This window comes from Malus domestica, chromosome 04 (genome assembly GCF_042453785.1).
Source record: "Malus domestica chromosome 04, GDT2T_hap1".
NCBI lineage: Eukaryota > Viridiplantae > Streptophyta > Magnoliopsida > Rosales > Rosaceae > Malus > Malus domestica.
In genome coordinates, this window is record NC_091664.1 from 3,141,638 (window position 1) to 3,429,995 (window position 288,358).

Sequence of the window (288,358 nt, forward strand, 5' to 3'; positions counted from 1 at the left end):
GGGCAGTTTTGTTTTCCGAATATATATATATACTTGACGTTTCCCAGAAATTGAATTGAAATGAAAATATGTTTAAAATGAAATGCATATGAGTTATGTGGAAAAACGGGAAGTGAAATACCATGCATAGAATTGATATGAAAAGTATATAGAAATGTGAGTTGAAATGCCATGCATGAATTAATATATGATGCATATGTATGAATTGGTGCGGTGGACGCACAAGTAAGAATTGATTTATGATGCATATGTATGAATTGGTGCGGTGGACGCACAAGTAAGAATTGATTTATGATGCATATGTATGAAATGGTGCGGTGGACGCACAGGTGAGTATTTAATTACTGTTATGATGATGATGATATATATTGAGCTCAAATCCTGCACCATGGTTTAGTGCTTATAGTATTCACCGCATCGCACGCTCGCCTTGGATCCAAGTAGATGCTAGTCGTACAGTCCACGCGGAGTGGGTACGACAGACCAGTCGCGAGAGTGTTAGTGAGATTCCGACTGGTGGGTGACCTTAGATTATGTGCACAGATGATTTATGAGAAGCACTAGAGCGTAACTTGTGTGCAGAAGGCCGGACGGGTCACAGAGGTGACTCCGGTAGAGTGATAATGATAGATTTTGAGCTCTAGGTTCAACCGTACAGGGCTATTAGAGGGCCTACGGTTGATTACTTTCTTGCACCTGATATGATTATGTTGATGCATTCATACCTTATTACTGTTGAGATGATGTGGCATGGCATAATTAATATGAGAAATGTTGAGATGACATGGTATGGCATGATTGATAAAGAGATAATGTTGAGATAGTAAAAATGAAGTTTTGAGAATATATATGTATATTTATATTTTACATTTCTGGGAAAGTATACAGGTTTTACGGAGAGGGGTTACAACGTTTTGAGAAATGTTTGGATTTGGAAAAGAATTGTTTTACTGACCCACTCAATTTTGGTTTTGCGCCCCTCCAGGTTCAGGAATCACAAAGGTGTGGTGACTACGAGGAATTCGACGGTGTTCTGACAGATTGGACAAAATTAGGACTCACCTTCGGGTGTATCAATTTAAATTGTATCTTAAAGCTTCCGTACTGTGCAAATGGTTACGTCACTCTCACGTGACGGCCAGCATGCCCTCCTTCGGGACGGGGTGTGTCAGTTGGTATCAGAGCATGGTTGCAATCTTGGACATCTTGAGAAGTTTATAGTGAATTCTGTCAGAACTACACCGCCTCGTAGCAAACCACGTAGTTAGAGGAATTTAGTCTCCCTGATTTAGCGGTTTGGGGGAAACTATTATTATGGTGATTCAGTATATTATCAAAATGGACATTTTAAGACGGGTTATGAGTTGAATTTGAATCACCTTATGAAATGATGAACCTGAGGGAGCGAAGTAACGGTTTAACCATTTGGAAAAGATGTTTCAGATTATGCAAGTCAAAGGAATCTTCCTTCTGACAGGTGGGTCGAGACGACTACCTGGTTTTGGGTATGAAATTGTATCCTGGTGGAAACAGGAATGTTAATTGTTGTCACCAGAGGAATCAGCCGATTTAAAATTTTTTAAGGAAAAGTTTATCCCTCCGGCATTTATCGATGGTAGTAAGCAAGAGTTTGCAAATGTGAATCAAGGAAGTTGACGATAAAGTTAATGATTCGTCATATCAAGGATATAGAAAGATTCAGAGCTTCGAAAGAAGTGAAGCTAGAGTTAATTCTTCCAGCTGAGGTTTTAATGTCGCTGGTCAGAGTAAAAGTGATGGATATACTGGTAATCCCAGATATTTGAGACAAGGTGTCTCGAGTAAAGGAAATGTACTTTGTGCAGCAGGTACAAAATTAACACTTTGGGAAATGTGAAATTAATGAATGTGTTTATGTGAACAGAAGGGACACAGAGTTGTGAATCGTCCCTAGAATCAGTTGTACCCAACAATTTTCTATGACATCGTAGTGTCGATTCAGCAAGTTTATGAACTTAGTAGTTTGGTCGGATTGACCGTGGGTACAGAGAGATTTGATGAGTTATATGTTCAGCCGTACAGACCACGAGAGGTGGATTTGACTGACACATGAGAAATTGGTGAGTTATAGGCTCGGCCGTACCGACCACGCGGAGTGGATCTGGCCGACGCATTATTGAGATAATTGTTGAATCAGCCGTACAAGTCATTCTAGTTGACTCCGGTTGATATATATATATATATATATATTTTATTATGATTGTTATTACCTTGAGAGTAGTAAATAAATGTAGTTGAGATGAGTGTATGTATATTTTGCATTGAGTGACAAAATAGTAATGTTATATCTTTGAGAGTGGTTGCCTACTTATCGAGACAACGATGATTTATCAGTATTGCGGGCTGCAGACCGTAATATTAATAACTCATTCGTGGATTCGTTAAGCAAGCAACCCGGTAGATTATTTTATGTTAGTATTGTACTTATTTGGAATGCTTAATAATAATAAAATATATATTGTATCAGTTAATTCTGTTCCATTAGATTGGTTGGTTATAATTGTGACAAGACGAAATGTTATGGGAAACCAGTACTTTCCATCGATCTGGATGAACAGAGATTACTTTTGTAAGTATGCAAAGTGGATTGAGTCAGGCCGTTATTTATGCTGTGAGAGCAAAGAGATTGTTTTCGAAAAGCTGTCAAAAATACTTAGCTCATGTGGTGCTAAATGATGTTGTTTGGAGTAGTGTGAATAATGTCGAAAGGGTTAGACTTTTCTTGATGTCTTCTCTGAAAGTATACCTGGATTGTCTTCAGGCAGAGATATGAGGTTCATTATTGATTTGTTGCCAGGTATAAATTTATATTGGAGATTGGTTCATGATGAGTTAAGGGAATTGGAAATTCAGTTGAAAGAATTGGTTGATAAAAGTTTTATTCAACCTAGTACAACACTGTTGAGGAGCACCAGTTTGTTGGTGAGAAAGAAAATGGACTTTAAAGACTATTCCTTGATTATAGATAATGGAGTCGGGTAACGATTGAGAACCGTTATCCATGGTGATGTACTGATGTTTATTTAACCAGCTCAAAAGTAATTGCGAAGATTCAAAGATTGAATTGAGATCTGGTTACTACCAATTGAATATTATAAGTGACGTTGATCATAAGATGGTTTTCTGGACTTGTTATAGTTTTTATGAAGTTTGGTGATGCTATATGGATACTCATGCTGTTTTATGAGTTGATGGATGAAGTATTCCAATAATGCCTTGATAGATTGATATCATTTTCATTGAAGATATTCTGGCATATTCTGAGCCAGAGTAGAGCATGTAAACGTATTAAGTCGGTGGAACAAAGATTGGAAGAATGTCGGTTGTATGCTAAGTGTAGCAAATGCTAAAGTTAGATGAATCAGGTGGCATTCTAAGATTTGTTATATATTCTTAAGGTATTCAAGTGAATCCTTAAAAGGTAACAGAAATTAAAATTTGGAACAACCACGAGTCGTAATTGAGATTTGGAATTTCTTAGCTTACCAGGCTATCTTGGATGGTTGTGAAAGATTTTTCAGTCATTGCTTTGTCATTGACGAGACTGTTGAGAAAAGAGGTTAGGTATGAGTGGGAAGGAATTGTAAGCAAAGGATTCAACAACTGAAGTATTTCCTCACTCATGCACGTATTTTGGTATTCCCAGAGAATAGTGGTAATCATAAATTTTTAGTGATGTTTCTTGAATGGTATTGGAGGCATGTTGATGCAAATGTTAGGGTGATTGCATACGTTTCACGATAAAAGGAACCTCATGAGATGAATTACCCTACGGGTGACTTGGAAGTCATGATTACCATTCTTGCTGTGAAGTTATGAAGGCATTATATTTGATAAGAATGCAAGATTTTACAAATCAAAAGAGTCTTCAATATCCATTACTTGGAAGGATTTTGATATGAGGCAACAAGGGTGGATTGAATTACTTAGTGATTATGATTGTACGATCAGGGCGATCGTGAATTGTTGTAACTGAAGCACTTGATACGAAGACTGCAGTAAGAATTAATATCTGGTACGCTTGCCATGGTTATCTTCTTGTGGATTGGAAACCAACTAAAGTAAAGTTAAGAATGAGTACATGATTCGTGAATCAAATGATATGTGGATACAAGAAAACAAAAAGTATGTGCCTAATGCTGAGGATTTGAAGCAAGCAAATATTGGACGAAGTTCACTGTTCAACTTCTGCAATATTCCAAAAGTAATAAGATTTATCATACCATTCGACAGTTTTATTTGGTCAGCAGATTGAGGCAGAAAGAGATAAACCTTTGGATTGAGATAACTATTTTCTGTTTCGCAGTGGAAATGGAAAGATATTACTTTGGATTATGTGTACAAGTTTCCTTGTACATAGGATGGTTATGATCGAATTTGAAGTGATAGTTGATCAATGTACCAAGTTAGTACAATTACTCCAGTGCTGAGTAATAACTTTTTCCCAGACAGGGCAACGGTACTTAATGTATTTTGTGTTCGATGCGTTGTCACTAAGTGACAGAGTCGTCTCATGGAATTATGGTGCAACTATTGAGAATTAAATTGGATTCGACTTGATAAGGAACCAAGGACGACTTTGGATTGGAAAAAGAAGGTCCTAAGAATTAAAACAGGGTAAGTGGTAAAAGTTTTGTGAAGAAATTATTCGGTGGAAGAAATTACGTGGGAGAAAGAGAATCGGATGAGAGAGATTTACCCGAGGCTATTGTATGAGTATGGTTGATTTAGTTGGTTGCTGGAATTTCAGGGACGAAATTCTATAAGGAGGGAAGATTGTCACAGCCCGTCCCGGGATTTTTCATTCCGAGGACGTGAAATTTCAAAAATGACCTTAAACGAGATTAAGGTGTGTAAAGAGATGACATTTGTTTTATTTAAAGTTCCTAAACTATGGTTAATTTGTGTTAGGGACTAAAACTAGGTTGTAATGTTGTGTTTGGGTTAAGGTGGGATCCTCATACCTCAAAGCACTCCCTAAAACCCGTAACCTTTCCTTCTCTCTCTTCTTCTTCCATTTCAGATCTCTCTCTCTCACCCTCTCGAACACACGGCAACCACCAAGACCACCACAAAAACACCCTAAACTTCCACCAACGACGGATTTAAGAGTGCCATCGTACTCCTGAAGACCATACGATCACGATGATACCCATTTCAAGTAAGTTTCACTTCGAAAACCCTAGTTTCTAAAGTTACCGTGAATGTGTACTGTTCATGAGCTTTGAATTGGTTGTGTTTTAGGCCAAACCAAGCTCATAGTGAGCTTTAGGAAGTCCCAAGGAAGCTCGGAGTGCTTCGTTGGAAGTTTTTGGACGTAAAAACACGGAGATCGACAAGTTCAAAGTTTGGCCGGAGCTTTCGAGGCATTTTCCGGCGAATCCCCGGCGATTTAGGAGTTGAGGTAGGTATCAATCTCTTCGTCTCGTCAAGTACTACAACTTTCCTTTTTGTTTCACTCAATTTCGTTGAGTATTGAAGAAGTTATACTCATTTGAAAAATACCCAGTTTCCGGCGACCTCCGAGGCTTTCGAGGCAGTTTCCGGCCAAACCACGGCGAACTAGGTGTTGTGCAAGGTACCATTCTCTTTGTCTCTTCAAGGGCTACAACTTTCGTTTTTGAATCACTTGATTTCGTTGAGAAATGACAAAGTTATGGCAATTTGAAAAACTGCCCGGAAAACGGCCGCCGGAAAAACCAGTCCGGCGACCCAAGGAAGAAGAAGGTGCTACAGTAAAAATAAAAAATAAAAATAAAATTATTTTAAAAATATGTCGACGTCCGTGACGTCGAGTAGATCACTGTGGTATATTCATATACCTAAATTGAACACCGTATGAGAAAGTTATTGAAGATTGTTGGTTAGGTGTTCAAATAACGTTTTATAGTTTTCACATTTAGGTGAAAATGTGAATTGATGATCTGACCGTTGGATCATCACCAAACTTTGATACGTTATAATACGTAATATTTGAGGATTATTGGAACTTACGGATTGGGAATCCGAGTTACGGATCTTCCGGAATTGGAATTGTAAGTCCATAATATAAAATGTTAACCGTCACTTAGTTTTGGAAATTGACGGAGATCCGACCGTTGGATGGTAATGAAATTTTAGGATGTTGTCCTAGAGGTATAATGTGGACCTCTGGAAGTTATGGATTTAAAATCTGAGGGGTGGATCTTCCGGATCAATCTACGTAGTGACGTATTTTATATAAGTTATATATTCTATCGATATGAATTCTGAGGTTGGAATTGATTATTGTTTTAGGCGCCGATCGTCATGACGCCTTGGCGTATTGTGCTAGGGAGTTGTTGGATGAACTCCAGGTGAGTGGGCAGTTTTGTTTTCCGAATATATATATATACTTGACGTTTCCCAGAAATTGAATTGAAATGAAAATATGTTTAAAATGAAATGCATATGAGTTATGTGGAAAAACGGGAAGTGAAATACCATGCATAGAATTGATATGAAAAGTATATAGAAATGTGAGTTGAAATGCCATGCATGAATTAATATATGATGCATATGTATGAATTGGTGCGGTGGACGCACAAGTAAGAATTGATTTATGATGCATATGTATGAATTGGTGCGGTGGACGCACAAGTAAGAATTGATTTATGATGCATATGTATGAAATGGTGCGGTGGACGCACAGGTGAGTATTTAATTACTGTTATGATGATGATGATATATATTGAGCTCAAATCCTGCACCATGGTTTAGTGCTTATAGTATTCACCGCATCGCACGCTCGCCTTGGATCCAAGTAGATGCTAGTCGTACAGTCCACGCGGAGTGGGTACGACAGACCAGTCGCGAGAGTGTTAGTGAGATTCCGACTGGTGGGTGACCTTAGATTATGTGCACAGATGATTTATGAGAAGCACTAGAGCGTAACTTGTGTGCAGAAGGCCGGACGGGTCACAGAGGTGACTCCGGTAGAGTGATAATGATAGATTTTGAGCTCTAGGTTCAACCGTACAGGGCTATTAGAGGGCCTACGGTTGATTACTTTCTTGCACCTGATATGATTATGTTGATGCATTCATACCTTATTACTGTTGAGATGATGTGGCATGGCATAATTAATATGAGAAATGTTGAGATGACATGGTATGGCATGATTGATAAAGAGATAATGTTGAGATAGTAAAAATGAAGTTTTGAGAATATATATGTATATTTATATTTTACATTTCTGGGAAAGTATACAGGTTTTACGGAGAGGGGTTACAACGTTTTGAGAAATGTTTGGATTTGGAAAAGAATTGTTTTACTGACCCACTCAATTTTGGTTTTGCGCCCCTCCAGGTTCAGGAATCACAAAGGTGTGGTGACTACGAGGAATTCGACGGTGTTCTGACAGATTGGACAAAATTAGGACTCACCTTCGGGTGTATCAATTTAAATTGTATCTTAAAGCTTCCGTACTGTGCAAATGGTTACGTCACTCTCACGTGACGGCCAGCATGCCCTCCTTCGGGACGGGGTGTGTCAAATATACCATATGTAATTTTTCTATTATTGATTAAATATACAATGTCACGTGACGGTATACACATGGGTACAAACACAAATAAAACTTTAAAAAATATGGGCGCAAAAAGAAACTAATATATGGGTACAAATTAAAAATGAAAAAAAAATTGATACAAATTAAAAATAGGTACAAACTAAAAATAAAAATATATGATAAAATTTTTAGCCATAAATATAAATATACTAATTGTAACATTTTTAACACTAAAGGAATATATTTAAAAATAAAAATATTTTATTATTCAAATAATTAATGATGTTATTAATACCCAAGAACCTTGATCAAAAATTGAAAATGAATAAGATTTTAATCAATGGAATAGCAAAAAAAAGGATATAAACCTAATTTCTCCAAAAAACAATATATCCTACAAAACAGTCGCAAACAACTATTTGTGACTGTAACACAACATATTAAAATTTTGTAATGTACATGTACTTGTATTTCAAGGAGCTATTATTGCCACTTTAATTCTTATGCAAAATCATCATACAGTAATCCCTGCTTGTAGAAAAAAAACAAAAGCAAAAAAGTGTGTGATTCGAATGTCGCCAACAAATTCCCTATTTGAAATCTAAATCTAAAATCATTGAACTTATAATACCGCGTAACCATCATACTTCGAGGATAGTATACTATATACACACTTATTTTTTTATGTCTTATGCATCCTTTTTAATTTTTGGCCATTGATCTTCTTCAATTTATTCGATCTGACGGTTAGAAATTGAGAAGAGTGTGTGAGAAGTAAAAATGAGCGTGAATAACACTACCCTACTTAAAAATTACTTGGAGAAGGCCAGCCTGGCAGATGCTAAGGATGATCTCATGGGTCTTATAATTTTATTTTGCAAACTAACAAAAAGAAAAAGACAGGATGAAGATATATGTTCTTTGTAGTAAAGTTTGCCGCATACAGAGTTCGGCTGGCTTAGTGGAAATTTCGCTTCCACTTTGGGCAAAAAGTTTGGTTAGCTTTCCTAATCAACTATGATCAAGAAATCAGAGATTATACTATATTAGGGCATTTGGAAGATGCAAATTTGAGATGCAAAAAATACATTTACATCTCACTTTACATTTTTAAGAGATGTATAATTTAGTTCTATTCTAATGAGAGAGATGAAAATTTGGGATTCCATTTATCTTTCTCTCTTTAACTACGAAGCTCACATCCAAAAGATGTTAAAAAATATGTAAATTTTCATTTTATTTACATCTTTTGGCCAATATTGGTGTTTTACAGATCTCTCGTTGGAGATCAAAGCATATAAACGTCCATTTCAAAGCATTTTGCACCTTTCATTGGAGATGCTCTTATATATTAATTAGAAATCAATATTGTCATAAGAAGATTTTGCCAGTGCTAAAACCTTAAAGCAAGCGTTATAAGAGGTGGATTATTTATTTTGGTGTAACTATTTTTTTTCTTCTGCAGCTTAATCTGATAGTAGCGACATAAACGTACGTAGTGATTAAGAAACCTTGGTAGCTAGCTAGCTAACAGCCTGTGCCAACTTGCTTAATTAGAATTAAAATCTTCTTAATCTGGTTATGGTTATATATAATCATGACTAGAGAAATTTGTACGTAGGCAGTAATCAAAACCTACTCCACTCCACTTGCATGGAAGAATTAAATACTGAAAACCCTAAATATTAATTAAATAAATATAACGAAAAAAATGCATGCAAGTTTTAGTTCCTTAGTTCGTAACAAACTGATCAAGTACTAGCTAGTGATAAATTAATACGCAAATTATATTATTAATTAACTTCATTGTTCACTTTCCATCATTTGGTTACATGCACAAATTAAATTGGTATGTATATATGTGTAGGGACCCAAATACTAGACAAGGTTCTTTCTAAACAATATATTAGGAATTAGTGATCAATAATGGTGACAATAATCACATCTAGAGTATACAGCTACCAAAGTCAACTTTATTTTGCTGAAGAATACGCAATTTCAAATCGAAAACTTGAATAAACTACAACGTAATTTTAAATGGTTTCACTGTTAATTGCATTAAGACATTTTTATAATAAAACTCAACATCGATGGAACTGTGCAATTAGTGAAGTTGGACAATATCGATTTGATTGTATTGTAGTGTGCCAGGCTGCACAGGTAATTAAGTTGAAACCAAATTGATTTAATTATTAGTCAGCCTCTAACCGAACACTGAAATGAAAGCTTTTACATATTCCCCTAACAAGTCATAAGGTGACACGAAACTAAAGGCCCTATATATTGTATTATTGTGTATATATAAGTAACCAAGCTAACTGGTAACATGCGTACAAATCTCTCTAGATTCTCTAATACCTCTCTTTTAAGCATGTTTACAATACTGAGTTCCTCCAATGGAGAAGATAGAAGCAAAACTCACACTTTCTTTCTAACCATGTCCTTGATCATAGAAATCTCACTACTATCAGCAGAAGCTAATCAGGCTTCTTCACCATCCCATTTCTCCAAATTCTCCAGAGTAGGACCATCCAAAGTAGCCAACAATATTGTATCTTTTTGCAAACATACCCCTCACCAAGCAGCTTGTGAATCCATTTTCATCTCCAAAACAAGTAATAGTACTACAATTACTAAACCACCCCCTCAAACCCTTGAAGGCCTCTTTGTCCACTCAGTCGACTTCAGCATTATAAAGGCTCGTTTGGCTTCCGCTCTTACCTATAATCTTACCATTTCCCATCGTCAAACCTCTCATCAAACACACTCGCTTGGAGGCATCAACGACTGCCTCGAGCTGCTCGAGGACAGTATCGATTTACTCGATAATGTCATACTCAAATACGACAGTACCAAAAGCGCCTATGGCCACACTGACGACGATATCCAAAGTTGGCTCAGTGCTGCTCTTACCAATCAAGAAACTTGTCTAGACAGCCTTGAGAGTGATAAGTCTGTGGTAGACAAGGGCGCTATGGAGACTTCAGCTCAAAATATGAACCAATTCATAAGTAACTCCCTGTCACTTTTCATGCTCACTAGTAGGTCACCAAAGCAGGCCCAAAACAAAAACCCTAGTAACATTGTCGGTGGCCGGAGGCTGTTGTCGGATGATTTTCCGAGTTGGGTGTCCGGCGCTGAGAGAAAGCTTCTAGAAGCTTCTGTGGGTGACTTAGAAGCACATACTGTGGTGGCTTTGGATGGGAGTGGTACGCACAAGAGTATCGGTGAAGCACTTGGGTTGGTGGCCTCATTGGCTGAGAGTGGAGGAGGTGGCAGATCTGTAATTCATGTAAAAGCTGGGACTTATCATGAATATATTAAAATACCAACGAAGCAGAAGAACGTTATGTTAATTGGTGATGGTTTGGGGACGACGATTATTGTCGGCGATAGGAACTCTGATGATGGTTGGACCACTTTCCAGTCTGCCACAGTTGGTAAGAACATATCAAATTTCCCTCTTTTTTAGGTTTTTTTTTGCTTCTAATTAATAAGAGAATTTCCTCTTCTTTATTTATTTATTTAAAATATATGGCTTTTTTATTTTGTCAAATTATAAAATATGTAAACTACCTGTTAACAAAAAAAATTTTATTATAAAAAATGGTGAAAAGATAATTTGGTTCTATATCAAAAAATAAAATCATAACAAGTAATGTGTGGTTCAAGTTCAAAACTTTCCCCTCTTTAATTATTGTGATCTTTTTGAACTTCCTTAATAATAATAACTTTTGTAAAAAAAAAAATCAAAACTGTTAGAGAAAAACTAATATTTAGTGACTGGTTCTATTCTCACTCACCAAAATTATTTACAAAACTTAGTTTTAAAAGAAAATTATTATGATTTTATACTCGTTGAAAGATAATATTAAAAATAAAATTATAAAGAAAAAATTATAGGGTTTGCTACCACTCATCTTATTAGAACCTTTCTTTGACAATTCAGATTAACTGGTCTGTCCGTGAGGATTTTTCATTGTGACAGGAACACGGGTGGTACACCACGTGTTTTTATGCAAGTGGTGGGAAATTTTATTTTTTAAGTTATTAACTTTTTAACACATATATCTCACTATTTGTATAGTGACACGTGATGTACCATTCCATGTGCCGATCACACTTAAAAATCTCTCGTTTGCGAGGGAGCAACGGTCTCAATCGTAGCTCCCACATTACAGTGGGAGACCAATCAATGTTAGTTAGTCAGCTAAAATATTACATCTAATCATTTTCTTTATCATCATTTATAAATTACATTTGCAAAAAATCATTCAATTTGATATCATTTAGTTATCCATATGTGTGTAAACTAATCAATGATTTTGATAACAAGTAGCATCGTTGTGATGAACTGTCAATTTGTTTGATGCATATGAACAATTTCGATTATGAAGTCTGTACGTCAAATATACATTAATCATAAATGGAGGATGAGAAGATTCTCTATGGAGGAAAAACAAGCATTATTATCCATAAAAAAAAAAGAAAAGGGTAAAAGACTGTTTACTACCCTCATGTTTCGTGGTTTTCAACATTTAGTACATCAAATTTTTTTCATCCCAGAGTCATACCTAAAGTGTAAATTTTGGTACAGTCTCATACATCCGTTAGTCAAACTATTAAGTCTCCCGTTAATTGTGACATGACGTCCATGTGGATAATGACTGGGCGTCACGTGTCATCCACATGGAAATTAAAAATAAATTATTTATTAAATAAATAAATATAATTATATATATATTTAAAAAAAAAACCTTCATCTTCCCCGCACCCTTACCCTCTCCCTCCCTTCTTCTTCTTCTTCCTCTGGGTTGCAAATTCAATTTTTTGTTTTTGTTTTTTTTTTCCTTCTTCTTCTTCTTCTTCCTCTTCCTCCTTCTTCTTCCTCCTCCTTTTTTCTGGGTTGCAGATTCGTTTTGTTTTTTTTTGTTTTTTGTTTTCCTTCTTCTTCATCCTCCTCCTTCTTCTGGGTTGCAGATTCATTTTTTTCTTTTCCTTCTTCTTCTTCTTCTTCTGGGTTGCAGATTCGGCTTTTTGGGTTTTTTCCTTCTTCTTCTTCTTCATCCTCCTTCTTCTGGGTTGCAGACTCATTTTTTGTTTTTTTTTCCTTCTTCTTCTTGTTCCTCCTTCTTCTAGTTTGCAGATTCGGCTTTTTGTTTTTTTTTGTTCTTCCTCCTTCTTCTGGGTTGGCGGCGGGGGGGGGGGGGGGAGGGATGGTTTTTTTTAATTAATTATTTTAATATTTTTAATGACACATGGTGCCCAGTCATTGTCCACATGGGCGCCACGTCATCACTAAACGGGAGAATTAATCGTTGGACTACCGGATGTATGAGACTGTCCCAAAATTAACACTTTAGGTATGACTCTGGGACGAAAAAAACTTGATGTACTAAATGTTGAAAACCACGAAACATGAGGGTAGTAAACAATCTTTTACCCAAAAAAAAAAGACAAGAAAATATAAAAAGGGCAGTTCATCACATGTCTATACACTAACATCAACATCAACATCAAATAGAAAAGAAATGAAATCACAAAAAGGAATGGTTGGTTCTATTAAAATTCTTTCTTTTCTTGCTTAAATCCACCACCTTCCTTCGATATCCATTTTCCTAAATTATAATGTTAGACGTGATGCTCATAAGGATGATCAAGGTTTTAATTTCGTGTTTCGTATTTTTTTTGGCAAATAGAGTTGGAAGGAAAATTTTCTCTTACCTAATAAAAATTGCATGTCCTCATGGCACATAACATAAGAACAACCCTGTTTTCAGCTGCTATGGGAGACGGATTTATAGCTCGTGACATAACATTTATGAACAGCGCCGATCCATCAAAGCACCAAGCAGTTGCCCTTCTGGTCGGCGCGGATAAGTCAGTGATTTTTAGATGCTCCGTCATTGGCTACCAAGACACCCTCTACACTCATTCCAAGCGCCAGTTCTACAGAGACACCCAAATCTACGGAACAGTTGATTTCATATTTGGAAACTCAGCAGCAGTTTTCCAAAATTGCAACATTTACGCAAGAAAACCCTTTTCGACCGGTCTCAAAAACTTTGTCACAGCACAAGGCAGAACTAGCCCGGATCAGAACACTGGAATTTCGATTCACAACTGCAAAATTTCGGCTGCTTCGGACCTTGCTCCGGTGAAATCCAAGTACGAGACGTATCTTGGGAGGCCATGGATGCAGTATTCAAGAACAGTTATCATGCAGTCTTACTTGGATGACTCAATCAGTAAGGCTGGTTGGTCACCTTGGTCAGGTGGGTTTGCTTTAAATACATTGTATTATGGTGAGTATTCAAATTATGGGCCTGGGGCTTCAACTTCGGGTCGGGTCCAGTGGCCAGGGTATCATGCATCACTTACACCGGTTGCTGCACAAGCCTTCACTGTTAGTGGTTTCATCTCTGGGAACCTTTGGTTGCCTTCCACTGGGGTTTCTTTTGATCCGGGACTCATTAAATGATTGCAATAGCGGTTTTCGCACTCTCAATTTAGCTTCTGACACTTCGGTTGTGATTGTAAAACTTTAGGACTCTCAGGTTTCCAGCTCAGAATTTGCATACCCATCAACTGATAGGTTGCAAGTATTTATAATAATCTTGATATTACATCAGGGGTTTATCATCCCTATTTACACGGCAATTTTTGAATTTGAATAATACAACATCTGTGAAAACAAACTTTAAAACATTTAAAATAATCTAGACCTATCAGAGTTATCCTTGGATAAGGACTGCATTCCTAGATAACAGACTTTAGAGTTTAAACATGAGCTGAATTCTTGATAACTCTGACTTGGTCTAATAGTGATGTGAACGTACAAAGTATATAACATACTCAATTTAAATGCGAGAAGCTAAACTAAGAGTGCCAAAATCACTACCTTTTGAAGGCATTGTGCATTTGTATAAAGTTGTATTTGTGTTTGGTTAGATGTGATCTAAAACCAAAGGGCTTATGTGATCGCAGGCCTATTGTAGTTATGTTGAGTGATCTTAGTGTTTTGGGCATTCGATCCCCTTGAAACAAGCAATAGTTGTGTTACTATACTTTAAGTTTAAAAATCCAGTTGAATAGATTAGTGACTTATGTAACTTGTGTTGCTTTTGGTGAATGCAAATTCACTTACGAATAACAACGGTCTTCATTCTTATAAATTTTACAATTAGAACTGTTACATAATAGGAGTCTAAATTGTGGGTGCAAAGAAATTTCTCAATAACCAAAATGACAATTTCCTCAATGTTGTGAAATCTTTAGATAAATGTCTTATATTTACAGTACGAGTAAGTACAAATATATGTGTGTTATGTAATATGAATCCTCCACTAATCACCATTTATCAATCTTAATCTAGAGTTTACAAATAAATTAGTGGTGTCTAGGGACCAATAATTCCATAAACAAAACTACAAACAATCCAATAAACAATTTGTAATATATATTGATGCTAACCTAGTTTTTAATACAAAAAAAAAAAAAAAAATCACATAACAAGTATAAACTTAAAGATTTGACTCCCCCGGTTTATATTATAAACGGCAATTAGAACTGTTACATAATAGGAGTCCAAATTGTGGGTGCAAAAAAAAAATCTCAATAACTGAAACGACAATTTCCTCAATGTTGTGAAATCTTTAGATAAACATCTTATATTTTCGGTACGAGTAATATAGATATATGTGTGTTGTGATTAATGAATCCTCCACTAATCACCATTTGTCAATCTTAATCTAGAGTTGATAAATAAATTAGTGGTGACTAGGGACCAATAATTCCATAAACAAAACTACTAATATATAACATACTCAATTTAAATGCGAGAAGCTAAACTGAGAGTGCCAAAATCACTACCTTTTGAAGGCGTTGTGCATTTGTATAAAGTTGTATTTGTGTTTGGTTAGATGTGATTTGAAACCAAAGGGCTTATGTGATCGCAAGCCTATTGTAGTTATGTTGTGTGATCTTAGTGTTTTGGGCCTTCGATCCCCTGAAACAAGCAATAGTTGTGTTACTATTCTTTAAGTTTAAAAATCCAGTTGAATAGATTAGTGGCTTATGTAACTTGTGTTGCTTTTGGTGAATGCAAATTCACTTACGAATAACAATGGTCTTCATCGTATAAATTTTACAATTAGAACTGTTACATAATAGGAGTCTAAATTGTGGGTGCAAAGAAATTTCTCAATAACCAAAATGACAATTTCCTCAATGTTGTGAAATCTTTAGATAAATGTCTTATATTTACGGTATGAGTAAGTACATTTATATGTGTGTTGTGATTAATGAATCCTCCACTAATCACCATTTGTCAATCTTAATCTAGAGTTTACAAATAAATTAGTGTTGACTAGGGACCAATAATTCCATAAACAAAACTACAAACAATCCAATAAACAATTTGTAATATATATTGATGCTAACCTAGTTTTTAATACAAAAAAATAAAATAAAATAAAATAAAATAAAATCACATAAAAAATATAAACTTAAAGATTTGATTCCACCGGCGTATATTATAAACGACAATTAGAACTGTTAGATAATAGGAGTCTAAATTGTGGGTGCAAAAAAATTTCTCAATATCTGAAACGATAATTTCCTCAATGTTGTAAAATCTTTAGATAAACATCTTATATTTTCGGTATGAGTAAGTATAGATATATGTGTGTTGTGATTAATGAATCCTCCACTAATCACCATTTGTCAATCTTAATCTAGAGTTTATAAATAAATTAGTGGTGACTAGGGACCAATAATTCCATAAACAAAACTACAAAGTATATAACATACTCAATTTAAATGCAATAAGCTAAACTGAGAGTGCCAAAATCACTACCTTTTGAAGGCGTTGTGCATTTGTATAAAGTTGTATTTGTGTTTGGTTAGATGTGATCTGAAACCAAAGGGCTTATGTGATCACAGGCCTATTGTAGTTATGTTGTGTGATCTTAGTGTTTTGAGCCTTCGATCCCCTTGAAACAAGCAATAGTTGTATTACTATTCTTTAAGTTTAAAAATCCAATTGAATAGATTAGTGGCTTATGTAACTTGTGTTGCTTTTGGTGAATGCAAATTCACTTACGAGTAACAACGGTCTTCCTCGTATAAATTTTACAATTAGAAATGTTACATAATAGGAGTCTAAATTGTGGGTGCAAAGAAATTTCTAGACCTAACATTCGTGTCGTTTTCATGTCATACCTGATATCTTAACGGGTCGTGTCGTGTAACACCCGTTAAAATAAACGGGTAAAATGACCCGACCTGAAATCAACCTGATAATATTAACAGGTAATATGACCCGACCTGTTACCCATTAAGGAAAATATATTTTAAACCAATAAATAATCAAATGAAAAACATAATACTAAATAAGTATATACATACCATATTGTCACATCCAAAACATAAAAACGCAATTTTCTTTTAAGTATATTTTTGCTTACCTAAATTGATCAAATGGTAAAATTGGAAAATATTAGAATAGAGAAGGGGTTTTTTCGTCCAAAAAAGTTTTTATAATATAAGTGAAATAGAATCCAAAGGTACATATTTACTCTCATTTATCTTACGGCTGTTATTTAAGTAAAGTCTTTAATAGTTTTTTAATTAATGTAGAAGTGTAAAAAATATATAAACACTTGTAATGACAAGCTTTACAACTTTAATGAAAAGCTTAACTTTGAAATTCGCCACAATAATCATATAAATCATAGATCGAAATTTAATCGTTGATTGTTGTTTACATTTACGCTTCATTGTTCTCATCAAATTTTGATTTTGAAAACATGATCTATTGGAGGATGCAGGAAGATGAATGGTTTGGATCGTTGATATTATATTCAGAGTTTTATGGTTAGTGAAAATATTGCTTGATGTTTATAAAGTTTCTACAAACTATATGACATCGACTCATATTTCAATTAACCGTAAATATCGAAACATGATATCAAATATCTGAACTATTCATATTCTTACATCTGCTAGATGATCATGTTTTCAAAAAAGAAAATTTAAAAATGAAATTCAGTAAGAAGAATAAAGCATAAATGACAATCGACAATTAAATATAAATTTAAGGTTTATGGATTATAGTGTTGGATTTCGAAGCTGACCCCTTCATGAAAGTTGTAAAGCTTGTCACTATGAGTGATTGTATATTTTTTTTTTACATTTTTTACACTTGTACAATAATTATTCTTGATTTTATTAATTTTGCCCTCGAATAAAAAACATTATTCATGAGGGTTTGGAGGATTTTAAAAATCTAAACGATAATGTAAGTGTAACCATTATCTACTCGTGGAGGAATAATGATGAATCACGAGTATTTATATATTTTTTCACATTTTTCATACTTGTATGTATGTCTTCTTAGTTCTCACCTACACAAATACTATACTAGTTTATTTTAATTTTGGACAACAACATGTTAAGTAAAATTTATCCTAGTAATGATAATAAGGAACTCTCATAATTAAAATAAATAATGACAAAAACTTTTTTTTTTTTTAAACTTATATCGAATAATAATACAAAACTATATATTTAATATAGAATATATTGTATATATTAATATGGCTATTGTATTTTATAATAAATCTTTTAGTAATTAAACTTTAAAATGATCAGCATAATTTTTTCCTTAATGGGTCGAAATGGGTTACCCACGTGTTACCCTCGTGTATACCCGTTAAGAGCGCGTTATTCGGGTCACCCGATAATGACCCGATTAGTTATCGCGTTGACCCGAAACCCGTTATTTTCGTGCCGTGTCAGAAACTGCTAGGTCTAGAAATTTCTCAATAACCAAAATGACAATTTCCTCAATGTTGTGAAATCTTTAGATAAATGTCTTATATTTATGGTACGAGTAAGTATATATATTTGTGTTGTAATTAATGAATCCTCCACTAATCACCATTTGTCAATCTTAATATAGAGTTTACAAATAAATTAGTGGTGACTAGGGACCAATAATTCCATAAACAAAACTACAAACAATCCAATAAACAATTTGTAATATATATTAATGCTAACCTAGTTTTTAATACAAAAAAAAAATCACATAAAAAATATAAACTTAAAGATATGACTCCCCCAACGCATATTATAAATGGCAATTACAACTGTTACATAATAGGAGTCCAAATTGTGGGTGCAAAAAAAATTCTCAATAACCGAAACGACAATTTCCTCAATGTTGTGAAATCTTTAGATAAATATCTTATATTTTCGGTACGAGTAAGTATAGATATATGTGTGTTGTGATTAATGAATCATCCACTAATCACCATTTGTCAATCTTAATCTAGAGTTTATAAATAAGTTAGTGGTGACTAAGGACAAATAATTCCATAAACAAAACTACAAAGTATATAACATACTCAATTTAAATGCGAGAAGCTAAACTGAGAGTGCCAAAATCACTACCTTTTGAAGGCGTTGTGCATTTGTATAAAGTTGTATTTGTGTTTGGTTAGATGTGATGTGATTTGAAACCAAAAGGCTTATTTGATCGCAGACCTATTGTAGGTATGTTGTGTGATCTTAGGGTTTTGGGCCTTCGATCCCCTTGAAACAAGCAATAGAATTGTGTTACTATTCTTTAAGTTTAAAAATCCAGTTGAATAGATTAGTAGCTTATGTAACTTGTGTCTCTTTTGGTGAATGCAAATTCACTTACGAATAACAACGGTCTTCATCGTATAAATTTTACAATTAGAATTGTTACATAATAAGAGTCTGAATTGTGGGTGCAAAGAAATTTCTCAATAGCCAAAACGACAATTTCCTCAATGTTGTGAAATCTTTATTTAAATGTCTTATATTTACGGTACGAGTAAGTACATATATATGTGTGTTGTGATTAATGAATCTCCACTAATCACCATTTGTCATTCTTAATCTAGAGTTTACAAATAAATTAATGGTGATTAGGGACCAATAATTCCATAAACAATTTGTAATATATATTGATTGATGCTAACTTAGTTTTTAATACAAAAAAAAAAATCACATAAAAAATATAAACTTAAAGATTTGATTCCGCCGGTGTATATTATAAACGACAATTAGAGCTGTTAAATAATAGGAGTCTAAATTGTGGGTGCAAAAAAATTTCTCAAGAACTGAAACGACAATTTCCTTAATGTTGTGAAATCTTTAGATAAATGTCTTATATTTTCAATATGAATAAGTACATATATAAGTGTGTTGTGATTAATGAATCCTCCACTAATCACCATTTGTCAATCTTAATCTAAAGTTTATAAATTAATTTGTGGTTACTAGGGACCAATAATTCCATAAACAAAACTACAAACAATCCAATAAACAATTTGCATAGTTGATGAGGACCTAGTTTTTAATACAAAAAATAAATAAAATCACATAAAAATATAAACTTAAAGATTTTATTCCGCCGGCATATATTATAAACGACAATACTTGAGTCCTGATTGATAGAACGTGGCACCATAAAAGGGGGACACGTGTCTTTTTAACTCTCCAAATACCTAACCAACCTTGCATTCTTTGTTTTGATATCAACCAGAAAGAAAAAAACTGAAAACTTCCTGTCAAAAAGGGAAAAAAGAGGAAGAAAGGAAGGTAAGGATGGAAAGCCAAGACCAAGAGCACATTGTGATGCTGCCATTCATGGCTCAAGGCCATCTAATATCATTCCTGCAACTGGCAAGAAATCTCCAACAGAGAAAAAGCTTGATCACTGTCACCGTCGCAAGCACCGCACTCAACTTCCAATACCTCCACACAACGATCGCCTCCAACTCAAGCTCTCAATCTGACTCCAACATCCGTTTGGCTAAGCTCTCATTCTGCAGCACAGACCACGGCTTGCCCCCGTACGGCGAGAACACGGAGAACTTGCCTCTCAGCAAAATAGGAAACCTAGGCGCTGCATCAACGAGTCTTGAATCTCCTACTCACCGCTTTATCTCTGATATCATCGAAAAAGAAGGTCGCCCGCCGCTCTGTATTATCTCTGATATGTACTTTGGATGGGGCTGCTAATCTTGCAAACAGCTTTGGAACTGCGCTTGTGACTTTCACCACAGGTGGTGCCTATGGCACTGCAGCTTTTGTGTCTATTTGGCTTAACCTCCCACACCGTTCTATAGCTTCGGATGAGTTCCCGGTGCTGGGGTTTCATGAGAGTTACCGCTTCCATATCTCTCAGCTGAATCCATACTTAAGAGCTGCAGATGGTACTGACTTCGGATCAAGAAATTTTTAACCTCAGCTTTCGCTTTCTACGAAATCTTTTGGTTGGTTGTGTAGTACTGTTGAGGAGATTGAGCCATTTGGATTTAAGATCTTGAGGAACTACTTGGGGTGTCCTGTATGGTCCATCGGACCACTTCTTCCTTTAGAAGCACTCAACAAATCATCTACGTTGGCCTCAAGTGTTTCTAGGAAAATTTTCTCTTACCTAATAAAAATTGCATTTCCTCATGGCACATAGTAACATGCAAACAACCTGTTTTCAGCTGCTATGGGAGACGGATTTATAGCTTGTGACATAACGTTTGAGAATAATGCCGGTCCATCAAAGCACCAAGCGGTTACCCTCCGAGTCGGCGTTGACAAGTCAGTGATTTTTCGATGCTCCATGGTCGGCTACCAAGACACCCTCTACACTCTCTCCAAGCGCCAGTTCTACAGAGACACCCAAATCTACGGAACAGTTGATTTCATATTTGGAAACTCAGCAGCAGTTTTCTAGAACTGCAACATTTACGCAAGAAAATGCGCTTCGACCGGTCTTAAAAACTTTGTCACAGCACAAGGTAGAACCAGCCCATATCAGAACACTGGAATTTCGATTCATAACTGCAAAATTTCGGCTGCTTCAGACCTTGCTCTGGTGAAATCCAAGTATGAGACGTATCTTGGGAGGCCATGGAAGCAGTACTCAAGAATAGTTATCATTGTTGGGGCTTAAAAAGACTTCACTACTTTGGAGTTGTTTATCTCACAAAGGAGAATGTAATGCAGCGGAATTGATAGGCAAGAGAAAGAAAGAATACTCAAAGTATTACATAAGATTTTTATTCACTCACAAACTTAGCACAAGAGGAAACACTCAAACACTCTTAGAAGCTTTGTTGCTTCTTCTCACTTCTCACTACTTGCTCTCTTGGTTGTTTCAAATGGTGTGGATGCCTTCTCCTTTTATAGGCATGGATGGAACCTTGGAGAAGCATGGAAACATCATGCTAGAGATATCTAGATAATTCCACTACCTTTCTAAGCTAGAATTATCTACACTAATCTTGTATGTTGGTGGAATCCTCACCATTCTTCTAAACTCTTCCACCAACTTGAACTTTGCTAGAATTCTCTAGCATGTGCATGGATCTTTCTTTGTGCATGGGCTAGATCCATTATCTTTGGGCCAAGACAAGATTACAATTTCACATCCCCCCTTAATCTTGTCTTGTGACGCGGATTGAGTTCCTCAGTCTGATAAAGTCTTCTTGTTTGAGTGGCTTAGTGAATATGTCTGCAATTTGGTCTTGAGACTTCACGTATTCCACTTGTACATCCTTTCTTGCAATACACTCTCTTATGTAATGATAACGGGTATCTATGTGTTTGCTCCTGTTATGGAATACTGGATTCTTTGCTAGAGCTATTGCAGACTTGTTGTTGACATAGATCTCTGTTGGCTCTTATTGTGGCATGCTTAATTCTTTCAGCAAGTTTCTCAGCCAGATTGCATGATAGACACATGAGGTAGCAGATACGTATTCAGCTTCGCAGGTAGAGAGAGAGTGACAATCGGTTGCTTCTTTGACATCCATGTGAATGCAGTGTCTCCCATGAAGAACACAAATCCAGCAGTGCTTTTTCTATCGTCGGAATCTCCTGCCCAATCACTGTCTCTATATCCAGCAAGTTTGTAGTTATCAGAACTTGAATATAATAAGCCAAAGTTAACAGTACCTTTAAGATATCAAAGAATTCTTTTGGCGGTCTTCAAATGTGTAGTTGTGGGATTCTCCATGTAGCGACTGACTAATCCGATTGCATAGAGAATATCTGGTCTTGTGCAAGTCAAGTAGCGCAAGCTTCCAACTAAACTCTTGAAAAATGTTGGATCTACACTTTCTCCTTCGTCATGCTTGGTTAGTTTGACTCCGTACTCCACTGGCGTGCTTATGGGCTTGCAATTGTCCATTTTGAACTTTTTCAGTATCTCCTTTGTGTAGCTTTCTTGGGAGATGAAAATGCCTTATTCGTTCTGCTTAACTTCAATGCCTAGGTAGTATGCCATTAACCCGACGTCGGTCATCTCGAATTCTTTGGTCATCATTCTCGTGAACTCTTCATACATGCTTGGATTACTTTTGGTGAATATTAGATCATCCACATATAATCACACAATCAGAATATCTTCATCTTTGACTTTGACGTAGAGAGCATGTTCATGAGGGAACTTGATGAAGTTATTTTCTTGGAAGTACTTATCAAGCGACTATTCCATGCTCATGGTGCTTGTTTTAACCCATAGAAGGCTTTCTTCAACTTCAGAACTTTATCTTCATGCTCTGCTGAATGTAGACTTCTTCTTCAAGGACTCTATTTAGGAAAACGGACTTCACATCCATTTGTTGAATCTTCCATTTGTTTTGAGCTGCCAAAGAAATTAGTAATCGTATAGTTTCCAACCGAGCAACGGGTGCAAATACCTCATCATAGTTGATTCTGGCTTTTTGACTATAGCCCTTCGCTACTAATCTCGCCTTGTATCTTTCGACCTCTCCGTTGGCAGTTTTCTTTGTCTTGTACACCCACTTGACTACGATGGCTTTGTGTCATTTCGGAAGAATAACAAGTTCCCATGTATCATTTTTCTGAATTGCTTCGATGTCTTCGTCCATTGCTTTACTCCATTTAGTATCTTGCACTGCTTTTTGGAAGTCGACTGGTTCACAATCAGCAAAGAGACAGAAAATTGTAGGATTATCATGTCTTTCAGCTACCTCATAAAGATCTCGTATACTTCTTGTGCGTGGTACTTCTTTTTCATTTAAACTCCTACTTGACGATGCTGATGCTGGTGAATTGCCATGATTGGTTGATATTGGTGAAGTAGGTGGAGTAGTGGATTCTTGTTGAACCTCTCTTACTTGCTCCACCATCCCTTGCTCATTCTTTTCTTCAAACTGAGGAAAGATCAGATCACACCTACATGAGAGCCAAAATCCCATTCTCATTCTTCATCGAACGTCACGTCTCGACTGATCACTGTCTTCCCATTGTTTGGATTATACAGCTTATAGCCTTTTGAATTTGAGTCATAGCCAATGAAGATGAACTTCTCACTTTTGTCATCGAGTTTGGTTATCCTCTCGTCTGGTACATGTCCATGGGCTATGCTTCCAAAAACTCTTAGATGAGAGATACCTGGTTTTCTTCCACTCCATGCTTCTTGCAGAGTCTTTCCCCACACACTTCTTGTTGGTGACCTATTGGATAGGTAGACAACACATGATATAGCTTCTGCCCACAACTCCTTAGGCAATCTCTTACTTTTGAGCATGTTTCGAGCCATGTTGAGGATGGTTCGATTTTTTCTTTCTGCCACAACATTTTGTTGAGGGGATATTGGAATTATCAAAGGTCAACGTATTCCATTTGCTTCACATAATTCTTGAAATTCCTTCGAAGTGAATTATCCTCCTCGATCAGATCTCATGGCTTTGATCTTGCAACCACTTTCTTTTTCTACAGCGGCTTTGAACTTCTTAAATGCTCCAAAGGCCTCTGATTTCTGCTTTAAGAAATATACCCAGGTTTTCCTTGAAAAATCATCAATGAAGAAAAGGAAATAATTATTTTTACCCAAAGAGCTTGGTTTTATTGGACCGCACACATCGGTGTGAATAAGCTTGAGTGTCTTCTGGGCTTTTATGGTCGACTCCTTTGGAAAGCTTTTCCTGAACTGTTTCCCAAGTAAATATCTTTCACAAACTTGATCAGGGCGACTGATGCACGGTAAGCCTTTCAGAATCTCCTTCTTGGATAATAACTCTAGTCCCCCAAAGTTAAGATGCACAAAACAAAGATACCAAAGCTAGGATGTGCCTTTGTAACATGTTTTGAGGCACTTTGCAACATCATTTTGAATATTCATAGGAAACATCTTATTCTTTGACATTTTCACCTTGGCAATTAATCTTCCTTTGTCATCTCTACGAAAAAGGCTATAATTTTTCATATGAATATTATAACCTTTTTTTAAGAGTTGACCCAAGCTCAAAATGTTGCTTTTCATATTGGGCACGTAGTAGACATTAGAAATTAATTGGTGACCGCCATATTTCAGGGGAAGGATGTTACTTTTTCCTTTTACGGGTATTTTGGATTTGTCTCCAAAAGAAACGTTGCCATTCACCGATTCATTAAGCTCTACGAACATGCTTCTTCTGCACATGTGGTTGTTGGCGCCGGTGTCAAGGTACCATGTATAGTCTTGGTCTCCATCATTGTTTTTGTATGCTAGTAACACAATGCCATTCTCTTCTTTCGTTTCTTTCACATAATTGACCTTCTCATCAAGCCTGTTGCTTGGAGCTCTACATTCCCAAGCATAATGCCTAAACTTTTGACAATTGTAGCATTGAACTTGAGATTTTTCATACCTCAAGTTTGAGAGTCCTCTTCCATGACCTTTTGTTGAGCTTTCTCCTCTTTCATAGTTAATATGGTTGTTGAAGTTCCAACCACGTCCACGTCCATGTCCACGTCTGCGTTCTCGACCATGACTTCCTCCATACTGGCTTCTCTCGTTGTCGAAGCTTTCTTCTTTCTTCTTTGGTTGGACATGCATCTTGAGGAGCTGCTCTTCATTCCCTTGCCTCTTCTTATGTTTCTCTTCATATGCTTGTAACGAACCCATTAATTACTCTATACTAATTTCTTCCAAGTTTTTAGTTTCTTCAATCGTCACGACAATGTGCTCAAACTTGGGGTCCAATGAGCGTAGTATCTTCTCAATAATTCTAACATCTTTTAACTTTTCACCGTTTCTTTTTAATTGATTGGAAACGGCTAAGACTCTTGAGAAATAATCAGAGATTGATTCAGACCCTTTCATTTGTAGAGATTCGAACTCACATCTTAATACTTGAAGACGAACCTTTTTCACTTGTTTGGCTCATTTGTAAGAGGTTTGAAGCTTCTCCCATGCTTGCTTGGCAAAGGTTGCACTTGAGACCTTCTCAAAGCCATTGTCATCTAATGCTTGGTAGATAAGGTAGAGAGCCTTCTTGTCTCTCTTTCTTGAATCTTTCAAACTCTCCTTCTGGGGTTGGGACATAATAGCTTCATCGTCTGGCTTAGTGAAGCCTTTCTCCACGACTTCTCATACATCGTGTGCTCCCAAAAAGGCCTTCATTTTGATACTCCAATTATCGAAGTTGTTGTTGTCGAGCACTGGAACTTGGAAGCCTGCTATAGCGTTGCTAGCCATAGCTCTGATGCCACTTTGTTGGGGCTTAAAAAGACTTCACTACTTTGGAGTAGTTTATCTTACAAAGGAGAATGTAACGCAGCGGAATTGATAGGCAAGAGAAAGAAAGAATACTCAAAGTATTACACAAGATTTTTATTCGTTCACAAACTTAGTACAAGAGGAAACACTCAAACACTCAAAGAAGTTTTGTTGCTTCTTCTCACTTCTCACTACTTGCTCTCTTGGTTGTTTCAAATGGTGTGGATGCCTTCTTCTTTTATAGGCATGGATGGAACCTTGGAAAAGCATGGAAGCATCATGCTAGAGATATCTGGATAATTCCACTACCTTCCTAAGCTAGAATTATCTACACTAATCTTGTAGGTTGGTGGAATCCTTACCATTCTTCTAAACTCTTCCACCAACTTGAACTTTGCTAGAATTTTCTAGCATGTGCATGGATCTTTCTTTGTGCATGGGCTGGATTCATTATCTTTGGGCCAAGACAAGATTACAATTCAACAATCATGCAATCTTACTTGGATGACACAATTAGTAGGGCTCGTTGGTCACTTTGGTTAGGTGGGTTTGCTCTAAACACATTGTATTATGGTGAGTATTCGAATTATGAGTCTGGGGCTTCAACTTCGGGTCGGGTCCGGTGGTCGGGGTATCATGCATCACTTACACCGGTTGCTGCACAAGCTTTCACTGTTAGTGGTTTCATCTCTAGCAACCTTTGGTTGCCTTCCACTGGGGTTTCTTTTGATTCGGGACTCATTAAATGATTGCAATAGCGGTTTTCGCACTCTCAGTTTAGCTTCGGACACTTCGGTTGTGATGTGAACGTACAAAGTATATAACATACTCAATTTAAATGTGAGAAGCTAATCTAAGAGTGCCAAAATTACTACCTTTTGAAGGCGTTGTGCATTTGTATAAAGTTGTATTTGTGTTTGGTTAGATGTGATCTGAAACCAAAGGGCTTATGTGATCGCATGCCTATTGTAGTTATGTTGTGTGATCTTAGTGTTTTGGGCCTTTGATCCTCTTGAAACAAGCAATAGTTGTGTTACTATTCTTTAAGTTTAAAAATCCAGTTGAATAGATTAGTGGCTTATGTAACTTATGTTGCTTTTGGTGAATGCAAATTCACTTACGAACAACAACGGTCTTCATCGTATAAATATTACAATTAGAACTGTTACATAATAGGAGTCTAAATTGTGGGTGCAAAGAAATTTCTCAATAACCAAAACGACAATTTCCTCAATGTTGTGAAATCTTTAGATAAATGTCTTATATTTACGGTATGAGTAAGTACAGATATATGTGTGTTGTGATTAATGAATCCTCCACTAATCACCATTTGTCAATCTTAATCTAGAGTTTACAAATAAATTAATGGTGACTAGGGACCAATAATTCCATAAACAAAACAACAAACAATCCAATAAACAATTTGTAATATATATTGATGCTAACCTGGTTTTTAATACAAAAAAAAAAAAAATCACATAAAAAATATAAACTTAAAGATTTGACATCCCCGACGTATACTATAAATGGCAATTAGAACTGTTACATAATAGGAGTCTAAATTGTGGGTGCAAAAAAATTTCTCTATAACCGAAATGACAATTTCCTCAATGTTGTGAAATCTTTAGATAAATATCTTATATTTTCGGCACGAGTAAGTATAGATATATGTGTGTTGTGATTAATGAATCCTCCACTAATCACCATTTGTCAATCTTAATCTAGAGTTTATAAATAAATTAGTGGTGACTAGGGACCAATAATTCCATAAACAAAACTACAAAGTATAAAACATACTCAATTTAAATGCGAGAAGCTAAACTAAGAGTGCCAAAATCACTACCTTTTGAAGGCGTTGTGCATCCCTTTGTATAAAGTTGTATTTGTGTTAGGTTAGATGTGATCTAAAACCAAAAGGCTTATGTGATCGCAGGCCTATTGTAGTTATGTTGTGTGATCTTAGTGTTTTGGGTCTTCGATCCCCTTGAAACAAGCAAGAGTTGTGTTACTATTCTGTAAGTTTAAAAATCTAGTTGAATAGAATAGTGGCTTATGTAACTTGTGTCGCTTTTGGTGAATGCAAATTCATTTACGAATAACAACGGTCTTCATTGTATAAATTTTACAATTAGAATTGTTACATAATAGGAGTCTAAATTATGGGTGCAAAAATTTCGCAATAACCAAAACGACAATTTCCTCAATGTTGTGAAATCTTTAGATTAATGTCTTATATTTACGGTACGAATAAGTACAGGTATATGTGTGTTGTGATTAATGAATCCTCCACTAATCACCATTTGTCAATCTTAATCTAGAGTTTACAAATAAATTAGTGGTGACTAGGGACCAATAATTCCATAAACAAAACTACAAACAATCAAATGAACAATTTGTAATATATATTGACGCTAACCTAGTTTTTAATGCCAAAAAAAACTACAAACAATCAAATAAACAATACTATTTAATGACGATAGTGAGAAAAATAATTTAAAGCTGTATAATCACGTCCAAGTCACTTTGCCAACAAGGGCATAAATGTCAATTTACATACTCGGAGAGAAATTACATAGAAAATTAGGGACGGGTCTTCACACTAATCACCATTTGTCAATCTTAATCTAGAGTTTATAAATAAATTAGTGGTGACTAGGGACCAATAATTCCATTAACAAAACTACAAACAATCCAATAAACAATTTGCATAGTTGATGATGACCTAGGTTTTTTTTTAGTACATCGATATTTTTACATTAAGGGAAGGGGAGTTCGGTTAAACCACACAATGAGTCCTCCACTAATCACCACTAATCACCATTTGTAATATATATTGACGCTAACCTACTTTTTAATGCCAAAAAAAAAAACTACAAACAATCAAATAAACAATACTATTTAATGACGATAGCGAGAAAAATAATTTAAAGCTGCATAATCACGTTCATGTCACTTTGCCAACAAGGGCATAAATGTCAATTTACATACTCGGAGAGAAATTACATAGAAAATTAGGGACGGGTCGTCACACTAATCACCATTTGTCAATCTTAATCTAGAGTTTATAAATAAATTAGTGGTGACTAGGGACCAATAATTCCATTAACAAAACTACAAACAATCCAATAAACAATTTTCATAGTTGATGATGACCTAGTTTGTTTGTTTTTTTTGAGTACATCGATATTTTTACACTAAGGGAAGGGGAGTTCGGCTAAGCCACACAATGAGTAGCCTAATTTGGTATCAAATTCGCTGTCCACTGGATTCGAACCTAAGACCTCTCACTTACCAGACCATAGTAAAGAGTGACATGACCTAGTTTTTAATACAAAAAAATAAATAAAATCACATAAAAATATAAACTTAAAGATTTGATTCCGCCGACGTATATTATAAACGAAAATACTTGAGTCCTGTCCTGATTGATCAGAACGTGGCACCATAAAAGGGAGACACGTGTCTTTTTAACTCTCCAAATTCCTAACCAACCTTGCATTTTTTGTTTTTTTTTTTTGAAAACCATTCTTTGTTTTGATATCAACCAGAAAAAAAAAACTGTTGTAAAATCGACAGTGTGTGCAGTGGAATAAATAAACAAGACACAAAATTTACAAGGTTCCTCTATAGTCAGTGTGACTGGAGTATGTCATCGGGGCAGCAGTGGTGCTTTCATTATAATTTAGAATAATAGGAGTACAAAGATAACTCTCTCTATTATCTCCTTTCCTCTTCCTCTCTTTTTCTCTTTTCCTCTCTTTTTCTCTCTTCCTTTCTTCCTTCCTATCTCTCCCGTGAGTCTCTCACCTTCATCTACTATCTCTTTGTTATGTTCTATAAGACTTGCTTTTATAGAAGCAAATCATAAGCAGCATAGTGAAAGGCAAATGAGTGGGTTAGTGGCCAGCCATCCATTCACCTTTACAACACTCCTCCTTGGATGGCCACAAGTCTTCGATTGACTCGTTAAAATCTTGATCTGTTTTGGATGCTCCCCCTGATGAATATCTCCCCCTGATTTCAAATCATTTATGCTGATCGTTGATCATTCTGCTTCAGTCTCTTAGCGAGAAGAGTTGCCGAAAGAGATGCTTTACTTGTTAACTTTCCACAAGCTTGTTCTTGAACTGGGTTGGAGGGCCTTCTGCTAGACTTACCCCAAAGGTCTGAATTTACTCCTTTTATCTAGAGCAGATTTTGATTCAAGGGTGGTGGACACTTGATCTTGAATCGGACTTGTGATTTCTTCAAGGGCTTCGAGGTTTGATCTTGAATGAAATTGGACCATAAAGAGCTTCACGTGGCAAGTGATCTTCGGTTTAGACGAGGATGAATCAACACGTGTTTGTTGCGCTTGTCTCCACATACTTCAAGGTAACATTTTCACTTGCCTTTCTTGCTCTCCTTGCTTAAGTAGTATTTTCCCTGGTTTTCCCCTATGCATGTGTAGGATATTCTACTACAGTATTTACCCTCTGATGCAGGAGTGGAATGCAACCTTTGCATTTGGATGGTTTAACACTTTTTGGTGACTGGAGACCCAGCTCCAACAGTTGAAGATGACTACTCGAGAGCTAGGTAAGCAATCAGGAAAGGTTCCAGGCAGTCGGATCCTTACTGGGAGTTTGAGTGGAGGTTTCGACATATTGCTTTCTTTATCCTTGTTTTTGCAGGTAAGAACAAGAACAAAAGAAAGAACAGAGAGATTGCATGATATGAGGTACTCTTACTCTCGTCCCTGAAGATATGAGATACTCTTGCTCTGGTGTGACTTGTTTGAAGAGGTATTCTAGGAGAGGAAGAAAACTGAGTATTTCGAGATGCTTTGTTGAAAATGCATTCTCGGAGATAAGGAAGAGTTAGGTATTCTTGCAGGTCTGCCTTGTTATGGAGAATAGAGATCGACATATATAGAAATTTTTCAATAGCAGGTAGTGGTGCTGTACTTTTACTCTTGTCAGCAACTGTGGTGTAATTAGAACAGTAAGATTTACACATTTTCAACTTTGTCAGAGAGCTTTGACAAAGTTGCACGCGATATCCAAAAAAGCTGAGATTGCGTCTGAAAAATGCCAACGAACTTTATTCAAGAAATTATGGCTTTTGAAATTCAGAGAGCCGTGCCGCTTCGATCTTTGAACAAGTGGCTCTGTTGCCTCTTCTTTTATAGAGACATCAATTATGTTTAAGAGTATGCTCAGAAAGTTGTTGCCTGAGAAATTTCCCCCTTCTTGCACTTCTGAAATTTTATTTGACCTCTTTTTTCCTTCATCATTTTTGAAAATGACTTGCCCATCTAACATTTGCTTAGATTTGAGTCTTAGGAGTGATACAGATGAGCAGCATTAGGATAACATATGGCTCTCGTCCTTCTTATCTTCTAATGGTCCTCTTACAGTTGGGGATTCTGTGATGAAGAATAACATAACCGCTACTGTGGTAGCTAGGAATTTTCTCACTCCAAAGGATAACATGATCCTTTCAAAATGGTTTGATGAGTCGGCCGTTCAAGATTCTTTGGCCCTTAGTGTTCAGTGTGCGGGCTCTGTATCCAATATAAGGCAACGCCTACTTGCTCAAACTCGCCAAGTTGAATCATTGATGGCTGAGGTGGCAAGTCTTAAACAAGAGATTAGAGGGCTCAAGCACGAGAATAGAGTGTTACACGTGCTTGCAAATAATTACTCTATGAGCATGAAAAGAAAGCTAGATCAGCTGCAAGAATCTGAAAGTCGGATTCAAAGTGATCACCAGAGGTTCGTTGCTAGATTTCGAAAGCAACTGATGCCTTCCCTTTCTGGTGTTTTGCTAAGTACTGGGGTACCACATGATCAATCTCCAGTGCCTCCCCCTTCTGGGGTACTTCCGAGTACTGAGGCTTCACATGAGCAACCTTTGTGAAAGCTCCATCCTGTTTGTTTGTTTTAACTCATGTGTATATACATATCTGTAATTTCTCGGAGATATTAATAGATATGCTTTATTGCATTCAATGTATCATGTCAAATACAATAAAGCATATACTTCACCAAGATAAATGATCATTCTTAGTGTCGACATCATTTGAGTATTCAACTCATAATCTTAAATTCATATGATTCTTTAATATCATAAACATCATGGATAAGATTCGTGTTGGCATATTTTTCGATCTGCAGCTCTAGACAATATTTCTCTCAACACTTTATAATCTTTCTAGACTATTCAGGAGTTTCAATTCAATTCTTCAGGAGTTCTAATTTAATATCATCAACTTCTTGCAAGAGATTTTAGTATGTTGCAACAACATCATAATAATAGTACTCACTAAGGCAATTTATAACATCCATTGGTATTGAGTACATATTTTATGCTTTACCTTTCGGGGGCTTACTTCAAGAAATTTGAATCCTTCATGGATTTTCTACACTTCATGACACATTTTCCTTTGGAATTTATACAGAGCAATTTGCTTCCATGTATACATGAGGGATTTACTTGTGGAGATATGATGTGGGTGACTCACAACCCTTCGTATATAATTCTCTATTCATATGAACTTGTTTACTAGAGTATAATTTCACGTTTCAATACCTTGTATCATATCATGTGAGTGTATTTCACTGTATTACAAATGCCCAATGTAACCTCCTTGGTTCAACATCTTTTGGCTATTTGTATTATATTCAAATATATAGGTCCATTTTTCCACGTTCGTACAAAATTATAATGGAATTGCCTTTCTCCATTTTGACCAATAATTTTGTTGACAAAAAAGAACAAGACTCAATATCAACATAGCTCATTGATGAATTTAGTAGCTACTTGTAAAAACCAAAATTACCATTGGTTATCATCAATCCGTGATCCCATATTCTCATGTGCATGCGCATGCATAAAAGCTTTTTATTTCTTTGGATATCCATTGCCTCTTCAAGGGCATTACACTATCTCTTTCAGGATAGTCGTAATTTAGAGAATGCGAATCATAACCTCTTTTAGAGCATTATAGAGCTTGGATTTTAATCTCCACTTCCGGGAGTTGAGTCATTGGAACCTATATGTCTATCATGCTCCATGCATGAGACATCAACATTCCCATGTCTGCGAATTGTCCTTTCTGGGACGTATATCCATGCGGCGACTGTCATGCTTCTGGCATGCAACAGTTATGCTTCGGGAATGCAATAGTTTAGTAGTGCCATATTCTTCATCTTTCGAATGAATGAACCTTTTGAATCTAAGGGTCTGCCACGCTTTAGGCGTGCAACAGATAAATCATTTACTGCCATATTATTTTGTCTAACATGGACATCAATTCTTGTAGGCACATTTGCAACAAGTGTATATGATTTCATCACTTTTGTTGCATCATTCAATTATTCTTCATTTTCTCATTGATTGCTTCGTGAATCATAAGACAAATTCTCTTTGCTCTTTTGGAACGGTCTTTTCTTGTCATTCTTCTGGAATGATATTTTCTCATTGTTCTTCTGGAACAATGTTATTTTCTCCCCCTAATGGCAGGAAAACTGTCTTATCAAAATCATAGTCCGCAAATCATACGGTAAATATATCCCTAGTCAAGGGTTCCAAATGTTGAATGATAGATGGTGGATTGAATTCAACATAAATTACCAGTTTGTATTGATGCCTTATTTTAGTACGTTGTGGCAGTCTTACAGGCACATAGATAACACAACCAAAAACTCGTAAATGTTAATGTTTGGTTGGTGCCCAAACACGAGTTGTACTGAGAAATATTGATGGTTGGCAACTGGCCTCAACCAAACTTAATAATGAATTATGTAAAATGACTTGTCCCTATGTCAAAACTGGCAATTTCGTTTTCATGGGCAGAGCGCGGGTAATCAATTTCATCCGCTTAATAAATGCTTCTGGTAAACCATTTTGAGTATGGACATAAGGAACTTCTGGTCCTTATTAAATAGTCTGTAGACTGAGACTCTTATGACTTTTATTACAATTAAGTTGAAGCACTGCGACATTTCAAACTTACGGTACTCATCAAGGAATTTCATGTCCTGATCTTCGGGATCAAGGGACTTCATGCCTGATCTTTTTGTATGATGGAACTTCGGGTTCAATCATTTTATATGATGAGGATCAAGAAACTACAGGTTCTGATCTGATCAAGGAACTTCAGGTCCAGTATGTACTTATCGTAACAAAAATAAGTATATTAAATAAATTAAAGCAATAGGCAGTAATTCCAGCCATAGTAAATAAATTACATTTAAGTAAATAAAGCTTGTGACAAGGGCTTTAATTCAGCAACATTCACATAAATCAAAACTTAAAGCAGTAGGCGGTAAAACCGTCCATGATAAATAAATTGCTTTAAAGTAAATAAAACTTGTGACAAGGGCTTTGATTCACCACCATTCTCATAAATATCAAAACTTTAAAGCAAAGGGTAATAATTCTACCCACTGTAAATAAATTGCTTTAAATAAATAGAACTTGTGACATGGGTTTTAAACCAACACCATGCACATAAATATGCCAAAACAGAAAATGCAATGATTAAGTCCTCATCTTTTGTTTTTGCTTTTTTTTTTCTTGGTCTGCCACTTCTTTTGTTTGATTCCTTTTATTTTTATTTTTATTTCACAGTTTTGAAGTCATTTTGGTTACTCAGTAAATAATAGTAATAATAAGTTCCAATTGGTGTTCCTCCTCCGTGAGTTTCGAAAAAGTCGAAACGGTTCCCATAAGTTTTGGAGTCAAGAGTGTTTGCAACTTATGATAAGATCAAGCCGTTAGATTGAGCTCAAATTTTAGTATGAAATGGATAAGAGGATACCGAACAACTTTCATGAAGAAACAATTTCGATTTGAGCTACAGAAATGGAGTTGTGGTACTCATAAGGTGGCTGTCCAGTTTTCTGCGGAAATTGGAAACTGGTTTGGTATTTCAGACATCTGCGACGATCGCACCGTTTAAGTTTTCTGAAATTTAGATATGTTGTAGATACTGAGTGGACGAACAACTTTCAAGAAGAACGTATTTCAATCCGAGGTCCGCAAGTTGGAGTTCTGAGGCTGTTTACATGGTTGTCAAATTCTCTACGAATTTTGAGTCTGTACTCTTTTGCTTCTGCAAAGAATGATATACAGTCATGCAACATGTATATATATATATATATATATATTTGCTTTAGGAAAATCAGTAGTACAAAGATTTTAAGATGAATTGAAAAAATTTTCTTATCTGTGATATTCTAGCTGAAGGAGATGAACAGGATTTGTGGCTCTATGCTTTTCACTGACATGAGAGTTTCTCGTGCTGATAACGTGTTGTAAAATCGACAGTGTGTGCAGTGGAATAAATAAACAAAACACAAAATTTACGAGGTTCCTCTACAGTCAGTGTGACTGGAGTACGTTCTCGGAGCAGCAGTGGTGCTTTCATTATAATTTGGAATAATAGGTGTGCAAAGATAACTCTTTATTATCTCCTCTCCTCTTCCTCTCTTTTTCTCTCTTCCTTTCTTCCTTCCTATCTCTCCCGTGAGTCTCTCACCTTCATCTACTATCTCTTTGTTGTGTTCTATAAGATTTGCTTGTATAGAAGCAAATCACAAGCAGCATAGTGAAAGGCAAATAAGTGGGTTAGTGGTCAGCCATCCATTCACCTTTACAACAAAAACCGAAAACTTCCTGTCAAATACAAAAAGACAAAAAAAGGGGAAGAAAAGAAGGTAGGGATGGAGAGACGTGACCAAGAGCACATTGTGATGCTGCCATTCCTGGCTCAGGGCCATCTCATACCATTCCTGCAACTTGCAAGAAATCTCCAACAGAGAAAAAGCTTCATCACAATCACCGTCGCAAGCACCGCCCTCAACATCCAATACCTCCGCACAACGATCGCCTCCAACTCAAGCTCTCAATCTGACTCCAACATCCGTTTGGCTGAGCTCTCATTCTGCAGCACAGACCACGGCTTGCCCCCGAACGGCGAGAACACGGAGAACTTGCCTCTCAGCAAAATAGGAAACCTAGGTGCTGCATCAACTAGTCTTGAAGCTCCTGCTCACCTCCTTATCTCGGATATCATCGAAAAAGAAGGCCGCCCGCCGCTTTGTATTATCTCTGATATGTACTTTGGATGGGCTGCTAATCTTGCAAACAGCTTTGGAACTGCGCACGTGACTTTCACCACAGGTGGTGCCTATGGCACTGCAGCTTTGGTGTCTACTTGGCTTAATCTCCCACACCGTTCTACAGCTTCGGATGAGTTTCCGGTGCCGGGGTTTCCTGAGAGTTACCGCTTCCATATCTCTCAGCTGAATCCATATTTAAGAGCTGCAGATGGTACCGACTTCGGATCAAGAATTTTTCAACCTCAGCTTTCGCTTTCTACGAAATCCTTTGGTTGGTTGTGTAGTACTGTTGAGGAGATTGAGCCAGTTGGATTGAAGATCTTGAGGAACTACCTGGGGCGTCCTGTATGGTCCATCGGACCTCTTCTTCCTTTAGAAGCACTCAACAAATCATCTACGTTGCGCTTAAGTGTTTCGAGGCAACGCGCCGGAAAAGAGTTCGGCATACCTCCTGAAGCATGCCTCGAATGGCTTGACTCACAAGGGTCGGATTCGGTTGTTTACGTCTCATTTGGTTCTCAAAACAGTATTAGTTCAAACCAGTTGATGGAATTAGCTCTTGGGTTGGAAGAAAGTGGAAGGCCTTTTATTTGGGTAATAAGGCCTCCGGTTGGATATGACATGAAGGGTGAGTTCCGAGCAGAGTGGTTGCCCGAGGGGTTCGAAGATCGAATGAGTAGAGGAAAACAAGGGTTGGTGGTGCACAATTGGGCACCCCAGTTGGAGATACTGTCACACAAGTCGACGGGTGTGTTTGTTAGCCACTGCGGATGGAATTCAGTGATGGAGAGCTTAAGCCAGGGGGTGCCAATGATAGGGTGGCCGTTGGCGTCCGAGCAGGCATTTAACTCGAAGATGTTGGCGGAGGAGATGGGCGTGAGCGTCGAACTTACAAGGGGAGCACAGAGTGTTGTTGTTGGAAAGGAGGTGAAGAGACTGATAGATTTGGTAATGGAGAAAAGTGGCAAAGGAGGAGAACTGAGGAAAAAAGTTGGTGATATTGGGGAGCAGATCAGAGCAGCAGTGAGGGATGAGGCAGAAGACAAGGGATCGTTTGTTTCGGCAATGGATGATTTTCTTGGCACCATTTTAGCAACTAGAAGAAAAAATGAGCACAAATAAGTTATGTAGCTCCTAAACCCTAAAGTGAAGGTTTCTTAGAGCATGTTACTTGACAAAAATAAATGGGTATGAAAATTATTTCACTTACTCACACTTGTAATCTGCGGATAAAAATTACTCTCAAGGGATAACGGGCTGATCTACACCAAGAGCTCACAGTGACCGGAAGATTTGGCACCTTGATGTCAGCTCTTCGCCACCTGGGGCTATAGTATGTTCCAAGGGTTGGGCTGTTTGCCCATTAAAGCGGTACATGAGCTGATTTCAGAACATCGATCCATAGAGCATTAGAAGTGTGAATTTCCTCTTGTATGCCGTAATCAAATGCCTAACAGGAATAAGATAACGTACCTTGTCGAAATAAAAAATAAAGCAAGAATTTGCCATATACTGATGAAACTTGGCACTCAAATTTAGTTGTCCATAACAGATATACGAGAACAAAACGGTTCATATATTACATATAACAAATTACACAGACGACGCATTTCGACGTTGGAAACGAATGGATTTCAAAACCCAGAAAGCAAATAACTTAAGTATGGCAACAAATCAATCAACAGTTTACACATTCTCACATATATGCATCTTCACGCGCGAAATTCCAAATAATCTATTAACATCTAGCTCCGACTCCTTTTTATTAATACTTCCAACTTGTAGAGAAGAAGATGGGTTTCGATTTTCCTTTTGAATTTCTAAGCTGATGGGAGAAGAAGATGTGCTTTGATAGGGCAGGCAACCTAACACGATATAGATCTCAAGAAGATGCAGTAACAGCAGGCTGGATTGGGTTAAATGCAACCTGCTCGGCACAAGTTAACACTTCATGAGGCCCTGCCTCGTCTCGACCGACACCCATAAGGTCCAGGTAGTACTGGTAATGTGAAACGATGCTGTTCATGGCATCAATGTCACCCTTGCCACAAACTGATTCCCCATAAAGAATATTCATTGTAGTGCCAAATCCAGGAAACCGCTTACTCAAGGTATCGTTCTTGGTAGGCTTCCAGTCTCCAACAAATGCTTGGTGGGCCGAGGGTTGTGACTTCTTGATAGGGGTCATCCACCTCCATACTGCAGCTTGGAAAGCAAGAGTAGCGTTCTGCTCAATGTATTCTGGATGGTTCAACAGATCCACCTTCAAAGCGTCTCCAGCTGCACCGTAATTGTAGTTCCTAGATGGTAGAACCAATGTTAAATTAGTAACATTGTCTATTCAAAGAACTCAAACTACAACCTCACGTATCTTCTAGAACTTCAGATGTCACGAGATTTGAGGAAAAAACATAAATGTGACAATAGCTAGACTATGAAACAAACTGACAGACAACAACAAAGGCTTATCCCACTAAGCGGCGTCTGCTGTATGAAGACAAATATGTCTGACGACTCTGACCGCAAAACAACTCCATCTAGTTTCCGCCACAAGTAAATTACTAGCTTGCAGTATGTATCATCTAATTTGTGAACTTGCTAAGATGGCATTATACGAGTAGACCAACGAATTAATCTCATCTAACGATAGCTCGCTCTACTTTACAACACAACTGACATCATCTTTGGTTAATTTATTTGGTAAACGAAAGCTCGGACAAATGAATATTATGAAAGGAAATCGACATAAACCAATGATAAAATAGATGGAATACAAACCAGTAGATAGGCAAAGCACCACGGCCATAGTATTCAGCTCCAGGGCTGCAGGGATATATGTACTTGTAATAGTCATCACAGTATGACTGCATGGGACTCATTTCCCTGTTGTAGCAAAGCCCCCAAGCGTATGGTCCTCCGGTGGCCACACCGTAACCGCCTGGAACAATCATGCCCATCGCCGTCAACAACCACAAGAACACCGGTATACATATATCCTTTTCGTCACTGTATTGATGGTCAAAATCTATTTTTGGTCACTGCGTTTTTAATTTAGCCAATTCGGTCGCTGTGTTTTACAAAATTTATGAAATCCAAGTTTTTTCCCTCAAAATCGACATTGTTCATAAACCCAATTCACTAAAACTCAACAAATCTCAATCAAACATTACTAATTATAAAAACAAGAGCTACCCAAAATAGCAATTCTATGCACAAACAAGAGTGGTGACTTCCAAGAGGTTTTGCTGCCGACATGTCCAAGAAAGGCGGCGATCTCCTTCATCTGCATAAGCTTCCCACCCGTGGTCCCAAACCCAAGAGGCTCGAAAAGCGCGGCGGCGGTGATAAACGCCTGGTAATCCCAAAACCCAACGGCATGCGCCACCGGCGTGTTTCTCTTGGAGAACAGATTCTCAAACTGGTAAGTCTGGAAGTAATCGGAGATGGTGAGATTGCAAAAGTACTTTGACCACCCTTTACACTTCCACCCTTTGTCGCACAGCTTCTTCCCCCTCACAATCTTCACTTTCGCGACGGTGGACGAGTAATCGCCGTCGCTGCTGGCACACAGGACAACACTCAGCGCCACCACCGCCACCAATGCAGCAGCGGAGATCTTCATGGTTGGATGCGGAAGAACAATTACATGATATTCAACTTAGGATTTAACATCTCTTTGAAGATGCTCTTATAGATTTTAAACTTAAAAGCACTATTTTCTTAAGCATTTGAAGTACAGCAAAAAATAATCACAAGGCGATATGTGAATTTTTGGTAAAAATAATAAAGTTATCCCTAAGACATACGGGTTGTCCTCTGCATGAGCAGTGGTCAATCATTCTTTACTAAAGCAAAGAGTGTCCAAAAAAGATAATCAGTTCCAAATTATCTCATCCATCCTCATCTTAGGTAATTACTCCATAACCTATAAATTATTCTATATAAATGGAGATTAATTGGCTAATTAATGGATTAAATTCTAATTAATCCATTAATCACCAATTAAATCACCCATTTTCACACAAAAAACCTCTAAGGGCTGGCCACATCCATTCCCTATATATTTGACCCTATTTTTTCTAAAAAAGGAGGTCTACAGTCTTTCAAAACTCCCAAAAACTCTCCAAACACTTTTCTCTCTAAATTATAACTTTTGTATCAGAGGTTCTTTCGCCAAAGCCCCCCTTTCATCGTGGGCACGTGAGGCTCTTGGCCTTGACCAACGGTGTTGATTGTTTTATAGGTGCAATTTTGTCAAAAAAGGAGAAGGTGAAAATTTGCATCCACAAATTGGTGTTTTCATTGATAGCTGAGATTCACACTCGTAGAAGACTCTTGGCCTTGACCAAAGGTGTTGATTGTTTCGTACGTTCTTATTATTAGAATTTTTTATTTGCAAATATTCTTTGATAAAATGTAAAAGAGAAATACAATGGCTAGAAATTTAGAAAATTCCACAATTGAAAATTCCAATATTCAAGAAATGGGACTGCGGCGATCCACGAGACTAAATGTGATCTTAGGGGAGCGGCACCGCCACCACAAGGCTCAACCATGGCAACCACCGCGGTGGCCACCGCGGCAATCATCCACGACGAGGTTTATGGCTCCACCACCACGGCCCGAGCCATGTCACTCCATGCTCAACGCGAGCCCAATGCGTTGCCAAGCCAAGCCTAAGCCTCGCATTCGCGAGCATCACGCGCTGAGCAGCCTACTCTAGCGGCTCAACTTGCTCTCGTGGCCCAGCCTACCCTCGCGGCCCAACCTGCTCTAGCAGCCCAGCCTGCTCCCACTGCCTAACTGATCGGATCATATTTATATATATTTTTACTTCGAATTCACTCGTCTTTTCTTAAGTTAGTTCCTTATATTTTGAGCTATTTACGTTATTTTTGTGTTTATTGGATTTGTTTATGCAAAGAAAATAAAAATGGCACAAATGAGTTTTAAATAATAAATTCATCGAAAATTGCTTTAGTCGTTCTCATTTTGTCATGGGTTATTGGTAGAATTATGTCACGGATTATAGGTCATGGAAGTTAGGCTAAATTTATTAGGTTTGCATTAGAAATTATATGGCATTAGAAATTATATGATATATCTAAAATTGAAGTGTTTTGCAGTTGGTGAGTAAAGAAAAGAAACATAAAGAAGCTGCCTTTGCAGCTGGAACAAATGGAAAAAAAAGGGATCCAAGAGACAGCAAAACGTGAAAGAATAAAATAAGGGAAGCTGCCTTTGGGCAGTGGAAAAATAAGAAGAAAAAGGAGAATCCAAGGCATGAGACACGGGGGAATAATAGTGGAACAAAAAGAATGGCAGAAAATAAGAGGAAGTGGACAGAGTTAGGTGAGGACTGTGCGAGAATAAAAGAAGTCAGACGAACGAGTGAAAATGGGGGTCTGGGAGCGGGAGAAAGGGGCTGCCCTTTGGGCAGCTCGCAGAGACGCAGGAAGGAGAGAAGGTCAGCAGGAACGCAAGGCAATGTGACACGGGGGGAAGCTGCCATTTGGCAGCGTGAACTGAAGAGAAGGACTGACAGCAGCAGGCAGGTGGAAGGCTGACGGGGCAAGTGAGGCGCGGGAGGTCAGGAAGAAGGAGAGGATGTGCAGGAGAGAGGAGAGACACGGGCAGCGGTAGTGAGAGAAGTGAGGCAGTGCAGTCCAGGTGATAAACAGAAAGCAAGTCAGCGAGGGAGAGGGCAAGCATGGGCACGAATGCAGCAGATCCTCTTTCGGTTTAATCTTTCCAAACTTCTATTTTATTTCTGTTTCAATAATGTGTAATTAAACTTATTTTGACTAGAGGTTAATTCAAAGCCATGAATATATTTGTAATATGAATTGATTACCTTCAGTTGTGATTTCTGAGTTGTGATTTAATTTGCTTAACTGCTTGATAGATAACTTATTTTTGTATGTCGATTAAGGATGCATACTTAATTTACATGCATGAATTTGATGCTAGAATATAAGTGAATTTCACCTAATCGTTATGAACTTATATTCACAAGTAGTAAAGGTTGCTAGTCACAATCACGTTAAGTAAATTCTTGGCATAAGTTTCATGCAAATCATAGTAACGAGTGCCTCGTCAATGCTTATGTTTTTCATAGAACTTAATGATTCTTGCTTGTATCTCTATTATGCAATTCATGTAGGGAACTTGTAGGGAATGTTTTGGGTTGTCGTATGCAATCATCCAACCCAATAACTTGTGGAAAAACTGAGGGTTAAAAAAGTGCTGTTCACAGTTAATCTGGAGTATTGAAATTCACAATTTATTGAAAGAACAACTGAAAATCAATTTAGGTTGCTTATGTGTCATGTGTGGAGAAGAACCCTCTAGCTAGTCCGTCATTTATCATTTTACCTTAATTTTATGTTTTTGTCAATTCTGTAATTTAATTAAGTTTAATTTACTTTTCATCAAAACCAAACACCCATCCATTATTAAATTATATTATTTAGTTAGTTTTCTTTATTGTTAGTCTTTTAATTTAATTTCCGTCCATTTCAGTTCCTAGTGTCTAATTTGATTATTTTCATTATTTTGAGTCATTTTAAGTGTGTTTCGAGTTATTAGAGTTTTTAGCCTAGTTTTGTGTCCTTGAGTCTTATTTAATATTTTTAATAGATTAGCAATCCCTCCTAATCCCCGGCCTAGAACGATACCCTACTTACATCCATACTACAATTGTAAAAAAGAGGGTTTAATTTGTGTGTCAAGTAATTTTGCGCATCACTAACCTGCTCCCGCAGCCCTGCCTGCTCCAATGATTTCCCAAGCAGCCCAAGTCGGCTCGAGAATATCTCGACCATCCGGAGCAACCATCGAGCCTAGGGTATTTTTACCATATTTCTCCACAGATTTGACATTTCCCAACTCAAATCTCATGCCTGGAGTCTACCATACTTCTACTGCTCAAGGAGGCATATTCCTTCCAAGATCTTCTAATCTAAATGGCGAACAACACTTGTCTTGACAAGTCATAGAGTTGATGAGTGCCCTTGCACAACAGACGACCTTCGTGAATCAACTTTTGCAACGCACCGAGATCTAACGTGCCCCGGACGAGTTATCCTGAGGTAGGATAAGGGCAGACGATCCTTTCCAGCAGCATTCCAACAAGCAGCCACTCAACCAGCCATGAGCCGAACATTCAGGCAGTGTACATTCCCGATTAGGCCTCCGAGATAGCGTATACTCATGTCTTAGAGCGCGGAGGAGCGTGCACTCTCGACTAGGCCCGAGGATAAGTATACACTCACGGTTGGGGCCACACTCTGATAATCAACATGAGTAACCTTCCAGGCAAAGCATTCATTTCCGGCTAGGCCCGCAATGAGTATCATCCACATCACATCGGAGCAGGAAGCATAGCGGACAGAAAGAAGCAGTCACTCAATCCGGCTCAAGTTCAACCAGCAGCCTGTGAGTTACACACTCGCCTACTAGGAACATACCACACCTACCGACTAGCCGAACATATAGAAGAGTAGCTTAGACCAGCATATCACGATTGAGGGCAATCGAGAGCTTTGCCACCCTAACAAAGGAAAATTCAAGAAGAAGTAAAACATCTCCTGACCAAGCGATTGTGTAATTTCTCGTGCCAACTAAGCCTCAAAAGGGCACAAGATGAAGCACCTAATGATGGCGCAATAATTTAGGGAGCAACTCACTGCGTTTACACCCTTACGTGGGTTCCACAAGCAGTTCGAAGTCTCAAGCAGTTCACCAAACAAAACCTTGCAACCTGATGATTATTTCAGTTGTCCAATAGTCCAGCTTTCCTCAGCTACACTCATGACAACGACTTCCATGCTCTCCAGTGCAAGAGGATAAACTAATTGCTCTCTAGTGCGAGAGGGTAAACCAATTCCCTAACACCCAAAAGGGTTTGCTCTCCAGTGCGAGAGGATAAACTATTTGCTCTCCAATACGAGAGGGTAAACTAATTGCTCTTAAGTGCGAGAGGGTAAACCAATTCCCCGACACCCCTATGGGTTTGCTCTCCAGTGCAAGAGGATAAACTAATTGCTCTCCAGTGCGAGATGGTAAACTAATTTCTCTCCAGTGCGAGATGGTAAATTAAATCCCTGACACCCATCTGGGTAAGCTTTCTAGTGCGAAAAGGCCACATAGTTTAAAAGATCAAATGCTTGAAGATCAACTAAGCAACAAATGGTTAAGGGGCAGCAACCACTTTTACACTTAACAGTTCACTCATCTGACATTTCATCTTGAGCAACTCTGATCTTGGCAGCTTCATCCTTGACTGCTCCATCTATGGCAGTTGAAAATCAAACTCAAGTAATTTCCTCATTTTCAGCAGACAGCCTAAATAATTGCCTATTCCACGCCACTTCCTCGGCCCATGCTGAACCAATCCTTGGCTTCAATCAAGCCGAGCTACTCAAGCAATGTTCCTTTCCACATCACCTTCTTGGCCCATGCCAAGCCGACTCCTGGCCCTTGTCAGCCGACGTGCCGTACCACCCCGACGACTACCCCGTGGCAGCACCACCCAAGAAAAAGACAAGAAGAAATTAAGTTTTTATTACATTGGTACGGCACGGAGAAGACGAAGAAAGTAATGAAAGACGGTCCTTTGCACAAGTAAAATGTAGGAGATTGCTAGAGGAGGGGGAACAAATATCCTCTAAGCTCTCTCTCTCTCTCTTGTAGGGTAGAATAAATCACTCTCCAAAATTGATTTAATAACCCACTTAAGGTGGACTTAAATAGGCTTTGAGAGAAATTTATTTCCCTTTCCTAGAATGATCTAATTTCATAGGGAATCTACATCAAAACAGGAAGCAATCCTAAGTTTCCTAGAGCAAGAAAATCTCTACACCTACTACCCTTTCCAATGAGTAGCCCAGTAGGTATGGGGCATTTGTGGAGCAAAAAATAATCACAAGGCGACACGTCGATTTTTGATGAAAATGACAAAGTTACCCCTGAGACACACCGGTTATCCTACGCGCGAGCAATAGACAATCATTCTTTAATCAAGCCAAGAGTGTCCAAAAAAGGTAACCAATTCCAAATTATCTTATCCATCCTCATCTTAGGTAATGACTTCATAACCTACAAATTATTCCATACAAATAGAGATTAATTGGCTAATTAATGGATTAAATTCTAATTAATCCATTAATCACCAATTAAATCACCCATTTTCACACAAAAAACCTCTAAGGGTCGGCCACCTCCATTCCCTATATATATGACCATATTTTTTTCTAAAAAAGGAGGTCCACACTCTTGCAAAACTCCCAAAAACTCTCCAAATACGTTTCTCTCTAAATTATAACTTTTGTAATCGAGGTTCTTCAGCCAAAGCCCCCCCAATTCATCGTGGGTGCGTAAGGCTCTTGGCCTTGACCATAGGTGTTGATTGTTTTGTAGGTGCAATTTTGTCAAAGAAAGAGAAGGTGAAAATTTGCATCCACATTTGATATCCTTCGTTTTTCTAAAAACAACTTAATTTAAGAACGAGTATCATTTTTTTTAGAAGAGTTCCTCTCCAAATCTCTTTCACCAAGGTCACCGGATCAAGTGATCTGGGCCTTTCAAATTTCATCCAACGGCTAAAAATTATTACACCTTTTAAGGGGTCAAAACAGGTGGACTGCTGGATGAAATTTGAAATGGCCGAATCACTTGATCTTGTGACCTTGGTGGAAGAGATCTAGAGATGATCTCTTCTCTTTTTTTTAGATCAAGAAGGGGGATCTTTAAGATTTCTGAACTCCACTTGAACAATTAATTATACATAAATTCAAGGGCAAAAGACTGTTTACTATCCTCATGTTTCATGGTTTTCAACATTTAGTATATTAAGTTTTTTTCGTCCTAGAGTCACACCTAAAGTCTAAATTTTGGGACAGTCTTATACATCCGTTAGTCAAACTGTTAGGTCTCCCGTTAACTGTGACGTGACGCCCATGTGGACAATGACTGGGCGCCACGTGTCACTCACATGGCAATTAAAAAGAAATTATTTATAAAATAAATAAATATATATATAGTAAAAAAAAATCTTCATCCCCAGATTCGGAGGAAGAAGAAGAAGAAGAAGGATAAGGAAGAAGAAGGAAGAAGGAGGAAGGAAGAAGGAGAAAGAGGAAGAAGAAAAAAAAAACCGAAATCTCTAACCCAAATTCGGAGGAGAAGAAGAAGAACAATAAGGAGAAGGAAGAAGGAGGAAGAAGAAAAAAAAATCGAAATCTGCAACCCGGATTCGGAGGAGGAAGAAGAATAAGAAGATGGAGGAAGGAGGAAAAAAAAACTGCAGATTCGGAGGAGGAAGAAGAAGAAGAAGAAGAAGAAGAAGAAGAAGAAGAAGAAGAAGAAGGAAGGAGGAGAAGAAGAAGAAAAAAAAAAACCGAATCTGCAACCCAGATTCGTAGGAAGGAGGAGGAAGAAGAAAAAAAATACCGAATTTGCAACCCAGAATTTGCAACCCAGTTCGTCTCCCCTCCCCCCCTTCCCCACCCAAAACCCAACCCCTTGCAACCCAGAAGAAGAAGAATGAGGAGGAAGAAGAAGAAGGAAAAAAAATGTGGATGACACGTGGCGCCCAATCATTGTCCACATGGGCGCCATGTCACAATTAACGGCATGTATAAGACTGTTCCAAAATGTACACTTTAGGTATGACTCTGGGACAAAAAAAACCTTGATGTACTAAATGTTGAAAACCATAAAATATGAGGGTAGTAAATAGTCATTTTCTCTAAATTCAAATTTAAATCTCTTTGTCATTTTAATCCAAGTGGCTTTGAGAAGTAGGGGTGGGCACTTGGAACCGAAAACCGAAACCGAAACACGAATCGAATCGGACCGCACCGAATGGTTTGGTTTTGCGGTTTTGAAATGGTTTTGGTTTCAAAACCAAACCGCGGCAAAGAAAACGGTTTGGTTTCGGTTTTGGGTTTTCAAAACCGCACCGAAACTGAAACCGCACCATATATTAAATATTATGTTTTAAGATCAAAATAATGTTGTCTCTCTGTTTTAAATTAGTTTATTGTATCATCTTAGTATAAATTCTATTGTCAAAGACTTACCAGATCAATGCTTGATCTTCTTCACAATGTCATGAAAACCCCTATCAAAGTTTACCTCCTGCACAACGCATAATCTTTGTATTGATCAGTATTACGCAATACAATCTGCACAACCTCTAGCTCATGTCATGCCCCCTGACATATCCATGGTGACAGCCTAACTGCCTCATTCTTTGCAATCCTTTGGAATTCGGATCACACCATATTCTAAGTTCATCATTCGAGTGTAGTCCTTGATCATCGCATGGCTTCAATAATTCTGATAGCATTCTTGGCTTCAAAGGCACCATAAAATGCTAGACTAGTAGCCACCAGAAAGAGTAGCTAGTGGCCCACTTAATGATTTCATAGCAGCTTAATATTTGTAATGTGTTTAAGGTAGATGATTAACTTGCTATCCCGGGATTGCACGCTGCGTATGTAGTCTTTCATAAGAACATATTGTAATACTACGGAAACAAACTCACACTTTTCAGAATAGCATAGGGAAATTGCATGGAGCATTGTTTTGCCACTGTTTTTTGCTGCAGTTTTGCTGCATTGTTGTTGCTGTTTTTGCTACATTGTTGTTGCTACATGTTCATTAATTAATATATGAGGAAAATAAGACTGTTTTATGCATAAATAGGTATATATTTTAAATTGTACATTTTTTTTCTCAAAAACCAAACCGAAACCGTTTGAAACCGCACTGAACCGAACCAAACGGTTTGGTTTCATTTCGGTTTTGGCTTCAAAACCGCACCGAACCGCACCGCAAAAAGTTTCGGTTTCGGTTGCGGGTTTACTTGAAACCGCACCGAACCACACCGCGCCCACCCCTATTGAGAAGTGTGTGGATTCGATCCCATGATGATTCCTTCCAAAACATAAAAGTAAAGAGAGTTTTTTTTGGAAAACAAGTAAAGAGAGTTTTGTCTAGTTGTTCATCTGATTTGATTTCTCTTGTCCCTTTTTCCCTTTTTAAGTTTTTCCAAGGCCCCATATACATATTTCAATACATATAACAACCATTCGACTTCTGACGCATGTATACCTCGAACCATTTTGGCATGGAAATGACATAGGATATAGTCCCATATATTGCATTATTAGGTTAAGCAGAATCACCAAACCATATTTATATGAACTTTTAACAACCATCGCTTCAATCTTAAAGAGGGATTGGATTAGCCTAAACAGAATGTGTTTTGTAGTGGCACCTTAATTATATACTAGCCTTCATGCACGTGCTCACGCGCATGCATAAGATATTTTTTGAATCACGGCGTTACGCGTGACTTACACATTTTAAATGTATTTAAATGCGTGAATTGACAAAAGGAAAGTCAAATATTTGAAGTAAATGAATAATTTTAGATCATGCTAGAAAAAGCCCCTTACAAACCAATCAAAGCAGCTAAATTCACATAATAAAATTGGTCTTTCAATTTCCATCTACATTCTATTGAATTTACATTAAGAATAGAGAAAATAATATTTAATAAATAACTGATTGAATCACATTATTGGTAGCCCATCCCCCTCCCCCTTAGTGTAGATAATATCATTTGTTAAAAAAAATCATTTGACAACTAATTTAATCACATTATTACGCGCGTGCGAATTTTTTTTTATAATCGACATTACACGCCTATTAAGATGTTTTGAACGTGTTTAAAAATAGAGAAAATAATATTTAATGAACAACTGATTTAATTACATTATTACTAGCCTATTGTGAGGTACTAATTAAAAAAAATGTACAAAAGAATTAATTATTAGGGTAAAAGACTGTTTACTATCCTCATGTTTCGTGGTTTTCAACATTTAGTATGTTGATGCACAAAACCGGAGGTCTTGGAACAACGTAAATCCAACTGTGAATATGCAAGTAATGTAAATAACACAAGATGTAGCGTGGTGCACCCCAAGGTTTGGGCTACGTCCACACTGATTGTATTTATCTGAGAAGTGAGGGAGAGAGTGTGAGAGCTTTGCTCTAGTAGGAGAGACTTAAGGAATGGCCTCCAGAAAATGGCCTCCCCTAATTGTGAGGGTGAGGGGTCCTTTTATAGAATAAGGACTCCTCACTTATTACATATTTGCCTCTTCCTTTATCACATAATTACATTTAAGTCCCCTGAGTATTTATACGAGGTCTAAATACGAGGCCTTAAATATGGTATAAACAGTAGTCCCTCAAGTCTTCAGTCAAGAGAGTCTTTTGGCTGGAGACTTGAAATTCAGTCCATGTGTGGGCCGAAGTAACCAGATGTTGTCTTAAACTGATGCTTGATATGTGACGGTGCTCAATCTGAAATGATGCTCAACTAGAAATAGCACACGCTGCGAGGCTGCTCGGCTCGTGGCTTATGTTGTCTTGGTTTGCTCGGCTTGTGGAGCTTGAAGGTGAGGGAGTCCCTTTTATAGAATAAGGGCTCACTCCTTAATACATGGACGATGGGCTAGAGTTGATGCTTGCGGCGATGCTCTCTAATGATGGTGAGGGAGTCCCTTTTATAGAATAAGGGCTCGCTCCTCAATACATGAATAATGGGCTAGAGTTCCCCAAGTATTTTTCATGAGGCCTAGTTGAGGCCCAATATATGGTGTATGGTGTAGTCCCCAAAGTCTTCGGTCAATAGAGTCTTTTGGCTGGAGACTTCAAATTGAATCCATGTATGGGCCTAAGTGGCGGTTGTTTGGAGGTGGTATTTGTATACCCTGCACTGAAACTTTGTAAGTGAAGCTTTGCAAGTGAAGCTTTAAAGCTGGAGCTCTATAAAATGAAGCTTTGAAGCTGGAGCTCTGTAAAATGAAGCTTTGAAGCTGGAGCTCTGTAAAATGAAGCTTTGAAGCTGGAACTTTTGTAAATGAAGCTTTTGAAGATAGAGCTACGTAAATGAAGCTTTTGAAGCTGATTGACATGAGTGATGCTCATGAATGTTTATGTTGATTAACATGAGTGATGCTCATGGATGTTGTCATGAGTGATGCTCATGAATGTTAACATGAGTGATGCTCATGAATGTTTATGTATGAATGACATGAGTAATGCTCATGTATAATTTGGAGTACTGGGCGTACTTTTGATCACCTGGTTGGTGGCATGAATGAGAGTACGGGTTGTACATTTCATCACCTGGTTGGTGGCATGAATGGCTAGTTGCCAAATGATATTAGAGTACGGGTTGTACATTTCATTACCTAGTTGGTGGCATGAATGGCTAGTTGCCAAATGATTTTAGAGTACGGGTTGTACTTTTCATCACCTGGTTGGTGGTAATAGCGACAGGTTGCCGAATAATTTTGGAGCATTGGGCGTACTTTTGATCACCTGGTTGGTGATAATAGAGGGCCTGACTTTTTTGGGTCTATGGGCATTCGCCACCACATGACATTGCAACCCATTATTTTGGGCTTGCGGTTTTTTTATTTTTTATTTTTTATTTTTTATTATTATTTTTTTAAGGTTACCCTCTGATGGGGTTTATACAGATATTTCCGAAAGATAAGGAAAATAAATTTACACCATTCAGAAACAAGAAAAGTAAATCACATCATTCTGGTAGGATGTTTATTCCTTGCTTTTGCAATGTCCCCATGTGCCTCCCTTTTGGTTTCTCTTTATTTCTGCCATTCCATTTATGCTTTCCTTTTTTTGCTGCATGGTCATGTCCCCCACAGCACCATTTTTTAGTGAAAAAGAATTCCTGTGACTCATAATTGATACCACCTCCATCTATATCCCAGAGGTGTAGGTTAGGCCCAAACGTTTCCCCCTTTCTATGTCCCCGATAAAGTAGTCCCCCATGTGCTTTCGAGGAGAGCCTCTCGTTTTCTTTTCTGTTGTCTGAAATATTCTTTTTTCTGCTGTCTGAAATCTTCAATCCCATCTCATAGCTTTCAATGGACCGGTCCACCTGACCCAGCATTGAACACGTGTCCCCGAGCTGCATGTGTCCAGAGAACGCAGCGAGCGCGCCATCCACCGCGTTTTGGAAATCGGGGCGGGTTCGGAGTCGTCGATATCCTGGTCGTCGTCGAAGCCACGGGAGGAGTCGGCGACCTTTTCGGTCCTCGATTTGATGAAGAACTTGTTCACCGCCAGTTTGATTATCAGAGTGAAGCATGAGTCGGGGAAACACGTCATGTTGCAGACGGCTTTGATGATTGACTCAGCCGAGTTGGAGGGTGACTCGGTGGTGGACTCGTGGATGCGGGCAGTCAGCAAGATAACGTGGCATTGCTCTCGAGTCAGCACTTGGAATTGTGGATGGGGGACTATGAGATCCCAAACGAGCTAAGAGATAAATCTTTCGAGACTTATTTATGACCTTTGTGGATGCAGCAACGAGCTTAACTGGTAGAATTGCCCTTCCCCATTAAGCCAAAAAACAACAGGCTTGGAGTGAGGGTCCTCGGCAGCCTCGATAAACCAGTAGGAGAAAGCTCTCCCAGAATCTTCATTGACAGGGACGTACCCAAAAGGTTGAAGCTCTGTCCCGGGAGCTCGGCAACTCTGTCCAGGTTCTACTGGGCGATTGGATCGGCGGGAGGAGCTGAAGAGATCTACCGACGTCTAGGCCCACTTGTTGCACAAAAGATCTGCCAGCGTCGGCGCCGTTTCGAGTATGGGTTATCTATTTTAACCCGGGTAGCTCGTCCAGATCCGATTTGAGCGATTCTAAAAGAAAGTATGAGAGAAGCGGATAAGCGATTTGGTGCCAGAGAGTGTACAGGTCGATGGAGGTGCTGGAGGGAGTGCATAGGTCGATGAAGGTGCTGGAGGTTGCAGTCGGATTAGCTTCCATTGAGAGAGACAGAGAGACTATGAATCTGCAAGAAGGAGTCTGCTTTTTTACGAGTTGGTGTTGGCAGTGGTGTTGACGATGTTGTTTTGATGAGTCGTTGGCGTTGTGGGATCTAGAACGAGAGGAAGAGCTATTGCAGGTAATGCGGAGAGGTTTGAGCGCACGACACCATTTTGATGGTCTGATGAACCCTATTCGAACCGTGAAGACCACGCGGTGCAAAGAGGAAAAAGAAGGTGATCTGTCAGCTGACAGATGGCAGCTCAGCGATCTGTCACGTGGAGTTGAGGTCCTGCTCCGAGCATTATTCCAAACCAAAATATCAACCTCTGAGAGAGAGAGGAGAAAGTGCTTCCTTGGTCAAGCTGTCGGCCCTTTCGATTTGGATTTATGCGGTCCTCCCTCCTCTTCCTGTCTTTCACGTTCACGAGCTCGGCTCCAAGAACCTTTTTCGATCAAATTTCCTTCTGAAAGTATTATCTACTCCAGCAGAAAGATAAGTTGCAGAGAGGGATAGAGATTTCTGGAATCCAATGTTGGATGCTATTGGAAGTAGTGCAGAATGTGTGTGTCTCTGCTTGTGGGTGGTTTCTGCAGATTTTCGGTAGAGGTTGTGGTGAGGTTTCACGGTGGAGGTAAAAAAATGAAAGAAAACCGACATAGTTTTTTGTGTCGATTCCCACAGACGGCGCCAAATGTTGATGCACAAAACCGGAGGTCTTGGAACAACGTAAATCCGACCGTGAATCTACAAGTAATGTAAATAACACAAGATGTATCGTGGTGCACCCAAGGTTTGGGCTACGTCTACACTGATTGTATTTATCTGAGAAGTGAGGGAGAGAGTGTGAGAGCTTTGCTCTAGTAGGAGAGACTTAAGGAATGACCTCCAGAAAATGGCCTCCCCTAATTGTGAGGGTGAGGGGTCATTTTATAGAATAAGGACTCCTCACTTATTACATATTTGCCCCTTCCTTTATCACATAATTACATTTAAGTCCCATGAGTATTTATACGAGGTCTAAATACGAGGCCCTAAATATGGTATAAACATAGTACATCAAGTTTTTTTTCGTCTCAGACTCATACTTAAAGTGTAATTTTGGGACAGTCTCATACATTCGTTAGTCAAACTGTTAAGTCTCCCGTTAACTGTGATGTGGCGCCCATGTGGACAATGACTGGGCGCCACGTGTCATCCACGTGGAAATTAAAAATAAATTATTTATAAAATAAATAAATAACATATATATATAAACCTTCATCTTCCCTAGATTTGGAGGAAGAAGAAGAAGAAGAAGGGGAAGGAAGAAGGAGGAAGGATGAAGAAGGAGAAAGAAGAAGAAGAAAAAAAAAAGTTGCAGATTCGGAGGAAGAAGAAGGAAGAAGAAGGAGGAAGAAGAAGAAAAGAAAAGAAAAGAAAAAAAAACCGAATCTGCAACCCAGATTCGGAGGAAGAAGAAGAAGAAGAGGAAGGAAGAAGGAGGAAAGAGAAGGAAGAAGGAGGAAGAAGAAAACAAAAAAAAAACTTCATCTTCCCCAGATTCGGAGGAAGAAGAAGAAGAAGGGGGAGGAAGAAGAAAGAGGAAGAAGAAGAAGAAGAAGAAAGGGGAGGAAGAAGAAGGAGGAAGAAGAAGAATAAGAAAAAAAAAACCAAATTTGCAACCCAGATTCGGAGGAAGAAGAAGAAGAGGAGGAAGGAAGGAAGAAGGAGCAAGGAGGAAGGAGAAGGAAGAAGGAGGAAGAAGAAAAAAAAAACTTCATCTTCCCCAATTTCGGAGGAAGAAGAAGAAGGAGAATGAAGAAGAAGGAAGAAGGAGAAGAAGAGGAAAGAAGGAGGAAGGAAGAAGGTGAAGGAAAAAAAAAAGGTTGCAGATTCGGAGGAAGAAGAAGAAGAATAAGAATAAGAAGAAGAAGAAGAAGAAGAAGAAGGAAGAAGAAGTAAGAAGAAGATAAAAAAAACTTTATCTTCCCCAGATTTGGAGGAAGAGGAAGAAGAAGAAGAAGAAGAAGAAGGAAGAAGGAGAAGAATGGGAAGGAAGGAGGAAGGAAGAAGGAAAATAATGAGGAAGAAGATAAGAAAAAAAAAGTTGCAGCTTCGGAGGAAGAAGAAGAAGAAGAAGAAGAAGAAGAAGAAAGAAGGAGGAAGAAGAAGAAAAAAACAAAAAAAACAAAACTATGGATGACACGTGGCGTCCAGTTATTGTCCACATTGGCGCCACTTCACAATTAACAGCAAATTTAATAGTTTGACTAACGGATGAATGAGACTGTCCCAAAATTTACACTTTATGTATGACTCTGAGACGAAAAAAACTTGATGTACTAAATGTTGAAAACCACGAAACATGAGGGTAGTAAACAGTCTTTTACCCTAATTATTAAAACATACTGTTAAAATGACTAAAATACCCCTGTATTATTTGGTGCATTATTTTGAGTTGCTTTTGAAATTTTTTGAATTGGGGGCATTTTTATTCATATTTTTGGTGATGCTTGTGATCCCAAAATGAGTAGTTGGCTTTATATATAAACATACATATATATATATATATATTTTTTTAAAATGCTAAGGAGACTCTCTTGAAGTGGACTTTCTATAGATTCTCTGTCACATAATTTAACATTAATTTCCATGACAACATTATAAAATATTGTGCAAAAAAATGAGGTTACGGAGAATTCATAGGGAGTCCTAAACATAATATGTTCCGTAGTGCACTTTATATGTACTTTTTCCTCAATTATTTGTTCTCTTTTAAGCTGTTATGATGCTAACCTTCCATCTATCATGCCATCCATATATTTATGCTTTTGGATTGAATCATCTTTTCTTTTCTCTTCTCAAGTCAATTTTCTAATAGCTGTATTTGCAATGAGTTGACATCTACAGGCTGATCGGTTTAAGGATATAGATGAGTTAAGGGTGTTGATATCATACTATTTATTTCTAATAAAGCATTGTTTTCGGCTGACAATAACGCTAGGAAGATATATTTAAGCTGATTGTGATACCTAGTTGTAAGCTTACTTGTGGAAATTAGGATTCTCTCCTCTCCTCTTTTCATCCCCTTTCGTTCTCTTCTCTCACATTTTCAATTTTTTCTTTCTCTTTCTATAAAAAAATTAATATAAGATATTAATGTAGCTTAACCGTGACCATTCAAATGGGAGGAGAGGAAAAAAAAGATGGAAGAGAATCCTACTCGTACTTGTGGTGGCATAACTTTATTGTAAGTGAATTATCTTGTTTTAAACGTACGTAGTTTTGTAATATACTATCATAACCTCCGTGATCTAGTGATAGTTACCGGAAGGAAGTCATGTCATGTGTATGTGATGAAGGTATAAATATTTGTTGCGAGTTCGATATTGGGTTTTGGCTAGCTTGTTTACTAAATTATTAATTAGTTATTATGGATTACTTACTTTTAAGGAAACACATTATTAGAGTCTTTTTTTTTATCCAATAATATATTTATATTAAAGGAAAATTAATGAAAAGTTCAAAAAAACTTTAGTTTTAATGAAAAATGACAAATAAATGTGTAGTGAATAGTATTAGGAACAAGTAAAAATATGGTTTTTCATTAAAAGTGAACAATACCAGGAGTGTTTCATTAAAACTCCTTTATATTAATGGGTGGGGATTTTGAGCTAGACCGTAAAGTGGGCATGTCATAATACTTTGGCATCGAACTCGTCATCCACCGACGTTAAACCTAAACCTCCTTATATGTAGAGAAAAAAAAACTATTTGACCATAGACTACTAAATGCATTTTCAAAGTTTTAAAACACAGAGGGCTTAAAATCTTACAAAATGATGTACAATATTCGTATGCATGACGTTTAACCATCATATATGCATGGGTTTGGGATGCAACGAAAGTAACAACCTTAATTTTTTTCATGCAAATATATTTTCCTTTGCGACGTACATGTATGCGCAATTATTACCAGATGAAGCAATTTTAGAACGACTTTTAGCCTGGAAATTATGGGATTTATATTCTGAGGGCACAAGAATAATATTGCTCTTTATTTAATAAATTAATTTTCTGGTGTTTGTAGTATACTGTTTAAAGTCTAAAGAACACAGGCAACCACACTTTAGGGTCAGCAAGTGATTGTTAATCAATCAGAAGAACAATTAGATTATTAAGATGAGATAGATATAAAATATATATGCCAAAAATATATCACCTCATTTGGAAGCGTGGCTCTTCCTTTTGAGTGCAACTTTGCACCAAACATATACATTTAAGTTTCTTCTTCTTCTTCTTTCTTCCAAAAAAAAACATATACATTTAAGAAGAATTATGTTAAGGCTGATATAGAAGAAGCTGCTTGCATCTCCTTTTCCCATTATTATTGGATGAAATATATATATATATATAGGACTTAATTATTGTTCAGGAGTGATTTGATACACAATAATAGTGTAGTATTGATTAGTAATTACTTAACCAGCAAGACAGCAAGCAAGGAGTCTTATATGTCTGCAGGTACATTACATACCAACACGATCCTCTCCGAATCCTTTTGGTAAGGATCTTGAAGATTCGTGAATCGTGTTCGTTCATCGTACATCATGCAGTCAGTTTTATAATTGTTATGAAAAACATTTAAGCTTGAAGCCACTTACTTTTTTTCATAATTTTTCTGTCCTTATTCTCTCCCATCCCTATTGTTATCTTAGTCTTATTGTTAATTTCACTCCATTTTATTATCCGTGTTATTTACTCTCTAGTTGTATCTTCACTTGGATTAAATATCCTTGAAACAAATTACGTATGAGAGGAATGTGTGACAGTGATTTAATTCGACGAATGGGAATATTTAGATTTATAATGTGAATTCAGATTTAGAAATGAGAATGTTTATACATTTCATTGTAGCTAGTAAAATATGTTACTTCCACATTTTAATTTATAGCTTTTGTTTGCATGGCTCCTGCACTTAAGTTTTTTACTATCAGTTTTTTATACTTATTAATGTTGTGTTGGCAGAAGCTGCAAAGGAGGAAGAACCAAAAGATAACGACGAAATGGATGGTTTCCAAACTGATGATGATGATGAATATGGGATGGATCTGACAAGGAAATGGGACTTGATGCCGAGGATGGTGATGAAGTTGATAGCGTTGAACTTCAAAAGTTAGCTGCACAGGTGTGCCCTGTTTTCTTATTAGAATTTTTTTTAGAGAGAATACTTGTTATTCTATGGTGGTCATCTTTTATGATCTTTTTAGAGTAACGGTGAAGTTAAACATGCTGTGTAGTGTTGTCACATTATCCTGGTTTGTGATGCCTAATATTGACTGAACAATTCACCTTTCTAACTCATCCCAAAATTTGAATTTCATTTCCCCTTTTTTTTTTAAGATACTAAAATTACATCACAACAAGTTAGTCAGGCTTTCAGGTGATTCTCGATGCTTGATGTTTGTTCAAGTTCAATTTCTTTAAATTATTTTAGTTCTTGTGAGGTGTGCTGTGAAAGGCCAGCCTGGTGCTTGTCCAAGTACTAAGTCAATAAAGATGCCTAACAGTCCTATAGGACCCTTATGCATGCAATTTAATGACACGCTTGGTCCCCTGCATCCCTTGAGAGATTGTCGCGAGTTTTTTTATTTTCTGTTCAATTGATTGTATTTTCTTTTACTGCATGTTTTCACATTATTCTTTCCCGTGTTATCTGTTGAATAACTTTTAAATTTATGGCATTTTTGACATGTTTCCTTATTTCCTCTGCGTTGCTCGTGAAGCCATGCAAGCATCAGATCCGTTGAGAGTTCACAGCCTTATGCAGACTCTGGACTTCCAGCATCAGGCTCTTGCAAATGGCGTTGCACAGCATGCTGAACAGAGGAGAGCAGAGATTGAAAAAGAGAAGATGGAGAAGGCAGCAGCTGCCACAGCTTCATGATTTTGCTTCTCCCGTTGTGGCTTCAATTTTGCCTTGCTCTTCTTTGCCTCTTCCATCCATGTAGTAACGGGAATATAGAGAAACAAAGTCGTTGACGGTCCATTCAGAGTATTTGGTTGCTTTGGTGGTCGCAGTTGTCGGTTAGTCTCAAGGACTTATCATTTTGAAGTACTTGGGGCGGTTGTCTGATGAGTTCCAACAATATGCAAAATTTTGGGGAACTCTGGAGCTGGTACGTCAATTCTGGGTTTGGCTTTTAGTCATTGTCCGGTGAGGCAGGCCATTCTGTGGTAGGATACGCCTTTCTCCACCGGTTTGTGTTGTCCTTTTCTTGTTTCTTCTTTTTACGTTCAGGAGTCTCCTGTGGTTTAGGCATACCATTTATTCAGGTTGAGATTCTCTTCTACAGAGTATTGTTGATTCGAAACCTTATGCAAGAACTGTAACTTTGTCTTTATTTTTGTTTGTTTATTTGATCACCATAGTACCTACATTGGTGAATGCTTCATGCAATCGAGGCTGGAAACATATCGAAAATTGAAATTGTGTTTTAGACGTTACTTGCATTGCTGCTTGAATATTGTGAGCGGGTTTGTAGAAGAATCACTTTCAATTGTGGGTTTTCATATTTAATGCGTTGAATCACATCCGACGCAGACATTGAAAAAGGAGCAATTGAATTCGTAGTATAAGTAGATCAATTTAAGAAAAGAACAAGTTAATTAGAATAATAATAATAATATGAAAGCAACACTCACCTAATTGAAGACGTTGAATGGTCTGTTAAAAGAATGGAGATGGGTTTATGGTGGCAGGTGGACTCCTTTGTCATAACTTTTTGGAGACTGGATCATTAATTTTGCAATTCATGTGGGTGATGGAGAAGTGCTTGAAGCAAAGCTACGTTGGACATTGTTAGGATGGTTAGGAAGCACATCCTAATTCCTAAGATGGATTACCAATGCATCTCAGAGTGGGTGTATATAATTGGAATTTTAATGGATTATAAGAGTTTAAAAACATAAGGTCTCATGTTCGATTCTCGTCAAAGACGAATTTGAATCATATTATTGCTAGTACATTGGAAGGCTTAGTCCACTCACTATCTCTTAGTATAGATACTATCGTTTGTTCACAAAAAAAAAATTGTATTCAAACAAAATTTTAAAGGAGTTTATAACGGCCATTTGGTAACGTTTTATAAAAGGACTTTTGAAGAACTGCTTTGTAAAACTAGCAACACACACAAAATATTGATTTTTATGGTTTGAGAATCATCTAGTTGTTTAATTCGAGAATGATTTTTTTTAGAATGAAAACATTGTAAACTCATCTGGTATCAATATATAAAATGTTAAAATAAATAATGTAAATTCGTGTTTGGTAGTAATTGTGGAGACATAATAACCACATCCAGTAGAAGATGGACATGTGGACAATATGCTCAATATGTGCTCTTACCAACAAGGACCTTCAGAACTACTAGCTGGCAGGACTGTGGATATTGGCTTGCATCATTGAGGATTGCCTAGTATGCTCTGCAGTCTCCCCTCCTAGCTGCCTGTCACATCCAGACCCAGGCTCCACCACATCCCGGGCTCGACTCCGTCGTAGCACAATATTATTTGCTTTCGGCCCCGACCACGCCTTCACGGCTTTATTTCTGGAAACTCACACGATAACTTCCCATTAGATTACCCATCCTGGGAATGCTCTCGTGCGAACCCGCTTAACTTCGGAGTTCCGTTGGAACCCGAAACCAGTGAGTTTCCAAAAGGCCTCGTGTTAGGTAGAGATGAGAATATACATATAAGGCTTGCAGGATCCATTCCCCTAGGCGATATGGGATGATACAATTCACCCCCCTTAGGGGTCTGACGTCCTCGTCTGCACACTTCCGACCAGGGATTGGCTTTGATACCAAATTGTCTCATCCCGACCTAGGCCCCCATCACATCCCGGACCCGACTCCGCCGTAGCACGATATTGTCCGCTTTGGGCCCCGACCATGCCCTCACGGTTTTGTTTCTAGGAACTCATACGAGAACTTCCCAGTGGGTTACCCATCCTGGGATTGGTCTTACATGAACTCGCTTAACTTCATAGTTCCGATAGAACCCAAAACTAGTGAGTTCTCAAAAGGCCTTGTGCTAGGTAAAGATGAAAATATACATATAAGGCTTACAGGATCCAATCCCTTGGGGGATGTGGGATGTTACACTGCTTGCTAGGATTTTTCCCTATAAATAGGCAGGTCAAATAGAGGAAACCGTAATTGCCACTTACTATTAAGAACTCTCTCAAGTTCTCTTTTCTATCCACTACTTTTTGACTTAGGCATGAGATGCCCTTCGATACACCCCCACTTAGATACCCACGTGGACCTAAAAATCAAGGCATGCTAGCCATCATCTAGAGGGTTACGAAGCCATAATATATAAGTGATGTGTAAAAGTACAGATACATTGAAACCAAAGTCTAACTAAAAGTGTGCACGGTAGGATGAACCCTTATTACAAAACATGCAGTGTCAGAGCAGAGATAAAGTGTAACACAATTAAAGAATATTCTTATTTGGATAGGATGCATATTTGTCAAAGTAACATAAGATAACTTTTTACATAATCGGAAGTAGATGTCAGCAAGTACCAATGATCCTCATCTACACCAGAATACAACTAATAAGTCCTAGAGGGCGCAAAACAGAAAATATGAGTGAGCAAAAATATAAAGATTTTCTAAAACCTTTGTTTCTTCGAATATAGTAACCCCTCACACCCTATCCACTATTATACTGATCACATGCTAGATTTTGATATAGTGGACTTTTTAGTTAGTGTGGATCGTTCGTGTTTAGCCTTTTAGGTGTTTTAACAGTTATGTTGAGATTCGTATCTTGTACATTTCTCTAATTTATTTTTGAAATTGTTTTAATGAATATCACTATTTTTTTTAAACAAATCCACATGAGAAAATTAAATTTAATAAGAGAAATGCTAAGGAGACTCTCAAAGGAGAAATTCTCTCCTTTCAAAGTGAGACTCTCCATAGGCTTTCCATCACCTCATACTTTTGGCAAAATGTTTTATAATGTTGGCACGAGAATTGTGCCAAAAACACGAGGTGACGGAGAGTCAAAAGTGAAAGAGTCTCCTTAGCATTTATAATTTGAACATATAACATTTTCCAATAAAGTAGAGATTAAATGGCATTATACCAAATAATTATTGGCAAGTCCTTAGCGCATCTCCAATAGAGATGTCAAAAGATAAATGTTAAATGTTAATTTGATGGCTGATGTGACAATGTCAGATTTTCTATTTTTCTAACCGATATGTTTATTTGTTATAAATGATATTTGTAGGATCCATTTTAAAAAGAAATCAATTAAAATAAATTTTTAAGATCTATAATTTGTGCATTAATGGGTTCAAAACAATAAAATAATTAAAAATTATTTGACATCACAGTTTCTTATAGTCAAATTTGACATATGAAAACTCATATGTCAATTCACATGATTGACATATCGGTTGGAGCATGCTTTTATCTTCAAATTTGATTACATAGCATTCAACTTAGGATTTGACATCTCCTTTGGAGATGGTCTTATAGATTTTAAACTTAAGCACTCTTTTCTTAAGCATTTCACATCCTTCGTTTTTCTAAAAAAAAACTTAATTTAAGAACGAGTATCATTTTTTTTAGAAGAGATCCTCTCCGGATCTCTTCCACCAAGGTCACCGGATCAAGTGATCCGGGCCTTTCAAATTTCATCCAACAACTAAAAATTATTAGACCTTTTAAGGGGTCAAAACAGGTGAACGGTTGGATGAAATTTGAAAGGGCCGAATCACTTGATCTGGTAACCTTGGTGAAAGAGATCCGGATATGATCTCTTCTCTTGTTTTTTTTTGAGATCAAGGAGGGGGATCTTTAAGATTTCTGAACTCCACTTGAACAATTAATTATACATAAATTCAAATTTAAATCTCTCTGTCATTTTAATCCAAGTAGCTTTGAGAAGTGTGTGGATTCGACCCCATGATGATTCTTTCCAAAACATAAAAGTAAAGAGAGTTTTTTTTTTTTTGGAAAACAAGTAAAGAGAGTTTTGTCTAGTTGTTCATCTGATTTGATTATCTTGTCCCTTGGTTCCTTTTTAAGTTTTTCCAAGGCCCCATATACGTATTTCAATACATATAACAACCATTCGACTTCTGACGCATGTATACCTCGAACCCTTTTGGCATGGAAATGACATAGGATATAGTCCCATATATTGCATTATTAGGTTAAGCAGAATCACCAAACCATATTTATATGAACTTTTAATAACCATCGCTTCAATCTTAAAGAGGGATTGGATTAGCCTAACAGAATGTGTTTTGTAGTGGCACCTTAATTATACACTAGCCTTTATGCACGCACTCACGTGCATGCAGAAGACATTTTTTGAATCACGGCGTGTTACATGAGACTTACACATTTTAAATGTATTTATATGAGTGAATTGACAAAAGAAAAGTCAAATATTTGAGGTAAATGAATAATCTTAGATTATGCTTGAAAAAACCCCTCACAAACCAATTAACGCAGCTGAATTCACATAATAAAATTGGTCTTTTAATTTCCATCTATATTCTATTGAATTTACATTAAGAATAGAGAAAATAATATTTAATAAACAATTGATTGAATAACATTATTGGTAACTCATTATGAGGCTATGCCCATCTCCCTACCCCATAGTGTAGATAATATCGTTTGTTAAAAATAAAAAACAATCATTTGACAACTAATTTAATCACATTATTATGTGCGTGCGAATTTTTTTTATATAATCAGCATTAAACGCCTCTTAAGATGTTTTGAATGTGTTTAAAAATAGAGAAAATAATATTTAATGAACAACTGATTTAATCATAATATTGCTAGCCTATTGTGAGGTACTAATTTTAAAAAAAAATTGTACAAAAAGAATTAATTATTAAAAAATACTGTTAAAATGACTAAAATACCCCTGCATTATTTGGTGCATTATTTTGGGCTGCTTTTGAATTTTTTTTGTTTTGGGGGCATTTTTGTCCAAAACTTTTTGGTGAAGCTTGTGACCCCAAAATTATAAAGATATATATTTTTGAAAAATGCTAAACAGACTCTCTCGAAGTGGGACTCTATGGATTCTCTGTCACACAATTTAACATTAATTTCCGTGTTAACATTATAAAATATTTTGCAAAAAAATGAGGTAACGGGGAATCCGTAGGGAGTCCTAAACGGACAAGGATTGTCTGCCCTCCTATTTTGTGTGGTCACTGTTAAGCCATGTTAACATTTTATATTGTTTTTTTATAGAGATAATAAGACAAAAATGAATAGTAATACAAAATGTTGACGTGGCTTAACTGTGACCACACAAACAGGAAGACACAAAAGGACACGGAAAGTGAGAGGGCAGATAATCCTTATCCGTCCTAAACATAATATGTTCCGTAGTGCACTTTATATATACTTTTTCCTCAATTATTTGTTCTCTTTTAAGCTGTTAATTGTGATGCTACCCTTCCATCTATCATGCCATCCATATATTTATGCTTTTGGATTGAATCATCTTTTCTTTTCTCTTCTCAAGTCAATTTTCTAATAGCTGTATTTGCAATGAGTTGACATCTACTGACTGATTGGTTTAAGGATATAGATGAGTTCGGATAAGGGTGTTGATATTATACTATTTATTTCTAACAAAGCATTGTTTTCGGCTGACAATAACGCTCGAAAGATAGATTTAAGCTGAGTGTGATGCCTAGTTGTAAGCTTACTTGTGGAGATTAGGATTCTCTAATCTCCTCTTTTCATCCCTTTTTATTCATTTCTTTCATATTTTTTATTTTGTTTTTTTTTTCTATAAAAAATTAATATAAGATGTTAATGTAGCTTAACCGTGACCATTCAAATGGGAGGGAGGGAAGGGGAGGAAAAAAAAGATGGGAGATAATCCTACTCCTACTTGTGGTGGCATAACTTTATTGTAAGTGAATTATCTTGTTTTAAACGTACGTAGTTTTGTAAATATACTATCATAACCTCCGTGATCTAGTGATAGTTACCGGAAGTCTCAAGTCATGTCATGTGTATGTGAGGAAGGTATAAATATTTGTTGCCAGTTCGGTATTGAGTTTTGGCTAGCTTGTTTACTAGATTATTAATTAGTTATTATGGATTACTTACTTTTAAGGAAACACATTATTAGAGTCTTTTTTTTAATCCAATAATATATTTATATTAAAGGAAAACTAAAGAAAAGTTCAAAAAAACTTTAATTTTAATGAAAAATGACAAATAAAGGTGTAGTAAATAGTAACAGAGAAAGGTAAAAATGTGATTTTTTGTTAAAAGTGAATAATACCGAAAGTGTTTCGTTAAAACTCCCTTATATTAATGGGTTGAGATTTTGGGCTAGACCGTGAAGTGGGCATGTCATCATACTTTAGCATCGACACCGACGTTAAACCAAAACCTCCTTATATGTAGAGAAAAATACTATTTGACCATAGACTACCTAATACATTTTCAAAGTTTTAAAACACAGAGGGCTTAAAATCTTACAAAATGATGTACAATATTCGTATGCATGACGTTTAACCATCATATATGCATGGGTTTGGGATGCAACGAAAGTAACAACCTTAATTTTTTACATGCAAATATATTTTCCTTTTCGACGTACATGCATGCACAATTATTACCAGATGAAGCTATTTTAGAACGACCTTTAGCCTGGAAATGATGGGATTTATATTCTGAGGGCACAAGAATAATATTGCTCTTTATTTAATAAATTAATTTTCTGGTGTTTGTAGTATACTGTTTAAAGTCTTAAGAACACAGGCAACAACACTTTATGGTCAGCAAGTGATTGTTAATCAATCAGAAGAACAATTAGATTATTAAGATGAGATAGATATAAAATATATATGCCAAAAATATATCACCTCATTTGGAAGGGTGGCTCTTCCTTTTGAGTGCAACTTTGCACCAAACATATAAATTTAAGTTTCTTCTTCTTCTTTCTTCCAAAAAAAAAAAAATATCATATACGTTGAAGAAGAATTATGTTAAGGCTGATATAGAAGAAGCTGCTTGCATCTCCTTTTCCCATTATTATTGGATGAAATATATATATATATATATATATATATATATTTATAGGACTTAATTATTGTTCAGGGGTGATTTGATACACAATAATAGTGTAGTATTGATCAGTAATTACTTAACCAGCAAGACAGCAAGCAAGGAGTCTTATATGTCAGCAGGTACATTACATACCAACAGGATCCTCTCCGGATCCTTTTGGTGAGGATCTTGAAGATTCGTGAATCGTACATCGTGCGGTCAGTTTTTGTCAAGTACTGTTTATGTTTATTTTTAAATAAAAATATTTAAAATGATTTCTGACTACACGATATATGATAAATGGGCATGATTCACGGATTCTCGAAATCCTCACAAAGAGGATCCGGCGAAGATCCAGACTCCATTACATATACCAAACAATAATCACATCAGGCCTTGATTTGATAAATTGAACTTTCGAGAAAGACTAAGGGGTGGTTTGGGAGTGAGGTGCTTAAAAAAAAAACACTTATGAAAAAGCTGTGAGGGTTTTAGGTGTTGGGTAAACTGAAAAAAAAAAAAAAAGGCTTATTTTGGAAGCTGCTGTGAGAATAAGCTGAAATCAAAGGAAAAAGCTGAAGCTGCTATTTGCAGCTTTGGAAAACTGGTTTTTTTTCAAAGCACACGGAGCTACAGTGCTCCTTTAATGAAAAAACCCACTATCAGACTGCTTTTTTTTTTTCCAAAAGCACTTTTACAAAAAAGTTTACCAAAAACTCTGCTGATTTATTTCACAGCCGCTTATTCTCATAGCAGCTTTTTTTCAAAGCACAACAATACTAAACCAGCCCTAAATAGACTTTTTTTAAAATACAATTCTCTCAAAGTTGGGCTTTTTATGAATTTACTCTCATTTTACAGTTTAACGTCAATTTTCGTACTAATCTTATAAAACATTATGTAAAAAATACGAGATGACAGAAAGTAACATTTCTCTTGAACTTGCCCTGTCTAAGCTCTGTCATTTAGGAAATTTAGCTGACGTAGTCACATTTGAAGTCCTCGCCACGAGGCAATTATATAGACTTCCAAGTAGGGATGATAATTGGTCGAAGAGGTGATAGGTATGCCATTTTTAGCTCTGCCTCTGGGATTATAATTCTCTCCTCGCCTTTTTTCATCCATTTCTATCTTTTCCTTTCATATTCTTTTATTTTGTCTTCTTTTTGTTATAAAAAATTAATATAAGATGTTGAAGTGGCTTGACCATGACCGTTAAAATAAGAGGGAAAGAAAATTGAGGGGACAAAATGGAAGAGAATCCTACTCCCTGCCTCTGAGTATATAGGAGAAATAGGGTTTTGTTAGAGAGTATGTACGTAGATTGACTTGTCATTTGTCTCTCTTATGAGAGCTTAATTGAAATCGTTCAAAATTTTAAAAGTAACTTGAAATTGAATATAGATTATAAAAGCACGTTTTGGTGCTCGATTTGTTCTCCATAAAGGATGAGGATTCTCTTCGAATTCTTTTTGTGAGGATTTTAGATATTTTTGTATTCTAACTGTTCATCATATATCGTGCGATCCGTTTTCGTTAGGTATTATTTATGTTTAATTTTAAATAATTTCTAACCACACGATGTACGCTTAATGGCTAAGATGTGAAGATTCTTAGGATCCTCACAATTTGGATCCGGATGGGATCCAATTCCTTCCATAAAGCTCTTTCAAATTATGATGAGTGTTTGGATCTTTTTTGTGAGGATCCTAGGAATCTCAAATAGTGTCCATTCATCGTACATCATGCGACTAGTTTTCGTCAGGTGCTATTCATATTTAATTTTAAATAAAAGTATTTAAAATAATTTCTGATCGCACGATATACGATGAACGGACACAATTTGAAGATTTCCAAATCCTCACAAAGATAATCCAAAAAGAATCCTCATTTATGATGAGCTTGTAAAAAACCATATATCGTACAAAAGAGTCGCAAACAACTATTTGTGACTGTAACACAACATATTAAAATTTTGTATTGTACATGTACTTGTATTTCAAGGAGCTATTATTGCCACTTTATGCAAAATCATCATATAGTAATCCTTGCTTGTAGAAAAAAAAAAGCAAAAAAGTGTATGATAACTATATTGGAATGTTGCCAACAATTTACCTATTTGAAATCTAAATCTAAAATCATTGAACTTATAATACCGTGTAACCACATACTTAGAGGATATTATACTATTCACACATCCATTTTACCTTTCATGCACTCTTATTAATTTTTTGCCATTGATCTTCTTCAATTCATTTGATCTGACGGCTAAAAATTAAGAAGAGTGTGTGAGAAGTAAATAAGTGTAGATAGCACAACCCTACTTAAAAATTACTGAGAAGGCCAACCTAGCAGATGCTAAAGATGATCTTATGGGTCTTATAATTTTATTTTGGAAACTAAAAAAAGAAAAAGAAAAGATGAAGATATACGTTCTCTGTATTGAAGTTTGCCGCATACAGAGTTTGACTGGCTTAGTGGAAATTTCGCTTCCAATTTGGGCAAAAAGTTTGGCTAGCTTTCCCAATCAACTACAACAACAACAACAACAAAGCCTTTTCCCACTAAGTGGGGTCGGCTATATGAATCCTAGAACGCCATTGCGCTCGGTTTTGTGTCATGTCCTCCGTTAGATCCAAGTACTCTAAGTCTTTTCTTAGGGTCTCTTCCAAAGTTTTCCTAGGTCTTCCTCTACCCCTTCGGCCCCGAACCTCTGTTCCATAGTCACATCTTCGAACCGGAGCGTCAGTAGGCCTTCTTTGCACATGTCCAAACCACCGTAACCGATTTTCTCTCATCTTTCCTTCAACTTCGGCTACTCCTACTTTACCTCGGATATCCTCATTCACAATCTTCTCATTTCTCGTGTGCCCACACATCCCACGAAGCATCCTTATCTCCGCTACACCCATTTTGTGTACGTGTTGATGCTTCACCGCCCAACATTCTGTGCCATACAACATCGCTGGCCTTATTGCCGTCCTATAAAATTTTCCCTTGAGCTTCAGTGACCTACGACGGTCACACAACACGCCGGATGCACTCTTACACTTCATCCATCCATCTTGTATTCTATGGTTGAGATCTCCATCTAATTCTCCGTTCTCTTGCAAGATAGATCCTAGGTAGCGAAAACGGTCGCTTTTTGTGATCGTCGCTAGATTGCTCCGGTCATTAGTGTGGATAAGTATATAAATGGATAGAGATAGGAAAGCAAACACCAAATGTACGTGGTTCACCCATATTGGCTACGTTCACGAAATAGAGGAGTTCTCATTAATTGTGAAGGGTTTACACAAGTACATAGGTTCAAGCTCTCTTTTAGTGAGTACAAGTGAATGATTTAGTACAAATGACATTAGGAAATATTGTGGGGGAATGATCTCGTAATCACGAAACTTCTAAGTTCCGGAGTGTGGTATCGTCTTGACTTGCCTTATCTGTCTCGTAGGTAGATGTGGCATCTTCTCTGGAAGTACTCTTCCTCCATCCAGGGATGGTATCTTTAACTGGTAGAGATGCACAAGGTAATGTATCAATTTCACTTGAAGCTTACTTGTAGTTTCAGGCTTGGTCAAGCGCGATACAAACCATGTAGTAGGAGTCCTCCAAGTCGCCGAGCTAGGGGATCTGCTGAAAGAGGTGACAACCAAGGTAAGCAATCAGAGCTCCAAGCAATTAGTCCCAGATCAGAACTTTGATTTCGAGTTCCGGCTGATTGTTCACATTCTCCCTATCTTGCAGGCAGCATGAAGGATAAAGAGAAGAAAAATGAGAAGAGATGATATGGGATACTTTTACTTTTGAAGAAGTAACTTTCCACAGGCTTATTCTTGAACTGGGCAGGAGGGTTTTCTGGTTTCCTCTAGAGTATAAGGCCGACTGAAGAATTTGAGGGTCAAAAGAAGTCCATCAAATCTATAGTACGTTCGACCCTGCTGATATGGGATACTTTTGCTTTTGACAGAGTAGTGGATGTATCGGCACGTGTGCTGTTACGCTTGTCTCCACATGCTTCCTTGTATCCTTCTCACTTGCCCTATATGTTCCTCAGGCAGATGCGGTATCTTCCCTCGAAGCATAAAATGTTGAAGATGAGTACTCGAGAGCAATGCCAGGTAAGTAATCAAGTAAGGGGTTCCAGGCAGTCAGTTCCTGACTGGAAGCTTGATTCCAAGTGCTGACTGATTGCTCTCTTTCTCCTTGTCTTGCAGGTAAGAACAAGGCCAAAGGAAAAGACAAGGAAAAAACATGATATGGGATACTCTTGCTTTTAACCCTGATGATATGAGATATTCTTGCTCTAGTATAGCTTGTTTGCAGAGGTATTATCGGGGGGAAAGAAAGCTGAATATTTCGAGTGCCCTCTCAGATATGAGGAAGGGTTGAGCATTTTTGCAGGTCTGCCTGTCTGTTGGGGATGGAGGTCAACATATATAGGAGTCTCCCTAACAACAAGTAGTAATGCTATTCCTTTACCCTGCTTGGTCATAACACGGTAGTGGGAGCTGCCAGCTTCACATATTTTAACTCTGTCAGAGCACTTTGAAAAAGTGGTCTGTGGTATCTGGAAAGCTGATGTTGCGTGTAAAGATTACAGACAAGCTTTATCCAAGGAGATCCGGCTCTTGAAGTTAGGAAAGTGGTGCCTCTTCGGTTTTCGAACAAGCAATCATGTCGGAGATCTGGCTCTCGAGATTCGGAGAACGATGCCTTTTCGATTTTTGAGAAAGCAATCCTGCTAGGGGTCTAGCTCTCGAGATTCGGAGAGCGGTGTCTCTTCGATTTTTGAGAAAGTAATCATGTTGGGAGTCTGGCTCTCGAGATTCGGAGGGCGGTGCCTCTTCGATTTTGGAGCAAGCAATCTTGTTGGGAGTGTTTTCTCGAATGTGAGAAAAGGTTGGGCATGTTTGCTAGTCTATCATGCCACGAAGCACAGAGGTTGACACACAGGGACTTTCCAATTATCCAGCAGTGGTACTGTTCCTTTACCCTTGTGGGTAATAATATGGTAGCTAGACCTTCAAAATTTATGTGTCTAAACTTTGTTAGTGCTGTTTCTTTGCTATTCTTTTACCCTTCTTAGTCAGAGCGATGTAGTGGGAGCTGCAAGCTTCACGTGTCTCAACTTTGTCAGAGAACTTTGGCAAAGTTATCTGTGGTACCCATGAGCTAATGTTGCGTGTGGGAAGTGGGTGATTGAACAGTAAGATTCATGTGCTTTCTACTTTACCAGAAATCTTTGACATAATGCCTATAATTTTCGCAAAGCTGACAGGTGCTGACAAGGCTGGAAAAGTAGGTGCCTCTTCGATTTCAGAGATCGGCCCTCGTGGTCTCTGAGCAGCCCAGCTTTTGAGAAAGCAAGCGCCTCTTCGATTTCTGAGATCGGCCTTCGTGGTCTTTGAGCAGCCCAACTTTTGAGAAAGCAAACGTCTCGTGGTCTCTGAGCAGCCCAGCTTTTGAGAAAGCAAACGCCTCTTCGATTTCTGAAGCTCCGTCGAGTGCAGATTTTTATAGAGGCTGGCATTAAGTTCCAAAGCACACTTGAATCTCCACCAGTAGAAGCTCCATTCTTGCACTTCTAAGAACTTGATTTGTCCGACCTCTTCTCTCTTCAACACCTTTGAAAATGTATGGCCCCTCCGACCGTCGTTTTGACTTGAACCTTGTTGAAGAGGCAGCCACGCTTCTCCAGACAACATATGGCGCCCATCATTCGTCTCCCCTACTGGTGCTCTTACCGTTGGGGATTCCGTGATGAAGAATGATATGACCGCTGCGGTAGTGGCCAGGAACCTTCTCACTCCCAAAGATAACAGACTACTTTCCAAACGGTCTGATGAGTTGGCTGTTAAGGATTCTCTGGCTCTCAGTGTTCAGTGTGCAGGTTCTGTGTCTAACATGGCCCAACGCCTATTTGCTCGAACCCGCCAAGTTGAATCATTGGCGGCTGAAGTGATGAGTCTCAAACAGGAGATTAGAGGGCTCAAGCATGAGAATAAACAGTTGCACCGGCTCGCACATGACTATGCTACAAACATGAAGAGGAAGCTTGACCAGATGAAGGAATCTGATGGTCAGGTTTTACTTGATCATCAGAGGTTTGTGGGTTTGTTCCAAAGGCATTTATTGCCTTCGTCTTCTGGGGCTGTACCGCGTAATGAAGCTCCAAATGATCAACCTCTGCTGCCTCCTCCTTCTAGGGTTCTGTCCAGTACTGAGGCTCCAAATGATCCCCCTCCAGTGCCTGCTCTTTCTAGGGCTCTACCGACTGCTGAGACTTCTCCTAAGCAACCTTTGTGAAGGCTCCCTCTTGTTTGTTTATTTTGACTCATGTATATGTACATATTTATGACTTATCGGGGATATAAATAAACAGCGTTCCTTCATTTCAACGTATTGTGTTAAATACACTAAAGCCTTCTTCGCTAAGTTCTCTGAATTTTCTTTTGTTGAAGCTTGTATGTTGAAGCTTTGTGAGTGGAGCATGTAGGTTGAGGTAGTATTCCCTTAATTTCCCGAGTGAGGAAAACTTCTCGGTTGGAGACTTGGAAAATCCAAGTCACTGAGTGGGATCGGCTATATGAATCTTTGAACGCCATTGTGCTCGGTCCTGTGTCATGTCCTCCGTTAGATCCAAGTACTCTAAGTCTTTTCTTAGAGTCTCTTCCAAAGTTTTCCTAGGTCTTCCTCTACCCCTTCGGCCCTGAACCTCTGTCCCATAGTCGCATCTTCTAATCGGAGCGTCAGTAGGCCTTCTTTGCACATGTCCAAACCACCGTAACCGATTTTCTCTCATCTTTCCTTCAATTTCGGCTACTCCTACTTTACCCCGGATATCCTCATTCCTAATCTTATCCTTTCTTGTGTGCCCACACATCCAACGAAGCATCCTCATCTCCGCTACACCCATTTTGTGTACGTGTTGATGCTTCACCGCCCAACATTCTGTGCCATACAGCATCGCCGGCCTTATTGCCGTCCTATAAAATTTTCCCTTGAGCTTCAGTGGCATACGGCGGTCACACAACACGCCGGATGCACTCTTCCACATCATCCATCCAACTTGTATTCTATGGTTGAGATCTCCATCTAATTCTCCGTTCTTTTGCAAGATAGATCCTAGGTAACGAAAACGATCGCTCTTTGGTATTTATTGATCTCCGATCCTCACCCCTAACTCGTTTTGGCCTCCATTTGCACTGAACTTGCACTCCATATATTCTGTCTTTGATCGGCTTAGGCGAAGACCTTTAGATTCCAACACTTCTCTCCAAAGGTTAAGCTTTGCATTTACCCCTTCCTGAGTTTCATCTATCAACACTATATCGTCTGCGAAAACATACACCAAGGAATATCATCTTGAATATGTCCTGTTAACTCATCCATTACCAACGCAAAAAGGTAAGGACTTAAGGATGAGCCTTGATGTAATCCTACAGTTATGGGAAAGCTTTCGGTTTGTCCTTCATGAGTTCTTACGGCAGTCTTTGCTCCTTCATACATATCCTTTATAGCTTGGATATATGCTACTCGTACTCATTTCTTCTCTAAAATCCTCCAAAGAATGTCTCTTGGGACCCTATCATACGCTTTTTCCAAATCTATAAAGACCATGTGTAAATCCTTTTTCCCATCTCTATATCTTTCCATCAATCTTCGTAAGAGATAGATTGCCTCCATGGTTGAGCGCCCTGGCATGAACCCGAATTGGTTGTCCGAAACCCGTGTCTCTTGCCTCAATCTATGCTCAATGACTCTCTTCCAGAGCTTCATTGTATGACTCATTAGCTTAATACCCCTATAGTTCATGCAATTTTGTACGTCGCCCTTATTCTTGTAGATAGGCACCAAAGTGCTCGTTCGCCACTCATTTGGCATCTTCTTCGTTTTCAAAATCCTATTGAAAAGGTCAGTGAGCCATGTTATACCTGTCTCTCCCAAAACTTTCCACACTTCGATTGGTATATCGTCTGGGCCTACTGCTTTTCTATGCTTCATCTTCTTCAAAGCTACAACCATTTCTTCCTTCCGGATTCGACGATAAAAAGAGTAGTTTCTACACTCTTCTGAGTTACTCAACTCCCCTAAAGAAGCACTCATTTCATGCCCTTCATTGAAAAGATTATGAAAATAACCTCTTCATCTATCTTTAACCGCGTTCTCTGTAGCAAGAACCTTTCTATCCTCATCCTTGATGCACCTCACTTGGTTTAGGTCTCTTGTCTTCTTTTCCCTTGCTCTAGCTAGTTTATAGATATCCAACTCTCCTTCTTTGGTATCTAGTCGCTTATACATATCGTCATAAGCCGCTAACTTAGCTTCTCTCACAGCTTTCTTCGCATCTTGCTTCGCTTTTCTATACCTTTCACCATTTTCATCGGTCTTATTCTTGTATAAGGCTTTACAACATTCCTTCTTAGCCTTCACCTTTGTTTGTACCTCCTCATTCCACCACCAAGATTCCTTTTGGTGTGGGGCAAAGCCCTTGGACTCTCCTAATACCTCTTTTGCTACTTTTCGGATACAACTAGCCATGGAATCCCACATTTGGCTAGCTTCCCCCTCTCTATCCCACACACACTGGGTGATTACTTTCTCTTTGAAAATGACTTGTTTTTCTTCTTTTAGATTCCACCATCTAGTCCTTGGGCACTTCCAAGTCTTGTTCTTTTTTCTCACTCTTTTGATATGTACATCCATCACCAACAAGCGATGTTGATTAGCCACGCTCTCTCCTGGTATAACTTTGCAATCCTTACAAGTTATACGATCCCCTTTTCTCATTAGAAGAAAATTTATTTGTGTTTTTGACGACCCACTCTTGTAGGTGATCACATGTTCTTCTCTCTTCTTAAAGAAGGTGTTGGCTAAGAAGAGATCATATGCCATTGCAAAATCCAAGATAGCTTCCCCATCCTCGTTTCTCTCCCCAAAACCATGGCCACCATGAAAACCTCCATAGTTGTCTGTCTCCCTGCCCACGTGTCCATTTAAATCTCCTCCTATAAATAACTTCTCCGTCTGAGCAATTCCTTGCACCAAGTCTCCAAGGTCTTCCCAAAATTTCTCCTTCGAACTCATATCCAACCCTACTTGAGGTGCGTACGCATTAATCACATTGATAAGTTCTTGTCCTATTACAATCTTGATTGCCATGATTCTATCTCCTACCCTCTTGACATCTACAACATCTTGTGTCAAGGTCTTGTCCACGATGATGCCAACACCGTTTCTCGTTCTATTTGTGCCCGAGTACCAAAGTTTAAACCCTGAGTTTTCTAGATCCTTTGCCTTAAGACCAACCCACTTAGTTTCTTGTGGCACATAATATTTATCCTTCTCCTCACCATAACTTCCACTACTTCCATAGATTTTCCCGTTAAGGTTCCTATATTCCACGTTCCTAAACGCATTCTACTCTCCTGAACTCTACCCTTCTGTCCTAGCTTTTTCAACCTCCCCCATCCAATGGAATCAAAGTACTTCTTTTGTGTGTCCCGTGTAAAGTTGATAGGTGCATATGCTCCCAAACAACTTTGAGTGGAGTCGTTCGAAAAGAAGTTTCTATGGCCCCCTTGCTAATTTAACACTGCATCCGGGTGCCTATAGAGATACAGCGACCCTTGCTCACTTATCACTGTGCTCGGGCCACACAGCGCGCCACTTACGGGTGACGCCCTAGCTTTAGCGCGATTTCGTTCTGAATTCATTTTCATAAGGATTCGACGTAACTGTGGAGTGCCGGCTATCGACTACCTGACGCCCTCCCCCTCCTCCTTTACTCGGGCTTGGGACCGGCAATGTAAGATAAACTTACATAGGCGGAGTTCTTTCCCAATCAACTATGACCAAGAAATAAGAGATTCTATTATATTAGGGCATCTCGACTGGAAGATGCAAATTTGAGATGTAAAAGATATACATTTACATCTCATTTTACATTTTTAGGAGATGTATAATTTAGTTCTAGTCTAATGAGAGATATGCAAATTTGGAATCCCTTTCTCTCTTTAACTACGGAGTTCACATCCAAAAGATGTTAAAAATATGTAAATTTTCATTTTATTTACATCTTCTGGCCAATATTGGTGTTTTATACATATCTCCCATTGGAAATCAAAACATATAAACGTCCATTTCAAAGCATTTTGAACCTTTCATTGGAGATGCTCTTATATATTAATTAGAAATCAATATTGTCATAAGAAGATTCTGCCAGTGCTAAAACCTTAAAGCAAGCGTTAAGAGGTGAATTATCTATTTTGGTGTAACTAATTTTTCTTCTGCAGCTTAATCTGATATTAACGACATAATCGTACGTAGTGATTAGCATGTTGGAATTTATTAGGTTTATTTAGGAAATTAATTAGAGATTTGATTTGATTTTGTAGTAGGGTATTTTTGGCATTTACGCATTAGGGTTTCTTAGGTTTATTGCTCTATAAATAGAGCTTGTAATTTAGTTTGAGAGTAAGTTAGTCACAATGTAGCCTCTTAGGGTTTTGTAGCCATTTCGGCATTCTCGTTCGTTTAATAATATTCTTTCTATTTTGTTAGTCTTGTTCCTTGCGCACTCTGATATTCAACTTGGTATCAGAGCAGGTTTGATCATTCGGGATTTAATCTGCCCTCGATTCGTATCAATTTGTTCGTCCGTCTTGTTGGTTGTTTAGATTGTCGTTGGTCTAGTTTGTTAAAAAAAAAAAAAAAAAAAAGGGTTGAATCTGCCATCAGCTCCGCTGCGCCCAGTGGCGGATCCACAGTGGGGTCAATGGGGTCGCACGACCCCTTGGAAGCCATGGAAACAACCTTAGAGACCCATTGGAGCTGCTGGTGCGACCCCTTGGAGCTGCTGGTGCGACCCCTTGGAGCTGCTGGTGAGATCCCTTGGCTGCACACCAAGTGTTCGACGAAAGGTCTGAAAGAACCAAGGATGCTGTCAAGTTCAAGGTTCGGTGCTCCAAGTACCTTTACACACTTTGTGTGTTTGATTCCGAGTAGGCCGACAAGTTGAAGCAATCTCTTCCTCCAGGTTTGAACGTTCAGGACCTTTAAACAAGGATTTTAAACCCGAGTACAAAATTCTGCGGCCAAAGAAGGGCAGGAAACTAGAGGAAGAAGACCAAGATGGCAGCATAATATTCTTATGCGTTTACACCAAGGTTTGCTGAAGTCGAAGATGTCTCGATGGTAGATAGGATCTGACGACAGAAATCCAAACAATATGCTTATTCATGTGAACTGATGATGGTCGTATAGCCACCAATACAGTTCATCAATGTACAATAAGAGGAGAATATTTGTTTGTAAACGTAACAGAGGGAGTCACCTAGTCGGTAAATATCTGAAACATGTCCACGCCCATAGCTTCTTCCTCCAGGTATGAAATGACGATATGCATGCCGTTTCTGTTAAAAAAAAATTACGCGCTGCGCGTGCTATCCTTATTGACCCCTCAAACATTATTTCCTGGATCCGCCACTGGCTGCGCCTACCCCATCTGGATCTGCATAACCATCCACCCACCATGTGCTTGAACCGCACCTGCACTTGAAGTCACTGCCATGTCGCCGCTTGACCATTGCACCAGACCATCACCATCCCGCTGCACCATACTTGCACCGTGACATCCCGCACCACCAGATCGACCCAGCGATCCATAGTCGTCGTCCCCGCATCGTACCTCACCACGAATCTGCATCTGTCTGCAACCTACCCGCACCGCTTGAATTCGCACATGCTCGAACCGCTGCAATCATTGCAACCAAGTCCAATGAACATGACCACTGTTGCACCACTACACCTGCAGGTTGATGCGTTTTTGCGACCCTGTTCGAACCCGCCTGCATCCGCATTTGCACCCAAATTTGTAGTCACCTCCCACTGCACTTTCTCCGCCTCACCTACCCTCTGCAAGCCTGCACAGACCTGATCACTCGCACTGCAATCTGCCCAGACAACCGCACCATCTGCACCGTGAACCCAGAAGAAAAGGATAAAAAAAAAAAGACTGATGTTGGTGGTTCGCATAGAAGAAAAAAAAAGAAAAAAAGGGGGAAAAAGAGAAAAAAAAAATATTTGGTTGGATTTTTTTGTTTGTTTGTTCGGCATTGGCATCGATATTTGCACTGGCACTGGTATTGGAATCTTGCACTGGCACTGGCATTGGAATCTTGCACTGGCACTGGCATTGAAATCTTGCACTTGCACCGATGGAATTTCGTATTGAAATTGGCATCGGAAGTTAGCATAACAAAGCTTGCATCCACATCGTCTGTTGGCAAACTCATGTCGTATACCGCCATGAGTTTGACGGGGGGTGTTGGAATTTATTAGGTTTATTTAGGAAATTAATTAGAGATTTGATTTGATTTTGTAGTAAGGTATTTTTTGGCATTTACGCATTAGGGTTTCTTAGGTTTATTGCTCTATAAATAGAGCTTGTAATTTAGTTTAAGAGTAAGTTAGTCACAATGTAGCCTCTTAGGGTTTTGTAGCCGTTTCGGCATTCTCGTTCGTTTAATAATATTCTTTCTATTTTGTTAGTCTTGTTCGTTGCGCACTCTGATATTCAAGGTAGCTAGCTAGCAGCCTGTGCCAACCTGCTTAATTAGAATACAAATCTGCTTAATCTGGTTATGGTTATATAATAATGATTAGAGAAAAAAAATGCATGCAAGTTTTAGTTCCTTAGAGCAACTCCATTGTGGTGGATTGCTCGGGGGACAAGTGAGAGAAAAGGGCCCGAGGCCCTGTGGATTCGCTCCAGCGTGAAGGAGCCTGAGTGGAGGTGGAGGCTCGAGCTCCGGGCCTGTGAAGAGTTGTCAACCCACAAGTTCGAGTGGATTGGCTGTTAGGGCTGACGTCAGCCCTGCAACAGGCCTTTTTTTTATTTTTTTCTGTCAGGCGCTAGCACCCCACTCGTGCGTGGGGGCGCGTCGCCCGACAACTTTTCAGATTGAAATGTTACCTTTGGGAAGCCACATGGCTTCTCACAGTCCGTTTGATCTCAACGGCTATTTAACTTGGATAGTTCGATCTCAACGGTAAAAAAATTAAAAAAAATCTTATTTAATATCAACCGTTCGATCTGAGATCAACGGTCAATATTAATATGCTTTATAAATAAATTTAAAAAAAAAAAGAAAAAATAGTTTTAAAATTAAGAAAAGTTACCGTTTTGACATGTGGCACAATCTGGAGTGTTGAAATTCAATTTTTTTTAAATCTAACGGCAGAGATTAATTATTTGAATAAAAAATTAAAAAAATTGTAAAAAATCCGAAAAAATATCTGAAAATTTTTTAAAAAAATGTTTCTACTTTTCTATAAATACCTTCTCATTATCATCTACCTTACACCACAATTTCATATTTTCTCAACTACTTTCAATCACATTCCTATCTTTCTCTCAAAGTTTCAATCCAATTTTTTTCAACAAAATGATGCAAGTATGAATTGGACGCTTCTTGAAGATGTTGCATTGTGTACTAGCTGGGTTGAAATTACTCATAGTTCGCGTACGGGTAATGAGATGTAGTTGCGAGAAATGTAGTCTTATTCGTACCAATTATCTTGAAAAAATGGGTGGGAGTAGAACCAAAGAATCGATGTCTAGTCGTTGGAAATTACTTAACCAATCATTTAGTATTTGGAGAGACGCCTTGGCACAAGCTAATACTAATCTTCGAAGTGGGGAAAATTACACGGATCAGGTAACAATATATTATTTGTTTGTTTGTACTATACCCAAATTTGCATTGTAATTATTTGTTTGTATTATTTATTTGTTACCTACTTTAATTATAATTATTTGTTTGTATTATTTATTTGTTACATACTTTGATTATAATTTTTTGTTTGTATTATTTATTTGTTACATACTTTGATTATAATATTTTGTTTGTATTTTTTATTTGTTACCTACTTTAATTATAATTATTTGTTTGTATTATTTATTTGTTACCAACTTTGATTATAATTATTTAATCTCCCCCATTGTGTAGCTAATTCAAGCACAAGCTTGGTATGGTGCCAAAACCAAAAGCAAAAATAAATCATTCAACCGGTGGGAATGTTGGAATATTGTCAAAGATTGTCCTAAATTCAGAGTTGTGCCTGTCGGTCCAGAAGTTGTCATGAACAGCACTCCTCTACACTCTACACCTAATAATGGCTCGCATGAAGATGATGGAGAAGAAGTGCCTGAAACGCCCATCCCTGAACAAGCGTTGGGTTCGACCCGTTATCCAATTAGGCCTCAAGGTAAGAAGGCTTCAAAGAGAAAAGGAAGTGCTTCCAAGCATGATTATGCAAAGCACATGGAAGAACTTACTCGTCATAGTGAATTGACTTTGGCGCGGGAAATGGCGAAATTTGAAGCTGATAAGGTTAGAGAGGAGGCAAAAACTGCAGCTGTTGAGAGAGAATTTCAAGCTAATGAGAGAGAAAGAGAGCTACTTAGGCAAGAAAGAGAACTGGTTAGAGAAGAAAGAATGGCTCAACGAGATCGTGAGATTATGAACACACCTTTAGAAGGGAAGTCTTCAAATTCTAAATATTTTTGGAAGTCGGAGAAAGAGGGTGTGGTGCGTAGGAGGCGTGCAAGAGAAGCGAGAGCAAGAGGAGATGGTCCTAGCACGACAAGAGAATATCATCCTAGCCCCACAAATTGGTTAAGTGATGATGATTAGAGTACTTTTTGTAATCGGAGCCCATAGTTTTCCAATCATCTTGGGTTGTAATTTATTATTTATTGATTAGAGTATTTTATGTTGTTTCCAATTTATTGAATTTAGTACTTTATTTAAAGTGAAAGTAAATTTATTTAATATGGTAATATATTTATACTATAAGAGAATCTTTATTCAAATGACATAAACACACCAATAAAAAACTCACGAAATGAACTAAAATAAAACGCACCAAATAAAATTATATAAACACACCAAATAATAAAAAAACTCACTAAAATAAAACACACCAAATAAAATTACATAAATACACCAAATAATAAAAAACACACTAAATGAACTTAATTATCTTCAGCTTGTTTCAATGCCCACTGGTGCTCTATCAAGTCATTTTGCCGGGCATTGTGCATGTCTGGCCTTTGAAATGCAGTATATCGTTGAATGACCCTTTCATTGTAACGTCCTCATGTTGCACGGGCTCATTGGTGGCTTCATGAGCACAATATATACGTGTTCTTGAATTGTTCATCATGTCTGGCTCATATTCATCAACAGCTTTATAATCATACTCATCTTCCACAATCATGTTGTGAAGAATGATGCACGTCATCATGATGGATCGAAGTGACTCTACATCAAACAATCTGGTAACACCCCTGACGATTGCCCAGCGAGCTTGGAGGATACCGAAACAACGCTCCACATCCTTCATGCACCCCTCTTGACATCTTGCAAAGTGTTTTTCCTTTGCACTTCGTGGACGTGGCACTGTTTTGACAAATGTTGACCATCTTGGGTAAATGCTGTCAGCTAGGTAGTATGGCCCGTCGTACATACGTCCGTTGACCTCATACGTGACTTTTGGTATCGTTAAACACTGGGGATTGGGTAAGGACGTTGAGGTCATTTTGAGCTCCCGGAACCCCGAAAAAGGCATGCCAAATCCATGTATCAAAAGATGCCACCGCCTCCAATATGATACTTTTTGCTCATTTTATGTCTCCATAAGCGCCTTGCCATGCACTTGGACAGTTTTTCCACGTCCAATGCATACAATCAATGCTCCCAATCATCCTAGGAAAACCTTGCATCTTGGCATTCTTCAGAAGCCTTTCCAGGTTCATGTGAGTAGGTTGCCGGAGGTACTCTGCGGTGTAGATAGATTCGATTGCTCCGCAAAACCTTATCAAGGACTGAAGAATGGTTGATTTCCCCATCCTCGCTATCTCATCCACTTGGTCTGCAGATGCTCCATACGCAAGCATCCGCAGCGCAGCATTAATTTTTTGCTTGGGAAGGAGACCCATAGCACCAAAAGCATCCTTTTTTTGCACAAAGTAAGAATCATGGTTGCAAACAACAATCATGATTTTGTTAAACAAATGTCGTTCCATTCTAAAACGATGTCTGAAGTACGTATCAAGAAATGCACTGTTATGGACAAAATAATCGTCCAACAGCTCCACACCTCGTCGTTGCCTGTATCTATCAAGGTTTCCGGAATGGGTGGGCCTGCATATCTGAGCCACAGCTTGGATGACTCGATGGGAATGTGAGTCTCTGGCCATTCTTGCTTCGTCATCTCTCCTTCTCCGCTCCTCATCCTCTTCCTTCTCATTTTGGGCTATATGGAGATTCAACACTCCTTCAAATTGGTTAAACAATTCTTCCTCTTCTTGATTGATTTCCCACATCATGCTTGAAGAAGAAGACATTGTAAGTAGAAACTATGAATAATGATACAGATTTTGATTTGGTGAAGAAGGAAGCAGAAACTATGAATAATGATAGAAATATTGAGAAAATTGGTGTGAGATTGAAAAGGATGGATGATGGATTATATGGAGGATTCTGAAATGATTAGGTTGTAGATAGTGCCATGTGGCATGCCGTCATTCGTTAAAAATCTAATCGAAATATATCCTAAAAGATTCTGAAAAGATAACGACACATGGCAAGACGGCATTGGATAAAAATCTTATCGAAATCCATCACCAATAATTATCTTTTCGGATAATGACACGTTGCACAACGAGAACGATTTAAAATTTGATCAAAATCTATCCTGAAAGATTCTGAAAAGATAACGACACGTGGCACGATGACATTGGATAAAAATCTTATCGAAATTTATGACCAATAATAGTCGTTTTGGGTAAATGACACGTGGCGCAACGAGAACAATTTATAATATCTTATCCGAAATTACAAATAAATTTATTTACTATTATTTTGTAAAAAAAAATTAATACTATTTTATTGCCTATTGTCAGGGCTATTCAAGTGTAACGGTGGAGATGCAAAAGGCAATTATTATTCATTAAGGGCAATTATTGTTCACAGGATGGATTGAATAGTGGATTGTCTAGGGGGAGGGCTCCTACGGTGGAGTTGCTCTTAGTTCCTTAGTTCGTAACAAACTGATCAAGTACTAGTGACAAATTAATACGCAAATTATATTAATTAACTTCATTGTTCACTAAATTTTTTTCCATTATTTGGTTACATGCATGAATTAAGTTGGTATGTATATATGTGTAGGGACCCAAATACAAGATAGCGTTGCTTCTAAACAATACATTAGGAATTAGTGATCAATAATGGTCACAATAATCACATCTAGAGTATACCAAAGTCACCTTTATTTTTGTTGAAGAATGCAATTTCAAATAAAAAACTTGAATAAACTACTACAACGTAAATGGTTTCACTGTTCATTGTACTGAGGCATTTTTGTGATAAAACTCAACATCAATCGAACTATACAATTAGTTAAGTTGGGACAATATTTGATTGTATTGTAGTGTGCTAGGGTGCACAGGTAATTAAGTTGAAACAAAATTTATTTACTTAGTAGTCAGCCTCTAACCGAACACTGAAATGAAAGCTTTTATGTATTCCCTAACAAGTCATAAGGTGACATGAAACTAAAGGCCCTATTGTGTATATATAAGTAACCAAGCTAAGTGCTCACATACGTACAACTCTCTCTAGATTCTCTAATCTGTGTCCGTCTCTCTCATTTAAGCATGTTCACAATACTGAGTTCCTCCAATAATATTGGAGAAGACAGAAGCAAAACACACACTTTCTTTCTAACCATGTTCTTGATCATACAAATCTTGCTGCCATCAGCAGAAGCTAATCAGGCTTCTTCACCATCCCTTTTCTCCAAATTCTCCAGAGCAGGACCATCCAAAGAAGCCAACAATATTGTATCTTTTTGCAAACATACCCCTCACCAAGCAGCTTGTGAATCCATTTTCATCTCCAAAACAAGTAATATTACTACAATTACTAAACCACCCCCTCAAACCCTTGAAGGCCTCCTTGTCCACTCAGTCGACTTCAGCATTATAAAGGCTCGTTTGGCTCGCGCTCTTGCCTATAATCTTACCATTTCCCATTTTCAAACCTCTCATCAAACACACTCGCTTGGTGGCATCAATGACTGCCTCGAGCTGCTCGAGGACAGTATCGATTTACTTGATAATGTCATACTCAAATACGACAGTACCAAAAGCGCCTATGGCCATACTGACGACGATATCCAAAGCTGGCTCAGTGCTGCTCTTACCAATCAAGAAACTTGTCTAGACAGCCTTAAGAGTGATAAGTCAATGGTAGACAAGGGCGCTATGGAGACTTCAGCTAAAAATATGAACCAATTCATAAGTAACTCTCTGTCACTTTTCATGCTCACTAGTAGGTCACCAAAGCAGGCCCAAAACAAAAACCCTAGTAACATTGTCGGTGGCCGGAGGCTGTTGTCGGATGATTTTCCGAGTTGGGTGTCCGGCGCTGAAAGAAAGCTTCTAGAAGCTTCTGTGGGTGACTTAGAAGCACATGCTGTGGTGGCTTTGGATGGGAGTGGTACGCACAAGAGTATCGGTGAAGCACTTGGGTTGGTGGCCTCATTGGCTGAGAGTGGAGGAGGTGGCAGGTCTGTAATTCATGTAAAAGCTGGAACTTATCATGAATATATTAAAATACCAACGAAGCAGAAGAACGTTATGTTAATTGGTGATGGTTTGGGGACGACGATTATCGTGGGCGATAGGAACTCTGATGATGGTTGGACCACTTTCGAGTCTGCTACAGTTGGTAAGAACATATCAAACTTCCCTCTTTTTTAGGTTTTTTTTTTCTAATTAATAAGAGAATTCCCTCTTCTTTTATTTATTTATTTAAAATATATGGCTTTTTTATTTTGTCAATTTATAAAATATGTAAACTACCTGTTAACAAAAAAAACTTTTGTTATAAAAAATGATGAGAAGACAATTTAGTCCTAGATCAAAAAATAAAATCATAACAAATGATGTGTCGCACAAGTTCAAAACTTCTCCGTCTTTAATTATTGTAATCTTTTTGAACCTCCTTAATAATAATATCTTCTGTATAAAAAAAATCAAAACTGTAAGAGAAAAACTAATATTTAATAACTGGTGCTATTGTCACTCACCAAAATTATTTACAAAACTCACCTTTAAATGAAAATTATTATGATTTTATACTCGTTGAAAGATAATATTAAAAATAAAATTATAAAGAAAAAATTATAGGGTTTGCTACCACTCATCTTATTAGAACTTTTCTTTGACAAATCTGGTTAACCGGTCTCCCATCATTAAGAGGCCAACTTTGGGTTGTCTTGTTGTGTCCGTGAGGGAGCAATGGTAGCAATGGTAGCAATGGTCTCGATCGTAGCTCCCGCATTACAGTGGGAGACCAATCAACATCAACGTTAATTAGTCAGCTAAATATTACATCTAATCATTCTCTTTATCATCATTTAAAAATTATATCTACAAAACATCATTCAATCTGATATTATTTATTTATCTCTATGTGTCAAACTAATAAACGATTTTGATAACAAGTAGCATCGTTGTGATGAACCGTCAATTTGTTTGATGCATACGAACATTTCCGATTATGAAATCCATACGTCAAAAATACATTAATCATAAATGGAGGATGAGTAGATTCTCTATGAAGTAAAAACAAGCATTATTATCCATAAAAAAAATTAAAAAAAAAGACAAGAAAATATAAAAAGGGCAGTTCACATGTCTATACACTAACATCAAATAGAAAAGAAATGAAATCATAAAAGGAATGGTTGGTTCTACTAAAATTCCTTATTTTCTTGCTTTAGTCCACCACCTTCCTTCGATATCCATTTCCCTGAATTATAATGTTAGACGTGATGCTCATAAAGGATGATCAAGGTTTTAATTTCGTGTTTCTTATTTTGCTCGCATGTACACCGCACACCCGCTTGGAAATTCTCAACTTATGGTTGTAAAGACCAACATGAGAAAAAAGAGATTCTTTCATGCATGAATTAAACATAATTTTATAATTATTCATAACACAGATGATTAAACTCATTAATACAATTTGAGACGAAAAAATTACATTTACATTTTGGTAAAACAAATTGTAAATTTTTATTTTTATTTATATTTTACGACTATGATGAGTATTTTACATCCCCTTAAAAGTTGTACATTGGATAGCTGTTTAGGGCGAGGGAGAGAGAAAGTGGAGGAGTAAAACTATAGTTACGTATGGCTAAGTGAAGGAAAAAAAAAACAGCAAAAACTTGTTTGTGCAAAATTATTTTAGTGACTTTCTTTTTTATTTTTTAAAATTTTCTTCAGTTATGTATAAAAGGATATAGTAGTTCTTTTTTTTTTTTTTTTGACAAAAAGAGTTGGGAAGGAAAATTTTCTCTTACTTAATAAAAATTGCATGTCCTCATGGCACATAGTAACATGCAAACAACCGTGTTTTCAGCTGCTATGGGAGACGGCTTTATAGCTCGTGACATAACGTTTGAGAATAATGCCGGTCCATCAAAGCACCAAGCGGTTGCCCTCCGAGTCGGCGCTGACAAGTCAGTGATTTTCCGATGCTCCATTGTCGGCTACCAAGACACCCTCTACACTCACTCCAAGCGCCAGTTCTACAGAGACACCCAAATCTACGGAACAGTTGATTTCATATTTGGAAACTCAGCAGCAGTTTTCCAGAACTGCAACATTTACGCAAGAAAACCCGCTTCAACCGGTCTCAAAAATTTTGTCACAGCACAAGGTAGAACCAGCCCGGATCAGAACACTGGAATTTCGATTCATAACTGCAAAATTTCAGCTGCTTCGGATCTTGCTCCGGTGAAATCCAAGTACGAGACGTATCTTGGGAGGCCATGGAAGCAGTATTCAAGAACAGTTATCATGCAGTCTTACTTGGATGACTCAATCAGTAGGGCTGGTTGGTCACCTTGGTCAGGTGGGTTTGCTTTAAACACATTGTATTATGGTGAGTATTCAAATTATGGGCCTGGGGCTTCAACTTCGGGTCGGGTCCGGTGGCCGGGATATCATGCATCACTTACACCGGTTGCTGCACAAGGCTTCACTGTTAGCGGTTTCATCTCTGGGAACCTTTGGTTGCCTTCCACTGGGGTTTCTTTTGATTCGGGACTTCATTAAATGATCGTGATAGCGGTTTTCATACTCAGCTTAGCTTTTGACACTTCGGTTGTGACGTGAACGTACAAAGTATAACATACTCAATTTAAATGTGAGAAGCTAAACTAAGAGTGTCAAAATTACTACCTTATGAAGGCGTTGTGCATTTGTATAAAGTTGTATTTTGTGTTTGGTTAGATGTGATATGAAACCAAGGGGCTTATGTGATCGCAGGCCTATTGTGGTTATGTTGTGTGATCTTAGTGTTTTGGGCTTTCGATCCCCTTGAAACAAGCAATAGTTGTGTTACTATTCTCTAAGTTTAAAAATCCAGTTGAATAGAGTAGTGGTTTATGTAACTTGTGTTGCTTTTGGTGAATGCAAACGATCTTCATCGTATAAATTTTACAATTAGAATTGTTACATAATAGGAGTTTAAATTATGGGTGCAAAGAAATATCTCAATAACTGAAACGACAATTTCCTCAATGTTGTGAAATCTTTAGATAAATGTCTTATATTTTCGGTATGAGTAAGTACAAATATATGTGTGATCCTCCACCAATCACCATTTGTCAATCTTAAGCTAGAATTTATAAATAAATTAGTAGTGACTAGGGACCAATAATTCCATAAACAAAACTACAAACAATCCAATAAACAATTTGCATAGTTGGTGATGACGTAGTTTTTAATACAAAAAAATAAATAAAATCACATAAGAAAATTTAAACTTATAGATTTGATTCTGCCGGCCTATATTATCAAGGGAAGGGTATCCTCACCGGACCCCTTTGTGGGAATTCTAGAAATCTCTACATTCTAGCCGTTTATCGTATATAGTCAGTTTTCGTCAGATACTATTTATGTTTAATTTTAAATAAAAAAATCAAATAATTTCTGATTATAGGATACACAACAAATGACTAAGATGTGAAGATTCTTAAGATCCGCACAAAATAGATCTGGGATCCAGTTCCATTATAAAGGACAATACTTGAGTCCCGATTCATCAGAACGTGGCACAGTAAAAGGGAGACATGTGTCTTTTTAACTCTCCAAAGACCTAACCTTGCATTCTTTGTTTTGATATCAACCAGAAAAAAAACTGAAAAACTTCCTGTAAAATACAAAAAACTAAAAATAAAGGGAAAAAAGGAGGAGGAAGGAAAGTAGGGATGGAAAGCCAAGACCTAGAGCACATTGTGACCACCTCATACCATTCATGGCTCACGGCCATCTCATACCATTCCTGCAACTGGCAAGAAATCTCCAACAGAGAAAAAGCTTGATCACTGTCACCATCGCAAGCACCGCCCTCAACATCCAATACCTCCGCACCACGATCGCCTCCAACTCAAGCTCTCAATCTGACTCCAACATCCGCTTGGCTGAGCTATCATTCTGTGGCACAGACCACGGCTTGCCCCCGAACGGCGAGAACACAGAGAACTTGCCTATCAGCAAAATAGGAAACCTAGTTGCTGCATCAACGAGTCTTGAAGCTCCTGCTCGCCATATTATCTCTCATATCATCGAAAAAGAAGGCCGCCCACCGCCTTGTATTATCTCTGACATGTACTTTGGATGGGCTACTAATCTTGCAAACAGCTTTGGAACTGCGCATGTGACTTTCACCACAGGTGGTGCCTATGGCACTGCAGCTTTGGTGTCTGTTTGGCTTAACCTCCCACACCGTTCTACAGCTTCGGATGAGTTCCCGGTGCCGGGGTTTCCTGAGAGTTACCGCTTCCATATCTCTCAGCTGAATCCATACTTAAGAGCTGCAGATGGTACTGACTTTGGGTCAAGAATTTTTCAACCTCAGCTTTCGCTGTCTACGAAATCCTTTGGTTGGTTGTGTAGTACTGTTGAGGAGATTGAGCCAGTTGGATTGAAGATCTTGAGGAACTACTTGGGGCGTCCTGTATGGTCCATCGGACCTCTTCTTCCTTTAGAAGCACTCAACAACTCATCTACTTTGGCCTTAAGTGTTTCAAGGCAACGCGCAGGAAAAGAGTTCGGCATACCTCCTGAAGCATGCCTCAAATGGCTTGACTCACAATGTTCGGATTCGGTTGTTTACGTCTCATTTGGTTCTCAAAACAGTATAAGTTCAAACCAGATGATGGAATTAGCTCTTGTGTTGGAAGAAAGTGGAAGGCCTTTTATTTGGGTAACAAGGCCTCCGGTTGGATATGACATGAAGGGTGGGTTCCGAGCAGAGTGGTTGCCCGAGGGGTTCGAAGATCGAATGAGTAGAGGAAAACAAGGGTTGGTGGTGCACAATTGGGCACCCCAGTTGGAGATACTGTCACACAAGTCGACGGGTGTGTTTGTTAGCCACTGCGGATGGAATTAAGTGATGGAGAGCTTAAGCCAGGGGGTGCCAATGATAGGGTGGCCGTTGGCGTCCGAGCAGGCATTTAACTCGAAGATGTTGGCGGAGGAGATGGGCGTGAGTGTCGAACTTACAAGGGGATCACAGAGTGTTATTGCTGGGAAGGAGGTGAAGAGACTGATAGATTTGGTAATGGAGAAAAGTGGCAAAGGAGGAGAAATGAGGAAAAAAGCTGGTGATATTGGGGAGCAGGTAAGAGCAGCAGGGATCGTTTGTTTTGGAAATGGATGATTTTCTTGGCACCATTTTAGCAACTAGAAGAAAAAATTAGCACAAATAAGTTATGTACTTCCTAAACCCTAAAGTGAAGGTTTCTTAGAGCATGTTTACTTGATAAAAATAAATGGGTATAAAAATTATTTCACTTATTCACACGTGGAATCTGTGGACAAAAGTTACTCTAGGAATAACGTGTTGATCTTCCCCAAGAGCTCGCAGCGACGGAAAGGTTTGGCACCTCAATGTCGGCTCTTCACCACTTGGGCATGTATTATGTTTCAAGGGTTGGGCTAGAGCCACCACTTGGGCATGTATTATGTTTCTAGGGTTGGGCTCTTTGCCCATTAAAGCGGTACGTGAGCTGATTTCAAAACATCGTGAGATAGTTTTGTCCTATCCGGTGTGATATACGAGAACAAAACAAGAATTTGCCATATACTGATGAAACTTTGCATTCAAATTTAGTTGTCCATAACTGATATACGAGAACAAAACGGTTCATATATTGCATATAGCAACTTACACAGACGACGCATTTTGACGGTGGAAAAGAACAGATTTCAAAACCCAGAAAGTAAATAACTTAAGTATGGCAACAAATCAATCAACAGTTTACACACACTAGTACAAAAAACACTTTGCGCGACGCAGGTCCTTCGTCGCGCGCTAACCGTAGCGCCAAGGCAGTGACGGAAGGGTTTGCACGACGACGAAGATACCTACGTCGCGCAAAGCCACTTTGCGCGACGCAGGCTTTGTCGTGCAAAGTCACTTTGCGCGACGTAGTCACATGCGTTGCGTAAAGTGGATTAGATCACTTTTTGGTTTTGGTCAATTTTTTTTTTTAATTTTTAATAATATTGTAATTAAATTCTACACGATAATTAATTAACCAAAGAAAAGTATTTAATTATAAAATATATGAAAATGTACATACAAAATGTCCAAACAAAAAAAAATTGCATGGAGTCTTCTAGGTGAAGTGGCTCGGAGGTCGAAGGTGGAGTAAGATCAGGTACTGGTAGCGAGATTTGGATGTCGATCATCTGTATGGTTCTTACAAGGTCTCTCACGTGCACAACACAAGCCTTCAGCTCCTCGCCCTGGGCCATCATCTGCTTGCCCTGGACCGCAAGCTTACCCTTTAGGGTTATCACTTCCTCCTTCAACACATCGACATCTGCGGTGTTCGAACTGGAGCAGTAGATGCTGATAATGCGGGAAGCTCATTGGTCACACTCCGACGACGAGTGATCAACTGCAACATCTATACACTTTTTGAACCATAAAATTATAACATTAGAAACTAATCGTTTCTTGCATTTGAAACTAATCAATTAGCAGCCAAAGTAATAAGTAGGTTACCAACATTCTTAATTTCAAAACAAGAGGAACTACCTATCCATTTTCATAGCCAACAAAAAAAAAGTGCATCAAGTGAAACAAAAAAGAATGGGTAATCCAACACTATTTTATAAACAGTAAGCTCTATTTTATTTAAAAAACCTATAGGGCGTGTTCGCTTGGGTTGGTTCTAGTTCAAGCCCTCATTTTAACAAGGTCAAAATAAGGAGACTAGGTGAGGCACTAGTCCCATTTAGTGAGATTGGTAAATAGCACCCTGTTTGATACAGCTTAGACTAACTCATAATAGCTCAATTCGGCAAACTAATGCGGTGTAGCAAACATAGCCATAAAGTCCAAGCGAAGCAAATAGCCGGAAATCTTTCTTCTTCTAGAATCTCTCACGTTCATTGGGCATAACCACGTTGTACACACACACACACACACACACACACATATATATATAATATATATCCCAATATGTATGCTTTATGAAGGCAATTTAAGGTCCCATGTAGGTCAATTCAATTAGGCAAATATGGAGTGTTCGTGTTCCAAACAAATTTGGGCATTCCAAATTGCAGTGGCAAACATTTTGCAATCCATCATCCAACCAACTAATCTTCCAATTATTTGCATATACATACATATATATACACACACATATATATGCTTGGAATATGTATTTAATTATTGCAGAGAAGCAAAACGGAGAAACGAGAAAATTAAAGGGGAAAGGAAAAGGGGAGAAGAGAAAGAGAACTGAGCAATCTTTCTTCTTCCCCTAAACAAAGGTTTCAGAATGGTGCTGATAATGATTTCTACAGCCTGCAACTAGTGAACGATTGTGGCTGAATGTATAGAGAGAGTGTTCTCTTAAAAACAATTCTAAGAAATCAACTTCCACATCTTTCAATCAGTGCGAGCATATAGGAAATGGAAAAGTTTCACATGCCAAAACTGAAACCAATGTCATAACAATGAAATGAAAAGTTTCACATGCCGAAACTGAAACACACGCAACACTGCTACAACTTAGAAATTAAAATGCCAATTATCTAAAGCTAGTCAATTCTACTTCACATGGCATTGGACAATAACACAGATTTTTCCGACTAATGACAAGTCCGCTTCTAAATGTAATTGGTTTTCTCAAATCATCTTAAACACAGAATACTGAATGTACAATTACAGGGATTGTCGTACCTATGGACTCCTGCAGATGGGTAAGAATGACTTGCAGCAGGACGAGCTCTTTCAAAGGCCAAATGAGGTGAATGCAGCTGCCCTATAGCTTCAGGCAACCTATGTTGAAATAAAAATCAATAAGTTTTTAATATATAACGAAACCCAAATGCGCAATGGCTATTCAATGACAGGTGTTTATGCATAACTCAGGCACATTCATGCATCAATAATATATCATAACACTATATTCTTCTCTGATGTGTCATAAATTAAACATGTGCCACAAGAATGTGATCGCATTGAGACAGATACACATGGAAAAAAACATAAAACACTAAGTGAAACACATAATAATGAATTTATATGTTTAATTTACAAGGGTTCTCTTTACCCATGGACTCCTGCAGAAGGGTAAGGTTGACTCGCAGCAGGACGAACTCTTCCAAAGCCTAAAGGAAGAGAATACACCTGCCCTGGAGCTTCAGGCCCCATATGTTCAAATAAACCAATAAGTTTTTATCAAAGCCAAATGCTCAATGACCATTCAATCACAGGTTTTTATGCGGGACTCAGCACACTATACATCGATGCTATATCATAGCACCATATTTTTCTATGACATGTACATTAAACATACACCAAATAATTTTGTGATCGCATTGGGACTAATAACAAAGACAGAAATCATATAACACCAATTGAAACACTTTTAAGGAATTTAAAAGTTTACAGTTCTTGCTGTTGTCATTACCTTCGACAATAAATTTGATTCTAGACGAACCCCTCAATTCCAAAACCCTAGCTTGACCAGAAAGAAACCAAATTTAGCACAAATTAAAAAGAAAACCCCAAAAAAATTAAAGACTGGGAAAACAAAAACACTAATAAGAAACGTACTCAAATGGAATGCAAACTTGCCAAACTAGAGATGCGAGCTTGTATTTGCCAGAGAACTTGCACAGATTGTTCAATCTTGGTAATAACTTCAGCAGAATTGAATCAAAGTCATCGACAAAATTGCAAAAACTTCAGCAAGAACACCTCCATGTTCATACACAAAACACACATACAGATCAACAAAATTGCAAAAACTTTAAGCAATCAACTCAAATCACTTCACGGAAAAAGCAATTTGACAAAAAACCAACATGCAATTTGAGCCTAAACCCTAAATAACAAAAACCCATCGAAGATCAGAAACCCTCACCTTCATTTTGGGACTTGATTCGCGTCGGCTTCGAGATTCGCGTGGCTGCCCGTCGTTTAGAACGAGAGGGAGAGAGACAACCGACAGAGTAGTGGTAGTGGTTGGATTCGAGATTGTGAAGAGGAAAGCTTGCGAACGAGAGGGAGATAGATGTCCACGGGAAAGAGAGAATGAGAGATGAGCGAGAGGGAAGAGAGAGGTCTATACGGGAAAGAGGGAAGAGAGAGGTCAATTATACGGGAAAGAGGGAAAGCGGAGAGAGAATTGAAAAAAAACCGCCTATTTTTCACTATTTTACCGCCAAATTTATCATAACTTGCGTGACGTAGGTACACCTGCGTCGCATCGTGCAAAGATGTTTTGCGCGACGCAGGTGTACCTACGTCGCGCAAAGTGTTTATTTTTTTATTTTTTTATTTTTTTATTTTTTCCTTTTGCTTTTCTCTTGCCCTTTTGCTTATGAGTACAAAATAAATAAATTAAAATCTACTTACTAAATATATATATCATTGAACTTGATGGGAAATGCATTGTACGAAATTAGTTACAACGATTAAACCGTCAAACTTATTTGTATATATTTCGAGATCACATACGCCAAAAATCGAAAAAAAAAAACATTCAGAGATCAAGTAACGGGACAAAACTTTTCGACGGTTATAAACGAAAAAGCACGATTTAACGGTAGTTTTAACTCCGATTTTGATGATTTTTTAGAACTACACTCCTTGACCCTATATTAATACAATGAACTAATTCGATCTTCAATTTAAAATATTTACACTAGTGGACACCACAAAATCTTATGTTATACTTGATGAAAATATAAATAAACTCCAAGTGTTAGTGAATGTATCGTTTTAATGGGATATGCATTGTACGAAACTAGTTTCAACGATCCAACCATCAAACGTATTTGTATATGTTTTGAGATCACGTACGCCAAAAATCGCAAAAAACAAACATTCAAAGATCAAGTAACGGGACAAAACTTTTCGACGGTTATAAACGAAAAAGCACGATTTAACGGTAGTTTTAACTCCGATTTTGATGATTTTTTAGAACTACACTCCTTGACCCTATATGAATACAATGAACTAATTCGATCTTCAGTTTAAAATATTTACACTAGTGAACACCATAAAATCTTATGTTATACTTGATGAAAATATAAATAAACTCCAAATGTTAGTGAATGTATCGTTTTAATGGGATACGCATTGTACGAAACTAGTTTCAACGATCCAACCGTCAAACGTGTTTGTATATGCTTTGAGATCGCGTACGCCAAAAATCGCAAAAAACAAACATTCAAAAATCAAGTAACGAGACAAAACTTTTCGACGGTTATAAACGAAAAAGCACGATTTAACAGTAGTTTTAACTCCGATTTTGATGATTTTTTAGAACTACACTCCTTGACCCTATATGAATACAATGGACTAATTCAATCTTCAATTTAAAATATTTACACTAGTGGACACCACAAAATCTTATGTTATACTTGATGAAAATATAAATAAACTCCAAGTGTTAGTGAATGTATCGTTTTAATGGGATACGCATTGTACGAAACTAGTTTCAACGATCCAACCGTCAAACGTGTTTGTATATGCTTTAAGATCGTGTACGCCAAAAATCGCAAAAACAAACATTCAAATATCAAGTAATGGGACAAAACTTTTCGATGGTTATAAACGAAAAAGCACGATTTAACGGTAGTTTTAACTCCGATTTTGATAATTTTTTAGAGATACACTCTTTAACCCTATATGAATACAATGAACTAATTTGATCTTCAATTTAAAACATTTACACAAGTAGAAACCACAAAAGAAAAAGGCAATGCAAGAACCCCAAAAGAAAGCAAAAGGAAAAAAAAAAAAAACAAACAAACAACTTTGCGCGACGTAGGTACACCTGCATCGTGCAAAGCTGTTTTTCTCCTCTTCTTAGCTTTTGTTTCTCTAAACCTATCAAAATCCTTCATACTCCTAGTCATTCATTCTACTCATTCAATTGTTCAAAACCAAAACTCAACTTGTTAAAAATAAGCTAGCATTGACAAAGATAATTAAAGAAAAACATAAATACATAAAAATAAAAAAATTCAAACATAAATGTAATTAATAAATAGCTAATTAATAAATCAAATAAATACAATACCTGAAGGTGAAGATGGTGATGGTTGAGAGAGGTAGAGAGTCTGAAAGAGAGTGAATGAGAGAGGTTGAGTGTGAAGAAAAAGGCCCCTATGTGTGGTTATTTAAGAAAAAAAAGTCGTTGACTTTGCGCGACGCCACCCACGTCGCGCAAAGTATATTTGCACAACGGAACTTTGCGCGACAAAGATACTTTGTGCGACGCTTTGTGTGTAGCGTCACGCAAAGATACTTTGCGCGACGAAATTTGCTACGTCACGCAAACATGTTTTTGTACTAGTGACATTCTCACAGATATGCATCTTCACGAGCAAGGTTCCAAGTAATCCATTAACATCAAGCTTCGACGCCTTTTTATTCATACTTCACCTAGTAGAGAAGATGGGTTCCGATTTTCCGTCTGAATTTCTAAGCTGATGGAAGAAGAAGATGGCTTTGATAGGGCATGCAACCTAACACGATATAGATCTCAAGAAGATGCAGTAACAGCAGGCTGGATTGGGTTAAATGCAACCTGCTCGGCACAAGTTAACACTTTATGAGGCCCTGCCTCGTCTCGACCGACACCCATAAGGTCCAGGTAGTACTGGTAATGTGAAACGATGTTGTTCATGGCATCAATGTCACCCTTGCCACAAACTGATTCCCCATAAAGAATATTCATTGTAGTGCCAAATCCAGGAAACCGCTTACTCAAGGTATCGTTCTTGGTAGGCTTCCAGTCTCCAACAAATGCTTGGTGGGCCGAGGGTTGTGACTTCTTGATAGGGGTCATCCACCTCCATACTGCAGCTTGGAAAGCAAGAGTAGCGTTCTGCTCAATGTATTCTGGATGGTTCAACAGATCCACCTTCAAAGCATCTCCAGCAGCACCGTAATTGTAGTTCCTAGATGGTAGAACCAATGTTAAATTAGTAACATTGTCTATTCAAAGAACTCAAACTACAACCTCACGTATCTTCTAGAACTTCAGATGTCACGAGATTTGAGGAAAAAACATAAATGTGACAATAGCTAGACTATGGAACAAACTGACAGACAACAACAAAGGCTTATCCCACTAAGCGGCGTCTGCTGTATGAAGACAAATATGTCTGACGACTCTGACCGCAAACAACTCCATCTAGTTTCCGCCACAAGTAAATTACTAGCTTGCAGTATGTATCATCTAATTTGTGAACTTGCTAAGATGGCATTATACGAGTAGACCAACGAATTAATCTCATCTAACGATAGCTCGCTCTACTTTACAACACAACTGACATCATCTTTGGTTAATTTATTTGGTAAACGAAAGCTCGGACAAATGAATATTATGAAAGGAAATCGACATAAACCAATGATAAAATAGATGGAATACAAACCAGTAGATAGGCAAAGCACCACGGCCATAGTATTCAGCCCCATGACTGCAGGGATATATGTACTTGTAATAGTCATCACAGTATGACTGCATGGGACTCATTTCCCTGTTGTAGCAAAGCCCCCAAGCGTATGGTCCTCCGGTGGCCACACCGTAACCGCCTGGAACAATCATCCCCATCGCCGTCAACAACCATAGGAACACCGGTATACATATGTGAAGTACAGCAAAAGCTTACTGTATTTTATAAGGGTTAAAAATCTTTTTCGTCACCGTATTTATGGTCACTGCGTTTTCAATTTAGCCAATTCGGTCACCGTGTTTTACAAAATTTGCAATCGTCGTCGCTTCTCGTAACTTTATGTTAAAAAGAATTATTAATTTTTTCATTTTTTGACTTAAAACACAGTGACCAAATTAGCGAAAATCGAAAACACTGCGACCAAATTGGCAAAATTGAAAACACAGTGACAAAAAATTGTATGAAATCCAAGTTTTTTCCTTCAAAATCGACGTTGTTCATAAAGCCAATTCACTAAAACTCAACAAATCTCAATCAAACATTACTAATTATAAAAACAAGAGCTACCCAAAATAGCAATTCTATGCACAAACAAGAGTGGTGACTTACAGGAGGTTTTGCTGCGGACATGTCCAAGAAAGGCGGTGATCTCCTTCATCTGCATAAGCTTCCCACCGGTGGTCCTAAACCCAAGAGGCTCGAAAAGCGCTGCGGCGGTGATAAACGCCTGGTAATCCCAAAACCCAACGGCATGCGCCACCGGTATGTTTCTCTTGGAGAACAGATTCTCAAACTGGTAAGTCTGGAAGTAATCAGAGATGGTGAGATTGCAACAGTACTTTGACCACCCTTTACACTCCCACCCTTTGTCGCACAACTTCTTCCCCCTCACAATCTTCACTTTCACGACGGTGGACGAGTAATCGCCATCGTTGCTGGCACAAAAGACAACACTCAGCGCCACCACCGCCACCAATGCAGCAGCAGAGATCTTCATGGTTGGATGCGGAAGAACAAATTTGATTACATGATATTCAACTTAGGATCATCTCTTTCGAAGATGGTCTTATAGATTTTAAACTTAAAGCACTCTTTTCTTAAGCATTTGAAGTGGAGCAAAAAATAATCACAAGGCAACACGTGGATTTTTGGTAAAAATAACAAAGTTACTCCTAAGACATACAAGTTGTACTAATCGCTAGCAGTGGACAATCATTCTTTACTCAAGCTAAGAGTGTCCAAAAAAGATAACCAATTCCAAATTATTTCATTCATCCTCATCTTAGGTAATTACTTCATAACTTATAAATTATTCCATATAAATAGAGATTAATTGGCCAATTAATGGATTAAATTCTAATTAATCCATTAATCACTAATTAAATCTAATTAATCCATTAATCACCAATTAAATCATCTATTTTCACACAAAAAACCTCTAAGGGCTGGCCACCTCCATTCCCTATATATATGACCTTATTTTTTCTAAAAAAGGAGGTCCACACTCTTGCAAAACTCCCATAAACTCTCCAAACACTTTTCTCTCTAAATTCTAACTTTGGCATCGGAGGTTCTTCGGTCAAAACCCCCATTCATCGTGGGCACGTGAGGCATTTGGTCTTGACTAAAGGTGTTGATTGTTTTGTAGATGCAATTTTGTCAAAGAAGGAGAAGGCGAAAATTTGCATCCACAAATTGGTACTTTCATTGAGAGCTGAGATCTACACTCATAGAAGACTCTTGGCCTTGACCAAAGGTGTTGATTGTTTCGTACGTTCTTATTATTAGAATTTTTTATTTGCAAAGATTCTTTGATAAAATGCAAAAGAGAAATACAATAGTTAGAAATTTAGAAATTCCACAAGTGAAAATTCCAATATTCAAGAAATGGAACCGCGGCGATCCACGAGACTAAATGTGATCTTAGGGGGAGCGGCACCGCCACCACAAGGCTCAACCATGGCAACCCCCGCGGTGGCCACCACGACAATCACCCATGGCGAGGTCCATGGCTCCACCACCACGGCCCGAGCCATGTCACTTCATGCCCAACGCGAGCCCAATGCATTGCCAGGCCAAGCCCAGGCCTCGCATTCACGAGTATCACTTGTTGAGCAGCCTACTCTATCGGCTTAACTTGCTCTCGTGGCCCAACCTGCTCTAGCGGCCCAACCTGTTCTAGCGGCCCAGCCTGCCCTCGCGGCCCAGCCTGCTCCCACAGCCCAACCTGCTCCCGCAGCTCTGCCTGTTCCAATGATTTCCCAAGCAGCCTAAGTAGGCTCAAGAATATCTCGACCATCCTGAGCAACCATCGAGCCAAGGGCATTTTTACCATATTTCTCCACAGATTTGACATTTCCCAACTCAAATCTCATGCCTGAAGTCTACCATACTTCCACTGCTCAATTAGGTATATTCCTTCCAAGCTCTTCAAATCTAAATAGAGAACAACACTTGTCTCGACAAGTCATAGAGTTGACGAGCGCCCTTGCACAACAGATGACCTTGGTGAATCAACTTTTGCAACGCACCGAGATCCAACGTGCCCCGGACGAGGTATCCCGAGGTAAGATAAAGGCAGATGAACCTTTCCAGTAGCGTCTCGGCAAGCAGCCACTCGACCAGCCACGAGCCGAGCATTCGGGCAGTGTACATTCCCGATTAGGCTTCCAAGATAACGTATATTCCCGTCTTATAGCGTGGAGGAGCGTGCCCAAGGATAAGTATACATTCACGGTTGGGGCCACACTCTGATAATCAACATGAGTAACCTTACAGGCAAAGCATTCATTTGCGGCTAGGCCAGCAATGAGTATCATGCACATCACATCGGAGCAAGTAGCACATTGGACGGAAAGAAACAGTCACTCAATCCGGCTTAAGTTCAAACAGCAGCCTGTGAGTTACACACTCGCCTGCTAGGAAGATACCACACCTACCGACGAACATATAAAAGAGCAGCTTAGACCAGCACATCATGATCGGGGGCAACCGAGAGCTCTGCCACCCCAACAAAGGAAAATTCAAGAAGAAGTAAAAAGGCTTATGACCAAGCGATTACGCAATTTCTCGCACCAACCAAGCCTCAAAAAGGCACAAGATGAAACACCTAATGATGGCGCAATAATTCAGGGAGCAGCTCACTGCACTTACACCCTTATGTGGGTTCCACAAGCAGTTCGAAGTCTCAAGTAGTTCACTAAACAAAACCTCGTAGCCTGAGGATTATTTCAGTTATCCAGTAGTCCAGCTTTCCTCAGCTGCACTCACGACAACAACTTCTATGCTCTCCAGTACGATAGGATAAACTAATTGCTCTCCAGTGCGAGAGAGTAACCAATTCCCCGACACCCAAAAAGGTCTGCTCTCCAGTGCGAGAGGATAAACTAATTGCTCTTTAGTGCGAGAGGGTAAACCAATTCCCCGACACCCATATGGGTTTACTCTTCAGTGCGAGAGGATAAACTAATTGCTCTCCAGTGCGAAAGGGTAAACTAATTGCTCTTAAGTGCGAGAGGGTAAACCAATTCCTCGACACCCATCTGGGTTTGCTCTCCAGTGCTAGAGGATAAACTAATTGCTCTTCAATACGTTAAGGTAAACTAAATCGCTGACACCCATCTGGGTAAACTCTTCAGTGCGAGAAGGCCACATAGTTCAAAAGATCGAATGCTTGAAGATCAACGAAGCAATAAATGGTTATGGGCAACAGCCACTTTTACACTTAATAGTTCGCTCATCTGACACTTCATCTTGAGCAACTCTGATCTTGGCAGTTTCATCCTTGACTGCTCTATCTATGGCAGTTGAAAATCAAAATCAAGTAGTTTCCTCATTTTCAGCAGACAGCCCAAACAATTGCCTATTCCACGCCACTTCCTCGGCCCATGTCAAACCAATCCTTGGCTTCAATTAAGATGAGCTGCTCAAGCAATGTCCCTTGCCACATCACATCCTTGGCCCATGCCAATCCAACTCCTAGCCCTTATCAACCGACGTGCCGCACAACCCCGACGATTGCCCCGTGGCAGCACCACCCAAGAAAAATACAAGAAGAAATTAAGTTTTTATTACATTGGTGACGCATGGAGAAGACGAAGAAAGCAACGAAAGACGGTCATTTACACGGGCAAAATGTAGAAGATTGTTAGAGGAGAGGGAACAAATATCCTTTAAGCTCTCTCTCTCTTGTAGGGTAGAATAAATCACTCTCCAAAGTTGATTTAATAACCCATTTAAGGTGGACTTAGATAGGCTTTGAGAGAAATTTATTTCCCTTTCCTAGAAGGATCTAATTTCATATTAGAGAGGGAATTTGCATCAAAACAGGAAATAATCCTAAGTTTCCTAGAGCAAGAAGATCTCTACATCTGCTACCCTTTCCTACGAGCAGCCTAGTAGGTGTGGGGGCACTTGTGGAGCCAAAAATAATCACAAGGCGACACGTCGATTTTTGGTAAAAAGGACAAAGTTACCCCTGAGACACACCGGTTGTCCTATGCGCGAGCAGTGGACAATCATTTTTTAATCAAGCCAAGAGTGTCCAAAAAATGTAACCAATTCCAAATTATCTCATCCATCCTCATCTTAGGTAATTACTTCATAACCTACAAATTATTCCATATAAATGGAGATTAATTGGCTAATTAATGGATTAAATCATAATTAATCCATTAATCACCAATTAAATCACCCATTTTCACACAAAAAACCTCTAAGAGCCGGCCACCTCCATTCCCTATATACATGACCCTATTTTTTCTAAAAAATGAGGTCCACACTCTTGCAAAACTCCCAAAAACTCTCCAAATACTTCTCTCTAAATTCTGACTTTTGTATCGGATGTTCTTCAGCCAAAGCCCCCCCAATTCATCGTGGGTGCGTGAGGCTCTTGGCCTTGACCAAAGATGTTGATTGTTTTGTAGGTGCAATTTTGTCAAAGAAGGAGAAGGCAAAAATTTGCATCCACATTTGACATCCTTCGTTTTTCTAAAAAAAACTTAATTTAAGAACGAATATCTTTTTTTTTTTTAGAAGAGATCATCCCCGGATTTCTTTCACCAAGGCCACCGGATCAAATGATCCAGGCCTTTCAAATTTCATCCAACGGCTAAAAATTATTACACCTTTTAAGAAGTCAAAACAGGTGGACCGTTGGATGAAATTTGAAAGGGCCGAATCACTTGATCCGGTGACCTTGGTGGAAGAGATCCGGAGATGATCTCTTCTCTTTTTTTTAGATCAAGGAGGGGGATCTTTAAGATTTCTGAACTCCACTTGAACAATTAATTATACATAAATTCAAGGGCAAAAGACTGTTTACTACCCTCATGTTTCATGATTTTCAACATTTAGTATATCAAGTTTTTTTTGTCCCAGAGTCATACCTAAAGTCTAAATTTTGAGACAATCTCATACATCCGTTAGTCAAACTGTTAAGTCTCTCATTAACTGTGACGTGGCGCCTATATGGACAATGACTGGGCACCACGTGTCATCCACGTGGAAATTAAAAATAAATTATTTATTAAATAAATAAATAAAATTATATATATATATATTAAAATTTTAATAAATAATAAATAAATAAATAAAAACCTTCATTTTCCCCAGATTCGGAAGAAGAAGAAGAAGAAGGAAGAAGGAGAAAAAGGGGGAAGAAGAAGAAAAAAAACGAAATTTGCAACCAAGATTCGAAGGAAGAAGGAAGAAGAAGGAGAAAAAAAAATGCAGATTCAGAGGAAGAAGAAGAAGAAGGAGAAGGAGAAGGAATAAGAAGAAGAAAAAAAATCGAAATCTGCAACCCAGATTCGGAGGAGGAAGAAGAAGAAGAAGAAGAAGAAGGAAAAAAAACTGCAAATTCGGAGGAAGAAGAAGAAGAAGAAGAAGAAGGAAGAAAAAAAAAAAAAACCGAATCTACAACCCAGATTCGAAGGAAGAAAAAAAATGATTTTGCAACCCAGGAGGAAGAAGAAAAAAAAAAAAAAAACCGAATCTGCAACCCAGATTCGGAGGAAGAATGAAGAAAAAAAAACCTAGAGGAGTAATTCTTAAATGTATATTCACATCCTTACCTAGCACGAGGCCTTTTGGAAGTTCACTAGCTTCGGGTTCCGTAGGAACTTTGAAGTTAAGCGAGAAGGAGGCCATAGCACTCCTAGGATGGGTAACCCATTGGGAAGTTGCTCGTGAGTTCCAAAAAACAAATCCGTGAGGGAATGGTAAACCCAAAGCGGACAATATCGTGCTACGGTGGTGGAGCGGGCTTGGGATGTGGTGGAACCCGGGTCGGGATGTTACAATTGTGACAGCCCGTCCTAAATTTTGTGTTTTTATTAATTTTAGAAGTGTGAATTTATGAAAATACCTTAGAGACAAGGACTTTGACTTTCGCGGATCATCGTTTAGAGTGACGTATGACTTATTCTTTTAGCATATCCTCGTAGTATTTGTCACTACGAACGCATAGGCGAAAGCTGTTTACGAGTCAAAATTATAACAGTATAGTTACGGACGTTTGAAGTTTGTTATTTAAAGGTAGTTAAATTATTTGAACTCCCACCTTGTGGGAAGACTAACCAATCAGCCTTTAAGCAAAGAGAAAAGGGAACCAATCACATAAAAGGAGGACAAAGCCTCTAGCCAATCAGAAAAATGAGCTTTCCCGTGGGTTTTTCCGCTCACGACCACCCATTTTCCAAGGCTGATTCCGGCCAACTCCGGGGAAGTTTTTCGAAGCCACCACCACCATCTTGAAGCTCTCATTCCTCTCTACAGAACCCACCTAAGAACCACCTTGGTTAACCCTGTACGTGGCGGTTCGAGGCCACAAAAATCGATGAAAACCAATGGTGTTCCGGCCACCCTTTTCATTTTTCCGACGAATCGGCAAAGCAATAGCCGACACCACCACTTGGGCTTTCTAGCCCATCATCCCAGGAGAAAATCACCACCAGCCTTAACCCCGTTGGAGCACCGAGGAAAAAGAATCGAAGTTCACCCAAGTATAGGGTTACCGACGGATTTTAACAAAATTGAAGCTCTTCCCGGCCTATTTGGCCTGGGTCACAGTTTCCGACGACCTTCGCCACTTTCGAGGTGTTTCCCGGCCAAATCACGATGAGATAGCCATCATGTAAGGTTGCCCAGAAATTCCGACGAGTTACCAGTTTTCCCGCGGACAGCCGTCTTTCAGACCATTTTCCGATCACCTCCGGGCACCAGTTGGACTCCAAGCTGGCGCCGATCGCTCGGGACGCCTCGATGGTTATGCTAGGAAGTTGTAGCATGGACTCCAGGTGAATGGATCTTTCCTTGCTCATCTTATGTTTCATGATTGATAATTCTATAAATACTTTTAAATAAAACTGAGAAACTTATGCCATGACATATATATTTATATGTTATAAAATACTATGAGATGGTTGAGTTAGATTTCATCGTGATCTATCCATATACGTATTACTATAAATGATTATTGTGAACTACGAATGGTTTGATCCCTGCTTATGGTACGTAGGCAGTCTAACGAGACGTTAGATGCAGCCATATAAGAAATGAGATTAAATAACCGAGACCATAGCCTTGTTTAAGGAATTGAGCAATATGTGTGGGTTTTTGGTTTTAAGTATATATGTATACACTTGATATTTTCCCATAAATATGTTTAAATGAGATTATGCATTAAATGCCATGCATATAAGTTTATAATTTGTATATGAATTGGCATATGATGCATTATATATAAGTGTGTTGCTGTGAACTCTCTGAAGTGTAAGGGTGAACGTAGGACATTCAGGTAAGTTCAGGTAAGTTTAAGTAAATTCAAGTAGGTATACGGTATTAGCATGATTGATGAGATATGTGATGAGATATGAATATGTTGTATAGGTCACTACATCACTAGAAATGACTCCGACTTATATGCTAGCCATGATTGATGAGATATGTGATGAGATATGAATATGTCGTATAGGTCACTAGAAGTGACTTCGACTTATATGTTAGCCATGATTGATGAGATATGTGATGAGATATGAATATGTCGTATAGGTCACTAGAGGTGACTCTGACTTATATGTTAGCCATGATTGATGAGTATTGTGATGAAATATGAATATGTCGTATAGGTCACTAGAAGTGACTCCGACTTATATGCTAGCCATGATTGATGAGATATGTGATAAGATATGAATATGTCGTATAGGTTACTAAAGGTGACTCTGACTTATATGCTAGCCATGATTGATGAGTATTGTGATGAAATATGAATATGTCGTATAGGTCACTAGAAGTGACTCCGACTTCTATGCTAGCCATGATTGATGAGATATGTGATGAGATATGAATATGTCGTATAGGTCACTAGAGGTGACTCCGACTTATATGCTAGCCATGATTGATGAGCCACGATTGATGAGATATGAATATGTCGTATAGGTCACTAGAGGTGACTTCGACTTATATGTTAGCCATGATTGATGATATAGGTCACTAGAGGTGACTCCGACTTGCGTACTATTATGAGATATTAATCGCTTGATTATTTGATATTATTGTTGAGATGTTGTGTGGTGGTACATTATGATTTCTCTGGAAATTATACAGGTGTTGTAACGAGGGATTACATGTGTTATATGTTTTCTATTAGTAATTTACTTACATGGCCACTCACCCTTGTCTTGTCTTCACCCTCCAGGTATTATTAGCTGAGTTTTATTATCACCAAAGACTCACGGCGATAAGAAGAAGAAGAAGAAGAAGAAGAAGAAGAAGAAGAATAAGAAAAAGGAAGAAGAAAAAAAAATCCAAATCTGTAACCCAGACTCGGAGGAAGAAGAAGAAAGAAAGAAAAAAAAAAGGGAACCCAGTTTGTCCCTCCTTCCCCCCCCCCTCGAAACCTAACCCCCTGCAACCCAGAAGAAAAAGAAGGATGAGGAAGAAGAAGAAGAAGAAGAAAAGAAAAAAAAAACCGAACCCCAGAAGAAGAATAAGAAGAATAAGAAGAAGGAAAAAAAACGTGGATGACACGTGGCGCCCAGTCATTGTCCACATGGACGCCACGTCACAATTAACGGCAGATTGAACAGTTTGACTAATGGATGTATGAGATTGTCCTAGAATTTACACTTTAGGTATGACTTTGGGATGAAAAAAACTTGATGTACTAAATGTTGAAAACCACAAAACATAAGGGTAGTCAACAATCTTTTTCCCTAAATTCAAATTTAAATCTCTCTGTCATTTTAATCCAAGTGGCTTTGAGAAGTGTGTGGATTCAACCCCATGATGATTCTTTCCAAAACATAAAAGTAAAGAGAGTTTTTTTTTTGGAAAACAAGTAAAGAAAGTTTTGTGTAGTTGTTCATCTGATTTGATTTCTCTTGTCCCTTTTTTCCTTTTTAAGTTTTTCCAAGGCCCCATATACGTATTTCAATACATAAAACAACCATTCGACTTTTGACGCACGTATACCTCCAACCCTTTTGGCATGGAAATGACATAGGATATTGTTGATGCACAAAACCGGAGGTCTTGGAACAACGTAAATCCGGCCGTAAATCTGTAAGTAATGTAAATAACACAAGATGTATCGTGGTTCACCCCAAGGTTTGGGCTACGTCCACATTGATTGTATTGTATTTCTCTGAGAAGTGAGGGAGATAGTGTGAGAACTTTGCTCTAGATAGGAAAGACCTAGGGTTTGTGAAGGTGATGAGGCCTTTTTATAGAATAAGGGCTCCTCCCCTAATTACATATTTGCCCCTTTCTTTATTACATAATTGCATTTAAGTCCTCTGAGTATTTATACGAGGCCCTAAATATGGTATAAACAGTAATCCCCCAAGTCTTCAGTCAAGAGAGTCTTTTGGCTGGAGACTTGAAATTCAGTCCATGTGTGGGCCGAAGCAACTAGATGTTGTCTTGAACTGATGCTCAACTAGAAGTAGCACATGCTGCGAGGCTGCGAGGCTCGTGGCTTATGTTGCCTTGGTTGGCTCGGCTTGCAGCGTTTGAAGATGAGAGAGTCCCTTTTATAGAATAAGGGTTCGCTCATCAATACATGAATGATGGGCTAGAGTTGATGCTCTCTAATGATGGTGAGGGAGTCCCTTTTATAGAATAAGGGCTCGTTCCTCAATACATAAATGATGGGCTAGAGTTGATGCTCGCGGCGAGGCGGTTGCTCAATAGGCGGCGATGCTCTCAAATGGTGGTGAGGGAGTCCCTTTTATAGAATAAGGGCTCGCTCCTCAATACATAAGTGATGGGTTAGGAGTGATGCTTGCGGCGAGGTGGTTGCTCAGCTGGCGGCGTTGCTCTCTAATGATAGTGAGGGAGTCTCTTTTATAAAATAAGGGCTCGCTCCTCGGTACATGAATAATATGTGCTCTCTAATGAAAGTGAGGGAGTCCCTTTTATAGAATAAGGGCTCGCTCCTCAATACATAAGTAATGGGCTAAGTCTCCCAAGTATTTTTCATGAGGCGATATTTGTATACCCTGCATTGAAGCTTTGTAAATGAAGCTTTGCAAGTGAAGCTTTGAAGCTGGAGCTCTGTAAATGAAGCTTTTGAAGCTATAGCTCTGTAAATGACGCTTTTGAAGCTAGAGCTCTGTAAATGAAGCTTTTGAAGCTAGAGCTCTTTAAATGAAGCTTTTGAAGCTAGAGCTTTTGTAAATGAAGCTTTTGAAGCTGATTGACATGAGTGATGCTCATGGATGTTGACATGAGTGATGCTCATGATTGTTTATGTATGATTGGTTGAGTGATGCTCATGAATGTTTATGTATGATTGACATGAGTAATGCTCATGTATGATTGACATGATTTAAGTACTAGGCGTACTTTTGATCACCTAGTTGGTGGCATGAAGTAGAATACGGATTGTACATTTCATCACCTGGTTGGTGGCATGAATGGCTAGTTGCCAAATGATATTAGAGTACGGTTGTACATTTCATCACCTGGTTGGTGGTAATAGTGGCAGGTTGCCAAATAATTTTGGAAGTACTGGCATACTTTTGATCACCTGGTTGGTGTTATTTTGGGCTTATGGGCATTCGCCCTCTACACAGCATTCTAGCCCATTTATTTTGGGCTTTTTTTTTTACCCTCTAATGGGATTTATACATATTACCCTCTGGTGAGGTTTATACAGATGTTTCCGAAAAATAAGGAAAATAAGTTACATCATTCTGGTGGGGTGTTTATTCCTTGCTTTTGCAGTGTTTTTCTACTGCACTCTCTCTGTCTCTTCATCTGGCAGACAAAAGGAATCATAATAATACGAAAATCTTTTGCTTTTCTTCTTTTCTCTCCACTGCGTCTCTGTCTTTTGCTTTTGTGTCGTAGCTCACTTGATTGTTTTTCTTTCTGCTTTCTTCTTTTGCTTTTCTTTCTCTTTCCTTGCGCTGCTTTGCTTTGCTTTTACTTTCTTTTTCCTTTGGGTCGTCTGCACCAAAACAGAGCCTTTGGGACTGAGGGTAAATTTCACATTCACCGCAGGAGGAATTAACACAAGAACCGGGAAGAATTTCAGGCAATTCGAGCTCCTTCCTTGATTTCAAACCGGAGAGATTGGGCCAGCACGGACCCCCAACAAACTATCAAAAAATTCCTGGTGGTTAATCCACAAACGAAAACCGACCCAGAAGCAATTAATTCAAAAGACAACCCATTTGCGTGGTTAAATGCAAATTGATGGGTTAAGCTTTGTTGGGATTTTGATTCAGTGGTCTGGGGATATCAAAAATGAGGGAGATCTGTGTAGGCAAACAAATCTCTGAATTTCGTCGCCCGTTCACTACGACATCTCCGATATCCCTCTCTCTATTTTTTTTTTTTTAGCTAGTTAGTCTGGATCGGAATTCAGTGGAGAAGTGGGGTGCTGCGTTTTGCGGTTGCAGGCCAGGCAGAGAAAACCGGAGGGTGCTGCGTTTTGAGCTGATGCAGTAGCAGATTGGACTGGCTCTTCGCAGACCTCGCCAAATCTCAGCCATCAGATTACTGTTCGGACGATCGCACACTTTTCTTTTCTTCTGCTTGAGCTAGACGAAGCCGGAGGTGTGGTTGTAGCCAAACTCAACAACACCGACGGTGGCCACAGAGCCGACGTAGAGGGAAGCAACGGCGAAGGCCTTGAAAGGCTTGGTAAAGAAATTGCCGGCACAGCCTTTCCGGGATGACATAAGGGCCCAAACCCAGTGGAGCCACACTGCCCCCGGCCTACCACTAGTGGGTGTGTGACCCATTGCTACCGCTGCTTCATTCTCCGGAGTCTCTTCCTCCTCCTGCATCTGAGTTTCTCTGGCCGATGACAATAAAGCACCTTGTTTTGCTTCGTTCTATAGAATTCGGTGTGTGTTGGGTTTTTGTGGGCTTGTTTTTGGTTTTTGCAGATTCATGGCGGAGGTGAAAAATTGAGAGATACCTGACATAACTTTTCGTGTCAATTCCCACAGACAGCGCCAAATGTTGATGCACAAAACCGGAGGTCTTAGAACAACGTAAATCCGACCGTGAATCTGCAAGTAATGTAAATAACACAAGATGTATCGTTGTTCATCCCAAGGTTTGGGCTACGTCCACACTGATTGTATTGTATTTCTCTGAGAAGTGAGGGAGAAAGTGTGAGAGCTTTGCTCTAGATAGGAGAGACCTAGGGTTTGTGAGGGTGAGGAGGCCCTTTTATAGAATAAGGGCTCCTCCCCTAATTACATATTTGCCCCTTCCTTTATTACATAATTACATTTACGTCCTCTGAGTATTTATACGAGCTCTAAATACGAGGCCCTAAATATGGTATAAACAGATGTAGTCCCATATATTGCATTATTAGGTTAAGCAGAATCACCAAACCATATTTATATGAACTTTTAACAACCATCGCTTCAATCTTAAAGAGGGATTGGATTAGCCTAAACAGAATGTGTTTTGTAGTGGCACCTTAATTATATACTAGCCTTCATGCACGCGCTCACGCGCATGCAGAAGATATTTTTTGAATCAAAGCGTGTTACGCGCGACTTACACATTTTAAATGTATTTATATTCGTGAATTGACAAAAGGAAAGTCAAATATTTGAAGTAAATGAATAATCTTAGATCATGCTAGAAAAAAAACCCTCACAAACCAATCAAAGCAGCTAAATTCACATAATAAAATTGGTATTTCAATTTCCATCTACATTCTATTGAATTTACATTAAGAATAGAGAAAATAATATTTAATAAACAACTGATTGAATCACATTATTGGTAGCCCATCACCCTCCCCCTTAGTGTAGATAATATCGTTTGTTAAAAAAAACAATCATTTGACAACTAATTTAATCACATTATTATGCGCATGTGAAATTTTTTTTTTTATTATCGGCATTACACGCCTCTTAAGATGTTTAGAACGTGTTTAAAAATAGAGAAAATAATATTTAATGAACAACTAATTTAATCACATTATTACTAGCCTATTGTGAGGTACTAATTTTAAAATAAAATAAAAAAACTGTACAAAAAGAATTAATTATTAAAACATATTGTTAAAATGACTAAAATGCCCATGCATTATTTTGGGTTGCTTTTGAAATTTTTTGAATTGGGGGCATTTTTGTCCAAATTTTTTTGGTGAAGCTTGTGACCCCAAAATGAGTTGTTGGCTTTATATATAAAGATATATATATATATATATATATATATATATATATTTTTTTTTTTTTTTTTTTTTTTTGAAAAATGCTAAGGAGACTTTCTTGAAGTGGACTCTCTATAGATTCTCTGTCACATAATTTAACATTAATTTCAATGAATTATAAAATATTGTGCAAAAAACTTGAGGTTATGGAGAATTCATAAGGAGTCCTAAACATATAATATGTTCCGTGGTGCACTTTATATGTACTTTTGCCTCATTTATTTGTTCTCTTTTAAGCTGTTATGATGCTACCCTTCCATCTATCATGCCATCCATATATTTATGCTTTGGATTGAATCATCTTTTCTTTTCTCTTCTCAAGTCAATTTTCTAATAGCTGTATTTGCAATGAGTTGACATCTACAGGCTGATCGGTTTAAGGACGTAGATGAGTTAAGGGTGTTGATATCATACTATTTATTTCTAATAAAGCATTGTTTTCGGCTGACAATAACACTAGGAAGATATATTTAAGCTGAGTGTGATACCTAGTTGTAAGTGTACTTGTGGAGATTAGGATTCTCTCATCTCTCCTCTTTTTATCCTCTTTCGTTCCCTTCTCTTACATTTTCTATTTTGTCTTTCTCTTTTTATAAAAAAATTAATATAAGATGTTAATGTAGCTTAATCGTGACCATTCAAATGGGAGGGGATGGAAAAAAAGATGGGACAGAATCCTACTCCTACTCCTACTCCTACTCCTACTCGTGGTGGCAAAACTTTATTGTAAGTGAATTATCCTGTTTTAAACTACGTAGTTTTGTAAATATACTATCATAACCTCCGTGATCTAGTGATAGTTACCGGAAGTCTTAAGTCATGTCATGTGTATGTGAGGAAGGTATAAATATTTGTTGCGAGTTCGATATTGGGTTTTGGCTAGCTTGTTTACTAGATTATTAATTAGTTATTATGGATTACTTACTTTTAAGGAAACACATTATTAGAGTCTTTTTTTTTAATCCAATAATATATTTATATTAAAGGAAAATTAATGAAAAGTTAAAAAAAAACTTTAGTTTTAATGAAAAATGACAAATAAATGTGTAGTGAATAGTACCAGGAAAAAGTAAAAATGTGGTTTTTCGTTAAAAGTGAACAATACCATGAGTGTTTCGTTAAAACTTCTTTATATTAATGGGTGGGGATTTTGGGCTAGACCGTAAAGTGTGCATGTCATAATACTTTGGCATCGAACTCGTCATCCACCGACGTTAAACCTAAACCTCCTTATATGTAGAGAAAAATATTATTTGACCATAGACTATTAAATGCATTTTCAAAGTTTTAAAACACAGAGGGCTTAAAATCTTACAAAATGATGTACAATATTCGTATGCATGACATTTAACCATCATATATGCATGGGTTTGGGATGCAACGAAAGTAACAACCTTAATTTTTTTCATGCAAATATATTTTCCTTTGCGACGTACATGCATGCACAATTATTACCAGACGAAGCAATTTTAGAACGACTTTTAGCCTGGAAATGATTATATTTTAAGGGCACAAGAATAAGATTGCTCTTTATTTAATAAATTAATTTTCTGGTGTTTGTAGTATACTGTTTAAAGTCTAAAGAACACAGGCAACCACACACTTTATGGTCAGCAAGTGATTGTTAATCAATCAGAAGAACAATTAGATTATTAAGATGAGATAGATATAAAATATATATGCCAAAAATATATCACCTTATTTGGAAGGGTGGCTCTTCCTTTTGAGTGCAACTTTGCACCAAACATAGACATTTAAGTTTCTTCTTCTTCTTCTTCTTCTTTCTTCCAAAAAAAAAAAAACATATACATTTAAGAAGAATTTTGTTAAGGCTGATATAGAAGCTGCTTGCATCTCCTTTTCCCATTATTATTGGATGATATATATATATATAGGACTTAATTATTGTTCAGGAGTGATTTGATACATTGATTAGTAATTACTTAACCAGCAAGACAGCAAGCAAGGAGTCTTATTATATGTCTGCAGGTACATTACATACCAACAGGATCCTCTCCGGATCCTTTTGGTAAGGATCTGGGAGATTCGTGAATCGTGTTCGTTCATCGTACATCGTGCGGCCAGTTTTACAATTGTTATGAAAAACATTTAAGCTTGAAGAAACTTACTTTTTTTCATAATTGTTCTGTCCTTATTCTCTCCCATCCCTATTGTTAGGCCATCTCCAACCGAAGGCTGGTCAGAGGGCTCGTTTGAGCCCTCTAGCCCTCCAAGATTCCCCAAGATATTAATATTTTAATGAACAGTACAGGGCCATATTTGCCTCCGTCTCCAACCGAGGGCCAGAGGGCCAAAGGGCTCGTTTTAGCCCTGTCACAAAAAACCGTCTCCAACCGAGGGCCAAAGGGCCATAGGGCCAAACATAATTTATTATTTAAAAACTACAATTTAATGTTGTATAAATGGCCTAGGAAGTTATACGAAAAAAATAGAATTGAAAAAAAATATGAAACAAATTTTGTGAAATAAAAGTTATAGGAAAAAAAATATGAAACAAAATTTGATTCATATGAAAAGGAAAAAAAAAGGGGAAAAAAAGAAGTTTACATTCATTAAAAAAAAATTAAAAAAAATGAAGTTTAAATTCATTAAAAAAAAAAGGCCTAATAATACAACGGCTACTAGCCGTTATATTAAAAAACATTTCAAATTATTAGTGTCGGTTATAACCGACACTAATAGTTGAACTATTAAAAAAAAAAGAATATCTTTAATGCTGTCGGCTATAACCGATAGCAATAGGAAATCATTAAAAAAAAAAATAGCCAGCCCGAGGCTGGCTGGCTGGCCGAAAGCAGTCAGCCCTCTAGCCCTCCAGCCCTCTCCGATCCCGTGGGGCCCTCCCAGATTCCAGAGCCCTCTGGCCTAGCCCTCGGTTGGAGACGGTTTTAGGGCTATTTTCGGCCCTCTGGCCCTCTGAACCCTTCGGTTGGAGATGGCCTTATCTTAGTCTTATTGTTAATTTCACTTCATTTTATTATCCGTGTTATTTACTCTCTAGTTGTATCTCCACTTGGATTAAATATCCTTGAAACAAATTAAGTATGAGAGGAATGTGTGACAGTGATTTAATTCGACGAATGGGAATATTTAGATTTATAATGTGAATCAATTCAGATTTAGAAATGAGAATGTTTATACATTTCATTGTAGCTAGTAAAATATGTTACTTCTACATTTTAATTTATAACTTTTGTTTGCATGACTCCTGCACTTAAGTTTTTTACTATCAGTTTTTGACACTTAATAATGTTGTGTTGGCAGAAGCTACAAAGGAGGAAGAACCAGAAGATAACGACGAAATGGATGGTTTCCAAACTGATGATGATGATGAATATGGGATGGATCTGACAAGGAAATGGGACTTGATGCCGAGGATGGTGATGAAGTTGATAGCGTTAAACTTCAAAAGTTAGGTGTGCCCTGTTCTCTTATTAGAATTTTTTTAGAGAGAATACTTGCTATTCTATGGTGGTCATCTTTTATGATCTTTTGAGAGTAAGGGTGAAGTTAAACATGCTGTGTAGTGTCGTCACATTATCCTGGTTTGTGATGCCTAATATTGACTGAACAATTCACCTTTCTAACTCATCCCAAAATTTGAATTTCATTTCCCCTTTTTTTGTTAAGATACTAAAATTACATCACAACAAGTTAGTCAGGCTTTCAGGTGATTCTCGATGCTTGATGTTTGTTCAAGTTCATTTTCTTTAAATTATTTTAGTTCTTGTGAGGTGTGATGTGAAAGGCCAGCATGGTGCTTGCCCAGGTACTATAAGTCAATAAAGATGCCTAACAGTCCCATAGGACCCTTATGCATGCAATTTAATGATGACGCGCTTAGTCCCCTGCATCCCTTGAGATATTGTCGCGAGCTTTTTTATTTTCTGTTCAAATGATTGTATTTTCTTTTACTGCATGTTTTCACATTGTTCTTTCTTGCTATATGTATCCACTGCCGGCTAATTAATTATCGTTTGCGGGGTGCTACAGGCAAGTCTTTCCGCCCTAGTGATGAATATGACTCAGACTCGGACGATGATTTCAGTGATGATGAGGAATTACAGTCACCAATTGATGATGTGGATCCTTTTATCCATTTTGTTGATGCAGTCAAAGGTATGTGGACAAACTTTCCCGTGTTATCTGTTGAATAACTTTTAAATTTATGGCATTTTTGACATGTTTCCTTATTTCCTATGCGTTGCTCGTGAAGCCATGCAAGCATCAGATCCGTTGAGAGTTCACAGCCTTATGCAGACTCTGGACTTCCAGTATCAGGCTCTTGCAAATGGCGTTGCACAGCATGCTGAACAGAGGAGAGCAGAGATTGAAAAAGAGAAGATGGAGGAGGCAGCAGCTGCCACAGCTTCATGATTTTGCTTCTCTCGTTGTGGCTTCAATTTTCCCTTGCTCTTCTTTGCCTCTTCCATTCATGTAGTAACGGGAATATAGAGAAACAAAGTCGTTGACGGTCCATTCAGAGTATTTGGTTGCTTTGGTGGTCGCAGACTCGCAGTTGTCGGTTAGTCTAAAGGACTTATCATTTTGAAGTACTTGGAGCGGTTCTCTGATGAGTTCCAACAATATGCAAAATTTTGGGGAACTCTGGAGCTGGTACGTCAATTCTGGGTTTGGCTTTTAGTCATTGTGCGGTGAGTCAGGCCATTCTGTGGTAGGATACGCATTTCGGATCTATTTTTTCACAGATTGGTTAATTGGAAATGGTGGGTTTATTTATTTTCTTGACTTCTGCGTTGTTTATGTTATTAAATCGAAACTTTATGCAAGAACTGTAACTTTGTCTTCATTTTTGTTTGTTTGTTTGATGACCATAGCACCTACATTGGTGAATGCTTCATGCAATCGAGGCCGGAAAAATATCGAAAATTGAAATTGTGTTTTAGACGTTACTTGCATTGCTGCTTGAATATTGTGAGCCAGTTTGTAGAAGAATCACTTTCAATTGTGGGTTTTCATATTTAATGCGTTGAATCACATCCGACCCAGACATTGAAAAATGAGCACTTGAATTCGTAGCAAGTAGATCAATTTAATAAAAGGACAGGTTAATCAGAATAATAATAATATGAAAGCAATACTCACCTAATTGAAGACGTTGAATGGTCTGTTAAAAGAATGGAGATGGGTTTATGGTGGCAGGTGGACTCCTTTGTCATAACTTTTTGGAGACTGGATCATTGATTTTGCAATTCATGTGGGTGATGGAGAAGTGCTTGAAGCAAAGCTACGTTGGACATTGTTAGGATGGTTAGGAAGCACATCCTAATTCCTAAGATGGATTATAAGAGTTTAAATACATGAGGTCTTAGGTTCGATTATCGTCAAAGGTAAATTTTAAATCATATTATTGCTAGTCTATTAGGAGACTTAGTCCACTCATTATCTCTTAGTGTAGATAATATCGTTTGTTCACACAAAAAAAAATTGTATTCAAACAAGATTTTAAAGGAGTTTATAACGGCCATTTGGTAACGTTTTATAAAAGGACTTTTGAAGAACTGTTTTGTAAAACCAGCAACACACACATAATATTGATTTTTATGGTTTGAGAATCATCTAGTAGTTTAATTCGAGAATGATTTTTGAGAATGAAAACATTGTAAACACGTTTGGTATCAATATATAAAATGTTAAAATAAATAATGTAAATTCGTGTTTGGTAGTAATTGTGGAGACATAATAACCACATCCAATAGAAGATGGACATATGGACACTATGCTCAATATGTGCTCTTACCAACAAGGACCTTCAGAACTACTAGCTGGCAGGACTATGGATATTGGCTTGCATCATCAAGGACTGCCTAGTATGTTCTGCAATCTCCCCGCCCAGCTACCTGCTAGGATTATTCCCTATAAATAGGCAAGTAACAAAGGAAACCGTAATCACCACTTACTACTAAGAACTCTCTCAAGTTCTCTTTTCTATCCACTACTTTTGACTTAGGCATGAGATGCCCTTCGATACATCCTCACCCAGATATCCACGTGGACCCAAAAATCAAGGCATGCTAGCCATCACTTGGAGGGTCACAAAGCCATAATATATAAGTGATGTGTAAAAGTACAGATACATTAAAACCAAAGTCTAACTAAAAGTGCGCATTGTAGGGTGAACCCTTATTACAAAGCATGCAATGTCAGAGCATATTTAAAAATGTAACACAATTAAAGAATATTCTCATTTGGATAGGATGGATATTTGTACGAAGTAACATAAAATAACTTTTTACATAATCGGAACAGGATGTCAGCAAGTACCAATGATCCTCGTCTACACTAGAATACAACTACTAAGTCCTACAGGGCGCAAAACAAAAATATGAGTGAGCAAAAATATAAAGATTTTCTAAAACCTTTGTTTCTTGGAATATAGTAACCCCTCACACCCTATCCACTATTATACTGGATCACATGTTATATTTGGACTTTTTAGTTAGTGCGGATCTTGTCGCGTTTAGCCTTTTAGGTGTTTTTACAGTTATGTTGATATTCATATCTTGTACATGTCTCTAATTTATTGTTGAAATTGTTTTAACGAATATCACTATTTTTTAAGAACATTAAAACAATTTCACATGAGAAAATTCAATTTAATAAGATTGCTAAGGAGACTCTCTCAAAGTGAGACTCTTCATGGGCTCTCAGCCACCTCATACTTTTGGCACAATGTTTTACAATGTTGGCACGAAAATTGTGTAAAAAACATGAGATAACGGAGAGTCAAAAGTAAGAGTCTCCTTAGCGTTTATAATTTGAACATTTAACATTTTCCAATAAAGTAGAGATTAAATAATTATTGGCAAGTCCTTATAGATTTTAAACTCAAGCACTCTTTTCGTAAGCATTTGACATCCTCCGCTTTTCTAAAAAGATTAATTTAAGGACGAGTATCATTTTTTTTCTTTTTTTTTTTTTTGAGATCAAGGAGGATCTTTAAGATTTCTGAACTCCACTTAAACAATTAATTACACTTAAATTCAAATTTAATCTCTCTGTCATTTAATCCAAGTGGCTTTGAGAAGTCTGAGGATTCGACACCCAGATGATTCTTTCCAAAACATAAAAGTCAAGAGAGTTTTGTCTAGTTGTTCATTTGATTTGATTTCTCTTGTCCCTTTTTACCTTATTGAGTTTTTATAAGGCCCCATATACGTATTTCAATACATTTAAGAACCATTCAACTTCTGACGCATGTATACCTCCAACCCTTTTGGTATGGAAATGACATAGTATATAGTCCCATATATTGCATTATTAGGTTAAGCTGAGTCACTAAACCATATTTGTAAGAACTTTTAACAACCATTGCTTCAATCTTAAAGAGGGGTTGGATTAGCCTTTTTTTTTTTTTTTTGAGAAATGCTAAGGACACTCTCAAGTGGGACTCTTCATGGACTTTCTGTCACTTCATAGTTTAACATTAATTTTCGTGTCAACAATATAAAACATTGTGCAAAAAACATGATGTAACGAAAAGTCCATAGAGAGTCCTAAACATAAGGGTTTTTATCACAAATGGTTCCTGAAATTGACCATCATCATCAAGATAGTCCCTGAAATTGAAAATCAATCAATGTAGTCCCTAAAAATAAGTGTCGCAAATCAATGTGGTCATTCCAACACAATTCTGTTAAGTGCTGATGTGACGCATAAATGGGCCCTACAAGTCTTTTTTTTTCTTTCAAATGGTCCTTGAAATTGACCCATGACATCAGAATGGTCCTTGAAATTGATCCGCGACATTAGAATGGTCCCTGAAATTGAAAATTGATTAATGTAGGTCCACAAGTAAGTGTCTCAATCAATGTAGTCATTCCGTCACAATTCTGTCAAAAATTCTGTTATGTGCTGATGTGACACATAAATGTATCACACAAGTCTAATTAAATTAAAAAAATTACAAATAGGGTTAATAATTTAATAGTTAATAAAAAAATTGTCAACCTAACAACCTAGTCTTGCAATCACCTCTGGTCCCAGTTCACATTTCTCTACCTCTTTCGCTATCTATTCTCTAAAAAAATCTCAATACACTCATCTTTACACACTTCGACTTCACTGAATTGAACCTGGATTGAGATCACCTTTGGTGACGGCTTGGCCTATTGGCAACGACTACTGGGACATCACTGTTAACATTTAGGCAATCAACATTCTCACAACTTAATCTTGGAGACCATGTTTAGCGCTTCCATAATGGTCCGGTGATGCAAAGAACAACGAGGTCTGCCTTCAAATAATGAGGTTATAGCTGAGGTGCATCCATTGTTGGTTGAAAACTATTTCCACACCTCTTCTTAGGCCTTGGTTAAGCCTTGTGCCTTTGAGAATTTATGGAAGGAATCTCTCTTCGGAGTAGGCCCTACTATAAGGAAAAAAAAAATCAGTTGAGCAAAAAGATACTTAGACAACTTTTTTTTAATTAATTATTAAACCCACATCAGCACATAAGAAATCTTTTTACAAAATTGTGGTGGAAGGATTATATTGATTTGCGACACCTATTTTCAATGACTACATTGATTGATTTTCAATTTCAATGACCATATTGATGGTGTGAGTCAATTTAAGGGACCATTTGTGATAAAAACCCGTAAAAGTTGTGGGCCCATTTATGTGCCAGATCAGCACTTAACGGAATTTTAACATAATTGTGACCAAAGGACCACATTAATTTAAGACACCTATTTTCAGGGACTACATTGTTTGATTTTTAATTTCAGGGACCATCTTGATGATGAGGGTCAATTTCAAAAACCATTTGTGATAAAAACCCTAAACATAATGTGTTTCATAGTGCACTTTATATATACTTTTCCCTCAATCATGTCATCCATATATTTATGCTTTTGGATTGGATTATCTTTTCTTTTCTCTTCCCTTCCATCTATCATGCCATCCATATATTTATGCTTTTGGATTGGATAATCTTTTCTTTTCTCTTCTCAAGTCAATTTTCTAGTAGCTGTATTTGCAATGGATTGACATCTACAGCTCTAACTAGAAACTGCTTTGAGGAAATAAATATGCGCAATATCTACAAGTTGATCAGTTTAAGGATAGATGAGTTTGGATAAAGATGTTGATATTATACTATTTATTTCTAAAAAAGCATTGTCTTCGGCTGACAATAATGCTAGGAAGATATATTTAAGCTGAGTTTGATACCTAATTGTAAGCTTACTTATAATGACATAACTTTATTGTAAGTGAATTATCCTGTTTTAAAAGTATCGTAGCTTTGTAAATATACTCATAACCTTGTGATCTAGTGATCATTGCTGGAAATCTAAAGTCATGTCATGTGAATGTGAGGAAGGTATATATTTGTTGCGAGTTCGATAATCGGTTTTGGCTAGCTTGTTCACTAGATTGTTAATTAGTTGGTATGGATTAAACATATTTTTTGAGTTTTTATTTTAATTTAACGATATATGTATATTAATGGGTGGGGATTTTTGGTTAGAAAACAAAGTGGGCATGCAATAATATTTTAGTATCGAACTCATCATCTACTGATGTTAAACCCAAATCTCTTACTTATACGTAGAGAAAAATACTATTTGACCATAGACTACTAAATGACATTTTCAAAGTTTTAAAACACAGAGGGCTTAAAATCTTGTGTACAAAATGTGGACAATCTTCGTATGCTCATAAATGCATGGGTTTGGGATGCTCTGAAAGTAACAACCTTAATTATATACATGCATATCCTTTTTGACGTACATGCATACACAGTTATTACCAGATGAAGCAATTTTAGAAAGACTTTTAGCCTGGAAATGATGAGATTTATATCTGAGGGCACAAAAATATTGCCCTTTATGTAATAATTAAATTTCTGGTGTTTGTAGTACTGTTTAAAGTCTAAAGAACACAGGCAACCACACACTTTATAGTCAGCGATTGTTAATCAATTAGAAGAACAACTAGATTATAAAGATGATATAGATAATATATATATATATGTGTGCGCGCGCGCGCGCGCCAAAAATATATCACCTCATAAGGAAGGGTGGCTTTTCCTTTTGAGTGCAACTTTGCACCAAACATATACATTTAAGAAGAATTATGTTAAAGCTGATATAGAATAAGCTGCTTGCATCTCGTTTTCCCATTATTATTGGATGAATTGATAAAATATATCACCTCATAAGGAAGGGTGGCTTTTCCTTTTGAGTGCAACTTTGCACCTAACATATACATTTAAGAAGAATTATGTTAAAGCTGATATAGAATAAGCTGCTTGCATCTCGTTTTCCCATTATTATTGGATGAATTGATATAAATATAAATAAATAAATATATATATATATATATATTCTTGAGTATATTACATAAAACTATCTCAACTATTGGGTCAGTCACAGTTTCATATCTCATCTTTAAAATATTTCAATGTTATACCTCATCTTACAAATTTGTTACAATTTCATACATTCCGTCAATTTGTCTGTTAATTCTTCAATTAAATAGTAACGTGGCTTGAGACGAGATCCATTTTCTATTAAAAAATTAATTAAATATTAAATACTAAAAAAATAATAATAATAATTTTTTTTGGCATGGGGGACCCACCCCATATCCCCTCACCCTTCTTCCCCGCTCCCGTCTTCCCCAACCCAAAACAAGAACCACCCCAAACCCAAATCCCAAAAATGGCGACATGGGTTTTGTTCATTTGGTATTTTTCTCTTACCCCTTTTGATTTTTTTAGGTGCAAAGCTCGCCCCCAAGGTGGGTGTGAACTACGGCCAGCTGGACAACAACCTCCCACCATCGTCACAATTGGTGAAACTCATCCAGTCACTCAAGGCCAAGCGAGTCAAGCTCTACGACGCCAACCCCAAAATCCTCACCGCCCTCCGTAACACCGGCCTCCAGGTCTTCATCATGGTCCCCAACGAGCTCATTAACAACATCTCCTCCAATTAAACGCTCGCCCACCATTGGGTCCACACCAACTTTGTCCTCTCTGATTTGGTACCTCCTCGTTGGAAACGACATCCTCAGCCAACCCGATAAACAGATATGGTATAATCTCGTACCCGCAATGCGAACACCAAACAGTGTACTAGCACGGAGTGGAATTTCGGGTTGTTATACCAGAACGGGTTGCATGTGTACCCGATTGACTTGAGCGGGAAGACGTCTTTGTCGGAGTACTTGCCGTTGCCGACAGCGACAAATAACAAGCCATATAAAAGGTCAATTTGGTGCATGGTGGCGAAGGGAGTGAATAGGAGTGCGGTGGCGTAGACTCTATCGTACGCCTGCTCGTGAATAGGGCCGCCGTCGTAACATTGAGGCACGGGGGGAAGCAGTGCGGTTGAAGAAGGTGGAGGAACGGGAGGAGAAGCTGGAAGTGAAGGAGGCGAAGGCAGAAGCAGACGAGAAGCTGGAGTGGAGGAGGCGAAGGCGGGTCAGATCTGGGTTTTGGGTGGTTCTGGTTTTGGGTTGGGGGAAGACGGGAGCGGGGAAGAAGGGTGAGGGCGATAAGGGGTGGCTCCCTCACCCCCATACAAAAAATTTTTTTTTAAGTTTTTAATATTTAATTAATTTTCAAATAGAGAGTAGGTCCATCTCAAGTCACATCACTATTTAACGGAAGAATTGATAGACAAACTGACCGAAGGTATAAAATTGTAACAAATTCGTAAGATGAGGTTGACATTGGAATGTTTTAAAGATAGGATATAAAACTGTGATTGACCCAATAGTTGAGGTAATTTTATGTAATTTACCCATTTATATAAAGCCAACAAGTCCAATGAATACTGTTTTTTTATGTCACAAGCTTCACCAAAAAAAAAAAAGAGGACAAAAATGCCCCTCGAACAAACTTCAAAAGCAACCCAAAATAATGCATCATATATGACAGAGGTATTTTCGTCATTTTAATGATTAATTTTTTTGTACAGATTTTTTTAATTAGTAACTCACAATAGGTTAGCCATAATGTGATTTAATCAGCTGTTCATTAAATATTATTTTCTCTATTTTTAAACACGTTCAAAAAATTTTAAGAGGCATGCAATGCCGGTTATAAAAAAGATCTTTCGCATGCGAATAATAATGTAATTAAATAATTGTCAAATGATTGTTTTAAAAAAAAATGATATTATCTACACTAAGGGAGAGGGATTGACTTAGCCTCACAATAGACTAGCAATAATGTGATTCAATAGTTGTTTAGTAAATATTATTTTCTTTATTCTTAATGTAAATTCTATAGATATCGATTTTATTATGTGGATTCAGCTCATTTAATTGGTTTATAAGATTATTCATTTACTTCAAATATTTGACTTTCCTTTTGTCAATTTACGCATATAAATATATTTAAAATGTGTAAATCATACGTAACACACCATGATTCAAAAAATACCTTCTGCACCATGAAAAAAAATGTGCATAACTTGATTAAGAAAAATAATCACCGTTTCATCTGAAACTATTGAACTAAAATGTGCATAATTTGATACAAGACTTCCTGCCGACAGTGTATGCTGATACATGGAGGTGAATTGTCTGCCCTCCCATTTTCATACTCTCCTCATGGCCTCATGTGATGTGTGGTTACGGTTAAGTCACGTCAATATTTTATATTAATTTTTTATAGAAATAATAAAATAAAAAGTAATAGGATATAAAATGTTGACGTGGCTTAACCATGACCACACAAACAGTAGAGCATGGATAGAGTATAAAAATAGGAAGGCAAACAATCCACCTCCGCTGATACATACATGCTTTATTTTCTAATTCCTAACTTATATATCATAGATTGCAACCAGCAACTACAAAGTATCGCAATTTTTTTTTTCCTAGAAAAAGATGTCATCCGCCACCTTTTATAGCCGGATTCCCTTCAACTTAATCCATTTAATCTGAAATTCGGACCGTTCAAATTTGATTCAACGGTTACAGTTATTATCATTTTAAAAAGATCCTTTATTTGTAATCGTTAAATCAAATTTAAATAGTTCGAATCTTGAACTAAATGGATTAAGTGGAAAGATATCTGAAGAATTCCTTTTCCCTTTTATATATATCAATTCAAATTGCAAATTTTGACATTGACATTGCGTTACAGTACTAGCTAGTGGATGTGTTTGATTTGACGTAGTACAGAAACACTGCCATAATTAATTTAAGGCTAATCTCAAGTACAATAAAGGCTACTTTATGAGATAAAAATTAGAGAATTTTAACGAAAAACATCCGGTACTGTTCACTTTAACGAAAAATTACATTTTTACACTAAAAAGTCAATCCTGGTACTATTTATTTTACCCTTTATTTTGTCCTTATCATTAAAACTCAAAGTTTTCAAGTCATTTTCATTAGTTTTCCTTAAAAATTATGTAATTAACATTTTGGCCTTAGTCTTGTACTTAAACGTACGTCAATTTTCCGGAATTTCATATTATAACCTTCTCAAAGAAATTCAAAGTTCAAAATTCTAAACCCAAACCGACATACTTATGGACATAACAGTAGGCCTTATATCCACTAGCATTTATGCATGCGTTCAAGAGTGCAAAATGTTGACAAATGATTGTTTTTTTTTTAAGAAATGGTATTATCTACACTAAAAAAATAGGATGAGCTTAGTTTTACAATGGCTTAGTAATAATATGATTCAATCAGTTATTTATTAAGTATTATTTTTTCTATTCTTAATGTAAATTCTATAGAAATCAATTTTATTATGTGAATTCAGCTGTTTTAATTGGTTTATAAAGAATTTCTTCTAGCATGATATAAAACTATTTATTTAGTTCAAATATTTGACTTTCGTTTTATCAATTAACGTGGATGTATATATATATATATATATATAGAGGACTTAATTATTGTGCAGCAGTGATTTATACACAATAATAGTGTAGCATTGATTAGTAATTACTTAACCAGCAAGCAAGGAGTATTATATGTCTGCAGGTACATTACGTATACCAAGCGATAGTCACATCGAGCTTTGATTTGATAAACTGAACTTTAGAGAGACTATGGAGACTTTTTCAAAAAGTTCTCTCAATCTAGGGTTCTTCATGAATTTACTGTTATTTTATAATTTAACATTAATTTTTATTTTTATTTTATAAATTATTATGTAAAAAAAATATAAGATAACAGATAATTTATTGAAATTCCTCTTATCATTTCTCTTGAACTTTTCCTGTTTAAGCTCCGTCATTTAGGAAATTTAGCTGACGTAGTAGTCCTGGCCACGAGGCAATTATATAGACTTCCAAGTAGGGATGATAATTGGTCGAAGAAGTGATAGGTATGCCATTTTTAGCTCTGCCTCTGAGTATATAGGAAAATAGGGTTTTGTTAGAGGGTACGTAGATTGACTTGTCACTTGTCTCTCTTATCTTAAGAGAGCTTAATTGAAAGGACAAGGATTGTCTGCCCTCCTTGTTCTCGTGCCCTTCTGTTTTGTGTGGTCACGGTTAAACCATATCAACATTTTATATTACTATTCATTAAAATGTTGATGTGGTTTAATCGTGACCACACAAAACAGAATAGCACCATTGGAGTGGGTTTGAGGGGTAATTTGGCTTTTAACCCACCATTGTAGTTGGTCTAAAGGATGAGGATCATCTTTGGATTCTTCTTTTTGTGGGAATCCTATAAATCTTTATATTTTAATTGTTTATTATACATTGTACGGTCAATTTTCGTTAAGTAATATTTATGTTTAATTTTATATAAAAAAATTGAATATTTTTTACCGTACGATATACACTGAACGACTAAAATTTAAAAATTCTTAAGATCCTTACCATTTGAATCCAAATAAAATCCAATTCCCTCCATAAAGCTTTTTCAAATTGTGATGAGCTTATAAAAAACAATATATCGTACAAAACAGTCGCAAACAACTATTTGTGACTGTAACACAACGTATTAAAATTTAGTATAGTACATGTACATATATTTCAAGGAGCAATTATTGCCACTTCATGCAAAAATCATCATATAGTAATCCTTGCTTGTAGAAAAAAAAAAAAAAAACAAAACAAAAGCAAAAAAGTGTATGACAACTATATTGGAATGTCGCGAACAATTTCCCTATTTGAAATATAAATCTAAAATCATTGAAATTATAATACCACGTACCCATCATACTTAAAGGATAGTATATTATTTATATATTCATTTTTACCTCTCACGCACCCTTATTAATATTTTGTCATTGATCTTCTTCATTTCGTTCGATCTGACGACAAAAAATTAAGAAGAATGTGTGAGAAGTAAAAATAAGTGTAGATAGCACTACCATACTTAAAAATTACTTGGAGAAGGCCAGCCTAGCAGATGCTAAAGATGATCTCATGGGTCTTATAATTTTATTTTGCAAACTATAAAAAGAAAAAGAAAAGATGAAGATATATGTTCTCTGTATAATCAACTATGATCAAGAAATCAGAGATTCTATTATATTACTGCATCTCTATTAGAAGATGCAAATTTGAGATGTAAAAGCTACATTTACATCTTATTTTACATTTTTAGGAGTATAATTTAGTTCTACTCTCATGAGAGTGATGCAAATTTAGGATCTCATTTATTTTTCTCTCTTTAACTGATGGAGTTCACCGCCAAAAGATGTTAAATATGTAAATTTTCATTTTATTACATCTTCTGGCCAATATTGGTGTTTTACATATCACCCGTTGGAGATCAAAGCATATAAATGTCAATTTCAAAGCATTTTGCACCTTCCATTGGAGATGCTCTTATATATTAATTAGAGATCAATATTGTCATAAGAAGATTCTGCCAGTGCTAAAACCTTAAAGCAAGCGTTAAGAGGTGGATTTTCTATTTTGGTGTAACTAATTTTTCTTCTGTAGCTTAATCTGATATTAACGACATAATCGTACGTAGTGATTAGGAAACCTTGGTAGCTAGCTAGCAGCCTGTGCCAACCTGCTTAATTAGAATACAAATCTGCTTAATCTAGTTATGGTTATATATAAGGCTTTTTAGCCAAAATTGTCCCTGAGATTTGCATAACTAAAAAGATTTCAAATCAATAGAAGTGGTCCCCGAGACTGTCCACCATTCATTATTTTGGTCATTCCGTTAAAAGCTCCGTTAAGTGTCCTGGAGCTCTTGGCTGGAAGTTTGGGCAATTTTCAAAGCTTCTTAACTCAATCGTTTTTTAACCAAATTCGACCCATAATATATCCAAATGAAGATAGAAAAGTGTAGAATAAGATTATACCTGGAAGCCCAATGGTTGCCAGAGATGGTCGGAAAATAGCCTCAAAGTTGACTGATCTGAGAGAAAACTAGAAAATTCGCCGGAAAGTGGATAAACTTTAAACATTCATAACTTCTTCAATACTCAACGAAATCAAATGATTCAAAAACAAAAATCATAATTCTCGATGAGAGGAAGAGAATGGTACCTTTTCAACGGCTAACCAGCTGTGGTTTGGCCGAAAAACCGCTCGGAAGTGGCTAACTAGAGACCAAGACAGCCACTTTTGAGCCGTTTTCAGGCCAAAACACGGTGATTTAGCTGTTGAAAAGATACATTCTCTTCGTCTTGTTGAGAAGTATGATTTTTGTTTTTGAATCACTTGATTTCGTTGAGTATTGAAGAAGTTATGAACGTTTAAAGTTTACCAAATTTCCGGCAAGTTTTTCTGTTTTCCCTCGAACAAGTCAACTTTTAGGCTATTTTCCGACCATCTCTAGCAATCATTGGGCTTCCAAATAGGTATAATATTATTCTACACTTTCCTATCTTCATTTTGATATATTATGAGTCGAATTAAGTTAAGAAACGATTGAGTTACGAAGCTTTGAAAATTGTCCAAACTTCCGGACAAGAGCTCCAGGACACTTAACGAAGTTTTTAAAGGAATGACTAAAATGATGGATGGTGGACAATCTCAGAGACCACTTCTATTTATTTGAAATCTCAGGGACCATTTTGACTAAAAAACCTATGTATAATAATGATTAGAGAAGTTTGTACGTAGGCAGTAATCAAAACCTACTCCACTCCACTTAGGGGTGGGCAAACGGGTTCTGGACCCGTGGGTCGGGGTGGATCCTTAAGGTTCAGAGCGGGTACGAGGCAGCTCTAAAAATTATAAATACAAAAAGGGACGGGCCGAGGCGATTCCTGGTAAATAATAGGGTGGGCCGGTTCTAAAAGTTAGAGAAAATGGGCCCCCGGCCCGAACCGTTCATTACTATTGTTTATTACCCTTCTCAGGCCCAGGCCTTTTCGCTCAAGCCTCACCCTCACCTCACCCTCTTTCTCTCCCGAGTCCAGTTCGAGTCTCATCCCCAGTCCAGTCCAAATCTCCTCCCTCATCTCTCGATCTCTCTCGATCTGCTTCATCTCGATCTCCTCCCGATCTCCTCCATCTCGATCTCCTCTCTGTCGATCTCATCCTTCCCGATCTCCTCCATCTCGATCTCATCTCTATCGATCTCCTCCATCTCTCTCTCTTTCCCACAGTCTCTCTCTCACCCGCCTTCAACCCAGCTGAACCCCTTTCTTCCTCTCGTCTTCCCCAATTTTCACAAAGCACCACCGAATTCTCGCAATTTCACAAACCACTACCATTGTCGCTGACTTCTTTAATCTAAATCAAGCGTGCTGCTGCAAATGATGATTACGGTGATGTTTGGCCTCGATGTTGGTCTCAAATGACTCATCAACACCCAAGGTACCTTCTAGGCCTATTGCATGTGAACATCTTATTCAAATTTGTGAAAAAATCCGTTTAAATTTATGAGCTTTTGAGGGTTCTTCGTTTAACCTATGGGTTTTTTTGACGTTTCTATCTGAGATTTAGTATTTATTTTCTAGAGTTTTTAGAATACTTCGATTAAATTTGTGAGTTTGGTAGTGGTGTTTATGAAATGATTGTTAGGTTTTATGCGGCAGATGTGAGGGTGGAGAGCTTCGAGGTGCTCGACAAGTGCAAGAGGAAGGTTGTGGTGATGGCAAATCCGACGGTGATGGTGGAGCGGTTCTGGATCTGGTCGGGCTGGGCTTGGCCGAAACGATGAGCGAGTTGAAGATCGGGAGGATGAGATGAGTGAGTGGACTCTGGGAGGCGATAAAAAATGGCCAAAAAACAGAAGAAAAAAAATAAGGAGGACTCGTGGACCCGTCCCGAAATGGCCCGTTTCAAACGGGCCGAGTTAGGTCTGGTTCCACTGATCAAATTTGTAATATCCGACCTGGCCCAACCCGTTTCCTATTTAAGCGGGTCCGGTCCGGTCCCTCTAAATTTGGGCCCGGCCCAATCCGTGCCCACCCCTAACTCTACTTGCATGGAAGAAAATACTGAAAACCCTAAATATTAAATAAATATATATAACCAAAAAAAAATGCATGCAAGTTTTAGTTCCTTAGTTCGTAATAAACTGATCAAGTACTAGTGATAAATTAATTCGCAAATTATATTAATTAACTTCGTTGTTCACTAAATTTTTTCCCATCATTTGGTTACATGCATAAATTAAGTTGGTATGTATATATGTGTAGGGACCCAAATACAAGATAGCGTTGCTTCTAAGCAATATATTAGGAATTAGTGATCAATAATGGTGACAATAATCACATCTAGAGTATACAGCTACCAAAGTCACCTTTATTTTTGTTAAAGAATGCAATTTCAAATCAAAAACTTGAATAAACTACTACAACGTGATAATAAATGGTTTCACTGTTTATTGTACTGAGGTATTTTTGTGATAAAACTCAACATCGATCGAACTATACAATTAGTTAAGTTGGGACAATATTTGATTGTATTGTAGTGTGCTAGGGTGCACAGGTAATTAAGTTGAAACAAAATTTATTTAATTGGTAGTCAGCCTCTAACCGTACACTGAAATGAAAGCTTTTATATATTCCCTATCAAGTCATAAGGTGACATGTAACTAAAGGCCCTATTGTGTATATATAAGTAACCAAGCTAAGTGCTCACATACGTACAACTCTCTCTAGATTCTCTAATCTGTGTCCGTCGTCTCTCTCATTTAAGCATGTTTACAATACTGAGTTCCTCCAATAATATTGGAGAAGACAGAAGCAAAACACACACTTTCTTTCTAACCATGTTCTTGATCATACAAATCTTGCTGCCATCAGCAGAAGCTAATCAGGCTTCTTCACCATCCCTTTTCTCCAAATTCTCCAGAGCAGGACCATCCAAAGAAGCAGCCAACAATATTGTATCTTTGTGCAAACATACCCCTCACCAGGCAGCTTGTGAATCCATTTTCATCTCCAAAACAAGTAATATTACTACAATTACTAAACCACCCCCTCAAACCCTTGAAGGCCTCCTTGTCCACTCAGTCGACTTCAGCATTATAAAGGCTCGTTTGGCTCGCGCTCTTGCCTATAATCTTACCATTTCCCATCGTCAAACCTCTCATCAAACACACTCGCTTGGTGGCATCAATGACTGCCTCGAGCTGCTCGAGGACAGTATCGATTTACTTGATAATGTCATACTCAAATACGACAGTACCAAAAGCACCTATGGCCATGCTGACGACGATATCCAAAGCTGGCTCAGTGCTGCTCTTACCAATCAAGAAACTTGTCTAGACAGCCTTGAGAGTGATACGTCAATGGTAGACAAGGGCGCTATGGAGACTTCAGCTAAAAATATGAACCAATTCATAAGTAACTCTCTGTCACTTTTCATGCTCACTACTAGGTCACCAAAGCAGGCCCAAAACAAAAACCCTAATAACATTGTCGGTGGCCGGAGGCTGTTGTCGGATGATTTTCCGAGTTGGGTGTCCGGCGCTGAGAGAAAGCTTCTAGAAGCTTCTGTGGGTGACTTAGAAGCACATGCTGTGGTGGCTTTGGATGGGAGTGGTACGCACAAGAGTATCGGTGAAGCACTTGGGTTGGTGGCCTCATTGGCTGAGAGTGGAGGAGGTGGCAGGTCTGTAATTCATGTAAAAGCTGGGACTTATCATGAATATATTAAAATACCAACGAAGCAGAAGAACGTTATGTTAATTGGTGATGGTTTGGGGACGACGATTGTTGTGGGCGATAGGAACTCTGATGATGGTTGGACCACTTTCCAGTCTGCCACGGTTGGTAAGAACATATCAAACCTTCCTCTTTTTTAAGTTTTTTTTGTTTCTAATTAATAAGAGAATTCCCTCTTCTTTGATTTATTTATTTAATATGGCTTTTTTATTGGGAACTTTAACGAAAAGCACCCGGTACTGTTCACTTTAACGAAAAACCATATTTTTACACTAAAAAGTCAATCCTGGTACTATTCACTTTACCCTTTATTTTGTCCTTATCATTAAAACTCAAAGTTTTCAAGCCCTTTTCATTAGTTTTCCTTTTTTTATTCTGTCAAATTATAAAATATGTAAACTACCTATTAACAAAAAAAAAAAATTGTTATAAAAAATGATGAGAAGACAATTTAGTCCTATATCAAAAAATAAAATCATAACAAGTAATGTGTCGCACAAGTTCAAACCTTCTCCCCCTTTAATTACTGTAATCTTTTTGAACCTCCTTAATAATAATAACTTTTGTATTAAAAAAAATCAAACTATTAGAGAAAAATTAATATTTAATAACTGGTGCTATTGTCACTCACCAAAATTATTTACAAAACTCACTGTTAAATGAAAATTATTATGATTTTATACTCGTTGAAAGATAATATTAAAAATAAAATTATAAAGAAAAAATTATAGGCTTTGCTACCACTCATCTTATTAGAACTTTTCTTTGACAAATCTGGTTAACTGGTCTCCCATCATTAAGAGGCCAACTTTGGGTTGTCTTGTTGTGTCCGTGAGGGAGCAATGGTAGCAATGGTCTCGATCGTAGCTCCCGCATTACAGTGGGAGACCAATCAACATCGACGTTAGTTAGTCAGCTAAATATTACATCTAATCATTCTTTTTATCATCATTTAAAAATTACATCTGCAAAAAATCATTCAATCTGATATTATTTATTCATCTCTATGTGTCAAACTAATAAACGATTTTGATAACAAGTAATATCGTTGTGATGAACCGTCCGTCAATTTGTTTAATGCATACGAACATTTCCGATTATGAAATCCGTACGTCAAAAATACATTAATCATAAATGGAGGATGAGTAGATTCTCTATGAAGTAAAAACAAGCATTATTATTCATAAAAAAAATAAAAAAGACAAGAAAATATCAAAAAGGGCAGTTCACATGTCTATACACTAACATCAAATAGAAAAGAAATGAAATCATAAAAGGAATGGTTGGTTCTATTAAAATTCTTTATTTTCTTGCTTTAGTCCACCACCTTCCTTCGATATCCATTTCCCTGAATTATAATGTTAGATGTGATGCTCATAAAGGATGATCAAGGTTTTAATTTCGTGTTTCTTATTTTGCTCGCATGTACACCGCACACCCGCTTGGAAATTCTCAACTTATGGTTGTAAAGACCAACATGAGAAAAAAGAGATTCTTTCATGCATGAATTAAACATAATTTCATAATTATTCATAACACAGATGATTAAACTCATTAATACAATTTGAGACGAAAAAATTACATTTACATTTTGGTAAAACAAATTGTAAATTTTTATTTTTATTTATATTTTACAACTAAAATGAGTATTTTACATCCCCTTAAAAATTGTACATTGGATAGTTGTTTAGGGCGAGGGAGAGAGAAAGTGGAGGAAAAAACTATAGTTTCATATGGCTGAGTGAAGGAAAAAAAAACATCAAAAACTTGTTTGTGCAAAATTATTTTAGTGACTTTCTTTTTTATTTTTTTTAATTTTCTTTCAGTTATGTATAAAAGGATATGGTTTTTTTTTTTTGGACAAAAAGAGTCAGAAGGAAAATTTTCTCTTACTTAATAAAAATTGCATGTCCTCATGGCACATAGTAACATGCAAACAACCGTGTTTTCAGCTGCTATGGGAGACGGCTTTATAGCTCGTGACATAACGTTTGAGAATAATGCCGGTCCATCAAAGCACCAAGCGGTTGCCCTCCGAGTCGGCGCTGACAAGTCAGTGATTTTCCGATGCTCCATCGTCGGTTACCAAGACACCCTTTACACTCACTCCAAGCGCCAGTTCTACAGAGACACCCAAATCTACGGAACAGTTGATTTCATATTTGGAAACTCAGCAGCAGTTTTCCAGAACTGCAACATTTACGCAAGAAAACCCGCTTCAACCGGTCTCAAAAATTTTGTCACAGCACAAGGTAGAACCAGCCCGGATCAGAACACTGGAATTTCGATTCATAACTGCAAAATTTCAGCTGCTTCGGATCTTGCTCCGGTGAAATCCAAGTACGAGACGCATCTTGGAAGGCCATGGAAGCAGTACTCAAGAACAGTTATCATGCAGTCTTACTTGGATGACTCAATTAGTAAGGCTGGTTGGTCACCTTGGTCAGGTGGGTTTGCTTTAAACACATTGTATTATGGTGAGTATTCAAATTATGGGCCTGGGGCTTCAACTTCGGGTCGGGTCCGGTGGCCGGGATATCATGCATCACTTACACCGGTTGCTGCACAAGGCTTCACTGTTAGCGGTTTCATCTCTGGGAACCTTTGGTTGCCTTCCACTGGGGTTTCTTTTGATTCGGGACTTCATTAAATGATCGTGATAGCGGTTTTCATACTCAGTTTAGCTTTTGACACTTCGGTTGTGACGTGAGCGTACAAAGTATAACATACTCAATTTAAATGTGAGAAGCTAAACTAAGAGTGCCAAAATTACTACCTTATGAAGGCGTTGTGCATTTGTATAAAGTTGTATTTGTGTTTGGTTAGATGTGATCTGAAACCAAAGGGCTTATGTGATCGCAGGCCTATTATAGTTATGTTGTGTGATCTTAGTGTTTTTGGCCTTCGATCCCCTTGAAACAAGCAATAGTTGTGTTACTATTCTTTAAGTTTAAAAATCCACTTGAATAGATTGGTGGTTTATGTAAGTTGTGTTGCTTTTGGTGAATGCAAATTCACTTACAAATAACAACGATCTTCGTCGTATAAATTTTACAAATAGAACTATTACATAATAGGAGTTTAAATTGTGGGTGCAAAGAAATTTCTCAATAACCGAAACGACAATTTCCTCAATGTTGTGAAATCTTTAGATAAATGTCTTATATTTTCAGTATGAGTAAGTAGAAATATATCTGTGTTGTGATTAATGAATCCTCCACTAATCACTATTTGTCAATCTTAAGCTAGAATTTATAAATAAATTAGTAGTGACTAGGGACCAATAATTCCATAAACAAAACTACAAACAATCCAATAAACAATTTGCATAGTTGGTGATGACGTAGTTTTTAATACAAAAAAATAAATAAAATCACATAAGAAAATTTAAACTTATAGATTTGATTCCGCCGGCGTATATTATCAAGGAAGGGGATCCTCACCAGACCATTTGTGGGGATTCTAGAAATCTCTACATTCTAACCGTTTATTGTACATCGTGCAGCCAGTTTTCATAAGATACTTTTTGTATTTAATTTTAAATAAAAAAAATCAAATAATTTCTGACCGAACGATATACAATAAATGACTAAAATGTGAAGATTCTTAGGATCCACACAAAATAGATCCGGGATCCAGTTCCATTATAAAGGACAATACTTGAGTCCTGATTCATCAGAACGTGGCACAGTAAAAGGGAGGCATGTGTCTTTTTAACTCTCCAAATACCTAACCTTGCATTCTTTGTTTTGATATCAACCAGAAAAAAACTGAAAAACTTCCTGTAAAATACAAAAAACTAAAAATAAAGGGAAAAAAGGAGGAGGAAGGAAAGTAGGGATGGAAAGCCAAGACCAAGAGCACATTGTGATGCTGCCATTCATGGCTCAGGGCCATCTCATACCATTCCTGCAACTGGCAAGAAATCTCCAACAGAGAAAAAGCTTGATCACTGTCACCGTCGCAAGCACCGCCCTCAACATCCAATACCTCCGCACCACGATCGCCTCCAACTCAAGCTCTCAATCTGACTCCAACATCCGCTTGGCTGAGCTATCATTCTGTGGCACAGACCACGGCTTGCCCCCGAACGGCGAGAACACAGAGAACTTGCCTATCAGCAAAATAGGAAACCTAGTTGCTGCATCAACAAGTCTTGAAGCTCCTGCTCGCCGCCTTATCTCTGATATCATCGAAAAAGAAGGCCGCCCGCCGCTCTGTATTATCTCTGACATGTACTTTGGATGGGCTGCTAATCTTGCAAACAGCTTTGGAACTGCGCATGTGACTTTCACCACAGGTGGTGCCTATGGCACTGCAGCTTTGGTGTCTATTTGGCTTAACCTCCCACACCGTTCTACAGCTTCGGATGAGTTCCCGGTGCTGGGGTTTCCTGAGAGTTACCGCTTCCATATCTCTCAGCTGAATCCATACTTAAGAGCTGCAGATGGTACTGACTTTGGGTCAAGAATTTTTCAACCTCAGCTTTCGCTTTCTACGAAATCCTTTGGGTGGTTGTGTAGTACTGTTGAGGAGATTGAGCCAGTTGGATTGAAGATCTTGAGGAACTACCTGGGGCGTCCTGTATGGTCCATCGGACCTCTTCTTCCTTTAGAAGCACTCAACAACTCATCTACTTTGGCCTTAAGTGTTTCAAGGCAACGCGCCGGAAAAGAATTCGGCATACCTCCTGAAGCATGCCTGGAATGGCTTGACTCACAATGTTCGGATTCGGTTGTTTACATCTCATTTGGTTCTCAAAACAGTATAAGTTCAAACCAGATGATGGAATTAGCTCTTGGGTTGGAAGAAAGTGGAAGGCCTTTTATTTGGGTAATAAGGCCTCCGGTTGGATATGATATGAAGGGTGAGTTCCGAGCAGAGTGGTTGCCCGAGGGGTTCGAAGATCGAATGAGTAGAGGAAAACAAGGGTTGGTGGTGCACAATTGGGCACCCCAGTTGGAGATATTGTCACACAAGTCGACGGGTGTGTTTGTTAGCCACTGCGGATGGAATTCAGTGATGGAGAGCTTAAGCCAAGGGGTGCCAATGATAGGGTGGCCATTGGCGTCCGAGCAGGCATTTAACTCGAAGATGTTGGCGGAGGAGATGGGCGTGAGCGTCGAACTTACAAGGGGATCACAGAGTGTTATTGTTGGGAAGGAGGTGAAGAGACTGATAGATTTGGTGATGGAGAAAAGTGGCAAAGGAGGGGAAATGAGGAAAAAAGCGGGTGATATTGGGGAGCAGATAAGAGCAGCAGTAAGGGATGAGGCAGAAGACAAGGGATCGTTTGTTTTGGAAATGGATGATTTTCTTGGCACCATTTTAGCAACTAGAAGAAAAAATTAGCACAAATAAGTTATGTACTTCCTAAACCCTAAAGTGAAGGTTTCTTAGAGCATGTTTACTTGATAAAAATAAATGGGTATACAAATTATTTCACTTATTCATATGTGGAATCTGTGGACAAAAGTTACTCTAGGAATAACGAGTTGATCTTCCCCAAGAGCTCGCAGCGACAGCAAGGTTTGGCACCTCAATGTCGGCTCTTCACCACTTGAGCATGTATTATGTTTCAAGGGTTGGGCTAGAGCCACCACTTGGGCATATATTATGTTTCTAGGGTTGGGCTCTTTGCCCATTAAAGCGGTACGTGAGCTGATTTCAAACATCGTGAGACAATTCAGTCCATATCCAATGTGATATACGAGAACAAAACAAGAATTTGCCATATACTGATGAGACTTTGAACTCAAATTTAGTTGTCCATAACTGATATACGAGAACAAAACGGTTCATATATTGCATATAACAACTTACACAGACGATGCATTTCGACGATGGAAAAGAATAGATTTCAAAACCCAGAAAGTAAATAACTTAAGTATGGCAACAAATCAATCAACAGTTTACACATTCTCACAGATATGCATCTTCACGAGCGAGGTTCCAAGTAATCCATTAACATCTACCTTCGACGCCTTTTTATTAATACTTCACCTTGTAGAGAAGACGGGTTTCGATTTTCCTTCTGAATTTCTAAGCTGATGGAAGAAGAAGATGGCTTTGATAGGGCAGGCAACCTAACACGATATAGATCTCAAGAAGATGCAGTAACAGCAGGCTGGATTGGGTTAAATGCAACCTGCTCGGCACAAGTTAACACTTCATGAGGCCCTGCCTCGTCTCGGTTGACACCCATAAGGTCCAGGTAGTACTGGTAATGTGAAACGATGTTGTTCATGGCATCAATGTCACCCTTGCCACAAACTGATTCCCCATAAAGAATATTCATTGTAGTGCCAAATCCAGGAAACCGCTTACTCAAGGTATCGTTCTTGGTAGGCTTCCAGTCTCCAACAAATGCTTGGTGGGCCGAGGGTTGTGACTTCTTGATAGGGGTCATCCACCTCCATACTGCAGCTTGGAAAGCAAGAGTAGCGTTCTGCTCAATGTATTCTGGATGGTTCAACAGATCCACCTTCAAAGCGTCTCCAGCTGCACCGTAATTGTAGTTCCTAGATGGTAGAACCAATGTTAAATTAGTAACATTGTCTATTCAAAGAACTCAAACTACAACCTCACGTATCTTCTAGAACTTCAGATGTCACGAGATTTGAGGAAAAAACATAAATGTGACAATAGCTAGACTATGGAACAAACTGACATACAACAACAAAGGCTTATCCCACTAAGCGGCGTCTGCTGTATGAAGACAAATATGTCTGACGATTCTGACTGCAAAACAACTCCATCTAGTTTCCGCCACAAGTAAATTACTAGCTTGCAGTATGTATCATCTAATTTGTGAACTTGCTAAGATGGCATTATACGAGTAGACCAATGAATTAATCTCATCTAACGATAGCTCGCTCTACTTTACAACACAACTGACATCATCTTTGGTTAATTTATTTGGTAAACGAAAGCTCAGACAACTGAATATTATGAAAGGAAATCGACATAAACCAATGATAAAATAGATGGAATACAAACCAGTAGATAGGCAAAGCACCACGGCCATAGTATTCAGCTCCAGGGCTGCAGGGATATATGTACTTGTAATAGTCATCACAGTATGACTGCATGGGACTCATTTCCCTGTTGTAGCAAAGCCCCCAAGCGTATGGTCCTCCGGTGGCCACACCGTAACCGCCTGGAACAATCATCCCCATCGCCGTCAACAACCATAGGAACACCGGTATACATATGTGAAGTACAGCAAAAGCTTACTGTATTTTATAAGGGTTAAAAATCTTTTTCGTCACCGTATTTATGGTCACTGCGTTTTCAATTTAGCCAATTCGGTCACCGTGTTTTACAAAATTTGCAATCTTCGTCACTTCTCGTAACTTTATGTTAAAAAAAATTATTAATTTTTTCATTTTTTGACTTAAAACACAGCGACCAAATTAGCGAAAATCGAAAACACTGCGACCAAATTGTCAAAATTGAAAACACAGTGACCAAAAATTGTATGAAATCCAAGTTTTTTCCCTCAAAATCGACGTTGTTCATAAACCCAATTCACTAAAACTCAACAAATCTCAATCAAACATTACTAATTAAAAAACAAGAGCTACCCAAAATAGCAATTCTATGCACAAACAAGAGTGGTGACTTACAGGAGGTTTTGCTGCCGACATGTCCAAGAAAGGCGGCGATCTCCTTCATCTGCATAAGCTTCCCACCGGTGGTCCCAAACCCAAGAGGCTCGAAAAGCGCCGCGGCGGTGATAAACGCCTGGTAATCCCAAAACCCAACGGCATGCGCCACCGGCGTGTTTCTCTTGGAGAACAGATTCTCAAACTGGTAAGTCTGGAAGTAATCGGAGATGGTGAGATTGCAACAGTATTTTGACCACCCTTTACACTCCCACCCTTTGTCGCACAGCTTCTTCCCCCTCACAATCTTCACTTTCGCCACGGTGGACGAGTAATCGCCGTCGCTGCTGGCACACAGGAAAACACTCAGCGCCACCACGGCCACCAATGCAGCAGCGGAGATCTTCATGGTTGGATGCGGAAGAACAAATGGGTTTGCTTCGGATCTCGGCGACTGGGAGTTAAGAGCGAGCTTTTGGTGAGGTAAGCGTTCGACGGGGTGTCGTTTTCGGGACTTGGAGGTAGATGCGAGTGTCGGTGGTTAAATGGCGTGCAAGTTGATGGGGAGTGAACGGTGGATGATGGGTTGATTGTGGAGCAAAGATCTGGAAGGTGTTCGAGGTTTAATGGGTGGAACAGGCTGGAATAACGTTGGAGGGGGCTGACCCACGAAGCTCCACCGACAGCGGCTGACGTGGTGTGAAGTCTCAGTACTACCTTCTTGCCACTTGGCAGAATAAGGATCGACAACAGAGAATCCCCGCCCCTTTTACAGCATCAATCACGAATAATATTATGGAGACCTGTTGATTAATATGATTTTTTTTTATTGATTTTTTTTTTTTTAAAGAGAGATAATTGGTGTCAAGCCACGTTTATGTAAGTCTTTTCACCTCTGGCCACAAGTCTACCTTCCACATCAGCAGGAAGTTTCAAACTCGAAATCTCCAGTTTTTAGTTTTAAGAAAGTCTTGTAATCCGTCATTTACTGTTGAACCACTAGCTCATGATTATCTTATTGTTGATACATTATTTGATTTGTAAATTTAATTTAAATTTTTAATTTACAAATTTGGTTTACAAATGTATTATGGAATACGGACAATACATAAAAATAATATTTACAACATTGTGCAAAAATACCCCTTATTTCTCTTCCTTCACCACCCTATCCAACAAACCTTGCTCTGTCCTTCCTTTGTCTCACTCAATTTGGGCTATGCAGGCCATTTTTCTTCATGTGACTTGTCGCGACTTCTCGGAAGGTGCGTACAGCTTTCGCTTCGGTGCAAACACCACCACCTTCCATGTGTATGCCTTTATTGGCATTGTTACTGGTGGGATCTCCTTCCCTCTGGTTTCCTTTAATATGTGACTCAGATATATTTGGTGCTTGATGGAGGCAGGTTGGAGATCTCTAGTATTTGCCAGGGATGGAGGTGCACGATGGTGGATTCCGGTCGATGGCGGTTGCGGTGCAGGCTGCTTCGGCTTGTTGTCTTTTTTTGTTTTCCAGTTTGGGCCCAATTCTTTGTTTGGACTTTGTTTTGCTTGGAGCCCTTATTTTTACTTTGTGCTGGACATGTAATTGAGCCTCCTATTTTGTATAGTTATTGGGTTGTTAATGAAGTCACATTCCCTCCCTTCCCAAAAAAGGAAAATTAATGAAAAAGGCTTGAAAATTTTGAGTTTTAACGGTAAGGACAAAATAAAGGGCAAAGTAAATAGTATCAGTTTTGACTTTTTAGTGTAAAAATGTGGTTTTTTTATTAAAGTAAACAGCACCGTGGGCTTTTCGTTAAAACTCCAAAAAAAAAAGGGTCTGAAAATCATATCATTGCTCCATTTGTTTATTATTAAGGGGAAGGAGGTTAAGATAATATACTATTATAATTAAGAAAAGGGGAATTTTCAAATCCGAGATGCATGTATTGAACTCCAACATCTTATTCATTAAAATATTGGACCATATGCTTAAAATGTAAGTCATTTCCCATTTGTGATTTGGGTGTTTTTTGATGTGTGTATTAGTATAAAAATTATGACGCCAAACCCATGAGAGATTTTCAATGTGCCCAAAATAGGAGGTAATACCTCATATGTTATTATACAAGTGAAGGAAAGTTTTTTTTTTCTTTCTTAAAGTAGTCCTCCACTTATATAATAACATAGAACATATGTGTTCGTGTGTTCCGGCCATACTGACTCCAACCCCATAACGTCTCAAGGAAAGCCTACTCCAATAAAAGACCATGTGTGGCCTTGGTAGGCTAGTATGACAAGAAACACAATTGAGTTGAAAGTTTACCTAATAACACGAGGAATAATCAAAAGATTCTTGATTTCTTTAACCCATTCCAGGTTAACAAATTATCAATGTCAGTATAAATAATGTATTCCTAGCTAGCATTTTTACTTCTTCACACTTTTCTCAATTTTTAAACGTTGAATTGAATAAATTACAAAAAATTCAGATAAAAAAACTACTACCAAATAATATGCAAATAATAAAAAAAAAAGTGTACGAAGATCACCATTTTTCAAAATTTTCATCACCGACCAGATACAATGTCGTGGTAGGTGCATTCTTCGAGGGTGAAAGTCGATAATTTTTAGCACCGACAAGATAAATGTGGAATGCACCAGAGAATGCAAAAAATATTATGTTCTTTAGTATACATGCAGGACGAAGTAAAGAAAAATATTAAGGTTATCTTTGAGTAAGAAATTTGTAAATGCATGTATGCAGACTAGTTAAAAATTCCTTTTAATTTGTTAGTAATTTACAAATCTATCTCTGATGCTTTTCCGATGCTCTTGAAATACGTTTTTGGTCTGTTTTATCTAAACATTTTGTAGTACATTTTTTACTCAGCCTCAATTCTTTTAGGTCGCCATCCTAGCATGAGTCCTTCTCACAATATCATTTTTCTAGATTTAGTTTTGCGATCGAGGGGATATTTGATCAGTTTTCCAATCAAGATTTAATATTTTATCGTTTTAGTCAATTGCCCATATTTCTTTGCCAACCACTATTCCCTTATCTACATTTCCTAATATATTTTTCTTTACTTCCAAAGTACAGTTTCTATTATTTCTCTACTTTCCAAGCCAAAGCTATCTCACACATCATCATCCTATGTATGAAATATCTTAGTACCAATATTATTTTAGAGCGGTGCTATACACATATTTTCTTTTACCTTTCATATATCTTTACAATTTTCAATTATTAGATAGAATGAATTAAAAAACGTCAAAAACATAAATTAATATAAAGTATAAGAACGATAAAAAATAAGATGAGTACCACCCACACTTTAATATAACAACAAAAATGTGGAGCGCTTTAGTTTTTGACAAAGTAGAAAGACAAACAACATCACGTAAAGAGATAACTTAAGAACCCTTTAACCCAACTGCCGAGGAAAACACGTCATGACCCAAAACAATAGAATAACCCTTATTGTCAAGAAATTAGATATTCCACACTTTCACAGTGCAAATGATTTCCGCACTTCCCTTTACGTTTTCTCCTACATTCTTTCATCTTTTCCGTAGCATTTGAATTGAGTAGATCAAATAGAAATCAACGGACATAAATATATAGGAGAGAAGTGTGGAGAAAAAAAAAAAACCAGTAGCGTAAAAATCACTAACTTATCCAGAATTATAACTAATAACTAGGGCAAGAACAAAAGAAGAAGAAAAGACGAGTAGGTTAGAAACTTAAAATATGCAGACAAAAACAAGTGCGTTGAACTTATCTGCATCACAAGTATAGATCCCGTGACACCACAGCATGGCCAACTTTTCGGTTCACGGGACCACCGTCTGCATGCAGTACTGCTCCTCCCATACCTTCCCACCACCACCAATAATATTCCCTTGCTTCTCATTCCCCTATAAAACCCACCAACTTTGGAGTTCCAAAATCCACAACCTTAACGCACCAAATAATTCCTATAAGAAAAGATATGGAGGGTGCTCGTCAAAAGCTGGTCGTAGTTTTGGCTGCTGTGGTTTTGGTTGCAATTGCAGGCAATGGCGGTTTTGTTCAGGTTGCTAATGCTCAGAACATATGCAACGTCTCTGTCACCGATTTGATGAAGTGTAGGCCGGCTGTGACTTCTCCGAATCCGGCACCGCCTACTAAAGCCTGCTGCGCCGCGCTGTCGCACGCCAACCTGAGCTGCCTTTGCTCCTACAAGAACTCCAGTGTCTTGCCTTCTCTGGGAATTGACCCTAACCTTGCCCTACAGCTTCCCGCCAAGTGCAAGCTTCCCCATCCTGCCAATTGCTAGACAGAGCGACGTACACAATGGTCTAATCAACAAACATGATTTAGTTACGATTAAGATATGATTAATCGTGTAATCATGTACAACTTTGGATAATTAATATGCTTTCCTATGTGTAATGTAAGCATGTTTAGTTGGATGTGTGCGTTTGTCCAATTTGCTATCATGTTATGTAATATTATTAATAATACAAATCTCGTTTTTTTTTTTTTTTCCGGTAACAAGCCTCTTTGAATACAAATTTTAGGGACAGGACTTACCACAGGCCTCTTTCAATACAAATCTCGGCTTTCACATAAGTGGTTACGTTCAAATTATTGAATATATAATTAAGATTGCAGTCACATATTTCACATATAACTCTAGTTTTTTTATATGGTTTTCGAGAGAAGAAATTTATTAAGCTAATAGGCTCCAGCAAGTGAGGAATATCTCCCATCAAAATTTCACAAGTATTATCTCTACTAATTAATGAAATCCTTTTTGTCAACCAAAAGAAAGTGAAAAAAACAATTAGTCTTCTATCACAAAAAAAAAAAAATTGATGGGCAATAATGTAATTTCACAGGTTCAAATTTTATTGTTTTTTATTAAAACCTCACCTACAGGTGATGTTAAAATACCTCCAATATTATTATAAAAAAAACAACCATAAACAAAAACCTTCCACTCCACCCATGTTCTCTCTCTCTCCCTCTCTCCTTCTCATTTTCTAAAAAAAATGTGTTCATACACACAAAGTGTGTAGGCAAATGTTAGTAATTATTAAGATGATTAAGATCTAAAGATTCCTAATCCTTCAACAGTGTGTGTGTGTGTGTGTGTGTGTGTGTGTGTGTGTGTGTGTGTGTGTAATAACTGAACAACACTTTGGTTCCACATTAATTTGTAAAGAAATTCCTTCACAATTTTGTGAAGCCAAAAAATTGTTCTTAAAATGATTCGTCGTCCAAATGTGCTGATGCATCAACACAATTTAAGAAATTAATTGGCAATTTTAAGTCCCACGTTAAATATCCAAAGGTTAAAATATACTTTTGAGTTTTACTATGAACTCTTGGATAATATAATATATACACGAATGCATTTTGAGTTGAGCATAATTCTTGTACAAAATAAACAAATGAACCTCTTATACCATAAGCTTTTATGGAGAAGACGAGCATCATCTCCAATAATGTACATACAAACGGGGGCCGTCAGACCGATCTACTGGCGTCTACGGACGGTTCAACGCTCGATGGAGATACCTCTGCGCCGTAATCCCAGAATTGTTTCAGCTCGCGCCTTATCAGTCCCAAAATCACTACAACACCTGGTGACCAGAGAAGGAATAAGAAGGCAAAGTAAAATATCTGCAAATTTTATCGGCCTAAAATTGGAAAAACGCGTCTAGAAAACCAAACAGAAGATGTAAGATCAATGCGCTGGAGATTACCTAGTGTACATGGAACGAGATAGAGGAGTGCAGGCTGGCCGTTGCCATTCATGAGATACAAACCCAGGTAAGTAAGACCGTGTCCTGGAAAAGGAATAACGTTCCATTTAAGACCGTGTCCTGGAAAAGGAATAACGTTCCATTAGTACCACATGAAGACAATATGGACATGTTTAGTTCGATCATGCTGCAGTCTGCTATTAAAAGGAAATGAAATAAATACAGGAGCGTGAAAATCACTACCGTATCCAGAATTCTAATAACTAGGGCAAATAATACTAATAACTACGGCAAGAACAAAAGAAGAAGAAAAGACAAGTAGGTTAGAAACTTAACATATGCAGACAAAAACAAGTGCGTTGAACTTATCTGCATCACAAGTATAGATCCCGTGACACCACAGCATGGCCAACTTTTCGGTTCACGGGACCGCTGTCTGCATGCAGTACTGCTCCTCCCATTCCTTCCCACCACCACCACCACCACCAATAATAATCCTTTGCTTCCAAGGTTATAAAAAAACTAGGTGCTAGTTAGGCGGCAAACTGAGATCTAATGCCTAGGCGGTTAGGTGAGGCCTAGAAGGTGTCTGGGCGGACTATGCGGATTTAAGTAAATTTATTATATTTCGTATAAATAAATATTTGTTTATACTTAATATTATATATATATATATATATATATAATTTCATCACAAACTACAAAATAGAATGATATATATATATATATATTATGAAGTATTGGAACACACTGAAAACATGGGGAACAAACATATAATGTGTGTTCAATTAAGTATTCAACAAGTCTCGCTTTCAATTGATTGAAAAAAAAATGCAAAATGAAAGTTATCTATTTTCTGTCTAAGTGAGTCGCAACCTAGACGAGTACTTAGACGGGCCTGGGAGGGCTAGGCAGGTGCCTAGGCGGTCTAGGCACCCCTTCTTAATTTTGAAATGCTTAGGCATTAATTGGGGTTGTGGCCAGCCGCCTAGCGCCGGGGATTTTTAGAACAGTGTTTGCTTCTCATTCCCCCTATAAAACCCACCAACTTTGGAGCTCCAAAAACCACAACCTTAACGCACCAAACAATTCCTATAAGAAAAGATATGGAGGGTGCTCGTCAAAAGCTGGTCGTAGTTTTGGCTGCTGTGGTTTTGGTTGCAATTGCAGGCAATGGCGGTTTTGTTCAGGTTGCTAATGCCCAGAACATATGCAACATCTCTGTCACCGGTTTGATGACTTGCAGGCCGGCTGTGACTTCTCCGAATCCGGCACCGCCTACAAAAGCCTGCTGCGCGGCGCTGTCGCACGCCAACCTGAGCTGCCTTTGCTCCTACAAGAACTCCAGTGTCTTGCCTTCTCTGGGGATTGACCCTAACCTTGCCCTACAGCTTCCCGCCAAGTGCAAGCTTCCCCATCCTGCCAATTGCTAGACAGAGCTACGTACAAAATGGTGCAATAAACAAACATGATTTAGTTACGATTAAGATATGATTAATCGTGCAATCATGCACAACTTAGGATAATTAATATGCTTTCCTATATGTAATGTAAGCATCTTTATAGTTTGGATGTGTGCGTTTCTTTTGTCGTTCTATTTCAATTTGCTATCATGTTTTCGATATAATGTAATATTATTAATAATACAAATCTCGGTTTTCTTTTTTTTTTCTTTTTTTCTTTTTCCGGTAACAAGCCTCTTTGAATACAAATTTTAGAAACGGAACTTACCACAAGCCTCTTTGAATACAAATCTCGGTTTTCACATAAGTGGTTACGTTCAAATTATGGAATATATAATTAAGATTGCAGTCACCTTTTTTCACATAGAACTCTAGTTTTTTTGTATGGTTTTCGAGAGAAATGGAATTTATTAAGCTAATAGGCTCCAGCAAGTGAGGAATATCCCCCATCAAAATTTCACGAGTAATATAACTATTAAGGTGATTAAGATCTAAAGATTCCTAATCTTTCAACAATATATATATATATATGGGATAAGATCAAGGGACAAATATTTTTACAAATACTTTTACACTCTTTTTAAGCCTTTTGATTACATGACATCCAATGGTTCTTATTTATTCATTAAATGACATGGATGCTTATGTGGATTTTAACTAATATTAAAGATAAAAAAAAACAGAAAAAAAAATATAAAACTGGAAAATTAAAACTAAAATTAAAAAAGGAAGAAGCTCTAGTTGTACACATTCCTCCTTCTCCCCCTTTGCTAATGTGGTTTTGCAACTTCATGTCCTGGATTGATACGAAATTATGATGCCTTCTACAAGAAGCTCTAGTTGTGATTTCTGCAGCTCTCGTTTCAAATTTCCAACCATCTTGCCGACCCCAACCTATAGCATGACCTGCAACATGAAGTTGCAAAACCACATCAGCAAAGGGGGAGACGGAGGACTACGTACAACTAGGGTTTCTTCCTTTTTTTAATTTTAGTTTTCATTTTCCAGATTTTATGTTTTTTTTAGTTTTATTTTATCTTTAATATTAGTTAAAATCCACATACGCATCTATGTCATTTAATGAATAAATAAGAACAATTAGATGTCATGTGTTTGTACCATACTTGACCAATCCCGAAACTACTGAGCACCGGTCAACGTTATACCGTCAAGGACCCAGAAGAGTTTCCCTCCAACCAGGTGGAGGCCAATCACAGCGCGACACGTGTCGATATCAGAAGCCAATCATAGCGCGACACGTGTCAACATCAGAAGTCAAGCACAACACGACACGTGTCAATGTCAGAACAAAGCTAGAAACTCTCTTCTATAAAAGGAGATCATTCTCCCACAATATTTCCTAATGTCATTTGTACTAAATCATTCACTAGTACTCACTAAATGAGAGCTTGAATCTATGTACTTGTGTAAACCCTTCATAATTAATGAGAACTCCTCTACTCCGTGGACGTAGCCAATCTGGGTGAACCACGTAGATCTTGTGTTTGCTTCCCTGTCTCTATCCATTTACATACTTATCCACACTAGTGACCGAAGCAATCTAGCGAAGGTCACAAACTTGACACTTTCTGTTGTACTAAAGTTCTCACTGATTTTGTGCATCAACATCATGTAATCAAAAAGCTTAAAAAGAATGTAAAAGTATTTGTAAAAATATTTGTCCTTTGATCCTATCCCTATATATATATATATATATATATATATGGGAGCAAAGTTGCATTTGATCGAATGAAATTACCGGAACATCCTCAAAAAAAAACATAAAAGTTGGGTTATGACAGTTTGAGAGGCTAATTCTAAAATAATAAGAGAGAAATTAATTAAAAGGAAAACTAATGAAAAGGGCTTGAAAACTTTGAGTTTTAATGATAAGGACAAAATAAAGGGTAAAGTGAATAGTACCAGGATTGACTTTTTAGTGTAAAAATGTGGTTTTTCGTTAAAGTGAACAGTACCGGGTGCTTTTCGTTAAAGTTCCCTTAATTAAAACTGGAGACCGTTTAGTTGGTCAAACATAAACAAAAAGATAAATGGCCTACCAACTCAAACCATCTATTCCAACCTCAAATTTTATAATTCATTGCAAAATTGTTTTTTGCATAGTGAATTATAATATGAACGGTTCCAATAACTGAACAACACTTTGGTTCCGCATTAATTTGTAAAGAAATTCCTTCACAATTTTGTGAAGCCAAAAAATTGTTCTTAAAATGATTCGTCGTCCAAATGTGCTGATGCATCCACACAATTTAAGAAATTGAATTGGCAATTTTAAGACCACGTTAAATATCCAAAGGTTAAAATATACTTTTGAGTTTTACTATGAACTCTTGGATAACATAATATATACATGAATGCATTTTGAGTTGAGCATAATTCTTGTACAAAATAAACAAATGAACCTCTTATACCATAAGCTTTTATGGAGAAGACGAGCATCATCTCCAATAAAGTACATACAAACGGGGGCCGTCAGACCGATCTACGTACTGGCGTCTACGGACGGTTCAACGCTCGATGGAGATACCTCTGCGTTGTAATACCAGAGTTGTTTCAGCTCGTGCCTTATCAGTCCCAAAATCACTGTAACACCTAGTGACCAGAGAAGGAATAGAAGGCAAAGTAAAACATCTGCAAATTTTACCGGCCTAAAATTGGAAAAACGCGTCTAGAAAACCAAACAGAAGATGTAAGATCAATGCGCTGGAGATTACCTAGTGTACATGGAACGAGATAGAGGAGTGCAGGCTGGCCGTTGCCATTCATGAGATACAAACCCAGGTAAGTAAGACCGAGTCCTGGAAAAGGAATAACGTACCATTAGTACCACATGAAGACAATATGGACATGTTTAGTTCGATCATGCTGCAGTCTGCTATTAAAAGGAAATGGAATAAATACAGGAGCGTGAAAATCACTACCGTATCCAGAATTCTAATAGCTAGGGCAAGTAATACTAATAACTAGGGCAAGAACAAAAGAAGAAGAAAAGACGAGTAGGTTAGAAACTTAAAATATGCAGACAAAAACAAGTGCGTTGAACTTATCTGCATCACAAGTATAGATCCCGTGACACCACAGCATGGCAACTTTTCGGTTCACGGGACCGCTGTCTGCATGCAGTACTGCTCCTCCCATTCCTTCCCACCACCACCACCAATAATAATCCTTTGCTTCTCATTCCCCCTATAAAACTAAAGCAGCAGAGAACCGACTGGCTGCGTGCATTCCCTCCACAACACCCAACGCGTAAGTTAATCAGGATGGATCGACAGGCTTTCCAAACCTACAGGTCTCTATGGAGGGTGCTCGTCAAAAGCTGGTCGTAGTTTTGGCTGCTGTGGTTTTGGTTGTAATTGCAGGCAATGGCGGTTTTGTTCAGGTTGATAATGCTCAGAACATATGCAACGTCTCTGTCACCGATTTGATGACTTGCAGGGCGGCTGTGACTTCTCCGAATCTGGCACCGCCTACAAAAGCCTGCTGCGCGGCGCTGTCGCACGCCAACCTGAGCTGCCTTTGCTCCTACAAGAACTCCAGTGTCTTGCCTTCTCTGGGGATTGACCCTAACCTTGCCCTACAGCTTCCCGCCAAGTGCAAGCTTCCCCATCCTGCCAATTGCTAGACAGAGCGACGTACACAATGGTCTAATCAACAAACATGATTTAGTTACGATTAAGATATGATTAATCGTGCAATCATGTACAACTTCGGATAATTAATATGCTTTCCTATATGTAATGTAAGCATTGTGGATGCAAATTTCTTCCTCTTGATCTTGGACAATTTTGCACCTACAAAACAATTAACACCTTAGATTAAGGCCAAGAGCCTCCGATGCCAAAGTTAGAATTTAGAGAGAAAGAGTGTTTAGAGAATTTTGGGATTTTTGCCAAAGTGTTGGAATTTTTTCTCCCTTTTTTGGTGAGAATGGGAGTATATTTATAGGGATAGGAGGTGGCTAGGGTTTTTTGGGTTTAATTAGGAGTTACAAAATAATTAGCCAATAACTCCCTAATTAACTTGGCTAATTATTTGTCATACAAAGGAAAAAAGGTAGAAGGATGAAAGATGGCCGGCCTTTTTGTGGGAGTTAGGGTAAAGTGAATGGTCTAAATGCTAATTAAGAGAATGATTAGCTCATTATCATTATTTTAGAAGGAATGTTTTAGGAATTATGGAATAGGTATAATATTTAGCTAATTGATTAGCTAAATAATGAAATAGGAAATATATGAATAAATTAGGTTTTAAGTTGATATCTATTTTGGGCACTTTTGACTTGGTTGAGGGATAATTGCATGCTGCTTGCGCATGGGAATCCCCCAAAGGTAGTTTTGTCTTCTTTTGTCAAAAATTCACGTGTCGCCTTGTGAATATTTTTGGCTCCACAAGCATGTTTAGTTTGGATGTGTGCGTTTCTTTAGTCATTCTAGTTCAATTTGCTATCATGTTTTCGATATCGAATATGTAATATTATTAATAATACAAATCTCGGTTTTTTTTTCTTTCTTTTGTTTTTCTTTTTTTCTTTCGGTAACAAGCCTCTTTGAATACAAATTTTAGGGACGGGATTTACCACATGCCTCTTTCAATACAAATCTCGGTTTTCACATAAGTGGTTACGTTCAAATTATGGAATATATAATTAAGATTGCAGTCACATATTTCACATATAACTAGTTTTTTTATATGGTTTTCGAGAGAAAAGAAATTTATTAAGCTAATAGGCTCCAGCAAGTGAGGAATATCTCCCATCAAAATTTCACCAGTATTATAATTATTAAGATGATTAAGATCTAAAGATTCCTAATCCTTATATATATGAAACCTTTAAGGGAAGGATCCCCATTTTTTTTATAAAAATGGGGATTAGTTATAAGGTTCACACCACATCGAATTTTAACGATCAAAACCGTCTATTTTTCAAGTTTTACCTCATAGATCATTCTTGCAATATATTAGCCAAATCCAAAATGTTTAAGACATCTAATTGAGTTCAAAGAAATTAATGAATACTTTGTTATATAAGAAACAATGAAATTTTATCTTACTTACAAAATAGACGGTTTTATATATATCTAAATGGGGAGTGAAGCGACTATCTACTGATAATGGTAGAAATTATGAGGACAACAGTCAAGACTACAGTCATTATGATTATTGGGAGTGCAAATATCATACCAAATGTTATTAACAGATAGGAAGAAGACGATGAAAGATTGGTCGGTATTTACCTTGAATTTGAGATACTCAATGAATTGACTGTGATTAAGAAGACGATGTTATAAACAGATAGGATACCTTGAATTTGAGATACTCAATGAATTGACTATGATTAAGAAGACGATGTTATAAACAGAATTTGAGATACTCAATGAATTGACTGGGAAGTTTTAATAATTTCTGAATCCCAATAATCATAATGACTGTAGTCTTGACTGTTGTCCTCATAATTTCTACCATCATCAGTAGATAGTCGATCTGCTCCCCATTTGGTATCAGAGTCAAATGAATGGTAATTGCATTAGCATCTTCTTAATCTGCAAGTCAAGTTCATTTTTAGTCTTTCAATCTACAGTCTATCTTATCTGTTAATCTTCTAAGTATGTTTGTTCGACTCCCCAACCAAACAGTAAGGCATGTTCCAAACAATAAGTCCCAGGAGAGGCATAAGTGGATTGCATGAGCGGGGAAGAAGTTTAGCTAATACGCGAGGAAGGTGACACATTTAAGTTTTCTGTATTTTGTTTGCCTGTATTGTGAACTTCATGAGTAGATTATTTAGATCTAATTCAATGGCCAGCACTAGCTCTAGATACAGCCTAGGTACAATTCCAGATATTGTTAATGAAGAACAAAAACTTGATTTTCAAACTGGTGAAAGTGTTGACTTTGGAGATTGGAATATCCCCAAGGTTTCAAGTAAAAATATTTACAAAAAGAAATGGTTAGTAGCTTCATTTAGAAGTGAACATCATGTTAAGACAGTTGAAAAAGCTTATGCTCTTAGTAAAGAACATGAAACTTGTCAATTGTTTTCCCCTAAACAAATTAAAACACACAGAAAAGATGGTCATAACTATATCCATATAGGCTTAGTTCAAATAGCCGTAAAACCTTTAACACGTAGAGACCTTAACACCTCTATTTTGTTATGTCTCCGAGATGCTAGATTCACTAATTTTAGTGATAGCATCCTTGGAATGATTGAATCCAGTCTTTCCAGTGGACCTATCCATTTTGATTGTTTTCCAGACCTTACCATAAGTCTTTCAGATCCTCATATGCTGAAAGCACTCACATTAAACATTAAAACTTCAGGATACCAAGTCCTTGAAGGAACACAGCCTTTGGCATTATTATATCGAGTTTACTATAAAGTCATTGGCACAAATATGAATTTCCAGGTTTTAACCAAAAGTCCTAGAGATCATACACTTTTAATCCAAACAAATCAAGAAAATGCAAACATCAAAGTTCCCAGAACCATTAGGTCGTCAGATATCAGTATACCTTCAGATTGGTGTTTGATTAATGAAAGCAAACCAGTAGCCATCCAAAATAGTCTAGTCAATCTAGACAACATAGAACAATATTTTGACGGGACCGCTAAAATCAACTTTGACCGTTCAACCAGAAAATCTTGTGAGTCCACTCAATCACATAGATCATTTGCTCCTAGCAAAAATTCTTTTTCTGGATCCATACCAACCGATAGGATGAGTCAAGATTAAGAGTTAATCAATTCATTAGCCAATAGGAAATTAAAAGCAGTAGACACTAGTTCATCTGTTACCCAACAAGAATTAATCAATGATTTGATTAATATCAAATTAAAATCAGTAGAAACAACTTCCCAAATAACACATCCGAGATATCAATCTCACACCCAAGTTCAGGGAGAACAAACTTCTCCAACAAAATCTGATTTCGAAGCAGGTCAGATTAATCATAAACTCTTAGTTCTAAACAAACCTTTCAAATGGAACAAGAAACGGCTCAATGCTGATATTGAAGCCACAAAAAATATTCCCAGAAGGAATGTTTTCATAAACAAATATACAAAAAAATAAAAATTGGAAATTTACAAAGAATTGACTAATTTTATGGAAACCCACAGATTTGAAGTATTTTTCTTTGATTATGTTGAAAAGTACTATGAGTCTGCAATAAATTAGAGGTAATAACCAAGGAAAATTGGCTTAAAGAAAACAAAACCGTTGTCTCTTCCAGCCATCCCCCGCAAGAAACAATCCTCATCACAACTGCCAATACCCAAATTCCAGCTACTCCTTTTAAGCTTCCCAAGGAAGATGCAGGAGTTAAACCTGTCATTGAGCAGAATAAATTCACTAACCAGAGTCTACATACCATAGGAAAACAGTTAGATAAAATAGAAACAAAGATAGATAAACTTTCTCAACCAAAACCAATACACAAAGAAAAACCATTAATCAACTTTCCAAAATCTTCTTCCAACCCAATTGCTTTAAAGACAATGTCCACAAGACAAAAAATAGAATAGATGTTACAACAACTAAAACAAGAAAAAACAATCAATGTTTTACAAAATCAAGAAGAGTCTCATGTAGAAACAAATTCTACAATATGAGATTCAGAAAATGAAGCTGACACAGATTCCATAAAGAAAGTGGAACAAGCTTTTCAAAACCTTGAACTCAAAAGGTTAACAACAAACGTGTTAATCCAACATCCCTCACAAAAAAACTGGTATCCCAGACCTACATCTCCTGATATTCAATTTGAAGAAAGAAATATCCAAAATCAATTTTCCGTCTCTTCTGATAAACTCTATGAATGGAATATAGATGGCTTATCAGAACAAGAACTCTTAAATAAACTCCAACATATCTCTATGGTTGCTAATAGCTATATCACCAATCATAATCTCAGCCAAACACAAGTTGTCGACCTTTTGGTCACTGGATTTACTGGAATGCTCCATTCCTGGTGGGAGAAACCTCTCAATGAACAATCCAGAAATGAAATAAAACACGCAATCAAAAGAGATGAAAAAGGAATACCCATCTTCGATGAACAAATAGGACAAGGCGTCCCTGACGCAGTCAACACATTACTCTTCACAATCATAGAACATTTTATAGGAACATCTAGTAATGTCACATCCAGGATCCATGATCAACTTGGTAATTTAAGATGTCCTACATTAAGCGACTTTAGATGGTACAAAGATGTATTCATGTCTAGAGTTATGCTTAGAGAAGATAGTAATCAACCATTTTGGAAAGAAAAATTTATTAATGGATTACCAAACCTCTTTGCTCATAAAATTAGAAATGTCTTAAACAACGAAGAAGGAGTCATATCATACCATACCCTTACTTATGGTAATATAATTAATATTATCCAGAAGGAAGGCTTGAAAATGTGTATAGATATGAAAATCTTAAAACAAGTTAACAAAGATAATTCCATCACTAAGTATGAATTAGGAACGTTCTGTGAATAATATGGACTACCTCCTATTGCTCCATCAAATAAAAAGAGAAAATCACAAGTCTATAACAAGTATTCCAATAGATACTAAAGTAGAAAATACCCCAGATACAACAAATACAAATCTAAAAATAAAACTTTTGAAACCAACAAGTTTTACGAAAAATCCAAGACTGATAAGTCAAAAAGGAAACTCTCAGGGAAATTTCCCTCCAATGACCAAAAAGGAAAATGCTACAAGTGTGGCAAATTTGACCATTATCATTTAAAGAAAACGATTAGTCAGTTAAAAATCTCTGATGAAGAGAAACTTCAATAAGTCCAAGTTTTAGAAGTTAGAGACACAGATTATAGGCAGTCAGAGGATGATGTACAGTCGTCTTCTTTAGAAAGCAACTCATCTAGTAGTTTTTCATCACCCGATATTAAATTAGGTTGTACTGATACCTGTTGCAATAACAAGATTTCAGTACTCAACAAACAAGAAGAACTAGAGAATCTTCTTATTGAATTAATTAGCAAGGTCGATGACTCAGAATTAAAATCATTTTACCTCCAGAAACTAAAGAAATTAGTTTCTCCAGAAGAACCTAGCACTAGCCAATCCCAACAAATTCCAAAAATATCTCTTAGCACAACCTTGGAAATGTTCAATAAGTCTAAGAAAGAAATCACAGTTAAAGATCTCCAAACAAAAATTAATAAAATCAAAGATGAAATTAGATTTTTAAAATCTGAAAAATTTAGAAGTTTGTACTCACCTTAGTAAAATTCGGACACAAGCACTCATCAAAGAAGAAGAATGCAGTAGTTCCTCTTCAGATCACAATTCAGATGCTCAGTCGAGCAAACATTCCACACAAGACTTAGTCTTAGGTCTCTTAGACAAGATAAGAATCTAGAAATGGTATTCTAAAATTAAAATAATAATTGAAGACTTTCATTTAGAAACAATTGCTTTGATTGATTCCGGTGCAGACTTGAATTGTATTCAAGAATGATTAATTCCTACTAAGTATTTTCATAAGTCAACAGAGATACTTAGTGCTGCTAAACAGTCACCAATGCAATTAAAATATGAAATACCTAAAGCACATGTTTGTCAAAACAATATTTGTTTTAAAACCCCATTTGTTTTAATAAAAAAACATTTCAAATCCAGTCATATTAGGTCTCCCTTTTATAGCAGTTATATATCCTTTTAAGGTTCATCACAATCGGATTACCACCAAAGTTTTAGGACAGAAAATCACATTTGAGTTCTGCTTGGAAACAGACCTCAAAAAATTAAGACACTTACAAAAGAATAATATTTCAAAAACCATTAGTATAATCACTAATAAATCACAACACATTAATTCTTAAAAGAAGAAATTAATCACAAAAGAATTGAAGAATAGCTAACAAGTAAATCTTTGTTAGAAACTATTGATAATTTTCAAAAGAAACTTATTAATGACATCTGTTCTGATATTCCCAATGCCTTTTAGCACCGCAAACAACACATTGTTAAACTTCATTACATAAAGGAGTTTAATGAATCAAAAATCCCAACTAAAGTCAAACCTATTCAAATGAGCCAAGAAGTCATGGAATTCTGCAAAACAGAGATCCAAGAACTTCTTAATAAATGAATCAATAGAAAAAATAAATCATCATGGTCATGCCCTGCATTTTATGTTCAGAAAAACACAGAATTAGAAAGAAGGACTCACAGATTAGTTATTAACTATAAACCTTTGAATGAGGTTTTGGAATGGATTTAGTATCCAATTCCCAACAAAAGAGATTTGATAAAAAGGTTTTCTCAAGCAATTATTTTTTCAAAATTTGACATGAAATCAGGTTTTTGGCAAATTCAAATTCATGAAAATGATAAATACAAAACAGCTTTTGTAACTCCTTTCGGTCACTATGAATGGAATGTAATGTCTTTCGGCCTCAAGAATGCACCTAGTGAATTCCAAAATATTATAAATAATATTTTTAATCAATACAGCTATTTTTCAATTGTTTACATTGATGATGTCCTAATTTATTCAAAATCAATAGATGAACATTGGAAACACTTGCATATGTTTGCTAGAATAATCAAGTCCAATGGATTAGTTGTTTCTGCATAAAAAATTAAGTTGTTTCAGACTAAGATTAGGTTCTTAGGATACAATATTTATCTGTCTACCATTCAACCCATTGATAGAGTTATTCAATTTGCCGATAAATTCCCAGATCAGATTACTGACAAAACCCAATTACAAATATTCATTGGATCATTAAATTATGTTTCAGAATTATATCCTCACCTCAGACAACAATGTAAACCTTTATTTGATCGTCTCAAAGATAATCCTCCATCATGGTCTCCTGTTCATACTTTCATTGTTAAATAGATCAAATCACATGTTAAAACATGACCCTGTCTTGGCATTCCAACTCCCAACTCATTTAAAATAGTTGAAACTGATGCATCTGACATTGGTTATGAAGGTATCCTCAAGCAGTCTATTTCTTCCGGATCTCCTGAATAAATTGTTCGTTTCCATTCAGGAGTATGGAATCTAGCACAACATAACTATAGTACTATTAAGAAAGAAATATTATCTATTGTATTATGCATTATCAAATTTCAAGATGATTTATTGAATCAAAAATTTTTAGTCCGAGTCGATTGCAAATCTGCAAAACATGTTTTACGAAAAGATGTTCAAAACATTGCATCAAAACTGATTTTTGCACGGTGGCAAGCCATATTAAGCATTTTTTATTTTGATATTGAATACATTAAATGCAGCCGCAATAGCATCCCCAATTTCCTAACAAGAGAATTTTTGCAGGGGAAGAATGTCAAGACAAAAGCCTAATCAAAGAAGGCTTCCAGCCACTTTACCACCACCAGTAAAACAAGAATCTATTCTCGATTCCTCATCAGCCTTAGCCATAACCAACCGATTCACTCATTTAGGATCCACAGTGGCAAATTTCCAACCAAACTACCAAACACCAAGACCAAACTACCAAATGGCATTAGTCAGTCAGTATGATCTTTATTCATCCTACTACCCATCTTTATCAAACCCAGCAATTAGTTATACTAAAACATCTTCATACGTCAATAAATCACCCAAGGAATGCCTTTTTAGCATATCCCCCAATATTTTCCAGGAACAAACACCAGCCAAAATAGCCAAAATGGTATTCCCGGCCAATTTCCATTATCTACCAAATGCACCACATAAAACCCTCAAATATTATCATGTCATTCTCAGTGAGACTAAATCCATTGCTATTAAGCCAATTTTTAGTACAACCCATGCCAACAAAATTCTGTACCATTCCCTTCACATTGGAAAAATCCTAACAGAAACAGAATGAGGATTCCCCCTTTACCAATCCAACCCTCTTAATTCTCAGCATGTTCTTATTCCCATAACAAATACAATTATTTTGATTATATCGACGCTTGGTCTAACATTTTCCTTCATCAAACAAAAGACTTTAGTCATTCATGGTTTGTTACTTTTGATAAAAGTCAGATTAAATTTCCCAGCATGGTTTCCCAGATGGTGGTCATTTCATGCCCCAATAGCCAGCCTCCTTCTCGAGGACCTCATGCACGTTTTATCAAAAAATTTCCGAAAGAAATTTGACAGAAGCAAATTCAACCACTATATCACCTTTCTCCCATTGTTCATGGCCAATTACAAAATCCCATGGATAATGAAGTTGAAATTGGCGAAGTCTATCGACAAAGAGCAGTCAAATGGTGGGACAAGTTAAATCACCAGAAAATCATCAACTTGGTCCTCTCTGAATTTCCCGTCATTCAAGCTTAAGTTCAAGCCATTCTGGCACAACCAGTCCAGCAGAAAATGGCATTGCCAACAGTTCCAGAACAATCCCTATCAGACATTAGTCCCTCTTCATCTCTCAAAGGCACTTCTAAGTCATCCAAGTCGAGTTCGAAAAAGAAAGAAAAATCGTCTCAGCTCAAGGACCTTGCCCAACAATTACTTGCAGAAGCAGCCATATTCCATACTGAAGACTCAGACTCCGAATCCTTAGACTCATCCTCTCAACAACCGGCCAGCACGCAAAAAGCCAAATGGGTATATTATCAGGATTCCCAAGACCCGTTTGAATGGTAGAATTCAAAATTTGTAATAATTTGTAATCATTCCAAAGTATTTTACCCAAGTAAATTTTATAGTATCAGCCATGTGATCCTTTCACAAGAAGACAGAATCTGCAGTAGCAGCAATCATTCAGACAAATCACTATTCATGAATAGTAAAACCACTTTTACTATTCATCCATCATTTCAGAAGCAGTCGCATGATTCCACAGTAAAAGGAAAATCATTCCTCCAACTTTTACAGTTCTCTTCACATGGGCAACCGGGATTCCCGCTTCAATTTCAATCATTCATCCAACCATCTCTAGCCTATATCATCACAATCCAGAACCCATTCCTAGGAGGCTGAAAACTCTGCGTATTCTTAAGAACAAGAACAGAGTCCAATATTCAGCTACATATTGTATCCAGTCAAAACTATAAACACTTTTAATTATCATGCCAAGGATGCCTGCGAGCTCCATCTTCATTTTCATCAATTGTAATTGCCAGTAGGCAAATTGTAAGTCTTCATTTCAAAGTTTAATAAACTTATTTTCAAAATATATCTGCATCATTAATTTTAATTCATTATTTTCATTATGAAGAATATTTTCATAACCATTGATTTTGAATGGCATAAAATTCTTAATCACAATCAATTCATTGAGTATTTCAAATTCAAGGTAAATACCGATCAATCTTTCCTAACATTTGGTATGATATTTGCACTCCCAATAATCATAATGACTGTAGTTTTGACTGTTGTCCTTATAATTTCTACCATCATCAGTAGATAGTCGCTCATCTCCCCATTTGGTAATGTGTGTGTGTGTGTGTGTGGGAGCAAAGTTGTATTTGATCAGAACATCCTCACAAAAAACACAAAAGTTGGGTTATGACAGTCTGAGAGGCTAATCCTAAAATAATTAGGGAGAAATTAATTAAAACTGAAGACCATTTAGTCAATCAACATAAGCAAATAGATAAACAGCCTACCAACTCCAACCATCTATTCCAACCTCAAATTTTATAGTTCATTGCAAAATTGATTTTTGTATAGTGAATTATAATATGAATAGTTCCAATAACTGAACAACACTTTGGTTCCGCATTAATTTGTAAGGAAATTCCTTCACAATTTTGTGAAGCCAAAAAAATTGCTCTTAAAATGATTCGTCGTCCAAATGTGCTGATGCATCAACACAATTTAAGAAATTAATTGGCAATTTTTAAGTCCCACGTTAAATATCCAAAGGTTAAAATATATTTTTGAGTTTTACTATGAACTCTTGGATAATGTAATATATACATGAATGCATTTTGAGTTGAGCATAATTCTTGTACAAAATAAACAAATGAACTTCTTATACCAGAAGCTTTTATGGAGAAGACGAGCATCATCTCCAACAATGTACATACAAACGGGGGCCGTCAGACCGATCTACTGGCGTCTACGGACGGTTCAACGCTCGATGGAGATACCTCTGCGCCGTAATCCCAGAGTTGTTTCAGCTCGCGCCTTATCAGTCCCAAAATCACTGTAACACCTGGTGACCAGAGAAGGAATAAGAAGGCAAAGTAAAACACCTGCAAATTTTATCGGCCTAAAATTGGAAAAACGCGTCTAGAAAACCAAACAGAAGATGTAAGATCAATGCGCTGGAGATTACCTAGTGTACATGGAACGAGATAGAGGAGTGCAGGCTGGCCGTTGCCGTTCATGAGATACAAACCCAGGTAAGTAAGACCGAGTCCTGGAAAAGGAATAACGTTCCATTAGTACCACATGAAGACAATATGAACATGTTTAGTTCGATCATGCTGCAGTCTGCTATTAAAAGGAAATGAAATAAATACACTTGATATTATGAGCAAGAACTTACAATCATAAACAAAGGCGAAATGGATGTTACCGTAACAGAGCAGAAAATGAAAATATATAACACAATGCTTTTCCCGAGCAAGGTAGGCATTTTTTTTGTAATTCATGTATATTGTAGGAGGGGAAAGAATTTTTTTATTTTTTACTTTTTTTTTAAATAAAAACAAATTAGATGTTGCAAGAGCACTCACCAATTCCATAGCCAATTAATAACCAGGGAAAATATCCGTTAAACGCACTCTTCTTATTTTCTTTGTCAAACCTGAGACAGCCAAACCAGGAAAAGATCAAAAACGGGGGAAAGATATACAGAAAATCAAATGTAAAACAAAATACTCAGAAATAGAAAATCAATAACAATTTAACACTCAAGTTCAATATTTGTATGGCATTCATTATCAATATATCACCCAATTGACTTTAATTATTTTGGCCATCCAGCAACAATTTTTATATGGACTTCTTGGGTTCATCAGCAGAAACTGAGCAAAGCATGATTCCAGCATGCAAATAACAGAGAAAGGAATCGCGTTATCTTTAATCTCTCACCCCAACCCTCTATTGCCCGGAACCAAAATCAGCCAAAGTGTTCCATATAATGTCTCGTCTGGACTTCATTACATAGACGACTAAGGAAAAATTATAGGACTTGATAACAAGAAATATATATGTGAAAGGAGTTAAGTTTCCTCTTTCATTGACGAGGGAGCGAGAAAGTTCTGATACAGATATAAAAATCAATGTTGGAGCTGATTTCGAATTCATAATCCAATTGTTCACCATCATGATAATGTATCTATCCCAAAGACAGGTGCATTACCATGATGCAACATAATTGAAATTTTCACATAATACATCCCTCACTTTAGTTCGTACATGATTTTCGAATGCTTTCTAAATATGCAAATGTATGAAAATTGATAGGTTAGGTGCACTTCTGAGTGTAATAACTGTTAATTGTGGTATGGGGATCTGGGAATGTATGTTATATACTAAATAAAACCTCATTTAATCCGGAGAGAATCACATTTAACTAAGGACATCTGTTCAATTAATCAACTAGCTCAAGAACTTAATCCAAAAAGGAAATGTTGTACTATCTCTTTAAAAAATAGAGACATTAACTGAAAGAAATCAGTACCTGTAAGTAAATACAATAAGCAAACCAGGAAACAGAACGTCCCCGAAGCCAATCATATTCACACCACCCCAGGGGTCAAAAAAGCGAGGGATTCTCAAAAGCATTGGTAGGGCTTCACCACTGCCGTCACCTTTAGCAACCTATAAGCAAAAGCAAATTGTAACATTTTAGTTTCTCTAATAGAATTTTAAATGAGGATTTCCAAACAAAAAAAAAGGGCTATAGTGTAAAAGCTAATACTATAGTAAAGCACATCTCACATCCATGAATCAATTTCCCAACGATGTACATGATATCAATACACAAGCATCATACATGCACACAAAAGATTTACTCAAACGGGGATCATGGGACATAAGCCAAAGATGTCAGGCACATTTATGCTTGCATACTTTTGTTGGTGAATTCATTGACCTTAACACATTACTAAAACTGAGCCCAGAAAATAAAAGGACTAATTATTTCTGACGAAACATGGATGTGAACCAGAACAAGTATTTTCCTGAGGTTGGGGAAAATTGCCATGATATAAGCAATGCTTTTATTACCTACAGAAATACATGTCAAAGTACATATGCCCTCTACGTATGTAAAGACACACAAAGACTCTATGCGTCTTAAGATTCAAACAAGCCAACGAGTCAAACCTTTTGAAAGGATCTACTCTCCCAGTTTGGCAAATGACCAGGCTATTTACCAGGTGGACAGCTGGGCAGTCAAGCTGAACTCAGACAACTAATAATTTTTACACCTTAACACTGGACCACCGCCTAGACTGCTGCTAACATTTTAAAATTACTACTTTTATGCATTATAACATTAGTATGCTAACTGCTGTAATTTTATAATTATACATTTATGAAAAAAATATAATATGGATGTCAAAACTCCACATGTAGGTACATTTATTTGTTTCTATTACCATTTCATCCACAAATTACACATCATATTTTTGACAGATCGTGAAGTCAAGGTGGGTTGCAAAAATCTAAAAGTATGACTAATGGCTTGAAACCCTGTCTTTATATTTTAGCTATCAATGTTCCAGCCCAGGTTTTATTAGTATAGTCTATGTAGGTTTCATGTGTAACGAAAAGAAGTAAATGAACACAAATTAGGGATATATGTATTTGCATATGATTGGACAATGGACAACTAAAAATCAACATAAAGGAGTATACATGTATAAGCATACTTGTTCAAACACTCAACACTCTTTCAGTAAAGACTTTCTGAGATGAAAACATCAAAATTGTATTATTTCTTAATTCTTCTTAAAATATCAGAAAATATTGAATAAGAAAAAAAAAATGAGTTACAAATAAAATGGACAAGGTGTCCATCAATAATTTATGTCATCAATAATTTATGTAGAATCATTTTGAACAACAGTGAGCCTTCATCAAATAAACACATGCAATACACCTCAATACTCCAATCAATGCATTTCAGACGAAAACCTATGCACTTTTTGATACAAGGTATCTAATAAAAGGAGAAAAAGAAGAAAAAGAAGCTGAGATCAGAACGTACCGTAACCATGACGCTATCTTTGAATATTAAGGGTGACAGGAATACCCAAAAGATGTCATAGACAAATGCACAACAAAGTAGTACGGTAGCAACCTGAGACATGTCAGAATTATGAGACAAAAACACATGTTAGAATTATGAGACAAAAACTTGATACATTAATTAAATGAAAGAAAGAACTGGTACCTTTATGTTAGGCAATCGAGCAATTTGCAAGACCGTTATCATCAAGCAGATACCCTGTCAAAAAATTATAATTTTAACTAGCTGATATGAACAAAATGATAGACGGATGTAGAAAATCATGTAGAGAAAAACCCAAGGATTAAAAATGGTAGAATAATGATAACGATATGGCATAAACGTCATAAATTTTTAGGTTTCTTTGCAATATTATATCAGCAGTCCATAGGGAACCCTCAAACCGCTCAACTTAGGTTGATAGAAGATCTTTGGGTGACTAGCTTACAACAACAACAACAACAAAGCCTTATCCCACTATGTGGGGTTGGCTATTTGGGTGACTAGCTTAACAAAAAATATAAGCAAGAAATAGATTTTTTCCAATTTGCTATACTGTAGCATGCATGACCCCCAGTAATACAATTTTGAAGGTAAGCAAGAGCTTTCTTTCAGGTATGACCATTAGAAATGTTCTAAGATATTACAATAGAACATCTCCAATTACTCTGTTACCAAGTATTCAGAATTTGAAAAAATAAAAAAAAATTCAAATTTCTGAAACTGCATAAATTTGCTGAATTGCATAGTACACTCAGCCTAGCACACATATCAAAACATGAAACTTACAAGAACATCTTGGCCAATCCATGAATATGACGCCCGCCGGGTAACAACCCAGAAAACTGCAAATGCCGCACAGAAAGCCAATACAACAAGCGAGAGAATAGAAACCTCATCCAGAAGAGGCAAAGTTATCGTCTTCTGCCCACCACTTCTCCATTTTCTATTCAACAAGTAAATAAAGACATTAAGGAACATGGGTAATAGGTTCAGTAGAAACAGGAAAAATAATGTCAAATGTACCTCAAAATCAGGCTCAGAACACAATTATGCATTCCCTGAAAACAAAAGATACATCAGCTAGTATGACACACAAGTCAACTGACAGAAGATTCAAGAGTAGCAGATCAAACACATTTGAGAGAACAGTTCAAAAGGATGTCCTCATTTAAGAAAGTTATGGACATCCTATTTCCAGGGTGTGATTCAATGATGGAAACCATTCAGTTTTTAGATTCTCATTCAAGGATTATCCAAGCCAAAAATCGGCTATATCAGAAAATGTTTAGCTGTTTGATTATCCACAATTTCATCTCAGCTTTATGTAGCGAGCCATGTTGCTTTGCACATTTTAGATGACCAAACACTTTAGGATTTGGATATTTTTTACAGTGATGACCCTTGAAATGATGATCTAAGATATAGATGGTTCCAATAGTTGAAAAACATTATGGGTAGACCTGGGAAGGATGTCCATAACTTTCTTAATATTACTGGTATGCTTCTAGTTTCCTATTTAATGTTGTTAGTAGGATTTTAGGTTAGTTGACATCTTGTCCTTAATTTGTACGGATTAGTTTTTATTAAGAAAAGCTGTTTCTTATTAAAAAAAATGCATTCTTTAGCATTCTTTAGATTGTAATGCACAGTTGTATTCAGTTTAATTCCCATATAGGTACAAAAATGCCATGAACTCTGTTTATAGTCAATTTTGTTTACTTTGCAAGCAAATTAATAAATAAAATAATAAATAGTAGAATTAATCACTGTACCTCAATACCACCAATGCAGAAAAGTACAATCAGCACCCAGATAAACCAAGTAGACATAAAGAAATATAGTAGCAACAGAAAAGTGGATGCTGTTATGACGAAACACACAGCGCCTGCCACACTAAGATTCATGACTTCGTCCTCAGAATCATCTTTGGCTGTTCCAGTATTAGATTCCTATCCAATCAAAGATGATATAAATACTATTTCCCATAACTACAACACATTATACAGTAACAGGAGGGCCGAGAAGAAAATATCAGCCGTGATGGAAATATCTCTACTCAAATTATGGAGGATGTTTCGGTTTCTATATCAATATCAGTGACTGTCAACAGGTTGATGTATATTTTCTTTGAAAGATGAAAGTTTTGAATGAAACTTCAGTGAAAGTTAAATCAATCATTATCCGTTGTGTTGACAGTGACCAATATCAAAACATCCACCAATATTTCCGTTCATAATGAAATATGCAGCCCTGATAACCACACAATATTTCATGTAAAAAAAAAACGTTCAAGTGAATTAAAATTAAGACATATATACAAGAAAAGCATTTAGAGAACAAACAAGTAGTGTGAAGACAGTGAATTGAGGCTTGCATGTACAAACCTTTTCTGCTAGTTCATTATAATTCTCATCAGACTTATCAGGAGCAGTAATCTTTGACCAAAATGAGGCAACTATTATTGTTCCAACAGCCATCAGCCACAGGAACACAACTGAGTAGTCCACCACTGGACGCTTGGGAGAATATAATAGAAGCTCCACTGCAATAAGTTAATAGAATTATCCATATATTATCACATCAAACAAACTTTAGAATTGAAAAATGCAAGCACATTAGCTAACATATGGATGTAAACAAAGATGGAAAGCAAACTCTTAATCTATATATATCATGGAAACCTATATGTCCAACCTTGAAAACCCTAATTCAACTGACGCCTGAAAAAGCTATCTATCATCTGTTCTGCCTCTGAAACTTCAATTAATTCAAGCCCTTTATAAAAGCCCTAAATCAGACCTCCCAAACTGTCCCACATCAGCATGCTATCTTCCTATTACGTTATATTATTACTATTAATCACATTCAAGGAAGTAAAGAATTTGACGAAACAGTAAACATCAGAAGTTGACCTTTCTTTCCATCTTCAATAGATTTCTTGAGTGCTTCTCCATCTGACTTTGGAACCATTACGACAAAAATTGAAATATTCAAAGAAGTACTATTATCAGGACAAGCCATCTTGGCAAGCTCTGAAACAAGAGGGAGAAAACGTTAGAATTTAGTATTTAAGGGGAAAAAGAGTGTGCTGCAGGTCTTTCCTGTGTTGCATCAAGTCCCTAAACATGCCTACAGACACAAGTTCACTTGCAAGTCCCAACACATAATAATTTGTCTCACAACAAAACAGGAACCCTAGCAAAGTAAACTATAAAATCACAATGGGATGTGCTAAGTGCATTGAGATTCCAACCTTCATCATTATTTATCACCACTAGCGCCTTAGCACCTCCTGACTGTGCAACTTTTGCCTTTACGGAGAAGTCACAATCACCACGCGTGGACAAGGCAATAGCTCCAGATAACTGCAAAGAGGAAAAAGGGACCGTAAATAATTCAGAAAACCAAATATGGGTTTATCTTATACAGTGAATTCCAAAGAGACAATGATGCTTGATCATATCCTAGAACCTCAAGGCACACTTTGCTTCTACATTTTAAGTGTCTAGAGGAGATGATTTCAGTCAACATTTAAAGTGACAACACATTAAGCTTCCATTTAAGAAGGAAAAAAACAAAGTTAAACCTTCGAAGATGACGCTGAACAACCATTTAAAGGATTCGAGATAACAACGGGCAATTTGACGGCTTTTTCTTCTTTGGAAGGCAATAAAGCCCCAAACTTTGCACCTGCCCCTTCAATAGTTTCTCCTTCATGGCCATTAACCCAATTCTTAACCTTTGCCTGAGAGATTAGATAAACCAGTTTAAAAGGGTTTTTAGCAGGAAAACAATGACAGTATCAAATTAAATTCCAGAAAAATCCCAACTCAATGTAATTTTTAATTTCTCAGCCCAAAAACCCCCCAAAAAAAAAACATGCATTTTCTCATAAAATTAAATCCCCATTTAACAAAATTAAGAACTCGATTTCTTGAAATAAAAAATGCAAAAATGTATGAAAAAAGAAGGGAATTTTACCATTAGGTAAGGGTTGTTGCAGGAAGGAGTGTCGGGGGTGGAATCCACATCCAAAACCATGTCCTTTTCACCACGGGCCAAAGAAAGAGCAATCAGAGATAACAGAAACACTAGGCGGAGGAGACCCGACGCCATTGCCATTGCCATTGGACACCACCACCACTCGAAGATTCAATCTCCTCCTCCTCCTCCTCCTCCTCCAATTTGATTTTTAATCCAATCTATCAACTCCAATTCAATCAATCCAACGTCGAGTGAGGGAGAAAAGAAAGGGAAGAGAATTGATTTATTTATTTTTTCAATTGTTTTTTTAATTTTTAATTTTAATTTTTCTTTCTTCGTCCCTCTGCTCCTGAGAAAAAAAAAAAAAGAAAGCTGGAAATGGCTGAAATATTGAATTATTTATTTGTTTGTAGTTGTATATCTGCCTGACGTGATGCTGAAGACTGGTAGGCAGATAGAAGAGAGGAGGTGACGGCAAAAGTAGGGAAAACATGTCAACAACTATATGGAAAATTACTGAACGGATTCACCGTCACCGTGCCATCCGATAACAATACGACTCAACCAATTTATTGTTATTCTGTTATTCTGGTAAAAAGGATAATAACACGACGGATTCATTGTCGTTCTGATATTCTGATAATACAATGTCAATTGTAAGTTTTTTAATATAAAATGAATATGACGGTGAATCAGTTTTATATAAGGTGCTCTTGAATTTTGCGCCCAAAACAAATTCACCCCAACTTTGTAGGTCTAAAATTTAACCCTTCAACAATGCTAACCGTCAAATAACTTTGCACTCGTACGTGGTTAAGTGTGGTCAATTCACTATGGCGAGCTTGGATGAGGGACTTTAAAGTTCTTAACGTTTAGGCTAAATTTCCTTGTAATGCGGTACAAAAATTAGATAGAGGAACATGAGAATAAAACGCAATACATCTGAGAGAACTTTCAAATAACACATTAAAAAAATAATGCATTTTAGTGATTTAATAGTCGCTTTGTATTGTTTGAGTAGTTCGCTGGTAGTATTTTTGTAGTGCATTTTTAATAATCGAGTATAAATTCGCTTTATACTTTCAAATCCCTTGTAAACGAGAGTTTTTTTTAATGTATCCGAAATACGCGGTGGTGCACAATGTCATTATATAAGTGAAGGGCTACTTAAAAAAAAAACTTCCCTCTGACGTATGTAGCATAATATCCATTCTCACCACGCCAATCACTAAATCTCATGTTCCACCGCAAACAACACTTATCGATCCACAATTGTATTGAAATAAGTCTTAATATCCTCGGCAAACAGATTTTGAGACTTCAACATATTTTTGACACGCCCGTTGAGACCTTGTATAATCAACCAAGAAAATGCCTACTTTTGTCTGAATATTTCTCTTTAGCTTAAGTATGGAATTAATTTTCCTTTGCTTGAGATAAGGAATATATGTTTCATCCATTTTTTGTTAACCAATATTCCTTGACATTCCAGCAGAAGATGAATGGCCACCCTATTGAGATTTGTAAATATAAAGACTCGTTTGAAAGTATTTTTAAAATGACTGAAAGCGTTATAATGAGAATGGTTTTAGAACCAATCCTTAGTAAAAATGCAAGTGAATCTTAGAAGCACATAACTAATGCTGCTTGCATGAAGCACTAAAGTGTTTTTGGAACTCAAAAACACTTCCACCAAAAGCAGTTTCAGCCATTTTAAAAGCGCTTTCCAAACGAATGCTAAATGTCATGCCATACATGTCTCATGCATGCAAAATAAATGAAAGGCAAAAGAAGATTTTCATAAAAGTACTTTATTTGGTAAATCAACAACACAGATTATCGTCATAGCTCTTTTCTGCAGCAGGTATTCGACATCATAGGTCACATTTTTCGCTTTCTAAGATCGATACGGAGAGGGTTCAAGTCAACTATTAGATTCTGATGGGTAATACCACCACTACCTACACTGAGGCTGTATGATGCTGCTGTCGATGTATCACATTTCCGACGAGCTGATATGCTTCATGTTCATCTTGGTTTCGGAATCTGCTGTACCTAAACACTACAGGATCACTAAGCTGCACATGTTGTAAACCCCCTGGTAAAATCTCCAAACTTCTTATAATCTAAGAGGTACGTTTTTGCCTCATCCATTTTGTAGCCGACCACTTTTCCCCGGATAGTACCTCACATCCTCCATGTATGCTCGTCGGATCCTCTTTTCCTTCAAGATTCTGAAAGAAGCAAGTAAAATAAAATTCACATGGATAGAGGTCAGACTCCGTTAGAAAACTAGAAACTTCGAAATTGCATTTCACAACTGTACTAAAGGCAAACTATCATTTCGTTTTCAGCAATGCAAACATAGAATTTTACATATCTTAAAAATGGTCAAGGGACCGAAGGCACACCCGGAAAATAGTATAAGAAATTAAGGAACCTTACCATGCTCCAAAAAAGTACTGCATCCCCTTTAATTGGCTTCACAGACAAACCTGTGGCAGCTCTTCCACCGCAGGTACATTTACCTGAACTAGCCTGAAATTCCACACAAGTTAACACATAGATTGGCAATGCGATATTCTACATACATTACATGCAAAACTGACGGTAGAAAGACTGACCACAAAAGAAATAGATCGAAAGACAACTAATGATTTGCATAATTATATATTTAAATCCCATGTTTTTAAGTCCCTGATGTAATATATAAAAAATAAAAATAACAATGTCAGGTACAGTAAACTTCTCTTTCCAAAAAGATGCTTGATAAAATGCCTCAAATAAGCGATTCAGAAGCAAAGTGAACACCTTGGTGCACACCGTACCCTACCCCCTTCTCCCCTCCAAACCGTGTTCCACTACTCCCAAATAATTTTAGCACGTATATTTGCCTCTTTTAGCCTTCGTAATTTTAGCATCAAAATCTATACCTATCGAAGATAACATCAAAATATAGCATCAAATCAAAAGACAGATTACCGTAGGGAAGATGGTTTCTCCGCCCTCAACATTATCACTCAAATACATCAGAATTGTTGCTACTCGCTGACCACCACGTTTCAAGTTAAACTGTCAACAAAAAATCAAGTAATATTTAGATTCCTAATGTTATAACATTAAAAAATTGAAGGATTGACTGCAATTACGGGATACTAATTCTTACAAATGCAGGGTAAAGAAACTTACAGTGTCAGAGAAGTAGTCATGGTGAGGTCTGTAATACTGATCCTTTTCGTACCTGTGCTGCTCCAGATGTTAGTCTTGATACTAAATATATTGCTCAACATTTTCATGAAACTCACCACATCTTATCTAAATAAGACACCCACCTTAAAACTTGAATGAGCTCCCCATTTTCTATTGGCACTTGAGAAAACACAGCAATACGCTTTTCAATTGCCTAATGACGAAATAGAAAAAGAGGACAGTTAGAGTTCTGCTTTCTGCTTTACCACAAAGAACAATGGTAACCTAAATGCTAAAAAGTGGACATCACAGATACTTCACAAACACACACACATATGCACACAAGGAAGCAAATGGCTGACACATATGGAGGGTTTCCCAAGTAATATGCATTGGCGGGCAGAGGCTGTGGATGTTATTCATATGAATTGTTCAAGTTTTTGGCAGATCAATCTGCCAAAACAACAACTTCCATATCTTCATCCCAAGAACTCACTGGTACTCCTCAAAGAATGAGGCCCAGATATCATATATACACAGAAACCTCCGGATTTCTTGTCAATTGCTCATTGTTCTATGGTCATGTTAAATAGTCCCCACTTTGGTACAAAAAGGGCTCTTGGATACCAAGAGAAACCCTCCTGGAACAAGTTCTGGAAGGCCTTATGCATCCATTTAGAAATTAGAACCGACTATCAAGATTAAAAAATTAAGAGTTCGTGATAGCATTCCTTTACATTCAACAAGATTTTTTTTAACTGCCTCCATTTTGAACCAACACAAAAATGACTAAATTTAATTTCCATCTTAATGCTTAAATCTTCCTCGTCATAACATCATTGTATGTTCTACATACATCACAAATGAATAAGCGTGTATGCTGTAGTCGGTGAATTTGAAAAAGATAAAATGAACACACAAAAGAAGATCTCAAATTTGGATGCCTTTCCAATAAGAAATGAGATCTGTATATTATTCACAGCATGATGGTATGAATTTAAGACTAGCCTACAGACCAACGATGATAAACAAAATATTCAAATCAAATAATGAATAAACACCCTGAACTTGGAACCTTTAAGAAAACAAAAATAACATTTAGTATCTTCTGAAGTATAAAATTATAAATATGAATCTGAATGCCATATGGAAGAGAGCTGAACTTAAAACAAAAATTAACCTGTATCATCGGGTACTTTTTCTCTTCGGGACTCAAGAACATACCAGAACTTGTGCGAACATTACTCTTTATTCCCTGAAAAAATGGTACATAATACGATCAATTATGCACTTAAATGAACAGGAAGAATATCAAACAATAAATATAATATATATATATATATATATGTCTGTGCATTCGATTAGAGTTTGATATACAAAAGATTCATTTAGAGATCACTTTGCTATCTTGTTGATGAAAAGTAAGGACATTTTCATCAGGTTCTCTATCCAAATAACACATTTTATTAAATAGATAAACACAAAGATATCATACAGAAGTCAATTGTAAGTAACTATATCAAAGCATTGTCCTTTTCTATCCAAAATAGTAAAGTTGTGGCTATTCTAATAAAGCATGCATAAAACTGGAAAAAAGACTAATGAGTAAGCCTGTGAAATTAAGTGAAGTCATGCCCTAAGATGGAGGGTTATCTGATACCGGGGTGTATGATAATTCGTAGGGCATCCTGCGTACCTTTCCTGTTCTTACGTCCACTACAGTGGAGACTTGAAGGCGAGGGGAGGCAAGAGTTCTAAGGTAGTCACATTCCTGAAATGGCCATAAAAACTTTCACTTTCACTTAACTATATAAAGGAGCTTCTTAAAAAACCAAAGCTGCTCAATAATAATGCAAGAACCTTCAATATTTCACCAGAAGTCAAATTTAATGTGCTACCAAACAACATAGATCAGCCAGCAAATGACAGCTTAAGACTAATAAGCAATTGCAGAAAATCTATCAGAACTTGGGAATTCCAACTTTGGTACTAATACTTTTTGGGGCCATTAATCATTACCCCCCTTTTCATTACTTCATTATGTCTTTACCACCTGGTTCTGTTCTTTTTTTTTATCTTCCCCCACCAACAATTTGACGCGCACAGAATCACGAGCCAACACAATTACATCCAAATACGTTTCCTGCCAAGCTTCAAAGAAGCATACTTTTTTGTTTTAAATAATATTTTGAAATCCAATGTAGCCCAACTCCAAACTACAATGAAAATAATTTTAAATTCCTTTATTATTATTTTTTTTTTGGTCCAATTCACTTTAAGTTATTGTTTTTTTAAAGGTTAGTATAGATCATTTTAAGTTAGTATAGTCCCTTCTTTCAAAAATAAAATACAGACTTAAACAATTACACAATTGCACGATTACAAACTTGCACAATTACAGACTTACACGATCACCCTATTAAACCATTACTGTAAACAGTAACTGCATATTCTCACCAAACAATTATAGTTCGGTAACCCTGAAAACAATTCCAGTTTTCACTATAGACAATTACAGTTAGTTACTCCTGCAAACAATTACAGAAAAGCTACCCTTAAAAACAATTACGGTAATCACATGTCCAACAAAAAATTACAAATAGTTAGAACTTAAATGGTGGAGTGTTCTCTTTTACTGCAGAACGAAAGTGGATATGAGACCCTTATGGTTGCTAACAACAAAGGTTTTAATCATTATTTTAATTTAAGTGAACTTCATTGACTTGTGGGTCCAACTTAATGCATGTACTTGGGCATGGTAGAATATTGTAAGAGTTAAGAAACATCATGCCACATGAATAGAGGCAATTCTGTTATAAGATATAAGCATACCTCCATGCTCAAGAACTTATGAAGTACAATTATTCGAGGCTCCCAGCTGATTACTTCAGGTTTGACCTACATTGAGAGAATAAGAAAAGAAGAAATCAAATTCTATTTACTAGAAATTATAATGAGGTATATTAGTCCGGCTTCATGTTTGTATGCACAGAGAGAGAGAGAGAGATGCATCTCAGATGTGTTCTGCCTTTATTTTTCTAGCGATAGGAAACTGAAGAAATACACAGATGTGTTATGCCTTTATTTTTCTTGCGATAAGAAACTGAAGACATACACAGTAGGGAACTAACACAGGGAAAGTGGTTAACTACAACATTCTAGGTACCGGAAAACATGATAGACCCATCAACTGGTGTCAACACTAGTTTAAAAGCTACTAATATCATTAACCTTACTAACCTACAATTGTACAAGATTTTTTGGACAATCATACATTACTGCCTGCAATCACAGATATACCTGTACTTGTATCTAGATTGTTTCAGAAACTTTGTCCAACACCCTGTCATTGGATTAAATACCAATACTCACTTCTACGTGCACAAATCATAAAGATTTACAGCACGGTACAACTCCAGGTGGTAGACTATGACTAGAAGGTTCAGACCTAATAGACCTAAGCAACAACAAATTATTTTAAGACATAGATTGCATAAGTGTGTCATATCACACATACTGCCCCCAATTATGAATTGAAGGTACTCAAATGTCCAATTTTAATTGTCCTGTACATCAAATGATGCATGATATTTACTTTTAATTTTCTTTTCCAGCAGGCAGGGATTATCTGAAGTACTTGAATAAAAAATTAAAGCTAAACTTGCAAACATACATATCCCAGGCGTAAAATTTCTGCTTCTTTATCATTGCTCCAATAAGCACCTGAGAATTCAAAACAGAGGAAAGCAAATTAGATTAAAAAAAAATATTTGTAACTTAAGCAACAAATGTGGTCTATCTACCAAACTAAACATGATAAGAACCATACCAACCTCCGGGCAACTGACGATAACCATCACTTCCAAGCACTTTTCTAGGAGATGGAAACCCCGAGCCTAATAAACACCAAATTTTAAACAAAAATCATCACATTAACGATACAATAAGCATGATATCCACTTGCAAACAACCGTAAAATAAATATGACATCACTTACAATAAAGCAATACAAAGAAATTGTTCTAGATAATAATTTAATCAACAATAAACAGGCTTTAAAAATACAAGATTGCAAGAATTATGCAACTAAACATATCAGTTCCATTGGTGTCCAATAGACCAAAAAAGAGAAAAACCATAAAACGTTTAATCGATGAAATAATTCCAAAGATATGTACATCAACTGAAAGATATGTACCAAAAAAGGCATAACAAAGTCACAACCATGAATTTAACATGCAAGTAAGACAGGGAATTAAAAGAAAATATATTTGTATAAGAATAAAGAACTAAAAGATACCGTATGAGTCTTCTAATCTTCGTATAAATGCCAATTGAAACAAAGCACCTGTGAGTTAAACAAAAAAGGAATTCAGTAGATGCTTGTTTATTGAAAACCGAGTAGCACAATCAATTGATCTTCAAATGTTTAGCTTATAGAAAACTAAACTTAGCATATTATACAATACAATACAATACAATACAACGCAGAGCAAATAGAAGGTAGAGGTTCTCAAAAGACACAATGAAGATAGTTGGTAATAAAAAGGCCGGAAAATTCCCCAGACGGCAGTCCAGCACCTCCACCTTCTCTGTGTTCTGCATAATTCGTAGTACTAGGATATGGTGTGGTGCCACTGGCCCACGTGTCTCCCTGCTATTGCAAATTCCTGTTTAGAAGGAGGATATCAAATCTTTCTTTGTGTAAATTCTTTCATTTCTTTCATACTTCTAAACCCTCTATCTCCGAAACGGGAGTTTCTCTTAGCAAAACTATGAACACCAACATATTGGAAACGCATACCTCTACAATTAATGCAGCACATCCCAACCAACTCCAGAGCTAGGGTAATCCGATAAATCTCGACCAAATATATTAGCATTTTTCACTCAAAAATATTACATCAAATACTATGCTCTTATTGACTACAACAACAACTAACCAAGCCCTATCCCTCTAAGCGGGGTCAGCTGTTTGAATCCTAGAACGCCATTTAGCTCGGTTTACGCTAGCATTGACTATAATTTGAAAACCATTTTTAGCCAGGAGCCATAACGATTTGCCCTAAGAATCCAAGTCAAAGGAAGCTTCTGACGGAGCTGGTAAAATTATGAATCTGAAGACTTGTTTGATTACAAACCTTAAAGTATCCAATACCCAGATCAAACCCAGACAGGAGCTTTCGTTTGGTTCCCGAAAAACACGGGAAAATCGAAAGTACTAACATAGGACCAAACTCCAACCGTTTTCTGGGTAATCGCAGAATCCAAATATGCACAAATCAATCAAATGTATATGCATGTATGTAATCAAGACGAGAAATTGCTTCGATGGTTTGATTTTACCTATGATCATTCCGACAGTGACAAAGGTTAGCAGCCCGAATACAATCTTCATCGGAGCAGCCATGGTTTCCGGTGAGAGAAAGATAGAGAGATTGCAATCAGGAAAATCAAAATGCTAAGAAAGAAGAATTCTGCAGTCTTAAACAGTTGCCAGCACCAGAACCGGGCACTTGTTGAAAAGTCATGTCCCGGCGTTAGTCAATTACTTTCTCTGTTTTTCCTTTGTTTTTTTTTTTTTTTTAGCCGTTTTCAGTCTTATTTTCTGACATGATTTTTTTGGTCAATTTTCCTAACCAACGACCAACGAACAGGGATAAATTTCTTTCGTCAACTGCGGCTTGGAGCGCTCCGCACGGTACGAATGTCTGTTCCCACTGTTCGGGATTGGGATGCATCTTATATGATTTTAAGTTAAATTAGTTCGAATTGTCATGGCAGTAATTGATGGGGAATTCTTATGAGAAATAGATGTACCGATGCCAATAATTTAGATAAATATTATGTTTTTTTTTTCTTTTCTGAACAAATGATATTACCTACACTAAGGAGAGGGGTGGAGCTTAGCATTACAATAGATTAGCAATAATGTGGTTCAAGTTCGTTTTGGCGAGAATCAAACTTAAGACATCTTACTTACAAGTGAAGAGAAAAATCAATAATATGGTTCAAGTTCGTCTTTGACGAAAATCAAACTTAAGACATCTCACTTAGAAGTGAAAAGAAAAATCACTAAACTATAGTACTAAGTGACAAATACTATGTCTCTTTTATTCTTGTGAAAGTAGATAAATACTAAATTGGACTGGGGGTTTTACACTGGACTAGCTAGGACTAATAACCCATGTTTGGTATAGCAAGAGACTAAGTTAAATGGGATTAGCTCAGACTCGTGTGGACTCCGAACCTCACTAAGTCGCCTAAATTAGTCCCACACGAAAGCAAGGTATTGCTAAGAACCTCACTACGCTGCCTTCTCTCACTACGCCTCCTTCGCGTGAACTGGTGAGAGCCAAGTATTGTTCTTCGTCAAAGCCATCGATCATTGAGTGAGCTTCATCCAGAACAAGTATCCTCTCTCTCTCTCTCTCTCTCTCTCTCTCTCTCTCTCTCTCTATTGGATTGATATGAGAATTGGGTGCTTCGAAGAGAATGCTAGAAGAAGAGGAAACATATTTGCAAATCACGGTTGCTAAATCGTGGTTGGAGGAGGAGGGTGGGTGTCGTGGCTTGCTTCGAATTTGCAGATCGGTAGGAGAAAACAGGTATACAACTATTTGTTTTCATAATTGGGATGATGATGGGATTAGCAAGGCCATGGCAAATGAAGAGAGATGGAGAGGTGTGAAGAAGTGAAATTGATGAACTTAATTATTATTATTTTTTTGTAATATATTAGAATTACCATGATTATCTTGAAGTTCATCAATTTAAAAAGTAAAAGAAAAAAAAATGGAGGAGATCTAAATTTAATTATTTAGATTAGAATGTGAAATTTAGTTTTTTATAATTAAATTTAAAAAATTAAAATTTAGTCTTAATCTGACACTACACAAAACGCTTCACAACTTTAATACTGCTTAGTCCAAGCTAAGACAATCTAGTTTAGTCCATGAAACTAGTCCAATTTGAACTAATCTAGTGCAACAAATGCACCAATCTCCTGGGAGATAGTGAACTAAATCTCATTCCCTAAAACTCCTCTAGCATGCCACTTAGTACTATGATCTAGTAGTATTCTTTTTTACTTGTAAGTGAGAGGTCTTAGGTTCGATTCTCGTCAAAGGCATTTTAAACACATTATTATGGCAAGCTCATCGGAAAGCTTAACCCACTTCCCACTCCCTTAATGTAGATAACTATCGATTGTTCAGAAAAAAACTCCTCTAACTGTTTCCAATTCACTTGCCCTTGGAGCAGTGGCGAAGCCACGTGAGGGCGAGGAGTGGCGGCCGCCACTCCCCTCGCCGGAAAACAGGACTGAAACTCTGGGTCAGTCCTTCCCCTCGCTGGAAAACCCACTGGTTCAGTAGTTCAGTTCAACCCTCATTGTCTGTCTCGGTGGTGATGGTGATATGCAGACTGCCCTTTTTTTAAAACACCCAGGCCAAAACAACGTCGTTTTGGTCCTGGTAAAAAATAAAATAAAAAATAAGTGAAACGGCACCGTTTCGTATGTTTGGAATCAGAGTCTCAGTGTCGTGTTCCATCCCCTTTTCTTTTTCAATCTTTCTGCCAATCATAGACAATAGCAGAGCAAAGTTGCCCCCTCAAACCCCAGCAGTAACAGAAGAATTTTTTTTTTTTTAAATTCCCATTGGCATTTTTCCTTGCCGCACCAGCCACTCTCCATTTCTTCAACCGCTAAGCCGTCGGCTTCCAACCTTCAAAGGTTAAATTTTTAATTTTTAAATTTATAATCCATAATCTTAATTAATTATTTAATATGAATTTTGTTTAATTGGTATATAATCTTTTGGTAATGCAATAATATGGTTGTTGATTATTGATATGATTCTATGATTATTGATATAAAATTATGAAATTATTTTTTAGGGTGAAAATTAAAATTTGAATTCTTGATTATTGATTAATTAGTTGATTATACAATTATTCATATGATTAGTTGAATTGAATATTTATTTATTGAATAATTTGTATGCTCATTGGTATTGATTAAGTTGGATTAATAATTATGCATATTAGTATAGTCTACTATAGGATTAAGAATCTAAATTTTTTTTTTCCTCTCCATTTTACAGTAATGTAATTGAACGATACTATAAGAAACAATGCTTAAATCCTCCTTCAAACATTTCGGGTCCTCCTCCTCCTTCAAATATTCCAAGTGGTCCTCCTCCTCCTTCAAACATTTCGGGTAGTCCTACTCTAGGATTAAGTGATAGCATGTTTATTTATATTGAAAGAGATGTATTTGCTTTTATTGATAATGAGCCTATTATGCGACGTTTTTATGATATGAAACCTCGCAAGCAACAATTTTAATTTGTTTTTATTGATAAATTATGGAAGACATACTATATAAAAGAATTTGATTGTTGCTATTTTTTTGAACCTTGCAATCTTTTAACTTCGCCCCTCCCTCCGTGAATTCCTGGCTTCGCCGCTGCCTTGGAGTAGCTCAGTTGCTCGCCTAGGCAAAAATGAACTACCCCAGGCCCTAGACCATGTGGAACAAGGTTGACACTGATGGGAGCACAATTAAAAGTTATAAATAATTAATTACAAATACAAAAAAATGAATAATTTATATTTTATAAAAAGAATTCATATAAATACTTAACTATGTTGTACATCACATTTCAATATTTTCAAATAATTTGAATCAATTTTTTGTTATTATCCAAAATTAAAAATATTTTATTTATAGTTTTATAAATAGATAAAAAATATTTTAATACCAATAGCCTAGGTTATTCAGTTTAAAAGTGGAGATATACTTGAGCAATTACTATTCACTTGCGAGGATTGAATTGGCTATTGCCCATGTGATTTTTTAAGGGTGCAAGTGCTATATGAACTTTGGCCCAATTGGCAGGGTCGATCTTGAGATTTTTTAAGCCTAGGGCAACACAAAAAATGTGCCCTTTAAATTATTTTCATTAAAAAATAAAAAACGAAAAGCAGTCACTTAGTACTACGGTCTAGTGATAGTTTTTTTCACTTGTAAGTAAGAAGTTTGAGGTTCAATTCTCGTCAAAGACAAATATAACCGCATTATTGTTAGCCTATTGTGAGACTTAGCCCACCCCCCACCCCATGTAGATAATATTGTTTGTTTTCTGTCACCCTTGTCCTTTTGCCATTTAGTACTACAATTTAGTGATATTCATTTTCACTTGTAAGTGAGAGGTCTTAGGTTCGATTATTGCCAATGGTGAATTTGAATCACATTTTTGTTAGCCCATTGTGAGGCTAAGCCTATCCACTTACCTTTAATGTAGATAATATCGTTTGTTAAAAAAAAAGATCAGTGATGCTCTTGTGCCAATAGAATTAATTACTTTTATACCAAATTTACCATAGCAATCAGCCCCATTATTTTTTAGGGAACTTTAACGAAAAGCACCCGGTACTGTTTACTTTAACGAAAAACCACATTTTTACACTAAAAAGTCAATTCTGGTACTATTCACTTTACCTTTTATTTTGTCCGTATTATTAAAACCCTTTTCATTAGTTTTCTTATTTTTTACTGCGTTCCTATTTTTTTTACCCAAAAACGCGGCCACCAACGGCCCATTTGGTTCCTCAACCCAAAACACCCGCTTCTCTCTCCCACTAGGGTTTTAGACTTTTTTGGAGGTTTTGCCACTAGAAACCCTCCAGTTGCAGGCTCTTCGTTCTGATTTGATCGGAATCCTCGATAGCCATTCTTCTTCTCTCCGAGTATTGTTGCCGACGAAAGGCAGAGCACAAGCAATGGCGGGCCTCGTTCCTCCTCCTCCTCCAACCGCCGCGGCTGATACGATTCCGAAGCCGAAAGAGGATGAGAAAGTGGATTACTTGAATCTTCCTTGCCCTATTCCCTACGAGGAGATCCACCGTGAAGCTCTCAGTCAGTCTCTCTCTCTCTCGCTCTCGCTCTTTCCTCCATTATTTTCATATTTCATTATCTTTCTAGTTTATCTTGCATTGTTTTTTGATGTGCAAATTATGGAGATTTGTGTTTATTCTTGTTAATATTTAAAGTTTAAACATTTGCTCTTCTGGGTTTTTCTTTTACATGTAATTCATGAAAGTTTTATTGTGAATTAATCTGTTATATATCTTATATTTGAATTATGAATTCTCGGAGAAATACAATTGTATTAGGTCTTTTAGCTATCGTTTTGGTGGCTCATGTTACGTCACCCGATTTTAGAAACCAAAGGGAATGACTTTTTATTTTTGGGTTTACTTGGAAAGGAAAGAAGTGCTCTTTGAGTGTTGAGTCTAAGACGGGATTATTTTGTACGTGTATGCAGTGTCTTTAAAGCCGGAACTGTTTGAGGGGATGCGCTTTGATTTCACTAAAGGACTCAATCAGAGGTTCTCACTCAGTCACAGGTCTGATCAGACTTCCAATTCATTCCCATCATCATTACGTTTAATTCTTATTATTTAGATACTGATCTGAATCGTAACGCTCCTTTGACAACCAACAATCAGCGTGTTCATGGGACCTACCGAGGTTCCTTCACAATCTCCCGAAACTATTAAAATTCCCACTGCTCACTATGAGTTTGGTGCCAACTTTATAGATCCAAAGGTAACTAACTGTCTTATGAAATTGATCTTTTCGGATACTTTTCTATGGCAATATGAATTTAAACTCTCATTTAAACATATGCTAACATGCAGTTGATGCTTTTTGGGAGAATCATGACTGATGGGAGGCTTAATGCAAGAGTAAAGTGCGATTTATCTGAGAATCTTACTTTGAAGGCCAATTCTCAGGTGATTTGGAAGACTGTTGAAGCGCTTTATCCCCTTTTTTATTTGCAAAGTTTGTGCCGACAATCTGTAATGTCTAAGTTAGTTAGTTAACTTTTCTGTGCTTCTTTCCAGCTTACCAACGAGCCTCACATGTCACATGGCATGGTCAATTTTGATTACAAGGTATGTTGCTGACTTTGTAATATCTTTCAGTTAATTTTCTTTTATATAATGGTGTTGCTACCAAGACGAGGTTAAACTTCTCTCATGGCAGTGATTATGAAAGAACTTTCATATAGCTATTTTAATTCTAAGTACCTGTTTGGCACAACCTTTTCAGCAATGTAAGAGTTTTGCTGTAATAAAGGCACTTTTCTTTGTTTACTATGTCGCTTCACAGCACTTGAAATGAAACTTCATGTTAGGTTCATGCAAAAGCTAAAAATGCTTTATGTGTTATAGAAATGAGACAATTGTATCAAATCAAGCTAAGAACTGTTTGTGGAGAAGCTCTAAGTTGTAGCTTTTCCAATAGCTAAGAAACATCTTATGCTGGAAGCAGTTGCCCTCTTTAATTATTTCTTCTGTGATTGACAAAGTTAACCTTTTAACTTTCATCAATGCCCTTTTCACTCTTGAAAATTAATCAGTAATACGGATTGCTAGTTGGTTGGTTCAAAAATTGTTTCATGGTTGCTTATTGGGTCGAATAAGTTTTTATATTGTTGTTGTCTGGTAATTTGTAGAGTGGATAGAATGAGAGTTTGGGTGGGAGATCTTTTTTCGAAGCTTGCCTTCTTGGTTGTTTAATGTTATTGATGTCCAGGTACCATAATGGAACCATTTACTGGCTTCATTTGATACGGGTGAATTGGGATTTTGGTTGTAGACATTTAGGAGGTGCTTAAATGAGGTAGTACTGAAATGAGCAGATTTCAAGAAGTTTGAAGCTAGAGTCTTCAGCATCCTACTTGTATGTCTTATTTGAAACTTATGTCTCACTTTGACACAGTTCTAGAATTTCTACCACCGTGAAGGGGAAGCTTCTTGCATGGATTTTGCTCATGGTAGGGCTAACATGTGCAGTTTGATACAAAGACAAGCAAATTGGTGTATTTCAATTTTCACCTCATTGGTGCATTTTGTATAAGCAGGGGGAGGTGTTTGGATTATATATCTGTGCGCTTTCCAATATCTCTACATTATGGTAGAATTTATGCATGGAGGTCAGTGAGTTGGGTGGTTACGGCATCCACTGGTAAGTGATAAGCCTTTTGGTGATGGGAACAAGGCTAAAGCCCTTTTGAGAATTTACCTTTTGGTGATGGGAATAAGGCTAAAGCCCCTTGAGAATTTATTGTGCTGGTAAATCGAGGAGTATGTAGGGGTTTGGGAATGACCGCTAGTCTAGAGTTAGGTTTTGGGATTTGATTTGGTCATCTGTTTCTATGGAATTTAGGGGGTGTTCTGTTTCTACTGTTCTAGATTGTAAGGCATTTGTGTCTTAATTGTTTCTTAATGAAGTTTTATGGTAAAGTAGGTCTGTGGTGTTTTGGCTTCAATTTGGACTCCTTGTCCACTGTATTGAAAAAAAAAACCACGATATTAAGTACAGGCTATTAGGATCGATTGGATTGATCTTTGATCTGCTTTAGAGATTAAGAACAAGAGCTTTGAGAAGAAGAGATTTAGACTCCCCTCCTCCCATCTATATTTTTTCCCTAATTTTTTCAACAACTGGAACCCAAAAGGATAACACAGTTATTGATTTTTGTCATGTATTTTGAGCTAACCACTTTGTAATTAATTTTCTAATCATTTTTTATTTATTTATGCCCAACATTGACTTCCTCTGCACAGGGAAAAGATTACAGGTCACAGTTTCAACTAGGAAATGGTGCACTGTTTGGAGCAAACTACATTCAGGTAAAATATTGGACAACATATTCTGTGTTTAACCTTTTCATTAGCTTATGACAAAAACAAAATTTCATATCATGATAAGTTACTTATTGTTGGCTAATCTACATATATTAATTATTGCCAAATGGATTCTACAAGGTTTCCTTAATGTAAGAGGGTCCATTTTTTGTTCTCCTTCTGGGCTTCTGTATCTTTGGAGTTCTGAAGAGTATTTTTTTCTTGTAAATCTGTGTTAATTGGCAAAGCTTCTGTAATTTTGCTATTTGATAGATTTGTTTGTTTGTTTTGTTTTGTGTAATTTTGCTATTTGATAGGTTTGTTTGTTTTGTTTTGTTTTATGTAATCGCTATTTGATAGGTTTTTTTCTTGTCACCTCTCAAGGAAGAAAAAAGTTGTTCTTATATTTATTTTATATGGATTGTGTATTTCACAACGTTTTGGGAAAGCACTTAATACAAAAAGGCAGAAATGTAAAAATCTGTATTAATTATACTAATGTATTAATGTAATCATGTTGGAGATCAACCCTGGTATTTGATTACCATATTTAACCGAGTAAGATTTTCTTGTTCCTCCCCTGACCATATTTAACTATGTGATGACCATGTTTTTTTGCCAATTATTAATAACTGCTTGTTTACTTGCTTTTATTTATCATTTTCTTCGTTTTCCCAGCTTTTATCATTTCTATAAATCTATTAAGATGTGGAAGCTGTTATTGGCACTCCAAAAAGGTCATCTTGCAATCCAAGGGAGAAATTGCACTTCAAGTGCAGGATGACTTTTTAGTGTGCTAATAACAGTTCCTAAGATTTTGCCAAAACCGTTTTAGCCATTAAAGCCCTTTGATTTTAATTTGAGCATGAACCAAAGGTAAATGGAGCAATAAATGTAAGTATATAAGATAATTACAGTATTGACTCAAAATTTGTCATCTTCCAATTGGTAGTGGCACGTATTATGATTTATAGTGGCATTTATTATGTATTCTGGATTGTTTTTCTCTGTAATTGATTGTTCCATTTAAATTCTTAGTGATAAGCATATTTTGTTGCCTTCATGCCAATGACACATCTTCTTCTCTCTGTGAAAGTTTGAAAGTGGGATTTTTTATTGATTTACCTAGTGCATTTCACCAATCTTTTGAGTGCTTATTAATTTTCAGAGTGTGACCCCCCATCTCGCTTTGGGCGGTGAAGTGTTCTGGGCTGGTCAGCATCGGAAGTCTGGTATTGGCTATGCTGCTCGGTATAACACAGAAAAGATGGTATACTTCTTGAACCCTTAAATTATAACTTCCTGAATATGCGACATAATGTTTTAATTGATTCCCACTGTTGTTTACTCATTAATTCTTGCAAATAAGATATTAATTTGTTACATTCTGGCACCAGAAAGGGCATGCATCAAGATTCATGTATCTAGAATGTATATCAGTAGTTAACTGCATGCTTTCTCACTATTGTTTCTTTTTCCAAGTACCTTCTTTGTTTTAGATGAATGCCACAATTGTTTAGGTAAAGCTAAAACATCATGAAATTTTTTTCATTTTTCAGATTTAAAGTTGATTTTGTTAAGTTCAATGTATGCAGTTAACTAAAGGGAATAAAGAGGGAAAAGTATTGCTTGAAGTGAAATTTATATTTGTAGCTCATTTTGATTGCAATGTTAGTTTTCAAAATTAATCTTATGAAACTCTTAAGGTTGTAAGAGTTGGTTAAAACAATGATTTGATGAAATAATTGGAAATAAGGGAAACTAACTAGTTGTCAAGTAATAGTAGGATTGTCCATGTTGCAGCCTCATGGTCTCTATTCTAGAGGAAAAGCGGCAAATATCCCGCACATTAAAACTAATGCTAATATTTTCATGAAGTTCAAGTCAGCATTACACTTTAGTTCAAACTTTTGAGAACCACAGGGTCTGGCTGTCCATATGGGAAGGCATTGAGGTTGAAGTAGAATAGAATAAAAAGTTATATGTATATATGTATGTATTGCTTACCTCATATTCCACACATTTTCGATTTGCATTTGCGTGAGACCTTAATAATTTTATTTTTGATTTTGGGTAAATCACATTTTCCCCCCTCAACTTTTCGTCCAATTTCAATTTCAATTTCATACGTCTTCCAATTTTTTTTTTTAATTTCATACCAATGTCTCACATACCAATTTCATACATCCGTCTCAATTTCTGTTAGTTTCACTGTTTTCTCCTCATGTGGACCTTGCAGGCCCCACAAAATTTGTGCCACATTGATAAAAAACAAGTAGTCCACTCCCGAAAGAAAAAAAAACTCAAAATTGCAGCACACCCTAATTCTTGGAGGAAATTTCAAAACAAAACAGAAAGCAAAGAATTACAAAACAACTTGAGACCTAATATTGCTAATTGGTCTTCATAATCATCTTTGGTACTTCATGAATGTTATAAATGGATTTCAGCTTCTTAGCTGCTTTATTAGTTGTTAAGGGCACATGGCCAACATTTTTCCATGGCAGTAACCAATAACCATCTCCGGTGAGGCCTGTTCTATTAACAAAGGTGATATAGGGTCATAAGATTTTAAAGCCCAAGATGTTGAACCTTGGAAGGTGAACCTCGGCTTGTATACTGAATGAACCTAAGTAGGGAGTATTCCAACTGTTGTATGACTGGGCAGCTCCAGAACATATTCCACGGGATTTTGTTATATATTTCCTGGCTGATTGTTTTAATAGGAGATTTTGACTCGAGTAACTGTTGTGTGATCCATACCTTAATCCAACTCGTCTTTGCGCCCCCAGGTTGCCACAGGGCAAGTCGCTAGCACTGGAATGGTTGCTCTTAGCTATGTACAAAAGGTTTCTGATAAGGTGAGCAAAGTTGATCTATGGTTGAACATATTTTACTTTTTATGTTGTTGGAGTATCTTTCTGCAGTTTTATTTTTCATGATTTATCCAAGCTCTTTCTTATAGTGTTTCTTCCTTGAAGGTTTCTCTTGCATCAGATTTCATGTACAACTACATGTCAAGAGATGTCACAGCTAGTTTTGGTTATGATTACATTCTTCGACAGGTAGCTTTCGAATTGTTAATGTTCAAATATTTCATTGAAATAAATAGACATTCTCTTTTTCTTCTTCTTAGTTCTTATGCTGTGGTCACTATATGCATAGTATGGTACGGTTACACAACCAGTGGTATCTGATTGCTGTTGGAGGATGTGACCACCTATTCGGTAAACAATTTCATGAAGCATGATTTCTCGGACATTATGGCCTGTTGATTCTATGCAGACCTTGATCCCGACTCAGATTCTGTCTGGCTACATAATTTTTTTTATGTACATATGCAGTCCATGCATGTAAAACTCACCATACACTGCCTTGTCAACCGTAAACCATAATCAATTCCTATTCATCTAGAACCTGGAAGCCTTAACAGATTGGGTTATTTCTCTTTTTCTTTCGAATAGTGGTTTCTTAGATATGAATTTGTAAGTATTGACACTCTTCTTGACTAATTATTATTATTTTTAATTGTTGCAGTGCCGTCTTAGAGGAAAGATTGATTCCAATGGCACCGTAGCTGCATTTTTGGAAGAGCGACTAAATATGGGTCTTAATTTTGTTCTTTCTGCAGAGGTGAGGATTTAGCAACGTTTTCTTTTTTCTTCTCAGTTAACGAAACCCTGCTTTGCCAGTTCTCTCTTGACAAGTGCGAAAATATATGCCTCGCAGATTGATCACAGAAAGAAAGACTACAAATTCGGGTTTGGGTTGACTGTCGGGGAGTAGAGTGCAGGACCAATGCTGTTGCATCATTCTTGCCGGCAAGATACTCTCTCTTTATTTTTCCTTTCGAGTCGAACAAGAGATCCCTGTATACTTAATCTCGGGTAACATTATCGCAGGGCGGCATCAGTTTAGCCAGTTTTAGTAGCCGGTTTCCGTTTGGAGTTCCCTTTTTTCAGTTAGGAGATGTAGAATAAGATTTCGAAATAATTCAAATTGAATTTCTAGTCACAACTTGAACCTTTGCCCGAAAAACAAAACTCGATTTCTTGTTGGTTATTTGGTCTTTCTTGGTCGTACATCAAAGTATTTGGAACCTAAAACTTCCCCGGTTCCCTTGATTTTCCGGTCGACCTCTCCTCTCCTCGTTCTTGTGATCTTGTGGTGGCAACCGGAATTCCTCCTTATTTGCCGAGGAAAATAAAAACCGACGCGTACGGCGGCGAACCCTAAAATAACAGTTGCTTGACGAGGATAAGGAGAGCCTGTGAAGAGGTTGATGGAGAAGAGAACTTGAAGATGCATGTTTCCGGAAATTGGTCACTGGGTTTTGAAGAACTGGTGGATTCCTCCCCTTTTTCTGGGTTTTCAACTCGCCCGAAATAAGCAAATTTCAAGGATCATTTGAAGATAAAAACTTTTAATATCACCAATTATTCGATCAACATTCAACCACTGCAACTTCAAAATCATAAATTTTCATCAACTAACAATAACATCACTAAAAGTTTAATTGACATTCTATCATGTTGACAAAATATTACGTACCAGCAAATTGAAAGACGTGACATCAACTCTAAAAACTAAAGCATTGTTCCAAACAACCTTAGAGAAATATTTTAGTTCATCTTAAAATTTTATTTGTGATATTACATATTTTTGTACTTATTAACAATTATACTGTGTAAACACATCAAGTGGTCCAGTTGTAAGGGCGCAGACTGCGATTCCCCAATAAACAAAATAATGTGGAAGGTCTCAGGTTCGATGCTCCAAGCTGATGGGTCTACTTGACTGTGGCCACGGACATGATGAAATTTCCCATAGCCTCTCTGGGCCTTGGAAATGATGGATAACCGTGGCTTGCCACAAGTTGTCTCCATTTTAAAGGGAAAAAATCAATGATTACTGTGTGGAGCTATATTTTCTCAAAATGGGACCAAGAAAAATTATAACTTATTATAATGTGAAGTTTATTCATACACATAACTGGTTCTAAGTTGGGACCAAAACTTCTTATGACGAGATTATTCCTTATAGAATATACTGAGAGAGGTTTTGCTCTACTTCCTTCTTGCTAAAATGTGACGTGGACATTGCCACCACGTATACATGGATTAGTATGACACGAGTATACTCTCACGGTGATATTTGATATTTGTAATATAAGAATATGTGTTAGTTTATCTCCATGCGCTCTTCTATCATTGATAATAGGACGCTACCTTAATACAAGAATTAGTATGATCCGAGTATATTTTCACGATGAAATTTCATGTCACTAATGCAAAAATACATGTTAGTTTATCTCTCCGTATTCTTCAGTCGTTGATAATCAGTTGCTACCGTAATAACGTCTCCCGTATCATACAAGTTGCTCCAGAGAAGACAAGATGAGACATAACTGGAGCAAGAAAGTGAACAGAAACCCCCTCAGTGTGTGTTGTCATAAGTTATAACGCCTTTGATAACTTTGAACACACACAGAGACACAGCAACAAGCCATTGAAATGAATCCACAGCATCAGGTGTTGCTTAGCAGAAACTGCAGCAGCACTGTCTCTCTTCTCCCCCACAACTCCTCCGCCTCTATCAATCCCACCACCGCATCTTCAAATCTCCCATTTGGGTCATCGTCAGCCCTCCATTTCAATCAACAGCGACCACTTTCACTGCCCCACAAGTTCAAACACACCACTTTCACTGCCAAAAGGGCGGCCCTCCAAACCACCGCAGCTTACTCCGGAGGAGACAGAGAATTGGCCCCCGAGTCTCCGGCCAAAGAGCTCCGTCGGATTCTGGAGTTGCCAGGGGTTGTCCAGGCCCCTGCTTGTTTTGATGCTCTGAGTGCCAAGCTTGTGGAAAGAGCTGGCTTTCAGTGCTGCTTCACTAGCGGTATATGATGTTTTATTTATTTATTCAATTTGTTGATGTGGGTTTTCTTCCTTGCTTGTAGATGTTGACATAATTACATCGTTTGATTGTAGTGACTTTAGTTTGAAGCAATTTTTGATGTGGGTTTGATTGGGTTTGGCTTGACATGTTTCTTGTGAGACTCTGGGAGTTGTCTTGATTGTATATACTCGTTGTTATTGATACCATTACTTGTAAAAGGTTTGGGAGGGTGCAGTTGCAAGGTATATTGAAATGAAAATTTTTCAGCATTGGTGCACCGAGTAGTATTACAACAATAAAGCTAACATGAAGAAATTGAAATGAAAGTTGTTTAATCAAAGAAGAAAAATGGTAAGATTCTAAAGTATTTCAAACATAAAAATCATACGTCATCTTTTGTTATTTGTGTGAATTTACAGACTGTTGTTTCTTAAGATCTTATCTATTCTAGATATTTGGTAATTAACTGTTGTGCAATACGTGGATGGCAATTTGTTCCCTTTGTATGTTCTTGTATCTATGTTTGTATGCTCTTTATAAAAAAATATAGTTCATGCAACTGCAGTTGTGTTATTGCATCCTTGGTCCATTTTTCTGATGTATCTTCATGTTTAAGTGCCTCAAACTCTAAAACAAGCTTATTACTGCCCCTTTTATTCTTCCATTAGGATTTTCAATATCGGCTGCTAGATTAGCGTTGCCAGATACAGGTTTTATATCCTATGGAGAAATGGTGGATCAGGGGCAACAAATTACCCAAGCTGTGTCAATTCCTGTTATCGGTGATGGTGATAATGGATATGGGAATGCAATGAATGTGAAGAGAACTGTCAAGGGATACATTAAAGCTGGTTTTGCTGGGATTTTGCTTGAAGATCAGGTTATAGTTATACTATTGAATTGAACTTTTGCATCCATGAATATTTCCTGTTTTCTTCATCTTCTCTCTCTCTCTCTCTCTCTCTCTCTCTCACACACACACACACACACTCTCACTCTCAATAACTGTTGCTGTTACTTTTTTAAATTAACCAATGGTGGAACTGGCAAGGAACTTTGGGATAGGGAGGAGGTGGGAGTAGATTGGAGAGTAATTAAGGTTTAAATTGGGTTTGCTTCTTTTTATGGAAATTTCTTCATGTTTCCCAATCCTACGTTTATAGTCATGTCTACCCAAAGATTTTATAGTTACTGATTTTTTGTGTTCTTAAGCCTGATTTATTTATTTTCCTTATAGTGAAGATTTACAAAGAATAAAACCCTACTGTCCATCAAAGAAATTGGATCAGAATTCTGCTAACAGAATAGAAAATTGAATCTTTTGTTGAAAAGCAAGTGTAAAGGTTTTATTTTTATTACTTTACTCAAGTGGCCGGGTTAAAATGAATAAACAATACCTCGTATCTTTCTATAAGTTATACTAAAACTTTGGTCCAACTAAGTAGGAATTTTTTTTATAAAATAGTTTCTTCCTCGTACATTCCTTTTTGTTTCCTCAGTTAATCTTTAGAGAAGCATTACAAGCATAATGTTAGGTTTAAAATATTGAAACTGTTGATTGTCCAAAGAGATCTTTTATGGAATCGGTGTCCTCTCGAGACAGGGTAACTTGATGGTCGGAATGACAAAAAACATGTGTTTGATTCCCATTGGTTTACATGATGTGATTTCATATTGGTATGCGAAGTATGTTACTTCGTATTTCTTTGTGGTTGGTTTGACCTATTTGAAACACCTTATCATCATTTGCTTAAATTTGTAATTGACTAGCTTTTTACTTATTTTGCTAAGTATTATAAATTCATTTATCTTGTCCCTGTTTGAGACAGCTATCACTGACAAAACTGTCGTCTTTAGGTCTCTCCAAAAGCTTGTGGTCATACGCAAGGAAGGAAAGTGGTGTCAAGAGAGGAGGCTGTAATGCGGATAAGAGCAGCTGTTGATGCTCGGAAAGAGAGCGGCTCTGACATTGTCATTGTAGCAAGAACTGATTCTCGTCAAGCAGTGTCTTTGGATGAAGCACTCTGGAGATCAAGGGCATTTGCTGATGCTGGTGCAGATGTTCTTTTCATTGACGCACTTGCTTCTAAAGAAGAGATGAAGGCTTTCTGTGGGATATCTCCCTTACTTCCAAAAATGGTACATAACATTTGTCAAAGACTTGGATTTTGTCACGTTTCTTTTTCTACATTTGTATACCCAATATGGCTAGCCGTAGATTAGTTATTCTTGTGCATGATCCTGAGTTCATCTGAGGATAAGCTGTTTGTAGTAGGTTGTATTTTGTTGGTGAATTCAGAAACTGTCCTCAGTAATGGTATGGTAAACCCTTAAAATTTGCAGAATATAAACCTCGATTATATCTATAATTGAAAATTTTCTTTGTTAATAAAAACAAAAAGTTACAGCTTTTGTTTAATGAATCCAAGTTATATTTCAGAACATGTAATTTGACAAAGACTCCGAGTTATGTTCCGACTGGAGCCCTAGTATACTAAGGTGTACTAAGGTGTCACTTTGCTTCCTAGTATACTCATTCTTTGGTCTTTGGTTTCTGTTTATTAGTTGTTTATACGGTGTTAAAACTCAAAACTGATGGGATGCCACATGTTCACGAGTTGTGATACTACTGTGGTTGAAATTTCTGGTTTTGGAGTGAATATCTGACTACGGCCACTTTCATTACTCTTTTTGGTCGATGACTATTTATTATTATTTTTAATAGCAGAACGTAATTGAACATTTTTTGTGCAGATAGTATGGTTAAGTGACACACAGGTATTGTATGAGATATTGCCTATAGCATGAACAAGAGTTCTTTGTAGAGGTCTTTTCCATTTATGGTACTAGAAACAGCATTTAGTTTTATATATGTTGCACTGCATGGGGATGGATATATGTGATGTATGCATATCATGGTATGTCAATTAATAATCTAAGAATCATGTGGCTCAATTTGTAACTTCAGAGGCATTGTTGAAAAATGAGAATAATTTGGTGTGATTGATAAATCTCCATGTTCTATCAGGCTAATATGCTTGAAGGAGGCAAAACGCCAATACTCAACCCACTTGAACTTGAGGATGTTGGGTATAAAATTGTGGCTTATCCGCTTTCCTTGATTGGGGTATCTATTCAAGCAATGCAGGTAGCGTGCCTACACCTTTTTCTTTTAAATAAAGTACAGCATCAAGAGAAAAGGTCATTTATCTTGACACCCTATAATTATGATGCTATAAAAGATTTGATATAGTTATGACTATTGATCTCTCCACTCTTGCATGAGTTAATGATATGATTCAAGAATCAAAACCGAAAACACATCAGCAGCGAACAAAGACATTTCTCATTGTAAACTCGTAGTTCTTGAAAATTGAATAGAAAAGAAACTTTTTACAATATAATGTTGGATTTACCCTTTTTTTGGTTACAAGCCCTAAGAATATCAAAGGAATTTTCACCATTCTGTCAACAATCTAAGTTAAAGCAAACAGTGTGTTTCCCTATGCTTTTTAGAAGTGTTACTTGCCCAGAATTCATTAATTTAGAATACTATTTAAGGAAGGAACTTATATGAATCAATTGCAGGAAGCACTGGCTGGTCTCAAAGGAGGCCGCATCCCTCCTCCTGGAAGTATGCCATCCTTCGAAGAGGTTAAGGAGATTCTAGGTTTCAACAGTTATTATGAAGAAGAAAAACGGTATTCTACCAGCAGCAGTCAGCTATCTCCAGAAAGATGTGAGTAACTTGTATAGTCACATGAGTTGTAGATATGTCATTATTGCTTACCTTGATGATAATTTGTTATCAAATGGCCTCTACCGTCTTTCCCCGCATTTTGATGAAAGTTGATTACTTTTATCAAAACTGGGTTAAAATTGGACTAACATAACAAATTGGGTTACATCTGGATACTATAAAAGGATAAATGGCCCTATGCAAGATAAATTTCAACTTGTTTCCATTCAAGTTTTTGTGTACCAACCAAAATTTTATAGATATAGATGAGCATTTTCGTTTCATAGTGCTTATACATGAAGGTTATTTTCCAGTGACCAGTAGTGTATACAGTCTCCAAAGGACCGCTAGAGATGGTGGAGAGCAGAAAGATCAGAATCCTCAAGATCCCATTGTTGAAGTTATAACACCTGACGTGTACAATAACTATGATGCAGATGGTTCCAGGGGTCCATTTTCTGGGATCTGGTCTCGGACGTTGAGGGTCAAAATAACTGGAAGGGATGGCTTTGAGAAACTTGATGTTCGGATTCCTGTAAGTCTTCTATTCTTTATGGGCATAGCATTCCATTCACAGTGCTTCCACTGTTATCCAGGAGAAAAGATTGTAAGACTTTTGGAATAGGTGCCCCACCAACCTTATTGAAAATCCTAAGTTTGTCTTCATTCTTAATCGTTAGAAATCCCTACGGTGTTGTGATGATAGGTTCGCAAGGAAAGAATTGGTAAACAGATAGTGTTAAAGAGTTCCGAAAATAATATCCTCCCAAAAATTTGGTGAGCAGATGGTGAAGCAGAGATTCACCTTATGTTACAATATGATTAGAGAGTTACCATTTCACAGATGGTATTGTGCTAGATATGTGACCAGGCAGTTACTGGAGCGAAACAGCATGGTCGCAATGCTGTTACGAGTATTCATGAAAGAAGGAAAAAAAAACACTTGAGCAAGTGAATTTCACTTCATTTCGTCTCTCTTCATCTGGGATCGTCTTTGATATGATTGTATATATTCGTCATTTACATGTTAGTCATGTTATTTCCGACTTATGAAAACCCGCTTTCATGTTTTGGTTATAAATTTTTACAGGCTGGATTCTTGGAAGGAATCACAAATATAGTTCCAGGTATTATTCATGTTCTCTCCAAACTTATTGAAATAGGTAATTGCTCCAGACCGGTAGTCCCTTGTAGTGTAATTAAAACTCCACATGTTTTTCCAACAGCTCTCGGGGGTGTGAACATCAAACAACTGCTAAACGAGGCAACTGATGAAATGGGAGGGAAGCTGCTGCTAGATTTTAATGACACAATTGGTGATAGGATTCAAGTTTTTCTAGAGTGAATCCAAGAGAAGTAGAAGTCTTACAAGCATAATGCTAAAGGTATGTTGACCAAAAAAATGCTCAAAGTATTCTCTCTGTAACATGAACGATCCTCTTAAGACGCTTTATTGCATATTATCTGAAAGAATTTTTCGAATTGGGTAGAAAAAAATACCAATTACATGAACCAATTACTCATGGAATAAGCGTTTTTACTTGTATGATTGATGCAGGGTTAAGACCAACAAATTCAGACCGAAACTCGGCCACAGAAATCGGCGGTGATGTACAAAGTTTGATAAACTATTTTAAGCATAAACAAGCTAGAGGATTCGTACTTTTTTCTCGTATACAAGTTGATCAATTTAATCGGATGAATAGTTTCTTTTCGATAGATTGTAAATTAAAGTTGCGATGTAATTTCTTTTGATATGTTGTGTGCATTTCTTCTACCTTTTTAGTACGAACAAATACAATTTGGGGTTTGGACTCCATTTTTCGGAGTCAATTGAATAACGGCTTTGTTTACGAACTGCTTGGTTTGTTTGAAACATTTTTTGTACTCACTAACACGTTTGATAACCATTTCGTGAACTACTAAAAACGTACATTAGGCTCACTAACACGTCGTTATTTAGATTGCGGGGATTGTTTTGACAAACGGTTGCACTTTTTCACCACTCAAATGGTAAGAGTGCGTCGTTTGACTCTACGTTCACTGCGATTACGCCGCAGATTTCCTCCTTCAAGACGCGATTACGTGACAGAGACCTCAATCCCGGCTTCGATGCACCGCCGAGACCAAAGGGAGGACATTGTTTTTGAAGTTTCTAACGTTGAGCAAGTTGACAGAGATTGATTCGTACTAGGTTGTTTCATTGTTCCCATGAACTCTCGTTCGACCATTTCGGATGTTGTACGTTTTTCCCTTCCAACGTCGTCAATCGCATCTCTCCTGTTTTGCTCATACCGGCATACAAAAAGAGAAGGTTGTAGAATGAATCAAAACTTATTCGTTTGTGTTCGTAGCCAAACATCGCGATAAATGTTTACACAATCTGGCAAAAAGAATATATATCTCCGATAAAAAAAGGACCGAAACGATAACCTGAGACGGGTTATCCCCAACACTACACAAACAAGACAACAGCTGCTCAAACCAGCCAGGCAATGCACCTATATAGGAGAACACTCTCTTGTGACCCATACGAAATGCGGAGTTACAGAGATACATCACATCCCCACATAAAAATTACACGACTTTTGTTTCAAATCAAATATGTATCGACTTACTTTCATCAATTTCATCGGTAGCCACCGCCATATGGCTGCTGAGGATAACCACCTGCGCCCATCATGGGGTTATAGCCGGGAGGCATGTTTGAACCAGGAGGTAATCCGGTTTGCGCTTGCATCCCCATGCCCATATTCATTCCCATTCCCATGTTCATCCCCATCCCCATACCCATGGGTTGATTCGTGCCACCGTAGCCACCCATGCCCATACCTCCACCTGGACCCCCACCCATACCCATAGCCATTCCCATGCCCGGACCCATCCCCCCGCCCATACCTGAACCCATCATCGCGTTTGGTGGAGCCCTAAGAACACTTGCACCTGCACGGCCAATTCCAGAACCAGATCCCATGGCTTTACCCATGTTAATAGTAGATGTTGCAGGAGTTGCCGGCTGCTTCTCCATCCTCTTTTCCTTCCGATTAATGGAATCAAAATCAATTCCAATATCATTCAATGGATTAATTTTAGCTGCACGTGAAAAAAACAAAACAAAAGCCGTTATAGAACCCTAAAAAAACATAGACCGTTAATTAACAAGTTGAAGAAGAGACATAGCACTCACCTCCAGATATATTTAAATTAACTAGGCCTCTGCTGAGTGTATCAGCCCAAACTGCTGACTTCGGTTCAAACTTGCTGTCTTTAGGTGGTTGAGCAACTATAGCAAGTGCCCCTGTTGATGATGACAGCGGTTGCTGGGAACCCATTGAGGTGTTTGGTCCTTTTTGTGATAAAAGGTTGCCCAGAACATCACTATTATGTTGCAAACCTGGTCCAGGTGGAATTTGAGTAGTGGCCTGTGAAGCTACTGGGCCGACAGAACCTTGAGGATGGAAGTTCCCTTGTGGATGGAAGTTCCCACCATTAAGTTGTGCAGCCGGTCCATTATGAGCATGAGGAGCCATGTAACCTCCCTGTTGTGAAAAATAGTTTCCGCTGTTGGGAGCTGAAAACCCACCTTGTTGTGGAATGAAATTTCCATTGTTAAACTGTGCAGTAGGCCCTGTTGGAGTTTGAGGAGCCCCATGTGAAGTGATGGGAGCTGTAGGCCCTCCCTGTGACGGAAAACCCCCACTGCTGTATTGTCCAGCAAATCCAGTTTGATTATGAGGGACTACAGATCCTGGCTGCACATGAAAATTCCCATACATATTAGCACTTGGCTGTGGATGTTGACCTGTTGGACCTGAAAAGGACTGCTGTGAAGGTCCAGTAGGTGGCAAAATATCAGCAAGAATATCCATGTTTTCAGTAGACTGTTCTTGAGACGTAAATTGTGAGTTTGTTGGAGTTTGAACACTGGAAACACCAGATGACGAATAATTTGCAGCAGAAAATGAATCCCCAAAGGGAAAGTTGGAAGCTGTATCTGCACTCTGGTTCACAGTTGGTGGGAAAGAGTCTGTGGACGTGGAAGTGTGTGTTTGAGGTTGGACCGTCTCACTGGAAGGGAGAGCTTTGAAGGGGGAGTCACCGAATGGATCTTCAAATGACTGCATTGAAGGAGAACACTTTTAATCCAAGAAGGATGTCACTTGAGAAACTCTTTTAATAACAAAAAATGCCTACCTGATTCATAACATTAGATGCTGGCGGAGTTGCCGTAAATGTGGTTGTAGAACTAGAGTTCGCATGGGGATCAACTTCAAATGTAGCAGTAGAAGGTGTAGTCGGTACAATGGCCAATGCATTTGAAGAGAATGAGTCTGACAGGGAACCTAGTAAGTCCATCTCAACATTGTTTGAGATAACCGGGGCTGCTTGGACAGCTGGGGCAGCTGGGGCAGCTTGGGGAGCTGGGGTAGCTGTTAAGGGAAAGACAATGTGAGTTTCTCATAGTGCTGCATTTCAATCACAAACATAAATGCAACTAAAATCTTGCAGCTAGTCCCTGAAAGGCCAAAGAACAACTGTATAGAAACAACCTGCTTGCAAAAGGGTACCGAGATAGTAAATGATCTTTTTTTCAGGGATAACATATAAGAATTTTATACTCAGGAGCATAAACTAACATAAAAACACTACGCTGTTACACGAGATTTTTGTTCTCTGTATCAACAGGGTGTACATAGAAATCTAAACTGCCTTCCACTCAACAGTATTAGGATGTTATAGACAACCAGTACAAATCGCACCCCAGACATACTAGCTCATAAATAATATGCTAAAACCCTACTTAATATTAAACTAAGAGGAGGCTGTCAACAATAATTCCACAATCCCAATGTTACCACCACAACTGCAATCACCATGTCTAAGTTAATAACCATAATATCTCCATAACTACCATCACCTATCATTCTAAGAGAGTTGACCGTGGCATGAAACACTGAACAGGAAAGTAAAAGAGAAGAGAAGAGGATTCACAAAATAACAAAAATCTTCCCAACTTCTAAAACCTAAGAAACACAAATAAACACTCACTAATAGCTTAGTAGGAAAGATGTACTGTTGTCAGAAAACAATAAGACCATCTCCAAAGGAGATTTCAAATTCTAAACATAAAATTTAAATTTGACAGCTTATGTGGCACTTTGACATCTTTTAAAATTTTGCTCTCCACCTGATATGTCAAACTTTAAACAAAAATAAAAATTCATATTTATTTTCTTTGTATTGGTAATGAAAGAAAATGAATTAAAAAGTATAAAAATATTCAAACATTGCATTGGTCAAAAGGTCGTACCCAGTGCACAAGGCTCCTGCTTTACGCAGGGTCTGGGAGAGGTGAATGTCGGCTAGCCTTACCCCCATTTATGGAGAGGCTGCTCCCAAGTCTCGAACCCGAGACCTACCGCTCATTGGTAATGAAAAAAAATTAAAAGGCAAGACTTTAAACCAATAAAAAATTAATAATTTAATAGTTTTTTTTTTTTTTGAAGTTGCTGTCAAATTTGGCAGCAAGGGGGAGAGATGCCATTCTATGTCTCATGCCACATCAGATTTGGCTTCTCAGTTGGAAAACATTGCTGCTGTCTGTTTTTACCATTATTGCTTATTTGGACATTTTGACATCTGCTTTGAAGATGCTCCAAGAAAAGCAGTCAGAAAATTGGAACGAGACAAGTTAACTTGATTGCTTCCCCCTAGTCAAACAATCAAGATAAAAGAAAGTAGCAAATTCATGCAAAAGAAATGATAATCTATCTTTTTTTGGTCAACTAAAAAAGAGTAGGGTTTCGTAGCAGATGTCCCATGTCATTTGAATGGGACCCTCAGCCATTCAAATACACCCGTCCTGACATTTGCAACAAACAATTCACAATAAAGAAATTTTGAGTTATAATCATTATAAACACAACGATAACACATTCTTCAGCAGTTCGTACTGGAGTAAAGCATAAACATGCATACAGGACTTACTAACCTGAAACAGAACCACGTGGATCAAATTCATCTGAAGGCTCCACTTCCTGTTTTGCAGGTGATGCAGAAGCAACATGAACACTGGTTGCTTGGCTTGGATTAGATGCAGAAGTAACATGAATACTGGTTGCTTGGCTTGGATTATTGTTTGAAGGTGGAGATGAAGCCCTAGGAGCAGAAGCTGTTGGAGTTTCACCACCCCTGTAATCAAGAAGAAATATTAAATGATTTAGCTAATGCTTAAAATAGGAAAACAAAATAAAGGGTGATCAAATTCTTTATACAAATTAATACCTTTCGCTGTGAACAGGGCTTCGAGATTCACTTACAACCTCCTCATAACTAGGAGGAGCCCCAATGTTTTGTTCAGAAAATTTCCTACTTAGCCTGCCAAAGATGAATAATATTGTTATTGGGAAGTGGCAGTCTTCTGGAATGCTCTGATGAAAATACCATATTCCTGAAATTTACTATATTATCATCATTACTTTGTTTCTGTTACCGAAATCTTTAATATTTCTTCAATATGAGGCATATGTATATACAGATCCATATACCCATAAAAAATCAATATATTGCTATGAACATAAAGATCTTTAAAATGGCCCAATACTAAAAAAATCCTTCCATACACATAAAGTTCCTCTCAACCTTAAACTATATGTTTTATGTGATTTACTTCTTATTCGATAAAATTTTCAAAGGGATCAGCATGCAGTACAAGTGATAGTATTAGGATCTTAATTGTATCAACTGATTCCTATCCAACTTTAATCACTTATATTCATGTCCAACAGCCACACAGACAAGAATATATTTCAAGCACATGTCCCTGAAGATTTACCTTCCATCCTGGGATTGGTCATCAGCTTTAGCACCACTACCACTGCAATGAGGACACATAAAGAATAAACAGTAAGTTTCCAATTTAGGTTAAGTAATAAGTAAACAATAAAGACATCAAACTGCAGCCTCAACTATTACAAAAAATTTTAAAATAAAACAAAAAATGTAAAAGCATCCAAAAAATTTTGGCATGTACAAATATGCACTTCCACTTTTAATGCATTAAGATGGAAAAGTTATCTTTAGTACTTCCTGCAGAAAACATATATTTTAAACAGTAATATTTTCTACAGTCAAACCATCACAAAAATGAATAAATTAAATAACATAGAAACAAGAGAATAAAATTGTTAAATAACAAATCTGCCTTCTCAATGTTCAAGAAGATAACTAAGTTGACTTCCTGAAAATAGTCTCTAAAATAACCTAAACAGAATACATGCCACTAATAAAATCAAAATACTTCTTAATCACATACTAGTAATGATTCAAAATTATCAACAGAACAAAACCATTACCGAGAGGAATATTGACCATCATCATCAACTGAACGCTCCCTCTCTCTATCAGAGCTTCTACTTCTAGAGCCATGAGGGTAATCATCAACACTTTGACTTCTTCCTCGGTAATCATCATCCCTGTAACCTTCTCTCCCGTTGCGTTCATCATATTCTCTACCATAACGATCTCCGTCACGACTGTACCGATCATCATCCCTATTGCCCCATTCTCTTTCCCTCCCATAGCCATTCCTATCTTCATCCCTGCCTCCGTAGCGGCCTTCGTAACGATCATCGTCATATTTGTCACCATATCCTCCTGTACTTGAATGGGAACCGGGCCTATACATTCCACCTGTTGATGCTGTATTACGGAACCTGTTGGGATATAGAAATCAGTCAGAAACCTCTTTCATTATAATTTCCTGTAGAGGATGAACTGGGCATAGTTCTACAACACTACTCTTACTTTTCTTATACATATAGATCTTGACTTTTTTCTCTTACACCCACTACTGAAATAAGGCAAAACACTAACAGTCTTTTGAAGTATTACAGACACTACTGAAATAACAGTTAATGCTGTAAAGCAATAAAGAAACTTCAATATAAGACTTCGGAAGAATAACTTTTTCAAGTGGAGAAACTTTTCCTGTTCATAATGGCATGGGATGCTTATATAAATACTAAAATTAAAATAAGAAAAAAAAGAATTCAAGAAAAGTAAAAGATAGTTATGAAAACATAGCCCCTTCTGAGAGAATGCTTACTTGTCCCTGTTAGCAGCTGCTTTCTGTCTAACCTCAATTATCCTTTCTTTATCATTGACAAGAGCCACAAGACTTTGAGACTTCTTTCTGACATTACTTCCCTGGTCCCTTCCACTGGAATCAATGTATTGAAAACTGGACAATGTCTGTATCAAGGAAAAAGTACTGGTTCAGTTAGCTCGATAAACAAGTCTGGTAGCTAATCCAATGGGGCTGGCCCAAGTGGTGTGTGGTAAGTAAAAGGGTTATTATTATGATATGCCAAGGGTTCCATCCCTTCCCAATGCACCAAAAAGAAGCAACTATTTCATGTTCTTTGCTATTCTCAGAAAAAATGAATAAATAAAGAGTTAATATGAATCTTGGAAACAAAGGGTGGAAATTACCGATATTTGATAAGCATGCTCCTTAATATCATCGATGACACGTTCTGACCCATTTGCCACCATGTATTCCAAGACAATTAAAGCCTGATTTGAAGCACAAAATATATTATGAACCACATGTCAACACAGAAGTAAACAAAACCTCGCCATATTACTAGCTGCATTGTGAAGATAAAAATAAAAAAAGGGGTGTGATATCCACACACCCCATTTTACTTCTCACACACCTTTTTAATTTTCGGCCGTTAGATCGGATGAATTGAAGAAGATCAACGGACAGAAATTATCAAGGGGTGTGTGAGAAGTAAAATGAGGTGTGTGGATAGCACACCCCTAAAAAAAATACAGTGACGGTAATAATAGGATTTACTCATAAACTATATGGAGATGGAAGAGGATAGGGCAGAGGGAGAGAGACAGAGAGACAGACGCAGAGATAGAAAGAAAGAGAGAGAATCCTAAACAATGTGTATCTGAAAGTTACTAGATGACAAACCTTGTAAACATGCCTCCAGTTCTTTCCAGTATCACTTAACCGCTTCCAAATGACAGCCATTATCATTTGGTATTCATGACTGCACAATTGTTCAGAAATGAATATCTTTCGAAGATCGTGATACAAAGAAATCATAAAAAGAAACTGTCAAACTTACTAGTTTCGGGTTGCCTGTGCAATTTCGGCAAGAAGTGATCCATGAGGACCCCAGGGCTCATTACTAGTAGCATCAAGAACCTAAAAAGAAGAGGGCGTGTGTGAGTTGGTGAGAGAGAGAGTACATCCCAAGGCAGTTATGCCTAGCCACTGATGAATATCAACCAACCTACTTTTGCATACAAAATTATAAACATACATGCAGAGCTGACTAAGAAGAAAACTACCTTCTGTTCTATTCCAGGAACTTTCAGGACCTTCTTGTTCACCTCTCTCTTTCTGCAACAACACAATAAACCACGGCAGTTTAGCGGTTTTGGATACAATCCATACGGTAAAAAGAACTTTCTTTATCAACCGGGTCACAAAAAAAATACAGAATTTGTAAAGAAGTACCAAAAAAGATCACATTTTCCCCTTCAAAATAGTCTTAAAGTAACAAGTAATAGGAAGATCATTATCTAAGCACTACAAAATTGAGAAAAACATAGTAAACAATTTAAAGTGATGAACACAATTCAAGACTTACAAGTCCCTAACAGTTTGATCAAAGACTTTCTTCATCGTAACACGATTTCCGAATCAATAGCAATCGACAACAGCAGCAAAACCCACGATCCAATCAAACGAATATCGCCTGTTAGGGAACCTTGACCTGCAAGAAGCATCAATACCGTTTAAAGAAGGCAAGGATCAAATCAACATCTTTGCTTCCCAAAAAAAGAATATCTAAAATTAAATTAAATCATAAAAAATGATACAAAAATGCCTCAGATCAATCAAAATTGAAACCCAAATCTCATGAAAATTCAAAACTTGTTGGCAAATTTGAATCATATGTTATGTGTTGCAAATGAACATACATATATAAACAATGAATGAACATATTGAATCGAGTATCGAAAAACCCAGATAATAATTTGACCCATAAAAAATTATAAATTGGGTAAAAAATAGAATTTGAAATCAAATGTCCAAATAAGCACAGCTGAATTAAAGCAAACACGCAGAAAGGAAATGAATTAGATCTGAAAATTGAATAAATTTAAGAAAACCCAGATCTAAAATGACATGAAACCTACCTGTTCCAATTGAAGCGATTATTGGGTCCCCCAAAAAATTGTGAAAAAGAATGAGAAATGGATCTGGTAAAGACAGAGGGAGGTGAAGGAGGAGGAGGAGGAGGAGGAGGAGAGAGAGAGAGAGAGAGAGAGAGAGAGAGAGAGAGAGAGAAGAGCTCCTGAATTCCCTGAGCTGTTTCTGGTGATTGTCTTCCTCTTTGAACAAAATAAGAATATAGCCAAGAGAGAGGAGGTGTTTGGCTTTGGCTTTTGGTTTTTAGGTTTTTTATATTTTTATTTTTGATGTGTAAATTATTTGTTTTATTTTTATTTTTTTAATTACTACTCAATATTTCTATTTTAAACTGCAATAAAAAAACCATAATAAAGAAAAGGGGTCGAAATTTCAAAAATCTCAGGTTGCATTCAAAATCTTCTATATTTAGAAAGAGTGAATTGCCGATTTAGTCCTTGAATTATTATTTTAATGAAAATTAAGTCCCGAATTATTTTCTCAGTAAAATAAGTTTATAAATTCATTATAAACTGCTAATCTTATCCCTAAAATTATATTCAATGTTATTTTATCTAATTTTTCCTCAACTTAATTCACCTGACACTTTTTAGAGGATATTGTCACTATTTTATTGCCTATAAGCCCTTAATGTTGCATATAGATTACGAATCTAACGTTTAATTTATTCTTCAAAGTTATCTCTATAAACTATTTTTTCGAATGAAATAAGTCTTTAAAATATGAAAAACTACCAATTTACTCTCTAAAATATATCACATGCAAGTTATGTGATTTAAATTGATGAAAAATTGAATAGAATAACTTTGAATCTAATATTAGGGATGTAATTGACATATTTTATTAGTTTGAGGACTGATTTTAAAAAAAAAAATAATAATTCAATGACCTAATTTTCTCTGAAGTGATAATTTTAGAACTAAATCTAACACTTGTAAATAGTGCAAAATAAAATTTTAATGTGCCAATAACAATTTCATATTTTTTATTTTAAATTTAACTATAAACGAGAAATAATTTGAATTTCGAAATACAATATATAAAAAGAGTTTAATCCACCGTAACAATCAATCACTCACTGTTAAAAAAAAAGTTTTGTCCACCGCAACAATCAACCACTTACAGTTAATTATTTTTATTTTCTCTCTGTCTAACTTTTTTTCTTAAATCTTAATTGTGACTAAAAGATTTTTTATTGGTGTGTTATAGTTTTCTTCTTCTTTATGTTTTTTTTTAAGAGTTTAATACTTTTTCTTTCATTTGGAGTCGCAATAACGTAATAACATTGAAAAATGGGTCCCTTTCTTACCAAAAACATAGCGAGAGGTGTTTTGGGTGGTAGGTGTAGGTGGACAATTCAACCAATTTTGTTGTCATATCAAGTTTGATTCTCATTTTATAGGAGTTAAATTGTTATGGTAGGTTGAAAAAAAATAAATCTTGATCTTTTTCGTTTGAATAAGAGAAATAAACATGCCACATAAACAATTTTTGGAGCAAATAAACATGCCACATTGTTAAGTACTTGGTTTTGCTTATATACATAGAGATTCTCTTATCTCCATGCCTCAATGCTCATCATCCCCTTTGTAGCAAATAACAATTTTTGGAGTTTCTTAACAAAGCAATGATGGCAAAGGAGTTCCATGATGAATAAAAATACACTTTATTTTTCTTTAGTGTTTAATTCATTTAAGATGCTAAAGCAACTGGCATAATATAAACATAAAGCTCGTCTAAAAGCGTTTTTAGATTAAAAAAATTTGGGTTCAAAGTGTTTACTAGAAGAAGCACAATAAAAGACACTTTATTTTCTTTATTGTATTATTTATTTGAGATGCTGAAGCAACTCCCATAATATAAACATAAAGCTCGTTTGAAAATACTTTTAAAATGATTAAAAATGCTTTCAGAAAAAACATTATTGGGTTCAAATTGCTTTTTGTAAGAAGCACCAGTTATGTGCTTCTTCCCAAAAACATCAAGTGTTATTCCATAATTTACTTACATTTTACTATAAATTTGTTCAAAAAATACAAACGTTTTCAACTATTTTAAAAATATTTCGAAACGAATTCATAAAAGCCTCTTTGTAATACACTTTAGTAACTTTACCAATGTCCATGTTAACCTGAAAGGCGACCAAAAAGAAAAACCAAAAAAATAGTCAAGCCTCCTTTTATTTCTCGGAACACCGACGAAACAAATATATAAAAAAAATTTTAAAAAAAATCGAGAGAGCTGTAACAGCAACAGGTCACACTGAAGTTTTTCCAGTCGCGCAAAAGCGATACGGTTAACGCGGTTTCCATATTTGCCAAAATGGAATAGTAAAACAGAGTTTCTAGAAACATTCCCAACTATCCTATCCTATAGAGAGTTCATGTTTTTGTTTTTATCATGAGACGCGTCAAAATTATGGGACTGACTACAATACTTATACTATTTAACCGTTGAGATGGTGATCGTATTTAATTCATATAAGTATTGTAGTCAAATCTTGAAAGTATTTCCAATATAAACATTGATTTTGAATTTTTATTTTTTTTCAAGAATTTTAAAGAAGAAGTTCGTAGTTTTCTTTTAGATGGAAAGAAAAATTCTCGAACCTCAAAAGTTTGCTTCTTTTTATTATACTAATTTTTCTTCAATGGTACAATAGCATTGAGTGGTATAGAAATAAATGGCTGGAATTAAAAAGAAAAGATCTATGGCTGAAGAGTAATGTTAGGAAGACCACATATTTATACTATTTGTGTAATATCGTATGTGACACATGATGCATACAATGAATATCTAATCAAAGACATGATATGTACACAACACTTGTCACATGAGATGATACACAAATGTGGTCTCCCTATCAATTTTCATGGCTAAAGCACCTGCAACATTAAGAGTGTTACATAGTATTGAAGCTACACCCCTTTTAAACGCCTAACTATCCAATTTTTGCACGTCTTTTCACCTTCTGCACACCCCCTCTTTATGTAAGGCCCATTTTTCTATCTCTTAGATTGAACAAATATAGTAAAATCTCTATATAGTCAGTGTGGCACCTAAGCAATTTTAATACTATAAGAAAGTTATTACTTAATAAAGTTGTAGCTAAAAAATATTATTGTTTTATATTTTTATCCTTCATGAAAGTCGTATGGACAAAGAATTGTATTAGTAGTGGAGCATGTCAATTTCCAAAATGTAACATTGAAGGAAGAGTGACACCTTAATCAAAAGCATACCAAAAGTTTTAGGCCAAGCAGTAAACATGCTTGAAAAGCTTGAAACATTTTGGCCTCAACAAGAAAGTATTCATATTGACAAGGTATTATGTACCCGCATCAACTTTAAAAAATAACAATACCCAAACAACTGTAGATAAATATTTCACTTCGCTTGAACTTTGATTTCCAACATCACAAATTTTCAAACTTAATAACAATTATTGCCATGCGAAGGCAAGTTTCCTTAAGACGGGATTCAGAAAAATTATAACTTATTAAAGTAGAAAGTTTGATTCCTACTCCGGATCTCTTTCACCAAAGCCTCGGATCAAGTGATCCGGACCCTTGGAATTTGATCTAACGACTAAAATTATTATAACTTTTAAAATAAGCCTTTGTTTTTAACCGTTTGATCAAATTTCATGAGCCCGAATAACTTGATCCATGGGTTTTGATGGAAGAGATCCGGAGAGGATGTCTTTCCATATAAACCGGCCCAAGTTGGGACGAAATTTGCATTATTTTATAGAGAATCAAAGGTCATACCTAAATAAAAAATACTTAATTTGATGGTGCTCTTCATATTCATATTCCACAACTAATCAATTTAAAATGTGCTTTTTCCATCTTTTTCTCAATCAAAGTAGCCAAAAAATTGCTTTATTATTATCCAACAAACAGGAACCCTCAACTACAGCTTGGCCAACGGCACGATGAAACGAAAAGCTTGATGGCTTCTTCCTTCAAGGCTTCAGCCCTCCGTTTAAGACCACTTTGCAAATCACAACCACTAATTATTTGATTATTTGATCAAACATTATAATTCAGATGTGATGTGAACACAACAACTTCAACAAACTCTGGCATTTCGAAGAAACGCACGTGTTTATGTGTCGTAGACTCGTAATATAATTTCAATTATTCGGTTTCAAGCCAGCGGACAGACCGCAAGAACACTAATTATACAGTTAAAATAAACCATACTCCTCTCAACTAGGGGTACCCGTACTCTGGCCTTTGTCTCGATATGCAGCCTCTAAACATTCCTTCGCCCTGTGAACTTTTGACTGAAGGTAGAAGGTCCCGTTCTTCGCATTGTTTTCAAATAGAGTGTCGTACCTCTGCTTGGGTTTACGAAACATGTTTTAGAAACGCCATTCACAACGAATATACAAGGCCAGAGAGGGTAACCAAAGATGAAAATGTTTGAATATTTACCTTCAGAACTTCCTCCCAAGTGGTCGTCTCTGAGACATTAAGAATCTGCCTAGCTTCCTGCTCTGTCATGACCTTGCTACTTCTACGGACAGCGTTCTGTAATGTTTCTTGGGCAACACCAGTCTTTGAGGCATCTGCAAAATACCGCAGATGATTAGACAAGAGCCTGTCTAGACATCTAAAGTTGGTAAAATATATATGGGGGGGGGGGGGGGGGTAAGAATATCAACCAATCAGATCTAACTGTGACAAATAGATAATCTCCAGAAACTATGTTCTACTTAATTATGTGCACAACAACACTTTAGCCCAGGCTACGACAGTAAACGGACAGAACGAAGGGGCAGTAAACTGATATAAAAAAAATATAGCACTCGAATACATCATTGTAATACTTCACTAATCACTATCCTCTGTTATACAAGTACAATTTCCTTGGCCAAGTGCTTATTTGAGCTGAACCTTATTTCTCCTTAGGGATGGAGGTCAATCTTGAAAGAGGATTTTATTTGAAGTTCCAGCAAACCCTTACAAAAGTTTACCCTCCATTTCTCCCGTACCTCGCCGTAAACTTTGCAACCAACGGATATTGAACTTAAAAAGTATATCCTAAACATAGTTTATAATCAATAACACAAAACCTCCACTTAGATAAGGTGTATATCTTCCACTAATATAGGTTAGTCCCCCCATTTCACCTTCCTCCTATCATTATCTCATGCTCAACTAGAACAAAAATTTGACAAGTGCTGTATTAGTAGAGTTTATTGTTTTATGAGGTACAGATTTTGTTAACCTTTTTCTTGGGAAGATGGCCAATCAAATTTAAGTCTTAGAAATTGCACATCTCTTCTTCAGTGATTCAATGAAATAAATGATTTAAAGAAGAACTGGGTTGTATATTCTAATTTCTATGCAAAGCACTGGTTATTAAAAACAGAGGTAAGTACGTAAAAAAAATTACAGAATGTGCCGAGGACAGCACTAGCAAGCACGGGCAGATAAATGAGACTAAATGTGAATGACAGGTTGGCTAATTGCCTGTCTTTACTGCATCTTAAAGACATGGAGATACGAAGATGAAGTGGCTTGCTAGACATGGAAGGGTTAGAGCATTGGTTTAGAAGTTAATAGTAGTACCAGGTCTAAGTGGGACAACATAATCAAATTCCTGATAAATCAGAAAGCATTTCATCTACTTGGGGTATAGGATTACTAGACAACCTGATATATACTAGGTCGTCGTAACCTGATATATACTAAATTTGTAAAAATCCCAAATATAAATTTAACTATTTTGGAACCACATTGTTAGATGAGCCAGAACTTTAAACAAACATGATTACATGAGCCAGGCCCCTCCTCAAAACTAACCTACCAAACCAGTATTAAAGAATTATAAAAGGATCAACTACCAAAGCAGCCACTTATTATTGCAAGGAAAAAAGCACTATGCTAGAACTGCAAGCCATGCGTAGAGACCTCAAGACCAAAGAAGACTTACTTGTAAGTGCCTGACGATATGCTTGAACTAGAGCCCTTGCCACTATACCAGTTCCCATCACAATTAAGTTAGCAAGAATCTTTGCAGCCTGCACAAATGTATGAGGCAAACGGGATAAGCAAGAAAATCTAATGCAGCCTGCAGAAATGTATGAGGCAAATGGGATAAGCAAGAAAATCTAATGACACACGCACATGCACACACACAGAGGTGTACATTCAAGCATGCACACACTAAACTTGATGAACACAATAAAATGAAATCAATCTGTTATGCTTAACTCTATCTTCCGATGTATAACTGAACTTTTTATTTCATCTATTTCTATCACGTCACTAAACACTCTTCAAAATACTTATGAAAAAATAAAGTAAGTATAAAAGGAACCGGTGACATTTTCACCTTACCCATGCTCATCTATGAAACTATTTTTTCTCGGAAGCTTATCAAGTAAATTAACCAAAATGGGCTTTAGATGGCATCCACATAAAATAAACTTCTTTTTTTCCATAATGAGAATACAGATTTTTTCAAACTTCTGAAAATCAACCGCACATACTACATGAAATAGTGAACAAGTTTTCCACTGGGATGCATAACCAAAAACCACAAAAAACCTCACTAAAATTCAAACAGCTAGGCTAACAAAAAAAGAGTTTAAAATATCAGTATCTTCCAATCTGCATGAATGAGGAAAAATGGTATACTCAAAACTCTGAGGTCAGTGAAACACACAAAGCACAGCCCCTTCACTTCCACCCCCTAGTGTTTTCAAGAATCCCTTTTTTTCACTCCATTTATACTACTAATAAACACCATACAGCTCATCCACAAGGTTTTGGGTCCCTTTTTCCCCTCAAAAAACAAACACTTCTCAACAATCAAAGAAAATCATAATTTGGGTAGGTAATGAATTTCAAACAAAATAAAAAGCATACCACAACCAAATATTTCAAAAAGGCATAATCTTGATTCACTAATGGATTTCCTTATTGCAAGTTTTAACTCATGACTTGTTATTAATAAATAGTTCTGGGAAGACCACAACCCAACAACCTTTTACTACATTGTAATTTCTTTTGTAACTTACCCTTTAACCAATACATCTTAGACTGGTAACCTGGCTAAAAATCTTAAGAATGAATAATGATATTCAAAATACTCAAGTGCATTCAGACAAATAATTCGCTGTCAGCATCTGCCAAGGTCTTTCCAAATTATGGGAAATTTCTAATGGGATTTCACTTAGAAATCAAATGTTTATAATTGGAACCATTGCAAAAGAAGTAAAGCCAGTACCACTTCAACATGGCCTGGAAATAAGAAGAATTATTTTTCCTTATATTTGAAGCTTGACATCTTTCAAGGAAGAAAATAACCTACATATTTGCATACATCAAACTTCGTCCTGAAACACCGTATACATGAATTCTGCAAACGGGTCTATAACAGACATAGGTACTGAATTCACTTGTGTACATAAAGTAGAAAATAGAGATCAATTACGTTCAGCAAATCGACCAGTAACAAAATACGGGAAATGAAATTGAAAATCATAGAACTTCAAATCTTATAACCTTTGAAGGCATGCACACAATAAGAACATTCAATCATTTCTTCTAATGACTAATTTGTCGGATAAATATTCGAAAGTACAGCAATATCTTACAAGTGGATAACAAAACATATACCAATTTTTGATGTCAAATTAAAAGCACATAAACACCACAGGTTGTCAACATTTCGCAAATCAAATGCAATCATTTCCAAAATTTGAAAATTCTCACAACCAAAAAGACACCCACCCAATTTCAAAAATCATTTGCTTCCGCTATATATTATTTAATTCAAACTTTCACAGTTAGAGAACGATCAAAATTTGAGCTTTTCCATTTTACCCCCCAAAAAAAAAAAAAAAATACAGCCTTCCAATGCTGCCACCCATGAGCTAGTTAAAAGATTAAATACAAACATACAAGACGTCGATGTGAATAAACATAAGCTTAAATCTCCTCCCCCTTTTCTTCCCTATTGCCCAGTTTTTCTCGGCAACCAAACGGAAAATTAACGCAAAAACCATGAAATTAGAAAGAAGAGAAAGGGGAAATGGAGCATACCATAGCTAATTAATACCAAATCGATCACTCTGTATTCTCCTCTCCGTACAAATTAGGGCTTGTAATTTCTTATTCTTCAGAATTTGGTATTTGTTGTTTTATTGGTATTTGGTTGGTTGATGGATTTGCGCAGAGGAAGCAGAACTCTTCCAGAGGGATTCCAGAGAAAAAAAAAAAACGCAATGTAACGTGAGGTCAGGATCTTCTCCGGATCCTTCACTCTAGAACCTCTCCGAAACTGTTAATCGCAGCCGTTCACGCAGATCGTGCGGCTAGTGTCCATTTTATTTTTTTTACGTAAAATACATATAGTGTGGTTCAATTTAGTATAAATAATATCATTTGTTAAAAAAAAAATATTGGGTGCATACTATTTATATACAAAATTTCTATTAAAAATCACGACTATATATATTTTGCGTAAAAAAATAAAATGGACACTAGCCGCATAATGAGTTATAATGTGGTTCAATTTCGACTTTGGCGATAATCGAATCTAAGATCTCTCACTTACAAGTGAAAACGAATGCTACTAAACCATAGTACTAAGTGGCGGATGCACCCAATTTTGAACCTCACGTAGAATGCTTTGATCGCTTTTAAACATTCTTCTAAAAAATTTGGCCCAACAACGCTTAGATCCTACCCAAGTAGTTGGCTAGTCACCACTCTATTTAATTATTAGACATTTGAAAATGGGTAAATTACATAGTAGCCCCTCAGGTTTGAGCTCTATTGCAATATCATACAACATCTTTAAAACATTTCACTTTCATACCTCAAGTACTATTTTATTTCAATTTCGTACAACCGTTAGATTTTCCATCCATGGATCTGTTAAATGCTGACGTGGCTGCCACATATATGACACGTGGCTGCCAAATGTCTGCCACGTGGCAAATAAAATAATTTTTTAAATTTAAAAAAAAAAAACATATTTGTCACTTTTTTTTTTCTTCTTCTTCTTCTTCTTCTTCTTCTTCTTCTTCTTCTTCTTCTTCTTCTTCTTCTTCTTCTTCTTCTTCTTCTTCTTCTTCTTCTTCTTCTTCTTCTTCTTCTTCTTCTTCTTCTTCTTCTTCTTCTTCTTCTTCTTCTTCTTCTTCTTCTTCTTCTTCTTCTTCTTCTTCTTCTCCTCTTTCTTCTTCTCTTCTTCTTCTTCCTCCTTCTTCTTCCTCATTCTTCTTCTGGGTTCGGACCTTTTTTTTTTTTTTTTCTTCTTCTTCTCCTCCCTCCTCCTCCTCTTTCTTCTTCTCTTCTTCTTCTTCCTCTTTCTTCTTCTGGGTTCGGTCCTTTTTTTTTTTTTTTTTTTTTCTTCTTCTTCTTCCTCCTCCTCCTCCTTCTGGGTTCGGACCCCTTTCTTTTTTTCTTTTTTTTTTCTTCTTCTTCTTCTTCTTTCTCCTCCCTCCTCCTTCTTCTTCTTCTTCTCTTTCTCTTTCTTCTTCTTCTTCTCTTTCTCTTTCTTCTTCTTCTGGGTTCAGACTTTTTTTTTTCTTCCAATTTCAGGTTTTTAAAAAAAAATTAAAAAATTATTTTATTTGCCACGTGGCAAACATTTGGCAGCCACGTGTCATATATGTGGCAGCCACGTCAGCATTTAACAGATCCATGGATGGAAAATCTAACGGTTGTATGAAATTGAAATAAAATAGTACTTGAGGTATGAAAGTGAAATGTTTTAAAGATGTTGTATGAGATTGCAATAGAGCTCAAACCTGAGGGGCTACTATGTAATTTACCCTTTGAAAATTAATGAATGACGCCCATACCACCTAGGCGCTCGCCCAACCCTGCAAAGTAGCGACTCTCACTTAGACATATAATAGATAACTTTCATTTTTCATTTTATTTTTTTCAATAAATTGTATTAGGTTTGTTGAATACTTAAATGAACACACATATATGATTGTTTCCCATGTTTTCATTATGTTCTAATGTATTATAATTTATATGTCATTTTATTTTGTAATTTATGTATCTCAATATAATTATGTAACATTAAATATAATACTGCATTTGTCACAGCCCGTCCCGAATTAAAGTTATCGATAACGTGAATTGATGAAATTGCCCTTGTTCGGTTGGTGGTGGTGTGTGTAAATGGGCTAAGGTTTTGGACCCAATCAAACTTTAAAGTTTTAATTGTTTGGTTGGTGACCTAATTTGGACCACACACTCACTCTCTCTCTCTCTCTCACTCACCTGTTGACCTTTCTCTCTCTTCTCTCGGATTTCATCCATTTCCGTACACCTTGTACGGACAACCCTCAAACCCTTCAACCATTCGCAGATCGAAGACTTGAAGGTTAGTTTTGTGTTCCTTGTAACCCCAGGATCACATTGGTACCCTTAGTTGGTCGCGAGGACGTCAAGATCGTGAGAACCAAGAACCTCCGATTTGATGCACTGTTCATGCACACGTGAATGTGAAGGTTTCAGTGGTTTTTGAGCTTCTAGAAGCTTTAGGACTTCTCCACAAAGCTCGGAGAAGAAAAACAAAGTGAATTGGACGTCGGGAAGCCCAGTTTCAACGAGTTGCAGAGGTAACCAGAATTTCGAGATTTCTTCGACGAGATTCCGTGATTTTTGGAGCTTAAAATTGGTAAAGTTGTGTTCTTCATGTTTAGAGCTTCATTTTGGCGAAACTTTCATGAAATTTAGTTGAGAATTGAAGAAGATATGACGATTTGAAGTTTTGTCCAGTTTCCGACGAAAGCGACCGGGGATCTGTCAGAGAAGAAAGGAGAATATTCCGTCAAGTTGACGGAATATTCCGTCAAGTTGACGGAATATTCCTAACGGAGGGTAACGGCGTCAGGTAATTTGGACGGAATATTCATTTATTTTGACGGAATATTCCTAATGGCAGTTAGAATTCCGTTAGGCCTCCCTGCACGTGTTGCCGTACCTTTGCCGGTGCGTGGGACGTCGGAAAAATTTTCTAAAAATATGGGGATGTTTGTGAGGTTGTGTAGATCACGTTGGTATATTCAAACATCCCATTTGAGCAATGTATGAAAAGTTATTAGCTAGTATTGGTTATATGCTTTAAATTAACGTTTTTATAGTTGTTTCGCATATAGGGGAGACTTATCCCGAGGATGAGCGCAGTCAAGGGCGACTCGGGGGCTACGACCATTCGACATACCAGTAAGTGGGCTTTTGGTTTTAAGTATATACGTATATGCTTGATATTTTCCTAGAAAATGCATTTAAATGAGTTATGCTTTGAAAATGCCATGCCTATTGATTTATGCTTAAACCATGAGTTAGAATTGTGTGCATAAATGTGATTTAGTGTTGTGGGCGCTCAGGTAAGTTTCAGGTGAGTTTATGAATTGTGAATGTGTATTGAATGGTTGTGATTAATTGAGAAACATTGAGCTCATAAACCTGCACCCCGATGTTAGTGATTAGCCAGAGATATGACACAAACCTGTATATAATGTCACCTCGCCCACCATATGCTCATATTGGATCCAATTTAGGTGAACAATCTTGTCGTATAGACCACTATAAGTGGTTCTGACTCGTAGGTGACTAGCGATTTATCGCCTAGCTATCATGAGAGCGTAGTATTGAGCATAATTATATTACACCCAGTCTTGTCGTACATACCCTTTTAGTGGTTCCGACTTGTGTGCAGTGTAGTGCCGTATAAGTCATTGTAGTGACTCTGACTAGATTGACTAATGAGCTATGAATTCAGCTGTACAGACTTATGCAGGGGTTCCAGCTAATATGTTATTTTCCATGAATTTATTCTCACCTGAGTTACTTATTCTATTTTATGTTTTGGCATGGCATACTTATGAATATGGTTATGTGAAGCATGATTTGAATTGATATATATATATATATATATATATATATATATATATTATGCATATGTTTATATTCTATTTATGGGAAAATTATACATGTTTTACGGCGAGGGGTTAGAACATTTGATAAATGAAATGGTTTTGAAAAGCTTTGTTTTTGCCCACTCACATTTTCTGTTTTGCGCTATTCCAGGTTTTAGGTAGACTTGCTGTTGGTGGCGTACGAGGATCTTGGCGGTTCTGACAGAATAAAATATTTGTAGGACATCTTCTGGTACTGTATAACTAGTACTTGTCATACTTGACTGCACCTATACTTTCTATGCTCTGATTAGGAGTATTTACACTTATATCTCACTCCTAACACTTCTTGTTCATTAGTAGCTTTCGGCTTTTATTTATTCGTATATTTCTTATCCTTATTGCCTTCGCACTGTGCACATGGCTACGTCACCCTCACGTGACGGCCAACATGCCTTGACTTTGGTCTGGGTGTGTCAGCATATATTTATACAATATATAACATTTTACTTAAAGGCGTGTTTTCATAATAATATGAGAATGTTGAAAATGAGAGGCATTCACATTTCGGATGAACCCATTGTTTACTTACTCAAGAAGTACGAAGGGAGAAACTATCCTTGCGTTATTTTCTTGAATCACCTAAACACCCCCTTCTTAATTATGGCTTTCGATGATCAAATTCAACCTATATCATTACACAATTTGTAAATATCGTGTTTAGGCTTGATTGGTGGGTTGGATGAAATTGTGCCTTAAGGGTAGGATTGATTGGCATGGATTGACTAGGCTTTGAATCTTAGTCCATTATTTGGTGCAACACTAAGCTAGATGAGAATAGGTTGAACTTAAATCATGTTTGTTTGTTACAAGACTGGATTGGACTTTAAAAGATTCATTTGTTTTTGTTTTTTGTACTCAATTAGATGTCTTAAACATTTCCGATTTGGCTAATACTTTGTAAGGATGATCTATGAGGTGCAACTTAAAAAATAGACAGTTTAGATCGTTAAAGTTTGATGTGGTGTGGACTCCACAACTAATCCCTATTTTTATAAAAAAAAATGGGGATCCCCATATATATATATATATATATATATATTATAAAAATAGGGATTAGTTAAATCATGTTCGTTATTTCAACTCAATTAGATGAGAATAGGTTGAACTTAAATCATGTTCGTTGTTTGTTACAAGATTGGATTGGACTTTAAAAGATTCACTTGTTTTTGTTTTTTGAACTCAATTAGATGTCTTAAACATTTCCGATTTGGCTAATACTTTGTAAGGATGATCTATGAGGTGCAACTTAAAAAATAGACGGTTTAGATCGTTAAAGTTTGATGTGGTGCGGACTCCACAACTAATCCCTATTTTTATAAAAAATATATATATATATATATATTTTTTTTATAAAAATAGGGATTAGTTGCGGAACCTACACCACATCGTAGTTTACTGATCTGAACCGTTTATTTTTCAAACTGTACCTTATAGATCATTCTTGCAAAATATTAGTCAAATCGAAAATATTTTAAACATCAAATTAGGTTCAAAAAAATTAACGAATACTTTTTTATATAAGAACCAATGAAATTTTATCTTGATAATTAAATAGGCAAATAGTTTCAGATTGAATTGAATTTTTGCGATCAAGACTTATAATTTAGACGGTTCGGATCGTTAAAATTCGATGTGGAGTGGGCCCCACACCTAATCCTCATTTTATGAAAAAAGAAAAAAAGAAATAGGGATCCCTTTGCATAAAGATGCTGTATATATATTGCATGCACACTTGTTTAAAAAAATACACGGAATTATTCAAATCAAAGAACTAAGGGTGCGTTTGTTGTACCAGACTATCTCGGACTGGATTAGCTTTAGGGACTAACCAGGACTGGCTTAGACTAGATTAAGCTGGACTAACTTAGTAAAGCGTTTGGTGCAGTGTCGGACTAAAAAGCTGGATAATAACAAATTCTAATATCACATTATTTAATTCATATTTATTAATATTTTATATTATTTAATACATATTTAGTATTATTTTATTCTTACTACTGTCTGGCTTTTTCATTATAGAAACCTCCCATCTTTACTCCCAATTCTTTTCCACTAATCCCCCATTTTCTTCCTTATTTTGCTCCGTCCCTCTCCCTCTGATTCTTCCAAATTTTTATTCGTCCATCACTCGCTTCATCTCCATCTTTTTCTTCGTATTTCTTTCCGTTCATCTTCCTCTTTTCTTCCTAATTTTTCTGGGAAGCAATTGGCGAATCAAAACCCAAATCAGAGTCTAAGTCATCTGGGTATTCATGGGTCTGCTTCTCCGGCGTCAATGGTGAAGGTCTGCAATCAGGGAGTCTGGACTAGGTGCAGTGTGATTAGAGTGATTGCTGTGCGTTTCAGACGCACAAAGATTTTTGTAAAAAAAAAAAAATTTGGCTTTTTTGTTTAGAATTTTGGATTTTGATCTGGTTTTGAAAGTGGAAATATTGCAGAATTTTTTGCCTATTTTGCTTCGAATTTTGCAGGATCTGGATTTGGAAATGGTAGATGAAAGGGGCGAAGCAGGGGCATAGTTTATATATTGGACCTGGGTTCCGAATCTTGTGAGGGACAAGTAGATGGGAGGGGCGAAGCGAGGAGGGACGAAGCAGGGAAGAGTTGGCTTAGCAGTACAGCAGATTTTGGGGGGTTTCGCTAAGAGCCTTTAGCGAAGTGCCTAGTCCCATTTAGTCGGGACGAGTCTCATTAAAGCTTGTCCTAGTTTGTATCAAACACAGGACTAGACTACCCCTTAGTCCAGTCCAATCTAGTGAAAGTTAGTGAGTGCAAACAAACGCACCCTAAAAGCTTTAACGTCATCCAAGCCTCTCTATGGAAATAAGACTTTTGCTCGAACAATGTATGCAAGAAAAGAACTTGTAGCTATGATCTAAACATTAGTTACTGACTAAAGCATTAAAAGTTGAATCAATTAGGTCCCCGGTAAAATTAAAAAAAAAACCGTCTAGGCCTCACTTAGATGCTCAGACGCTAAGCTTTTACACGCCAGCCTGACCTATGAAATATGCTATTTGGATAAAACAAAGTACGAAAAGCCATTTGAAATTCAAAATGAGGGAAAATATGGTGGGGAATGCAACATTTGACTTAAGCAATTGTGATGCAAATTAATGGAGCAGGTAGTGACGAGTGGACTTTCTAGCTGCAATTACTGATCTCAATTCACCTGCTCTTCTCATGGTCGGACGCACATTATGACAAGGGTGGGAAAGTTGCCCATCCTACCACCGTAAAATCCCTTCAGCGAAGCCCATTTTGCCACCTAGATTGCTCAGGCGGAGGAAGAAGCAATTTTTTTAAAACAAATCTTAGACCCAAAGGAGGTCATTTAGTTCAGCACTTATGGCGTGTTTACGCATTGGGTATGAGGTGAAATGACAGAGAATCATTCCCCAATTGAAAGGATTCTAGTGTTTACTAATTCTTATGAGAATGAGAACATGGTGGGGTCCATTCAAAAAGAGGAATTCAATTCTAAATTTAGGAGGAATTGGATTACTTGGAGGTGGTTATCCCACTCCAGGTGAAAGACTCCATTCGGAATCATACTATCCTTCCCAAAATGCCCTTAAAACGCTTTAACGCCCAACCCTCCCTTTGATTTGTTTCTTTCTTGCCGACTCAACTTCAGCATCCAGCATCGCCATCTTCACATGTACAGCACTAGAGTGAAGTTCGAAACCGCAGTCAGAAGCTTAGTTGCACTTGGACTATTGCACGACTTCAAGGTTCTGATTAATCAGCGCGACCTACAAAATCTGGCCCATCGCATAGTCGTGCGCATGTGAATTCTCGGATCTGAAGATCCATTCCCCTGAATTCTAACCTGTACCGACAATGAAGTAGGTAACATAGAGAGGAAGGAGTAGAGGAAAAATGGGAAAAACAAAGGAAGAGAGGAAAGAAAATGAAATAAAAACAAAGGAAGTAGGAGAGAGGAATAATCTTTTTGGCCCATTTCATAAAATGATATTTTCGGGTAGGTAACAGAGAGAGGAAAGAGGAGAGTTGAATAATCTTTCTACCCCATTTCATAGAATGATATTTCCGGGTAGGTAACAGAGAGAGGGAGGAGGAGAGGAAAAAATGGGGAGAAAATCCAAAGGAAGACGATGCGGCTGCAGAGTCCAAAGCCAAATAAGATAAATGAGGTTTTTTTTACTATTATATAAAATCAAATTGTATTAAAAGAAAGGGCAAACGATTGTTTACTACCCTCATGTTTCATGGTTTTCAACATTTAGTACATCAATTTTTTTTCGTCCCAGAGTCATACCTAAAGTGTAAATTTTAGGACAGTTTCATACATCCGTTAGTCAAACTGTTAATTCTCCAGTTAAATGATGACGTAGCGCCCATGTGGACAATGACTGGGCACCACGTGTTATTAAAAATATTAAAATATTATTATTATTATTATATAATATATATATATAAAAAAAAACCTGTCGTCTTCCCCACCCCGACCCCCCCTCCATTCTCTCTCCAACCCCCAACCTCTGCACTTTCCCCCACCCAGAAACTGGACTCGACAAAATACCCTTCTCTTCTTTGCACCTACCCAACCCCAACCTCTGCACCTTCCCTCACACCAAAACTGGACTTGACAAAATGCAAGATCCAGCCAACCCGAAATCGGATCCGAGCTCCAGCTCTCAAGACGCATGGCGCAGCCGTTGCCAGACGTAACTCCGAGCGCCCCGTTCCGGGGCTCCTACCACCGTCGAACCCAATCCAAGATCCATTTTCTGATCCCGACGACCTGGATCTGCTCTAGGACCCGTTCGAAGCCCGTCTTGCAGCTTCGAGGAGCTGGGCGGCTCTGAGGACGAAATCTTCAGCACATACTGGACATGGAGAAGTTCGGATCCAAACTCGATGATGGACCCTCCAATCGATTGTGCTTGGGAGAGAGAGGTGAAGAGGGAGGAATAAGGGGGATTGGGGAAGAGGGACAGGGGGTGGGGTTGGGTTGGGGTGAAGGATAATGAGGAGGAAGAGGGGGTGAGGTTAGGAGAGGAATGGTGGAGGAGGTGGTGGTTGTGGAGAAGGGGGGATAAAAATGGGGGAGAGAAAATGGGGAGCCGAAGAGAATGTTGCAGAGGGAAGAAGGAAGGGAGGTGGAAGACGGGTTAATTTACTTGATTTGGATGTGCAGTGGGGGAATATAGGGGGTGGGGGAAGGTGCAGAGAAGAGAAGGGGGAGAGAAGGAAGGGGGTCGGGGTGGGGAAGACGATAGGGTTTTTTTTTTTTAATAATAATACTATTTTAATATTTTTTAATGACACGTGGCGCCCAGTCATTGTCCACATGGGCGCCATGTCATCACTTAATGGAAGAATTAACAGTTTGACTAACGGATGTATGAAACTGTCCCAAAATTTACACTTTAGGTATGACTCTGAGACGAAAAAAAATTGATGTACTAAATGTTGAAAACCATGAAACATGAGGGTAGTAAACAGTCTTTTACCCTAAAAGAAAATAAGCATATAAAATGATTTGTGGCAAGGGTATTTTAGTAATTCTAATAATTTATACTCCGATTCCGTTGAATTAGTAAACAGTTTTATGGATTCAATACTATTTCTACTCCGATTCTAGAATACTTTAGTAAACAACTTTTATGGAAATATGGATTTTGATTCTCCTCAATTTAATTCATTCTCAATCTAATTCCTCCATAGTTGATTATGGTTACGTAAACGCGCTATTAAAGTGGACAATCTCATTTTATTCAAATAGAACAAATCTGTTGACCTTTATGGGCCACACGTCATATCAATCCAAGCATCTCTAATTGATTTTTGAGAAATCTGAAGAAGATTAAGATTATCTCAAAAATAGACTTTTTGTGGATTCGCCACTTTGCTGTTTTAGTACAATATTTTATAATGTTAGTATGAAAGTTAATATTAAACTGTTAGTTGAAAGAAAGTCTCACATTGAAAGACTCTCCTTAGCATTTCTCTTCTCTTGATTTTTATTCTTTCGGTTTGATGTTTTATTTGTTTGTTGCTTAAAGGTATATAATGATCATCCTTATCCTTTTTTTTTTCTTCTGAAAAAATCTTTATCATACTTATCCTAAAGATATGATTACGCACATTGTTTGACAACTATAATACCTACACTATTGTTCTAGTGATTATCATATTTCTCTTCAAAATTTGCAGGTTCAAACGCTCCCTCATTCTTTTATTGTTAATTAATAATGACTATCACTTGTAATAAAAATAATACTTATACTTGTAAAAATAAAACACAACTCTACAAGAGAAAACTAAAAATAATGGCTAAATCTCAATTTACTACCCTCAAGTTTCGTGGTTTTCAAATACATGAATTTTTTTCATTTTAGAGTTATACTTAAAATGTTAATTTTGGGACAAACTCATATATTTGTTAGTCTGGCTGTTAAGTCTCCCGTTAACTGATGATGTGACGCCTAAATGGACAATAACTGAACACCATGTGTCAATAAGGATCCCACATAGATATTAAAAATAAAAAAATTAAACATTAAAAAAAATTACAAAATTACAAAAAAAAAAAAGCTTTCTTCTTTCTCAAACCCCCAACCCTCCCTCCCTTCTCTTTGAGAGCAGCGCCCTCTTTTTCATCCTCATCAGCATTGCTATCGCCACCGTAGGGTTCACCCTCTCCCATCCTCCATCCCTCGCTCTCCTTACGCATCCGGCAACATGGGCGGAGGGACCATAGGACCACAGTAGTCCTAGGCCCACCTTGCTTTTGTTTATAAAAATAAAAAAAATAAAAAATTAGCACTACTTATTATTTTTATTATTTTTATCACTTTTCAATGACTTTTCCCCTTAAACCATTCCAATTTCCTAGACAAAAGATCGGGCCCTCTTTAAATATTTTAAAGATATTTATGTAATCTAGTCTAACCCTAAAGCCTACATATTCTAAATTCCTACACTTCTATTCCTTTTCCCAATACTAAAAATTAGTATTTTATTATTCTTCAAGTTTCTAGCCAACTGCAGTCTGCTAGTCTGGGTTAGGGTTGATATATGTGTATTGCTTTTCAATCAATCTTCAATTTCCATGATCCTCAAAGGTATGAACTTTGAATCTCCAAAGTTGTCACTTTCAATTTTTTTGCAATTTGCTAATTCATATATGTTGTCATCTACAACTATAAATTAATTTAACAAATAATATTTGTTTTTGCAGATTAAAGAATTTCATTATTCCATCATTCCATCAAACAAAAGACATTGAAGTTTAGTTAATTGGTCAACAACCCAAAGTATGTATTTTATGTGACGACTCGTCCCAAATTATTATATATATTTATCCCCGAGTATGTAAAATGACGATAATGCCCTCGAGGCTTAGTAACGTGGATGTACGTATATAGTTTTAAATTATTTTTCTCGCTGATGTAATTAAATTGTACGCGTCGTCACGAGTGTGTTGACATGAGTTAGGGCCGAATTGGGTTCGTAACAGAAATGTTACGAATGAATAAGTGGAATTGGGGTTGGTTTTATTTCCATTTGGACTCAATTACTTAAGCCCTAAATTCTATAGCCCAATTAGGGCTCGTGACCATTTGAAATTGGCCAATCTCGTAACACACACACGCGTGCAACCCTCATCTCTCATTCCTTCTCGAACTCTCTCTCTCATCTGTATGACCCGAGCTCTCCAACCTTCAAACACCATTAAAACACCATGGATCGAGCTTAAGGTTAGCATCTTCGTACTCCTCTCGACTTCCCAATCTTGGTGGTACCGTTGGCTCGAGGAAAGGACTTAAAAAACCCGAGAATTTAAGAGCTCCGGCGAGGTGGAAGTTTACTCTAACGTGATCGCCGAGGTTTTACAAGGTTTTAAGGTCCAGAGAGGGTCTTAACCAACTCTATAGGGACCCTAGGTTAGTTTTGAAGTGATTTGGACGTCGGGACACACGGGTTCACTGAGTTGCAGATTTAGCCGGAATCTTGAAGGATTTTTCCGGCCATTTTCCTTCAGTTTTAGGACTTCAAATAGGTATGGTTGTGTTCTAGATTTCAAGAGCTTCAAATATATATAAAATTCGTGAATTTTGGTTGAGAATTGAGGGAGATATTAAGGTTTTAAAATTTTTTAGTTTCCGACGTAACAGACGGCGGCCTGCGGCGAAGCCACCAAAGAAGAAGGGGAATATTCCGTCAACTTTGACGGAATATACTGACGACGTCAGGTAACTCCATTAGTTTTTAAACGGAATATTTTAATATTTAACAGAATATTCCCTAATGCTGTTAGGGATTCCTTAAGTGTGTCAAGTACGTGCATGCTCGTGGCCATCGTGTGAGGGCGCGTGAGACATAAAAAAAAAACTTCTAAAAATATGGGGATGCTCGCAGTGTTGAGTAAACCACGATGGTATGTTCAAACACCCCAATTGAGCAACGTATGAGAAGTTATTACACGATTTTGGTTATGTGCTTAAAATTAACGTTAAATTAGTTGTTTCGCATATAGGTGAGATGTTTCCGGAGGACGAGAGTAGCTAGGTGAGACTCGGGGGTTACGATCCTGCTACATACTAGTGAGTGGGTTTTTGGTTTTCTATATATACGTATATATGTTTTCCATTTTCCCATAAATTGTTTTAAATGGATTTACATTTTTTTAATGCCATGTCAATTGCATTACATTTTAGTATATGCATTAGTATAAATATGCATATTATTGCACGACGCTGCGGTTGCCCAGGTAAGCTTCAGGTGAGTGCATATTGATGATAGTGATTGCAGTGTGTATGGTTATGTTTAGATGCATTTAGTGCTCATTATCCTACACCCTGGTGTTAGTGCTCCACCTGAGGCTAGGGCCTAGCCTTCACATAATCGTTCACCTCCAGCGCCATATGCTCACCTTGGATCCAAGGTAGGTGCCATTCTGTCGTACATACCACATTAGGTGGTTCCGACTCGTAGATGACTTACGATACTTTGTACAGCCTTCACGTGATCGGAGCACTTGAGCGTATCTATTTACACCCACCCTGTCGTAAAAACCACATTAAGTGGTTCTGACTCGTGTGCAGGAATTGGTAGATAAGCTATAGGTTCAGTCGTACATGTCACGTTAGGTGACTCCGGCTGACGTATCAATTTACATTGATTTATTTCACCTGGCTTACTTATTTCATTGCCGAGATACTTGACATGGCATATACTTGGTTTTCACTACTCTCGAGCATGATTTCTACCTACGTATGTATTATTATTTTCTGGGAAAATTATACGGGTTTTACGATGAGGGGTTATTATTTTTGGAAAGAGAAATGGTTTAAAGAGCTTTGTTTTTGCCAATTCACGTTTTTTGTTTTGCGCCCCTCCAGGTTTTAGTTAGACGTACGTGTTGGTGGCTTACGAGGACTCTATGACGGTTCTGATAAACTTCAAATAATGTAGGAATTTCCTTCATGTCTTGTATAATTAATATTTAGCTGGATGGACTGCATCTATGTTACCTACGCTTTGAGTACTTGCATTACTACTTTAAACACCTCTTCACACTTTTATAGTTATCTTAGTGTAAATTAGTTAGTTTTGGTTTTTAATTACTCACATTTTCATCACTTTCACTTCTGCTCTGTGCTCATGGTTACGTCACCCTCACGTCATTTTACTCTCAATTCCCCTTACAATTTTTTGTTTATAAATTATGATTAAATGATTAAATTGATGTCTTGCAATTTCTCTTAACTATTGCCTAATTTGTTTTAGTTTGTAAAATTAGCATATATATACTATGCAACGGTTTCAAAATATGAAAACTCGTCAAGGACAATTATTTTAATTATTAGGAATATGTAATATTATCAATGCTATGTTATTTTGAATTTTGGTTACTTTTCATATATATACTATGATGTTTTGGTTAACAGTTTTGTGAGAGGCCCTTCTAACCCGAAATCCTAACTTCGCCATTGTTCGGCAACGTCCTGATCTCGAACTACGTCCGGTACGACTTCGATTATTCGGCGATGATCCAGTATAAGCTAGCCTACAAACGCAGATTTAGATTGAATAGCTGGGGTTCTAGCGGGAAGGTGCCTGTTTGGATTAAAACTGGAACTTTGGACTTAAAAGGAAGTTAGCCCAGAAGAAGGTATAGAATGAAGGAAGCCCAATGCTCAGCCGAAGCCTAGAAGGCGGAAGAAGCCTTTTTCCAGACTAAGTGCAGATCACTTGAGCCACTTGCTCACCTACCTAGAAGTCAAGTTGTGTAGACTAGCCAGCTAATCAGCCCAAAAGTACTTTACAATGGCAGTACAAGTAAAAAGCTGATGAGTCACTACCCTTCAGCCGTATTCAGGCAAGATCGATGCTGCAGGCAGCTAAGCCAAATCATCTATAAAAAGGGAAAGAGAAATCAGAGATAAGAACACTCAATCAAACAAACAAATACACAAACTCTGCTCAAGCCAGATTTGCATACGAAGCTGTAGTCAGCACCAAGCCTTCATCATTTTCAGGATCAACCTTCACCAAAAGCCTTTGTAAAAGCTCTGCTACCTTGTCTGAATCTTGCTGTAGTATCGATTCCCTCATGTAAACTCATCTCCCAATTTCCTCTTCTAGCACTCAAACCCTTTGTAAATCACAAATAAAGGAAGTTGCAAGACGATCAGCCTTGCCCGACCCTCTTTGTTTTGTCTTCTCATTCATAAATCTAGTAATATGATGTATACTTCCATCTGTATCCAAGTTATTTCTAACAAGTTTATGATTAAAAGGCTTATTGGTTCTTGGATCTGGTCGGTTTAATGGTACCCAACCATGCAAAAGATAAAGTTGGAATCCGCACTCATAGCTTGACCAGATCTAAGTTTTAACCTTTCAGGCATACAAGATTTATCAATCAAAAGTCCTTGGTCTCAAGGCATAAAAAAGAACTTTATGTGGACTTAACCCATCCACGACAATCCTTGATAACAAGAAGTCCGAAGTTACTTGGGGTGCAAGTAATCAGCCTATTTCTTAGTTTTACTTCTATTATATTATGATTGCCACAGAACGCTTGAGTATAGAATTAATTCTGATGGGAAACCTCAAGGCCTATACTTAAGGCCCTACAAAGGCACCTATCTGGGTTCGTTCTGCTCTTCGGGCTCGGGTGATTAAAGTATAACAGTTGTAAAACTTCTGCAATAATGAAACAACCACTATATGTTCGAGTCCTTGGTTAAGTTTTGATTGCGAACCTCAAGGCCTACACCTAAGGCCCTACAAAGGCACATTTCATAGCTAACTTGGTCTCTCGGGCATATACAATTAAACTAAACATCTGTTTTACATCTGTCATGCTAAAGATGGCAGTGGCACGCCTGAACACCTAAAGTTAATTTTGATTGTGAGCCTCAAAGCCTACACTTAAGGCCCCACAAAGCCACCTTTCAGAATTAACTCTGTCATTCTCTTACAGCCGCCAATAAACAGAAGCTTGACAGATAAGATCAACCGGCGCCAACCTCTTGGGGAGCTGTGTGCTCGTTGACCAGGAAACGTCCCCATCGGAAATTCCTCTAGACGAACATAGTTTTGGCACGCTTAGTGGGACCCTTGATCAAATCTTACTTGTCAAAGAAATATGTCAAAAATACCTGAAGATTTTAAAAGGTCGGTTGTTCCAGAAAATATAATTAATGAAGACTTGCAAACTACTTTGTTGCAAATGTTGCAAAGATTGGAAAACGCCTCTGTAGGCTTCAAAAGGAAAACAGACCTGGTTATGGGACCAACTATTCCCATATCTTTACCTTTACTTGGGGAAAAAGATGATGGGGAAGAAGAAAGAAAAAAGCTTGAGGCCAGCCAGCCAGATGAAGAAATGACCTTGGTAAAAAATCCACCTAGCCCATTAATATTCTTACAAAAAAATCAGCGGCAAGTCGAACCAATGGTGGACAAGCATGCAGATCCCTTTTTAGAGGCCCCAGTAAATATGATTAATTTAGCATGGGCCGAGAAGGGGAAAGGAAAGGTTGCAAGGGAGACAGAAGAAGAAAGGCCGGCTGACAAATCCATAAAATGGGTGATCAAATTGCCCGAACATCAAAAAAGAGCCATAATCAAAGGGATGGTTCTGTGCAGTGGATGCCAATGCGAGTGTGAGCTCGAAATACCGCCAGCAGGAGTCCTCATTGATCATGAGCTGATCAGGAGGAAAGAAGAATAAGAAAGAAAAGAAGCCCGAGAGAAAGCTAGGCGGACAACAGGAAGAGATACTTCTCGAAGTGTTTTTCAGCGGTTGGGAGGGGATTCCCAACCTAGAGCTTTATCAGAAGTGTTTCGAAATCATGAAGCTTCTGAGGAGGCGGAAGACAAGGAGGCCAAAGGTCTAAAAAAGAGGGAGATAGGGCATCTTCAATATGGCCATACAAGAAGAGAAGTAAAAAGAAATGATAGGATAACAAATCCTGTCAAAAAGGATAATCCTGCTCGTCTCGGGCGAAAATGGTACGTGGTTGGAAAAAATGGGCAACCCGCCGAACAAATGGGTGCCTCCATGATTAGAAGGGTCCAGAGGCAGCATAAAGCTTACATGAACTCTTTAAAGACTCCTTCAATGTCTGAAGCTTCCAAGAATCAAAAGTTTGAAAAAAACATCATCTGGGGGAAGTAGTCAGTTCCACTGGAGGAGTAAAAAAGAGGTGGAGAAGGTTAATAGCAAAACAGAAGGCAAAGGAAACCATGTACCACAAAGCCTACACCCTGGGAAGTACAGGATCTTGAGGAAAGCTCAAGAAGATATGATAATGATGCCAACTCCCGGATGGAGGACAAAACCTATTTGTTTTGGAACTGTTTCGCCCGAAAGAAGACTCATTTCTATATCATTGGTGGATCATTTCGACGAAATGCCAAAACAGATACCAGATTCGGGCATAAATCAACAGGAGGGGGCACCAGAACCACTACTCCTAGAAGATGCGATGGCCTGGTTAGATGAGTTTATGGGCCAAATCGGGAGTAAGAAAGAAGACTTTCCAGAGCCGAGCACTTTTCATATTAACATGACGTATATGTTATCCGCCATGTTTGGTGCCGAGCCTGATCAGCCCGCCACTATGGAAGGTGACTATTTGACAGCGGAGCCAATGATGGCCCATGTCAGTGTTGAAGTAGTTGGAAATGGAGAGTTGGGAAAAGCTGAATCATCCGAGACATCCAAGGATGTCCATTAAAGATCTATACAGATAAAATGGTGTTCAACCGCCCAAACATGTTGCTAGTCAACCATCTTAAGCCAATATATGTTGCAGCTCATTTGGAAGGGGTGCCCTCCAAAAGGGTTTTGATTGATGGTGGAGCGGCTGTTAACATATTACCAGCCAAGCAAATGAAGAAGATGGGGAGAAGTGTAGAAGATCTCATTCCCATGGACCTCACGGTTTCGAGCTTCTCAAGCGCTATCACCAAAACTCATGGGATATTGCATTTAGAAATGGACTTGGGGTCCAAACAAATCATGCCGGTGTTCTTTGTGGTGGATTGCACTTCCACCTATGGAGCATTACTCGGAAGGGATTGGATCCATCAAAGTCTCACCATACCCTCCACTCTATATCAGCAAGTTGATGTTTACCATGAGGCAGGGACGGAGGGACCGGGCTTTTGGGGGATGGTGGAGGTTGAATCATGGCCATTTCTCCCTACCACCAATGTTGTAGAGGCAAGTTTCTACAATCCCAATGTAGGAATTCTGCAATGTTCAGGAGCAGATAAGAACGGCCGCCCTACCAAGGTAACGACCCAAAAACTCTTAGAACAATGAATGCTCCTCACTAGAGAGGAATGAGATAGACCCTGCATCGTCCCAACATCCCAACACCATCAATGACAGAACAAAAGAAAAAGGATCAGGTAATGGCAGTCAGGTCTCTGATCAAAAGATTGTTGGTGTATGAGAGATGAAGAAAGCAAGAAATGGAGCTCTTAGAAAAAAGAAGAGCATGAATGGCAGCTAGGAACTCCGACCAGCCAGGATAAAAGTAGAGAAGAGTTTTGCGGAGAAGAATTGGATGCAGCCATACGAATGGCCAAATGCATATATGACTTGGATGGGCCAGACGACTTGCCTGAAAGCCCGGAGTTAGTTGAATTTTTGTGCGCAGAGCCTGACAAGCCACCACTAGAAGTTCAGGATCCTTTGGAAGTCATTGATTTAGGGACAGAAAGAGATCCAAGACCTATACAAATCAGTGGCTTGTTAAAGACTAACGATCGGGCAAAGATTGTCTGTCTTCTGCAAGAATTTAAAGATTGTTTTGCTTGGCATTATACTGAGATGCCAGGTTTAGATTCAACCTTGGTGGAACACAGAATGGCCATTAAGGAGGGATATAAACCTGTTAAATAAGCGCTACAAAGGATGTCAAAAGAAATAGAAGAAAAGGTCAAAGAGGAAATTGAAAGACTAGTAAAAGCTGGATTTATTAGACCTGCCAAATATGTGGAGTGGTTGGCTAACATTGTACCCATTTTAAAAGCCATAACAAAAGCAGTATGATGTTGTGTTTATTACAGAAATATTAATGGCGCTACACCAAAAAATGAATATCCCATGCTCATGGCTGATCTATCTATAGATGCAATGGCAAGACATAAAGTCTTATCTTTTATGGATGGAAATGATGGGTAAAAGCAGATAAAGATGGCCCAGGAAGATATACACAAAACAGCTTTTAGGTGTCCCGGGCATGTGAGGGCATATGAATACCTAGTCATGCCATTCGGGCTCAAGAATGCTGGTGCAACCTATCAAAGGGCAATGAATGCCATCTTTCATGATTTGATTGGCCAGAACATGGAGGTGTATATCGATGATATCGTGGTGAAATCCAAAACAGAAGAGCAACATCTGACAGACCTCAGACAAGCTTTGACAAGGATGATGACCCATAAACTAAAAATGAATCCAAAGAAGTGCGCGTTTGGAGTGAGAGCGGGTAACTTCTTGGGATTTATGGTTCATCAAAAAGGTGTAGAAGTGGACAAGAACAAGTCTCGGGCAATAATGGAGTCACCTTCGCCCACCAACAAGGTGCAACTTCAGAGGCTGCTAGGCAAAATTAATTTCTTAAGGAGATTCATTGCTAATTTAGCGGGTAAGATCCAGCCGCTGACTCCTCTGTTGAGACTGAAGAATAAAGAAAATTTTGAGTGGGAACCACCACACCAAAAGGCTTTTGACAGCATAAAAGTCTATTTGACTTCTCCACCAGTGTTGGTACCACCTCAAAGGGGAAAACCTTAAAACTATATATCTCTGTTTTAGAGAAATCAATCGGGAGTTTACTAGCCCAAAACAATGAAGGCGGGAAAGAACAGACGATGTACTACCTCAGTAGAATTCTGACTGAGGTAGAAACAAGATACTCCCCAGTAGAAAGATTATGCCTAGCTCTGTATTTCACTGCTAGTAAGTTGAGGCATTACATGTTACCTTGTCACGTGCACATCATTGCCAAAACAGATGTGATAAAGTATATGTTGTCAAAACTAATGCTAACAGGAAGGATTGGGAAGTGGATTCTAGCATTATCAGAGTTCAGTTTTCAATATGTACCCCAAAGGGTGGTCAAGGGCCAATCAATTGCCGACTTCTTGACAGAGCATCAAGAGTCTCAAGATGAGATTATCAATATCCAGAGGACCCTGGAGGTGACTAGTGTTTGGATCTCACCAGGCAAGGGCATCTCGGGCAAAGAAGAGTGGGTCCAACAAGAAATAAAAAGAGTAACTGGCATATGGATTACTCCTTGAAGGCTGTATTTTAATGGTTCTTGCACTCAGAAGGCTTTTGGAGCTGAGATTGTCATCATAAATCCTCAAAGGGTTCACCAATATTACTCGTTCCTCCTAGATTACCAAGGGAGCACCAACAATCGGGCAGAATATGAAGCTTTAATAATTGGCTTGGAAATCTTGATAGATTTGGGAGCAATGAAGGTAGAGGTGTTTAGTGATTCAGAGTTAGTAATAAACCAGCTAAATGGAGAATACAAGTGTAGACACATCACCATGGCTGGGTATTATTTGGCGGCTATGCAATTGTTGAGCTACTGGGATTCGAATATATCGGTTAATTATGTCCCCAGGGGATCCAATCTGGCAGCCAATGAGATGGCACAAGTAGCCTCAGGAGTACCAATCTAGGAAAGGAAATATGGAGTAGATGTTGAGATTCAAAGAAGAAATCTTTCTTCTATCCTAGAAAGGGGATTCGGTCTAGATGTAATGGTTCTAGAAACCGATATGAAAGACTGGAGATCGCCTATCATTCATCATTTAAAAGATCATTTTTCACCCACAAGTAAGAAAAATAGACAGCAAGCAACTAAGTATGTCTTATGGGCGAAGAACCCGCTAAGGAAAACTCTAGATGGGCTACTATTGAAATGCCTAGGCCAAGAGGAATCTATGAGAGTAATGGCCGAAGTACATGAAGGAATATGCAAGGCAGATCAAGCTGGAACGAAGATGAGGTGGTTACTTAGGAGGTATGGGTATTTCTGGCCCGACGTAGAAAAAGATTGCAAGTCCTACGCCCGAGGTTATGAATAATGTCAAAGGCATGGACCCCTCCAACATGTGCCTTCAGTACCTTTAAATCTAGTGGTTAAGCCTTGGCCCTTCAGAGGGTAGGCAATGGACTTCATCAGGCAGATTTATCCAGCTTCTAGCAAGGGGCATACTTTCATAATTGTGGCGACGGATTACTTCACCAATGGGTAGAAGCATTGGCTGTAAAGACCATAACCTCAACTGCAGTCAAGAAATTTATTGAGACCAAGATTTTGCACAGGTTTGGGGTGCCCGAAACTATAGTCATAGATCGTGGGCCATCTTTTATTTCAAAAGAAGTTGAAGAATTTGCAAACAAATACAAAATAAAGATGGTCCAGTCTAGTCTTTATTACCTTCAGTCAAATGGCCAGGCAGAGGCCAGCAACAAGATTTTGATAAACATTATCAAAAGAATGGTGACAGATAGTCCGGAAATGTGGCATGAAAAGCTAAGGAATACTTTGTGGGCATACCGAACCTCTAAGAGGGCAGGAACGGGGACAACTCTTTATGTTTTGACTTTCGGGCAAGATGCGGTTCTTCCCATATAAATCAATGTAAGTTCTGTTAGAATTCAAAATCAATTTGGGTTACACAGTGAAGAGTACATAGAAGCCATGTGTCAAGGGATTGAAGACTTAGATGTAGCCCAAATTGAGGCCTTGAACCAAATTCAGGAAGGGAAAATAGTTGTTGGCCGAGCTAATAACAAAAAGGTAAAGCTGAAGTCTTTCAAGGAATGAGATTTAGTATGGAAGGTAGTCCTCCCTCTAGGAGCTCCCCTTAGGGGCTTTGGGAAATGGAGCCCGACATGGGAATGTCCTTTCATTATTAGTCAAGTATTAGACAAGGGATGATACTACTTGGCGGACATCAAAAGAAATTGGCAAAAACATCCCATCAATGTCAAATTCTTAAAAAAGTATTGTCGTACATTATGGGATGTTAGGGATTGTTATATTGAAGAAGATGTAAGATAAAGCAGGCTTCAAGGTGCCGGGGTGCAGTGTTTGTTCATCAACCATTCAAGAAAACAGAAAGATAAAAGTTGTTAAAATGATTTTTTATTCATTTCAACAAATTGGTGAAATTTACATCAGATTCAGCTCCAATGTGCTATGCTCGATTCCTTCTAGTTGCAGTGGTGTCTCGACCAGTTTTCTGGTGTCTTCATGGACAAAACCCGATCAGGTGATCAGGTTATGCAACCAAGATAAGCTTGGTAGAAGACCCTCAATGCGAACCTTCACCAGGTATGATGGTGAAGTCCGACTTATCGGGGCAACTACCAGGATGGTGATCCTTCGACCAAACTTGTAAAAGTTCAAACAAGCTCAGAACGAGGAAACCGCCTGACCAAAAATGTTGGGGATAACGAGGTGTTTGACCAAAGGTGTTGGAGATAGTAGTTATTTGATGAAAATCCTTTTTCTCACGTTTTAGGAAACTCCACGTGAGTCCTGAGGAACCCATTTCCCTAGTTTTAGAAGAAAAAACGCCCGATGGAGATAAAGGGGAAGGTTGAAGATGATCTGTTGGCTGGGCATAAGAAGCTTTTGGCTTAAGTTATTTGTTCAAAAATGAAGATTTGAGCCGGAATTTATAAGAACATCAGAGGATAGCTCAAATGTGGTGGGAAGAGCAAGAAACGCGAGATTGCATTAATCCCGTCCAGAAGACATTAGTTCCGAGAGCAGGCGTACATGCGCATGCAGCTATTAAATCAATATTGGCGCCTGGAATTCCAGCCTGAATATTAATTGAAGGGGGCACTGTTTGGGTTAAAACTGGAACTTTGGGCTCAAAATGAAGTTAGCCCAGAAGAAGGTATAGAAGGAAGGAAGCCCAAGGCTCAGCCGAAGCCCAGAAGGTGGAAGAAGCCCTTTTCCCGACTAAGTGCAGATCACTTGAGCCACTTGCTCACCTACCTAGAAGTCAAGTGGTGTAGACTAGCCAGCTAATCAGCCCAAAAGTACTTTACAATGGAAGTACAAGTAAAAAGCTGATGAGTCACTACCTTTCAGCCGCATTTGGGCAAGATCGATGCTGCAGGCAGCCAAGCCAAATCATCTATAAAAAGGGAAAGAGAAATCAGAGATAAGGACACTCAATCAAACAAACAAATACACAAACTCTGCTCAAGCTAGATTTGCATACGAAACTGTAGTCAGCACCAAGCCTTCATCATTTTCAGGATCAACCTTCACCAAAAGCTTTTGTAAAAGCTCTGCTACCTTGTCTGAATCTTGTTGTAGTTTCGATTTCCTCATGTAAACTCATTTTCCAATCTCCCATTCTAGCACTCAAACCCTTTGTAAATCACAAAGAGAGGAAGTTGCAAGACGATCAACCTTGCCTGACAAGGTGAAACCTTGCCCGACCCTTTTTGTTCAGTCATTTCATTCATAAATCTAGTAATATGATGTATACTTCCATCTATATCCAAGTTATTTCTAGCAAGTTTATGATTAAAAGGCTTCATGGTTATTGGGTCTGGTCGGTTTAATGGTACCCAACCATGTAAAAAATAAAGTTGGAATCCGCACTCATAGCTTGACCAGATCTAAGTTCTAACCTTTCAGGCATACAAAATTTATCAATCAAAAGTCCTTGGTTTCAAGGCATAAAAAAGAACTTTATGTGGACTTAACCCATCCACAATAATTCTTGATAACAAGAAGTCTGAAGTTACTTGGGGCACAAGTAATCAACCTATTTCTTAGTTTTACTTCTGTTATATTATGATTGCTATAGAACACTTCAGTATAGAATTAATTCTGATGGGAAGCCTCAAGGCCTATACTTAAGGCCCTACAAAGGCACCTATCTGGGTTCGTTTTGCTCTTCGGGCTCGGGTGATTAAAGTATAACAGTTGTAAAACTTCTGCAACAATGAAACAACCACTATATGTTTGAGTACTTGGTTAAGTTTTGATTGCGAGTCTCAAGGCCTACACCTAAGGTCCTACAAAGGCACATTTCATAGCTAACTTGGTCTCTCGGGCATATACAATTAAACTAAACATCTGTTTTACATCTGTCATGCTAAAGATGGCAGTGGCATGCCTGAAAACCTAAAGTTAATTTTGATTGTGAGCCTCAAGGCCTACACCCAAGGCCCCATAAAGGCACCTTTCAGAATTAACTCTATCCTTCTTTTACAACCGCCAATAAGTAGAAGCCCGACAGACAATATCAACCGGCGCCAACCTCTTGGGGAGCTGTGTGCTCATCGCCCAGGAAACGTCCCCAAAGAAAATTCCTCCAGACGAACAGTGCCACTGGGGTTGCAACGAAAGGGGCTCCGGATCGTCGTGATGGGCGGGGCTGGATCTACCATTTGCTCAAGGTCGACCAGATCTACCATCTGGCTTGCTAAGATTTGAGCTCATCCGACATAACGTCATTGAGCCACTTCTGCTCGAGGTCGACCAGATTTACCATCTGGCTTGCCTTGCCTCCCATGTCCATCTTTTTTAAGCAGAGCTTTTTTATTTTTCTGGGGCTTCGACGGCGACGAGGGAGAAAATGTGGCTGGCACGGGGAGGGGGACCAAGTCTACCATCTGGCTTGCCCTGCCGCCCCTATATTTTATTTTATTTTCCAAAAATTAAACCGACAAATTCATCAAGAGCAAGCAAGAAAAATAAGAAATCCGAGTTCACAACGCTTACGTGATGAGGACGTTGATGAGATCGGACGGCGAGGAAGGGGAGGGGCTGAGCTTGCAGAGGACGAAGACAACGAGATCGTCGAGCAGGCCGTCGATGAAATCTAACTTCGTGGTGGCGGTTGATCGGCGGAAGCTTCTAAGCTTTTTTCTTTGCAGCGTCGCCGCCTCCATGTTTAGCTTTCTTCTTCTTTTGCAGAATCTTCACATAACTCAAACTCTATCTTTCCCTGTGCGTATGGAAGAAGAAGAAAGCTTTTTTTTTTTTTTTTTTTTGTAATTTTGTAATGTTTAATGTTTAATTTAATTTAATTTTAATATATTCGTGGAACCTTATTGATACGTAGTATTCAGTCATTGTCCTTGTGGATGTCACTTCATTAGTAAATGAGAGACTTAACAGTCAAACTAACGGATGTATGAGACTGTCCCAAAATTAACACTTAAGGTATGACTCTGGAACGAAAAAAAACTTCATGTACCAAATGTTGAAAACTATGAAACTTGAGGGTAATAAACTGAGATTTATCCAAAAATGAAATGTTAGTATAAAAGTTGCAATTGTTTACATGAAATGTTGTTTCTATTTTCAAGAGATAATAATGTCATTTGATTTTAAAGAATTTTTGTTATCTAAAATAACTTGTAAGCTTTTGATGAAAAAAACAACTACTTGTAAAGGTTTACACTTCCGCCCACCCAAAGAAAAATGCCACCAGCTCTTCTCCAGTAGAAGAAGCTCATGACATGGCTTCCGTCATTTCCCAAATCCTTCCAGTATCTTTTCATGTTCCTGCATACCAAATCCTTCTATCTACTATTTAAGTTATAAAAGAAAACAGCGTACACATTTTCTATTAGCAGAAAAAACTTTTGTAATACTAAATAAATGTTAACACCTAAAACCTAATAATTTTCTATAACTTAGATGGATCGGCGGTGAATATATAACTCACGGATTTCTTTAGAGATGGAACAACATGCATGGGCCACGGGTTAAAACCTCATTGTCTTCTATATATATATGTGTGTGTGTGTATAATATGTATTTATTTGTTTATATAGGAGTGGCAGCCCAAGTTGAAGTAATGGAGCTTGGAATAATAGTTGTTTGCAAGGCTGCTTCCAAGTAATCGATGAGTCGTGCGGATCCCACAATCCCACTACTACCGACTCTCGCAGATATCATTGATCTCGTGCAATTTTCAAACCTGGCACTGGCTGCAGGCTGGTATCCAATACCATCAGGCTTGGGGGACCTGAAGTCTACATGAGCAGCAGCACTAACCAAAAAGCCTGACAGGCCACTACAGTATACATATATCCGTCGCTTTTGGCAATGCAGCCATCTGGCTCGGAGGACCTGAAGTCTGCATGAGCAGCAGCACTAACCAAAAAGCCTGACAGGCCACTACAGTATACATATATCCGTCGCTTTTGGCAATGCAGATCCTCTGATTTGTTGGCACTTTTGATCCTCCATTTGTTTGGCATTTCTGAAATGTCTCCTTAGTAGGGATTGAGGAAACAATGGAATTATGTGTAATCAGTATCTTTTTCTCTGTTCGCAGTTGGAATTGGAAGGTTTTAATCCTTTTGTTCATGACAAGTTGAGGGAGTGATGAGCGAAAAAAAAAAAAAAAAAGAAGAACATTTCAAGTTTTTCTACGTACCATGGTCCGTGCAAGGGAAAAAAAAGAAACTGGACGTAAGAGTCTTGTTTTATTGCTAAGAAGCCAATTATACAAACAAAAGGCCACGGCACTCGCTATACATTCATAAATTAAGAGACCCCAAGAGGGAGAATTGAAAAATGTAACTGTGACAACCAAGCCAATTCCAAGACCCTGATGCTGATTATAAATTAACCTTCCAATTAATATTTGCTTATTTTTCTCCAAAACTTGCTTTCCCGACGTGGATAATGTACTAGCATCATGTGCAAGATGGCTACCAAAGAAGTAGATAAATTATGCGTTGAATCACTAATGTTGTAGCTCGATGAATTTTCTGACGGACCCTTATTGAATGGACTTGGATTGGAAGCTTGATGTCTCAACTTTCCACTAATGGAGCCTTCATTTATTTCACTGTATAAATAAAAACCTGTAATATTCGGAATAACCCAGAAATAAGATTAGTTGCTTAATTTGGTAATAATTGGAAATGCGATTGATGCCAAAAAAAAAAAAAAGCAATGAACCTTTTGACTTACATGATTTATATCTGCTTAATAATGAATTGGAGGTGGGGGAGATCCATAAATGTAAACCGGCGGTGGTGTTTCCACCGGAGGTGGAGGGGACTTGTAGATGTAAGGTGGAGGAGGAGAGGGTGATGGTGGCGGTGGGGAGTTGTATTTGTATGGTGGAGGAGGTGATGGGGAAGGTGGGGGTGGGGAATTGTATTTGTATGGTGGAGGAGGAGATGGGGAAGGTGGTGGTGGGGAGTTGTATTTGTATGGCAGTGGAGGAGATGGGGAAGGTGGTGGTGGTGAGTTGTATTTGTATGGTGGTGGTGGAGATGAAGAAGGTGGTGGTGGAGACTTGTAGATGTAAGGGGGAGGAGGGGAGGGTGATGGTGGTGGTGGGGATTTGTAGTAGTATGGTGGTGGTGGTGAGTATTCTGGAGGTGGTGGAGATTTGTAGATGTAAGGGGGAGGAGGAGACGGTGATGGTGGAGGTGGAGATTTGTAGTAGTATGGTGGTGGTGGTGAGTATTCTGGGGGTGGTGGGGATTTGTAGATGTAAGGGAGAGGAGGGGAGGGTGATGGTGGAGGTGGAGATTTGTAGTAGTAGGGTGGTGGGGGAGACGGTGAGGGTGGAGGAGGGGACTTGTAGTAGTATGGAGGTGGGGGAGAAGGTGAAGGTGGTGGGGGAGACTTGTAATAGTAAGGGGGTGGAGGTGATGGTGATGGTGGTGGTGGTGATTTGTAGTAGTAAGGTGGAGGAGGTGAAGATGAAGGAGGTGGTGGGGATTTGTAATAATATGGTGGTGGTGGGGAGTATTTTGGGGGTGGTGGAGACTTGTAGTAATAAGGGGGTGGGGGAGAAGGAGATGGTGGTGGAGGAGACTTGTAGTAGTATGGAGGTGGAGGAGAAGGTGAAGGTGGTGGCGGTGATTTGTAGTAATATGGAGGTGGGAGAGAAGGAGACGGTGGTGGAGGAGACTTGTAGTAGTATGGGGGTGGGGGTGATGGTGATGGTGGTGGTGGTGATTTGTAGTAGTATGGTGGTGGGGGAGAATGAGACGGTGGTGGAGGAGACTTGTAGTAGTATGGGGTTGGTAGTTTTGGGGATGGGGGTGGTGGGGATTTGTAGTAGTATGGGGTTGGTGGGGGAGGAGACTTGTAGTAGTATGGGGTTGGAGGTTTTGGTGATGGTGGCGGTGGGGATTTGTAGTAGTATGGAGTTGGTGGCTTGGGTGATGGCGGAGGAGGAGACTTGTAGTAGTATGGAGTTGGTGGCTTGGGTGATGGTGGTGGAGGAGACTTGTAGTAGTATGGTGTTGGTGGTTTTGGTGATGGTGGTGGTGGAGATTTGTAGTAGTATGGGGTTGGTGGCTCGGGTGATGGGGGAGGAGGAGATTTATAGTAGTATGGAGTTGGTGGTTCGGGCGATGGTGGAGGAGGGGATTTGTAGTAGTATGGGGTTGGTGGCTTGGGTGATGGTGGAGGAGGGGATTTGTAGTAGTATGGGGTTGGTGGCTTGGGTGATGGTGGTGGTGGGGATTTGTAGTAGTATGGGGTTGGTGGTTTGGGCGATGGTGGTGGTGGGGATTTGTAGTAGTATGGGGTTGGTGGCTTGGGCGATGGTGGTGGTGGGGATTTGTAGTAGTATGGAGTTGGTGGTTTGGGCGATGGTGGTGGTGGGGATTTGTAGTAATATGGGGTTGGTGGCTTGGGCGATGGTGGTGGTGGGGATTTGTAGTAATATGGGGTTGGCGGCTTAGGCGATGGCGGTGGAGGAGACTTGTAGTAGTATGGGGTTGGCGGCTTGGGCGATGGTGGTGGTGGGGATTTGTAGTAATATGGGGTTGGCGGCTTAGGCGATGGCGGTGGAGGAGACTTGTAGTAGTATGGGGTTGGCGGCTTGGGCGATGGTGGTGGTGGGGATTTGTAGTAATATGGGGTTGGCGGCTTAGGCGATGGCGGTGGAGGAGACTTGTAGTAGTATGGGGTTGGCGGCTTGGGCGATGGCGGTGGAGGAGACTTGTAGTAATATGGGGTTGGTGGCTTGGGTGATGGTGGAGGAGGAGAGTTGTAGTAGTATGGGGTTGGCGGCTTGGGTGATGGCGGTGGAGGAGACTTGTAGTAATATGGGGTTGGTGGCTTAGGTGATGGTGGAGGAGGAGAGTTGTAGTAGTATGGGGTTGGCGGCTTGGGTGATGGCGGTGGAGGGGACTTGTAGTAATATGGGGTTGGTGGCTTGGGTGATGGTGGTGGTGGTGACTTGTAAACGTATGCCGGAGGTGGTGGTGACTTGTAGTAGTAAACCGGTGGTGGTGGTGACTTGTAGTAGTACTTGGGTGGCGGTGGAGGTGGTGACTTGTAGACGTAAGTAGGCGTAGGCGGTGGCGGTGACTTGTAAACGTAAGGAGGAGGATATTGGGGCTTGGACTTTTCACACTCCTCGTACGGAGTCTTGGAAGCATAAGCAAATTTGCCAGCCTCGAGCACAACTTCATATTTAGTCTTGGATTTCACTTTGAGTTTGGCACCCTTGTCACCCTTGTTTAGCTTAGTGGGAATGTTGCATTTCGAACCCTTTGGTGCTGCGTAGAGCTTGGCCGTGCAAGCCTTGGCTCCATATTTGCCATACTCAAAGCCAGGGATAACTACGCTGAATTTCCCATTGTTCTTAGTTTTACCGTAGGCCTTGATTTCCTTCTTGCCATTCCAGCAAGTTACCACAACAACTGAGCCTGCGGTGCACAAATAATAAAAGGTATTGGAACTTTCTCTTTATGAGATACAACACTCGTTTTCCGACAACAACAACAACAAAAAATTATATACTAATTAGTTAATTAATCAAATGATTAGTCGTGTTCCACTAACTAGGTGTGATGCATGTCAATACCAAATTCCTGAGTTGAAAAGGACCACGCAGACTTTGGACACGACCACGAAAACGCGAAGTTGTTCTTACATATTATTTGTAGCACGTTACATTTTCTTTATTAAATTAAAATAGGACAAATTAAGCACTGTTGATTAATATTTATGACATTAATTTGAAACCATGGTGTTTCCATACTTTTAGCAAATATTACTTAAATTAATTTTTATAACTCAAAGAAATAAAATAAAATAAAACCGGGATTACTATTTTTTTTCCTTGATCTCAAGGAAAGATTAAACCGCAACATGTGTGACTATATTATTATATGCCTCAATTTATCGAAAGTGAGCCATCAGTTTGGAAGGATCACATATACAGTATACTACCCAAATGACTCATTGGGACCAGCAGAGTTGTAAAACATCAAAGACCAAGATTTGGAACATAAACAAAGATATGGTACGAAAGATTAAAGCCAATATTTAAATAAATTTTGAGAAAATGAATTTTTGAGAAAAGTACCTGTGGAGTGCTTCTTGTCGTGTGACTTCGATGGATTCTTCCAGTCATAGCATCTGTAGCAGTAGACCCTTCCGACAACCTTCACCAATGGTGGCTTCGGATAGTAAGGAGCTGGTGGTGGTGGAGAAGTGTAGTAGTAAGGGGTTGGTGGTGGTGGAGACTTGTAATAGTAAGGAGAAGGAGGATACGGTGAGGGTGGAGGAGGAGACTTGTAATAGTATGGGGTTGGGGGTTTTGGGGCTGGTGGTGGTGGTGATTTGTAATAGTATGGAGTTGGTGGTTTGGGTGAAGGTGGTGGTGGTGGTGGAGACTTGTAGTAGTATGGGGTTGGTGGTTTTGGTGATGGTGGAGGTGGGGATTTGTAGTAGTAAGGTGGAGGAGGTGAAGGAGAAGGAGGTGGTGGGGATTTGTAGTAGTATGGTGGTGGTGGGGAGTATTCTGGGGGTGGTGGCGACTTGTAGTAGTATGGGGTTGGTGATTTTGGTGATGGTGGGGGTGGGGATTTATAGTAGTAAGGTGGAGGAGGTGAAGGAGAAGGAGGTGGTGGGGATTTGTAGTAGTATGGTGGTGGTGGGGAGTATTCTGGGGGTGGTGGAGACTTGTAGTAGTACGGGGTTGGTGGTTTTGGTGATGGTGGGGGTGGTGATTTGTAGTAGTAAGGGGGAGGAGGTGAAGGAGAAGGAGGTGGTGGGGATTTGTAGTAGTATGGTGGTGGTGGGGAGTACTCCGGGGGTGGTGGAGACTTGTAGTAGTAAGGAGGAGGTGGAGAGGGAGAAGGTGGTGGTGGAGACTTGTAGTAATATGGTGGTGGCGGTGAAGGGGAAGGTGGTGGTGGAGACTTGTAAACATATGGTGGTGGTGGGGAGGGTGATGGAGGAGGTGGTGATTTGTACTCATACGGTGGTGGGGGAGACGGTGATGGTGGTGGTGGAGACTTGTACTCATATGGTGGTGGAGGAGATGGTGACGGTGGTGGTGGAGACTTGTACTCATATGGTGGTGGTGGAGAAGGTGATGGCGGTGGCGGGGACTTGTACACATAAGGTGGTGGTGGTGATGGTGATGGAGGTGGCGGAGACTTGTAGACATAAGGCGGTGGCGGTGAAGGCGATGGTGGTGGTGGAGACTTGTAGACATATGGTGGTGGTGGTGGTGAGCTGTAAACGTAAGGTGGTGGTGGTGGTGAAGAGTAGGGATAAGCACTTGCTTCTACTGAACCCACATTGCTTGAAATCACCACCAGTGTGGCAGCTAACGCCACTGCCATTTGAGGCCAAAACCGACCCCAAGAGGGGCCGCCGCCCACACTCCTCATGGGTGTTACTACAATTTTCTTACCACCTCTGGTCAATGTGGTTAGTTTCACAAATTTTCTCGGGAAAATTGGGGAATGAAGAGAGAATTTGCTGAAGGCCGGAGAAGCCTTGAGCTGTTTTGGTTTGGAGTGATGACTTGGTAGATGCATGGTATATTGTGTTTTATAGGGAGTGCGAGTCGTTGAGAGAGAGCTGTCACAAAGGACCAATTCTAATGGACTCTTTGATTTAATGCATCAAATGGGGTCACTCTAGCTGGCCTTATCTAATTTTTAATACACTGTTTGGATCACTTGGGGCTCCCCCAGTTGAGATTTAAGAAGCAATATTATCCGTTGATAATACTGCAACATTAAAACAGTAAATTTTTAATAATTCCACTTCTTGGGCTCGTTCTCTTTGTCTACACTTTTATTCTATTTTTGCTTTTAAAAAAAAATCAGTGCAATAAAATGTATCATAGCGTTTTAGTAGTGCTATTCATATATTCATTTTAATTCCTCACACATTTTTTTTAATTTTTGGTCGTCAAATCGAATGAATTGAAGAACATAAATAGTAAAAACTTAACAAGAGTATGTGAGAAATAAAAATAAATGTGTGAATAACACTTTTAATAGTGTTTACATGACCACAATGGTTTGAAATTCTTGTTTTTCTTTGGGCAGATAGATATTTGGCACATATTTGGGTCAACGTTTCTAAAAGATAAATAAATATGAGGAAATTGTGAGATCTGATATGTTGCTAGAAATGCCATGTGAAAGCTTCCATATGGCACATGTATATATTATTGTCAGTTTTTCTCTTACTTTTCAAATTGTTTTTTCCATATTTGTTAATTACAATCTAAAAACTAATTATTATTATAAAGTTGTTTAAGCAAAAGAAATCCAAAAGGTTAAAGTAAATTAAAAAGGGTAATAATGAAGGTCCTAATAAGAAAGTTGGTGGCCGGTAGAGGAAAAAGATTCGTGCAGGCAGAAGGTTTAGTGGCAAATAAACAAAAGCAAAACAAACAGAATATTGCACGTTCATTGCATGTTCATTGGCAGGCTACCTATGATACTAGCTTATATTTATTTTCAAATGCATGTTTTTTTAGAAGATGAGTTTCATCGTAAAATTAATGACATATAAGGAGTAGTTTTTATTTTCATTGATATGAGGCTCTTTTATCTTTACATTCTTACATGTGACAGATTTTTAAACTAAATACGTGAACAACAAGAATTAGGTGACATGAAGCACTTAGGGCTTAGCTATTGGGCTTACACGTGGGTCAACCTACTTTGATACCATGAAGGAGATGAGATTCCACCATAAAACAAATTCGCAATATAAAAAGTAGTCTAACATTTTATAAACTCTTACAAGATTTTTCTTTCACCGTTGCAAGACTCTATACCTTTACATTCAAACAACACCATGTGAAAATTCAATCAAGTGGTTTCTGCAGCCTTTGCAGGTGATTACAACCAAAGAGTGTAAAAGAAAAAGAAAAAGAAAAAAAGGACCGAGGAGCAAAGATTATTAATTATTTGAATTTCATTTCGTGCAAGAAGTAATAATGCATGTTTCCTTTTAACATACCGGACCATCCTCGTACGATGTTCCTTTGCTGCACAAATAGGCCACCTTCCTCATACGTTGTTCCTTTGCTGCACACACAGGCTACCTCATACTCATCATACCATGATTTGAACTCTCAGCTTTTTTTCTTACGAAAACTAATGGAAAGAGTTTGAAAACTTTAAGTTTTAACAATAAAGACAAAATAAAGGGTAAAGTAAATAGTACCCTGTTTGACTTTTTAGTGTAAAAATATAGTTTTTCGTTAAAATGAACAGTACCGTAGACGTTTCGTTAAAACTCCCTTTCTTCTTTCTCTTTTCCTTTTTCTCAGAATAGGGATCATTTGGCTGACTTTACCTTTCACTAATATCCCACTCATCCATTTGATGGATTGAAATTTTCTTTTGGTAAATTTGAAATATAAAGTAATTTATTTATTTATTATATATAAACACGATATTATTACATAAGTCTCTAATTTAGACATAAAAATAAAATATTTGAACACGAGACGTAGTGGTTTGAAAAATTTGAAACTCTTCAAAATTAAGGTTAAAAAAGTCATGTAATGAAGGGCTTGGGACAGTAAATTTTTTAATGTTATTACCTAACATGCCCCGTAAACCCTAAACCCTAATTGGAAGGTACGAGGCACATTACTAAACTCTATTGAGATCGCAGCCAAATTACCCTAAGCATCCATCCAATTGCACCGTAGCTACAAGGTCTGTGACCACAGTGGATCAGATTTGGGGGCGGTGAGTAATTAAAATTTAAAACAGTGGTTAGAACAGCCAACCCAGAAGTGCACATGGGATTAGTAACATACTAACTTACAACCATTTCCAATTTGCTTACAAGTCAAGCTTTCAAGTATATTTCAAAAGGAACAAATAACATTAAATAATGTACTTAAATTGTTACTCAATTATTCCACTTCTTCTGCATGATAAAATAGAAATACCAGTACCATGTCACTTTTGTTGGTGCATTGCTCCAATCAGTTCACTAAAATTAGATATACTTCTTGTCAAAAATTATGATAAGGGTTAATGGGCTGCCCCTATGAGATTCAAGCAAATTTGTAAAAGTTTAAACATACTCCTTTCACTCTTTTTGACTATCAATGCCGTGCCATCAAGCAACTCTGCAAGTCTAAATAAGCCAATATTCAAGATATAAAGCTAGGGGGACTTGTTGAGGCTAAGGACATATTACAACAACACTTCTTTTTATTAATTTTTTTAAATGCTCCCTCTTTTGTTATGACAACCGATTTACATGAAACGTGTTCACTGTCACCGTGACATTTGAAACTAAGAATACAAATGCTATATATTATATTTGTTGAATTTGTCAGGTCGACGGGCCGAGGGCCCACTCCAACAACACCGATACTGTCCTCACTTTACCACCTGCCCAATTCTCAGGTGTGGGATTTTATCACAAAAGGCCTTGGTGTTAGTTAGAGTGCGGTAATTCTATTTAAATGGGTCTTTCTTCTTCCCTCTGTCCGATGTGGGACAAATTGTGTTTCAACAATATTATTGAATCAGGAGGTTTGTAGTGGTAAACTCATTCTATGTAAATTTTTTTAAAGTGAAAGTAATGCATGAAGATTTGAAATTAGAATATTAAGACAAGAAAAAAACAAAACAAACAAAAATAGGAGTCCCTACCAAATGGGCCAATGGTCATGATGTTGAAATCATGGAGTAAATGAGAGGCAAATGTAAGGAAAGACTTACCAATTTTGAGTAGGGAATTATGTTAAGATCATTAAAGGACCACATCATGCACCCACCTGCTCTTATTTCCAAAAAAAAAAAATCAGTTTAGGTATGGTGGCACAGATTGACTAAAAATATAGGCTATGTGTTCACCTAACATTGCAACACCTTTTTGTCTGTCATTTTTGTCTGTCATTTTGCTATTTCCGCAATTTAATTGGCAGAAATCAACATACATTGACCTTGTATTAGCATTTCTTTTCTCTTCTCTTTTCTTTAGTTAATGTGTTTCGATAGTTGGTTATACTAGACAATTTGATTTCACAACTATGTAAGTCAAGCTCAATACAAAACTCAAACAACTACGTAAATCTCTACAATTTTTTTTCATGTTAACATCAGTTGGAACATAAACTCAAACAACTACATATATCTAGATACTATACACTTCTAGTTATTGTTAAACTTCAATATTGGGTCAATAATTTTTACTACGTACGTCAATGTGTAAATTAACAATCAACAAGTCCGATCTATTTGTATTGTGATGTGGCTTGTTGTTCGTCTTGCTCTCTATATCACATCTTTTGTGTTTTGCTCCACGCTTTGGGCTAATACTATATAAAGATACGTATAGTATAGTTATTGAAAATATACAGACATGTGGTACCAATCAAAGGAATGTGTCAAGGTTTTAACACAATTGTGATGTTGTACTAATAGATTTTCAAACTTTCGATGATGATTCATCAGAGAGTTAAATGTGTCTAACATTTTATTATTCAAACTATTTAGCATGGTTTGTCACATTGCTCATCTAAATGAAAGTTTAATTGATCAATAGTCAAGATTGATAGTTTAACCATATAAGAATGCATACAATTTCCATTTTAAGAATACCATTTAATAATAGATCAGTGGCATAAAATATGAAAATTCAACAATTTTTTTTTGTTTTATTAATTGGCCAGATAGCTTATGTAGCTTTCAAGAAAGTTTTAGATCTGTCGAATATCCGAAACTATGCAAGTATAATCCATTTCTCCAATAAAAGCCTTACATTTTTTTTTTGAACAAACGATATTATCTATATATACTAAGGGAGAGGGGTGGACTTTGTCTCACAATGGGCTAGCAATAATGTGGTTCAAATTCGCATTTGGTGAGAATCGAATTTAAAACCTCTCACTTACAAGCGAAGATGAATACCACAACACAGTTGTACAAAGTGGGAACCCTACACTCTTATAAGCCAACACAAAATTTAATTCCAATAACAACACCTGTGTTGTGGCCTATTTTACCGAAGGTAGAGAGAGAGGGTGCAGCGGAGAGAGAGATGAAAATGTGTGTTATTCCCTCATACCTGGTGATTTTATTTATAGTAAACTGGATAGAATTCCTTACTTTGCAAATTAATATCACAACCACCTGGTCATTATACGATATAATCAGAAAACTTCAAGTTGCTCTCAAATTTTTTCCGGTAACATGGAAGAAGAAGAGAAAAAAAAAACACTAAGGAACAACTAGTCTAGCTCTAGCAACTACAAAATAGTCATCAAAATGAGTTTAAACTAAACATGGAGGAGGCTCCACAAGTTCCTCTCGTTCATTATTTTTGTAATTAGTAAATTGTTAAGGATAATTTAAGATACATAATTATTTTCATTGGTATATTTATATTGCAATGTTTGAAGAGAAACAGTTTAAAACAAATCGGTTAGGTCGGTATATATATATTGCAATGTTTAAAGAGAAAGAGTTTAAAACAAATCCGACCTAACGGATTCGAAGAATCAGCAACTTAACGCTAAGTTAAACTCCCAAATCGACAAATTGTGGTCCGGCCGCTATCTATCTCTCTATCTCTCTACCAACTGAGCCAATTCTGGGCTTTTGTATTGTTGCTACCACTAATTTGGTTTGGTGGATAGTGGTTGAAGCAAACCCTTAATTTTATTCCAATTCAACAAAATAATTCAAGAAATTTAAGTAGGTCTTCTTGTTCTTATTTCCTCTTGTTCATTAACTGTAAAGAAAGCATATGTTTGATATAATATTAATTGTTTTTTGAACTGAAAAGAATATTTAATTTCATGTGCGATCTGTCCAAACATAAAAGAACACATATGCTGCTTCTTAATACTCCTTCTTCTTCCTCTAGTTCATAAACACGCAAGGAGAAATGCTTAACTAATTTTCGTTTCCAAACTTGGAGCCCATAGTTTCCTCTTAATTAACTACTGAATTTTTTTTGTCCTTTTATCATGATTAAGCTAACAACTTTCACTAATTCGCATTATACGAACAAAACTTTGACCTATATATCTAAACCGGATGATGAATGAAACATATTTGGAGGGGGAGAAGAGTTCGTGTTCTTGTAAAACCGTCCTTTCTTTGGCAGAGGATAAATGAATAACAGAAGCTAGGTTCGAACTCTACACTTTTTTTGTTTTTTTTTTTCAAATGGAGAAAAATTAGGCGAGATTGGTTCCTTAGCAATGGTCGTGTGAACTGCCGTGAGGCACCTACCCTTCCCCGAAGAGATGAGGACCAACCATTACCCTCCCCCCACAGGGGGACTATGCCAAGACTTGCAAAAAAAAAAAATGATAGTAAAGACAAAACAAAAAGTCATGAGCATAAGTAGAGGCTACAAAATCTGAAACTGTTGACCATCAATAATAAGCATAACTATCTAGCCAAGATGAAGCTCAAACATTTGTAACTTGATTTCCTTTTCTATAAATATATGTACATTACGAATAATTATTAACATTTGTTGGGTCATCGATGCGAGGAAATATATGGTACTATATTCATGAGCATCTCCCCCTTTTTAGCTTATTTACTCAATTTTATATTTTTAAAAGTCATATGAGCATCTCCCCCTTTTTAGCTTACTTACTCAATTTTATATTTTTAAAAGTCATATGAGCATCTCCCCCTTTTTAGCTTATTTACTCAATTATATATTTTTTAAAAGTCATTACAAATATAGACTAAAATTTATTTAATCCTCGTTAATATATGCGTGCTGGCATCTCATCACTAATTAATGATCGAAATGATCGAAATTTTGATACCCTCTTACACGTCTCACATGAACAATTATGTACCAAGGAATTAGAATAAGAAATTTTGATAAGGATACTCCTAAATAATACTTTTACAACCAGCGGTAACTAAGCCATAAAGTCACAGTGGACTAAAACTAAAACTACGTATTGAACACTACAATTTGAGTCGAGCTTAAGACTCTCCAACTATGTGAAAGCTAAATGTCTTTTAGGCCAGTCATTGGGTTCTTTTAAATCGAATTCATTGAAATTCCGTCCGGTAAAATAAAAGAAATATAAACCTTAAAAATAACAAATAGGAATATCATGAATAGAATCATTGTGAGACCCATCGAAAGAGTAATTTCCCATCCAAGAGTCATTTTACCATATTCTAAATTTAATAGTTTCAATGAACTCCGTGCATTAGTTCGTTTTGGATTTATAAAGTTTGCCTATGCTAGAATGTCTATAATTAACTTTAGCATGATATTGGATATGATATTGGGTTTCCACTCATACATTCAGGATTTGAAATTCTCTCTCTTCTAAATTATCGTAATAGTTTTGAATCCTCTTTCCTCCTTTAATAATAATATATTAAAAATATATATATATTTGAGCTCCCGAAGACAAAGTATGTTGATCACTGTCTTCTAGGAGAGGACATACAAATTCGACACCCATCACAACAATTAACTCCTTAATAGAAGGATACTTTTGGTACATGTTGTGAACACGTACTCCATTCCATTGTCTACCATGCCCTAATATCCTTTTAGAAAAGAAGAGTAGCAATACCTTTTAAGTTGAACGATGATTTTATTGTGTAATCATGTTTACACATAATAATTTACTTTAATTGCGTAATATCATATCCACTATATCAACACTAATTAACCTTGTTACACTAATAAGAATAACATTACATTTTTTTGTAATTAAGACGTTTAATGTTATTGTCATTTTATACATAGTTAAATATGAAGATTCATGGAAGTCCAAAAGTGAATAACGATTCTCCACTAATAATTTATTAAAACATAAAATACAAATAACATTTTGATTCTTAATAGGTGCCATAAATTATCCTAAATTATTATATTTTCGAATGACGAGATTCAAACTTAAAATTAAAAAAAAAAAATATTAGGTTGTAGTACTAAATGACCTTCTTAATCATTATGTACATCAACTTATACATTTGTAGTACATAAATATTGTATCCACTTATATATATTTGTGGTACACATATATTGAATGAGAGACCAAACTTTAGTGTGACAAACCGCGATCGATCTTATCATTAATGAGTACTGAATCATACAAGTAGTTATGGTGTTATAATATTCATCATCACTATTATATATATAAATGCCTGCACAGATCGAGTTTGAATTTGTATGGATCCGATATTAAGCCTGCAAAGTCAACTCCATATACCAATCAAGGATATATATATAGGACTGCAACAATAAATAAATATCTATATATATATATATATATATATATTTTTTTTTTTTTTTAATCCTTAATTGATTGGTATTTGGTAGAGCAGATGGAAAGAAAAGAGAAGAAATAGAGTAAGTGAGGAAGGCATCATCTGCAAAGTTTTTATTTATCCTTTAATGTTGCAGCTCGAGCTGGATAAGCGGGCATGGCAGTGTAATGTAATAGGTCGGTTGCATGGTGTGAGATACGTTTTCTATGCTGTTTTAAAAGATTTATGTTTTGCTTGGTTCTTATGAAATTATCTTTTCAACAAGAAATGAAAATAAAAGAGAAGTCTTCGTTTAAATACAATAGCCAATTAGGTTGAGCGAGCTCAACATTTGTATAAATTAATTGTGGTATATAGTTAATTGATTAAAAAACATCAAATCTGTTTTGTACGTACGTGAAAGGTGAAATGTCAAGCAACGTAAATTTGTTCTTATTGACTTGAAAAACAAAAATATTTACTTATTTTGTTACACTTCCTAGACTGTTAGACACCAAACCCTAAACGGCTAAACCCTTTGGCCTTTGTCGCATTCCCCAAACAAACACCAAACTCTAAGTCCCACTTTGAAAGCTCCCTTGCAGAGCCCCCAAATTCTCAGGGTCAATTCTGTCGCAAGGAGTTTATAGCTCAAATGGTTAAGAGTTTGTACGTGATGTTCTAAGTTTAATTGCCTTTCCCCCAAAGGGTAATGCTAGAGAGACCATCTTTTTAGAACATATTTTTGTAGACCATATGATCTGGGGGCTGATAATGAATTCCTTCTTTAAATCATTACAACAACAACAACAAAGCCTTTTCCCACTAAGTGGGGTCGGCTATATGAATCCTAGAACGCCATTGCGCTCGGTTTTGTGTCATGTCCTTCGTTAGATCCAAGTACTCTAAGTCTTTTCTTAGGGTCTCTTCCAAAGTTTTCCTAGGTCTTCCTCTACCCCTTCGGCCTTGAACCTTTATCCTGTAGTCACATCTTTGAACCGGAGCGTCAGTAGGCCTTCTTTGCACATGTCCAAACCACCGTAACCGATTTTTTCTCATCTTTCCTTCAATTTCGGCTACTCCTACTTTACCTCGGATATCCTCATTCCTAATCTTATCCTTTCTCGTGTGCCCACACATCCAACGAAGCATCCTCATCTCTGCTACACCCATTTTGTGTACGTGTTGATGCTTCACCGCCCAACATTCTATGCCATACAGCATCGTCGGCCTTATTGCCATCCTATAAATTTTCCCTTGAGCTTTAGTGGCCTACGACGGTTACACAACACGCCGGATGCACTCTTCCACTTCATCCATCCAGCTTGTATTATATGGTTGAGATCTCCATCTAATTCTCCATTCTTTTGCAAGATAGATCCTAGGTAGCGAAACGGTTGCTCTTTGGTATTTCCTGATCTCCGATCCTCACCCCTAACTCATTTTGGCCTCCATTTGCATTGAACTTGCACTCCATTTATTCTGTCTTTGATCGGCTTAGGCGAAGACCTTTAGATTCCAACACTTCTCTCCAAAGGTTAAGCTTCGCATTTACCCATTCCTGAGTTTCATCTATCAACACTATATCGTTTGCGAAAAGCATACACCAAGGAATATCATCTTGAATATGTCATGTTAACTCATCCATTACCAACGCAAAAAGGTAAAGACTTAAGGATTGTTGATGCACAAAATCAGCGAGGACTTTGGTACAACAGAAAGTATTAAGTTTGTGATATTCGCTATATTACTCAAGTCATTAGTGTGGATAAATATGTAAATGGATAGAGACAGGAAAGTAAACACAAGATGTACGTGATTCACCCAGATTGGCTACGTCCACGGAATAGAGGAGTTCTCATTAATTGTGAAGGGTTTACACAAGTACATAGGTTCAAGCTCTCCTTTAGTGAGTACAAATGAATGATTTAGTACAAATGACATTAGGAAATATTGTGGGAGAATGATCTTGTAATCACGAAACTTCTAAGTACCGAAGTGTGGTATCGTCTTCACTTGCCTTATCTGTCTCATAGGTAGATGTGACATCTTCTCTGGAAGTACTCTTCCTCCATACAGGGGTGGTATCTTTAATTGGTGGAGATGCACAAGGTAATGTATCAATTTCACTTGAAGCTTACTTATAGTTTCAGGCTTGGTCAAGCGTGATACAGACCATGTAGTAGGAGTCCCCCAAGTCGCCGAGCTAGGGGATCTGCTGAAAGAGGTGACATACAAGGTAAGCAATCAGAGCTCAAAGCAATCAGTCCCAGATCAGAAGTTTGATTTCGAGTTCCAGCTGATTGTTCTCATTTTCCCTATCTTGCAGGCAGCATGAAGGATAAAGAGAAGAAAAAGAAGAAGAGATGATATGAGATACTTTTGCTTTTGAAGAAGTAACTTTCCACAGGCTTATTCTTGAACTGAGCTGGAGGGTTTTTTGGTTTCCTCCAGAGTATAAGGCCAACTGAAGAATTTGAAGGTAAAAACAAGTTCATCAAATCTAGAGTACGTTCGACCCTGCTGATATGGGATACTTTTGCTGTTGACAAAGTAGTGGATGTATCGGCACGTGTTCTGTTACGCTTGTCTCCACTTGCTTCCTTGTATCCTTCTCACTTTCCCTATCTGTTCCTCAGACAAATGTGGTATCTTCTCGGGAAGCATAAGATGTTGAAGATAAGTACTCGAGAACAATGCCAGGTAAGTAATCAGGTAAGGGGTTCCAGGCAGTCAGTTCCTGACTGGAAGCTTGATTCTAAATGCTGACTGATTACTCTCTTTCTCCTTATCTTGCAGGTAAGAACAAGGCCAAAGGAAAAAACAGGGAAAAAGCATGATATGAGATACTCTTGCTTTTAACCCTGATGATATGAGATATTCTTGCTCTGGTGTAGCTTGTTTGCAGAGGTATTGTCAGGGGGAAATAAATCTGAGTATTTTGAGAGGCTTCGTTGGGAGTGCCCTCTCAGATATGAGGAAGGGTTAAGCATTTTTGCAGGTCTGCCTGTCCGTTGAGGATGGAGGTCGACATATATAGGAGTCTCCCTAACAACAAGTAGTAATCCTATTCCTTTACCCTGCTTGGTCATAGCACGGTAGTGGGAGTTGCCAGCTTCACTTGTTTTAACTCTGTCAGAGCACTTTGAAAAAGTGGTCTGTGGCATCTGGAAAGCTGATGTTGCGTGTGAAGATTACAGACAAGATTTATCCAATGAGATCTGGCTCTCGAAGTTGAGAAAGCGGTGCCTCTTTGGTTTTCGAACAAGCAATCCTGTCGGGGATCTGACTCTCGAGATTTGAAGAACGGTGCCTTTTCGATTTTTGAGAAAGCAATCCTGCTGGGAGTCTGGCTCTCGAGATTTGGAGAGTGGTGTCTCTTCGATTTTTTAGAAAGTAATCATGTTGGGAGTTTGGCTCTCGAGATTCGGAGGGCGGTGCCTCTTCGATTTTGGAGCAAGCAATCTTGTTGGGAGTGTTTTCTCGAATGTGAGTAAATGTTGGCCATGTTTGCTAGTCTACCTTGCCATGAAGCACAGAGGTTGACACACAGGGACTTTCCAATTATCCAGCAGTGGTGCTGTTCCTTTACCCTTGTGGGTAATAATATGGTAGCTAGACTTTCAAAATTTATGTGTCTAAACTTTGTTAGTGCTGTTTCTTTGCTATTCTTTTACCTTTCTTGGTCATAGCGATGTAGTGGGAGCTGCAAACTTCACGTGTCTAAACTTTGTCAGAGATCTTTGGCAAAGTTATATGTGGTACCCATGAGCTGATTGTGCGTGTGGAAAGTGGATGATTGAACAGTAAGATTCACGTGCTTTCTACTTCACCAGAAATCTTCGACAGAATGCCTGTAATTTCAGCAAAGCTGAGTGTGCATGTGACAGGTGTTGACAAGGCTGAAAAAGTAGGTGCCTCTTCGATTTCTGAGATCGGCCCTCATGGTCTCTGAGCAGCCCAGCTTTTGAGAAAGCAAACGCCTCTTCGATTTCTGAGATCGGCTTTTGTGGTCTTTGAGCAGCCCAGCTTTTGAGAAAGCAAACGCCTCTTCGATTTCTGAGATCGGCCCTCGTGGTCTCTGAGCAGCCCAGCTTTTGAGAAACCAAACGCATTTTCGATTTCTGAGCAGGTGCCTCTTCGATTTCTGAAGCTCCGTCGAGTGCAGATTTTTATAGAGGCTGACATTAAGTTCCAAAGCACACTTGAATCTCCACCAGTAGAAGCTCCATTCTTGCACTTCTAAGATCTTGATTTATCCGACCTCTTCTCTCTTCAACATCTTTGAAAATGTCTGGCCCCTCCGACCGTCGTTTTGACTGGAACTTTGTTGAAGAGGCAGCCACACCTTTTCCAGACAACATATGGCGTTCATCATTCTTATCCCTTACTGGTCCTCTTACCGTTGGGGATTCCGTGATGAAGAATGATATGATCGCTGCGGTGGTGGCCATGAACCTTCTTACTCCTAAAGATAACAGACTACTTTCCAAACGGTCTGATGAGTTGGCTGTTAAGGATTCTCTGGCTCTGAGTGTTCAGTGTGTAGGTTCTGTGTCTAATATGGCCCGACGCTTATTTGCTCGAACCCGCCAAGTTGAATCATTGGTGGCTGAAGTGATGAGTCTCAAACAGGAGATTAGAGGGCTCAAGCATGAGAATAAACAGTTGCACCGGCTCGCACATAACTATGCTACAAACATGAAGAGGAAGCTTAACCAGATGAAGGAATCTGATGGTCAGATTTTACTTGATCATCAGAGCTTTGTGGGTTTGTTGCAAAGGCATTTATTGCCTTCGTCTTCTGGGGCTGTACCACGTAATGGAGCTTCAAATGATCAACCTCTGATGCCTCATCCTTCTAGGGTTCTGTCCAGTATTAAGGCTCCGAATGATCCCCTCTGGTGCCTTCTCTTTCTGGGGCTCTACTGACTGCTGAGACTTCTCCTAAGCAACCTTTGTGAAGGCTCTCTCTTGTTTGTTTATTTTTACTCATGTATATGTACATATTTGTAACTTATCGGAGATATCAATAAATAAGCTTTGCTTCATTTCAATGTATTGTGTTAAATACACCAAAGCCTTCTTCACTAAGTTCTTTGATTTTTTTCTTTTGTTGAAGCTTGTATGTTGAATCTTTGTGAGTGGAGCATGTAGGTTGAGGTAGTGTTCCCTTAATTTCCTTTGTAAGGAAAACTTCTCGGTTGGAGACTTGAAAAATCCAAGTCACTGAGTGGTCGGCTATATGAATCTTAGAACGCCATTGTGCTCGGTCCTTCTTAATTCATAAGGATTCGAAGTAACCGAGGAGTGCCGCCTGTCGACTACCTGACGCCCTTCCTCTCCTCCTTTATTCGGGCTTGGGACCAGCAATGTAAGATAAACTTACACAGGCGGAGTTCTTCTTTAAATCAATAAAAATAAAATTTAACCATCAATTGTTATATCATGTGATTTATAAAATATGGTCTAAAGAAATAATTTCCCTAACATTTAAAAAAAAAACCTAGAGAAAACAAAATACAGAACCCTAGAGAAGTCACACGCTACAGGGGAGGGGGAAGAACAAGTCTCCTTCTGTCCTTTCATTGTTTTATATTTTCGTACTAACGAATAGTAAGTCTCTTGTGGTGACTGGATTTGAGTACTCTATTTTTTATGCTCATCCTTCATTCCAATCCTTCCCCCAAACTCTTTCTTTAAACTTTCCATTTTTCCTTAACTTTATCTCTACTCTAGATTTCAAGGCCTTTGTTACGATTCCCCCATGTTCTTTTAATCGTCAACTCAAGACTCTCACTCGTTATTGTGTGATTTTTATTCACCATTCTACGCTATTGGATCATTGGGGTTCCCTAGCTCCGCATATTGTTCTATGGATTGTTCTTGGTTAGATGGGTTAAATGTGGTGGGTTGATTGGCGGAGTGGCTTCGATTCATGGTGGTAATTATGATTTAGGCTTATGGTTTAATTTGAATTTTTCGTTGTTTTGAGCAGCATGAGCTTGGATTCGAATTATGCTAGATTGTGGTGTTGTTTGTTTTTAGTTGTTAGTGTAGATTTTGTCGCTTTTAATTTGGGTCTGTGGCTTTTGCAGTCATATTAAAGTTCGTATCTTTTACACGTTCTCGTAATGAATATTGTTGCTTTGTCTAAAATAAAAAAACTCAATGTATAATCTGAAATTTAAATGTACAATTCCAACAAGTGAAACGAAATATATACATTTTCTTTTATTAAAGGGTATCGAGACACAAACTTATAAGACATTGTTCAACATTAAATAAACAAAAGCAGTACTAGATCATAAACTAGGTGATAACCAGGGATACAAAATTTCTCTACTCATCAAGCAAAGCATCACTAAATCAGTCATCACTAGTTAATATGTTATTCGTAATTAATTATTGTTAATACGACTTGTTTTGAAGCATCACATGGTCATTAAAAATGAAAACGCACCAAGTCCCAAAATTAGTTGACATACATATGATTTTGTTGTTAGGTAAGGTGATTCAAATTTCAACAATACAATAAATATATAGACTCGGACAACAAACGATAATTGTGCAAAATTGACATTTTGTCACTGCTAGCAGTTTGTTAAAGCATATCTCAATCCTAATAAAATTCACTAAGCTTCCACCCTTACTCTTCTCATTCGTTACTATTGTATATTGCGTATGTCGTTACTTGCAATCCCATCCTATATAATAGATCTTGGATTCTACTTACTCACCATATTGTAAGCCACACCTTTAGTAAAGGTGGACCACATTCAAAAATAACTACTAAGAAGTGGAAGAAATAGGGTAGAGGAATTGATTTACTCATCACGCTCATGATGTGAAGACTGTAGGTTTGGATCCTGTCCTGCCTAACTCAAATTACTTGAGGGTCGGTTACACAGCTGGTGTATTTCTACAATTAAGGAAGAGTATAGCATATTTATCACCTTTGTATGGAAGTAGGTTTTATTTGAGACAACTTTCGTCACCATCTTACTTATACTGCTGGATTGAAGGTAGTTTATTTGCTTACTTGTTAATGTACTTAGCCGGTATCCTAAACCGGCAAGGGAAGCTACTAGGGGTGGGTTCAAAAAACCGAAAACCGAAAAAAACCGAAAACCAAACCGAACAGAAACCGAAAAAACAGAACCGAACGAAAAAACCGAACCGAATTGAAAAAACCGAACCGAACCGAATTCTTTTGGTTCGGTTCGGTTTTAGTGATCTACAAAACCGAACCAAACCGAACCGAACCGAATTAATTAAATTAATTTTTTAATTTAATTATTTGTTTTGGGTATTATTTTCTAAACCCAATTTGTAAGTTAAAATGTGCTAAACCCAATGTGTTGCCAAACTTTAAGCTCAAAATATTAAAAAAAGGCCTATAAAAACTCTAAACCCTAACCTATTATTTCTCCCTCATATAAGGTTCCGGAACCAAACCTCTTCCTAAAGTACCTACATCCATCTTCATAGCACTGTCTACTTCTGCGCCAGCTTTCTTTTCCAAATCTACTCTCATATAACATGTAACATAATCCATAAACATTTATTTTGGGTAGATTACTTGGGTAATTTGTGATGGAAAAGAATCCAACACACACTAAATAAATCCACCCACGCATTACCTTTACTAATCAAGTTGTCAACATGCAGTTACAAGCAAACAACACTGATCTTTGAACAACATCATACAATTTAACTTTTCTAAGTCATTTGTACGATTTTTGTGTGATTTTTGTGTTGTGAGGTTGTTAGTTTGGACTTTGGAAGACTTGATTGATGGATTTAGTTCAACTTTAAATGTTTATTTTCATTGTCTTTGATTCTAGTTAGAATGTTTATGTTATGATTGTGTTGGATATGTTAAAACTTAAAATTTCAATGTTTTTAATTTTTTTGAAAAAAAATAAAAACAAAAAACCGAAACCGAACCGAAACCGAACCGGAAAAAACCGAACCGAAAAAAACCGAAAAAAAATTGAACCAAACCGAACCGAACTGAAATTTCGGTTTGGTTTCGGTTTTGGCAAAAAACCGAACCGATTTAAACCGAACCCACCCCTAGAAGCTACTTGCAAACCATCTCCTTCCCATTGACTTGTTAAGACACACTATTGGAGATGGCCATGCCTGAAGTCATTACCTTAACATCAAGGTGGGAGGGGGGGACGCCGAAGGCATGGCTAGTGACTGGAGTGAAGTTGTAATAAGGTAGCCTTGGGGGAGAATATTTAGTATTGAATATGTCATTCAGATATTCACAAAATTCAAACTTAAGACCTCACTTATAAATGAAAAGAAATATAATAGAACCTAGTATAAAGCGCTAAAGCTAAGTTGTTTTTAATTTAATAATATTTATCTTCCTAATATTATATCATATGTTCAAAACCAACTCCTACGACAATGAAAATTGGACCAATGAAAGCTGGGAGAGGCAACCCCGTGTCAAGTCTATAAAGGGGCTCAAATTGGTCCAGCTCTATATATTGTTTGAAAAAGTTATGTTTGAAATCGAATAAAACCATCGCAATCCAATTCCTCAATTTTTTGGACTAAGCACTTCATTATTTAGGACTAACGCACAACGATCACTAAACTCTACAAGAATATTAAGAACAATGATCATCATATGTTTTCTTTCCTAAGTATGTAGGCCATGGGTAGCTAAATACCTTAACCACTATACAATATGACGATTTAGTCTTATTTATTTATAAGTGAGAGGCTTAATTAAAATTGGCACCCATATTATTGGTAGCTCGATACTAAATTATCATGATTAACCCGTTGTGTAGGATTGTCCAAACCTCTTGTCCTTGAATGTAAATACTTTGTTGTAAAAATAATTACAACAAAAACCACTTTGTTGTACTAATCAAGGTGGAATAAGGGCTTAAGAAACCAACTCCTACGAATTTATAAATGGTTTTTCCACATTCTTTTTCTCCTTATACATGTGTCTCAGCTCACATAATTGAAAAATCAACCCTGTAAAACTTCACTGAAATCAAAAGTTGTTTCGCTATAGACTAATACCTGATAATAAACGAACACAACGTTGTTGATAAACAATGAAATCTTCACAATAATTTATAAAAAGCGAAACGATTTTCGATTGGAGGAGTTTTTGCACGGATGGTTTATGAATGATGACATGAAAAATGAAAGATTCAGATAATGAGATTAATTTGTGAGACGAACCTAGCCAAATGATTAACGCAATATTAAATTAATGATGTTAGCACTCGGGGGCTCCTATAAGCATATTATTAAAACTTTTAACAATGTATAATGTAAAACATGCATTTGTCCCATTTCAGAAACCTCCAAAATCTCATAGCTAGGTCTACGTTGCCGCTGAAATTTCTCCAGCGACATATACCCATGTTGAGGTACCATCTGATGCTGAATTTTACACAATGAGGTGAACCTAGTACAAAAAATATTTCATTGCCTATTGTTGATTTGTTGGTGTTCTCTAATGCCTAACAGAGATCCACACAGCTGCCTCGCAGTGGGTAGAGAAAGCAACAAATATTCCATCACTCGGAGCCACTCTCTACCCCACACCAGATGATCATGAGATTAACTTTCTCTATGACAATAGGATATTAGGATGGGCTGTCTTGTGTTGACAAGTCACCTGTGTCTGTGGCCTTTCTCACGACTTCTGTTTTTCCGACAATTACATCATTAGCAGATTAAATTGTTAATTATTTAAAAAATAGTGATCAATGAAGATCAAACACGTATCAAGTTGCATATACACAATTGTTTTTTATTAATGCGGTAAAGCTGTCTATAACTCCGCCTATGTCTTACATGGCCGGTCCCAAGCCCGGATAAAGGAGGAGGGGGAGGGCGTCAGGTAGTCGACAGCCGGCACTCCATGATCACGTCGAATCCTTATGAAAATGAATCCAGAACAAAATAGCGCTAAAGCTAGGGCGTCACCCGTAAGTGGCGCGCTGTGCGGCCCGAGCACAGTGATAAGTGAATATCCATTTATATACTTATCCACACTAATGATCGGAGCAATCTAGCGAATATCACAAAAAGCGACCGTTTTCGCTACCTAGGATATATCGTGCAAGAGAACGGAGAATTAGAGAGAGATCTCAACCATAGAATAGAAGTTGGATAGATGAAGTGTAAGAGTGCATCCGGCGGGTTGTGTGACCGTCGTAGGCCACTGAAGCTCAAGGGAAAATTTTATAGGACGGCAATAAGGCCAGCGATGTTGTATGGCACAGAATGTTGGGCGGTGAAGCATCAACACGTACACAAAATGGGTGTGGCGGAGACGAGGATGCTTCGTGGGATGTGTGGGCACACAAGAAATGATAAGATTGGAAATGAGGATATTCGAGGTAAAGTAGGAGTGGCCGAAATTGAAGGAAAGATGAGAGAAAGTTGGTTCCGGTGATTTGGACATGTGCAAAGAAGGCCTACTGACGCTCCGGTTCGAAGATGTGACTACGGGACAGAGGTTCAGGGTCAAAGGGGTAGAGGAAGACCTAGGAAAACTTTGGAAGAGACTCTAAGAAAAGACTTAGAGTACTTGGTTCTAACGGAGGACATGACACAAAACCGAGCGCAATGGCGTTCTAGGATTCATATAGCCGACCCCACTTAGTGGGAAAAGGCTTTGTTGTTGTTGTTGTTGTTGTTGTTGGTAAAGCTGTCTATCGCCTTCTCATGACCTGTTTAATTTGCATCTTCTGCGACATTTTCTTTTGCCACGTGAACGATCGTAGACTAATCAGAAAACATTAGTAATAAAATACAGAGATGACATATGCTCGATGGCTGCTCTTATCCACCTCCTAATCCTACAACTCTACAAGCTATGTTCTGGACATTGACTTGTAAATCAAGAAAAGAGATTCTCGTCTCTTCCATCAAAACTTACTAATCAATTAATTCAGACTTTTGAAAATTGATCCAATAGCTAAAGATTATAATTTTTAAAGAGAACCCATATTTGTAACAATTGAATCAAATTTCAAATGCCCGAATTAATTGATTTGTAGGTTTTGATGAAAGAGATCCGAAGAGGATCATTTTCTGTAAATCAATACTTGACATTTAAAATAACACGAATAATAATAACTTGAACATTTGTTAAATCATCTGTCACCTACTGCAGCAGGACATTTGTGTTATTTTAGGAGGTGGATTGTTTGCCCTCTCATTTCTATACTCTCCCCATCCGTTCCTATTTGTGTGGTCACGGTTAAGCCACGTCAACATTTTATATTACTATTATTTTTTGTTTTATTATTTTTATAAAAAATTAATATAAAATGTTGACATGATTTAACCGTGACCACACATTACAAGAGAGCATGAGAAAAGTATGAAAAAGGGAGGGCAGACAATCCACCTCCGTTATTTTAAACACAAGTAATGGATTATAGTGAACTATAAATATTAACAAATACTACAAACCCTAACTTTGTGTTACGTACGTTAATGGTACAGTGTGGGTGGCAACTGACTCACGGGCCTTCTATTCCTTTTGCATTTTACCCCAAAATTACAATTATTCTTCTCTTTTTCGTTTTTGTCAATGGAATTTTTTATAACAAAGTTCAAAAGAACAGTACAAAGACTCCGCAGATGGAGACGCCACGCCCACTTTAGAAACTTTGGATCTGTTCGCTGGACATCTCCACCAATGAAAACTGTTGTTATTTCCTCGCCTTAAAATAGGTCAGTTAATTTTAACAAGATAAAATAGGCTAATAGTAATAGTGAAAAACATTATATTAGTAATGTCACAAAAGATGGTACTTGGTCAATAATGGCTGCAAATGGATATACTTTTATCATGCATGAACGTATTATTACGTGAGCCACTAATGATTAGGCCACGAAATGCTTTTTACCAAAAGAAAAATGAGGCAGCATTCGGTTGGGAATATTTTTGAATCGACATGAATTTTCGTTAAAGTTTTTTTTTTATTAAATTATTTACTAACTGTTAGGAATTAGAATGAAATAAAACTGATTCCTTTATAACTTTTTACTATTGTCCAGAATAGGAATCAAAACTAATTTGATTACCTAAATGCCCTTGTACCAAACAATTCTGTAATTTTTTATTTTTGAAAACTTTAACGAAAAACTTCTGGTATTGTTCACTTTAATAAAAAATCACATTTTTACACTAAAAAGTCAATCATTGTACTATTCACTTTACCCTTCATTTTGTTTTTATCGTTAAAATTCAATGTTTTCAAGTTATTTTCATTAGTTTTTCTTTTAATTTTTGTCAATAAATTTTAACTATTTACACAATTTTCATTTGATAAATAGCCAAAATAATGTTTTTCAAAGTTTTGCTTCTGTTTTTCTCCTCTTCGTGTTTTGCACGACACAATTGAATTCAACCAAGCTGGTCGAAGAAAAAAAAGAGTAAAGAAGAAAAAGAGGGAGCAACTGTCTTGTCCTTTTCCCCAAGCAAAAAGGGTATTTTCGTGATTCAAAAATATATGTGAGGGTAGTTTGAGTAGGAAAATTTTCATACCTGACCTCTCCCATCGTAATTCAATAGGAAAACTAATGAAAAGGGCTTGAAAACTTTGAGTTTTAATGATAAGGACAAAATAAAGGGTAAAGTGAATAGTACCAGGATTGACTTTTTAGTGTAAAAATGTGGTTTTTCATTAAAGTGAACAGTACCGGGTGCTTTTCGTTAAAGTTCCCTAATTCAATTCCTTGAATATCAGAAATGTGATTCCTGGTTTCGGGTGGTAACTGCAACACTTTTCATTCCTTTTGGGTAAGTAAACGAAAGATTTATCAGCCATTCAGTAGTACGGTCTGGTAGTTTTCTTCTTCATTTGAAAGTAAGAGGTCTTAGGTTCGAATCTTGTGGATGACAAGTTAGATACCTAATTAAATTGTCCATTTTGTGACTTAGCCGAACTTCTCTTTCTCTAATGTAAAAATATCGATGTACTCAGGAAAAAAAACGAAGGATTTATCGGATATGGGAATAACTTTCATTGTCCACATTCTCATTCTCCTTATGTGCACGGGATCAAGTGAATGAAAATTCCCTGATGCTGCAATGATTAGCCAGCAGAGGACATCCGGCAAAATTATAGAAAAAATGTCTCTATGCTGCCTCTCCTTTCTTCTTCCTCTTCCTCAAAAGTTCTAGATCAAGTAATATTAAAAAACTTCATCAAAGTTGAAATCAAAACTTTTAACATTAGTATTGAGAGTCTGTTATACTTTTATATGCAAACATAAGCGAATTCTAACAATGTATCAAACACCAACATTGTAGCAAAAACGAAGAAACAACAAATCTCAAAATAAGAACACAAGAAATTAAAATGGCTCGACGTAAAGCCTACAAGAAATTAACATAATTCCAGGCTCAAATATGCTGAAAGCCAAATTTCAAGCCCAATTGCCTCGATTTCAGAGCCTCTTCACCATCTCCCTCACCAACCTCTTCTTCCGCGGCTCCATCTCCCCCCTGTTGGAAATGTGCCCTAAAACCAATCATATGATGATACTTTACGGACATTTCAAATGTTAAACTAATCTAGTTTAACATATAAAGGGCAAAGATTATTGTTTGAGCCGTCTCATATAAATGTTATATGCTTAAACGATAAAGTCCAAGGAATATGTGATTGGGAGAATGCAATCTAATGAAGTTAGATTAATGAGACCATTCTTTCGTAGACACATCCTAAATGTTCCTGATCATAGGATTACCAATTGGGCATTGACAGTCCGTTAAGATCAGTACGTACTGTGTCTTCTCTCAGGGAGAGTGACTAGTCTCGAGTCATTGGTGTGTGTGACATCAAGACAAGTACGTAGGTGCTCAATAAGAGAATGAGTTCACTGAACGTGATCAACGAAGAGTTCTTATATTCCATGTCACATGAGAACTCATGGTTGGGATAATGCAAAGTAGTCATTTGACCTGAGGCATCACAGTTGTCTTGTGGTTAAGTCCTTAATCTTTGATTATGTCTAATTCACCCCCTCGGGGTGTCACGGCATCGTTGGGGTTAAGCCACTTAGCTATGGAGACAAGTAAATGCGCAACAAGGGATCTCTAACCTTCAAACAGTTGAGGGAGAATACTCTATGATATGATTTGGAATCTCTGGCCAGAGTATGAATGAGATTGGGGAATGCGTTCCAAATCACATTCAAGGAAATCATATAAGCAAACGATTCACATTGGATAGTAGACATGAGTAAATAAACTATCATACCAAACAATGTGGTCAAGAGTATTAGATTAGAGAATGACCGTATTGCATTTGTAATCCCGAACTGAATAGGTTCTCTAACCTCTTCTGATTTGCTTGGGTAACCATGACATGCTGCTAGGCGTCAACCATGGTTTGTGGAAGCCCTATACGTGTATAACCACTAAAGGGAGAATTGAAAATTGTTTCAATTCACAATCGATGTAAAATGGTTTTAATCGCCCACTGCCTCGCTAAAAGGAACCTAATGGATCGCACACCATAAAAGGTGGAGATTGAAGATTAAACGGAAATGAGTAAGAATGATTAAATGGTTTAATCATTTATTTATGGCAAGGATTAATTAATATGTTAATTAATCAAACGAATAAGTTCGTTAAAGACCTCGGGATAGTTTTGGACCTTAAGGCCCAATGGGCTTCGAATGTCAAGCCCATTGACTTAAGATGTATGACAACTTAATGAATAAAGATTCATAAAGGCCCAAAAGCCCAAAAATCCCAAAGTAGGCCGGCCATGTAGATGAATTAGGGTTTTTGTTCTTTAGGTCACTTATTTGAAGGGACTATATAAAGGACTTTATAGCCAAATATTCATTATGTGATTAAGGGTTTATTTTGGGTGAAAATGGGTGAGAATTGTCTCTCCATTTTCTCTCTAAAGAGGCCAACACCTTGGAGGGTACATCTAGCAATCCTACTACTCCAAGGTCACTCATTTCTTCTACAATCAAACCTTGGTGAAGATACTTAGAGGTTCTCAATTTTGGGAACTAGGAGAACCTATTCTTCCATCCAAATCCATGGATCTAAGAAGTAAGGAATGAAGGCCTTATTTCTTTGGGTGATTAGCCTTTGCTTATGCAAAGAGGAATCTACAAAGGTATTAATCTCAACTCACTTTGTTTTTGAGTTGATTATTGGTTCACCAATCTACTAGGCTTTGAATTTCATGGTAATGTTTTGTTTTTGAGTGCATACAAGCATGATTCCGCCTTTAATTGTTAATTGCATGCTATATGATGTTGCTCAAATGAACATGTTTTTCAAAATAATTCCTTCAAGTAGTATCAGAGCCTAGGTCTAGTAGTTGGTGAATCCTTTTGGGTTTTGTAGTTCATAAGTTTATGATTTAAAAGTTGTAATTGTTACAAGCTTTATTCTTGCTTCTTTGAATGTAAATTTTGTTTGAAAATTTGCCATCTCAAATGTTGTAGATGTAGTTCATATGAGCATGAATATTGGAGCTAAAATTTGGTGCCATGTGTTTTGGGAAATTCGGCCAAATCCAAAGGGTGATTTTTTGGGTTCATGTTTGTCTTGTTAAAATTGTTTTAAAGTGACTTTTGGAACCCCTAAGTACCCTAGGATGTTAGCCCTCTTTTGGATGATAAAAATTTGAGTTTTATTGCATGAAAACATTCATGGAGCTCTTATGGGTTTTCATGGATGTTCTTCATATGTTCTTGATGTTCTTGCCAAGAACACAAAGGTTTGTGTTTTGATTCAAAGTTTTGATTTATTTCATAAAGTTTATGATATATGTTTTTCAAATGATTTATCATGTATTTAAAGTGTTAAATATTTGTATAAATGATGATAGAAACATCAATCATCAAAACATATATTATTTTTATGAAAGTAATTAAAGTGTTAAATATTTGTATAAATGATGAAAGAAATATCAATCATCAAAACATATATTATTTTTATGAAAGGTGAAGCACTACTTGATTGTTTTTGACAAAACTCACAAATCAACACACCCACCACTCCTTTTACTCCCCAAAACCGGCCACTCCCTCAAAGGGAGTACTTTTGGGGCTTTTATGCAATTACATAAAGTTTTGATACTTTTGTGTATTTGTACTTTGACCCGAAAGTTTACGTTTTGACGTTAAGGCCTAAAAACGCTAAAGGACAAATTGTTTTGCTCCTTTAATGAAGTTTTGAATTTATTTAAATTTTGGGTTCTAGTTGTATTTACATGAAGTAGTGACTTTTGTGTTTTTACAAAGTGACCCCAAAAGTTTATGTTTTCGCAATATGGCCCAAAAAGTTGTGGTTATTGCATGATGGCCCAAATAAGATGAGAACAAAATTGTTTTGTCTCTTTAAATGAGAATTGGATTTTCATTTTGTTTAGCTCCACTTAAATCAATTTTATGGATACAAAAACCAAATGAAAATGTTGCATTCAATTAATTAGTTAAAGCGTTAATTAATTAAAGGATGATTATGAACCTAAGCCTAATATAATTGAGCTATGTGAAAGGCGTTTCAAATTTGTTTGAACCATGGGAATGTGTAGATTAGATTTTGGTTGTAATTTGATTTGATCAAATGTTGTAAAAGGGCATAAGTCCTTCTTTACTTTAAGGTAATTTGTTTTATGCAAATGTTGTAATGAGCATAAGCTCATCCTTTACTTTGAAGTATTTCTTTCTTGCTTTATATGATATGCATGAAAATGAAGTAATTGGGTCCAACGCCCCTAAGACAACACGCCTTAATGTTATTAAACGTGTAACTAAAATCAATCTCCATCCCTAGACCGAGATTCAACACAAGGCTCGTGTTGAATCTAAACAAAGGTTCATAGTCATCCTAAGGCCCTAAGGCAACTATATAGTCCATCAAATGAATGCAAACCTTATGTTAGTAGTAACATATACTCTTGCTTTAAAAACCGTTTTAAAAGCATAGTGGGAGTATTATGTACAACTAAAACAATCATATGGACCAATAGTTGTAATAGGACCAAAATTGTTTTAATAGAGATTAAAATGTATGTTTATATGTGATGAGACCAAAAACCCTCAACCAAACCAATATTAAGTTGATAAGCGGAGAGTGCTTAGAACACTCTTTCGTGGCCTTCCACCGTGGTGGGATCCAATCGTTTATGACTTGTACACCGGCTTCACCCTATCATGGGGGAGTACAAAGTGCATGCTTATACTCAGGAGGAATCCATACACATATGATGAGGTGAGTGTAGGCAACGAGGATGGCCAATATCATATCATTGTGAGGCTATTCTTGAACCCCTTCATGAACTAAGCATGGTGGGAAGAACTTAACTAAGTGCAATGGAACCAATATCATATCATTATGAGGTTACATTCTCTAGAGGCCAAATAAGATGGGTACTTGCATTAGTTGCAAATGAGTAAGCGTACTCTCTCATTATTATTAATGCTAGCCAATATCATATCATTGTGAGGTGGGCTTGGTAATAGTGAGCCTCCCATAACCTACTAAGAGTTTTATCCAAAACTCTCGAATTCCAATGAGGGATATGGAATTTGCCAAAAATAGTGGGTGATGCTATTTTGATTTAAAGACCCGAATCAAATGGCTTAAATTCAATCAATTTATATTCGTTATGTATTTGTTTACCAATATATTTGCAAACGCTATCCAACACTTGACAAATAAAAGCCGAACGTTTAGTTTACGGACTTGGTACTACAAAACCATAGATTGTCTTTAATGGCTTGTAAATGTACCTAAGTAGTCTCATCCTCACAATCTTCCTATTGATAATGTATCATTAGAAGAATATGTTAGAATAGGTCTATCATAAAGAGGACAACACTTTTAATGTCATAATTCTTCAATTACAAATTGTTGTATGAAGAAATAAGAGTTGCTTTGAACAACCCTTAATCAATGCAAACACTTAGTGCTTGTTTCTTTGTTACATGAACAAGGAACTTGAGAAGAAAGCACAAAGGCATGGACACTTAATGTGCCATAATTCTTCACTTACAAATTGTTGTATGAAGAAATGAGAGTTGCCTTGTACAACTCTTGAAAGTTTGTAATTATGTTTAGAACATAATGGTTGGTTGACAAAAATAGTCCAATAACATGGACTTATGATGATTTTGAATCATTGGGTGTTGAAGTGTTAAACCACTTAACGAGATGGAAACTAGGCAAGGACTTCACCTTTGTTTCCCTATCCTAATGCTTCACTAAGTTTATTGTAAACTATGTAGTGAACAATAACCACATGCTCTCCAAAAATGTTTGATGTGTATAACACAATTGAAAAAAGTTTCAAGAGAGATAGTGGGAGTTTAGGGACCATGACTATTGTAGTCAAAGGAGAAGTCGAATGAAGAAGATAATAATAACTCCAAGGGAACAAACTTTCTTTATGAAAGGATGGACATTGGAAGGGGTATTTGCAAGAAATGTCTTGCAAATGTCAAGAACACACCTTTCGAAGGTGTTGTAAATTGTTCTTGAAAAGTTCAAAATAGTTAGTTCTTCTACTTAAATGCATGATTCCGTATTAGTAACTATGTTTTACAATCGTTGTAAAAGTGTGACTAATAAGAAGTAGAAGATATATGAGAGAAGATTAGGTGCTTCACATTCGGAAAGTGAATAAAATATAGATCTCTGCGAAAGCAGATTGCACTTACTTCCTCATATGAACTACCAAAGAAATCGGAAAGCCAAAGATCGTCTTTACATTCCAATTTTAAGGAATTTAATTCCATCACTATAGTAGAGATGGATAAATGTTTTGTTTGACAAAGCATTGTTCTTTATTAATCAATGATTGGATTATAGTAATCTAATTGATTGTCTCTATAGTAGAGATAATATGGTAGTGTTAACTGTTTAGAAAATAATGATGCTTAAAACCCAAAAGGTTGCAAGGTAGTGACTAATCCCAACTGAGTTGTGATACCTCTAAAAACATAAGTTATGGGTTGGTGAAAGATGGATGCTTTGGATCGTTAGATCCGGATCCAATACCTTCTTGTTAAAATTGTATAGAGGCGAAATGTTCGAATCTTTATTCTTTTGGAAAGAAGAAAGAATCACAAGGTTGGTGAGGTTAATTCGCTTAGATGTTAGTGGCACTTGTCCACGACATAATACTACTCATGTTATATGACATTCACCGAAGATCACTCTCGGTTGGACTATAGTTTATTTTGAATAAACACAAGTTCGAATACTTTGTAAAATGTTTCAAAGAATTCAAGAAATGTAAATAGATGAGTAAGACGTCTAAAGTATTTATCTCCTTAGATTTGATCCAAGGAAAAGTAACACTTTAGATGAGTCTCTCCTTGAAAGATATCAAGGAAAGAAGCATCATGAGATAATGTATTTCTCCATTAGGAGAAGAACGAACTTGAATAAGATTTAGTTCGTTAGATGTTATCTATTACCCATATATAAGATATATACTTCTAAAACAATATGATTGTCAATTAGAAGATCTTCCAAAATTTTCATAACTCCATAAGATGTAGTTGAAAAGAAAGACAAATCTTAAGCATGTTAAGATTTGGGGTTGTGTGCTAATAAGCAATATTTGTTTGATAACAATCTTGTGGGATATCCTTAAATTAACTTTTGGATATCGCTTCTATAAACCAACTAACAAATGTTGTTTTGTTGGGTAGTTCATTGTAATCCTACAATGTGATTTGCCTAAAAGCAAATGAACGAGAGATAGAACTCAAAGAATGTGTTCTTTGAGAGACAAGAAAGTAATCAACAAATATAACAATCTAGTTCCTATACCAAAAGCTCCAAGGTAGTCGAGAAGGATTTATAAACCGTCTCAGTTGAATGGTTTGAACTTTATGACTATGTCATAGAGTTGCACCTCTTAATTCGAAAGAAATAAGAATGAAAATCCTTATGACTACATTGAGTGTATATATGATACATGCTCAAGGAAATGGTAAAGTACCATTTGACCCGAAATAATGAAACCTTCATAAGCTAATTGGTAGCTTATGGTGATTACAATCAAATAAAATGGTTGACTTTGAAGAAACCATCTTTGAGAAAGTCTTGGTTTCAATTAATTCGAAGATTGCTAGCTACAACTAAATGATGATTCAATGTTTGGACTAAGTTGTAGAGATCCATCCATCGTGGATCTTAGCAAGCTAGTGGGAGCTATTTGCATCTTATGAGAAAAAGATCAAATCGTTTGATTGCTTATAAAGATGTAAATGAATCTTTTGTTTACTAGGTTTACAAAAGATTAGTGAGAGTTAATCATGTTCCTAAAATTTAAAATATATATGATATATTAATTTTGGAAATGAAATGAATTCTTCTTCGTTAAAGTTATGACTTTAAGCATTCTATAAACGATAGAATGTATATGGGAGATATAGTCTATATACATGGGAATGAAATCTATATTGATAGATTTTAGGATATAATTGGATTGTATCAATCCCTAATAATAGACAAGAGATGCTGGGAAGTTTCTCATATGATGATAAACTTCAATCAAATGGACAATTCTAGTAAGACTAAGAAGTTGTTCTTCTCAAATAGAACGTACTCTTTGACTCCCAAAGAAATAATGCGTAAATAGAATCCTTTATGCGTAAGCAGAAAGGTGATTTATGTATTTCATATTGTATGAAAAACATTGATATGAGTTGTACCTAGAACGGTACAAGACGATATCAATACAAGCCCAGGATCAGAACCATGACAACTGTCAAGTGAGTCCTTAAGTATTTAAGAAATACTAAAGGATAAATTCCTCAAAGATCGAGGAAGAATTAGAGTAACGTAATGGAAGCGTAAATGTATTAGATTATGAATCTAATCCATCATTGGATGTTTCTTCATTACGAATGAAGAAATAAACAGATATCTCTTTATTATGACTAAAGAGATATTTGGATGGAAACATTAAAGTAATGACTTTAGTGTGTTCCATTATGAATGCAAGATATATTGCCATATAGAAGTTTACAACAATGTTGTTTGGATGGGAAAGTTCATTTATGAACTCTCTATTCGGTTCCAACCAGAAAGTGTATGACACTAATGGGGCGATAGCTCAAGCCTGGGAATCAAGGGCTCATCAAGATCCGAACACAAATGAGAGACTGAACCACATGATTGAGAATCATGTATAATGGTGACGTCGTTATTCTCAACGTTGCTTCTATGGATAACATATAGATATCCATTGTCTAGGCCTACTTTTCAGCCATTTATGAAATGACTACAGAAAAGGTATCATCACTGATGACCAATGCTGATTGGCTCTAGTGCAAGTGGGAGATTGTTGGAAATGTGCCCTAAAACCAATCATATGATGATACTTTACGGACATTTCAAATGTTAAACTAATCTAGTTTAACATATAAAGGGCAAATATTATTGTTTGAGCCGTCTCATATAAATGTTATATGCTTAAACGATAAAGTCCAAGGAATATGTGATTGGGAGAATGCAATCTAATGAAGTTAGATTAATGAGACCATTCTTTCGTAGACACATCCTAAATGTTCCTGATCATAGGATTACCAATTGGGCATTGACAGTCCGTTAAGATCAGTACGTACTGTGTCTTCTCTCAGGGAGAGTGACTAGTCTCGAGTCATTGGTGTGTGTGACATCAAGACAAGTACGTAGGTGCTCAATAAGAGAATGAGTTCACTGAACGTGATCAACGAAGAGTTCTTATATTCCATGTCACATGAGAACTCATGGTTGGGATAATGCAAAGTAGTCCTTTGACCTGAGGCATCACAGTTGTCTTGTGGTTAAGTCCTTAATCTTTGATTATGTCTAATTCACCCCCTCGGGGTGTCACGACATCGTTGGGGTTAAGCCACTTAGCTATGGAGACAAGTAAATGCGCAACAAGGGATCTCTAACCTTCAAACAGTTGAGGGAGAATACTCTATGATATGATTTGGAATCTCTGGCCAGAGTATGAATGAGATTGGGGAATGCGTTCCAAATCACATTCAAGGAAATCATATAAGCAAAAGATTCACATTGGATAGTAGACATGAGTAAATAAACTATCATACCAAACAATGTGGTCAAGAGTATTAGATTAGAGAAGGACCGTATTGCATTTGTAATCCCGAACTGAATAGGTTCTCTAACCTCTTCTGATTAGCTTGGGTAACCATGACATGCTGCTAGGCGTCAACCATGGTTTGTGGAAGCCCTATACGTGTATAACCACTAAAGGGAGAATTGAAAATTGTTTCAATTCACAATCGATGTAAAATGGTTTTAATCGCCCACTGCCTCGCTAAAAGGAACCTAATGGATCGCACACCATAAAAGGTGGAGATTGAAGATTAAACGGAAATGAGTAAGAATGATTAAATGGTTTAATCATTTATTTATGGCAAGGATTAATTAATATGTTAATTAATCAAACGAATAAGTTCGTTAAAGACCTCGGGATAGTTTTGGACCTTAAGGCCCAATGGGCTTCGAATGTCAAGCCCATTGACTTAAGATGTATGACAACTTAATGAATAAAGATTCATAAAGGCCCAAAAGCCCAAAAATCCCAAAGTAGGCCGGCCATGTAGATGAATTAGGGTTTTTGTTCTTTAGGTCACTTATTTGAAGGGACTATATAAAGGACTTTATAGCCAAATATTCATTATGTGATTAAGGGTTTATTTTGGGTGAAAATGGGTGAGAATTGTCTCTCCATTTTCTCTCTAAAGAGGCCAACACCTTGGAGGGTACATCTAGCAATCCTACTACTCCAAGGTCACTCATTTCTTCTACAATCAAACCTTGGTGAAGATACTTAGAGGTTCTCAATTTTGGGAACTAGGAGAACCTATTCTTCCATCCAAATCCATGGATCTAAGAAGTAAGGAATGAAGGCCTTATTTCTTTGGGTGATTAGCCTTTGCTTATGCAAAGAGGAATCTACAAAGGTATTAATCTCAACTCACTTTGTTTTTGAGTTGATTATTGGTTCACCAATCTACTAGGCTTTGAATTTCATGGTAATGTTTTGTTTTTGAGTGCATACAAGCATGATTCCGCCTTTAATTGTTAATTGCATGCTATATGATGTTGCTCAAATGAACATGTTTTTCAAAATAATTCCTTCACCCCCCTCCCTCGACCTCCCCTCAAACTTTCTTACCGGCCCCATCACCTCTGACCTCCACTACCTTGTCAACCTCACCATCCTCAACCTCTCCTCCAACTAGTTATCCGCCCAAATTCGTCGCAACTCATATTGTGCGCCTACCTCAACATCATCGACCTCCACGACAACTCCCTCATCGGCCCCATCCCCCCGCAATTGGGCCTCCTCGTCCGCATGTCCACCTTTGGTGTCTCCAACAACAGAACCGAAGTCAAACTGGATCAAAAAAATCGAACCGAAGTAAAACCGAATTGAAAAAACCAAACAGAACCGAACTGTAATTTCAGTTTGCTTTTAGTTTTGGCAAAAAAACCGAACCACTTCTAGTGGGAGGAAAAAAAATATCAAAATAATCAAAATATTACCGTGCTTATTTAAGTAAATACAAGCAAAGATGTCAGCGCTTTATTGCGGGTTTTGAAACTGTACTCACAATTTAAAACACCCATCTCCAAATAATTTAGAAACCGATCAAAGCAGTTGAACCCAAATGGTAGAAATAAGTCTTCACTTTATATGTATGTTCTATTGAATTTACATTAAGAGATTATGTACAACTAAAATGGCAACTTTCTAAGTACAAATCACAGAGTAAATAAATTGTTGCCATCATCAATTTGCACCTGATTATACTAACTTGATATTAACAACCTATGTACAACAAAAATGATTCACATGCTTTACTTCTCAGGATTTAATTTCTTACTTCACTGTTCTTGGGGCTCATCACATTCTTCTCTTGTTCTGCATTCGGAAACACTTTGAAACTTCCTTTTAAAACTGTAAAGACACAAATTTAATCAATTAAATACAAATATATTGAAACATTGAGAAGTTGAAACAATATTGAGACATAAAGAGTTCATGGAAAGATCAAACAATGAACAAATCATGATACTGTACAAAGATACGTTACAGATTGTATAGTCCCATACGTGCGGCACATTGTATTATTTAGATACAAAGAGGCATCAAAGCCTTGATGTAGAAAACACAGAGGAAGTGGGCGAGGCATAGGGGACCTTTCAAATTCTACTTCTTTGGCGTCCTTCCTCGTTCTTCCTCTCATCTTCTCTCCCAGGACCTCCACCAATATTATTAGCTTTCCTTTCTGCCTCATCCACCATCTGTCAAAATTTAAAGTAAATGAGAATATCTTTATTATACTTGCAATACACACACACACACACACGCACACATTTATCTTTTCTTTCTGCTCAGAATTATCATGCAAACAGTTTAAACAAATTAGCAAAAATGAGATCTCAATTATATAGCTTGATGGTGTTACGGTTCAAATAAGAGTACTACTCATTTGAAAAAAAAAAAATGTTTTCTTTAGCAATATATATGATGTATTACTAGACTGTAAATCTAGACTACGGGTTAAGATTATATTATTTTTATCTGAATATGTAGTTAAGTTCATATTTATTACCGTCGACGATATGTGTATTTGTTCTTGGCAAGAGAACATCTATTTGAAGTCGCGAGTCTCTTGTTATGAAGAGTAACTATAACATTCATAACGCATGATTCTAACTCGAGAGAGGTCCTAGTTTCGATTTCATTCACCCTCCCACCATCGCTGGTATGACAAAACACTCGTAAGTAATTAAGTATCAAGGAGATGAGAGATAGAGAGACCTTGTTCGTGGTTTCGGGAGACAGGGAGGGTAGAATGTCAACAAGATGTGTTCTGACCCGGTGCAAGGCATCCTTGGTGATTCCATGCGCAGCCCCAGTGACAACTTTGACGACACTCTCTAAGAAGTGGCGTGCACTGTCCAAAGCATCAGCAGGAACAGCAGCAGCTGCCAGCTTCTCCAACAGTCTGTCCTTGATGGCCCCCAAGTTCCACCTTATATGGTCTGCAGCCACAGCCAATCCCATCGACGACGGCAGCAGCAACGATGGTTCTTGGTTTGCTTTGTTATTGCTCACTTTGATGGCATGGGAAGGAGAGTACAATTCTCCTTGACCCACATTAGCATCAAGGTTTGCTTTGTTGTTTCTCACGTTGATGGAATAAGCAGGAGAGTACAGTTACAGTTCTCCTTGACCCACATCATCATCGTCACTTCCTCCCTTTGACCCATCTTTGCTTCCGTTTCTACTTTCTTCCATGTATTAGGTTTAGGTTTTTTCTATGTCAATATTTACTTTTAGGAGAAATTAGGTTCTCATCCTTCATTTTGTTACTTCATTGATTAAAATCCTATTCCTTTTCAATTTTTTTATCAAGGTCCTTGAATATTAATGACATCATTAATTATTTCAATAATAAAATATTTTTTTATTTCTAAATATATTCATTTAATGTTAAAAATGTTACAATTAGTATATTTATATTTATGACTAAATTTTTTTTTATCATATATTTTTAGTTTTAGTTTTTAAATGTAATTCTTTTTTAATGTGTACCAATTTTCTTTTCAGTTTTAATTTGTACCCATATATTAATTTATTTTTGTGTCCATATTTTTTAAAGTTTGTTTGTATTTGTACCCATATATGTTTTTTTATTTGTACTTTTTATTTTGCTAAATGTACCCATGCTAATTATATGTACCCATTCATGTAAAACTTTTTAATCTTAAAATGTACTCATTCTTAAATATACCAATTTGTTATATGTAAAATGTACAATTTTTTTTATATAAAATCTATTCAATTTTTTTCTAATCCATTTTTAAACTTATATGGGTACAATTTTTTTCTTTGATTTTAAAATGTATCCATGTCAAGTTTAATCTAAGAAATTTACTAATGCTATTAAGCCTAATATTTTTTTTTGTTGTGATTTTGAAGAATGTACCCATGTTTTGATACAATAATTTTTTTGGTTAATTTGATGAATGTACCCATGTTTATACACACACACACACTATAGTATATTTATATTCACACACACGCACACACACTATAGTATATTTATATTTACACACACACACACACACTATGGTATATTTATATTTTAATATTTTTAATCCCACAAATTATGGTTTTTTATTTAAAATCTCATTTATATAAACAACTAAAATTTCTAATTTTTAATTAAAAAAATATAGTAACGTACATAGAAATAAATTATCATATTAATTTCAGGGACCTCAATCAAAAATTAAAAACCAACAAGGTTTCAATCAAAGAAAATTCATAGCTAATGACCGTTTCCAAAGTCACCCTTACTTCTATGTGTTTTGAGCGTTGGTGGCGATTGAGTTGTCTTTGCAAAAGTGCCACCTTATACTCTCTGTGTGTTTAGAGAGAAGAGAAGGCTGAGAGAGTCTGAGATGATGAGGTTGCATGTTTGCTTGGAGGTGGATTGTCTGCCCTCCTATTTCCATACTCTTCCTATGCCCTCATGTGATGTGTGGTCACGGTTAAACCATGTCAATATTTTATATTAATTTTTTATAGAAATAATAAAACAAAAAGTAATAGGAATATAAAATGTTGACGTGGTTTAACCGTGACCACACAAACAGGAGGGCATGGGGAGAGTATGGAAATGGAAGGGCAGACAATCCACCTCCTGTTTGCTTTCCCTTGATGCTTAACACTTGTCCCTTAACTCCTATTATATTCAGGCTTGTGGCATTAAATAGATATGACACACGTATGCGTATACTAATACATGCATGCACACAAACACTTTAATGTAGAGACGAGATTTTATATGTTGGAAAATAAAGTCTTATATCCGGCGTAAACAAAATATTTTGGCTTATTATATTAACACTTCATAAATTATTGAATAAACTCTACCTACTTAATACATTTCATATTTGCTTTTTTAATTAAAAATTATCTTAACACGTACTTTCCCATAATACCCTCACACCCCACATTCTCAATATACACCTTACATTTTCTATATACACCCCATATTTTATGTACACTCCACATTTATCAAAACTTATAACACTCATTTTTAATTTTCAGTGACTAAATCTAAACATTTGAACGTTTTATTTGCTGAGTGATATCAAATCATCTGCACGTTTAGTTTGCCGAATGATTTGAAAAATGTTTAGGTTAATTTGAACGTTTTTCAATAATAATAATAATAATGATTTCAAAGCTATCATGCTGTTTCCATTTTCTTGTGCATATTTTGGTCGAACCAAGTCGACCTGCAAGAAAGCATCTTAGAATAGTGCAAGAAAGCACCTTATGAATGCCATTGACTTACTTTGTAATTAGTTCGAGGGCCATGGCTTTTGAATCATGAGAGTCATAAGTGCTAAGTCTTGAATTATGAGATTGAGAAGGACTTCAGGGGCCATGGCTTTTGCCCTCATTAATTCTACAATCAGTTCATGATCTCCCAGAAGGACATGACCATGCTATATTCACTGCAACCACTACCTAGTTGAAAATAACCACTGAAAAAAACCTTCTTTTTAAAAATGTACTATCTCATGGCACTCAATATATTTCAGTTTAGTTTCTAAAACATAACTCAGTCACAATTAAGACATTGTTTTGATGGTGGCTACATTATTTAGACCTGGTAATAGCTTAAATTGTTCCACATGATCTTGTCAACGCCAATGTGTAATTGTCTTCCTTCTCATGGTCAATGAAAGCAAATGCAACAAAAAATGTAATATTAGTTGAAGTTACCCCTACAATCTCCAGTTGTGGAAAACGATACCTATTAATCTTGTACGTGCAATCCATGATAAGCACATGTGGGAAACATTGTAAGATATCAACATTAATTGGGTGAGTCCAAAACAAGTCACTAACAACATTATCAACACCAGTAGTTCGATGATGCTCAATATGGTTGTACTTAGCCAACTTACCTAACAACTATTGCATTTCTGATCTTCCTGTTCTTTCTTTTGTCCACTAATAGTGTCTTGCGTTGTATAATGTCCTTGTTGTACATTAAGTAAATCTTTTTTTTTATGGTGTTCAAAATAACTTTGGGTTTCACTAAACTTGTAGACATGTCAACTAAAAGTTTATTCTGCTCTTTAGTTAATCGTCCGACAAAAGAATGCCCTTCAAGATACTGTGAATAAGTATGGTTATGCACCCCATACTCAACCTCCAATATCCAGTCATCTCCTTCTCCAATGTTGACTCCTTTCAACATAAATGGACATCCGCATTTTTTAGTACCAGTATTCCTGGGTTCTTTCTTCTTATTATTTGCATCAGAATTTTGGTCATTAATATCAGACTTCTTCAATATGGATCGGTACTCGCCACGTCTCTCACAAGCAAATGTTATTTGAGTTCTCTTCCTCCTTCGATCAATCCCTCATGCACTAGACCTCTTGATGACAATAACCATATTATTCTTTTTCCTTGTGCGCGAGTCCAATCAAGCAAATCATTTTTACTTTTGAACACATGTCCATACAAGATCATTGCCATTTGCCACTAACAAAATGTTTTTAGACATGCTAAGATTCCAACCCTTATGCTATTCCCTATTATAAACCTAATGCACTATGCTGCATAAAAGAATGCCAGAGTTTCCATGAAATTCACAGATGCATATTCAGTAATGAATCTTGTTACAGAATCCTTCATGGATTAAAGACTTTGGAAATCTCACCATAATTGAAGAACCAATAAAAGTATAGAATACAAGGAACAAATCTGACCATTTGTAAGGGTTTAATAATATACTAAAATTAGTTACCTTGTTAGTTTTAAATGCATTTGTGTAATTGATGACGCTCGTTGTTGCAACCTCAGTGTCCTTTGTAGAGGTATTGCCTTGTGTGCTATCCTGTTTAAATACACCAAAAAATCGTATCAAATCCTCGTTTATTTATTAAGAATCATACACCTCAATTATTTGCTAACAATCATACAACTCAATATCAATATTAGCCTTATACTTTAATCGGTAAGGGGGTGTAGTCTTATGCAAAAAATCAATAAAGCTTCTAATTTGGACAAAAAATGTCGACTGAAATTTTGACAAAAGATGTTGCCTGGGATTTAAAGCATATGTGGGTTTGTTTTCAATTCCACCATTAAAACTCACGTCGTATGTTTTTAATATTTGGTGGTAATTTTAGGTGTTTAATTCTTCATGTCATCCATGTGATCGCTAAAAGATGAATATGAACATAGAAGCTTAAATAACACAGCAAAACCAGGATTAAATAATTATTGATGTCGTCGAAATCAGTAAAATAATGGAAAATATGAAGTCTTACCTTATGTGAAGCTTCTGAAACATCGATTTCATGTCCATTCGTCAAAAATAATTTTTCTCAATCAACGTGTTAGTAGTTTCATTTGTTAGGGTTTTATTCAACAATGGAGGGTGTAAGGGGTTTTGGTAGTTGAAGAAGTTAACTAATAGGGTAAATTACACAAAACTACCTCAACTGTTGGTTAAACCACAATCTCATACCTCATGTTTTAAAAATTACAATGTCATGCCTCATCTTACAAATTTGTTGCAATGTCAAACCTCCGTTAGTTTTTCTGTTAATTTCTTTGTTAAATGTGAGCATGCCTTGATGTAGGTCCAATTCCTAGTCCATTTGGATTAAAAATTAATTAAATATTCAAAAACTAAAACTAAAATTATTTAAATATTTTATTAAAGAAGAGGGACCCACCCCTTACAAACCCATCCCTTCACCCTTCTTCCCCCATCCACCATCTCTACCGCGGGTCTGTCGATTCACTCGTTGCTGCTTAAATCTTCCCAGTCTGTCCAATCCATCTTCCCCGTCCATCTCTCCCCACCCATCTTCATTGGTGTTCCTCCTCCATATCTTGCTTCTCTTCTTCTTCCTCTTTCTCCTCCTCCTCTTCGTTTTTTCTTTTTTTGTCGGCGGCTTATACTGCATAGAAGGCATGAGGACGTTAAAGCTTTACAAATCTTACCACCATTCTATTGGGGATTGGGGACACTTGGGATTCCGTAGGAAATAAGGATAAATTGCTTTTGGTTTTCTATTATGCCATCAAAAAGCTTAGAGCTTTACCACCCATTTCAATGTCCTCCACCACTTGGATTCGTTTACAAATTGCAAAATTGTTTTCAATCCCAAGTCTCACTCTCACTCACTAAAAAAACCTAATAAAATACCCAAAACAATTTATCCCTAATCCCTAACGTTACACCCTCACCGTCCTCTCCAAAGACAAGATTGTTGGAGTCAAAATCCCGAGAATTCCCGGTTCGATCGGCCATGAACGGCGGCCAAACAGCGTGAACTATAGGTGGGTCCTATTCGTGGCACCGAGAGCAGTGGAACGACGGTGGTGGCGACGATGCTTGTTGCTGGAGTTCGTGGTTAACTCACCTGGGAAGCTCGCCCAAGAAACGGTGGTAGATGAGACGGGTGGGGAAGAAGGGTGAGGGGATGGATTTGTAGGGTTTGTCCCATATTTAATTAATTTTTAAATATTCCAAAGAATATTCTAGAGAATACGCCAAAGAATATTCCAGATTTATTTTGGAATTGGGTCGGGCTGGGTCCCAGGTTCGGATCTGGATCCAGGTCGCGGATCAAGTTTTTTTTTTTTTTTTGCCTTCTTCTCCGGTCGGTTGCCGTTACAACCACTGGAATCTGGAAAGTGATGGTTGGGGCTTCAAATGGTCATAACGGGTTATTTCTCAACCAAACTTTGCCCATAATATATCAAAACGAAGCTAGAAAAGTGTAGAACAAGATTGTACATATTTGGAGTTCAAAAAGTGGCTAGAGATGGCCGAAAAATGTCCTGAAAGGTGACTGGTCCGTCAAAAACTGGGTAACTCGTTGGAAAACTAGACAAACTTTAAACGTCCATAACTTTGTTAGTAATCAACGAAATTGAGTGATTCAAAAATGAAAATTGTACTTTTCAACGAGGCGAAGAGAATGGTACCTTCTTGATGGCTAACTCATCGTGATTTGTTCGGAAAATGGTTCGAAAGCCTCGGAGGTCACCTCGAAACTAGGTAAAATTTAGACGTTCATAACTTCTTCCATACTCAACAAAATCGAGTGATTCAAACACGAAAATCATACTTCTTAATGAGACGAAGGTAATGGTACCTTTCTTGACGGCTAACTTGCTGTGGTTTGGTCGAAAAATGGCTCGAAAGCCACGGAGGTCGTCGGAGTTCATCGTCAAGGAAGACGTGCATGCATATGAAGAGGATAACAGGGCTAAAAACACACGGAGTTCAAGTTTAAACTCAACTTAACATTCATTTCCATCACAAGCAGAAGCCCAGAAATTGAGGAAAATGAGAAAACCTGACTTGAGATTGAGAGTTAGAGCTCAAAGCTCATGGGTTCTATGGCAAGTCACTACTCAGTGCTCCGATGGCACATGCAATGGTATGGCTAGTTTCCTCTCGTCCCAGAGTTTAATGTTTCATGGTTTTCGAGTTCGATTTGTGAAGGGATTAGGGTGATAGTGTGGGTTCTCTCCCTCGGTGCTAGAGAGAGTGTGAGTTCGAGACTGCAGAGAGAGAATAAAGAGATAGAGAGAGTAAAAATCTATTTTAATAAAAATGTAAAGAAGTGGTGTATGATGGTGTTGAGTGGGTGGAGAGAGAGAGGGAGAGAAAAAGTGTGAGGGAAATGAGTGGAAAGAGAGAGGTTTCGTGACGACGAGGATTGTTGGTAAAAGTTGTTACGTAGGAGACTTCTCATTTCGGTATAAATGTACTTACTCTTCTTTTACTGCAATTTATCTATGCTTTGACATCACTTGTGTGATATGAGTTCAATCTCACTCACATGCGCACTCTAAATTAGTCACATTTAGGTTTTAATTTATGAACCCTACTGTCGATCTTTGACCGACGGTTGACTTTTGGTCAATGGATCTTAAATCATTCTGAAGCATCATTTGGGATGTGTTTTATGTAAGTTACGTGTTCTATTGATAAGGATTTTGAGATGTGTTTTATGCATTATATGGAATGATGTTGCGGAGACTTAGGTAAATTTCAGGTGAGTATTATATGATTGAATGGGTTGAGTTGCATTGGTATGCATAGATGCATTTAGAGCTCATCATTGCTGCACCTCGATGTTAGTGTTCCCGCCCGTGGCCAAGGCACAATCCTTCACATGATGTTCACCTTCCGCACCGTACGCTCACCTTGGATCCAAGTTTGATGCACAACCTTGTCGTACAGACCACAATAGGTGGTTCCGACTCGTAGGTGACCTGCGATTATTTGCACAACCTTCACGTGATCGTAGCCAGTGTTCTAAAAATTGGCCTAGGCGGTTACTTAGGCGCTGGGCGGTGGAGCTCTGACCTGATTTAGACCAAAACGTTCAGTTAGGTGGGGAGTACATCAGTGGCCGCCTAGGCGCTCACTAGGTGGCGCTAGGTGGCAGTCTAGGCGGGTTTGAATCTACAACATCCGATCTCGTACGTAGCAACAGAGCCTCGAAATTTTTTTGTAGCTCGTCTCTGTGAAGATGAGGGAAGAGAGAGAGAGAGAGATTGCCGGTGAATTTTTACAGCTCGTCTCTGTGAAGATGAGGGAAGAAAAAGTGCTGCCAGCGAACTGCAGCTCGTCTGTGAAAATGAGAAAAGAAAGAGCGCAAAGAGAAAGAAAGAAAGACTTAAACATTTCAGACAGTTTTAATTAAAAAACCATCTGCAGCTCGTCTGCAGAGGTGAGGTGTGGTCTCAAATCCAAGGTGAAAGGCAGATGGTTTTAATTATAAAAACCATGGACTGTGATGGTTTTAACTATGAAAACCACCCAAGTAGACGGGTGATGTGAAAGAGCAGTGGTGAAGTGGACGGCTTGAGTGGGTGGGTTTAAAAGTTTGGGATATTTATAGTGTGTGTGTGTGTATGTAAATCTTATATAAATTATAAATGGTTTTAACTATGAAAACCACCTAAATGGATGGGTGATGTGAATGAGCAGAGGTGAGGTGGACGGTTTGAGTGGGTGGGTTTAAAAGTTTGGGATATTTATTGTGTGTGTGTGTAAATCTTATATAAATTATAAATTATTTAGATAATATTTTTTTTCTTTCTAGGCAAGTGTATCATATATGTACATGTAGACATCGAAATTTCAGTGAAATAAATGTTGACCAATAGTTACAATTTCAACGCTCACGTGTCGCATAAATTTTACACATAGCGTGTGACTAAACGAAAAATCAAAATAAATCGAAAAAGTCATCAAATAGGACACGTGTCAACACCTGGCAGAAATGATTTATTTCATCTGCATATTATATTCAAAATTAGGCATTGGAAAGTTCTATAAATAGGAAGCCAATGCATTCATTTTGAGGGACCAATTGACATTACACCAAAACTTTGAAGCTTTGAAACTCTAAAGCTCCCAAGCAAATCTCGAAGGATCAAGAAAACTCTTTTTGTTCTTCGTCAAATCATCCTTCAAGATCAAGCCCCGACGACCCTTTGTAACCCCTAAATCATTAATACAAATATTATTTTGTACACGTGTTCTTGTCTCGTTCATCGCAGAAATTTCCGTGTTTACAAATTTGGCACGCTAGGTGGGATCTCTCTGCCTCTCATGTCTATCTTTAAATCCACAAGAAACACACATGGCATCAAGGAAGGCTCAAGCTTTTCCCGCAACCAACGCGAAGAACAAGAGCATCCTCACCGCAGGTGGTGTCATTTCGGGCATCATAACTCGAAGCAAGGCAATAGCTCTTTTTGCCTCCTCTTCTACCCCTACATCAACCCTGCCGAAGGAACAAGAGCACCCGAGGCACGAACCGGTGATCACCTTGGCCTCGTTAAGGGCGCAAAGGGAGGAAAGCCCAAGGAAGTACTCTGAGTCTTTGCTTTCTGATGTTGACTCGAGCGACATCACAGCCATGCAAGTTATGGCTACCGGAGCAACTTCAATTGAGGAACAACTAGCTCAAATGAATGAAGCGATCGCAAGGCTAACACGGACTGTGGAAGAAAAAGACTCACAAATCGCTGCACTCGTTAACCAATTAGAGGCACATCACGGCGAAAAACCCGACCTAAAGAGTAATCCACTGAAGGGATGAGCTGGCGAAGAAGAGGAGCCTCTGGCGGAGAAAGTCAAATAGAAGCCAGAGCTAGACTAGGCAATGACATTCATGGGATCTCTCTCTATCCAGCAGCTGCAGGAGATGATCGCCAGCACCATCAAGGCGTAGTACGAAGGAAGCTCGCATGACTCTGTACTATACTCAAAAACCTACTCCAAGAAGATTGACGCTTTGAAGATGCTGAGGGGTTATCAACCGCCAAAGTTCATGCAGTTCGATGGAAAAGGAAACCCAAAGATTTCATTGAGACTTGCAACAACGCGGGGACAGAAGGAGACTACCTCGCCAAGCAGTTTGTGCGCTTGCTAAAAGGAAATGCCTTTGAGTGGTACACGGACCTAGAGCTTGAGTCTATCAACAGCTGGGAGCAATTAGAAAGGTAATTCCTCAACCGCTTCTACAACACTCGCCGTACTGTGAGCATGTTAGAGTTGACAATCACGAAGCAATGAAGGGATGAGCCAGTCATGGACTATATCAACCGATGGCGCAATCTAAGCCTCGACTGCAAGGATAGGCTCTCGGAGATCTCTTCAATCGAGATGTGCGTCCAAGGCATGCAATGGGGGTTGCACTATATCCTTCAAGGCATCAAACCACGGACATTTGAAGAGTTAGCCACCCGTGCCCACGACATGGAACTGAGCATTGCTCACCATGGAAAAAAAGAGCCAATCACCAACTTCAAGAAGGACAAGGTGTCTGTCCCAAATATAGATAAAACTGGGAAGAAGCCCGCCAAGGAAGCATTCACCGTTAACACTGCGCCCATCAAGACCTCCTCTGCGCTTATCAAGATCTCATTCAAAACCAAAGCAAATGAGATAAAGAGAGGTGAGCCTTCTCGCACCCAAGACAGGTACAAAAGCACATTGAGGGAATTAGAGCAGAAGGTGTACCCTTTTCCTGACTCAGACCTGAATGCAATGTTAGACGACTTGCTGAAAAAGAAGGTATTCGAGCTACTCGAATGCAAGTGGCCTGAAGAGATGAATCGCATAAACGATCCTAAATACTGCAAGTACCATCGAATCGTGAGCCATCCTATTGGTAAGTGCTTTGTCCTCAAAGAGCTCATCATGAAGCTAGCATAACAAGGGCGAATCGAGCTCGACCTCGAAGACACGGCCGCAACACATACTACCACAATTATGTTTGGATCATTCGATCCCATTCCTCTCCAAACAACACCTGACCATTCTTATTAATGCTCAAGTTGCACGATACCTTCTGCGCAACCATTGCCTGGGGCAAGTGACCAAGATGCACATACCAATGATGAAGAAATATGGACATTGGTGACCTACAAAAAGACAAGGAAACCAAAACCACAAGCCATAAGGCCGAAGGTGGAACAAGGGAGAAAGCATCATCGCCGCAACAGTAGGAAGCCTAAAAGAAACGTAAAAATCGCTAAGCCAACGTACGCTGGGGAACCTATGGAGCAAGATCTACGCATTCCTTTCTCCTTGCACGAGTACTTCCTGAAGGACTTCTTCCAACAGTGCACTATCGTCGTCTGTCACATGGTTGAAGTAGAAATGGAAAAACCCTCAAAAGGCAAAACTATCGCCACTGAGGGAGAAAAAACTCTCACGTTCAGAAAAGGTCTGCCAGCACACTTTAGAGTCGAGGAAGCGCTACAATTGCCAAAGAAGATACGAAGAGCACTAGCAGCGGTTTTGGCAAGTCCAGACGACCACGAAGTGCAAGAAAGCAAGAACGAAGGCTTGAAGCTTCGGCCACATGAATGTGCCACATGCTGTGCCGCCGAGGACATAATCCACTTCACCGACGAAAACTTGATGCTAGGATCCAAGCCTCACAACCTTCATCTCTTCGTCTCTGGGTACGTAAGGGAGCACAAAGTCAACCGCATGCTTGTGGATGGTGGATCAGCCATAAACATCATGCCAAAGTTAACAATGACTACAATCGGCATCAAGGCGGATGAACTGTCCCTAAGTCGTCTACTAATCCAATGTTTTAATCAATGAAGACAAAGAGCGATAGGCATGATCTGAGTGGAGATGACTACTGGTGAACTCAAGTCGAGCACGATATTCCATGTGATTGATGCAAGAACTTCCTACAGCTTGCTTTTAGGAAGGCCTTGGATCCATACGAATGGAGTAGTGCCGTCCACCCTTCACCAATGCTTAAAATTCTACCGAGAAGGAGTGAAGATGATCTATGGCGACACCAAACCATTCACCGAAGTCGAATCACATTTCGCAGATGCCAAGTTCTACATGGATGAAGACATGGTACCTGAAGCTCTTCCAAAAGAGATTAAATCCATGGGTAAAGCAACACCTAAAAAGTATGAGTGGCAAGCTATGCCCAAGAAGCAAGAAGGAGAAGCTATGCCATCTTCAAGCAAAAACGATGATGAGCTTGCTAAACCTGCAACAACCAAAGAGAGTAGGACACCCTCAAATGGACCAAACAAAGTCGTTTTCCGATACATCCCAATGTCGAGAAGAAAGAATGGTCAATCTCCGTTCGAAACTAGAGCAAGCAAAGCCGATACACAGCGACATAAAGATAATGTAAAGTTGCTCAAGACGAATGCAGTTTTGCCTCTAACACAGCTAGGCAACGCTAAGGCTGCAAGACTACCACAAGGCTTCATAAAAGCTCTACCAAAGGGGGTGGAACCAAGCTTTCTCCTATCCAAGAGGACCGAAGAAGGTTTTGATCTAAACGCCTACAAACTCATGTCGAAAGCTGGGTACGACTTCGCTCCTTCTTCGAATCTTGGAAAGAAGGTTTCAAACACCCTCAACGACAAAGAACGTGACCTCACTGAGACTTAAAAGAAGTTGAAGGAGCATGGTTACAGAGTTGACAATAACAAAGTTGGACTTAGCTTCACACCAAATTCACCCGTGAAGATTTCAAGCAAAGCGAAAAATGCTAGCACTCAACACATCAGCGTGAGCATTAAACAAGATCAGGATGAGCCTAAATCTGCCCTTCGGACGTCAGTCTTCGATAAGATGAATCGTTCAAAACCCAGAACGTCAGCACTTAATCGCATTGGTGGTCAAAACCGAACCTCTATCTTCAAGAGGCTTAACATGCCAACATCCCAAAGCTCTGTTTTTGAAAGGTTGTCAAAACCTAAGAAGCAAAGCAACACGACTAGCTCTCCTCCTCGTTGGTCAGCTTTGGAAAAACTTGAAGACAACAAGAAGTTTTCTAGAAATAGGGAGACAACGTCAAAGGAAGAAAAGCTCGACAGGCTCGCAGAAAAAAATGATATTCGAAGCTCAATTCCTTCAAGGATGAAGTGCCAAGCAATCTTAGAGGTTGACACAAATGGACCACTGAAAGTAAGAAGGCGTACCATCATCCACACTGGACAATCTTCATGCCAATAATCCTAAGAGGACGACACTGAAGATGAGGTTCAAGACGTCTTCCACATCACGATCCAAGAAGGTAAAGAAGACGAAATCCCCGAAGAAGATGTCGCTGCTGCACCACCACAACTTGAGGATGGGGGGCAAGCCACGGTTGATGATCTCAAGGAGCTTAACTTAGGCACAAAAGAGGAGCAGAAACCTATCTTCGTAAGTGCGCTGCTAAGTGCAGACGAGATAGAGGAGTATTACCAATTGTTATTAGAATACAAAGACGTCTTTGCTTGGACCTAAAAGGAAATACCCGACCTTGACCCTGTCATCGCTGTGCATCATCTTGCAGTCAAGCCTGGAACGCGACCGATAAAGCAAACTCAAAGGCGCTATCGATCCAAGCTCATTCTAAAAATCGAGGTAGCGATTGACAAGCTAATCGAAGCGGGCTTCATTCGAGAGGTGCAATACCCCAAATGGATCTCCAACATCATTATCGTCCTTAAGAAATCTGGACAAATACGTGTTTGCGTAGACTTCCGGGACCTCAATGATGCTTGCCCGAAGGACGACTTCCCCTTGCCAATCATCGAAATCATGGTGGACGCAACCATTGCCACAAGGCACTGTCATTCATGGACGTCTCTTCTGGATACAATCAAATTCGTATGGCTCTCGAAGATGAGGAACTAACATCATTTCAGACTCCAAAAGGTATCTACTACTACAAGGTGATGCCCTTTGGTCTGAAGAACGCTGGAGCTACATATAAACGTGCAATGCAGAAAATCTTCAATGACATGCTACACAAAAATGTAGAATGTTATGTAAACGATGTGGTGGTCAAGACAAAGAAAAGATCAGATCACTTAAAGGACTTACGAATAGTGTTCGAAAGGTTGCGAAAATACAACCTCAAGATGAACCCGTTAAAATGTGCGTTTGACGTCACATTCGGAAAGTTCCTGGGCTTTATTGTCAAGCACCGTGGTATTGAAGTAGACCAATAAAAAATCAAGGCCATTCAAAGCATGCCTGAGCCAAGAAACCTGCACGAGCTGAAAAGTCTACAAGGACGACTAGCCTTCATCAGACGCTTCATCTCTAACCTTGCAGGGTGTTGTCAATCGTTCAGCCAACTCATGAAGAAGGATGTTCCGTTTGTTTGGGACGAAGCATGCCAAAATGCTTTTGAAAGCATAAAAAAATATTTGTTAAGTCCACCTGTCTTGGGGGCGCCTGTGCCCGGGAAACCACTCATATTGTACATCGCCTCTCAGGAAAGTTCAATTGGAGCACTCTTGGCGCAAGAGAATGAATCCCAGAAAGAAGAAGCGCTCTACTACCTCAGCTGAACTCTCACCGACGCCGAGTTGAACTACTCCCCAATAGAAAAGATGTGCCTTGCCTTGGTGTTCGCCATCCAGAAGCTCATGCATGCTTACACTATTCACTTGGTTGCTAAAGCTGACCCGGTCAAATAAGTCATGTCTAAATCAATCTTAACAGGGCGACTCGCTAAATGGGCATTGCTTCTTAATCAGTATGAGATCATATACATCTCAGCTAAAGCCGTCAAGGGGCAAGCGCTAGCAGACTTTCTTGCCGATCACCCAATCCTAGCTGATTGGAAAATCTCAGACGACTTGCCCGACGAGGACATGTTCTACATCAACATCTTCCCTAAATGGACGATGTTCTTTGACGGATCTGCACGAGGGGACGGAGCGGGGGCAGGAGTAGTATTCATGTCCCCACAAAGGCAAATACTACCTTATTCCTTCCAACTAAGCGAATTATGCTCCAACAACGTCGCTGAGTACCAAGCACTGATCATCGGGCTCCAAATGGCGATTAACATGGAAATCATAGCCTTCGAGGTATATGGCGACTCCAAGCTCATAATCAATCAACTCTTGACTAAATATGAGGTGATGAAAGATGATTTTGTCCC

At 37.5% G+C, this 288,358-nt stretch overlaps 22 protein-coding genes, 6 long non-coding RNA genes and 2 pseudogenes across 45 annotated transcripts in view; 17 read left to right on the forward strand and 13 right to left on the reverse strand.

The window, feature by feature from the left end:
* Positions 1–764: 764 nt before the first annotated feature.
* On the forward strand, positions 765–61,642 carry LOC139194891 (uncharacterized). Of its 2 annotated transcripts, XR_011579639.1 has the most exons (6): positions 765–5,200; positions 5,284–5,443; positions 5,549–5,617; positions 6,316–6,374; positions 7,366–7,563; positions 61,601–61,642. It is a non-coding gene; the product is annotated as an uncharacterized lncRNA (long non-coding RNA). The 2 variants fall into 2 exon arrangements; XR_011579638.1 differs by lacking the exon at positions 61,601–61,642 and having other exon boundaries at positions 7,366–7,611.
* On the forward strand, positions 9,881–14,227 carry LOC103431525 (probable pectinesterase/pectinesterase inhibitor 35). The gene is made up of 2 exons (XM_029100861.2): positions 9,881–11,007; positions 13,348–14,227. The coding sequence occupies exons 1-2, from the start codon at positions 9,894–9,896 to the stop codon at positions 14,046–14,048; spliced, it is 1,815 nt and encodes a 604-aa protein (XP_028956694.2). The 5' UTR covers positions 9,881–9,893; the 3' UTR covers positions 14,049–14,227.
* Positions 16,843–21,171, forward strand: LOC103453104 (crocetin glucosyltransferase 3-like; annotated as a pseudogene).
* LOC103400658 (UDP-glycosyltransferase 92A1-like) lies at positions 35,625–37,429 on the forward strand. Its single transcript, XM_008339327.4, has one exon. The coding sequence runs from the start codon at positions 35,822–35,824 to the stop codon at positions 37,340–37,342; it is 1,521 nt and encodes a 506-aa protein (XP_008337549.1). The 5' UTR covers positions 35,625–35,821; the 3' UTR covers positions 37,343–37,429.
* Positions 37,776–39,898, reverse strand: LOC103400659 (chitinase-like protein 1). The gene is made up of 2 exons (XM_029100862.2): positions 38,999–39,898; positions 37,776–38,520 (listed from the first exon to the last, which is right to left on the reverse strand). The coding sequence occupies exons 1-2, from the start codon at positions 39,175–39,177 to the stop codon at positions 38,103–38,105; spliced, it is 597 nt and encodes a 198-aa protein (XP_028956695.1). The 5' UTR covers positions 39,178–39,898; the 3' UTR covers positions 37,776–38,102.
* Positions 61,643–80,897: 19,255 nt separating the features above from the next.
* Positions 80,898–81,623, reverse strand: LOC139195402 (uncharacterized). The gene has a single exon (XM_070820934.1). It carries the CDS (start codon positions 81,621–81,623, stop codon positions 80,898–80,900), a length of 726 nt encoding a protein of 241 aa, XP_070677035.1.
* A 1,243-nt stretch (positions 81,624–82,866) lies between these two features.
* Positions 82,867–86,793, forward strand: LOC103448633 (probable pectinesterase/pectinesterase inhibitor 35). Its single transcript, XM_008387926.4, has 2 exons — positions 82,867–84,012; positions 85,714–86,793. Exons 1-2 carry the CDS (start codon positions 82,938–82,940, stop codon positions 86,409–86,411), a joined length of 1,773 nt encoding a protein of 590 aa, XP_008386148.3. The 5' UTR covers positions 82,867–82,937; the 3' UTR covers positions 86,412–86,793.
* Positions 86,794–87,069: 276 nt separating this feature from the next.
* On the forward strand, positions 87,070–89,159 carry LOC103453191 (UDP-glycosyltransferase 92A1-like; annotated as a pseudogene).
* Positions 89,160–89,898: 739 nt separating this feature from the next.
* Positions 89,899–93,010, reverse strand: LOC103431270 (uncharacterized). Of its 12 annotated transcripts, none has more exons than XR_003772531.2 (6): positions 92,750–93,010; positions 92,440–92,525; positions 92,294–92,344; positions 91,934–92,021; positions 91,561–91,659; positions 89,899–90,284 (listed from the first exon to the last, which is right to left on the reverse strand). XR_003772531.2 is itself a non-coding variant. In XM_029100864.2 (6 exons), exons 1-6 carry the CDS (start codon positions 92,753–92,755, stop codon positions 90,265–90,267), a joined length of 339 nt encoding a protein of 112 aa, XP_028956697.1. In that variant the 5' UTR covers positions 92,756–93,010; the 3' UTR covers positions 89,899–90,264. The 12 variants fall into 12 exon arrangements, 2 of the variants coding, with proteins under 2 accessions (XP_028956697.1, XP_028956698.1); XR_011579640.1 differs by having other exon boundaries at positions 92,294–92,340; positions 92,440–92,583; positions 92,750–92,963; XR_003772529.2 differs by having other exon boundaries at positions 92,440–92,583; positions 92,750–92,963.
* A 2,293-nt stretch (positions 93,011–95,303) lies between these two features.
* LOC103417569 (chitinase-like protein 1) lies at positions 95,304–97,368 on the reverse strand. The gene is made up of 3 exons (XM_029101765.2): positions 96,906–97,368; positions 96,276–96,435; positions 95,304–95,798 (listed from the first exon to the last, which is right to left on the reverse strand). The coding sequence occupies exons 1-3, from the start codon at positions 97,291–97,293 to the stop codon at positions 95,381–95,383; spliced, it is 966 nt and encodes a 321-aa protein (XP_028957598.2). The 5' UTR covers positions 97,294–97,368; the 3' UTR covers positions 95,304–95,380.
* Positions 97,369–113,286: 15,918 nt separating this feature from the next.
* On the forward strand, positions 113,287–114,819 carry LOC139194892 (importin beta-like SAD2). The gene is made up of 3 exons (XM_070819890.1): positions 113,287–113,426; positions 114,004–114,129; positions 114,227–114,819. The coding sequence occupies exons 1-3, from the start codon at positions 113,369–113,371 to the stop codon at positions 114,385–114,387; spliced, it is 345 nt and encodes a 114-aa protein (XP_070675991.1). The 5' UTR covers positions 113,287–113,368; the 3' UTR covers positions 114,388–114,819.
* Positions 114,820–128,982: 14,163 nt separating this feature from the next.
* Positions 128,983–133,100, forward strand: LOC103453544 (probable pectinesterase/pectinesterase inhibitor 35). The gene is made up of 2 exons (XM_029100866.2): positions 128,983–130,159; positions 132,004–133,100. Exons 1-2 carry the CDS (start codon positions 129,082–129,084, stop codon positions 132,699–132,701), a joined length of 1,776 nt encoding a protein of 591 aa, XP_028956699.1. The 5' UTR covers positions 128,983–129,081; the 3' UTR covers positions 132,702–133,100.
* Positions 133,101–133,439: 339 nt separating this feature from the next.
* On the forward strand, positions 133,440–135,504 carry LOC103449385 (UDP-glycosyltransferase 92A1-like). The gene has a single exon (XM_029100867.2). It carries the CDS (start codon positions 133,892–133,894, stop codon positions 135,401–135,403), a length of 1,512 nt encoding a protein of 503 aa, XP_028956700.2. The 5' UTR covers positions 133,440–133,891; the 3' UTR covers positions 135,404–135,504.
* Positions 135,505–135,832: 328 nt separating this feature from the next.
* On the reverse strand, positions 135,833–138,443 carry LOC103406122 (chitinase-like protein 1). Its single transcript, XM_008345135.4, has 3 exons — positions 137,680–138,443; positions 137,051–137,210; positions 135,833–136,572 (listed from the first exon to the last, which is right to left on the reverse strand). Exons 1-3 carry the CDS (start codon positions 138,065–138,067, stop codon positions 136,155–136,157), a joined length of 966 nt encoding a protein of 321 aa, XP_008343357.3. The 5' UTR covers positions 138,068–138,443; the 3' UTR covers positions 135,833–136,154.
* Positions 138,444–138,789: 346 nt separating this feature from the next.
* LOC114824322 (uncharacterized) lies at positions 138,790–139,340 on the forward strand. The gene is made up of 2 exons (XR_003772534.2): positions 138,790–138,923; positions 139,065–139,340. It is a non-coding gene; the product is annotated as an uncharacterized lncRNA (long non-coding RNA).
* A 2,256-nt stretch (positions 139,341–141,596) lies between these two features.
* Positions 141,597–143,681, reverse strand: LOC103406125 (uncharacterized). Of its 2 annotated transcripts, XR_001786331.3 has the most exons (3): positions 143,641–143,681; positions 143,398–143,517; positions 141,597–143,274 (listed from the first exon to the last, which is right to left on the reverse strand). It is a non-coding gene; the product is annotated as an uncharacterized lncRNA (long non-coding RNA). The 2 variants fall into 2 exon arrangements; XR_524556.3 differs by lacking the exon at positions 143,641–143,681 and having other exon boundaries at positions 143,398–143,536.
* An 822-nt stretch (positions 143,682–144,503) lies between these two features.
* LOC103449055 (putative lipid-transfer protein DIR1) lies at positions 144,504–144,830 on the forward strand. The gene has a single exon (XM_008388357.4). It carries the CDS (start codon positions 144,504–144,506, stop codon positions 144,828–144,830), a length of 327 nt encoding a protein of 108 aa, XP_008386579.1.
* A 2,333-nt stretch (positions 144,831–147,163) lies between these two features.
* Positions 147,164–148,794, reverse strand: LOC139194893 (uncharacterized). The gene is made up of 2 exons (XR_011579644.1): positions 147,596–148,794; positions 147,164–147,473 (listed from the first exon to the last, which is right to left on the reverse strand). It is a non-coding gene; the product is annotated as an uncharacterized lncRNA (long non-coding RNA).
* Positions 148,795–158,717: 9,923 nt separating this feature from the next.
* On the reverse strand, positions 158,718–166,516 carry LOC103450131 (signal peptide peptidase-like 5). Its single transcript, XM_008389474.4, has 14 exons — positions 166,038–166,516; positions 165,643–165,801; positions 165,310–165,421; positions 164,969–165,088; positions 164,441–164,598; positions 163,829–164,005; positions 163,080–163,114; positions 162,843–162,999; positions 162,219–162,272; positions 162,033–162,125; positions 160,500–160,639; positions 159,550–159,620; positions 159,147–159,230; positions 158,718–159,023 (listed from the first exon to the last, which is right to left on the reverse strand). Exons 1-14 carry the CDS (start codon positions 166,182–166,184, stop codon positions 158,908–158,910), a joined length of 1,623 nt encoding a protein of 540 aa, XP_008387696.1. The 5' UTR covers positions 166,185–166,516; the 3' UTR covers positions 158,718–158,907.
* Positions 166,517–167,835: 1,319 nt separating this feature from the next.
* Positions 167,836–174,933, reverse strand: LOC103449924 (prolyl 4-hydroxylase 1). Of its 2 annotated transcripts, XM_008389278.4 has the most exons (12): positions 174,576–174,933; positions 173,530–173,577; positions 173,063–173,125; positions 172,903–172,952; positions 172,062–172,127; positions 170,926–171,000; positions 170,410–170,484; positions 169,373–169,443; positions 169,230–169,281; positions 169,023–169,112; positions 168,486–168,578; positions 167,836–168,274 (listed from the first exon to the last, which is right to left on the reverse strand). In XM_008389278.4, exons 1-12 carry the CDS (start codon positions 174,637–174,639, stop codon positions 168,167–168,169), a joined length of 855 nt encoding a protein of 284 aa, XP_008387500.3. In that variant the 5' UTR covers positions 174,640–174,933; the 3' UTR covers positions 167,836–168,166. The 2 variants fall into 2 exon arrangements, with proteins under 2 accessions (XP_008387500.3, XP_070675992.1); XM_070819891.1 differs by lacking the exon at positions 170,926–171,000 and having other exon boundaries at positions 174,576–174,788.
* A 3,867-nt stretch (positions 174,934–178,800) lies between these two features.
* Positions 178,801–185,948, forward strand: LOC103449844 (mitochondrial import receptor subunit TOM40-1-like). The gene is made up of 11 exons (XM_008389195.4): positions 178,801–179,151; positions 179,561–179,642; positions 179,745–179,844; positions 179,937–180,032; positions 180,144–180,194; positions 181,872–181,937; positions 183,100–183,201; positions 184,724–184,792; positions 184,913–184,996; positions 185,469–185,564; positions 185,661–185,948. Exons 1-11 carry the CDS (start codon positions 179,016–179,018, stop codon positions 185,715–185,717), a joined length of 939 nt encoding a protein of 312 aa, XP_008387417.2. The 5' UTR covers positions 178,801–179,015; the 3' UTR covers positions 185,718–185,948.
* On the forward strand, positions 180,829–181,273 carry LOC139194894 (uncharacterized). The gene is made up of 3 exons (XR_011579645.1): positions 180,829–180,924; positions 181,024–181,078; positions 181,166–181,273. It is a non-coding gene; the product is annotated as an uncharacterized lncRNA (long non-coding RNA).
* A 1,269-nt stretch (positions 185,949–187,217) lies between the features above and the next one.
* Positions 187,218–193,425, forward strand: LOC103453629 (uncharacterized). Of its 2 annotated transcripts, none has more exons than XM_008393220.4 (9): positions 187,218–187,829; positions 188,498–188,709; positions 189,687–189,968; positions 190,858–190,977; positions 191,418–191,568; positions 191,883–192,103; positions 192,659–192,695; positions 192,795–192,953; positions 193,127–193,425. In XM_008393220.4, the coding sequence occupies exons 1-8, from the start codon at positions 187,445–187,447 to the stop codon at positions 192,911–192,913; spliced, it is 1,527 nt and encodes a 508-aa protein (XP_008391442.3). In that variant the 5' UTR covers positions 187,218–187,444; the 3' UTR covers positions 192,914–192,953; positions 193,127–193,425. The 2 variants fall into 2 exon arrangements, with proteins under 2 accessions (XP_008391442.3, XP_028956701.1); XM_029100868.2 differs by having other exon boundaries at positions 187,284–187,829; positions 192,006–192,103.
* A 458-nt stretch (positions 193,426–193,883) lies between these two features.
* On the reverse strand, positions 193,884–202,053 carry LOC103449751 (clathrin interactor EPSIN 2). The gene is made up of 14 exons (XM_008389104.4): positions 201,796–202,053; positions 201,243–201,368; positions 200,941–200,992; positions 200,715–200,794; positions 200,558–200,636; positions 200,062–200,145; positions 199,676–199,821; positions 198,924–199,283; positions 198,404–198,445; positions 197,854–197,946; positions 197,561–197,760; positions 195,763–195,998; positions 194,756–195,686; positions 193,884–194,661 (listed from the first exon to the last, which is right to left on the reverse strand). The coding sequence occupies exons 2-14, from the start codon at positions 201,275–201,277 to the stop codon at positions 194,198–194,200; spliced, it is 2,802 nt and encodes a 933-aa protein (XP_008387326.2). The 5' UTR covers positions 201,278–201,368; positions 201,796–202,053; the 3' UTR covers positions 193,884–194,197.
* Positions 202,054–205,805: 3,752 nt separating this feature from the next.
* Positions 205,806–210,068, reverse strand: LOC103449660 (mitochondrial import inner membrane translocase subunit PAM16 like 2). Its single transcript, XM_008389016.4, has 4 exons — positions 209,872–210,068; positions 207,755–207,842; positions 206,251–206,384; positions 205,806–206,153 (listed from the first exon to the last, which is right to left on the reverse strand). The coding sequence occupies exons 1-4, from the start codon at positions 209,872–209,874 to the stop codon at positions 206,022–206,024; spliced, it is 357 nt and encodes a 118-aa protein (XP_008387238.1). The 5' UTR covers positions 209,875–210,068; the 3' UTR covers positions 205,806–206,021.
* Positions 210,069–215,549: 5,481 nt separating this feature from the next.
* LOC114821840 (uncharacterized) lies at positions 215,550–216,537 on the forward strand. The gene is made up of 2 exons (XR_003769678.2): positions 215,550–216,086; positions 216,248–216,537. It is a non-coding gene; the product is annotated as an uncharacterized lncRNA (long non-coding RNA).
* An 11,934-nt stretch (positions 216,538–228,471) lies between these two features.
* On the forward strand, positions 228,472–229,976 carry LOC139195403 (uncharacterized). Its single transcript, XM_070820936.1, has 4 exons — positions 228,472–228,925; positions 229,096–229,239; positions 229,333–229,481; positions 229,614–229,976. The coding sequence occupies exons 1-4, from the start codon at positions 228,472–228,474 to the stop codon at positions 229,974–229,976; spliced, it is 1,110 nt and encodes a 369-aa protein (XP_070677037.1).
* A 5,784-nt stretch (positions 229,977–235,760) lies between these two features.
* On the reverse strand, positions 235,761–241,103 carry LOC114824323 (extensin-2-like). Of its 3 annotated transcripts, XM_070819893.1 has the most exons (4): positions 239,643–241,102; positions 237,001–238,980; positions 236,273–236,664; positions 235,761–236,163 (listed from the first exon to the last, which is right to left on the reverse strand). In XM_070819893.1, the coding sequence occupies exons 1-3, from the start codon at positions 240,955–240,957 to the stop codon at positions 236,288–236,290; spliced, it is 3,672 nt and encodes a 1,223-aa protein (XP_070675994.1). In that variant the 5' UTR covers positions 240,958–241,102; the 3' UTR covers positions 235,761–236,163; positions 236,273–236,287. The 3 variants fall into 3 exon arrangements, with proteins under 3 accessions (XP_070675994.1, XP_028956702.2, XP_070675993.1); XM_029100869.2 differs by having other exon boundaries at positions 235,761–236,147; positions 236,273–238,980; positions 239,643–241,103; XM_070819892.1 differs by having other exon boundaries at positions 236,273–238,980.
* Positions 241,104–272,955: 31,852 nt separating this feature from the next.
* LOC139194895 (uncharacterized) lies at positions 272,956–274,174 on the reverse strand. Its single transcript, XM_070819894.1, has 2 exons — positions 273,660–274,174; positions 272,956–273,139 (listed from the first exon to the last, which is right to left on the reverse strand). Exons 1-2 carry the CDS (start codon positions 273,903–273,905, stop codon positions 273,038–273,040), a joined length of 348 nt encoding a protein of 115 aa, XP_070675995.1. The 5' UTR covers positions 273,906–274,174; the 3' UTR covers positions 272,956–273,037.
* Positions 274,175–287,891: 13,717 nt separating this feature from the next.
* The window catches only part of LOC139195404 (uncharacterized), a 1,209-nt gene continuing 742 nt past the window's right edge, over positions 287,892–288,358 (forward strand). The window contains exon 1 of the mRNA XM_070820937.1: positions 287,892–288,358. This exon is cut by the window's right edge and continues 742 nt beyond it. Within this exon, the coding sequence (XP_070677038.1) occupies positions 287,892–288,358 (467 nt within the window).

Excerpts from the sequence above, each read along its gene's own strand:
- LOC103431525 (XM_029100861.2), top strand. The coding sequence starts at position 9,894 with ATGCGTACAAATCTCTCTAGATTCTCTAATACCTCTCTTTTAAGCATG. Across the intron at positions 11,008-13,347 it reads TTTCCAGTCTGCCACAGTTG|CTGCTATGGGAGACGGATTT; the intron begins GTAAGAACATAT and ends CCCTGTTTTCAG.
- LOC103400658 (XM_008339327.4), top strand. The coding sequence starts at position 35,822 with ATGGAGAGACGTGACCAAGAGCACATTGTGATGCTGCCATTCCTGGCT.
- LOC103400659 (XM_029100862.2), bottom strand. The coding sequence starts at position 39,177 with ATGGGCATGATTGTTCCAGGCGGTTACGGTGTGGCCACCGGAGGACCA. Across the intron at positions 38,521-38,998 it reads GGTGCTTTGCCTATCTACTG|GAACTACAATTACGGTGCAG; the intron begins GTTTGTATTCCA and ends TCTACCATCTAG.
- LOC139195402 (XM_070820934.1), bottom strand. The coding sequence starts at position 81,623 with ATGTCTTCTTCTTCAAGCATGATGTGGGAAATCAATCAAGAAGAGGAA.
- LOC103448633 (XM_008387926.4), top strand. The coding sequence starts at position 82,938 with ATGTTCACAATACTGAGTTCCTCCAATAATATTGGAGAAGACAGAAGC. Across the intron at positions 84,013-85,713 it reads TTTCGAGTCTGCTACAGTTG|CTGCTATGGGAGACGGCTTT; the intron begins GTAAGAACATAT and ends CCGTGTTTTCAG.
- LOC103431270 (XM_029100864.2), bottom strand. Across the intron at positions 92,022-92,293 it reads AATCAAATTTATTGTCGAAG|CTCCAGGGCAGGTGTATTCT; the intron begins GTAATGACAACA and ends TGGGGCCTGAAG. Across the intron at positions 91,660-91,933 it reads CCTTCTGCAGGAGTCCATGG|GTTGCCTGAAGCTATAGGGC; the intron begins GTAAAGAGAACC and ends ATTTCAACATAG.
- LOC103417569 (XM_029101765.2), bottom strand. The coding sequence starts at position 97,293 with ATGAAGATCTCTGCTGCTGCATTGGTGGCGGTGGTGGCGCTGAGTGTT. Across the intron at positions 96,436-96,905 it reads TGTCCGCAGCAAAACCTCCT|GCGGTTACGGTGTGGCCACC; the intron begins GTAAGTCACCAC and ends TGATTGTTCCAG. Across the intron at positions 95,799-96,275 it reads GGTGCTTTGCCTATCTACTG|GAACTACAATTACGGTGCTG; the intron begins GTTTGTATTCCA and ends TCTACCATCTAG.
- LOC139194892 (XM_070819890.1), top strand. The coding sequence starts at position 113,369 with ATGGGACTTGATGCCGAGGATGGTGATGAAGTTGATAGCGTTAAACTT. Across the intron at positions 113,427-114,003 it reads CGTTAAACTTCAAAAGTTAG|GCAAGTCTTTCCGCCCTAGT; the intron begins GTGTGCCCTGTT and ends GGGGTGCTACAG. Across the intron at positions 114,130-114,226 it reads TTTTGTTGATGCAGTCAAAG|CCATGCAAGCATCAGATCCG; the intron begins GTATGTGGACAA and ends TTGCTCGTGAAG.
- LOC103453544 (XM_029100866.2), top strand. The coding sequence starts at position 129,082 with ATGTTTACAATACTGAGTTCCTCCAATAATATTGGAGAAGACAGAAGC. Across the intron at positions 130,160-132,003 it reads TTTCCAGTCTGCCACGGTTG|CTGCTATGGGAGACGGCTTT; the intron begins GTAAGAACATAT and ends CCGTGTTTTCAG.
- LOC103449385 (XM_029100867.2), top strand. The coding sequence starts at position 133,892 with ATGGAAAGCCAAGACCAAGAGCACATTGTGATGCTGCCATTCATGGCT.
- LOC103406122 (XM_008345135.4), bottom strand. The coding sequence starts at position 138,067 with ATGAAGATCTCCGCTGCTGCATTGGTGGCCGTGGTGGCGCTGAGTGTT. Across the intron at positions 137,211-137,679 it reads TGTCGGCAGCAAAACCTCCT|GCGGTTACGGTGTGGCCACC; the intron begins GTAAGTCACCAC and ends TGATTGTTCCAG. Across the intron at positions 136,573-137,050 it reads GGTGCTTTGCCTATCTACTG|GAACTACAATTACGGTGCAG; the intron begins GTTTGTATTCCA and ends TCTACCATCTAG.
- LOC103449055 (XM_008388357.4), top strand. The coding sequence starts at position 144,504 with ATGGAGGGTGCTCGTCAAAAGCTGGTCGTAGTTTTGGCTGCTGTGGTT.
- LOC103450131 (XM_008389474.4), bottom strand. The coding sequence starts at position 166,184 with ATGGCAATGGCAATGGCGTCGGGTCTCCTCCGCCTAGTGTTTCTGTTA. Across the intron at positions 165,422-165,642 it reads GTTCAGCGTCATCTTCGAAG|TTATCTGGAGCTATTGCCTT; the intron begins GTTTAACTTTGT and ends TCCTCTTTGCAG. Across the intron at positions 164,006-164,440 it reads ATAATGAACTAGCAGAAAAG|GAATCTAATACTGGAACAGC; the intron begins GTTTGTACATGC and ends TTGATTGGATAG.
- LOC103449924 (XM_008389278.4), bottom strand. The coding sequence starts at position 174,639 with ATGGCTGCTCCGATGAAGATTGTATTCGGGCTGCTAACCTTTGTCACT. Across the intron at positions 172,953-173,062 it reads TTATCGTCAGTTGCCCGGAG|GTGCTTATTGGAGCAATGAT; the intron begins GTTGGTATGGTT and ends TTGAATTCTCAG. Across the intron at positions 168,275-168,485 it reads CAGTACTTTTTTGGAGCATG|AATCTTGAAGGAAAAGAGGA; the intron begins GTAAGGTTCCTT and ends TGCTTCTTTCAG.
- LOC103449844 (XM_008389195.4), top strand. The coding sequence starts at position 179,016 with ATGGCGGGCCTCGTTCCTCCTCCTCCTCCAACCGCCGCGGCTGATACG. Across the intron at positions 179,845-179,936 it reads CCAACTTTATAGATCCAAAG|TTGATGCTTTTTGGGAGAAT; the intron begins GTAACTAACTGT and ends GCTAACATGCAG. Across the intron at positions 180,195-181,871 it reads TGGTCAATTTTGATTACAAG|GGAAAAGATTACAGGTCACA; the intron begins GTATGTTGCTGA and ends TCCTCTGCACAG.
- LOC103453629 (XM_008393220.4), top strand. The coding sequence starts at position 187,445 with ATGAATCCACAGCATCAGGTGTTGCTTAGCAGAAACTGCAGCAGCACT. Across the intron at positions 187,830-188,497 it reads TCAGTGCTGCTTCACTAGCG|GATTTTCAATATCGGCTGCT; the intron begins GTATATGATGTT and ends TTCTTCCATTAG. Across the intron at positions 192,104-192,658 it reads AACTTGATGTTCGGATTCCT|GCTGGATTCTTGGAAGGAAT; the intron begins GTAAGTCTTCTA and ends AAATTTTTACAG.
- LOC103449751 (XM_008389104.4), bottom strand. The coding sequence starts at position 201,277 with ATGAAGAAAGTCTTTGATCAAACTGTTAGGGACTT. Across the intron at positions 198,446-198,923 it reads GATGGTCAATATTCCTCTCG|TGGTAGTGGTGCTAAAGCTG; the intron begins GTAATGGTTTTG and ends TCCTCATTGCAG. Across the intron at positions 195,687-195,762 it reads CATCTAATGTTATGAATCAG|TCATTTGAAGATCCATTCGG; the intron begins GTAGGCATTTTT and ends CCTTCAATGCAG.
- LOC103449660 (XM_008389016.4), bottom strand. Across the intron at positions 206,385-207,754 it reads ATATCGTCAGGCACTTACAA|ATGCCTCAAAGACTGGTGTT; the intron begins GTAAGTCTTCTT and ends GGTATTTTGCAG. Across the intron at positions 206,154-206,250 it reads CTTGGGAGGAAGTTCTGAAG|AGGTACGACACTCTATTTGA; the intron begins GTAAATATTCAA and ends AAACCCAAGCAG.
- LOC139195403 (XM_070820936.1), top strand. The coding sequence starts at position 228,472 with ATGGCCCAGGAAGATATACACAAAACAGCTTTTAGGTGTCCCGGGCAT. Across the intron at positions 228,926-229,095 it reads ATTCATTGCTAATTTAGCGG|AGAAATCAATCGGGAGTTTA; the intron begins GTAAGATCCAGC and ends TCTCTGTTTTAG. Across the intron at positions 229,482-229,613 it reads ATATCCAGAGGACCCTGGAG|AAGGCTTTTGGAGCTGAGAT; the intron begins GTGACTAGTGTT and ends TCTTGCACTCAG.
- LOC114824323 (XM_029100869.2), bottom strand. The coding sequence starts at position 240,957 with ATGAGGAGTGTGGGCGGCGGCCCCTCTTGGGGTCGGTTTTGGCCTCAA. Across the intron at positions 238,981-239,642 it reads CGACAAGAAGCACTCCACAG|GCTCAGTTGTTGTGGTAACT; the intron begins GTACTTTTCTCA and ends TGTGCACCGCAG.
- LOC139194895 (XM_070819894.1), bottom strand. The coding sequence starts at position 273,905 with ATGGGATTGGCTGTGGCTGCAGACCATATAAGGTGGAACTTGGGGGCC. Across the intron at positions 273,140-273,659 it reads CTCCCGAAACCACGAACAAG|ATGGTGGATGAGGCAGAAAG; the intron begins GTCTCTCTATCT and ends AAATTTTGACAG.